Genomic DNA, 288358 nt, shown 5'->3' with positions numbered 1-288358 from the left:
AAACCTCCCAGGACCAAGTTCTTTAAAGGGGTTGGAGTAATGGCCTTGTGCTCAAGTGTGATTTCTGTCTCGGGTTTACACCCGCTCTAATTTACTCTGAGCTGGAGGTTGCATTGGGCCATCAAGTTGCCACCAAGTGGAGGCTGCCAGTCCCCAGCAGAGAATTACAATTTGGAGAGGCAAAGAGGGTTTTAAAAACACCAAAGCTGCTGAGGTCTCAGCTGCCTTCCTCGTGCAGGCACTGCTGATAATCCCGCGTAATGTTTAATTAGTGTGTGAGCTACATGCCAGTGCTCAGCAGGCAGGAAACCTTCGTCTGGTATCTCCTGAGATCCTCAGGTAAAACCTCAGCCATCACAATGCCACTGGGAAGTGGTTTATCTTTCTAATTTCAGATTTCAAACTGCCAGTTTACCACTGGCAGCACAGACTATCCTTTACCTGAAACATAAGCTCTGAATTTTGGCTTAAATCAGGGATGGGGAAATGAAGACAGCCTTGTACTCTGCCTGTGGCTATAGATGCCCCCATAGTTCTTTATCCTGGGTGGAAAAGCTGAAGAACAGTAAATCAACACAATTACATGCTCTCTGTATTTAGGGTTGTATTGTAGTATTCAAGCTGTCAACTCTGACTGCATAGAGAGGAAACCAGGAGCATCCAGGCAGAGTGTGGTGCCTCTGGGCTCTCCTCAATCCAGCACCACAGCTCCAGGATGGATTCACAAAACGGGCACCAATTTGGGTCAGTTCAGCCCCAAACCTCCCCATTTAGCAGCTCCAGTGTCCAGCAGGACACCTGATGTCCCGGCTGGACCACAATGAACCCTGAAGGCACAGACACCAAGCACCATCACATCAGACACATGTAATTCCCAGCACCCAGGTTACATTTGCAAACAGCTGATTTGCGGTGGAAAAGGGAGAAATGAAGCCACCAAACTGCTGCTTCCTCTTGCAGCAGCAAATCCCATGGCTGGTGGATGACAGGGTCCGGCCGCGGCGATCCCGCGCAGCGAGGGGGGAAACACACGCACGGTTATTCTCAGTAATAAGATGCCTGTCAACATATAAACCAATTAGGTGCAGCTTTTGTGTTCATAATAAGGCTGGGCAAGATGCTTTCTATGAGCGAGTGCTTTCAAGTGAAAAATAGCTTCTGAAAGGATCTGACAGTTTGCACATGAGGTTTCAGTTTGCTCAGGGTTTGGTTGGGGTTTTTTTTCAAATGCAAGTCATGAAAATTCTCACATTGTTTCAAACCAAGAAACTGTGTCTCAGTTTTCAACAGTCTTTCTCTCTCACACACTCACACACACACACACACAGACTCACACGCTGCTGCTTTTAGGTTTCTTCCTCTCTATTTTTTAAGTCACAGTAGAAAGATGAAAAAGAGGGAAGAAATGAAAATCCATGTTTGAGAGAAACACAGTGAAAACAATTATTTTCTTCATTTTAGTCATATGAACTTACTTCAAACCAATGTTTTTGTGTTCTTTCATGTATTACCAAGAAAGATCCACATTTTTGGATGGGAAGTATTTGTCATTAAAGTTTCATTTTTCAAATTGCTAGTTAATGTCTGGCAGCACAGACTAGCCTTTACCTTAAAGACAAACCCTGTATTCTGAGTTAAATCGGGGATTGGGTAATGCAGGCACCCTTGTACTCTGCCTGCAGCTACAGATGTCCCCAAACACTTTTTATCCTAGGTAAAAAAGCTGAAGGACAGCAAATTAGTCCCATATATTACTTCTCAGAGAACATGAGTAACTCCCAGTTAGGGTAAATGGAAGCATCAACCAAGTTTTGGGTTCGGAATCCAAGCACAAAGTGAGGCTGTGTGATTTATATCAAGAAAAAACCCAAAGACATTTCCCAAAATCAGGACCCAGCAGCCCTGGCTGAACTCCTCCTTCCAGGTATAGAAGGCCCTGGAGAGTGGCTGGAGCCTTGTTCCAGCCGTGAGCCGTTTTCTCGTTAGAGAAAACATAGGAATTACAGATCTTGAGAGTCATTCCCATCTCCCTCTAGCGGTTCCCCAGCTCCCCGGAGCCAGGCACGGGATCTGTGCTGCAAACAGACAGCTGTGCCTGTGGAGCAGAATCGTCGTGGAAAGAAGGAGCCAGAGGAGAAGCAGAGTTTGCACCAAGCTGCTTGTCCAGAGCCCCGTTTGCACAGCTTGGAGATTAAAAAAAGCGTTTCCATTTGGCTGGTGAAGCACCGAGACTCTCCTCCTCCCTGGGATGCTGCAGGTGGCCCTAAACCATCACAGAGCATCTCAAAATGACTACAGAGCATAAATCACTGAGCACATCTGAGCCATCTGCTGCTACAGAGGAGTCAGCAGCATTGCTGGGGTGTAACCACAGCAGCAGCTCTGCCCTGGGCTTTTCCAGGCTGCCCAGATCCCTATGGCTGTTTGTGTGGTGCAGAACCAGCAGGAAAAGAAGACAAGGATGAGGTAGAAAATCACCTTCAGAAAAATGGGTGCTTTTTCCACAGGGACCACAAAGGAGCTATTTTGTAACCAAAGGCAAATCACACCTCTGGCACCTACAATCCCCTTCCAATAGGTGTGTGAGTTGCAGAGACACATTTGCTACAGAAATCTGGTTTGGTTTAGAGCTGAATCAGTTTAAGGAGGGAACTGGCAGGAATGCCTTGCACACCCTCACGAGTTCCCCGCAGAGCGACGCCGGCACCCGGCAGAGTCTGTATGTTCCCTCTTGGGCCCACCTGTCACAGCTGAAGAGGTTTCGTTCCACCTTCCAGAACAAAAAACTCGGGGGAGGGAGATATGAAACCTACTCCAGGGTTTAAAGGAAAGGAAAATCCTCCCATCACAAGACATAGTAAAGCTCACCATGTGAAAAAGTGATTTCCAGAAACAAGTGGAATCCAGTTCCCTCTTCATAAAACAACAGTGAGGAAAGAGATGGAATAGTAACAGCACAGGAAAGCAAGAGGAGACAGAGCACCTGGGATCATGCCTGATGTTTGGAGACCGATATGTCTTCAGGCAGAAAGTACTCATAGTCCTGCAGCTCATAGGATTATGAATAATTTTGCAAAGCAGCCCCAGCAGTACCTGTAGCCTTTGCCTCCCATCACAGGAAGAGCCTAACCAGCACCATTCAGGCTGGAAATTCAGAGTATCCCTCTATGCAAGACCAGCAAAGCACACCCAGACACAGCAATTCTTGCTCGGACTCATCTCAGCAAGATTTTTTCTGTTTTGTGTGAAGAAAGAGGAGGTGGAGGAGGGGGGCAAGGGGCTGAGAACAATATGTACTTATGCATGTGAACAAATAGATTCCAGTTTTTAAAAAAGGATCAGTAAAGGTCTGTACAGTGTGAATGATCTGGGGAATTCCCAAGGGCTACTTTGAAATCCAAAGTGGTGTATTTTGAAATGGACACAGATCTTGGCGGGAAGTGGAGGAGCAGACAGTAATGGTTTAATAGACTGTGGAATGGCTATAAAAAAAGAAAGGGGGGGAAGAAAAAGCAGATGGCAGCCCCTTTGCAGGAGCCATAAAATTTCATGGTGTATTTTCTATCCATGGCTTCGCTGTAATTCAAGCCTTAGGGGCCAACTTTCTCTGGCAGTGGTTACTGAGGGGCCTTGGAGGGCACAAGTAACAAAGGGTGGACACTGCTTGGGTGCACTGACCAAATGCTCCCTCTTGGGCTGGATCAGGCAATAGAAAACAAACCATTTCAGAGAAACACCTAGGAGACTTCCCAAATGCAGCCTCAGAGTTCCAGGTCAGGGATGTAGAGAGGAAAACCCATAAAGTTCCAGAAAACAGAAGTGGAAAAGGGGCCCTTTACATCTACAGATAGAAAATAAAGATCAAAGGAGATCTACTATCCCTCGACACAGCCCTCATCTTGCGTGGAAAAATATTTTGATTTCTACAGCTGTGTCCTGCATCTGGGCATTTGGGAAGGGCACAAGGCCAGGCCAGGACTGTGTCTGTCTTACAGACAAGCCTCTCAAACCTCCACTCTTCACTAGAACCACGTTTAAGCACTGCACCCTCAGAGAACGGGTTGGGTTTGAAGGGATCTTAGAGCTCATCTCGTTCCAAACCCCTGCCCTGGGCAGGGACACCTTCTACTAGACCAGGTTGCCCATCCAGACACTTGTCTCTAAATTTAGTCTAACCAAGGCTCAGCTCAAGACCACATTTAGATTTGGCTTTGGTTTATTACCATAAAATCTGAACCAAGATCCCAGCCATGAATGCAAATAAAATAGGCTGCAGAGGTTAACACATATCAGTTTTGGTTCCATCCCTCAGTACAAGAGATTATCTTGATCTCAAGAGACCCCACCTGCAGAGCTGCCCCAGCCCTGGGGGCACCTGGAGCTGCTGGAGGGAGCCCAAAGGAGGCACCAGGATGATCAGAATGGTGGAGCAGCTGTGCTGGGAGGAAAGGCTGAGAGAATTGGGATTGTTCAGCCCGGAGAAGAGAAGCTTTGGGGTGACCTCATTGTGGCCTTGCAGGGCCTGAAGGGAGCCAAGAGGAAAGATGAAGAGATGAGATGAAGTCTCCATTACAAGGGCCTGGAGTGTCAGGACAAGGGGGAATGGCTTCACACTGACGGAGAGTAGGTTTAGAAGGGATATTGGGAAGACATTTTTCTCTGTGAGGGTGCTGAGGCCCTGGCCCAGGTTGCCCAGAGAAGCTGTGACTGCCCCATCCCTGGAAGTGTTCAAGGCCAGGCTGGACGGGGCTTGGAGCACCCTGGGATAGTGGAAGGTGTCCCTGCCCATGGCAGGGGGCTGGAAGGAGATGATCTTTGAGGTTCCTTCCAACCCAAACCATTCTGTAATTCTGATACCTCCTCAGAGGTAACCTAGCCCGGTGTCACTCAGTCACCATCGCAGGTACAGGAGAGCATCCCCAACCCCAGAGCTGTAACACATCTGCTGCCATTTCATCCTCTCCTAGCCAGGGCACAGTCATTTGGGATATGAATGCAACAAGAGTGATTAACTGTTAATCTGTCCATGATATATAAATAAAACAGAGCAATTACTATGCTGGAAGAAATAAGGAGAGGGATTATTTTAATTTAATCTATCTAGCAAATATGTTTTGATATTTTAGTTCAAAGATTAAGCATTCCACACACATTAGAGATAAAAAGCAGTAATTAGAAATGAATGCAATGAAAACTCAATTTTCCTTCCACCTGTTTCCCACTGGAACAATTGCTGTGTGGAGCATAAGGAGAGAAAGGAAGGGAAAAACATCAGCCTTGAGAAACTGCGTTTCAGTTGCATTGATTCCAATTATTCGAAGATCTGTCTCTAACAGCTTTGCTAAAGTATTTGTTTCCAAATTATATCAACACAAGTTGGAAGATGAGAAATATTTTCTCAAGGATTAATGATATTTTTTAAAAAGAAGCTTCATTAAAAAAAATTCACTATTATGAACAGTTCTCTGTCAGAAGTATTTCAGTAACTTCACACAGGTGCTTGGACTCCGTGGTGACATATGCATATGTGGGGTTTAATTCTTTTTTGGGGGGAGCGGGTAGAGAGCAGGAGTCCTCTGCCTGCACGAGAAATCAGAGCAGCTGGAGATGAAGTGAGTAAAGGAAACTTGTGCTCTCCGTTAGGAGTCCAGCATTTCAAAGCACTCAAGAGTCTAAAATTAGGCAGAAAAAAAAGGAAAAAAAAGCTTTTCTTACCATTTCACTTTTGGAACAGAACAAAATGACCCATTTTCTCACTGAGGTGCAAAGGAAGAAGAACAGGGAGAAGCAAAATAGTTTTTCCCCTCCCTGTGCATCAGTGGGATCCCTTTATGACTAAAGACCTGAACCCAGAGATGCCATCATTCTGCAAATCACTCATTTCAGCTGTTTCTTTTGGAAGATCTCGCAGGTGCACTTTATTGGCAGGGCACCAAAGGTCTATTTTTGCCATTTCTAAGCTATCAGCATCCGTAAGAATGGGACAACTGGAATTCCTGCTGCTGGGAGCTGGTGCCATCCCACCTGGATATGGGTTTGGAGAATTCTCTGCACGTGTTTACAAACCAGCAGCAGCATTTCCCACTAATGAGCAATTCCTCAGGAAGGTTAAAGAAAAGTCAAGGTTTTCTTTAGGGGCTCTGGCCACTTAATTGGTCTATTCTGACAAATGCAATAATATTTGCGGGAAGGCCAGGCAGATAAAGAAAGAAGTAAACAAGGTCAGGAGTGTCTGTATGAAGTAAATCCATGGATATATGCCTGGAACAGCTCTGCTGTTGCTGCCAGGAAGGAGATGTTCACCTCGTCCCACTGGCTGTAGTCTGCACTTGGAGGTAAGTTGACGCTTGATGCTATTCAGGAATTTGCCTTGGGGATGAGCAGACTTTGTGGAATTAATGACACCTCTCCAGACACTCGGGGGCACAGAATGGACAGGCACTGCTAGACCACACACTGCAGATGGTGCCCCAGAGGTCCTTGACTGGTCCTTGTACAGGAGTAGAAATTACCCAAGAAAATTTGCTTTTCCTCTAAACTTGGATTTGATAAAATAAAAAGATCATAGAATCACAGAACACTTAGAGGAAAGGATTTTAAAGCTCATCCAGTTCCACCTCCTGCTGTGGTCAGGGACACCTTCCACTAGGCCAGACTGCTCCAAGCCCCGTCCAGCCTGGCCTTGGACACTTCCAGGGATGGAGCATCCTGATAAAAGGCACTGAAAGTATGTCCAGAAAAAGAAAGAAAACAAAGCCCCCCAAATCAATTTTTCTGCAGTTTTGTGCCCTCCTGCCCCATTTCATTTCCCAGTTCACCTTCTTTAACAAAGTAAATTTTCCCCATAAAGGTGTGAAAAGCTGTGTCTATTATTAGACATTATCAGTAAAATACAAGCTAATACAAAATCTGGCAACAGACCAGATGGCATCATCTTGTCTCCACCTTCCCTGATCCTTGCCCTGTTGTCACCAGCATTTTAGGTCTCTCTGAGCTCTTTCCAGGAGGCCTCTCCACAGTAGCACCCCAAAAGAACCCTGCAGCCCCTGGGACCCTTCTCTGACACAGGGCACCCGGGAAGATGAAACGTGAAATGTTCAAAACAGACCAAAGGAAGCATTTCTAATGCGAGTAATTATCCTGTGGCGCTTCCTGCCATGCGATACAGGCGAAGCAAATAATGCAGAATGATTCCTCAAAGACTCAGTTACTGAGTTGAATAACAGCATCAGCTGCAATTTCGCTGCCTAGGTCTCATATTATGAAGGCTCCTGGTCCCTGTGCTTCGAATTAATCCCCTGCTGGGATTAGAAAAGCAAACAATATCTCTGTTTCAGTGACAGTCACAACTTCAGGTAATAAGGAGGGCTCAGGCATAGGCTGGGGAAGGAGATAAAGCATTATTTTTTACTCACTTGTCCAATGGACAACTTTAGTTTTCCCAGACTATTTTCCCATGTAGTGGAGGAAGCCTGTCTCTAATGGGGATGCCTCACCTTTCCTTAAAGCCTTAAACTACTTAAAAATCTAAAGCACCTTACAAGTGTAAGGAACTCAGATTTTTCTGAACAAGCCACCACCTCTGGCTGCAGGGAGAGGCCAGTTCCCACTCATCATCTGCCGGCAACTCCCAGGCATGGTCAGGTGGCTTCATACCACAGTTTTTTGGATGCTGAGCTCCTCTGTCCCAGCCCATGCACAGAGCAGGTTTTTGAGAGCCAGACAGCCCCGCTGATGAGGAGCATGCCACGACTGTGCCCTGCCTGAGCTCAGAGGAGCTGCTGTTTGCATGCCCAGGTTGGCCCATCCCTCCTCCTGAAGTAGGTGCCGGGGCTACTGCTCTGCAGTGTCATTAAGGAGCAGCTACTTCATGCCCTTACAGAGTAACCTCGATGCTGCTACATGAGTAAATGGGGAAGTTACACAATAGGTCGTAACATTTCAGGCCCTATTAGGAACAAAAATGCCTTTGTGAACATGCGGGTTACTGAATAACCTCCTCCATCCCCATAAAAAACTGTGAGTGGGATTGAGCTTTTTTTTCTTTTTTTAAAAAAAAAAATCTGGTTTATATGCAAATCAGGATCTTGAGGCTCCTTTTTGTGTCTCCACAGCTTGCTTGCCTTGCTCTCAGCCTATCAGCTATCCTCAGAGCAGGGTTTTGGTAGGACTGAGATCCAAAACAGCTTTTGGGTCCCAAGACAAAGAGGGCTGAGATTGTGCTTTATAGAGCAGGAGCAAAAGTGCCCCTGAAACACCCAAGCCCATCCATCTTTGAGCATGTTAAACCTGCTCCATGCTGCCTGAAAAATGGGAAGACAAGTCAGGGTTGGTTTTAGGTTTTCTCCGAAAAAAAGCAGAACCACCCTGCAGAGAGGGAAGAGGAGAGGGAAGAAGAAAATAACAACCCGTGTATACATGTAGTCATGCTGCCGCTCATCTGCTGGCACAAGGTATCCCAGTTAACAGCCCTGAGGTCAGAGCTTGACCTTCTCCCACCCCACAATGATTGGATGGATTCAATGATCTAGGTGATAATGGGGCACTCTGCAGTTGCTGACTGGGCCAGCAGCAGGGTGGGAAGGTGTACATAACCTCTCAGCCCATCCCTGCCCTTTGCCATCCCCCAAGTGCATCCCTGTTTAGGGACTGGTGTGCCTGTTTATCACAGGAACATTTCTCAATCATTGTGAACCCTGTGGAGATGACCCTGAGCTGCTGTAAGTACCAGACTCTGGACCCTGTCCAGCAGCCCCTCACTGGGCACATCTGAACACTCGCAGACTGCTCCTTCTCCTGCTGCTTTCCCATCTGCTGTCTCCTCCGGGCCACCTCCAGTTTTCTTCCTCTCTGTAATAACCACGGTTTTTATGGATTAGCTGTAGCAGAGACACTGATGTGCAGCAGGTGCTGGTGCCCTCCACCCCTTTATTGACTGCTGCTTGTTCCCTGCAGCACTTCCTCACACAGATCCAGCCTTAAAACTGACTGAGATGGGACACCCTGGCACGGCCAGAAGTGACCTGAGCTTGAAGTTGGTCGGGGGGACTGAAATGACACAGCTCCTGCTCTTGTGCTGAGCTGTTATCAGGTTCTCCAAACAAGCCCTTGTTTTCACACAGAGCCAGATGGGTCCTCTCTCCCTTCTGCCAAGCTCCTCACTTTCCTCCTGGAAACCTCCCCTGCACAGAGCCCTGGGAACTCCAGAGCAACAGCTCTGTGCTTTTTGACCCTCATTTCCTCTTCTGAGCCAAAGAGAGTGATTCTCTCATAATCAGATTTCTCAGACCTTTTTCTTGAAGGAACATTGACGTTTCTGTAACTCTAATTATGTTACTGGCATTTCCCACCGTCCGCAGTGGGGACTGCACTGTGCTGGGTAAGGCTAAGGTGCTCAGGCTGTGAGACCCCAGAAAGACCCACAGGCACATCTGTCATCAGACAGTCACCCAAAATCACAGCAGAGGCAGGAGCAAAGTCAGCCCAAGAGCTCCCATCTCACGATTCCCAAAGTAGCACTCTCACCACTGGATAATGCACTTGAAAGCACATTTATAAATAAACTTGGGCCTTGTGTAAACCAAATTAGAATACACTGGCAAGTTATTCGAGGAGGCTGGCAGACACGTTCTTTACCTCAGGTGTCAGCCACAGCAGAGTGTTAGGGGGCTTGCATTACAGGGAATGCTTTGTGACTTTGAGTTATATTGCACTTAACCTGTAAGTGAAACAATAACAGCTTGGTCTATGGAGATAACACCCCAGATCAACTCCCTCCAATAAATTAGGGAAACATTCCACTCCCCAGCCCTGCAGTCTCACACCTCTAAATATCAACACAAACTTCAAGGGTTGGATGGAAAAAAGGGTGTTAAGTCTCATGGTGTTTGAGGAATTTCCCAATATGAACTAAATTAACTTTCTGGCTGCACTAACCATAGTGGTTGAAACCAGCCCCATCTGAGACAGATGCAAGGCAAGAGATGCAAGCAGCTGTTTTGCACATGAACTCAGATTGAGATTAACACTTACCCTTGGAGTTCTCACTCTGGGGGTAAAATACAGCTTCAGGGACCCCTCTGTCTAAAAATACCTCTAGTTTCTTCAGTGGACTAGAATGGACAGGCTGTGAAAAGTAAAAAATAAAAATCTCCCTCCAAAAGAAAACCATTGACATACATTCATCCTCTTTGATTCCTCTGGCTTGACATTTTAAGGATTATACCTAAACCATGGAAACCAAGTTCATCAAATTCAACTGGAGAAAACCACTCACTGCTGCACTCCACTGCTGCAGGAGGACAAAGGCAGCACAAAACATGTCAGAAGGATAAGGATAATACAAGGATAAAAGCGGAATTTTGTACAGGGAAATCTTAGTGAGGAAAAGAAATGGGAGAAAGAGAATGTTTTCACGGATGCAAGCTGATGTAGACTTGTGCACTGGGGACATCAACCATGCTTTTTTCCCATTTATTGGTATTTACATAAATTTAAAATTCTGGAGAAGAGAAGGAATAGTTCAGGTGCTGACCAGACTGGATAAAATGGATCAGAATTCCCTGGACGCTGGTCTCTTTTACCCCTTCCCCGGTTAAAGGCGAGCCTGAACACTCCAGTAGCCAGCCGGTGCATCCCCCGTGGCCTGGCAGCACATCCCAGAGGAATCAGCTCATTTAGGCCACTCAGCAGATAACACGAGTTTGTTTTTGGAAAGGCAAAGCAATCTGTCCATAAGGATTTCTCACGCTTCATGTGCCAGCCCTGGCCAGGGAAATACAACATTAACTACATCAAAAGATATTGTTGAATGAATAAATTATAAAAGCATCCAGGGTACCTATCTGGGGTATTATTTTACACGCTGGTGCCGAGTAGGTTAAAGGAGCATGTTTTGCTGCTATTGCATTCCCAGCTCTCTTTGCAAGGGCTCAGCATCGCTGTGAAAGTGAGACTATGGACATGAGCTCCCTGCCGGCACAGCAGGACCGGGCACAGAATTTGCCAATGTCACCTCTCCCCTAAGCATTACCCTCCAGAGACAGACAGCACACACTGCTCCCGGGCAGGACAAGAGGAAGAAGAGCCCTCCAGACAAAGCTAAACACGAGTCCATTGAAACAAGTCCTCAAATTGCAATTTCACAGCCCCATGCTGCCAGTGAAGCCCTGGCCTCCTCCTGCTCCTCCCTGCAGTCAGCTCAGTATAAACATCCTGCTCAGCCAGCGTCCACCTCTCAGCTCTGGTACAGGTACACTGGTACTGGAGCACCCATGGACCAGTCCACATCTGAGGATTTCCAGAAGCTTTGTAAACATTATACAGTTAAGCCTCACAACCCTTGTGTGGATGGGCTGAGCATTATCCATCATGGTTTCTTAGCTGTGGAAAGAGAGGGAGAGAGTCCTCGAGTACTTTATCTAGTATTGCACAGAAATCCTACAAAAGAATTAGGATTATCACCCAGATCTCTGGATTACCAGCCTTTTTATATGCAATATATTCCTGATCGAAACCATACAGTCCACCTCAGGGTTTTGCTCACAGGAAGATTTCTAACCAAGCAGAGTTTAAACAGTTGCATTTTTTATAAGAAGAAAGAAAAAGGAAAAGGAAAAAAAAGAAAAAAGAAAGAATAAAGGAGCCAACTACCATTTCAACTGGCAATAAAACACAAAGCTTGTGTTTGTGCTAAGAGCAGTTGTTGGGAAACTTTCAAATCAAAGTTTCCTAAATAGTACAAGGAGGAGCACCCAAAAGTCTTACTGCTAATCCCAGAATTACCTCCTTTGCTGAGCCCAAGTTCCATTCATGGAGCAGGAGGGTGAACACCTGACCCCATAAAGCTACAGGATCACAGCCATTCCCATCAGTGGGACAAGGGTCTCACTTGAGGTTGCTTACTGGGTGAATGCTATTGCCTTTGGCATGATGGACCTCCCTGGGCCACTGTAAACTATTACAGAACTCTATTAATTTTGGCCTTTTACCCAGAGAAATAAAAGCCTGTTTGGGACTAAAGCCTACCCACACATAGAAAGGCTACAAAATTCAGTGGTGGTGGGGGGAAAAGCAGCTCAGAGCCAGAGGCAAAAATGGGGATCTGCTGCTGCCTGGCAGCAAATTCAGACTCCTCATCACAAAAGATTTTAATTTGGCCCCTGCTGTACGAGCACAGCCCCTGATAGGCCTATCTCCCCAGGCAAGGCAGTAAATTACATGTGCCCACATCTGGCCCCACTGGCCCCCTGTCCATATGTCAGCCCGCAGTGCTGGTTACCAGGGCTTGGGAGCCCCAGTGCTGAACGTCCCCAGCTCCCCCTAGCCAGCTCTGGGGTTGATTTCAAGGTATATCATCCCAGCCACCTCCCAGAGGTGTTATTTGCCATCTGGATCTGGGCAAGCATTCCCAATGAATGGATTATCCATCAAAAAGCACACTTCTCTGCAAACTCAAATTGTTTATACTTGAAATATATCTTGCTTGGGAAAGAAAAATCCATAAAATAAAATTGTTGGTGTTCACAAAGCAAAATACTTCCGTTTTCTTCTGAAATGGTGTCCTTGTTTTTGAGGTGAGAACAATCTTTATTTACAGAAAGAAATTAAAAGAATTGAAAACTGAAATACAACAAAATATTTTCTGGATTACTCAAGATCAGATGGTTTAATTACAAAAAAAAACCAAATCAAACTCATTGCAATGATTTCCCTCTTTCCATGCCCAAAAAAGTTCAGATCAATCCAATTCAGCTTTAGCAAGTCCCGCTAAAACCAAAACCCAGATTGGGGGCACAGACAGTGGTGTAATAAAAGAGATATAATTGTCCTTATTCCATTCCCCCCGGAACGATGCGGTCCACAGCATATCTGACCCTAAGGTTTTGGGGAACCCAGGATTTCACTCTGAGCTAATTTACACAAAGACTGCACAAGCAGGTGACATTCATTCTACAAGCCTTTCTGGCCCCTAAATGCTGATGTTGATCCCCCTCTCCCTGCTTTTCCAACTCCCAAAACCAACACTGCAAGGACCTGAACAGATGCCAACAGCTGGGCTTCCCTAAAAGCCACTGTGGGTCCTGCTAAAGCCCAGCCTGTTGAACCAGCACCCTGGGCCAACCTTTCCCAGTGCTCAAGGATCACTGCACAGAGGGTGCTCAAGGATGGGGAGTGAAAGTATCACAGCACAGTCTAAGGCTTTTTTCTTCTTTAAATATGTCTACAAAATGAAATCATTTTGACTCCAGGCTGTTTACAGCTGTCACATCTGAAACAGATTTTGCCACTTTGGTGTCAGAAGGCTGGGTCTGCAAAAAGAGACATAACATGAAAACCTTCATGATAAGGAGCCAAATCATTTGTAAATTGAGCCATAGGGTCTCTGGTGGTGTGACATTAATTTAATTCTCTTACTGCCATGCTTAGGCAGAAACACTCCCTACCTAGCTTGTGATCACAGGAAAAAGAGTAATAACCACATAACAAGGATCCCCAGGAAAAAAAGCTGGGCTTTTGAAGGGACTGTGCTTCTGAGTATTTACATTTCAATGGGATGGAAAGCATAGTTTCTCAAGTATGCCTTGCCAAACTCTCTGAAACACCCTTTTCTTTCGGTTTGATTAATCATTTCGGGCTTAGAGTCTTTTAAAATACTGCTACTTCTAGAGAGCAGACAAATGTGTGTCCCCTCAGATAAATGACAAACCTTAAGGCTCTGCTTTGCTCTTTTCCTCTTTTAGCTACTTCAGCTCCTAAATCAGCAAATACACAGCATAGATTTTCTGACTGTGTAAGAAGAGCTGGTGGATTTGAAAGACTAAAGCAATGTTGCAGGTTTCCCTGCTTCAAGTAGGGCTGAGAAATTACAAAAGCTAATCTAATAAAGAGGTGTTTCTTTCCAAGTGCTCAGCGTGATTAGAAACCAGCCAATTAAAGTTGTGATTCAATATAAAACCTGAATGTTTCCAAATGTATAAAACACTTGACACAAGCCTGACATCTGCCCTTTCCCTCCAGCTTTCCATATGGAAAAGAGATCTACCTGCCATCTCTGGGCTGCTCTGCAGCAAAGGAGTTTGGACTGAGCTAAACTAGATTTGCCAGTGAAATCTTTGCCTTCAGCACACGTCCTAAGCACAGATTTGTTTCACTCCTCCACAATTCCTAAAGCTGCTTTATATCACATAAAAATACTCTACTGGCTCAAACTCCCTTGCCCTGGACAGTCATTGGTCTGACAGTGGCAGCAGGAGATGCTGTTTAGAGAAAGCCTGTGAGCCTGACCACTCCTGCAGCTCCTTCCCTTTGTACAACAGGCACCCCAGCTGCTGGATGTGGGATTGTAACATCATATCCCTGCCCAGCCATTTTAGTGTCCATTTATTAAGCTTCTGTGCATGACTTCTCAAAACTCCCCTTTGAATCTGCTGATTTGCCACCTTCACCATCTTGCAAACCTCTCCTATACTGCATTTCAGCATTCGCATCTCCAAACTGAAGTCACAGCCACAGGAAGCAGCTTTTCCATTCCTATTTTACTACAGCACCTTCTCCAGGTACACCATGGCCTTCACAGGACTAATTTTATTTCATTGCAGAACTAGTTTTAAAAGATGAGTGATCAAAGTATAATTTGGCCACATGCTGTCAAGGGGACCACAAGGACTGTGCTGGCACAACCTCAGTGCTGAGTGAGGAGCTCAAGGGGACAAGTTCAGGTCTCAGATGCTGCAAAGTTTCCTAATCCCAATGTCACTTTTTTCTGAGCTGCTTTTCTCAGCACCATGAAGTCCTCCAGACACAGGATGATCCTCCTGCTGCCAAGGTATTTCCAATCCCAGAGGCAATCTGATCCTGCTCATCAATCCCAGCTCCATGCTGGGTTGTACAATGGGGACATGTCCACCCACAAGTGCTGGAGCATCCAGTTCTACTCCCTTCAAAGAGAGTAAAAATGCTGTGTCACAAACAACTGGCAGCTTTAGAGCTGGTTGACATGTTTTTGAACCCTAAGAGAAGTTGAAACAGTTCAAATTTCATTTCAAGTGATCACTACTCCTCCTGAGGGCTCACATACATCAATCTCATAGGCAGTGGTAATATATCTGTATTCCATGAGTATCTACACACTCAAGAAATATGAAATACTAATCTGTGTTCCACTTACCCATATACAAAACTAATAATCAGCAAAAGGGAAGGTTTCACTGAAAAAAAAATCTAAAACTTTATTAAATGTGTTGTGCAGAAGTAGTCTTGAAAACAAAGAAAAGAGAATTCAGGTTAAGAGGAGAAAGTGAATAAATACACCAAACTGCAAACCAAAACAAATGTTTTGGCTTGGGAGAAAGGGTGGAACCCAAGCTGCATTTCTGGAGAGCTGAACCCTTCATTCCTGCTGGGTGCTGTTCCAATAACCGCCACACTTTGTGGAAAAGACTCTTCTCCCTTTGCTGTTAACCAGATTAACTCATGACTCTGCACAAATATTCCTTTGTAAAGCCCACAGGAACTGCTGAGGTTTCTCAGGAATCCCTCTGGGATTTCAGACTCTCAGCAGTGTGGACAGCAGCCCGTGAGCAGTGCCACCTCTGCCCGCAAGATACCAGGGAGACATGCCGAGGAAAAATTTCTGTAGGAAGAAGAGGTCTTTTGAGTGAAACACCAGGAAGGAAAGTCCTGTTCCCTCCCATTTCCTCCTCCAGCAAGCACCCTGCAGGTCTCCACCAGGCTGGGAAGGTGAGACGAGGAGAAAATGGATCATTCTCTCATGTAACTCTACTCTGACATTGTTTTAGCATTGACATTGTTCACTCTGACATTGGCCAGGATCCTCTTATCCTTATATTAAGGGATTCTAGATCTATCCTGGCTGAGAAGAACTTCCTGGAGCTCTTGTACCTCCAAGCATAAGGGGCAATTCTTTGACTTTTCTTAGTACAACTGCAAATAGCAATAGCTTCAAAGTCTCAAAGCCTCACAGTAGGAGGAGAACGAGAGAACACACTTGGCAGGCATTCATCCTATGGCCTAAATCCTGCCCAGAAGGTGCTCAGTCATGGGGATAACTTGGCACTGAGAGCCTGCCAGGATGGGACCTTGCTGCCTTGCTGAGATGTGAATGTATTCCTCCACCCTGTCCCTGTCCCGCAGCTCATCCTGTGGGAACACATTTACCTCTGACTTCCTCCTCCTTGGAGAATGGAACAGAAGAAGAATCCAGTTTGATGCATTTTGTCTTGGATACCCAAGGATTTGGGACACAAAAGGCATCACACACCTTCCTTGTTTTTAACGAGACCTTTAACTCAACTCCCAAAATAAAAGTGAAGATTTTCTTTTATTTTAAAAAGCATAACTCAAGCCAGAACCATTTCTCCCTTCAACTTTGCTGCTTTGATCTCTGCTGAAATTCTTACGAGAACAATGTCTGATGGAAATCTTAAATCCTGACCCAAAGGGAAGCAGAATGGCTTTCCAAGGCATTGACCACCCCATCTCAAAGCCAGCATATTCCTTGTGGGATGGCTGCTGGATCAGTCCTCACTGGCACTTGAGCTGTCAGCTGCAAGGGAGGGAGATAACTGGAGCTGAAACTCTGAATAAAGCAGACCAGACTCCCAGACCAGGCAGACCTGTTATGGCTAAAGAACTGCTGCAATATGTTGTAATCACAACTCAATTGCAGCCCAGTATTATTTTCATCATAAGCCTGTTTTATTGTATTTTTCATCCAGGTAAGCGCTGAAGGACTTTCTCACAGAGCAGCTCTATCCCGCTCTCAGGGAAATCTCTTCTGTTTAACATCCACACTGCGGGTTAATAAATACCACGGTGTCATTTCCTCCACTTTCTGGTTTTAGCAATGTCAAAGGGCAACAACACTGTAGCAGAAACCAAGTGCTGAAAAAGGAAACAGTGGGGACCAATAATATCTGAAATGGTTTTACATCCCTCATTCAAATTCTTCTAAGTTTACTTCATATTCATGGCTATTTTGAGGAGAAGCTCTGATTTGGTATCACTGTCCAATCCCATTAAGTACTGAATACCAGCAAGTGGCAGGTGGAAACAACTACATAGAGATTTTTTTGACATCCCAAACTATCTGACAGCTTCCCCTTTTTCTTGATTTATACGAAAAAAAGAGCACAGAAGAGGATTTGATTTAAAGTTTGTTAGAGAGATTCACAAGTCCTTCTGGTATTTCCTTTAAAAAATTGAAACAAGTAAAAAAACCCTACTAACAATGACAAAATCCCCCTAAACTAATACTTTAGTTGCATTTAAAAAAGAAAGACTGAAACTCTTTGTTAACTATAATTCTCAGGTTACCATGAGATTTATATTGGAAATACTTGAAAAATCCTTCCTCCTCTGTCCTGCACCTCAGTCAAAATATTATTACTAATTATTATTATTAATTATAATAAATAACAGGCTTTAATGTGTCCAAGTAGTTCACTGTGTTTATCAAAACCATGAATTCTACCAAATAAGTGCACAATGTGATAATCTTTTGGCAGTGAAAATGAGCAGAGATGTCATTAAAATTATATTTTTCCCTGATGTGTTTTAGGATTAATATATTTGAAAATCACAGCCCCAAACCAGACCGGTCCTCACACTGCAGGAGTGAGAAGGCACATCCTCAGAACCCAGCTCTCCCCGTAGCCGACCCCACACAAGCCTCCACCTTTTGTAGGAGGATTCCACATTTATGGAAGTGCTGTTACTTAAGAAAGGCTCTTTTATTCACAGTTTCGAAGCAAAACTGCAAACGGGCAATTTGAGTCACTCAGCTCCACTCCCAAGATGAAGCCCTGGACTGGAGCCACCCCTGTCAAGGACCAAAACCCACCAGCATCAGCTAAAGCTTTTAATGAGGATTTCAGCAGGAGACAAGCAGTGGGTGAATCATCAGAGAAGGAAGGCTCTGCAGTGACCTGCTGGCCCTGCAGCAGAAGGAATCATCGAATGGCCTGGGTTGGAAGGGACCTTAAACAGCATCCTGTTCTATCCCCTGCTGTGGGCAGGGACACCTTCCACTAGACCAGCTTGCCCCAAGCCCCATTCAACCTGGCCTTGGACACTTCCAGGGAAGGGGCAGCCACAGCTTCTCTGGGCAACCTGTTCCAGCACTTCACCACAATTACAGGGAAGAACTTTTTGTAATATCCAATCTAAACCTACTCTCTGTTGGTGTGAATACATTCCCCCTCGTCCTGTCACCACATGAGCCTGTAAAAGCCAGGATAGCCCTCGAGTTTGGTCCATCCGATCTATGGGAAAGCAAAGACAATTGGGTGGAACGTGATGTTCCACAAGGAATAGTTTTCCACCCATTTGCCATCTCATGACTGCTGTCACAGGCTGTGGATGGACCACGTTCTGAGGAGAGCCCAAGGATGAATGCTGCCCTGACCTAACAGGAGCTAGGCCTCCAAGCAGGTTCCAATTAGCCAAAATTAGTCAGCTGTGGCCAGGGTTTGTCTTCCTTTAAACACAAAAGAGTGTGAAAGCAATAGCCCTTTTCTCCACATTGCCCCCTCAACCCTTTGTGGCCTTACCCCCTTCCCCAGGGAGCCTCCTCCAGTTTTGTTTCTCCCCTTCCTGAGCCGTGCCAATCATTAAAGACTCTGAGCAGCCCCATTATCATCCTGGGCAATTCTTAACTCATTAGGCTTTAAAGTTGTTGAAAAAAAAAACCCAAACCAAGCAAATGCTTAAGCACGATAAAAGGATGTTAATGTTTTACCCCACCGACAATGACTGAGCCTGTAGGACAATTATTACGGATATTTCCATGGGTTTAGTGTTACTCTTTTCCTGACATGAGGTACTTTGCGTGGCATCTAATTAAAAATAGAGGAGTTTAATCTGCAGCCAACCTCAGAGGTTGATTTGAATTCTCCCACTGTGAACTTTCAAACATGGAAGCACGCCTGTTTGCACCGATGGGATCCAATATCCTGCCTTTGCAATGGACTTTTTACATTTTGGCAGGCTGCACGCCCAGGACTGTGCCAGACTGCAGCATTAATAATTCACTACCTGATCTGATCTTTCAGCAGGAAACACAAGTAAAGATGACGTTAAGTGCTGCTTCGCTTCCCCTCCTCTGCCATTCTCCTGTTGTGTCTTCAGATTGTGCTTAATCTGATGGGAATTTAGTATTAAATTAACACAAAAAGTCACATTTTAGGAGGTCAAAACCACATCTACAGCTGAAGAGAGAAACGGGATTTCCTGCTGAGTTTACTTTTAAAACCAGCATTTTAATTTTTGTTTGGATCTCTGTACAAGAAAGAGATGAAATGTGTTTAGAGTAGGATGCAGGATGCAGGATAGCAGAAATTTTAGATTCCTAATGAGCAGCATATTAGCACTTTTCTCCTGGTCGTGTGAAAAAATAACTTACCTGTGGAGATGAGAGGACATTTTCCTTCTCGAGGGGAAGAACTCCATTTTCCAGCAAGATTTGCAAGTTTTTTCTCTGCATTGCAGCAGAAGAAAAACCTCCTCTAGGAGTAAACTCCAAAACATGTTTATATGGTTGAAAATGGTCTGAGCCATTTCTCCAGCACCAGGTAACAGCCAGCTGCACACACACCTGCACCTGCTCAGCTAGGGGGTTGTGGACCATGTACTCCCAAAAGCTTTCTTCAGTGACAAAGCTGCTGTCTCAGAGTCCTCAACAGCCAAAGTGACCTAAAGGTTTTAGCAAGTTACAAGTGTTCCCCTTCTCAGAGACCAGATTTTGCTTTAGACAAAAAAAAAAAAAAACCAAAACACCAAAAACATGCAAACAAACAAACAAACAAGCAAACCCCCTAGAAATCTGAAGAAGATAACCTCAATTTTGACAAAACAGTTTCACTCAGAGTGTTTTGTAGAAGGTGCAGTTTTTCACGTAGCCCTATGTACTTTCTATTTGATGCCTTAATTATTGCATCTCAAAAGCTATTAGAAGGAAGGGAAAATACTTTGCTTTCTTTTCCAAAATAGACTGTGCTACTATTTAGCACTCATCCACTGCTCTGGTACTGTTATCACATTAACACTTAGAGATCCCAAGCAAGGTCAATGCCTTTGTCTGTCAGCCTTTGTACTGACAAGAGACGGTCCTTGCCCCAAAGACCTTAAAATATAAATAGATAAGACAGACAAAGGGAGAAAGAAAGGGAACATTTCTATCATCGTCACAGATAGGAAACAGGAAGATAAAATGGTTTGCTGGAGGTCAGTGACACAGAGCTGGGGAAAGAACACTCTTAAGTCTCTGTCAAGTGTCTTTAACCATGAAGCTGCCCAAAGAAAGCCTGTATTTCCTCCAGCGTTTCATTTAGGTACCTGCAGAGATGCCCAGAAAAGGAGGCTGTAAGAAATCAGTGCAGACATTCAGAGAGGTTTAGTTTCCAAGAGGAACTTCTGAAAGGGATATGGCAGAAACAGCAGAAGTTTCACCAAAGCTAAGTCCAAAAGCAGAGACCAAAACTGGCAAGTCTGGACTCTACTGCTAAGAACACACAAGTTGAGAAAAGCAGCCCCAGAGCCACTCCTCAGTGTCCGTATTAACAGGAAAAAATGGGATGTGGTGGTCAAGAAGTCACTCTCCAAGAAATAAGAGCAAGAATTTAGGGCAGGATGAGATGATGCAAGAGCTTAAAATGATCTGCCTTTGGTGTGCCAATGACAGCAGAACGATATGCCTGGTTTAGTTCCACATTTCTGATAAAGACTGATACATTAAAAAGACAGTGGGACCTATTTTGGGCAGAGTCAAAAGAATTGAAGGACTAAGTTCATGGCTACCTTTTACACTGCTATACAAAGTCAGGAAAGAAAAAATAAAGGGGGGAAAAAAACCCACCAGACTTTATGGCATAAGACATTCTGTAGAAGAATTTGCACTTCAGCTCCATTTAGTGACTGGTGTCTGCCCTTGTCACGTGGGATTTCCCACCCTTTATTAATTTTTCTTCTTGTGTCATGAAGAATGTCAGAGAAAGAGCTCCCCCTTTCTCCCTCACAAGCTTTACATCCCTGTGCATCTAGGGGCAGCTGGCTCTGTGATTAACTGTGCACAGGGTGGTGGCTCTTATCCCTGGCTGTGACATGCCAAGCAGGTAACGTTAGAAGTCTTATGTTGAAACAGAGTTTAAGAGTCTGTTTAGTTAACCTAGGTTAAGTTCTGCAGTTTCTCTCTGCTTTCTCTGCCTTCCACCAAACATAACTGGTCAAGGGAATTTTCATTTTTGGGGGTTTTTTGAAGGCTTTGTCTTCCCAGCATTGTTGGTGTTAGACCACAGCAGGGACATCTATAGTGACACATAAACTATACAGCAGTGCAGGAAAAAGCAAGTCACATCTATTTCACCAAAATCTTTCAGTATGGGGTTTGTGCTCAGCCTTGTTGCAAGACTCTGCACTGACACAGGTAAAGGAGATTAATTTTGGCACTAGAGTGTAAGAGAGCATCCTGGTCCACGCAGCTGCAAGAAGAGCTTGTCCCAGCTCGGCTCTGGATTTTTCCCTGGCCCACAGCAAGCAGTTCTGGGTTTTGTCTCAGCCTGAATGAGTGATGGAGTAAAGCCACGTCTACATCAGGCTGTACCTCTTAGACCACGATTGTCTTGGTTGCTCCATGGCTGTAACTCTGCCAGTTTATGCAGCCCCAGTGGGTTTGTGCTTGGCTTTCTAGGGACACTGCAGAGCCACGGGTATCCTCTGCTTTCTAGACCCTTCCCAACAAGCACAGGACTGCACACAACCAAGTCTGAGAAATAAGAGAGTTTAGAGCAACAAGCACACCACCAAAATGAGAAACACTGCCTGCCTCACACTGCACACTATCGGTTTATCCATTCTTAATGCAACCCTTGGAATATTTTCTTGCCTTTTTCCCCCCTTCCTCACATCTATTGCTCTCCCATCCATACTTCCCCCAAACAGTAATGTCTTCCAACCTCCTCCAATTTTCCTCCCCAAACAAGAGGAGCCTGCTGAGCAGGACGGGGAGCAGAGGCCCTTCCTAATTGGGCTGGTCATGGAGATTGTTCCTCTCACAACAGCAGCACCCACAGGGACCTCCCAGTGCCCAAACCTGCCTGCAGACCCACACCTGTCCTTTGTCACAGCTGGGCTGGCCGGATCTGGAACCTAATCCCAGGAGGAGTGGGGAGGGAGGTTATTTTATCTATTTTCTCTTCAGAGAAAGGCAAACAGGATGGGCATTAATGGATCTTGAGAAAGAAACATTACCCAAGTAAAACACACAGCAGGCTCTGAAGAAACCGGATGTCCATGATGTTATGCCTGGATTCACCTTGGCATCTCCTTTTATAATAAGGACAGACTTGGGGAGGAAATGAAGACATGTAAGCACAGGACGAAGAAAATTTTCAAGAAGCATTGACCAAGTCCGTTCTAATTCAATGCAGGCTCCCCACAAGAGAAAGGGAGCTCAGACTTACTGCTGCCAACCATCACCATTAGCCCCAGGAACTTACCACCACCCATCCTGGTGTCCACTCAGCCTTAGTCCCACCTTCACAAGTAATGCCTGGACCAACTCATCCATTCACCAGAACACCCTTGCAGAGAGGTTCTCTGTGAAGAACAGAAACATAATTAAAAAACATTGGGGAGGACTTAATGGAAATGGATGATGCCTCCGTTTGAGCTGAAAGTCAAAGTTTTGTTTGATCTCATTTACCTGTTAGTAAATAACTAGTTCAGAGAATGACTACTGGCATGGACCTCAAAAGTTTATTTCCTTGGCAGTTTCTGGGGCTTGTATTACCTTCTGTAACAATAACACTGTAAAATTAGACCTGCATTAATGCTGAACTGCAGAGATTTCACAAAAGAGAGCAAACAGACCTAATCTGACCATCCAGGCACTGATTATAATGATCAGTGTAATAAAGATTTGACACTTGCAGGCTTGCCATGAGACACCTGCATTTGTGTACCAATTTTCCTCATTAAGCCCCACACCACGGACCTGCCACCTCCAGTCAGGCCCTTCCTGACACTCCAGCAAGTGGGAAGCAACACACATCCCATGGGAGTTTCCCTTGATCCAATCCAATTTCTGGTTAAGATCTTTTAGCAACTACTTTTAATGCCAAAACACAATGTCCTTCAGCTGACAGGAGATGCGCACATTTCCAGTGGGAAATGAGAATATGTTTTCGAGTGCTTCTGCTGGAAGAACACATTCAGTAAGTGGGGGGGTCTTCCCATTTCCCACTTCTTCTGAAGAAGCAGTTCATATTTCCTTTGGAAGTTTTCATTCTTCCAGTAAAATACAGTTTGTTTTTAAGCTGGAAACTTTAGTTGTTTTGGCTGAAGTGGCATGTTGTTACCTTTTGGGTTCTAACAGTTTAATTTTACTGTTTTGAAAAAACATTAGAGAGAAACTTACCTAAATGGGAGCTTTTATCACACAGGGCCATTAAAAAAACTTTTTGGAAAACTTTTGCCCAAGTAAAAATTGTTCTTAAATAACACTATAGTCCTGCTCAGATTTAACTTCTCCCTGTTTATTTTATTTAGCTTATGCACCATGGTCACTGGCAGGAAATTAGAGGCAACCCCAACCTCAGATTTATTAACACACCTTTCTTGAACATGCTACTAGAGATTTATGATTGTCAGCTTTGACTTAGAAAACATTTGAATGACAAACCTTTCAAATGGAAGAGTTTTCAAAAATCTCTGTCCAGGATCAGCACCTTGTGAATTTGCCTGTCACAACTGTTTCTGTTTGAAATGTTCAAGTTTATTCTGATATTCACATTTGTACTGAAAATGGAAAGTGTATCTAAGCAGTTATTGAGAAATATTATTTTTAAATAATGGAAAAAAAATAAAGCAGGTTAATGGGGGCATTTCTGATTTTTAAATTTAAATAAAACAAGCCAAATTTGGAGGTTTATGGAAGATAAAAAATTTACACAAAAGATTCTCACCACAGATCACCTCATAGTGATTTTCCATTTCCAACCCCCTTTCTTTTCCCACTGGCCCTCTGCCCTGTCCTGCAGATGAGTGATCTGTTTTCACCCTCCATTTTCCTCATTTGCCTCTAAAAAGGGGAGATGGGAAGGCAAAATCAGAAAAAAAATTTTTTTGAGAGAATATTTGGGCCAGTTTCTTTTTCTTGGTATTATTCTTACCAAAAATATTCAAAGCTTGGGTCTTATCATTATTTTTTCTCTTTCCAAATTAACCTTCAGCTTGCCTGACTTGTCATCGATGTAAGGAAAGAACTAAGGCCATGATTGGTCCAAAAAACAAAAACATTTTTCAAATTTTTAAAAATCTCCATAGGATATTCATTTTCAAAACCAAACATCACCCTCCTCACAAATAAGGACTGCTTTGCAATCTCTTCCCTCTGTTTATGAATTGCATTTCTTTTTCTGTTCGTCTGTCTAAGGATTGTCTTTATTTGGGCTCTGGCAGGGGCAGAGTGGATGTCAAACACACAAACTCCAGCCCACAGCCATCCTGCTGACCACAGCTGGGATCCTATGGATAAGGAGAAACTTGGTCTTCAGGAGAGCTGCAAATATTTCCCTGAGCAGCTCAACTCACCCCCTCCAAGCCAGAGGAACTGTTGGATTTGTCTTGTTTTATTCTTCTAGAAGAAATACTGTAAAAGGTGGGGCAGGGGAGGATGCAGGAATGGGTGTTTTCAGCCCAGGATGCTGCAAAAGAGGCTGGAGAGCTTCTGGGATGCCCATGGAACACCGGCCCTCAAGTGCTGCCAGTGCTCTAATCCAGGGGTATTTGAAATTTCAATTATTTATGTGTTCATGCTGTGGGTTAATGCTGACTGACACTAAAACACTGCCTAGATTTAGCTTCATAAAATTTTTATCCCCACTACGAACTGCTAGTCTTTCTCCAATTTCATTTAAAGGAAACAGAGTATTGAAAAGCCTATTGAGGAATTCATGAGCAACTAGCTACAACCTCACTTTTCCTCCTAGCCAAATCCTGGGACTTCATTACCATGGCAACATATCATAATTTTAATTCCCTTCCTGATTGCCACTGCAGAGAAACCAATACATCTGCTTGCTTTCCTTGCAGCCTGCCATGCCCTTTGTAGTGGGTGTAAAGGTTCACAGCATTTGCTTCCCAGGGCTCACAATCCAGAAAAGTATGCTGTGTCCTTTTTTTTGGGTTAAACACCCAGAAAAGATCAATAAAATTCAGCAAACCTGACTCAGGCAACTCAGGAAATACCTGTGGTGTTCTGACTTCTGGGCATCTCAAACACTCAAGCACAGCCCCGGGTGGTGGAAGCCCCCGGAAAGATCAAGCTTCCTATACATTGTGGGGTTTTCGGTATTATACAAGAAGGAAGAGCAGCTTCCACCACGGAGAGAACCGAAAAAGGGATGAGAGATCTTTATGAGGACACAGGGTATCCAGCAACCATCATCCCTGGTTTGAGGTTTCACTTACTTTGGAAATTATCACACTCCAAAGCATTTACAGGATTATAATCTCTCTGCTGGAATCTGAAAAGATGCCTCAAACACCAACAGATGAATGATTATATCAATTATTTATCTAGTTCACATAAAATCACTTGTTTGAGGCTGAAAATCCTCATTCAGACCCAGAGCCTAACAGGCAGCCCTGGCAGGGGGTCACAGACATTTGGTGCTGCCTCACGTACAGAACATCAGTCAGTGAGCCCTGCAAGAAATCAGACAAGATGAGCCAGGGGTGGAGACAGCTGCTCCATTGCTTGAGCATGGTCCATTAAAGCTCCATTAGCCGACAGAGGGGATTTGCTGCAGCACCCCCTCCCCTTCTCAATCCCACTTCTCCTGGGCTGAGCTCCAGTGTTCCCCTCTCAGTGCACCCCAGCGAGGATGGACACAGTGGGTGTCCCCGTAACAGGCATTCCTGTGGGAATTAGACCTCCCACTGGCAGAAAATTCTGGGGTTTATTCCCCTCAAAACCCCCACAGCAGCAGCCCTGTGCACCAGTAACTTGCCTGTGGTGGAGCAGCCAGAAGCACAGACTCCCCATGGGTAAGCTTTTTCTAGTGCCCATCACACAGAGGTAAAGGCAGAAAGGACCTTCTGGAGTTCGGACCTGCCCTCTAAACCCACTTGAACTGCGTTATGCATGTATATTTATCATGTGTGTGCATATATCTAATATTTATTATATATGTGTATTTATAATGCCCAATTTTGTTGCAGACATCTGGAGAGTCACAACTCATTTAAGCACAGAGAAGGCATGGGCGATTCACCCTTCTTTAATGGCAAGAATGAAGAAAAGAGCAGATTGAAACAGTGGAATCTATTTAGCTACAAACCAGCCTTTTCCCTCACCTCTAAAAACCCAGCCTTTCTTCTTGCTGAAGGGTTAAAATTTCTGAACAGAAACCACAGTGTTTTCCTTCTTTTTTCCTGAGCTTTTTTTTTAGTTACTCTTTCAAATATTGTTTTTCTTCTTCTAAAAAATAATCTAAGTAATTATAATAATAAAATGGATGTGAGCAAAATGGGTACTGCGGGGTTTATAAAACACAAATTTCCCTTTCCTTGGAAATTTGGTCTCTCCTACACTTAAGCCTTTCAAACTCTGCCCAGACTCCTAAGGTGGCATGAACCCCACAAGGCCTGTAAGGCCTGAAGAGGAAATCACTCCAATATCCAGCTCTCCTCAGCAGATGCAGGATTGCTAACACAGCATTGAGCACTGCCAGGGGATGCTGCCCTCACTGCAGTGGGGAAGGATCCTCATTGAGCATAAATTAATAAACATCTAATAAATGAGTTTGGTAATTCTGGACATGCACAGAAACATCTTTGGTGGGGGAGAATCCTGCAGCTGAGCTGGACTTGCTCAAACCTCACCAATTACCATCAGGTTGAGTATCCAACCATGCATACACCCAGCAGGAATCAGCTCCTCAGCCAGCAAAGGACCACATTTGGTTTAGGCTTTTTAAATTTTTTTTAAACTGTTTTCTGAAAATAACCCAAGAAAAACCTTCCTTGATGTTCACTAAGCTGTTATTGGCAAAATATCACTGATGTGAAAACAAGGAATCTTTCTTAAAGGTTGAATGTATCCAAACTGCTCTAGCCCTTTCTTTTTTGCTATTCCTTTATTTATTTTTAAACTGATAACTACTCTCTGCAGTTTAATTAATGCAGAAAGGGGGAATTCCACTGTGATTTAGGAACAGAAAACACCAGCTCTCAGCCTGAGAGATCATGTAACCTCCATTAAAAACTAACTTTTATGTCCAAATTACTACAAAATCCTCAGAGTGTGTCAGGTCTGAATGCTGTGTCCCCTTGCTCCAGAGAAGCTTCTTGCCCCCCTGTGCAGTGGCAGGTAAGAATCTGGCTTTATGCTCAAGCCTGGCTTTATGTCAAAATATGACATTACTTCTTCCACAGTATGTTTGTTGCCTCAGCACTGTGGTACAGACTTCATGGGAGATGGCGGCGTTGGCAAATTAGGTATCCCAGGTCCTCTAGTGTCTGAAATGAGCTGCAGTACATCCCAAATAATTCACTTTATGGTTATTCAGGGGTATGGATCAAAATCTTCTCTACAAATCCTTCCAGAGCTGTTATTCTGCCCAGTTAACCAATGAGGATTTTTTTTTGAGAAGACTTTGCTTCATAGCTGCTTCCTGTTCACCAGAGGGTTGGAGCAGCTGTGCTGGGAGGAAGGGCTGAGAGAATTGGGATTGTTCAGCCTGGAGAAGAGAAGACTTTGGAGTAACCTCATTGTGGTCTTCCAGTGCCTGAAGAACCAACAGGAAAGATGGAGAGAGACTGTTCACAAGGGCCTGGAATGCCAGGACAAGGGGGAATGGCTTCACACTGACCGGGAGTAGGTTTAGATGGGATATTGGGAAGACATTTTTCTCTGTGAGGGTGGTGAGGCCCTGGCACAGGTTGCCCAGAGAAGCTGTGGCTGCCCCATTCCTGGAAGTGCTCAAGGCAAGCTTGGATGGGGCCTGGAGCACCCTGGGATAGTGGAAGGTGTCCCTGCCCATGGCAGGGGGTAGAACAGGATGCTGTTTAAGGTACCTTTCAACCCAAACCGTTCTGGGAATCTGTGATTCTCTGATCCTCACTGATGCTCAGGACACGAAGATACAACCCTCAGCTGTCACACAGTCTCCCTGCAGTCAGACCAGAGAAACAGCCAGTACCAGAGGATGGTACAGTTCACACTAAAGTAGGTGGCCAATGTAGAGAAATTTTCCTCCTCCAAATATAGAGAAAGCGGTGATTTAGAATGTATATTTACACAAAACTTCCACCTACAGCAGCAGGTGAGACAAGTCCCACCTTGACCTCATTCTATCTGAGTTCATCTGCTGGGAAAACCCTGCAGGGTCTCCAGCATGAGTTGCCTCTGTCCTGGCCCTATGGGTGAGGATCAGCATAGTTGGATGCAGGGCAAACAACCCCATCACAGATGACAGCAGGACCCTCTCAGGAGAATGTGGAGCTCTGTGGAGTACTAGGAAGAGCACAAGCCACAGAGAAGTGCTTGAGCTGACTGCAGCATGCCTGACTTCCACTGCAGGTTGATTGATCTTTGCTTAAGGCATCAATGATCTGATTTTCTCCTCAGGTTTTCTTCCCAAATCCATAGCCAGTGCAGAAGATACAGTCATTTAGACCTCGGTGAAACTCTGGGAAGGCAGAGGTACTATCAATGGCCCTGTGAAACAACGTGCATTTTTACACTAAGTACAGTTTTTTGATGTGCTGATTTTTTGGCAACATGTTAAGCAGCCAAGTCAGTCAGACCTTTCATTTCTCTAAGCAGCTTTAAGGGATTTGTAATATTATACTCAGTTATTGGAGAGAAGAAGGAAATTGTTTGTCTGATTACAAATCTGTTATTTATTGTGCATTTAGAGCACAATCACCTAATGCAGGATATTTTATCCCAGTTTTAGGGAGGTGGGAGTGGAAATCAACAGTCCTGTCCTACCAAATGACATAAACCCACTCTGATCTCAGAAGTCACCTCCTGAATACTAAAGAGCCGGAACATAAAGGCTTTTAAAGAATATAGTTTCCAATTAGGTCATTGGTTTCAAACAGAGGGTGTACTAAATTAGTAACATTTGGTGGCAAATTTCTTTGAAGTTCTCATTAATCTTGGTCTTGGATTTGAACTTTTCTTGGCAATGTTCCTTATAGAATTTGGATCCCAGTTATGTCAAAACAACTGATTAGCCCCACAGTTTGAAGGCAGGGGGGATTAGGTAGGGCGGGTGTTAGATTTCATGAAAAGCCTATTTACCTACTCGTTTAGCATGACCAAATGGGAGGGCAGCCAGCAGGGGAGACGTGTTGGAAAGATTCCAGTGCTCCTGTCTAATTAGGGATCTCCACAGCAAAGGGTAGCAATGGATTTGTGAGAGGAGCCACTGTTCACATGCAGCTGCCCTCTGGGTCTGGGCAAGGGCTGAGGGCTTCCCTTGACCTGTGGTGGCTCTTCTGCATAATCAGACTGCCCACTTCCTCAGGTCTTGGGAAATTAGTGGGAAGGAAGAAATACTTTCAGGGAACATCTTTAAGTAGTGTCCTTCCTTCTTCATGAGTGGCCTAAAGCAAACTTCTCCCCAAAATCAATTGAACTCTTTCCATCTGTTCCAACACATTCAACACCAGGCTTCTGAATAGCTCAGAACCACCAAAACCAAGAACTCTTAAGAAACTCAATGGGAAGTTCTCATGTAGCCTCTGTCTAAGGAGCAATAAGTTTACTTAATCACTTAATGAACCATAACCCAGAGGAGAAAACACATGGTGAGTCACAGCAGTGGTGAAGCTTGACAAGTTCTCAATAGGACCTGCAACGGCAAATCAAACCTGGGGCACACTCATGTCCACCATGCACATCTCCTTCCTGAGGGTCCAATTAGCCAAAGAACAAAGACAGACACCGGGAGGCCTTTCCTGGAAATCACAACCCAGCAGCAGAGACCTGATAAGGAGAAAGCTCAAAAGTTGCATGAGAAAAAAGTGCTCTGTCTTACTGAAGCATGAAATGAGAGACAGGCTACTGTCATCGCCGGGGACATCTGATCCCAGGCCAAGATCCAGCCCTGCAGGGTGCAAGGCCAGCGTTACTTACAGGTCAGCTGGATGCACCCAGGCTTGACACAGCTTCAAGCCTCTTGTCACCTCCTGCAGCTACTGCTAACTTTAGGGGTACCAGGATGGGCACGAACAGAATTTCTGGGTGGTAAAGCTGCATGAGGCACGAGCCAGCCTTCCCAGTGCTGCTCCTGCATGTGCTGGGAAACTGCCCCGAAGAAGAAGAAGGTCATGAGGAAACTGCAACTGGTGCAGCAGCAGCAATGCTTGGTAGGGAGGAATGAAGACACCAGTATAGTGCTCAGACACAATAACATGGTATAAAAAATGTTAAATTCATCTTTTCCTTGACAGGAAAAAAAACGAACCCTCGGGATTCTGCTTTAACTTGAGGAAATTATTGGTTCAGGTCTTATTTTATGTAAAGCTCTTGCTTCCATCTCTAGACAACCAATCTTAAACACTTCAGCAGTGATCAGAAAGTCTTCTCTTACAACAAAATGCAGTGAATATCTGGCCACAGCTTTTGTTCTCACCATCCCTAACAACCTGACAAACACACCCAGTTTTCAGCATGGATACAGCCTCACTGGCTTTAGCAGGAACTCTTAACATCAATAACGACTGTACATATGCAGAGGTGTTTGCAGGATCGTGGCCACAACATTAGCATAGAACTAACTTTAATAAGCCTAATTAGGGTCATTCTGCAATAGTGTGAAAAGTAGCACTGATACTTATTGGCTGGGGAGGGAGAAATCACAAGTACTTTCCCACAAGTTGGTGACCTCAGGGTAGGACTTCAGAAATGTCTCCTATAAAACTGGAGCTACAGAAAACCAAGTTGGCTGCACTTAGAGGAGCCATGGAAATACTTCTTTTTTTTTTTTCCAGCGGAACATTTTGGCTGTGAACCATTTCTTCCACACTTTGGAGCTCAGTAGTGTTCCTCACTTAATAATGTCAAAGCATGGAAAAAAATAACCAAGAGGAGGAGAAAAAGTGTGTAAGAGCCATTTTTGTAGGATTAAATTCTAAAGAAGGGAAGATTTTTAGGGTGTCCAATAAAAGTCGCACAGGTAAAAAGAGAAGTGTCCTTTGGCACTTTTGTCTTGTCTTCTTCAGAAATATAAGCTGCAGCTGGAGGACAAATCCAGTTCATTCACCTTCTGGCTTTGCGGCCTTGTTTTGCCACCATTAATGAAGGTTTTCTCAACAGAGCAGAGGCATTTCCTCTATTTTTCCTCATCCCTCTGGCACAGTGAGCCTGCCACATAATCCCAGAAAAGTTTGAGTTTGAAGGGACCTGCAAGAGCACCTTGTTCCAGCTCCCTGCCATGGGTGGGGACACCTCCCACTAGACTAGGTTGCTCAATGCCCCTTCCAGGCTGTCCACAAAACAAAACAAGCAACCCAAACCCACAAGATGCTGTGGGCTTTCCAGGACTGCCCTCCTGACCCCATCACATGTCCAAACCTTCAGCAGGTCCAAAGACCATGAGCTGTCCCTGAGCACTCCAAGGAGACACCAGCAGCGATTTGAAAGCTGGATGGTATCTCTGTGTCCTTTCCTGGGGGTGGACCAGAACCTTCCCTGACCCACGGGATGCTGGCAGTGCTTCCATCAGGTTGAGAGAAAAGCAGGCAGCACGCATGTGCTCTGCAGGAGAGAGAAGGTGGGAGTTTTCCAGGGTAAAGCATTTCCTCTGGTTCGTGTTCAATTAAAAATCATTCTGTGGCCGACAACAGCTTCTCATCTGGCATATCGTGAAAACACTATTTCAGCACAATTTACAGCCTTTGGGGGGAAGGAGAACTCGGTTATTTAGTAACTTCCCTGCTCGCCCTCAGGAAGGTCAGATCCTTTTGTTCCCTGCCAGAACAGTGAGAGCTATAAACTACAGGAGGGAGAGAGTGTTGGGAGCTTGTACTTTCGGCGGTGCACCTGGATAACCCTGCAAACAGCCCTACAGTGCAGGGAGGTCACGCATGCAGGAGTGGAATATTATGGGATTGGTTCATCAGAGCAGGGAACATCCAGCAGTGCTGGAGGGCAGCTCAGGAGCTGAGTGCTACAACACAAAGCACAGGGGTTGGATGCACCTTGCCAAGATTTAGGTAAAATCTGCAGCTTAAAACCAACAGGTCAGGGGGCACCAGGAGGAGCTGATTCCCATTAATTTCCCCTTGGTTGCATTTTTTTCTGATAGGAGATGGAAAATAGCACAGGAAGGTTCAGGTTTTCTCCACCACAGGTGCTGGCACCTCTGGAGCATGGTGTGGGACCAGCTTTGCTCCCAGGCTGTTGTCAGCAGCTGCCTCAGCTTGCAGGGCACTGCAAAGCTTGTATGGGCTCATAGCATGGCAGAAAACCCAGTGCTAAGCCAGGAATGAGATTAACTTGTCAAGGAGCTTCCTCCTCCAAGAGAATATTTATTAATAAATTTTGAAATAATAAGAAAAAAAAAAGTTAACATCATTATTATTATGCTGCCTCGCATCCAAAGTTTTGTGGATATTTAATTGTTGTTATTTTCGACACGTCAGGCAGGTTCGTGTGACACAGACACTACAAGGAGGGAGAAGCCAGCTGAACACACCACTAATTGCTACACTGAGTTTTCCCATGAACTTCATTCAATTTCCAACCAGGAGCTTAGGGAATAAAGGTCAAAAAATCCTCCAGGCTCAGACAAGTCACAAGAAAGAGAAGGAAACAACTTCCATTGTTGCTACATATTTGTTAACATTTCATTTTACAAGAAATCAATACAGCTCAAACATTTCTGCCAAAAACACAAAAGAACAATGGTTCAAGGGCTGCAGAACATGGAGATTTTTTCATCACTTCACAAAGGTATAAAACAAACACTTTCCCTCTGCCTCCCTGTTTATTCTGAAAAATATTTGTCCAAGAAGAGCAGAAACTTATCTCCAGGAAGTTTGCAGAGGAAAGATAGTGGATGAACAGAGAATCAAGAAAAGCATTTTGAACAGTGTAGGAGGAGATGTCAAAGCAGCAGTTCTTCCCAACATCATTTTCATCTCAGTTTGCTTGCTCAGCCTGACAATCAGCATCTTATTATGCAGCCCCAGCATTTCTCTGCAATTTAAACAAGGAGTCGGTAATGGTGTGAGATCTTCAAGGTCGCTTTTGGAGAGCTGTCTTTAGCCCAGTGGTCACCAGCTATTTAGGAATAAAAATGACAATTTCACTAAAGCAAATTACATCCTGGATGTATAATACACTGCAACAAGTGCACTGGAAATGATCAGATGGGAGATCCAGCTTGGAATATCTTAACTTTCATGTGCATAAAGGAGGTTTCCGGGATCAGGAAGCATTCCAGTGTAGCCCTCAGAGAAAGAGCGGCCCCCTTTCATTTATCTCCAGGTACATAGACTCATAATTATAGCATTCTCTTCCTATTGTATCTGGATACATAAGCCTATTTAGAAGGTATTTCCTTGGAGATTCTTTACCTTGCAAAAAAAGAATTTGTCTCTGACACACACAGGGAAATATTGCATTCTGCACATTAAAAGATCCATTAACCTATCCTAAATTTCCATTCTTTCTTTTCCCATGCTCTTATCAGAAGAGAATCTTTTTCTTCCTCCATTCAGTAAATGGCTCATGACTTCTTTGGCCAGTAATTTCCTGGGGCATCACAACAATTCCTGTGATGACTAATGATGTCACCAAGGCCAGGCTTTGACATCACAGAACAAACAGGTTCTTTTGGGGAATAGAAGGATTTATTTATTTAGATTTAACCAATGTTGGTAAATGCCACATAGTGTGTATTTAGGAAACCATCAGGAAGGATTTTCTCCCTCATAGTGAGACAGGGAAAAGGAAAAATATTTGGCAATGCATATTTGAGTCAACTTGAAGAGAATGTTTGCAGGAATTGGTGGTCTTACTGATGGTGAAAGAAGGTGACGTAGATCCATGGGCTCACTGGAATACGGCAGCAAGATGGTGACAAGATTGCGGATGGAAGAGGAACATATTTAAATTTAGCTGCCAGTGATTTCCAATGGGCAGCTTTAGATGTCTTTCCCCACTTTGTAAGGACTTCATACAGAATGACTTGAAAAATTATCTTATTCTTAATTCCTACCAAAGTTCATATACTATCGGCTCTGCTTTGCAGATAAATCTAACACATCCTAAGCCAGGACTGTGTCCCTGACTTGACTGGAGGTGGCAGAACCAGATCCAGAGCAGGGTGTGCTCTTGGGCTGGGTGAGGAGCATTCAGGCTCCCAGGGAGCCTCACACTGCTGCAGAGAAATCCGTTCACAGTGTCTGAGCAGCATTCAGATTCTTGGGGCTTGCATTTATTAACATGCCAATTTCTTGGTTAAGATGAAAGGGGGAGGAAACCTTTCAAACAAGCTTGTAAATGGGATTTTTTTTTCCTCAGTAGAATGACAGCTTTTGTGTGTTAAGTGTATTCCTTCTGGCTACAGTGCACACACAAGGAAATTTTGAGCAGCATAATGCCACATGTGCAGGTTGTTGACTTGGAAAATACGCCCCCCCCCAAAAAAACCCAAAATCTAACATCAAGGACACAACTCAAAACCTGAGCTAGCTGTGGTGAGCAGACTCCTCAGTGTTCACGGCCTTGCACTTCACCCAGATCCTCTTAGAGTCCAGGAGAATGGAACAGCTTGTCCTGTGAGTGTCCGTCATGGACACATGGACTAGTGAACTTCAAAGTTACAAAAGGATTTTGTGCTCTTTTGGAGATGGTGGTCAGGACCACAGTGTCTACTGGACAGTGTTTTTTCAGATGTTTCTCTTCACAGTGAGTACTGGAAGAGTGTAACAACCTCACAAGACCTCCCTGGCTTCCAGCAGTAGAAAAGCTCCAAGGTTTCCCAGTCATTTCCAAAAAAAGTATCTGTCATTTTTCCAAAAGAGATATCATAACAATTGGAAACATCACAGCTGCTCCCTCCAAAAACCTGTGTTGGAGCATCAACCAGCCTCATGAGAACTTTACCTGTTCCGCCTAAAACAACCCCAGTACTGAAAAAAGTGCTATGAAAGGAAGAAGCTGGGCCAGAAAGGTGGCTGTGACTGGGATAGGATAGAGCAGGACATCATCACCACCCGGCTGCTGGCAGAGCTGTTCCACTGAGAACTCCATGAGCAGCTGCTCACACCCACAGGATGCCCTGGTGCTATTTTGGGGCCGAGCCTTTCACATCACAATATCACATATCACGAGTGTCTCAGCAGGGCCACATCCCCTTCTGCTGACACCATTTATTCACACCGTTTCGTGTCACTGACCTCCTTTTACAGATGAAGCAATATCTGTATTGTGAGGCAATGGTAACTTGGCTTTGGCCTCCAAGGAGTGAGGGTTGAAGGTGATCCAGAGGCTGCCTGAGCTCAGGTTGCAGGTTGCAGTGCTACACCTCAAACAGGATCACCTGCCCAGTGAAGCCCTGTACCTTGCACTGAATGGAGGAGGCAGTCACAGCAGCTTTGTACATTAAATTCCATGATACCTTCACTAGAGAAATCTTGAAACTTTCTTGAAACTCCAAGCACAGAAAAATAATTGTGATGACAATGTGTGGTAACCCTGCAATGTTTCTCAGGGCGGCTACAAGGCTCAAACTTGGCAGTCTTCAAGTCTGCCAACATGTTTTGATCAGACACACTATGTCAGAACATTCAATGCCACCTTTACATTAATTTTGAGATTAGGTCATTTTACTTATCATGATGTGACCTCTCCATAGAGAATGGAGGAGCTGCTGCCATGGCACACCAGCACTGCTGGAGGCTGAACAGATGGAGAAGAGGCATCCTGGTTCAGGCAGACCTCAGGAGGAGCCAAGGAGAAATTGTCTGTTTGTAAACCATGGCGGGAGCCCAGGACTGTGTCTGCAAGGGAGAGTTGGATGGTGTTCCAGTGCCCATCCAGCCCTGGCCACTCCTGGGATCATGCCTGACCCTGCACTAACCTCACTGTTAATTTCCTTTGCACCACAGCCTCGGCTTCCCTTCTCCTGAAGCAGCTCCAGACCTGTGGGGTTGTTTGTTCCCACATTCAGCAAGCAGAAATGTGATACTTCACACCAGAACATCTCATTTTCACCTAAGATTTCTCCAGAGCTATCAGGAGAGGCCTGGATAAGCTGTTCTCCCTGCCACAGTGGGACCACCATATCTTCTTAGCTGGGCAGAAGAGCATGCCTCAGGGACACCTGGAGAAGTACAGCAGACACCAGTGGTGACAACCACTGTGACCAAGAGACACTCATAGGGTGTGCTGTGGTGACCACACACCTCTGGCCTTACTCTGCCAGGACAAAAGCCACTGGAATCTACTGTCTCATGTTTCCTATTGATAGGCCTTAAACCTTGAGCAGTAGGAAACGCATGGTACAGGCATGTCACAGTGATTCAGACTATCTTAAAATGTCCCTCAATCTTCATGTGTTGCTCAATTTTACGGTGTCCACTGCCCCAGCACTTTGAAAGATTCCAGCTCCCCAAGGCTGGGAAATGGACCAGTTTGCCGAGAGCTCACAGACATGAGATTAAAACCTAAAACATTAAGACCCTTCTGGGGTTTGAGTTTTCCCCCACTTCCTCTCTCACTGGAACCAGGAAGTGCAAAGAAGCCACTGTGAAAATAAAACTTAGTTTCTTTTCAGAAAGTTACTTGAACTTTCGGAACCCTATGTTCGTTCTCATTGAGGGCAAAAATCCAAGATAGTTATTCCTGTACTTAAACCAGGTTCAGTCATCCTTAGTAATTAAGGGCACTAGATCAAAAATTAAATTTATTGTACCAGTAGCACAACCACAATGGATCTTCATAAAATTTAACTGCATCAAGAAGTGGGTTGCCTGAGATCTGCCATTCAAGCAGGCTTTATTGCATTTAAATATAGAATCATAAAAAATAAATTAGGAATGGGGATGACCCTTTGTCTACCTAGAGGCCCAGGAAAGATGTTTGCCTCTGATACAGTTTGAAAATTAGCATTTTATAGGGCCTGGGATGCTGCCTGACACACAAAATACTTTAAAATTCTGTAAATAATGTAAGTAAATTAACAAGAGATAGTGACTGCAATGAATAAAACATAAGTTAAGTACCTTTCCATTTCCTCTGAAGCTTAGAGGAAAAAAGTGACTAGATTCAGCTCTTTGGGGGAAAAAAATGCAAGTACTTGTAATGTACAGGAGAACACACAGATAATTCAGAGAAACACTGAAAAGTCAGTCTGGAGCATCTTCTATTTAACTATGGAAAAGCCAGGGGTTTGTGGCAAAGACAAGCCCCTTGGGTTGAGTTTTAGCCTTGTTGGGGCAGTCCAATCTCCGTCAAGTGCTTGGGAAAATCATCAGAGAGGAGGCTTTCCTCTTTCTTGCTTCTTCTCCTCCTCCCTCACTCACCAGGTTCCTCAGAGAAGGCTGGTCATGGGCACAGCTCAGGGGCTTTTTCCTTCCAGCAGGGGCTACTGAGCCCTGCCAAAAACTACATTGCCCTTTGCAAAGCAAATCAGAGCCCAGAGAGTCAAGGAAGAACAAGGAAGTCCAAGTCTAGAGCTGTGAATTGTGAATGTAGTCTGAAGAGTATGACCATCATCAGCCCCAAACCCATTCCCATTTTAGCATGGGCCTCTCCTTGCTTCCTTAAGACCATCTGGAATCCTAGGCACAGTCAAGATGTCCTAGCATGGTTTTGTCAACAAGGGAGCATGTGGCTGTCAGGTAGATTTGTCTGGGGACAGAAGTGAGCTTGGACCTCCCTTAGACCAACCAGCATTGCCCAGTTCCTTGCACACCCTTTAAAATAGAGAGAAGTGACATGAGGATTGATAGGGCTCTGGACAAGAAAATAAGTTGCCCGTCCATGGAAAAAGCACATATCCCAAAAGGGAACTCTGAGGTTGAAGACATACAGCTGGTGAGGCATTTAGTTGACAAAACCTCTATTTTTCTATTTGCAGTTTAGATCTGGCCTTGAAGCCCTAAGCTGACATCCCTGGCTAGGGCGGAGGGGGAATCTTGCAGCAGCCTGCTGGCTCGGAGGCAAGAGCCTTATCAGATGGGCTGAAAATATGACAGCAAGAGCCTCTCCCAGGATGTTTTGGCTTGTGATCCAGGATGAACACCTGGAAGCCAAGAGGAGCCTGAAATAGATTGAGTTGGCCAGACTTTCTCATCTTGTTAACATGCTGCAGGCTTCATTTGTGCTTTGGGCAGGGATTCAGAGTGATTCTTTATTTGATTCAAACCAGATATCCCATCACAAATCCCAAACTCCTGCTCGTATCAGCATCACCCAGACACTGTCCCTGCAGAAAACAGTCTTTGTGACAAGAGCATCTGATAAAACACAGCTTGGGGTTTGGTTGAAGACAAAACCTAGCACAATATTCCACTTTGTCTCTCCTTTTCCACCTTTCACCCCTTTTCCTCACTCCTCTACATTTAGTTTCACTGCCCCAGATCACAGGAAGATTCAAACCATGAAAGCTTCCAAACAGTGCATCAGGAAGTTCAGCTGCTGGCTCTACAAGGACAGATACCACCAGCATGTCCTTGGAGAGCCTGACCCAGGGCCACAACACGTGCCGTGGCCAGGACGTGGCTGGGACATTGTGTCCCACCGCCCCAGACAGCAGCTTCTACTACTTTTCCTCCTGAACAGCAATGTTTTTCTCTCAAATGCATGGGATTGACTCCAAGGTCTCATAGAGGTCATGCTTCTGTAGCCATCTCACGCCTTCAGGAGACGTGAGGCCAAGACAAGTTGGCCCAGGTGACACCAGTGAGGACACACATGCAGACACACTAACACACAGCACTGTCCTTGGACCCACATCCCTGTTTCACCCAGCACTCACTAAGACTTTCCATCAGAGAATACAATGTCCTGTAAGATAGAAATTAATTGAAATTTTGCTGAGTGGCAATATTCAGCCAAGAGAAGCATAACGTGGTGGGCACCCAAGACAGCAGCACCACAGGCATGAAAAAAGGTTTCTCTCTATGCTGCACCTAAACCAAGTGGTTCTTGGCCAGAGAAGTCCCAATATGACTGTTTGCAGTTACAGGTAGCTAATAAAAGCCAAATACTTCAAGAGAAAGGCAGCTCTTGCCCCTTCTCCTGACATGGACCCAACATCTCATCAGTCATTTCCACATGGTTCATGCTGATGCTCCATGCAGGCATGAAACTGCTGACATCAATTACAAACCAAGAAAATGGAAGGATTTTATCAAGTACTGTTACTTCCAGGTCTGCCTGTGTGTAAGGCCTTCCAGTGAAGATACAAATCAGTCGTTAAATGGTACAAAGTGGGGTCTATGGCCCTGCTGCTAGGAGAGAGCTCGGCTCACAGGTGAGGGAAATAGTCCTGACCTGCTTCCAGGGAAGCCCTCTTGAGTCTCTGCACAGCCAGCTTGAACCAGGAAAAACTTGGGTTCTACACCAAATGTTGTCATTTATCCATTTTATGATCTTGGGCAAGGTACAGCCCCATATTTGCCTCAGCTTATCTAATTCAAAGTGAAAGTGAACCCAGCCAGCTTCTGAGAACTGCTTTAATATTCATGGGGAAATAAAAATAGAAGAAAAACCCAACAACATTAAACCCTCCCCCCAAAAAAACAGAACTAACCAAAAAAATCCAAGCAAAGATTTTGCAGACTCATCAGTATGAGGAACCAACAACTCTTTTCTTCCTTTACAACAGCAGAAATCTATAAAGACACTCATAGGCTCTTGCAACTGGTAATGGGAACATACAAGAAGTGTAGGTTTCCCTGTTTAATGATTTTGGTCAAAGTTGTCCCTGCCCAGGGGCTTTTCACTTAGAGGGCACAAGGATTTAAAGTTCATTGTTTTACAAGCAGACAGAATGGGTTTGTTGTTGTTAAAATCATTTGCCATTGAGAACTGCCCAAATAATTTCCCTTCTCTATCCCCCCTCCCTGTTCCCCAGCCCTTGCATACCAGCACTATCAATTCAGCTCTAGCTTTGCTTAAATGCTGTTGAAAGCCAGCAGGAAAACTCTGTCAGAATCCTGACAGTATTTTTGGAAAGTCCAGTTTTCCTGTTTTCTTTTGGATCAGGACAGCAGCTCACAGTTCACTGAACCAGGAAACCTGGGTCTGCTCCTGAGTTTGCAGTTTCATTTTAGCATCTTGATGTTTGGGAGAGGATTTGTACCCAGGGAAGCTCCTGCCATGCTCATGGTGCTTTTCTGAAAGACAGAGTCCCAGTGAGCCTTAGACACAGAATCCCAGAATGGTTTGGGTTGGAAGGGACCTTAACGACCATCTCATTCCAAATCCCTGCCATGGGCAAGGACAATTTCCTCTAGACCAGGTTGCTCAAATTTATGTGTGAGTTGCTGGGCCACTGCTTTGAGGGAAATTGCCATTAAATCCAAACCAAACGTGGCTATTTCAGGCTCAGGGACACGTGGACGCTGGCTGTGCAGCCCAGGGTTAGCTGCTGACAGGCATATTGCTGCTCCAAGGGAGGCAGAACTCAAGGGGGCTGCTCAGCAAAGTCTTCCATAATCTGCTATTCTTGCAGCACAATCAGCCCAGTTTACACCCGGAGCTGCTCCTGGAGGAGATCTCAACTTCAGACACATCTGAGAAGTGCCCGATGCTGCAGAAGGAGCTGCAGGAGCTGTGCTGCAAGCCCCAAGTACAAGATGGTGCATAGGACAGAATCAGTCCGCTCTAAAGAAGAAATTCTCCTCAGTAGGGAAGGAAACAGGTTTGCCTGATGAAAAATTAAAGAGCCCCTGGCCTGGTGGTTTCCTCCTGGGGTGAGTTAAAGCAGCAGCCTGAAGAGAGAGGCAAACCCTTCCCCTTACGTATTAACTGCAGATATGCTGCCCATCTCAGAGAGTTTCTTAACAAATTGCTCTGCTTTTTCTCCTTCCAGGGGGATGTTCATCCCTTCTCCTCTCCAGAAGAGAAACAACTAAAAGAGGAAGAAATCTCACTTTTCACTAAGTATTTTGCTGAGACTGAATTCTCAGAGCTGCACCACCCCAAACTGAGACAACCCATCATCTCCTTCATGCAGCACGAACATTTGCCACTCTGATTTTGGAGGGAAGAGGTTAATGTGGGCATATACTGCTGACTTACCAAGGTTACTATGTAGTTACTGAGAAGAGAAGCAGCTCCTCTGGGATTTTACCCCTTCCCCAAGTCCAAGGGGATGGGAGCATCACCCTCCTCACAACTCAGTTCTCCCAGGAGTAAAGCAGGGATGATGGAGACATTGCCCAGCTGTGGGCACTCATGGCTGGCACCCCACGAGCAGAGCAGTGGCTGTGCTCTCCTAGCCCTCTGTCCCTTCCCAGCGGGAGACCCAGCTGCTCTCTCTGCAGTCCCAGGACATGGAGAGAACTTGGCATGAGGGTCCAACTGTTCCTGCTCCATTAACCACCACTAAGAACCTGAGTAAACCCAATGGGGCTCCAGCAAATGGGGCAGCAGCAGCAGCACCCAAAGAACAAGGGGGGCTTTATTCAAACACCTGCACCTCTGCTCCCAAACAAAACCAAAGGCATGAGCTTTCAATTTTCTTCTTTTATTACCCACCTTAAAAAAATAAAACACAACACTGGTCAGCCACAGGATTCCTGCTTTTATGGAGCCCATCCTGCCATGCTATTGCTCCACAAGGACATTATTAATGCCATTTACAGGTCAGGTAAAAAGCGAACCCCAGCCACTCCGTAGGCAAGGGCTGTGGAGGAGTCATTCCAAAGGTGATCCCAGCAAAACCTAATTCTGCCTGGCCACATGCTGGCAAGGCCAAGGCAGCAATCACTCTGCATCCGGGCTGTAAAATCAAATTAAATAAAAGATCCCATTTCACCAAGGGCCTAATACTAATTTGTGTAACATTTCCATTATACAGTGCTGCCTACAGAAAACATACACTAAAGCACTTCGACGATTTAACAGGGAACATTCCAATAGGACACGTTATTAGATTTTCCTATTAAGCTGCTCGTGGCACACGCTCACTAATAGATGTTAATTACATTAGCAAGGCTGCAAATTCAGTCCTTGTGGAATCCAAGTGACTTTTATAAAATTGAGTCAGTCCTGGAATTCCTGTAGGGACAAAAGGCAAAACAAAAAACTCAACACAGATAGAAAATTGGAACAAAGCCACCATGTCACCACTTTCTCAGCAGTGGCTTTAAACCACTTTAACATACTAACGTGTTTTGCTTTCACATTTCCAGAGTGGAATTTTCACAAATTTCCCAGCTTGGCAAAATAATTGGAGACAGCTCATGATATTAGAATAATGGATTTTTTTTTCCTTGCCAGTAGAAAGAATGGTTGAAACAGCAAAGAAGGCTGAGTATTTCAGTTCAGTCTTTTTGTGAAAATATTTCATATTTCCTCAGCATGTGCTTGTGTCCTATTACGTTCAATGGAAGTTTAAATACACACTTTGAGTTAACAAGACATACCCTGATTAGCCTAAATCAAGATCTAATTACAGAAGATTGTTGACAAATCATTTCAGACAACATGTAAATGCAAGCGAAATGGTATTTGGCTTACACCCAACAGAATTACTCTTTCTGAGATAATTAACTTTGGCCTGAATGTATCAGGGCCAACATTTAGGGCTCCACTTTCACAGACAGCTCTCCTCAGCCATAGTTTGGGAGTATCCCCAGTTTTCTGGGAGTATCCCCAGTTTTCTGCTGACTGCTGAGGGAGCATGGATTTGGGATTCCACAGCTATAGAAATTTATTTCTGGCTCTGTCATTGTTATTTCAAAGGTACAATTCCTCTTCAGTTTTGCTGCCCACCCTTACATGCAACCCTATTTCCTAGGAAGATGCAAGAATTTTTAACAGCTGGGTGACAGCCTAAAAAGTTACCCCCACTTGCAGGCAGGGAATGATGAACCATTTGCCAAGGGCAGTGGCAGAACTGGGGCTCCAGTGTGCCCCTGGGGACGCCAGCCCTTCCATGGGAGGTGCAGGATAACACCCCTGGTGGCGGGTGCCTGGTCCCAGCTCAGGGGATGGTACAGACCCAGCAGCACAGGCTGGGCAGGCGAGACCCCTCTCTGATGCTGGGTCCCTTCCTACAAGTGAGCCCAGGAAGAGCACTATTACATACAATGCAAGCTCCTAAATCTTAATTAGTCACACTGTGCATTAAATTCAGTAATGAGCTGATGACTTTGGGCTCTGGACAAACTTTTCTGTCCATTTAAAGATTTCAGTATTAGAAATGCTAAGTACAGACACTTGAAGCATATCCCAAAGTTTACCTTAATCCCTTCCCTTATTCTGAGCTGACATGACTTCTAACAGATGTGTTGCATTAATAATTAAGATAAATTTAAAGGAAGATTAGGCCTAGATGCAAGTTTCTGGAGAAGTGGAAGGTTACAGAGCTCATCACAGCAGCACAGGAAGGTTGGACTCAACGATCTTGGTGGTCTTTTCCAATCTTAGTGATTCTATGATTCCACCTGAGCCCATTTGTTACTGTCAGGCTGGGGGAAGACCAGCTTTATCCCTCTGAGGCTTCAGTGCTGTCATTCCTGGCTGCTGGGTTATAACCTTGGTGGAGTTTTATCAGCCTCAAGAGGGGGAAATCAGCCCCGAGGCTCCCATTCATTCTCACTTTTGCAGTGCTTGGTGACTGAAACAGGACTCTCTGGTGCTGGGTCTTGCTGGGTTACTGTTTCTCATCAAGGTGACACAGTGTGTGACATCTTTCCTCCAAAACCAGTGACTACTTTCTGGATGAGCATCCTGAAGAAATGTTCAGATTCCCTCATAGACTGGTGAACCTCCACAGCTCATTATTTTGAATTAAACACATCAGGGATACACATCTTGGCCTGACTCACCTCCATACACAGTGTAGATGGAGCACCTGAAGCTGCTCTGATGCTCCTCCCATCAGTCTGGCAAAACCAAGATCAGTGTTTTCCCCAGATGTCCATCCCTAAGACTTGGAACTTCCAGAGCTGCCCATCTCAGCAGCCAGGAGAGACCTACTCTCCCAGGACCCTCCCAGTTCTGCTCCACTCATGGGCTGTAACCCAGGTCTTCCAAGGTGTGAAGTTATCTCATTTTGACCTCTTCCAGTGAGAAACCAGCAAGGATAAACACCTGAGGAGGAACTTGATACCTGTGTGCCCTGATGCTTTGCTGTGGTATGTCCCCATGCCCAGTGAGGTTGTCTCCTGGTGATGTCCACCACCTGGGCTGCGGGGGGCTGGGTGAAGGTAGGAAACAATGGAGAGGGCAGGTATTTCATCCTGATGTTACTGAGTAGACCCTGAATTTGAATGAGCTTTGTAACACTTTGTAACACTGCTCAGCCCCTTGGAGCTTTCCCTGACCCTTCACCAGCTGCAGGCAGAGGGCTCTGGCTGCGTTTCCATCCCTGGGGCAGGGATGTGCCTGCACCTCCCGGGACGCTCCCGAGAGGAACAGCCATTTCCCATCACCCTAAGAAGGCAAAACCAAGACACTGCTTGTCTCAACACCAGGTTTCTGACAGTGTTTAAACAGACAGGCTCGAACTGAAAGGCACCATTAGCTACCCAGATCCTGGGCGATTGCTCAAGTTCTGCCGTTTGGGCTGAAGTGTCATTTAAATTAATTGGCCTTTTCCAGAGGCCAAATACCACTTGTGAACCCTCCCTTAAAACTACATGAAGCCAGTGACATCCCCAGTGTAAAGTGTTTTGGGTTCAAAACATCTCATTAAGTACATGATAACATCAACACAACTTCTGCTCCGCTCCAGGAGTTGTCATCACACAGAACCATTGTTTCCTGCAATTTTTATCGTGAAATCCATTATATTTGGCATTTTCCGTCAGTCCCTACCACAAGGGCACACACTATTACAATGCAACTCTCAGCTTTCTAATTTTACTTCATTTCTACCATTAATGCTCCATCAATGGAGCTCTGGCAGCAGGTGCACAGAACAGGGACATTTGACCGACAGCTGCGGGCCTCCTCCAGTGGGCAATTCCACAGTTCTAATGGCACCAGAGGCACAGCTCAGTCTACTTCTAGGAGGAAGGGGGCAAAGCTGAAAAAAAAAATACTTTTCCACCTCAAGAAATGCCTTTGCATCTATTCATATCTATGCTCTAGACAGGAGAATTTAGTTCTCAGAACCAAAACCTCTCCTGCTACAGAGATTAAGTGGAATCAGAGCCACATCTGGTCATCTCAGGGACTGCTCTCCTCTCACTCTGCCAAAGCCCCACTGACATCAGTCAGCACCATCTGAAACTGCTTCATCACTGTGAAACCATGATTTTTCTTTCTTTTTTATTAAAACTCTTCTGAAATCTTCTACATCTTTTGTTCCTTCCTGTGAATAGCACCAATCCACATTTGTTTGGGTGTTCATGCTCTTTGTTTGCCAAGAAGCTGGTCTCGTGCCTTTCTGCCATTCAGCATCACACAAAAACATTAATATATCACAATATTCAGGAAAAATCTCTAGCCAGAAGCTTTTCCTAATCCATGGGCAGCCACACCTGCACACTGATTTTGTCAGTGAGTACAGCATTTGAAGATGATCATCCTAGGGAGGTTGATGACCTGCCTGACATTACCTCTGCTCTCAGGAAGGGCAGATGCCAGTGAAGAAGCCTACAGGTACCAGCACACAGCTCCCATAGCACTGCATCCACAAGCTGATCCTCATCCGAGCTGAACTTGGCTGACCTCGCTTGGCTGGTGCGATCACAGCCCAGGAAAGGATGGCTGCAGGCCAGTGAGAAAACAGATGTCTGCCATAGACACCACTCATTGATACTTCATTCCCATTTATTATTTATTTAATACACACTGTGTGTCGATTAGGGTTCTGTTCTTGTGAACTCTGTACTAACATTTTAATAAGAAAGGTCTAAGAATAACTGGAGACACAAAACCTCTGCAGATCATTGAAGAGGAAGATTGTCTCAGTGACGCTTTTTATTTTCTCTCTCCTGTTTTGTGCTGAGTTTGTTCATGCTGGAGAGGAAGAGGCTGAGGGGAGACCTCAGAGAAGCCACAACTCCCTCCCGAGGGACAGCAGAGGGACAGCTCTGATCTCTGCTCTCTGTGATCAGGGACAGGATCCCAGGGAATGGCAGGAGCTGTGTCATGGAAGGTTTAGGTTGGATATTAGAAAAAGGTTCTCCCCTCAGAGGGTGGCCTCCCTCAGAGGCAATGCCCAGGCTCCCCAGGGAATGGGCACAGCCCCAAGGCTGTCAGAGCTCCAGGAGCATTTGGACACCGCTGCCAGGGATGCACAGGATGGGATTGTTGGGATTTCTGTGCAGAGTCAGAGGTTGGACCTGTTGATACTTGTGAGTCCCTTCCAGCTTGGGATATTCTGTGATGCTGTGATGGAGAATTTTTTATCCTCTGGTAGGAAACACTTCAAAAGTTTATTGGATGAGCAGCTCAGGGTCTTCGCCAGCCCAATGACACCCTCCTCTCCAAGGCAGTGTTCCGTGGGAGCCCAGTCTCCAGGATCAAGAGAAGTTTACAAACAGATTAGCTGCTTTCAGTTTTCCTGTCACTGCACAAGGCTACTCCAAGCAGAGACAGCCACAAGACCAATCAGATGTTTTGCAGCAGAAACCCCCTGTTTCTAACCCAGCCTTGCCACCCTTATGCTGAAGATTTCACAAACAAGATTTCTTCAATTACAATTTCAAAAGGCATCATTTGGGTGCTGTAAACCTCCAGAGACCCTTCCTCACCTTAGACCCCACCAGGTGGGGAGACACTGGTGAAGGACAGCAGGGACCATCCCCTCAAGCTCCATAGGGACTGTGCCAGTTGGTTGCTCTGACACATAGGGACAGTTTCCACTCTCTAATCCCTCCGGAGAGCAGAAGTCCAATCCTCAGATGGGATTTGTATCTGCTTAAATGCTTTAAAGAACTGCAGGCTGAGAGCCAGGAATCGACCTTTGATTGCAAGCAGTGCCACAGGCTCCCTGCACATCTTTGGGTAAATCCCTTTGCGCTTGTGGTGCAGGGATGAAATTTCTCCTGTCTGAATGGCAATGCTTTTGGAGACAAGGACTGACCATTCCACAGGGATGATGCCCTTCCATCCCAATGGGATTCAAAGTGACCAAAGACCTACTGGAAATTCCTGCAACAGCCACAGGGACCTCACACTCCAGGCTTCATCTCTTTCCATCCCTGTGAGAAGCTCAGCAGCTTCCCAGGTGACTTGGGCACTGCTTGATGTCAGTACATTAATAAGCAGAGATCTGCTCTCTGACAGGGACACAGCCCTGCACTCTGCCAGAAGTGTTGTCAAGCAACTACAACTGCCTGTAATTGAGCTCTCAGAAGTATCTGCCCTGAGGTGAGCCAAGGAGAAATTTTACAAATGAAAATAAGAGATGTTTATGTCACACACACACACACGCAGAGCAAGCTACGATCACTCACTTGATAAATCCACCCTCAGCAGTGATTGCAACAGCTTTGTCCTCCACAACTGAATTAGGGTCTCTCTGGCAGCATTTATGCCTCAGCAAGCAGAGCAGGGCTGCTTCTTGCCCTGCACTGAGCCATGCCTGGAGAGGTCACAGTAATCCATGTAACAACATCTTTATCCCACAAATATTCATAAATTTCTGCAGATTTCCAGACAGGATTCATTATCTGCAGGCATTCACCAGAACATCTGGAGAAACAGGGCCAGCCACATTGTTAACATCAATCAATTCTGCTCCCTTGAAGTCAACACAGCTATGCCAACTTGCCCTTGCCAAGAATTAGTCAATCTTTTCTAAATTATAAGCTGTTCCTGAATTTACTGTTTATTCCCAGGTTACATCATTATTTAAACTTTAAAATGGGAGAGTGAAGGCAGTGGACTGCAAAAAAGATACGCATGGATCCATCTGTAGTATCTAAGTGCTGCTTCAGAACTAACGATTCTGTCAGGATATGGTAAGGCTGATTTGGGACCTCTGCTCTCCGGATGGAAACAACACAAAGGTGGTCTGGCAGGGTAAGCACCTTGCCAAAAACACTCCATCGAAACAATCCAGGAGCATAAATGAAGCCTCCCAAAACAGAGAATTTTGTTTTAACTTTCTAGATAACCTCCTAAATGGGTTGTGAATCTCTGAAGAGCCAGCAAAACCACCCGAACACCTTGGGCTGAAGTGTTTTGAGGTAACATTTTCAGAAATGGTTGGTCCTGAGGCCCAGAACATAAATAGGCTTCTAACCAACAGTGTAAGCAAATTTCTTCTGTATTTTGAAGCTAGAGGCCATAGAAAACTAGTCCCCATCAGTATTCCACAGGAAAGTGAGTGCCAAGGGACCAAGTTGCCATTGAAAATAGGATTTACAGAATAAGTGCCTCATTATAAATCTTTTGGAGTGTCTGCAAAATGCCAAGAAACACCCAAAAGATCAAAGTTTCCCACTATTATCCTTCCGTGAGAGGGTGGAAAGTGGAGTCCCTGAGACAGGCAGGACTCCTGGAGGTGACCTTCTGCAACTGAATGACCCCATGGTTTGGTCTGTGCGGACCCAAATGCAGCCCTTCAGCGTCATCTTTAAAGAGCTACACACAAGCACAAGGGTTGATCCCTTTCACGGGCAGTGTGGGCTCTGCCACAAATGGCAATGCAGACACTCAACCAATGTTTCACAGACTCCCGTTTTACAGCTATTCCAGTCTTTGTGCCCCAAATCCCAGCATCCTGACCTGCTTACTCCAAGATGTCCTGCACAGGACCCCTCACCCCCACATCCCTCACAATGTTGTCCCGTTGGAATTGCACCCCTGACCGTCTGCACACAGTTTTTCACTGCTGATGCATAAACACTATTTTCCTGCACAATACTTGAGCAACTGAGTTGCCAAACATGCTCTCAAAGAAAGAGGCATAAAGCAAGTATACACAGAGTAATGTAATGAGATCCCAGCACTGTTTCCCCTCCAGGGATGAATAATGCCAGCCTGACACATGGCATATGAATTCCCCGAGGACTGACAGCAAGCTGGATTTCTTGTATAACTCTATCACTTCATACATCTGTGGCCTTGTCAAGGTAGCCAGTCTCCATCAGTACCACAGGGCTACTCAGGATGGAGCTGAGGACTGGCTGTGCAGGCGTTTGCTGCTGTGTTTTGAGCTTAGAAGCTCCATAAAAGCGGATCCCACCAGATGCTGTAAGCCCCGCAAGAACCACTGAAATTACTTGGACAACGTCAGCTGCAGCATGTGAAATGGGGCTGATTTATACCAAAATGAGGATTTCGCTCTCCACATTGGAATTTGATACAAAGACTTGAGAAAAACTTAATACAGTAATGTTCTATGCCCATGTCTGAGGATCATCTGAGCAGACCACAGCCCATGCTGCAGATGGAGATGCAACATGTAGAATCATGGAATGGTTTGGATTGGAAGGACCTCAAGGATCACCTAGTTCCAAACTCCCTGCCATGGGCAGAGACACTTTCCACCAGACCAGGTTGTGCTCCAAGCCCCGTCCAACCTGACCTTGGACACTTCCAGGGATGGGGCAGCCACAGCTGGCCTCACCACTCTCACAGGGAAGAATCTCTTCCTAATGCTTAGTGTATACCTGCCCCCCTTCACTTTGAAGCCATTCCACCTTGCCCACAGGACTGTGACCCCAGGTTTTGGGTAGGTGTCTGCTAAATTCCACACTGCACTTCAGCGGGGGTGCCAACTCTGTGCTTTCTTGGTGCTGATGGTCCCCAGGAGATTTGTGCTTTGGAGCTTCACCCTGGAAGAGCTGTATTAGTACTTGGCCTGAAGTTTACTCTTTCCATGATTCTCATCATCAAAGAAAGCCAAGGCCTGTCTGACAATTCTGCAGTCAGTCCTGTTTTAGCCCATGACTGAACAGCATTTCAGGTGGATTTGGATACCAGTACAGCCCAGTGGCTCCAGCACATCTCCCTATCTGCCTGATAGAATTCAGCTGCAGGTTTGCTCAGGTATCAGCTGGGACATGGGGCTTTCGCCTCCCTCCTGCTGCAGACACATCCAGCAGCCAAGGTCCTCACCTCCCGGTTCCCACTGCCCCATCTGGCTGCCTTCTGCTGTGCCAGAATTAGCACAAGTGTTAGTGATATTCCGTTTTCCAAAAAGATGTTTTCTTAGTTTTTAACTACATGGAAGTTTCTGCAGAGCAGGTTTTTGTGGGTGAAATGGATTTTCCATAGGAAATAATGAAAATCTGGGGAGGAGAAGTGAGTCAAAAACGCCTTTGGATTTTAGAGGCGTTTTCCTTGTTCGGCTTTTTGATTTTCAAGTTTTGTTTTGGCTTAGGAGGAGGGGAGAGTGGGACATAGAGTAGAGCAGCTCTGCATCTCCTACAGCAGGGTGTAGACAGCATGGTCTGTCCTTTGCCCACGGAGATGTGGGATCCTGGACTGAGGGCAGGTTTGCCAGAGCCTCTCCCTGTTCTCAGCAGTGACAGATCATGGTGCAGCCAGAGTCCTCCAGCCATGTGGGCTGCAACCACATGAATTTGATTTACCCGCTCACTTTCCCCTTGTTCCTCCCTGAGCTCAGCTGTAGAAATTCAGCACTGGAGCCTGTCTGGTCATCCAGGAGGGCACAGGTGAAAAAGTGTGCTGGTTTGGGCTGGGATAGAGTTAATTTTCTTTATAGTAGCTGGTACAGGGCCGTGATTTGGATTTGTGCTGGAAACAGTGCTGATAACCCAGGGATGTTTCCCCTACTGCTGAGCAGGGCTGGAATAAAGTCAGGGCCTTTTCTGCTGTCCACCCCATCCCACCACTTAGGAGGCTGAGGGGGCACAAAGAGCTGGGAGAAGACATAGCCAGAACAGCTGATTCAAGGGATATTGCAGACGATATTGCATCATGCTCAGCATATAGAGCTGGGGAAGAAGTAAAAACGAAGGACATTTGGAGGAATGGTGCTTGTTTTCTCAAGTCACCATTACATCTGATGGAGCCCTGCTGTCCTGGGGATGGCTGAGCACCTGACTGCCTTGGGAAGCGGGGAATGCGTGACTGGTTTTGATCTGCTTCCTAACATGGCTTTTGCTTTACATACTGAACTGTCTTTTTCTCAAGCCACAAGTTTTCTCAGACTTACTCTCTCAATTCTGTCCCTCATCCCACCAGGGGACAGTAAGTGAGTGGGGATGAGATCCTGGCTGGGGTTAACTCATGTCAGAGAAGAAGACAATGGTAAATCCAAGCCAGCTGTAATCACATAGCCCTTGAAAGATGTTGGTGAAGCACCAGGGAAATGCTGAACTGTAGGTGACTCCTCCTATCCGAAGTTCACTCCTGGTGTGAGTTCCACAAGCTGTGGCCAGTCAGCCATATCCAACTTAAATTACACATTTATTGTCAAGGTGGACATGACCTGCTGAGTTACAGAAGTACCCTTACATATAAGGTACCTCTAACCAGCCCCAGCCCACGCAAAGGACACAGAAGACCAATATTTGTCCCTGTGCAGTGCTCCCTTTCCCACTCTCCACACCACCCTCCAGCCATCTGTTCACTGCCTGCAGCCTCCTCCCAGCTCGCCCTTTGAAAGCAGTGGATCTCTGCCAGCTGAGACTCTGCCTGCCTGGCATTCCTGGCTGTGCTCCCTCCTGCTTTCCCCAGGGAGGTGCTGGAGCAACTCTTGCTGTCTGCCCGGGTCACCTGCTAACCAGGTTACCTTGCACCAACCGAGGCTGGCTGGAAGTGGCAGCTCCTCCCACGGGATGCAGAGCTCTTGCTGGCTGAGGGTAGCAGGCTCTGCTTCTGAAGCGCTTAGAAACAAAGAGATTTTTTTGGAGGTCAGGCCAATACATGTAAAGCATCCAACACTTCCTTGCCTCTCTAAATCACCTGAGTTACTTTGCTCTGTAGCTGGGACTGGCCCTTTCACACTAAGGGTATTTGCTGGTGTCTTTGGGTTATGCTCAAGGGGTACACTGCTACAGAAACCCCAGCAGAGCACAGACCTCCGCATTACAGATTCACCCATGAGCAGCAGAAAACAAAGGTTCATCTCCAGTTCCTTGCCCTTGGAGCTATCTGGGATCAGAGGTGAGGTACTGGATAAAAACAACACATCTGATCCAGTCCTGTTTGGGAGCATCCTCGGGACTTGCTCCAGGGACTTGGAAACAAGCTGAACTTGAGATAAAAAAACAACACACAAACCAAAGCAGGAAAGCAGAAACATGAACACTTCCAATAATCAGGACACACATGCCTGGGACAGAACCATGGATGACCCAAGTGAAGGAACCAAATTTTAAACCTCAGAAACAGCCTGTATCTATGAGAAGAGCCAGGGATCCTGGGAGAAACAAAAAAGCCAGTGATGCTCTGCGAAAAGCACTTGAAAAAGCTTCCATGAAAACTGCAGGGAAAAGCCTCTTTTTTGATAGAATAAAAGCCTAAACCAGAGCCTGAATATGCAGTGTGGTACTGGAAGGAATTTCTCAGGGAGCAAGGATAAGCTGAAGTCCTGGGTAAGACCTGGGGTAGAGCCTACCAGAGTTTCTGGGAAGGGAGGCTGGGCTTGTGCCATGAAACCTAAGCTACACTCCCTGCTCCCTCTCAAGGGTGATGCAGAATTATCTAGGGATTCCCTCCTTATTAAAAAGAAAAAAATTCTTTGCTTCAATGCCAGAAAGTTTATAAAAATAATTCATGACCAGATTAATGAGAGAGAATAAGTCATTAGAAATCAAAAATGAGATAATTCTGTTGTAGACATGAGTGATAGTGAGAAATAAATTATATTTGGCTGACATTATTTAATTAGCTGGAATCATGGCACTTTCTTAAATTTTCTTTGGTGAAGCTTTTAAGGTTTTGACACATGAATTCCCAGCTAAATAACCTCAGTGTCAAAGCAGCCAGCTGTACCTTCTCTGCCAAGCCATTTCTGGAGCATATTATTTCAAAACTTCATCCCTTTTTTTCAGGGTTTTGGTGGCTACCAGCACATGGGCTGTAATTTCTGGCAAAAGCCCAATATCCGGATTGTTCCTGAGCACAGCTGGTACCAATGTTCTCCCTATTCAGTCCCTGGTGGGATGGGGAAAAAATCAAGGCAAGAAAAATGGTGATGCCTTCACTGCTGTGAGCAGCTCAAATAGCCAGGAACCCTTAGCACTGCTGCAGTGCTGCTCATCAAGCATCTCAGAGGACTTAATGAGCATGAATTAAACCTCACAATTAGAGCTGACTTTATAAATAGTTGTAAATAATATTCCTGGAGGACGATGCTCTCCAGTTCTTAAGCAAATTGTTCTGGTGAGAGTGGCTGATTCTTGCAATCCTATTTGTAAGCCCTTTCTCAGGGGGAAAGAGTAAATTGCAGAGGCAGAAGTTGAGATCTAAAAGTCCTGCAGGATGGAATCATGGTCTCTGGAAGATAAGGGAAAGCAACAGGAGGAAAAGAGAATAAACAGCTTGGTGAGAAGAGCTCAGAGACAGTGAGACCAGCCAAGTTACTGCGTGTTTGGGACCACCTGCTCTCCCAGTGAATTAGGCTGTAGGAACCTGCAACAATCAGGTGTTTTAATGAAATCAATTTTAATCTGTAAAGGGAGGAAATCCTGATTTACAGGAAAGTCAGAGGACTTGCAATGGCCATAAGGTTTTATCCTAGCTGAAGGTACCAGCACTAACATTTAACACAGGAATTCCTCTCTCTAATAAAGAAGCTATTTAACAAGGTGCTGAACAATTGCCTTGAATAGAAATGTCTGAATGATTTATAACAAATTACCTTTCTAAATATATGCATTAGGAAAGTTTTAACACCATGATTCTTAACCACAGAGAGAAACCGGAGGATAACATTTTAGCTTCAAATAAAGCAATTTACAGGCAGATCTAGTGGCTAGGTAACATTTTTGAAGGGGAGAAAAAAATAACAAAAACTGCAATACAATGGTAGTTGGGGATCTGGGACTGCCAGCAGCACAAACTCACAGCCATCTGAACACCAGGCACAAGGAAAATACACATATATAATAAAGACTTTCCTGAAAACAAGCCCCAGTGAAAACCTTCTCAAGCTTCAAGGTGCTTTTAAATGAATCATTTTGGCCTGAAGCTCAATAAATGTGGTTCTACCTATGAAATCTACCAACTTTTTCACTGCTTTTGTTAGCATGGACTCAACTCCAAGCTTTACCAGCACTTCTTGCCTTCACAGATCTTCCCCAGACCTTTCCCTAGTGCTTACAGACTCTCCAGATTATCGTTTCTTGTTTCAACCTTTTCTCACCTTCCTCAGGGAGGTCTCCACAGCCTTTGAGTGCCAGACAGAGATGTTCCTGGCAGCAGCCTGTACCCTTTCAGGTGAATTCTGACCTGCTCTGTGTATTCTCATCCCTGCAAGGTGATGCTGCTCTGGGATGCTGCCATCAGCCTAAGCATCTCCCCTAGAAATGCCACGGTCACTTGCACAACCTGGAGATCTGTTTGATTTCTATGTTAAAGAAATTATTTCTCACCTTTCTTGTATCAACCAAGAGAAAAAGTAAACCCACCTTGGCTATCACCATCTTTAACAGCAACCTTTCAACAGCCTCACCTACCTCTTAATCAATCCGTTTGCCTTCTTCAGGAGCTTCCTCCTTCAGCTGATGTTCCCAGATCTATAAGGAGACCCTTTAGCCCATCTTCTTCCAAGTAATCCCTTCTCTGTATTCAGAGGCCCATGAACCACAGACATTCTTATCCTTGTCTTCTAGGTGCTCTTGCCAAAACAGCACCTGAGAATGGCCCCCAAACCAAACCGGGGAATGAATTCCCAATATCCACAAGCCCAGGTACAACTGGGAATAGTTTTCAGGGAGATACAGAGGACAGGGCAGATGCTGAACCCCACAAGGACTCACCTTCCCTTTCCTCTGCAGCACCAACCCCTCTGAGAAGGAAAAGCACCCACACTCTTTCCAACCCAGAACTGAGCAGCTCATATAAAATACAGAAATGAGGGACAGGGGTCCACGAGCTGCTGCAAAATCAGGGTGAGCTCAGATCCAGGCTGCCTCCAGGACTGACATCTGCTGGGGCATTCACACCTGGTTTGGAAGGAAATCAAGGGGAGGTGAGAATGAGGTAAGGAGCAGCTCAACTCCATCAAGCTGAGGTCATCCAGCTGTGCTGCTTGAAAGTTACATGGGAATGTTAAAGCAAAATCTACATATTTTAAAAATGAGACACCTATAGAGTTTAAGCTTTGCCAGAGTTTGGGAGCAGCCAATTACAGTCCTGACCAGCTGGAGGTTTCCTGGTTGAATTCTTCCTAAATTGCTAAATTAAATCTTGTGCTCTGTTTTGACTCCTTCTCTAGAAGGTCTCTGAAAAATGGACAATCTGAAAGAGTCCCATCAATTACTCTGCACCAGATGCAAGGCTTGCAAAGAAAAATGAAATTATTTAAATTGATTTTTAACAGCATTTGGTACATAACATAAATCTGTATCATTCTTCAGGTGCTGCTTTGTATAGCACTGGCCTGGGACTCTTCTGAATTTAATGATAATGAAGTTTTATGTAAAAAAATGCTGAGTGTGTAGGGAGCAACAGCAACCACTGCCCCCAGAGGCTGGATCAGCATCACTACAGTAAGAGCAAAGCTTTGGAAAAGTAACTTGGCACTGGAGAGGTTCCCCACTGCAGCTGTAAAGGACTGAGTTTGTCCTGCAGCATCCCTGAGCCCATCCAGTTTTTGCAGCAGGGCCAAGGGTAATCTCTCAGATCTCTTCCCTGACATGGCATTGGATGAAGGTGTGTCCAGCACAACAGATCAGCCCCCACACAACTGCCTGAGCAAAACTTGGACACATCCACCCCCAGCAAAGCCTCTGGCTCCAGAACAGCTGAGTGCTGGATGGGAGCCCATATTCAGGATCATGTCCCGCTGGCCTCAGCACAGGCTCCTGGGCTTTGCCACCAGGCCAGCACAGCTGCACGGACAGTCCTGGGATGGACGTGCCAGTACAGGGGACAGCACCTCCAACCCCCCCAAATGAACACAGCTGTGCCTGTCACTTAGTAAAATAGAGTTTTATTTGTTCATACAAATAGTATGAATTTTCAGAATTTCATTTTCTTAGAAACATCTTTCTCTGTGTAAAATTAATTTGTGTTGTACATACCACAAAATACTCCATATACATTTTTTTTTAGATTTTCTTTTTTGTGGCTTTTTTTGTTTGTTTGTTTTGCTTTCCATTTTGTTCTTTTTTTTTACAAATTGGCTACTACACTATAGAACCATGTTACAGACAACACATCACTAATACCTGTACTACACTTCTGGATACAGGACTGAATGAAACTCAGCCATAAATTAATGTTACAATGTGAAAAAAAATCAACCAACCAAACTTCTAATCACACTTCCAAGCTTAACTTTTTTTTTTTTAAGGGATATTTAAAAAAAAAATGCACTGATTCCAATATTAGCAACCAGATGAACACCATAGATGATTCACCTTCATTGTCATATTTGTTAGGTAAGGCTTTTTTACATTAAAAGTCTAATGCAGATTTCATCCTGAAGGATATCGAGTCAGGACTAACAATTTGCTTATGGTTAGAAGAGTTATTATTCACTCTCTGTATTTCCACTCTCCAACAAGTTTGCTCCACAAGAGCTTTTCGCAGCAGGACTTGATTATACAAATTAAGCCCACACTCTGCTGTACAGCCGAGGAAGGCATTGGGATATTAAAAACTTGTTTCCAAGAAAGCAAGAAGGAAGACGTAAGGGATGCAAAACTCTTGCAGCACTGAGCAGCCGGCACTTGCTCCAGAGGGAAGCGCCTGGAAAGGAGCCCAAGCCGACACACAGGGCCTGGAGGCTCCACCAGTGAAACGCCCTGGGAAGTGGCATGGCCACGGCTGGGGGCTCACCCAAAGGCCAAGTGGAGAGGTCAAGCTTCTTTCTATGCATTGCATAAGCTGCTAGAAGGAAGACCAAGGTTTTGAGAACCATAAATCACTTGTTTTTCCACGGAAGTATTTTCTTCTCAGTGCCTGCAGCTCCTTTCCCTCAGTCACCCAAGACTGGCAGGGTCTGGGATAAAGCAGACACGCTCCTGCATTCATCACCTGTCCTGGCAGCAGGGAACAGAGCCAGGGACCTGGCTGGAGTTGAAGCCAAACCCCTCAAAAGTGCATAGATTCACCCAGCTGCTCAGGCCTGCAGCTGGATTTTACAGGACTGGGGAAAAGCAGGGGTTATCAGCCTGCACAGCCCAGCAGGTCCAGCATCCCACCTGTGCCCCCTGAAGTCAGACTGTATTGGCTCAAATTGTCATTTCTTCACTAGAAATGGCTCAGGGCAAGAAGGAGAACTTCTCTGTTTGTGGGAAGGTGTGTTTGGACGCAAACCCCAAGGAGGGATTTGCATCCTGCTCACAGCAGTTTTGTAGGCAGCTCAGCCTGATGATGTTATGCTTAAAACCTCCCTTTCCTTGAGGTCACCCACATGCACTGCACCCCAAATGTGAACCCACATATGGCAGTGCAAGTCCCTAAATCCCTTTGGAGACGTGACATTGCTGAGCCAAGACAAAAGAGCTCAGGTTTAAACAGCTCTTAAGGGCAGTGCCCTGGCACCTGCAGATCCCTGCAACAGACCCAGAGCCAAGTCTGCTCTTTGCTGTCTGCCGGAGCAGGACTAGATCAAGACCCAGACAGAGAAGCCCAGGCTCTGAGGAACATTTTCATCACCCAACAGCCACAGCAGAGACGGAAGAGGCAAGCAAGAGTGAGGAGGCTGCAAAAGTAAAACAAACATTTGTGAAACACCACTGAATGGGCCCCACCACAGCTGGACACAGCTCGGCAGTGGGCAGCTCCAAGGAGGAGCTATGGGTAACTGTGGAGAGGTGCAGGGCACAGATTTCTATAGGCAATGCACACGAAATTAGATGTTCTGCCCATTGGTGCTTTTGTTGTTTCCAGTTTCACTCACACTGCTTATGGAAGTGCAACACCAGGAGATGCTCAGTGCAGTGCATCATTTCAGTGCTGCAGGTGAGGTGTGAGGAGTTTTGCTGCCCAAAGACATCATAGCTCTGTTTCTGTTAAAAATTCAATGAGAAAATCACTTCTGCTGCTACCTTGCTCCAAAAGTGTTCCACTCAAGCTGGCAGAACCTCTGACAGCAACGATAAGGCATCGGACACACATGGTGTTTATCAGGACCTCCTCAGCTCACAAAACACTGGCAGAGCTCTCAGGACAGCCCACCCAACCTGTCCTGGAGTCCCACAGCCACTGGTTCCACCCAAGGAGAAGGATTTCATTCAGGTTAATGGTTACGTGCTTGGAGCCTCCTGTTCTGCCTGGCTGCCACCCCTGTGCTCAGCCAGGGCACCCCTAGACTGCCACAAATACCCCAACCCCAGCGTGCCCAGATTCCCCCCTGCCTTCCTACATATTCACCCTTGTTGGTAAAGCAGCACCTCTTCTTGGCTCTAAGCAAATGATGCTCCTTGGGAGAGACCACAGATAGGGTGTTGGACCAAAGAGTGATGGGAATTAACAGGGCTAAGGGTGATGTTCCCCAGTCTCAGTACCTCCCGTACTGGGAGGTGCTGCGGTAGCCCTGGGGCTGGAGGTAACACTGCCTGTGCCATGTCCTGGGACATGCTCCTGGGCATGATGCCAGGGAGACACCTGAGGTTTTCTGCTGGTGTCTTTGGTACATGAAGGGTGCTCCACGTGCTGCAGGCACTGCCATTTCCCAGCAGTGCCTGGCGTGCGTGAGTATTCCTGGAGCGACACTTCCTGCAAGTCACTCTGACCAGCACCACACGTGTCACACACAGACACAGCATTTCACATTTGTCCTGCAGTAAAGATTTTAAATGCATAGAGGGATCATGGGAAAGAACCTCCTGGACAAAAAGCAGGAAGGAAAACTGTACTGACGAGAGCTCTGCCCATGCAACAGGCTCTGCAGCTTCTCTGCTGGAAAAAAGAGCACGTTGCCCTCCCGGCAGTCCTGAGCAGGAGACCTATGGCTTGGGGTTCCCACGCTTACAGCCACTGGGAAAACATGCTGCTGCTCAGCAGAGGTATGTGGGGTACAGCGATGCCCAGCCTTCCTCCCACCCACCACAGAGAAACCCCCCCTGGGCCATGGAACTAACCAGAAAACTGTGGGTTGAGGGAGCACAACACTGGAGCAGAGACTGGGACACTGGAATAGGGAAAGCAAGTGTTTATAAAGGCCAGATACCCGTAACAAAAATAAACTTGTGCTTTCCCTCCCTCCCTTGCTTCGTTTGATTCTTAAATACAAATTTTGTTTAGGAAAAGTGGAAGCACTGTCTGTTACAAACCAAAACAAAGAGAAAGCAGAAGGGAAAAAAAACAAGGAAAGGAGAGACATATTAGAATTAAAATACCGTGGAATGTTAAACAGGTTACAGGCTACCATTCTAGCCAGTGTGGTTAGGCAGCTTAGTGAATTAATTGCTTAGGAATTAAAAATAAATTATTATAAAATAGATTTCTGTACATTTTACATACATATATCTCTCTTTATATAAGCAAACCGTGCTGGGCAAGTAATTACAGGGGACTTTCCCGTGCCAGGCTCAGTCCCAGCCGAAGTCCTGCCCTGTCATCTGGTAGAACTTCATGTTGAAGGGTCGGTAGAAGTCCCGCAGCCTCTGCACCACCTCCTGGTCGATGTCAGGGTGGGTCCTGCCTTTCGTCTTCCCCAGGCAGTGGGGTTTGCTGCTGCCTTCCGCCTTCTTCAGGCACGGGAACCCCTTGGTTTTGTTGAAGTAGAAGTGTTTGTCAGTGATGATCCTCTTGAGGCCCAGAAAGTCCTGGACCCTGCCCAGCTCCCCCGCGGGGTCGCTGATCATCCTCTCCCCGCTGACAAAGAGGATCTGCCCGATGGGGAAGTAGAGGAGCCAGTTCTCCAGGTGCTTGGCATAGATGCCAATCTGGATGGCGCTCCACGAGGTGTCGATCAGGCCCGTAGTCCTGTTTTTGAAGGTCAGGCTCTCAAAGGTGGGGATGTCGGGCTTCTTGGAGAGCGTCTGGGTGTAGTCCGAGATGGCTCTGGTCACGGGGTCCCGCACCACCACGATGAGCTTTGTGCCCTTGGACATGGAGGAGATGCGGGCTGGGGCCTCCTTGGTGACAAAGTAGCTGGGGGTCTTCTCCATGGTGATCTGCCCCTCCAGTGTCTTGGGCATCAGGTCCCTGCCAGCAAAACACACAGACATGGGTCAGAAGAGCAAGGAAGAGGAACAAAAATATCCATATGCATTTAGATGTATGTTCACACATAGATACACAAGAATTCTTCTCCCTAAAATGCCTTCACAGGCCATTTGGTTCATACAGAGAAATCCATTTCCCACTGATTTAGGGATTAGGGGGGATTATTATTAAAGGCAACTATATTCGAAATCCATCTGAGTAATCTCCCAGTTATCCACGAATGGATTAGCTGGGCTACACTGTGTGCTTGGACCGTGTCTACATGTACCACACCAGCTCCAGACTGGTCAGGATGGATCCTGAGCTGCACCAGGTGGCTGTCCTGGCTCATGTCAACACCACTGAGACCTCAGCCCCAATCTAGAGCTCATTTCCCCATGGGAATGAGAGGATGGTATAGCAGAAAAGCAGCAGCTCACTGGAGCACATCTACCTCACTTTCCCTCAGCATCCCAAATGCAAATCTTTTCCCAGTTCAGGCAAGAGGGTGCAATTTTTCCCTGGCTTGCCAACAGCAGGACTTCACTCACAGGTGTCCTCTTGCACCCAGTTTCAGCCCCTGCTTTACTATTCCCTGTCACTTGTTCCCTCACATGAGCTAGACAGAGCATCAAGAGCTGCCAGTGGCATCTTCAGCACATCCCAGTCCAGGAGACAATGAGGATCCCAGCACCGCTCCACAGGTTACAGCAGGTCAGGATGTGGAATACAACCATGGAGAACACAACCATGGGCAGGACATACTTTCACAAAGTACTTTTAAAACTTAAAGCTTTCAGTAACACCACCTCATTCCCTGGCTATTTCTAATTAATCACATAGGAAAGCATGGGGGAGCTTGCAGAAATGATGGAAGTGGCATGAAGCAGGAAGAGTCATTTTTTCCTGTCATTTACTAGGCAAGCTAAAATATTTTAGACTGTTTGCCAGTTCTTTCCCTTTATAGCCCAAATGGACTCATTTGCTCTGGGTTGTGAGACAGTTGAAAAGAAAAGGCAAAAGGGGAGTCAGGCACGAAATTAAAGCTATAAAACTTGATTAAGTTTTCAAAGCATCCACCCAGCACAGAGAAGTAAGCAGCCAGTGTGTGACCTGCAAGCCTGAAGCTGTGCTTCCCTCAGCCGTACAACACTGCATGGAGGCTGCTCCCAACAGCCATCTCCTCCCTCACTACTTTTATGCTTCCACAGCAAAGATCACCAGGGCTCTTGCAATTGAAACAGCCACTGATAATTTGTGCTAAAGCCAATGGTTGCCCTGATTAAGAACTCAAGGGAAGAAAACTGACCAATGTGTTCTGAGGGCAAGTAACAGGGGACCCAGGAATGAGAGGTCTGTTTGCATCAAAAATCATCCCATGTCTACGAAATTTGGTCAGTAGCTATTTATGCAAATATTGGTGAGCTCACACTGTACCTGGTATTTTACTTCATCAGCTTCCAGCATTACCTTTGTGCAATGCATTTACAGGCAAGGGGCACGCAGTGGCTGCACCTCCATCCCACAGGTGAGCTCTGCCTGGAGGCTGCCCATAAAGCCCCTTCTCCATAGTCCCAAGACGGGAGACAGTCCCTGCCCCTGCATGGGACTCTGGGAGAAGTGGTGGTGGACAAGCTGGACTGTGGAGGAAGAGGATATCAGCTTATGAATTGGCATGATGGCAACCCTGGAGGCTGGGATTTCAAGTCCACACAAGTGGAGTTTCACATGCAGATAAAAATCACGCTGGTCTACCAGATACCTGGGATGTGAGAGCTTCTGGAAGGCAGGAGCCAGTGTGTGCCAAGAACAGCAACCGGAATAAAACTCTGACTAATCCTTCACCTTTCTGGCCAACTCTGAAACCCCATAATGCTGTCACAGAATAGGGCCAGTCAATAACACTCAGAGCAACTCTTAAATTTATCGTGGGCTGATGTGGATTTTGACATTTGCTCATTAAGTGGTGTCTCCTTTTATGGCTGCATTAAACCCAAGTTCTACATCCTGCACTGGCCACCAACTGCTTTTCAGCTTGATTTAAGAGGTCGTTTTCCACCCATGAAGTCCTTAATGGCTTGGGACCTGCCTAAAGAGGCGAAAGCTTCCCAAAACACTCTCAGGTTGCCCGCACTGCACTGAAGTCCTTCAGCTTTAGGTCATGTTCATCGGATTGCTGGTTATATGGGGCCCTGCATTTTGGGACTGGTCTGTCCTCCAGGACTACTACAGTCAGTATTTATCAGTCTCCTGGGAATGATGCAAGGTTTATTTTTCCCCTCCTTGCACAAGAAAGGCATTGGGTAGGGCTGGGCTGTGAAACAGGAGGAAATTGCTGGGGATGGAGTGCCAAGTCAGTTGATCCAGTTGGGAAGCACAGGTTCCTAATTAGCATTTCAGCAAATACAGAGGAGCACACCATAAGTGGAAGAAAGCAGGGAGCAACTCTTTACCCAAGAGGCAGCCACTGGCCTGGTGTCAGTCCCTTTTCAGAGCAGTTTATCTCCTGAACTGCATTTGTGGCTGAAAGCACTCAGTTCTGGGCGGGTCTAAACCTCCCAGATTGTTATTTTTGGAGAGGGCCTGAATTCTTGGCAATTTAAGAACATTTTGCTAGTGACCCATCACAGCAAGCAAAGCAGAACAAGGCACATTGACACACCTACTGCCCTCAGGTTGGCCAACACAGGCTGAGGTGAGCAGAGGTAGAAACAGAACCTTCAACCCATGTACAAGACCTGGATCCAACAAAAACAGCCCTCAGGCCCTTGCTCCTGTTCTCCCTTCATTGTACCCCCATAGGTGCCAGGCATAGCCCAAAACTAAGACCCTCAACATTATCTCAGACTCTGCTTTGTTTGTAAAGTGGCTGCATGAAAGGAAGACAGCTGCAAGTGAAGCAAAATATTGTGGCCCATGGATGTGGTTTGAGCCTCTGACAACACCACATCCAGGAAAGCAAAATTTTATTGCATCGGCATGTCAGTTGTGAGGAGCTTTCCCATGGTTTCCATAATCTCCCACAGAGGCACCATCCATCATGCTGGCAGCCAGAGACAGCAGAGCCTCAGGGACAGAAGGAACGGGTACACTGGCTAGTCTGAACTCACAGTGGTGGAAAAGTCACCAAGAAGAATTTATTCCCATTCAAGCCACAGCGGGAGAAGGGCAATTTGGCCCAGCAGAGTACTGCAGCTCCAATACAACACACTGGACATACGTTTTGGTGGAAGGAGGACCAGATCCAGAGCCAAACATATCTGCTCCTGGGGCTCCAAGACAGCAAGGGCCATGCTAAACTACAGCTGCTGCTTTGGGAGGGGAAAGAGGAGCTGTGATGGTGAGAGACCATGATGCCCTGGCAGGATGCAGCCCCTTGGGAGAAAGGAGTGGGGTCCAGCAGAAACCCGTTTTCAGCTCAGGGGTGGATACAGATCACCCCAGAACAGCTTGTGGCTGCTGGGGAGCCTCTGTTTCCATGGAGGATTCACAGGCACCGTGGAGACATGGGCAGCTCCTGCCAGCACTGTCTGGCACAAGGTGAGAAAGGCAGAGGTGCAGCTACCACTGCTGTCCATAGGGGAGAGCAAAGGGAGATGACAGAGGGAATCAGGCTGTGGGAAACAGGGAGCTCAGCTGAGCCCCAGGGCTGGATGGAGACACCACTGGCGGCCATAGCGGAAACTGTAGTAGAAAATAGAGCATGAAAAGCTTGGCAAGCCATCCCTCCTGCCTTGTTATCCTCCTGCCTTCTGGCAACCTGGAGTTCAAAGACCTCTGGAGACAGCATCTGCATCCAAATCATCCCACTTCATAGCGACTGTGAACTGTCTAATCCTTTCAAACCCACAAATACTTCTGGCCTTGAGAACATCCCACAGCAGAGAGTCCCAGCACCAAAGCACTGCCTCTACCTGCCATCTGAACTCCCTCGCCACTTCCCTGCTTGGGAAGGGATGAGGCACCTGCTTCTTGAGCATGGAAGAAGGAAGTGAGGATGAGGAACACCAGCAGACTCCCAGCATCCTTTATTCCCCACCCAGCCCAGCCAGCAAAGCACTGGAGGGGCTCAGCGCTGCTGACTAGGGCAGAGCTGCCAGCAACGGGGTCCCAGCAAGGGGAGGGAGCTGCTGTGTGAGCACAGCTATGAATTTTGCACAGGCGAAGAGCAAGCCCCTAACCCTGAGCTATTAACATGTCAAGAGGGACAGAGGAAAAGCTTTTCCTTTAATGAACATTTCCTTGGTGAAGTCTGCACCCTTCATAGGTGAAGTGATAGGCTTAGTCTAAAGATGGATTGGCCTACTTTACCTATTAACCACTTAAACTAATGTAATAAAGGCTCTCTTCATTCAAACAGCCCTAATCCCCAGCCCCACACAGCTCTGAAGCCTGGAATAAGAAGGGATACTAAAATGAACTCAGCCAGGCTGCTGCTTGGAGAGGCACTGGGCAGGGCATTTTATGGGGGTTTTTTAAGTGCAAACTTCTCCAATGTGAAAACCGGACCCAGAGTGAGATAAATTTACAAAGTGGGGATGACAGGTGGCCACATGGTAATCCAATCCTGAAGCCTAATGCCCTTTGTGGCAGCTTTTGTCTGCACAGAGGGGCTCCAGGCTAATCTGCTGCTACTTCTCAAGGAGGAACAGGCGAGCAGTCAGGGGGGCAAGGGGACCCCCACAACCTGTTGCTGCATTATTTGCCACAGGTAGGACAGACCAGTGCAGGGCAGAGCACAGCAGTGGTGGCTGGTTTTATCCCCAGGGACGTCTGTTGGTCCCCCCACGCACCTCCTGCCATGGCAAACACCTGCTGGGATAAACCCTCCCACTCTGCCGGAGCCCATGGCAGGGCTAAGCCTGAGGGGCTTCAGACACAACCGTCTGCCCGTGGCGGGGTCACTGTCAGTCTGCCCAGCCAAGACCCAGCACACTCGGGTATCCAGCTGCCCAACAGAAGCCCCAGAGCTGGGCAGGTGAGCTTTCCTTTCCGAGGAAGGTTTTGTGCTGGATATATTCCTATCCAGCACCTGGAGCCACCCAGCATCAATCTGGGAGATGGTCCCCCTGCTCCAACAAATTCAAGTAATGAGTCCCACAGGTAAATCTTAAAATCGGGTTGTCCTGTGATGCAGCTGCAGCAATGGCACCTTCCAGTCTCAAACCCCTCTCTTCCACACCAACCCACTTCTTCCTCAATCCTCTGTGATTATTCCTCAGTTTACCTCAGCAAAGGTGACAAAACTCTCCCAGAGGAGATGGACAGCTGTGTACAGGGTGTTGAAAAAGCAAGAGAAGTGCTGTTATGGTCAGGTTAAAACACCACAGCACCTGGATGCAGCTATGAGATGGAGGCTGGGGAGCACTCACAGCAGTCCCCACAGCAGCTCTGCCAGCAAATACAGCAAGAACCACCTTCAGTGCAGAATTTCTAGACTTTCCCCCCTACAGCCATTCCCTAGAAGCAAGGAAAATATGGGAAATGGGAGAAAAAACAAGTCAAACTATTTTGGACATCAGCCACATCCATGCCAAATTCAGGTCTGTAATCCAGAACAATTTGCTTTGCAGCCCCACACTGCACACACTGAGCAACTAACCTATTTCTGGCCAGTTTCTACCCTATTCCTCACTGATGTTTCAAGAAGACAAAAAGTGACTCCTTTTCAGAAAACCAAATTTTGACAATCTGATTTTTTTTCTGGGGAAACAGCCCCCAAATCCTCCCAAAAGGCTGTCCAAGAAACTGCATAAATTAGACTGAAAAGTTATGGTGAGAAGGTGAATAGAAATACAAAAGGTAAACACCAAAGTTCTTCTCCCATTCTAGGTGAAAACAGATTTTTTAGCCTCCAGAGTAATGACAGGGGGTTTGAAAACCCAAGATGACACCAAGCTAAAGTAGAGCCAGAACAACCCAGAACATGGTACAATTCAATGCACGTGATGAATTTATGATTTTTGCTGCATTTTTAATTTACAGGTTGGAAAACAAACAGGCCCAGTGGTGCCCACTTGGAACAGCTCTGAGGAACCAAGTGCAGAAGATGAGGCAGATTAAAGCTGCATCCCCTCAGAAGTCAATGCTTTCCAGCCTGCTGCATCTCCCTCTCTCTTGTCCCCATCCCAGGGGCAGTTTGGTATCCTGTTCCCATCCCAGCATGGTCCTGTTCAGCTTTGCTTCAGTCAGGATCCCACCAAAGCCAAAGGGTTCATTTCACACCACAGTCTATCTGTCCATCTGTCACTTTAAGTCAAACATTTTTAAGGAGGGCTTGCTTTACTGCAACAGCCAATTCTCACTCTAATTCCTGCTGCTTCTCTGCCTTTTCTCTCCTCCCCATCTCAATAAATAAATTTAGGCCAAGTGAGCTAATTCTAATATCTTGAAAAAGAGACACCCAGGGAATGATGTGGGTGGTGCCTCCATTGGTGGCAACTTTGCCTTACAGCTCACCCCCTCTGCCAGGACGATACCCAATTGTTCCCAGTTTCTGAGGCAGCAGGTTGCTGTCAGAAAGCAGGAGAAATGTACAGGTCAGAGCTGGATTAAAACCACAGGTAAGAGCTGGATTCAAACCACACAGTTGTAGCCCCATAGTGGCACCTGACCATGAGCAAGAGCTCAGAGATGCTCTGGTAATCAAAACCCCAAAGCATCACCAGCTCAGCTCCTGAGGCCACCACACTGGTCCCATCCCAACCCTACCAGGCCCTTTTCCCTACATGGCTGATCACAAAACCATTGAATCCCAGCAATACTTCTTAAAAGCAAGAACCTGACCAGCTCCGGGAAAGACTGTTAAAGTAATAAAGCATTTTAATTGCATCACAAACCTTGCCACCTGCATGCAGGTCAACTGGCTTCAAAATTACCTTCTTGGCTTTGACTCTGCTTTCTGGTGGCAGCAATGGGATGGGGGAATGAGGGAAATAGAGGAAGAAACAGAGAGAAAAGAAACAATTGCAAATTCCTCTTTGGGGCTGTGAGTGCTTGCTGCTTTTATTATTTGATACATCATCTTACCAAAATTTTCCTTGACTTCAGCTGCTGTTGCACCACAGACCTGTACAGTAGCAGGCAGTCTCTCCTCTTTTTATGACCAGTGGTAAGAGCAACACGTGTGCCTTTCTCTCGAGCAGGAGTCTGTTGTTTGGGTTGGCAAATTATACAACAATAAAAGGGAATGGCTGGGAACCAGCCTCGGCCTTCTTGAAATGGATGTAACCCTATCCAGCTCCGTCAAACACTCGCCACAACGATTACACAAACCAGATGATGGGAATTAATGAACTTTGGGGGTGAGGAAGGAGTAGATGAAGGAGGAGGGAAAGGAGGAAAAAAAATGTCCGCCCAAAATTAATGTTTTTCTCACTCTCCTTGCTCCCTGCCCCCTAATCTGTTAGGTGCCCTTCACTTCTTGGGGAGTTTTGGGGATTAAAGGAGGGAGAGGACGGTAATGGTGTGTGAAAAGTCCCCATCATGAAGGTGCTCTGGGACTTCAATGGGACCAAAGAGCCGGTGGCCACAGGCGGCATCACCATGTACCCCACAGGAACAGGCTCTGGTCTGGCTGTGGAGTCTGTTCTAAGCTCCTTTGATGCGGATAAAAACCCCCATCAAAGGTTCAGGGAGATGCAGGGCATCGGCAGATGGCCCTTTCGTCCCCACTCCATGTGGCACAGCTGGGATGCACCAAACATCCCTGGCAAATCAAAGCAAGCAGTGCCTCAAGAAGGGGGCAATATGCTGCTGCAAATACCAGGGTTTAGGGTTTATTTTTTTTTTAATAAAAGACTTTATCCACCTCCTCAAAAGTCACTGCATTGAAATCAGACCTAGGAGCCACCACAGAGGTTTGACCCTCTCTATGCTGGGAAATGGGGAGCTAACCCAGCCACAGAGCTGAGCAGACAGTTTGCAGAAACATCCAAGCACCAACCTGGATAAATCAGGGCCTGATCCATGCACAAAACCTGGAGGGTTTGTGCCTCCGAGAACAGCAATGGGTGTAATGAGCTCCACCAACCTCTGCTGCAAAGGCAGCCTCCCACCCCGTGCCAGCCAAAACCCATCTCTCACCCAAATGCCTCCCCTACCACATGAGATTAAATGGGTTAATTAGAAGCAGTCTCATAACAAACATATTATGTGCTATCCCTCACAGGGCTGCTGCCTTCTGTATTGAAGTGCCATATATGGTGTACCACATAGCTGCAACCTACACGGGAGCAATAACTTCGATCAGCAGAAACACTTGGTGGGAGTCTTGTCTGCACAGGACAGGCTCATGCTTTCACCAGGAAGCACAATAAAGAAGCCCGGTTCCACAAAGACTCCTGGGAGGCTGATGGGTGATGTCACCATCACTCCTGGCACATGCCCATTCCTTAGCAAAGGATGCAAAGGCATAAAAGCTGTCTTGGAGGTGGCTGATTGGAGCGATCCCCCTTCCCACCTGAGCTGATGCTCCATGCAGGGTAGCCTCTGGGAGGAAGGGTTCAAGGAGCTGAGACCACCTTGGAAACTTGGGAGAAGTTTCCCCCTTGCAGATGCTCACATGGATGTGCCCACAGGGTGCAGTCCTCTCCTTGTGGCCCTCTCCTCTCCTGGGGATCTCCAGCCCTGGCCAGAGAAGGGAAAGGGCAGAGAAAGAATGGGGCAAGCAGCACACTGTTCCCCTACTGCTTTCCCAGCCTCCATCCAAATTCAGCTCCAAAGGCTCTCTTTTGCCTGATGCATTCCATACACCTAATAATCCTCAGTTGATCTCTCTTCCAACCCTGTGTCTAGGTGGCTGCCCCATTCCTGTAAGTGTTCAAGGCCAGGTTGGATGGGGCCCTGAGAAATCTGGTCTAGTGGACGGTATCCCTGCAGGGGGATGACATGAGAGGATATTCAAGGTCTCTTCCAACCCAGGCCATTCTATGATTCCTCCTGAACCTCGGCATGCACAGCCCATCCAGGCTCCTTGCTTTGCCCATTTTCACCAGTCCCTGCCCCTACACCATAGCCCCAGTCCTTGCACCATCACACCAGTCCATCCCTCCCTCCATTTCCAGCCTAGCTCCAAGTCTGGCAAGTCTACCACACCTTCCCCTAGGAAATCTCTTTGCCAGGCTGAGGACTCCCAGGCTACTTGGTCATTCCTCAAATAGAAATTCCTCCAGCCATACAGAACAAACCTAAAATGTTGCTACTGTCACTGGGTAGATCATGCACCAACTGAACACAAGCTGCAGGGATGCGGAGCTTTCTTTGGGTTATGAAGGGCCAAATTTCCAATTATTTTTTCACCTCTTCCCCAAATAACAGCGTAAGATGTTACAACCGCTAAGCAAGAACTTTCCCTCCTCCTTTGCTGGAGCCAGGCAAGATATTAATCAATGTCCCCAGTTCATTACACAGGCCCTCCTCTTTATGTAAACATGGAAGCCTCTTTCTACTCCCCTTACTCATACTTAAAAGCTCTGAACTTCCACTAAATAATTATCTTCACTGGGGGCAGAGGAGCAGCACTTTACATATCAAAGGGCTGCTTTGGAGGGATTTACAATAATTTAAGATGAAGTGGTAAATATTCTATTCACTCCAGTTCATCTCCAGTAATAATTATAATCCTATTAGCAAGGTCCCAAGAAAGTGATTGCATTATCATCTAGCGAGCATCTATGTGGATTTCTTGGAGGGGTGGGATGGGGGAGGCCATCGGCAAGGAAAATAAGGAAAAGCAACAAAAGATGCAATTGCCAGCATCTCCCTTCCCCCAGCAGGATTTGGGCTCCATTGTCCCGACGCTTCAATAGTGCTTTGCTCTGAAAGTAAGAGCTTTTGAGCGCAGTAAGGGGGTGGGGCTGAAATGAGCATCTTATTCCTCTCTGTCACCCCCGCTCCCCTTTCATGGCCGAGAGTCCCCCCGGGTGCCGCTCCAGCGACAAAGAGCACCCGGTGCTGCTCCTGCAGCCTCGGGCCGGCGGCACTGCCACAATTAAAAGCTAATTGCTGTTTATGGGTGAGTTCTTTAGAATATTGCCCAGCATCACTGGGCTGTGCTGCCCACTGGTCAAGTCATGTGAGATTACTCTAATCTGGCTCCGTTTCGCCCAAAAAGGACAAGAAGACTGGTTTTGTTTAAACGCAGAGCAGGGAGAGGGAAGTTCTGTGAAACTCATGATTTAAAGGGGGAAAAAACCCTGAACTCAGCAGGAAACATGACTGAGCTAACTGGCAAACTGGGACTAAAGACCCTTTATCAGCAGATCGCAACGCCAACTGTCTACACCAAACTGTGTGTTTTATTCCTGCTCCATGTCACCTCTTTGTACACCCCGTTAGAGTGTTTAACTGGAATTTATCCCTGCAGGAGTGCCTCAGTTGCACCAGTGTAATCCTCTTCCCTCTCTTCTGGCACCTGGAGGCCACCAGTGTGAGTCCTCAGCCCTTCCACCAAAAGCAGGCAGCTCAACTCTGCTCACTCTGGGAAATCAGCAACTACTCCAGAGATGCACCATTTGCAGGCTTGGAACAAGCCACCGTTACCGTCACAATGTGCAACAGTTTATCGCAAAGAAGTAGAAACATTTTTCTCAATAAATTAAATAGACAACAGCCTGAAAGGGAGGAAAGAGGAAGAATTTTAGGCATCGGGAGAGATTTCCGTGCTTACAACTCATTCCTGGTAAAAAATAAATTCTCTGGACTGCCTCTGCATCTTACTCTTTTGCAACCAGAAAGACCAGCAACTTCTCCTTCCTCAAGAATTTATAGCCTAGAGTTAACATTATGTGTACTAGTCTCCTACTATACAAAGATTTGATAGACCCACTTATGGATTCATTGCAAGACAAAGCTCTTGAAGAGTGCTGGTTCAACACATCCTTGCACCAGAGATGTGAATTCTTGAACTCCGCTTTACTTAGGTAGCGCCAATCCTGCCCTCATGGGAAGCTGAAACCAGTATCTGGACTGGGTCAGCACCTGCAAGCACGGAATGTCCTTGTCCAGAAAAAAACCAGCAAAGTAAGAGAGTCAGGGTCTGGAGTTACTGGCTTAATTGTGGAGAGAAATAAAAAAGACAAAACCCCCACAGCACTTTCAAGGCTTTTGCTAGCTCAGAGTAGGCCTGAGCAAGGGAAGCCTGGCTTGGAAGAGGCTTAAAAGCAGATGAAGAAATCATAATGGTGGGACATCCAAAACACATCCCTGGTACCCAGATGACAGGAAGGTCTCCTGTGGCAGAGGATGTGGGACTAACACAGTCCACACTAATACAGAGACACTCTGATCTCAGGGGTTTGGCTTCAACTCCATCAGGAGAACAACTGGGCTGTTCCAACAAGTTCCAAACAAAGCCCACACCTTGCTGTAAGCTTTCTTGCCTTGCAGCAACCACCCAGTCACCTCCAAGAGGCACCAATGCCCACTGCTCACACCACAGCCTCTTCCCTCTCACCCCTTCCCTGTCACCAAGGCTCAGGCACAAATCACTAATGCGGCAGGAGCACCAGCCGGTATCGGTGGTATGTTCAGCTGTCGAGTCCTTAGCCCCAAACAGCGCCCACACCCAGGAATTTGCTCTCTTAATTGTAGCAACAGCACTAATCCTCTCAAAGGTGTTAAACCACCCCAGGCACTGCTCCTCACAGGTCTTTAAGACATCTCTCTTCCTCCTATGTCTTGGGAAAATGCTTCCTTGCAGCAAAGGGAGCAATATCATCAGGTTAAGGCCCAGAGATGTGAGGCTCTGGGATTTGGGGGAGGCAGAAGTGGGTATTGAGACACACAGAGCTGGCACTGCAGAAAGAGTACAGCCAGTTGGCTTTCTGCTGCTGTCCCAGAAGCACCAGGTGTTTCAGGAATTAGATGCCCAAACCAAGTAGCACCACAACTCATCCAAGGGCCAAACTAGCCACCACTGCACATGGAGCAGAACATCTTCCTGGCTTATCCCATCTGTGACACCAGAACACCCTGGGGCTCCTGCCCCTGGCTAGGACACTAGGAACCATTCCTAATCCAGGTAGCCCACAGGGGGTTATCCCCCCAACCTCATCCCTACAGTACCTCCTCTTCCAGGCCCTGTTCCAGTGACTTGCTTTGCTGTGTGTTGGAGGTGGTGAGCCCAGCAAGCAGGGCACACCTCGACTCGGACCCAAAGGGCACATCTGGTGTAATCAATGCAGGAGAGATGGTCACATCTCACACCCTCCAGTCATCTCTGTGGCAGCAACACACTGCCACACTGTTTCTGTAGCCATGCTGCAATAGGGAACTTTCCCCAGTCTCCCAGAAAAGGAGTCGGTTCAAGAAAAAAAAAAAACAACCAGCTGGTTTGGGCCATTCTAGGGTGGGGGTCCATGCCAGCTATATGGGTATATATTTTTATGGCATGCAGCCACAAATTAACTTTCTGGTTAAGTAACCACACAGTGACCACGGCAGCAGCCTCTCTCGAGCCACCAAAAAGCAGCTGAATGTGAGTGGCCAACCCTGGTCCACCTCAGCTGACACTCAGAAACACCTGACAAATTTCTACCCAGGAAGGCACTACAAGGAGATGAACTTCCCAGGCTTTGCTTCTCCTCTGGGGCACTGCCAAGCCACCACATTTCACCTGCTCCAACTCTGCCAGAAGGTGGGGAAAAAAACCCCAACCCACATAGCAAAAAACCAACCCCTAAAGGGTTACATACAAGTCAACAGTCACTCCAGCAAGATATGGGTAGGACCATGTTCCACTAATGCAACCTTCATAAATCACAGCCCTGCTGAGAGGCCTTTTGCATTTTCCCCAACACAGAAACAAATGCCCTAATCTGTGTGCCTGCACAGGCAGGTAATGAGTTACACTGATAATGTTGCCCTTTGTTAAACACCTCCATGAGTGGCCCAGCATTTGCACAGGAAGGACTTCGTTTGCCACCTTGACACACAGTTCTCCTAATTAAGCCCAGCCTTCCTGCTCTGGGGCTTTACAGCCATGATTAGAGAAAAAAGCCTCCTGATAAACTTTGGAGACCTGAGTGATACCCCAGCTCTCACCCTTCAGATCATAACCAATGCTGGGGGAGTATTCCCAGGGATTTGTCTACCCTTGGGGCAAGACATGCTAAAGTCAGGCTTAAACCACTGTGCTGAGTTAGAACCCCAAAATGGGACTGGTGGCAGCTTTGCTCCTGCTCCTCTTCCTCACCATGGACATAACAAAGAAGGGAGGGGAGCAGGGACACTTCTTTATTCACCCAAGCAGCACTTTCCTTTGTGCACTGACAGCCCCTGGAACATCTTCCACGTCACATCTGAACCAGAGACCACTAGCTCTTCCATAGCATGTGGGAAGGTATCTCACAGGGTGGCCAGGGTCAGGCCAGGCTTGAAACAAACCTTGAGACACATTTACATCTACAGTTTTTCAAAACAGCCATGTAGGATCTCTAGGAATTCACTTTCTGCACTTAAACGGATCCAATGGGCATCCAGCACCACCTGAACAGCAGCGACCTTTGAAACAACAGCTCAGAAAACAGCCAGCTTTCCATTTTCATGATGAAAAAAGAAAGTTATGGTTTTTTCTGCCCTTTCTGATCATGTACACATGATCCACAGGCCAAGCAGTGCCGACAAGGTGCTGCCAAACCTCAGCTGTACGATTCCACCTGCCTCTTCAGCAACACCCAAACCAGCCTGGAAACCATACAGCACTGAGGCTGCTCCTCAGCTGTGGTAAAGGGAAGGGGATGCCCCTCTGACCATCAGAGGGCCTTACCAGTGGCCAGTAACAGCAGGGAAGAACAAACCCATCGAGGAAAACCAGGAAGGTGCTCAACCAACCAAGCATGTCCGGTACTCACTAGCCGCTTGTTACCCTCAGCATCTCATTGAGTGGCTCAAGAATTTAAAATTGATTCAGACTTTATTCCCAGTTGAGCCACCTAATTAACTTCTGAAAGTCTCCTGGTTCCTTCTCAGAAGGGAGGGGTGGCACCAACCACAACCTGAACCGTCAGTAATCTGGGCACTGGCCAGGTCAATGTGACCCCCATTGGGATGAGCTAATTTTGCCACCAACTGGAACAAAAGGCCTGGCAAATTAATACACCGGTGATCCTCTCAGTACTGATCCCCAAATGCATTTTAACACAAATGGGATTGTCACCTCAACTCATTTGTTGATGGATTTGTGATTTGCACTCATAAAGGAGTGGCACTGGAAATTAAGATCTCTCCATGGTAAACAGACCAGGGCAGTGAGTCCATTTGTCCAGAATGAGATTTTTTCTGCCAACATCTCTAGTCAGGCCAGGATGAAGCTCCTGACTTTCCCCTCCCTTTGAAACCTCACATCAAACATCAAAGGCAGAAAATACAATTAATTTCCAGGACAAAAACCCAGCACGCCCATTGAGGCAATCAGGCTGCAGGTTTGTGGTGCCACCACATCCCTGGGTCCCCAGTGACACTGCAGGACTTGGAGTAGAGCAGAAGGAACCAAACCAGCCTTGGGAAGGGGAGAAATTCCCAGTGAAGAAGGCAGATAGGTGCCAATTAGGGAAACATGAAGGAGCAGGTCTGTCTGCAGACTGCCTTTCTGCCCAGTCATTACCTGGGATCATGGTGTGGTCATAAACAGTCAATGAAATCCAGCCAAGAGCTCTTTAAAGAGCAGGCTCAGCTGGTGGAGATGCTCTGCTGCAAGTGCAACAGATGCAAGGCACTGCTTCTCATTAAAAAGGTATTCACATAATTAGAGACTTCACATGGCCATACCAATGATTTGATCTAGTCCAGAGCACTCAGGCAGTATTTAAGAGGGCTCTTGCCTGCTTCCCACTTCTGACAGCTTGGGTTGTCTTTGTGTGTAACCCTGCCATCTCCTCACACCCCACACACTGCAATGGCAGGTCCATGGCTATGATGGCAACCAGGAAGGACCTTATGAGCAACACTACACGCACCAAAGCCCATCAGCAACCTCCAGCATCCCACCCTGCTTTCGTTCATTCAGAGCCAATTTCCTTCCAGAGCCAGCCATGGGGCTGAATTATCCCCAAGTCCTTCAAGCCCTTCTACATAAAGAGCACCATGGGCCAGTCTGCCAAGGCCTTAGATCACAACCCAAGTGAAATGACTTTTCCCTGAACACTGAAGACTCTGAATGACAGCTATTGTTATTCAGATTAAACCAAGTGTCAGATTAACAAATCAATGGGCATAAGAGATATAAAATGGGTGACCATTGAAGCTTTTCAAATACCCAAACATATGGATGAACCAAATGTGAATTGTAATTGACTCACCCACACCTTTGATCTCTACACCCTTGGGTTCTCAAAGAGACAGCCCAACCCCTTCTGACCCAGGCTGAACCGATCTGGGACTCCATTGTGAGCCTCACAAAGTCTTTTCTCTCTGCCTCTATCCCCTGGATGTAGATGCAGCCTGGTGCTTGAAAAGTGAGAAAAGCCAGCTTTGCCTTGGAGACCCAGGGTGCTGGAGATGGACAACCTGCACTACCAAAATGCAACCTCTCACATGGAGCCCATCACCTTGGGCATCTCCTCCACCAGTCCTCACTCCTGGTGGTGGCCCTCAATCAACTGGACGTGCATGAGGAGACGGCCTAGGCAGCAGCACAACAGGGTCCAGAGCAAACATGGGCAGTGACGATGCTCATTCCCCCCACTGCTCCTGGAGCCGGACACGGGGTCTCTTTGGTTTTCAAAGATTTCCCTGTGCAAAACCAAGGATCAGACTTTGCTGATGGGTTCAGAGCATGCACATGGGCATGGGGGCTGATCTGGAAGAGCTGGAGGCTGCTCTGCTCTTCTCCAACTGCTTCGACAGCACACAATCATTTATGCTTGATTAAGAAATCTGATTTTTAATTTTCCCTAAGACGTTTCTGCAGCTACATTGAAAATAACACAGAGCTTAAATAAACATTATCCCTAAATTTTTACATTTGGAATTTGGAGAGAGTTTTGACCAGCTTTAGATGGATACATGAGAAAATAAATAAAAGAGCATTATCGATTTTGAGACCATACAAACCTCAGCTCCCCAGGAGTCACAAGTCAAGCAATTGTTTGGGTTTAGTTCCAAGCTTCATTACAAACTTAAATTTCTGTAGCTCTTCCAGGAAACACAGCCCAGCTTATTTCCCCCCTGGCCCCCATTCTGCAAACGCCACACAAACGTACCTTCGGGGAAGTTTTGAACCCCACACTGTAGCTTCTCCATGTTCCCCATGATGAGGAACAGGCTGTCCAGCTTAGCTCTTGCTATACTGAGCCTTAAAGCAATAGGAACTTTGGAATCGCTGTTACTGAAGGCAAATGCCAGCAGCTATTCCCAGCACGGGGCTATTCCCAGCATCAGGCACCACCACTGAGTAAAGTGATTCACTCTGGGAGGGCAGAGATTTGGCATGTGCCCTGTCCTCCAGCACCAGGAGGAGAGGGTTTGATGGGGGAACTGGGTGAGGCAGAGCAGGCATTGCTCTGCCCCTATAATTTTTGGGCTCCAACGCAGCTGTGCAGCTGCTTAGCCCAACTGGTGAGCCCTGCTGGAATAGCCAAGCCTGCAACAACTGCAGGGCTCACCCACAGAGAAAGCCCAGAAGAGGAAGACTGTGGGGAGGAAGGCGGAGAAGAGGAAACTCACGGGCTCTTAATCTGATTTAGGACCACATGAGCTTTCTGTTTATATATAGGCTAATTAATTATTATACTGCATTGAGCAGTTTGACCTTGAAATCATCTCTAGGGGGAGGCAGCAGTGGCAGTGCAGCCAGGGCAGCCGGCCAAGGCTCCGGTGTGTGCCTAGACACCCGCGTGGGGCTGGTGGCTCCTCCCGCGCGTCCGGCTGCTCGGGCAGCGCCAGCCTGTAATTACCAGGCTTCGGAGCAGACAGCAGCTCCCGGCCCCTCTCGGCTTGCAGCAAACCCAGGTTGAAACCCTAACCGGCTATTCCACTTCTGCTTTGGCAAGGCTGATATCTTCTCCCAAGGCTTCCTTCCCGGCTCAACACCCTGCCTTAGCTATTCCCTCTGCTTTTTCACATGCTGTGCAGACAGCCCAAGGCTCATTAGTTACCCGACCAGCTCAAGAGGGAAATTAAAAGGGGGAAAAAAAAAAAGTTACAAGCTTTGTGTTAAGTTGCAACAAGTTCAGTGCATTGTACTGGGAAAAAGGAAGGAGATGGGCTTTGCTAAGCATGTCCTCAAGAAGGGGCAATGCCCAGGCTGCCTGGCTTTTTGCAGCTCACTTTTGTTGGTCCAGCTATAGTGAAGTCAGAGCAGGAGCCCAGGGATGCTCAGAGACACCCAGACATCTACCACTGCCCCACTGGTCCCAGGTGAGACCTTCATGAGCTTGTCCTATTCTAACCCACTTGAGGAAGATGGGAACCCCCCAGCACTCTGGAGACTGGCTCCGATTTGGCACAATTCACTAAATGTGGCAGAGGTGTGTGCAGGGGGTTCAGAGCAGAGGCACAGCACCTCAGTGTAAGGCATCACATTTGTTCCAACACGCAGCGACACAGGGCACAGCACAGTCACGGGGTCTCTCTGCAATTCACATTTAGCAACAGCATTCCCAGCCCTGTGTACAAACCAGCTGAGGACTGTGTACAGTCACTCCAGGACCAAAGGGCTGGGCCACACCTCCTGTTTACTCCAACACCTCCTGATTTCCTTCCAAGTCTAATACACCTTTAGAAAAACAAACTGAAGGCATGCCAAAGCTACAGGCCTTGCCAGTTTTTAAACAAATATTTAATAGCTCGGTGAAGCAGCAAAGCACTTTATGAGGAAGACGCTGGGGTTTCGTCCTCCCCCTAGTGACAGGAGGATCCATGCTCTGAGCCTGCTCAGTCACCGCAGTCCCTGGACCCCATTCTGAATCAAAAGTACTACTGCAGCTTAACCCCTGTGTGTTGCTCATAGTCAATTGCCCTTTCACTAAATGAGCACTTTTCCAAAGATTGCCTATGCCTCCCTGTGCCACTCACCTACACTTGAAGTTTTAAGTTTTCAAGTTTCAAGACTTTCAAGTTTTAACACAAGTTCGCGTTTGATAATTGAAAGAGGCTGAGAGCTCAGGGCTTTAATATAAAGCTTCTCAAGCTGCGTTATTGAAGTTAATAATTGCAATGGATTTTGGTTTCTGTGGGGACACTTTCTGCACAGTCACACGGATACACACTGAGGGTCTGATCCTGGAGCCCTTCCCTAAGAAGGGTTTTGGACTGCATTAAACACAGTCACGTTTGGGGACCTGGTTCAGTCTCTGTCACCACATGCTGCTGAAGACCCGTCTCCTAATCAGAGCTAACTTCCCACGTGGAAAAGTGTATTTTTTAAAGGGAAATGGTGTAGCAGAATACAGTCATGCTCAGTACTGTTGTGGCAACGCAGGATTTGGCCTTGCAATCATTTTTAGGAAGGATCTATCAAATGTACCCATCTGCCTATAACATTATACACTGGCATATAAGATGAAAGACCGCATACAATAATTCTCCCTTTCTTCTGGAAGAGCTGCCTGCTGCACTGCCAGGAATGCAAAGTCTGTGCCAGTTTCAGGGAAAGGTTACAACTGCTCACTTTGGTGGATTCGCAGAAATCCCCAGCAGTACCAGCAGAAAAGACTGGCCAAATTACAGCTCTGACCTATGGAATTTTAGCAGCACAACACTCACAACAAGACCAGAACAAGGAAGGATGACCCCCACCAGCACAGGGATAGCAAAGCCAGGCTCCATGGGTGACACTGTACAAGCCACATCGAGGGCAGGGTCAGCCACATGACTCTGCATCCCAGACCGGCTGCAAGTTAAGCTCTGGGTCAGACCTGCTGCCAAATAGAGCCATGACTCCCCTGATGCCAGGGCTAGGTCATGCCATCCCCCTGCAGAGATGTTCTTCCTCCCTCCATTTTCTGTATGGAGAGGAGAAAACAAAACTGCTGTAGAAGCAGGCTAGTTCCAGGGCGTTTCCAAGGAGGTTAACGCAGATGTAAGGCATTTAGCAGAACCTGGAATTATTTTTCTCTAAATAAAGTTCCCCTAGCCACCATGTAGCAGGGCACTGCCATGCTCACATATCTTGACAGAAAAATTTTTAAAATGGAATTCCTCATTTACTAGAAATCAGTGTGAGATCTGCCAGCAGCACCTGTACACCTATTTTCCTCTAACATTCCCACCAACATCATCTGAAGTCCCAAACACCCAAGTTTTTGGTCCTCTCTGAATGATTCTCGTGGCCACAGAGACAGGAAGAAAGGTCAGGCAGCCAAGCAAGCCAGCTCACAACTCCCACAAGTCCCTCCTCACCTCTGGACCTTCCCAGTACAAGGGCACCACATGCTAAATCACCATCACTGAGTTCATTTTCCTCCTCATTCGGTGCTATTCCAAAGAGGAAAACCACCATGGGGAAAGCTCAAAGCCAGCGTGGCACCAGGAGAGGTTGTTTCACTTGGATCACTACTATGAAGGGACTAAGGTACGCTGCACATGCCAGTCAAGCAGACCCTGCTCTCCCTAGGTGGAGACAGAGGGACTGTGCTCCTGACCTCCATTTCTTCCCCTCATCTGACCCATGGCACAACGTGATGCCCTTCTCCATTTGTCTCTGCGCACCTTCCAGCCATCTCCAGACTGGGAGCAACTCCCTGATGGCAAAGTTAGACCACCAGTAAATGCCTGTCCTGAATTCACCCCACCTTTCCTCTGAGCCTGCTGATAATCAGTGTTTCGTCACAGGATCCCTTGTTTCTATTAAGAAAGTTAAGATAAGGTCCATTTACTCCACTGCCTTCTGGCTGCTGCTGGGCTGAGCACCTTTAAAAAGCACATGGTGTTTCTCGCAAGCTAATGAAATACACAGCAAGCTGCTGAAAGACCTGGAATTGCAACGGTGAGGGCAAGCCCCAGTACAGTCATCAGCAGCAAGTCAGGACCCAGCACAGCACTCAGTCAACTATTTCACACAAACCAAGGAAGAAGCCTCTCCAGCCCGTCTTCACACACCACATGGTGACAACAAGTAGTAGCCGATAGCCTCTGACCCACTAATTCCACCACTGAGATATGTCCCACTATTTGTTGTTCTTTGAACCCATATGTTACCTGTCCCACGTAGCCCTAGCCCATTCATTATCCCCTGAACCCACTGGTCACCCATGGTCACAGCACCAGGAGACATGAATCCCACACTGAATGATCATTAAATTAGACTTCTTCCCTGCTGGGATGGATAAATAGCCCCAAACTCAGGCTCAAGTGAACAGAGAAGCTCAGCAAGAGAGGCCTGAATACAGGACAGTCCTACCATCAGGCAGATTGGAAATACAGCTCCAAAGAACAGTGATTCGGGTACAGTTCCTACAGCCACTGTACCCAGGGCTTGCTGGATGCTTTTAAAAATAAAGCCTTGCCTGGAAGGGCCTTGAGATATCCAACGTTCAGTGTGTGTTACAGACACCTGCCATGGCCCACTTGAAAAGAAAAAAAATAATAAATGCCAAACCCGGAGCTGAGCCTGTGGGTTTTCATTCCCATCATTTTCATGCCAAGGAGCACAGTGCTCCCCAGCAAGCTGCGCGGTCCCGCGTTAACGCGATTAGCCAGGCAGATCCACCATCCGCATCCGTCACCCCCAACGCTTGGTCAACTTTGAAAAGTTCAGCAGCTCAACAGGTGAGGCCATGAAACCTGATCACAACAGACAATGTCATCCCCCCCTAGCGTCGTGCTGGGAAGAACTTGTCACGTGCGTCATACCGGGCAACATGCTTGAAACAGAGCAGTGCACTGAAACCCCAGCAACACGAATAATCTTTGCCATCTGTTTGAACAACTCAACCCTCCTCAGATCTAAAGGAATGATCCCATGCAAACATAAGGGCCTTGCTGACTGATTATAGCAGCCCAGCCCTTCTTTTTGGGGGCCATTTTCCTCCCAGCGTTACTCAGCAGCTCAGGACATGTCATAGGGAGTTGCTGCAGTGGCCAAGGGGGCACTGAACTCCATGCACATTCTGAGGGGACTGTTAAAAGTCCCCACTTGCTTAAGCACAATGCAATGCAAGGTCAACAGTTGAGTTTTAAAATTTTTTTCACATCAAGAAAAGAAAATCTCAATACCAAAATTGTTTGGCAAAACCTTTCCAGAGAACACAACTGTGCTTTAGGAGATGCTAGTTCTGACCCAGCACAGCTCATGGGAATGTGGTGTAGGAGCCAGTCTTTGCTCAGATGCAGTCATTTGCACCCAAAGTCCAGTCGGGAGCATCAGGCCTGTTCCCAAACTTCCTGGGGCCAACAAACCGTGTGACACTCAGCGGAAAACAACACATTTCAAGCACCTGGTTCTGTCCGTGCTGCCCAGTCCATCCCGTGCTGGGGAGGCAATTAAGCAGCAGGTATTAAACATTCACTAAAGTTGAGATTATAGAAAATGGCCAAACACAGGGGCAAAATTCTGCCTTGCTCAAGATTTGGTTCATCATGGCTTTCACCCTGAACTTTTACCCATCATTTCCTTATTCTTCTCTTGCTCCCAGCCTGGCCAATTGCAAGCACCAGCTTGTACCCCCATGCATTCCTTGGGGAAAAAAAAGGAGGCTCATGGGGAAATATAAGGACATTTCTCCCAATTTAGGAATTGCTGTCAAGAAGCACTTTGCACACTAAGGTCCAAGCAATTTGGGAGTCTGAGAAAGGCATGTTTGAAACAGTTTATCACACACCACCAGACCACAGGACCTGATCCTGCTGATCCAAATTACCCAGTCTCAGCAAGGAGAATGAATTAAGGCAACTTAGCAGCAGTGGGAAGACAAAGCACCAGCATTTTAAGAATTTTCTATAAGAAAAAAGAAGAAAAAAAGGACAAGAGGTCTCCCTGATGCACTGCTAGAGTCAGAGGAGCTCAGCCCAGCCCTGCTGTCACAGTTACAGTCGGCACCACGGCACAGGGGGTCCTAGCAGAGAGCTACAGACTCAAAATATAAATCAGTGATGTTGAGTAGGGCTGGCAACGCCCAGCCCAAGGCAGGAGGGATTGGGCATTACAGCCCACTGGGCTGTAAAATAATAATAAAAAAAGAAAAAACCCAAAACATGTAACGCTAATGACAATCTTTTTTTCTTACATTATTTATAGGGCAACAGGCTTTCAAGTCCCTAGGGTATTTCAAAATGCATCATTGTTGAATCAAATGAAGGAAATAATAAAATAAATTCAACAACTGATTTTCTAGGTTTGCAAGAAACACTTCTTTCCTCCCCACCAAGCCCTACAGTAAACCCCAAAGAGAAGAACAACATCCCTGCAGGCTGCTCAGCCAGACACACGCACACAGGCTGCGGAGCTGAACTCCCTACTGCCTCAAAGAGGGAACTTCTCTACTACCCAAAAATTCAAGGCACTTCATAAAATTAGTTTGCAATAGTGGCTGGATCCCATTTCTCTTCTGTCATGGTACGTATTTTCACTGGAAGCAGTTAACATGCTGTAGTCATTACAGGGGGGAAACCATGCAATGTGCGTACAGAAGTTATTTCCACCAAAGTTTAGTTATCTCACTATTGAAGAAAAGCATTTAATTTTTCCTGTTTTCAGGAATGGTACTCAGCCAGCTTGATGCTGTTCTGCATTCCACACAAAGGAAACAAACCAACAGATTTCATTTCACTTGACAGAACATGGAGCAAGGAACAAGTTTGTGTTCCCTCCTTCTAAAGTTATTTTTGATAGATGAAAACTTCAGGCAGAAATAAGTAGTTAAACAGGATTAATCACAAACACTCCCAAAAATAAGAATTCATCAAGCTAAACAAGTAAATCTGTGATGACTCTGCATCTTGAAAATCTGAAAATGAAGATTTTGGATGGCAGGAACAACTTAAACAAACAAAAACTCCTAACAAATACAAACAAACTTAGCCAGTTAGCTAAAATACACTTTAAACGAGACATGGGTCAAAAATTCTATCTTGTCAAAGCCAGGCAATTTGATTTACACTGCACTCCGGGTGCTGAGGACACAGTAACTCCCCTAGTTCAAAAATTCAGTTGATTTGAGCATAAGCGTCTGAAAAACAGAGATGAGGCTTGCCCAGCTCACTGCATGATGCTGACACCACGCACCTTTTATGGCATCTTAAATCCAACTGTATTGAACCACTAACAAGAAAATATAAACACATCTCCTTATTGATACTAAGATAATAAACAGAAGCTTCATTAGGTCTGGGAGAAATAAGCATGTTCTTGAGGAGTGCCGAGAAGCCAAGATTCACTGAAGTCAGCAAGAGCTTGGAGTTACTACTATATAGGAACTGACTTCTAATGACAAAATGTTTAGGAACAAACTTCTGCATCTAATTTTAATTAAGTTAGAAATAATGCACAATATATAACAACTTGTCTGCTGGTTTTTATCCTCCCCCAAGTATTTTGCATTATTTAGTCCTCCTTAATTGACCCAGGTCCCAGTCCCACAGAGAGCCAGACAAACTCCCATCTTCGGGGTGAATCACACACAACTGATTTCAAGACTTCCAGCATCACTTACTCTTGCTGCTTCAGAGCATCTACATTCAGACCTCAAGATTTGTCAGAATTCAGCTAAAACAGCCCTTTTGCAAAGATACTAGTGAAAAACTATAGTGTGTTTGCAGGGATAGGGCCCGCACTGCTCAAAATTCAGCAGCTGATAAGGCGAAACTTTAGGAAGTTAAACACAACTTTGATACCTGTTCTCCAAATTTAAAAATAATGTGTATCCTTTAAATATTGGCTTTCACCCACTATATCTGGGATAACAGATTAACTCAATCAATAGCATTATTCTCTCCTTCTCCCCTTCCACCTCTTACTTGTAAAAGATTAATCAACCATTTTATGGTCTAATTTAGGTTCCTAATTAAAAACAGAGTTCAACACATACAACACCATTTTGCTAATAAATCCTGACAGGTTTTCTGCTCTGTTATATGCAAGTTCCCCTTCAAAATGCGAGATTAATACTTTTTTAAACTCAGCTGAATTTACAAAGTTTTCGTTCGGGCTGCTGTGGGACAACATGCTACATCCTCCACCGAGATGACAGAATTTCCTAAAACGAAACAGCTTTCAAAAATTACTTCCTCCTCATCAGATCTTATCCTGCACTCATTTCACTAGCTGCTGAGGGATGGCCACATTAAAAAAAGAGACATAAACATAATCGGACTTGCTAGGTGGGAGTTTCAAGACTACAAAGAGGTTACAATTCGTAACTTCACAGCTCCCATCTAGCTTCAAAGTTTCCGTCCCTGCTACTTTAGTATTCCTGTAAACACTCAGTAGAAAGACATATTCAAAATACTCCCGATAAAGGAACTTCAATCGGAAAAGGGTGAGAAAGGTACCGAAACGGGGGTCGCCCTCGCTCGGCGTCCGATCGCGCTTCTCCTCCGCGCCCACCGCCGCCCGCTCCGCCGAGCCCACCCGCATCCAGACATCCCGCACCGCGCTGCTCCTCGCAAAATCACTTAGAATTACATCCATCCTTACAGGATGCAAGCCAAAAATTTATAATTTTCTCCCAGTCCAAGGGTTCATCCCGTTCCCGACGCGCCCGTTACCCACTACACTACACACCGCTCCCGCAATCCAGCGCCGGGCTGGCGATCGCGACCTCGGGCAATCGATCAGCTCCAGAGATGATTACGGGGTAGGAGAAAGTTAACGGAGACGGAACGCAGGGAGCGAGTGAGAAAGTTTTATCTGGAAAGTGGAGCTGCCGCCTGCCAGTCCCAGCCGCCGCCGCGCTCCCGAAACGGGTCAAACCCCCTCCAAACGCATCCAAAAATTCCCAAACTGGTCAAAAAATTCCCAAACGGGTAAACCCTCCCCACCTCGCTCCCCCCCAAAAAAGGGGGGGAAAAAAATCCCAAAACACGGGTTAAATCCCACCCCAATGGGTTAAAAAAAAACCAAAACCAAACGGGTCAAAAACCCCGCAAGTATACGGTCGCTGAGCCCATGCAGACCCGGGAGACACACCAGTCATCCCTCAGCAACACCCTGAGCTGGAGGAAAAATAAACGCTCCAGCAAAAGATATGGAAGTAGAGCGGAATAAGAGTGTTTAAAAATATTAAATTAATGTTTAACCTTTATATAAAGATTAAATATGATTTGGTCCGTGTAAAACCTGCAGACGCCCCGCCGCCGCCTGGGCTAACGGGGAGCGCAAGTTGCGCGCTGGGTTTATTATATATTTAGAGGTTGTGTTTTCGGGGGAAAGCATTTAGCGGAACATTTATTCTTCGCCCTAGGCGCTCCACAACCTGCTCCGGAGCCCGGGGCGACCGCACTCCCACACCGGGGCGGGCAGGACGGCGGGGACCCCTCTGAGTCCCGTCCCGCCGCGGGGCCGCTGCCCGCCCCAGCCCGGCCCGTACCTGTACCAGGCGAGTCCCCGCTCGTAGTTGCGGTCGAAGAAGTGAGGCTCGGCGCCGACGGCGCGCACGTCGGGGTGCACCCGCAGGAACTCCAGCAGCGCCCGCGTTCCCCCCTTCTTCACGCCGATGATGATGGCCTGCGGCAGCCGCTTGGTACCGGAGCCGTTGAAGAAGCTGGAGATGGGGCTGCCGGCGTCGGGCGCTGCCCGCTGCTCCTCCAGGCTGCTCTCCTCGCCCGGCTCCCCCGGCAGCAGCGGGGGCAGCGGCGGAGCGGCGCGGGGCGGCGCGGGTGACCCGCGGGCCGCCAGCCCGGCGCAGGAGCCGGCGCACGAGTAGAACATATAGAGCCAGAGGAAGAGCATGATGAAGAGCAGCAGCAGCCTCCGCCTCAGCGGCGGCAACGCGACGGGGACATCGAGGCAGCGATTCAAGCGCTGCCCCATGTGCCCGCGGGCGCACCGGGATACATGACTGGAGCCCGCCCGGCTCGGCTCGGCTCTGCCCGGCCCCTCATGGGTACCCGCGGAGCCTCAGCACGGCCCCATCGCCGCCGAGTGCCCGGCGCTGCCACCCGCCCGGCGCCGTCTCCCGCCGCCGGCAGCGCAGGCAAAGGCAGCGGCGGGGCGGGGCGCGAGCCCGGGGGACGGGCAGCGCCCTCAGCCTATCACAGCCGCGGGCTCGCGCATAATGAGGGAGGCGGGGCCAAGGGGGCAGCGGGCGCGCTTATTGGCTGATGGCGCGGGGGGGCGGGGCCGCTCCGTCGGGCAGCGGCCTCGTCGCCCGCCGTGGCCGGGAGCCGCCGGGGCTCCTGTGCTGGACATCCAGGCTTGGATTTCCCATGCCTTGTCCCCCTACGACTGCAGGGAATCGCCAGCTGGGGGCCAGGCACTGGGAGCATCATGGTGTTGGGGGCATCTCAGTCATTTTTTTTCTCCTCTTTATCCCCCAAATACTTGGACGGCAAACTCCCCGGGAAGACTTTATTGTGGTCTTTCAGTACCTAAAGGGGGATTATAAAAAGGGTGGGGACAAACCTTTTAGCACAGTCGAGGGATAATGGTGTTAAACTGACAGACGGCAGGGTTAAATTAGATATTAGGGAGAATTTTTTTACAGTGAGGGTGATAGAACACTGGCTTGGGTTGCCCAGACAAGGTGTGGATGGCCTATCCTTGGAAACATTCAAGGCCAGGGTGGATGGGGCTTGGAGCAACCTGGTCTAGTGAAAGGTGTCCCTGCCCATGGCAGGGGGCTGGACTATATGACCTTGTTAAAGGTTGGTCCATTCCAACCTAAACTATTCTGTGATACTACGCTTTGCCTGTTCTTTTGGTGAGTCAGCTTTTCAATCAGCTGCACCTTCTGTCACGCTGTATCTTCTGAAATCGCTGCCTGTAAAAATTCCTGGTGAGATTTGCCATGGTCCACATTATGGGAGTAACGCACAGAAACCGAACCCAACACAACAGGTCCTGAAAGGCAAATTAAGAGCATCTGTCTGAGGAGATCCTTCCCGCAGCACCATTAGCTGTGGGACCCTCCTTTCCAGGACGAGATCACTCCAGCGTTCTCCAGGGAGGCAGATTTTGCACATTCCATGGAAGTGCTTTAGCTGCTATTCTCCCAGCAATCATGTAACTTACCACTCCAATGCATTTGGGCTACTTTTCTACCATGTTTTTATTAAAAGATGTATAGATTTTTGTACAGAATTTTCTGCTTTCAGAGCACTTTTGCTTTGAGGGGAGAGTGAGGTTTTGCTGAAACCCCTTTATTTTTAAATTTTCCCCCAAACAAGAGGAGAATCTTTTCAGCATGAAGAGCCTTAATTTTGTGTGTCAGAAGCAACAGCACTATCCTGACTTATTCATATATCAACTTTACATCAATTCCTGCCCTGTTATGCAAAAGTGAACTGCTTCCATCACACTGGCTGTGGTGTGAGAATCTTGCAAAATTATCTGAAACTACAAACTGGAGTTTACAAACTAATTAAACCAAGCAGATTGAAGAGGGGAAATAAGACCGTGAGAGGTGTATGACTTCTGTAAAAGATACTCAGTGGGTTAACACAGAGCTTGGGCCACCCAGATCTCCATCAGTACCAGTGTCACTCGTCCCCATTCTCCCCAGGACCAGGTATTTGCAAAGTAGATTTTGGGATGACACAAGGAGAACTTTTGTACTTCTGCTACAGAGTCAACAGCCAACAATTCCACCATTTCTCTGCAGTGAGATAAAACAGGTGGCACTGCTGGGCTCTGTGGTGTGAAGGGTGATCCCAAATCAAGCAGAGATGGAGGCACCAAGCTGTGGCAGAAGGAAGGAGGAATTGCTTTCCAGTTTCCCTCTGTGTGCTGGCAAAGCTCTGCCAGCTGCCCCAGATGGGAAATTGTGAAGAGAATTAAAGAGGACAATTCCAGGCAATGCATGAATCACAGCTGTAGGCACCAATCATTCCACGGGTGCCTCTCCTGCACCCAGGCTTACTCACCTCTGCACTTGGTGTTTTGTACAATTCCAAATAGAAAATCTGCTGCTTCCACACACTGATTGCTGCACTGCACGTTCCTACACCCATGAGCTAACAGGGAAACCCTTCAGATGAAATAATTCTCCTTGTTCCTTACATCCACCAGCACCAGCCAGGATAACATCAACAAAATGTCACAGAAAGTTTGGTTTAAGCTTTTAATATATGTCAGCTGTAGCTTGTAAAAACTGGATTGGCTTTTTAAGAAAAATAGCCCCAAGATAGGTTTTATTGTAATTGTATCTTCAACAGTTGGATGTCAGGAGTTTTCTCCCAAGGAATGGCAAATGGGTAAGTGATCAGAAAAAGCATCCATGCTAAGGTAGGTCAGGAGGAGGGCTGGGCTCTCCCTGGAACGAGGAGTGTGGGTGAGAGAGGTTTCGACCAGTGGGTTGGGAACCAACTGTGGCTCCATCCTCCAGACTGACCCACTGCCTCCAGCAGGAGCCCACACCACTGCTTGGCAGGACACAGGTCTCCTCCATTCCTGCTGCCATCTCAAGAGCAGGGCTCCAGCTCGGCTCAACACTTGCTCTTGGCTCCTGAAATTTGCTTAACGTGCCCCATGCAGCAGTTGCGGGAGGAGCATGTGTGCTGTGGCCACGGAGCGGGGCACAGGGCAAGAAATATTTTGAAGAAACAGAGTTGGAAAGGAATGGGTACAACCAGAAATGCACAGCTGGGTTTGCTCTGTGCCCTGGGATCAGAGCAGTGGCTGTCTTGCTGGCTGGTTAATCAGTAACTAATTGAGCTGCATCAGTACAGTCTCCATACCCTGTTTCTTGATGATTTTTGATTACAAAGATGGCACTGGGAAGGTGCAGCTCCTGACAAGAGGTCACAGTAGCACTTAGTGGAGCACTGCTGAGAAGCTGTGGATTTCCCAGTCCTGGAAGTGTTCAAGGCCAGGTTGGATGGGGCTTGGAGCAACCTGGTCTAGCAGAAGATGTCCCTACCCATAGCAGGGGGTTGGAACAAGATGATCTTTAATGGCCTTTCCAATCCAAACTGTTCTGTGATCCTGTGATCAAATCCACAGTGAGGAGAGAGGAAGAGTGAGGTCTGTTGGCTCACCTCACCAACATCCACGCTGGGTGACTCTTCCCAGGCCATGTGTCCTACAGATGCAGCCATGTGCTTTCCAGTATTTTCTTGGAGTTTGACACAAGGCAGCAGTTTCCACTGCTTCTCCAGTCCTGTCGGGATGCTGAGTTTCACTTTGTTGCTTTCTCTCTTTCCAATCAGAAAATCTGTATGTCCTTTCAGCAAATGTTATTTTTCTGACACTGAAGAGGCCATTTCTGAAACGCTCCTTCTTCTGAAAGATGAAGGCTTCACACCCAGCTCTTCAGAGATCTGCAGGAACAAGCCTGATGGGGTGATAAATAGGAGCAAGTACCCAAAATCAAGTTAATGTGCTCTTGGTCCCAATCCAGACAGGATGCAGTTTGCCTGACATGGTTAAAGTTCTGTTTTGAGAAAAGTAATTCACCATTTCATGATGTTAATCATGATCATGGGAAAATGAGGCATTCTAGAGCGTGTAACCCTGGAGTGCTCTGCTGTACAGTGACCTGGCCGGAGAGGAGGTGACCAGCCACCACCACCCCCTTTTTGGGAACATACAGCACCCAGAACCCTGAGAGGCAGGGCTTTGGTGTGAGACTTCTGCGTTCCTCATCCATCCATACGTATCTATAATGGGATTTTGTCCTTATTGCAATACTCTGAGATGCTCCTCAGTCACGGAACTGTCTCAGCCCTCTCCCCCTTGCAGGGCCCCAGGAAGAGAAGTCCTGCACTTCCTTATTCCACTTTTTCCCACCCTAGGAAATCCTTATTGCCGTCTCCTCCCCTCACCTCTGCCACATGTCCTGTGCAGCGTATCCTGTGCTGTTCCAGAGCACACAGAAGATGAGGATCACCGACAGATAAATCTTGTGTGTCTGTCAACAGCCTTCTCTCCACCACTGCACACATCTGCTGGACTTGTCTTAATGTCACAATAGTGAGGTAAGAGCTGGGAGAAAGGCATGAGGACATTTGGGGTTTTGTCCTGAAAACCACATGTACTTTAACCCATAGATATGCAGCTTGCAGTGAGTGTTCTTGGACCAGGATTGCTGGACTAGTAGAGGCAGTGGCCATCCCAGCTGCAAACAGCCAAATGGTGGGACTGGGCCACGCTGGGGGAGACAGGCCACGGGGTGACTGCAGGTACCATCACTGGGACTCAAAACAGCTCAGCCACTGGCAAGGCAAGTGCCTGGGGCTTTATGCAACCCCTCTGCACCCAAGCCCAAGTGCCACATAATGCCTTAGAGCCCTCAGCTGTGGCTTCGTAACCCCACCACCAACCAGGGACATCCCAGGGACATCCCAGGGGCATCCCAGGGACATCCTAGGGACATCCTAGGGACATCATTGCCTCTCACAGTGTCCCTCTGCGTTGTCCTGGGCGTGCTCCCACCAGGGCCACGGGCAGCACCGCTATACAGATGTAAGAGGAGATCTTGTTTCTCTTAACCTGAAACCATTTCCTTTCCCCCACTGCCCTCCCTCCCCTTGCTCCCTAATTCATCCCTGGGGTTTTAATATCTATTTCTCCAAGTGCCACATACCAAATTTACTGCTCGCATAACTGCACTGACTTCAATGGAGAAGAGCATTTAGGGTGCTCCAAGGAGGTGTAAGTAGGAGTGATGTGATGGAATTGAGTAAAGGAAAATATAGTCTGACTGTCAAGAAGAGTTTCCTACCAGCGAAATCTATAGACTGTGGAAGTTTCCCATGGGAATGAGCAGAAACCAAGTTGCTGAAGTCATTTTAAACCAGCACAAGAGAATAGGAAATCAGCCCAGCGACTGGCCAGAAGGAAAGGAGAGATGACATAATGCTAGTTCTCCATCTCTAATTTCTGTGGCTGCATTGCTTTGTCCATGAAATTATTTTAACACAACTGGATTTCTCTTTGTTGTGTGATGCAATGGCCCTTGCTGCTTTGGAGAAGTTTCAATTCTTCTGCTAAATTCTGCCCTGGATTAAAGCAATACCCACTGCAGCCCCCATTAGTCCTCCTCTTACTTCTGCTGCTTGCAAACCCCTTCTGGGGTCTTCTCAGGCTTCTTCCCTGACTTTCCTGAGCCTCTGGCTCCAGTCCTGTACTTACTGAGCTGTATAGCATGGACCAGCCATTGGGAATAGTGGGAGGGTTCATCCAGGCCAACAATGCCATGTGGGGCTATGGAAGGTACCAGACATGGAGCTCACTGGCAAGCAGCAGAGAGCCCCCAGATGGAAATCTTCCTGCCTTCAGGGATCCTTCAGGTAGATTCCTCGTAGATAATTTTCTGGAAAATCATCAAGGAATGATTTTCATCACTATATATTTCCATCATTTTATATTTCCATCATTTTATATTTCCATCATTTTATATTTCCATCATTATATATTTTCATCATAAAGGAATGATTTTCATCAAGGCACGTAGGGAAACGCTGCTTTCCCTGGTGACCTCTGGCTCTGGTAACCCCTGCCTGCCTAATCTGGGCTCTGTGGATAAAACCAGGGCTGCAGATGCAGTGGCCCTGCCCTGCTACCACCCAGTGGCTTTGGCAACCCCTTGCCCACGGAACTTCCTAATGTATTTATGAATGACTTAACATTTGCTCACCGTCTCAGCATTAGCAAAGCTCTAGTGTGAGTAACCTCCTGCCTCGCACAGTTCCCAGATAATTACAGATTAGAACAGGCTAATTTTTATTTTTGTAAAGCTGTCAGAGATCTATGTTTGTTATTATTGTCTCCTAGGTTGCCAGTTGCATAAATACATATGTAAAACCCCCTTTGATCTCTAAGTATAATGACACAGATTTATCAAATGTTTGCCTTTTTCTGTCTCTTTGAAAAGGCTGATTTATGGAGTGCAGTCCCTACCTCCCTTCCTCTCTTGAAATATGAAGTGTTTGTGATCAGCCAAGGTAATATTTAATATCCTGCCAAGAATCCTTTGCACTTCCTAACAAATGAACTACAACCTAACCAAATGGTTCACATCTGTTTAGCCTCTTCTTTTTAACTAAACAAATTAGCATTAGAATACCTGGACAGAACACAAAGTCCCTTTCTAGATGACAGAACACAGACAATTATTAGCAAGGGGAGTAACTGTACTGAAAGGAGCAGGCATGGATGTAGCAGATGTTTTCACATCTCCTGTAGTGTCCATGAATGACCCGCACCACAGTGGACACACTGCCACAGCCTTTTGAAGTGGGTGAGAAGTCCATTCAGCGTCGCCTTCTGAATGAAATTAAAGGCACAAGCCCCAGTGAGTTAAGTGCTCCATTTAAACCACTTCCAGCAAAGACAGGTTTTGCTGGGGAGTTGTTTCCCCCATAAATGGCTAAAATAAAGAACATCACCCCACTCCTCCCCACTCACAGGCTCAGGATTCTCAGGAGGCAACAGCCTGCTCTGGTTTTATTTCTGTTCTCACTAGTGCTTTCTCATCTCAAGAGCATCAAACCACCCAGCCTCATCATCCTTACTTTCTGGGAAATACAGTGTGATGGGTTATTTGGGGTTTAGGAGAATCACAAGGCATAAATGAACATCTGCAAAGTATAGGTGGGATTATTACAGCCTCCTACAGTCTGCACATGGGCAATTACAAGTTCACACCCCTCCAATTCCCACTGGGGTCCTAAACACCTTTTAATCAGAAATTCAGGAGAGGCTCTAGGGTGGAGGTGGGACAGGACAGAGTGAGACGGGCTCTCCACTAAGCACTCAGTTAATTGGATTCATTGCTGGACGAGGTAGCCAAAGGAAACAGGTTTTATTAGGGCTAACACTTAGCTTTTATTGTAAATGTTTTGAAAAAGAAAACACTCTAAAGCTTCACAGAGATACTGCTTTTAATACATCATCCCAATAACAAGTGATTAAAAGCAACAACAGCTACTATGAAAATGTGGCTTTGCAGCACCAGACCGCATGGGATGCAGCTGGGAAAATCATTATGAACACACCAGCGGGGTGCAATTATAAATAAAAACAGCTCTGCAAAGGCTACAAAAGCAGCAATAATCAGTCCGGTCTGTGGTTTAGTAAGGGCTACAGACATTACGGAAGGTGCTACTTATTACCAAAGCCAGGGACACCACTGGATGAAGGGATGCAACTTCGGGAGAAGTCAACAGAGGGAGTTCCCGCCACCGCGGCCAAGCGAGACTCGGCCCGCACATCCCGGCAGCCGCGCGGAGCAATCGCTGTCCCTCCGGCCACCTGGCCAGTACGGCCTTCCCGCAGTCCCCACTGAAAGAAAGGCGTACAAGCGGCGGGCAGCGCTGGACAGTCTCCAGAGCTCTGAGCTGTGCAGTCCGACAGCGTCTCTGGCACAGTCACGGCCCCAGAGACAGACATCACCAAGGCTCGGGTCTGCAGGTACCTCGTTCAGCTGCACTTCTTCCAGCCTGGGGGCTCATCTCACCCACGGGCACCTCCCAAACACCCCGACGGAGCAAGCCCTGCAGGAAGCCCAGCGATGCTGCTCCCAGCAGGAGCGTGGGATGCAGTGCTGGGTGACTCCTGGGGACCAGACCTGCCGGGCAGCAATTACACCACAGAGGACAGACCCCCTCCCACCCCAAAACAGAAGCGTTTGTCATCTATTGGCAGCCGCGGAGGCACTGCCTGGCCTGGCCAAGGTCCATGGGGTCCAGGGTGGGGACAGACCTGCACTCTGTGCAGAGCTCTGAGCAGCACAGTGAAGAGACAGCATGGGAACATCTGCCTGCAGATGGTTGCACTACACTCTTCCCAATGCTCATTTTCGAAGTGAGGAGGGTTAATCAGTCTCACTCCCAACATATTGACAGCTCCTGCCAGTCCTTGCTCCCGTTGAAAGCCAAGTGCAATGTAACAACCAGGTCAGAGCAATCAGATGAGACAGAAGAGATCTAAGTAATATTCCTCTCTGCTGCTGGGTGACAATGTGGCCCCAGCCACCCTGCTTCCCCCTGGCATGCCTGAGTTTCCCTTTGGTGCTGCTGGGAGTGGTTCAGCGCAGGGATGGCCTTGGCAGCTCTGCAGCACAAATATCCATCCAAACCTTGGAATTAACCTGATAAACTCAGGCTGTTCCTTTCCCAGGTCTGGATGCCATCCAGCAGCTCCCCTGGAAGCACTGCAGAAATGCCTTAATTACCTTGTTTGCATCTCTGTTTTAACTTTAATTTGATACAGTGTCTCCTCTCCATGGCCAAAAAAATTTTAAAAAATAAACAAAACCCCAAACATCTCCCAGTTTTTCTCAGCAGCAAAAATCTTGATCTTTCTCCTTGGTTAAAAAAAACAAAAGATGAGTCTCTGGGCCAGACACTTCTTTGCAAATGAGCTTTGAGTGCTGCGTATCCAATTCTGTGCCAGAAGGCGGTCAGTGCTGGAGCCCATCCTGCCAGGCTGGGAGATCCCCCGGCACCATGGTCTGGTCTCTGCGCATCCTACCTGCAGGTATGACTCTTTCCCTCTTCCCTCTACTTGCTTTTTGGGTGAGGAAGATGGGCAAGATGTCCCCAGTGGTCGCAGTTAGGGACAGTTTGGTCACTGTGGGAGATCAGATCCCTGCTGTTTCCAATCACCCAGGGCAATTCCCCAAAGTCTGTATTTCCCTTGAAGAACAGAGTCCAGCTACAGCCGCAGTTTTGAGGGGCACAGGCAGTGCGTGTTACAGCACGTATTCAATGAAAAAAATGTATGAAAGGGAATCTCTAATTAGAATAGAAAGTGTTACAAAGGAGAGCAGGGGGCAGAAAGGACCATGGGATGCATCTGGAACAGCAAAAGCAAGGGAAAAACCTCAACCACAAAACAGCCCCAGTCCTGGGGGCTGCCCACACTTCGGAGACACAAGGAAACCTCCCTTTAGGTACCTCACTCCCTCAGTGGGCAAGACAGAGTCAAGTGTCCTAGAAAAATGGGAATACAAGCATGAATTTAGAGCTGTTCCAGCACTAGTGGTGAGGGCCAGGCACCCTCCTTTCTAGCACCCTTTTTTAAGTCTTTGTGCTCTCCCAAAGCTCATGGGCCATGGCAGCAGCTCCTTACCACCTCCCCAGGACTGTCTATGCCCACCACATGCAAAGCATCTCTTAGGAAGGGTCAGCAATGCTCAAACAAGCATTTGAGAGCCACGACCCTTCAGGCACTGGGAGAAACACCCAGCACCTTCCCAGAATGGTTTAATGCGCCAGCCTGAGCCTGCTGCCAAATTGTCAGTTCTCGCTCCAAGGCCTGGGGGTGCCAGAGCTGGTTAGGAATGGCAGGAAAACATCTCCACATTGTGGGAAAACAGCTCGTTTTGCCAACCCTGTTCTGTGAAACAGATGAACTGTACTTTTTTGAAATACCGGAAAGTAGCCCAAGGTGCTGACCCAGGCTGGAAAATCTTCAGTGCAAACAGGTAAAGTCTGGAAGCAGAAAAGCAGAGGTGATAGAGGATGGAGCCAGTGGAGCCCAGTGACAGCACAAGGAGCAGTGGCCATTAACTAAAACACAAGAAGTTCCACTTCAACATGAAAAAGAACTTACTTCCACAGAGGGTGGCAGAACACTGGAACAGCTTCCCAGACAAGGTGTGGAGTCTCCCTATCTGGAGACATTCCAAACCCACCTGGACACGTTTCTGTGTCACCTGCTCTGGGTGACCCTGCCTTGGCAGGGCACTGGATGAGATGATCCCCAGAGGTCCCTCCCAACCCCCAGCTACTCTGGGATTCTGTGAACAGAAGGGTTCAAAGGCAGCTCTGAAGCTCACCAGACCTCCTGTTGGAGCCACAGAAGCCTGTAGTACTTTTATTTCAGAGGGGACTAAAAACCATTGTGGGAATCACCCAGAAGGGCACAGTCTGAGGGATCTCATGGAGGAGGGTCATCACCGATGACACTTCTGAACTCGCAACACAGGTGTGACCTTTGACTCCAAACTAACCCCAAGCTGTTTGGGAGATGATGAACATTAGAACCAGACTCTGACTTATCTTGGGCGAGGCCAAGTGCTGGACATGTACCCCTGGGGGTCAAGCCCTGCCCTGCAGCACTGACCTTGCCACAACAGGAAGAAGAAATTGCAGCACCAAGAGGCAAGTAACTGACTCAAGGTCCCACGGGCAGCACAAGTGGCATCCTGCATCCCATGTGCCCTCACCGGGACTGGCTCTTTGCCTGGTTAAGAAATTCCATGACTCAAAATGCCTTTGGGGACAGCCTGCAATGGAGCACCTAGAATTACCACCTCCAGCAGAGCTGCTTGTAGGAAATAGTGCTGATATCTCTATAATAGGAAAGTGTTCTGTAGACACCCTGCATTTCCAAGGAAGAGGGAATATCTAATCACCTCTGGAGAGCAACTGGGACAACATGCTTTCTATCTGTAATGACAATGATTTCTAACAGTATCACTGTTTCCATTCCTACTCTCCTGGGACCGTCAGAACTGAAAAGGACGTGTGTTTTATGTAAGCCCTGAAATGCCGTGGCCTGGCTGAGTGGGAAATGCTGCTGGAGCCAGGAGAGTGTGAATGTGTGACTCTGCTGGGGCAGATTATATCAGAGATTGATCCAGGAAGTGAGAAAAAAAAAGCCCATTGGGGGAAATGAGAAGGAAAACGCTGTGAGCACAGGGATTGGGTTTCCTCACTCATGCTGGAACAAAGAGCAGAGCACTTTGTTCCACCAACTGCCTGCTGTGCTGGCATGCCTCCCTGGCAGGGGTACCAGGATGCTTGCCCTGCTCGGGTACCACACACAGTTCATACAAGACCTGGGGCTCCTTGTGAACCTGAGAGCTCAGGGCAACTCCCAGTCATGTAGCCCAGTTCCCCACACCACCCTGCGAGTGGTGTGCTCCGTGATCTGCTGAATGTCAGGGCAAAGGAGAGAGGAGGGGAGACCCCAGTCCCCCTGCAACTCTTCAAAGCCTTACCCAGCACTCACCCTGCCAGGCTGTTCAGAACAATGGGCATGGGCTGACAGAGACATGAGCTGTTCCCTCCTCCAACAAGAAGTATTTCCATCCCTATTTAACAGCTGGTACATTTCTTCTACAGAGATCTGGAAAGAATGAAGATTCCCTGAGCCTTAGGGCTACTGTTTCATCCACAAAACCACACAAAAGGTTTCAAGTCCAAATAGACAAAACCTGGCTTCATCCTCTTGAGTTGCTGGTTCAGATTTCTCCATGAGCTTGTCCAGGCTTCTGGTGGTGCAGAGCTGCCTCCTGTGACAGCAACGCCGAGATGGGACCCTCTCAGCTACCAGCAGACCTAGGGCTAGGAGGGACACAGCACACCACTGCTATTTTTTTCACTACCACATAAAGAGCAGGTATTCCATGGCTGGGGGTCGGAACAATGTGGTCTTTAAGGCTCCTTTCAACCCAAACCATTCTGTGATTCTGCAGGGCCAGTTCATGGGGAGTTCCTGAGTAACCAGGATAAAGAGTGACGAACAACCATATTCAAGTTATCCAAATGGGATAAGGAAAAAAACAACATTGCAATTCCATGCAGGAACTGCTGTTCCAGGTTCAAGGAGCCCTCAAAGCCTGATGTTTGCACAGCCCAGCACAGAGATGCAGAAAGCCCGGGTTTATCTCCTGTGCAAATCCATCCCAACAAGGCACCTCATGCACCTCACCTGCCTCTTTCCCTGCAGCAGTAACAGCAGTGCTGGAGGGGGGGATGGCTGGCATTAGTACCCCCTGGAGGGTCACAGGGGCCACAAACATCCTTGGGTGATGGCAGACAGTTCAGGATTTTTAATTTTCCATAGTGGCACCAGCAATATTGAAAAACAGACCTGAGAGCACCTACTCCAATATCCGTCTGCCACCAAGTCTTCAGTTTGGGAAGATGTCTATTTTCAAAGCACATGCAACAGCAAAATCTCCTAAAGGCAGTAAAATGGCAGCAGATGGTTTCATCCACACCTGACACATGGCCAACGTGCAGCAGAGCAGGGAACACTTTCTAGGTAAAGAAAGCATTTCTTTTTAAATAAGAAATTTAAATAAGGTATAATCTTACATTTAAATCCCAGATCCACTGATTCTAAAGCCATGCTTTCCCTCAAGGGCAGACCCACTGGGTGTGGAAATAATGGTGCAACCCAGTGACCTGCATTTTGCAGACATTCAGTGATGATTATAAAGCTCCCATCCAGCCCTAAACCCCGTGAATGCTACACATTTTGGCCCAAGAAATGAAGCTGACTCTCTTCAGGACACAACCACAGGCATGTCCTTGAGACCTTTAATCAGAATGGAATTCCTCAGCAGCACCCAGGAATTGCAGGCCATCTGAAGCCTGACTCCATAATGACTTAGGAGAAACCCACAACCCTCCTGCGTCAGCACCACTTTCTGCCTCTGGGAGGAAAATCTGTGGTTTTTTGTGAGCCATCTGCTCTTTTCAGGTTCGTCTCCCACCTAAAGGTTGACCAAATTCTTTGGTTTCGCACAAACCCTTTCCACTCACACGCAATTTATTTTCAGTGTGCTGCTTGCACAATAAATCAGCATTTCACAAGCTGTCCTTGCTCTTGCAGTGGTCAAAAACATTGTTGCTGTGAGAAGTGCCCCAAAACTATCAAATACTTTTGCAATTAACTGAACCCGACCAGAGTTTCAACAAGAAGTTAATAGTTTGAAACAGATTTGGAGCACTCATCTCTTTTTGGACAGTATGCACTTTATTGCAGAGAAGACTGGATGCATTTTTAAAACAAATTCAGGTGTTGCACAGTTTCTATACAGTTCCACAAAGTGTCGCCCACAGTAACTTGAGCACAGTGGACTCTGTCAGTGAGGGAGCTCCATCTTGTCACCTGCAATCACTCATGTCACCAAATCTTGCAGCCAATTATTTAAGAGCCATGGAAACAGGTGGCCCTGCTCCTGCGAGCACCTCTGCCAGAAAACAGAGGTTAAACCATGTCACTCCTGATTTACACCAGCATAACTGAGACCAGGAGCCAGGCTTGGATCATGAGAGCAGCCAGGGAAGGTTTTATGTCAGTGTGATACACCTCTGGTGGCAGATTTGTGACGTTTCCTGAAGGGCTTTATTTGAGATCAAGCTCGAGACAGTGTCTTCCTTTTCAGGTATTGCTGTATCTTTGGATCAGTGCTCATCCTGCTGCCCAGTCCCTCTCCACATGGGAAAGAAATTTTGACTTGATATGTTTTCTTGGCATGAAAACACATCAAGTCATAACAGGCACTACCACAATAAACTATCACTGTCTCTGCCCCCGATGCTGCTGTGTTTGGGAGCACCCCAGCAGGTCACAGCCAGCTCCAGGCAGGATGAGGGTAAGCCACAGCTGAACAGCAGGATCACAAGCATGTTAGACTGTGACCAGAAATGTTCTTCAGCATATCAGTTAACAGGGATAATGCACTTTCCTCAGGAGACCATCCACAATAATTGCTTTGGAGAGACACTGGCTGCATCAGCAAGTGAACATTATGTTAGATTAAAATCCCCAGCTCTTTTTCTGTAAAATGTGTTTCCTTACCTATTAATCACCCCCAAGGTGAAGCCTTTCTGAGCCACCACTCACACTGTGACATTCAACACAGCTCAAGCTTTTGATGCCAGTCCAGAGCTTGTCTAAGGATGCTGAGACAAGACACATTAACATGGAAAAGCCTTACAACCACCTGACTCTGGCATATGCTTCTCACCTCCTCCACAATTCACAGCCTCTCTGCCATAAACAATAATGGTGATTTTTACCAGCTGAAGATCTGACACACAGGGCTCAAACACTAATGACGTAAAATCACTTGGGAGTCAGAAGTTCCCTGTGACGGAAATACAGTAGAATGGCTCAGTGTGTCCAAGGGATACACTACAGGAGAACTGTTTAAATGCTTGTGTGTGTTGTGCTGAAAGAGAGTTTTCTTCACTCCTTTAGCACTGTGCCAGGCGTATGAGAGCTAAAAATCTACTGAGGTGAATGGGAACCTTGGGAAGAGCAGCTGATTGAAAAAAGCCCCTAAAACGGAAGGCTTTGGTGTAATACCAGTACAGGTACGGCACGGATTGAGAGAAGAAGAGTTCACCCTTTCATGTGCCCAAAGTTTAAATTAAAGGAAGGCGTGCTTGGGGAGAAGGGTGAGAAATCATTCATTGGTCACTTGCTGATGGCTTCACCAAGGCTGCCAGTGCTGACAGCGGCACGTGTGCGCATGCGACTTCTTAACTACCTCAACTACTCGTGAGAAAAGAGGCCGTGACTCATGGGGACTTTGGAAGGCCATCCCAAAATGATGTGCTCCTGGCATAGGCTAAATCATAATCTGTGATGAGTTAAGGGGCCTAAGGCCCTGAATGTTTTAAGGTCTCCTGACTATTCCCTGTCAAAAGAAAATAGAAAATTATCACATGAAGTGGTCGCTAAGCACAAATGATTCCTCTTAAAACAGATTCCCAAAGGATCCCCCCTTGCAATTACTAAAATATACTACCTGATGTGTCACAAGGATGACAGGTATTGACATTTAAGGCAATCTAATTTCCATAGCCCTCTCACGACTTCTCCCCTGCAGGTCACCTTTGTCTTCCTTCTCCAGGAGCGATTTCTTGCAGGTGAACATGACAAGCAGCAGCATTGGCAAGTGCCACAGACTGCAGAAGAAGAGCTTCCTGGAGCTGCTGCGGTCGGCGTCCCTGTAGAACCGAAAGCCGAGGTAGGAGATGTAAAGGTTGATAGGGAGCGAAACGACGGGGAAAGTCCACGTGGTGATGTCGAGGACAGGAGCCACCGTTGAGAGTCCAATTAAGGCCAAGCAGTGACGCAGAGCCACCCGCCTGCACAGCCCCGGGTGAGTGACAGACATCATACAGTATCCTCCTCGGGAGTAATCTTCCCGCAGACCCCAGCTCAGGGCATTGAAGTGAGGGAACTGCCAGGAATAGAGGATCCCTCCTAACAGTAATGCACCTGCAGGGGGAGAGAGAGTGTTAGAGGGTCCCTGCAGGAAGTGGCACACACAGACCTCAGCTGTCACGCCCTGTTTGCAGGAGGGCAGTGCTACCCACCTGTGACACCTGTGACACCGCACACTGGTGACACTGCTCTGTACAGGGACAGGGCAGCCCTGTAAGATAAGGAACCTCTGGCTTCCATAGCATTCACATGGGGTTGGAGCACGGTGGTTTGCCTGGTTTTGGAGCACTTAATTCGAAAAGCATTTCGGCAAGTCGCTTCCTTCTAATGAGCTACTGCTAATTGGTTCCCGCACCAACTGTCTCTATCTGAGGGAAGATTGGTGGAAATGAAGCAAAATTGGACAAGAGACTGTTTTCCTGGGAGCCTCTAGATTCTACTCTCAGGTTCCTGATTTGGTGAGTCCAAAGAAAAAAAGCCAGTGGGCATCAACCAGACACAGGGAGCCTGGCTCAGTGACAGAGGAAAAGGAGGACAAGCTGCTGCTCCTGAGACCTGGGGAAACACCACACCCTGGTAGGCTGAAGCAAGGCCAAGCCCTCTGTCTGCCCATTGCATGAGGGAGGGAGGGAACTGCTCCCAGTATGGGACAAGCTCCATCATGGACCTGGGCAGGGGACAGAACCAGCAGAAGCTGTTAATGTACTAACAGGAGATGGAGAACTTACTCTTTCAAACCAAAGAAACTTCTAATCAGTTTGATCAAGTAACTCTATTCACACCAATTAACTCCTTTTACACTCAAAAAGGAGCTATGGAAGCACCACATTTCTACAGCTCTTCCTGGGACACATTACAGCATTTACTGAAGCAGAAGCAGCTCGTGCTAATTTCAGTGAACCTCCAGGACGCCCTCAGACCAAACTCCCTAAACTAATTTTATCTGAAGACACAAAAAAATCCCCCAAGGCTGTTGCAATGTTATGAGCATTCCTGGGTTTTCCTTTTGTTTCCCCAGTTCCCAAACCCTCTGCTCTCACATTAATGCTTTCTTTGTATCTCCCTGCCTCCATGAGCTCATTCTCTATGGAAACTTCTTCTCCAACTGGAGCCACGCATCCAGCATTTTCTTAATGACCTGAGAGGAACAGCAACACTCATCTGCAAACAGGTTAAGGTATTTAAATTCTTCCCCAAACACTCAATTCTTCCCCAGCAACTCTGAAAAAGCCCAAATCACTGTGTCCTCTGAACAGCTTCATGGTTCAGATCTCCTCTCCATCTACTCCTTGAAGCAGTGCATGCCTAGTTGTTGTCTCTAACAGCACAACTCCCACTGGTGCTGTCATGCAACTAATAATAATCTCAGTTTGCCAAATTGCCTTTTTTCCTGTATCTTATCGCCAGTGAAGGAACTCTCCATTAGACTTCATGCAGGTTTCCAGTGGCTTATAAATCCAGTAGTGGTGTAAAAGACCCATCTCATTGCTTTTTTGGATGAGTAACAAACACTCCTTGAGGTGAGTGTGCACCTCTCGAACTTGATTACCTGAAGTACAGAGATAGACACACTTACCTTAGGTGTGCAGCTTTCAGAACAACATTGTCTGCCATGGATTCCAGGTGATTTCATGGAATCACAGAATGGTTTGGAAGGGACCTTGTAGATCATCTCATTCCATTCCCTGCCGTGAGCAGGGGCACCTTCTATTAGACCAGGTTGCTCCAAGCCCTGTCCAACCTGGCCTTGGACACTTCCAGGGATGGGGCAGCCACAGCTGCTCTGGGCACCCTGTGCCAGGGCCTCACCACCCTCACAGGGAAGGATTTCTTCCTCACATCTAATCTAAACCTGCTCTCTGTCAGTGTGAAGCCATTCCCCCTTGTGACTCCAGACCCTTGTAAATAGTCTCTCTCCATGTTTCTTTTAGGCCCCTCCTGGTACTGGAAGGCCACAAATTAGGTCACTCAGTTTCCTGGTGTATGGCCCAAAATGCTTCAAATCCAGCTATTCAGTCCTTCTAAAGTTGATTTTTTGGATGCGGGTATTAGCACCTTTTCTCAATTGGAACCTTTTAAGACAGTTGAAAATGATGTACCCCAAAATTACCAATGATTTCAGAATATCATGGCCAGAAAAGTCCTTTTGGTCCTAACAGAACAGTATTTGTTTCAGTTCTGCTGAAACCTGAGGGAGCAGCTCTGCTGAAATAAACCAGAATTAAACATACGGAAGGAGCAGTTCTCCCTACACCAGGAGAAACAATGGGGAAATGTTCTTGTCATAAGTCACTCTTTAGCTTTTTCCTGTTCTTGTAAAACACATTAACGGAGGCAAGATCCTAAATGTGCTGCACCTAAGAGAGCAGGATTTTTCAAGTATCACATCTGAAGTGCTTTAGAGACACTAGCTTGTCATTGTCAGAGTTCAGGTAAAGGTAAACCACAATTATCCATCAGCTGAGGACACCTAAGCAGATGAAGCCAGGGCCTAAGACGTGGAGCAGAGCCTGCCCCTGCTTCCCACAGCTCCAGACCTGTGTCCGCATCCCTGTGTTTCGGCTCTAACACAGGTTTTGCTTATTCAGTTGTTCAAATGTTGTGTGCAGCCAAGCTCAAAACACACCCTAAACCTCAAACACACAAAGCCCCTTAACAGTTCCCTTACTATGACACCATTAAAAAAAAGTCATCTGGAGAAACTTTTAAACACAAACAGACCAACTAAAATACTTGAGGCTGGATTCCCATTTACAAAGCTCTGGTTTTTACATGCAAGCCTTTGGAATTTAATTACTTTGATTACATTACAACCATTGAGATAATTGAAATTTTACAGAGAAGCTGAACAGTGAAACTATTTAATAGCCCATTATGAGGACTTTAACTGACCCAATCTTTTTGTTAGGTTCCCATGTGCTGGGACATCCTGTAATTTCCTCGGCCCAGGCAGAGATTGTCGGGTTGTCAGAGAATTTTAAGTGTCACATAAGACTGATGACTTGCAAAGCACGGCACATAGTATAGTACAGTTCAGCATCAAATGAGCTCACAGTAGGAATCCTGTCAAGCCCAGAGGAGACATTGTAATACTCATTAATTACTAGATGAATGTTAACTATGTCATAATTAAGTCAGCAGTGTTTTTAAGCAATATTACAGCGAGATGAACTCTGGAGACAAATCTGTTTCCAAACAGAGCTGAGTCTACTCTATGGCCTCTGTGCCGTTCCCAACACTTTGGGAACTCAGCTAAATCACTGCAAATCTCCCTTTTCTCTACAGAGTTTATAATTAAGTGAACATCAGATGAGGTTGTTCCCAACTGGAACATGTGGATCTGGTGCAGGGTTCACAAAAGCAAAGCTGGTTGTCGGAACAGAGTCATTGCTTGGGCAGCGTGAGACAGCCAGCACCCAAGGGACACCCAGGGACACCGAGGGACATCCAGCACCTTGGGGACTCTTGGCTCCTCCACAGCTTGTGGAAATCTGAGAACAGGCAGACTGACAGGAACTCACATCTCTCTGCTTTTTGCAATAGTTCATAAATTGCAGGACCACAAGTACCTGGCTGGCTCATGGGTATCCCAAACTCCTGGGCCTTTTTGGCCAAATTTTTAATTGCTGCAATTGAGCCTGTTTATGACCAATTCTTCTCTCCAAGTGTGAGAGCCTGGGACAGATCCAGCAGACACTTAGAAATCCCAGTAACTTGTCAGATCAGTCCTGTTTGATTTTGGAGAAAATGAAGTCAACTAAGGAAAACAGGGCCCAGGTCTCCAGAACTCTTTCACTCATGTATGCAAAATAGGAATAAAATATTTTCTTCCTGAGTTCCTATTCTTTCATCTCTTTTCACTGTCTTAAATAATCTCAAAAGTTCCAGGACTGCAGAGAACCAGGTAGGTCCTAAAGCACCCACAGAGCTCAAGATAACAGGTTTTATCATTCCTCACGAATTTTAAGGTTAACCTATTATTTCTTTTCTTAAATTCTTCTTCGTGATTTATTTAAATAGTAATAGACCTCCTTTTTAATAAACAAGAACAAGCTGAGATTTTTATTTTATTTTAATATCTAAGATAAAGCAAAAATGTCAACTGGCATTGAAGAAGGTAGAAAATGGTTCCTTTTTTCTGTAAGTGTCAAGAAGGCCATGTGGCTTTTTAGAAATCTTGATTAAAATTTCATGGTTTGTTCCTTCTAGAGCAATTTATGAAGATCTCATTTGCTGAATGGTCCAAATCTCAGGTGAGAGAGCAATGTCAGTGCCAGAGCCAGACGAAATCCTTGGGTAGGAAGAGCCCCCAAGAGCAGGAGGCTGGAAAATGGTTTTTAGGGTGTAAGTCCTTGCACACCATGAGCTCTGACCACTGGTTAACACCTGGAGAGGAGAGGAGAGCAGAGCATTCAGGCAGCAACAGCTCCTTGTCCTGCCCACCCTGGGCTCACATAACATCAGTGCCACAGCAATGAAAAGCTCCAGATGCAGATGTCAATTCCTCAAACTTCTCACGTCCCATAAAGGATAGTGTTCAAGTCCATACAACATCTATTCAAGAAAGAGTAAGTACATGCAGCTGCTGAGTTATCAGTGCCAGCGTAACTCTTTCTGAGCAAACCCAGCAACCTGAGGACTGCAAACCTACCTTCTTAACCACTAAAGGGCAGAAATAATGTTTGAATTCTGCCTGACTGTCTCATGCTGAGGATGCCACTCTCTTAAGTAATGATCTGAAATATGCCTCTTTCATGCTGGCAATACCTTTCATCATCAAAGAGCTTTATACCTGTTCAGTTGGCACATGGAGCCACTGTGATGGTTTCACCCACAGATAATTATTTCAGCTGTCTGCCTTAAGTGAGACACAACAGTTTGGGATGGTCCAATTGAAACTCTCAAAAAAATTTCTGAAGACAAATTTCTCCAGGGAAGAAAAGGACTTGAGCTACAGGAGGGCACAGGCTGGAGCACAGTGTGTGTTGGTGGAAGCTCCTGCCTCAGGAGCAGGGTCAGCTAGAGTCCGACTAGCCTGGGCAGGCAGGTGAACATGGGCCTGTCCACACAAGTCACGACAAACATGTCCCAGATTTTCTACAGGGACTGCTGTATCAACACCGTGTTCCTGAAAACACACTGCAGAGGAACAATGTGTGCTTTCCTCTTGCCCTTCTCAATGTTCTGTAAAGAACACACAGTGCTTTCCCACTGCACAGAGTTCTGCAAACCTCTCAGATCACGTTCAGGTTCCGGGCAGGACAAACACCTATTCACCTAATCAATAAAACAAAAACAATAAGGAATGGGAGCTAACCTGTAGCATCAGTTCAAGAACAGACTCGCTCCTTCTGTCTTTGCTTGTGCTGCATGTATAACTGGGAAGTGGCCAACCAGCCATTAAAATAAACATGGAATAGTTAAATATCAGCTCCAAAACAGATGCTGAAATCTTAACTGCATTTCCCAAAGCTGGTGTTTACTGCCTTGGCAACCTAAGAATGTTGTTTTGCTTAAAGCACAATTTTAGTAAGTCTTCTGCCTTGAATAATGTGAAAGAATTTTAAAATTATTTCCAGACGTTGGTAGCTCTGACTTATGAGAGAAAAGCATTGGCCTTTTGTCTCTAGGAAACGGGTACGAGTTTGGCTGCTGTAAGGAGGGGAAGGCTTTGGCAGTGTAAGCTCAGCCTCTTAATGGATCGTAGTCAGGAAACAGCCACACACCGTTTTACTTGATAGCGCACAACTGGCTCTCTTCCCTTTAAAGTTGTTGAACAAATTACTCCTCTTTAATCCAGACAAGGTAGATTAGAGATCAGAGATTTGACTTGGTCCAGCTGTATCCACCTGCTTGTGAACAATCGTGCTGTCTCAGGCTGCCTTTTCCACAAGAAATTTTAACATAACCAGTCCCAAACTTTTCACCACAGCCCTGTATGAGTTTTACAGGATTTACATATTCGCAAAAAATGCAGAGGATACATGTCCAAAACTTTTATTTTCTGTCTTTTATTTTGTGTTCATTCACAAGTTTAACACAGTAGTCTTCCCTGGAGATTTCTGTGAGCAATTATGGCGGTAAAGAAAGAAAGATTTTAAAATCTTGTCAAAGCCTAGTTCAGGTTCAATGTAATCTTTAAGGATTATTTGGGGGTATTGGTACAAAGATTCGCCAGAACACACTGTGGTGTCCTGATCCACAAGGACTGGTTTGTTCAGCTCTTGGTTGCATTTTCTGTTTGTGAAGGAGAGCTGGAAGGTACAATCATTACTGCCTGTGCTTCAGTTTGTTTCAGTGATGGAAACTGATTGTTAAATCAACTGACCTCCGGTTACAATTGTTCAAGATACTGTCCTGATACCATCCCTCCTGAGGAGAAATGTTACCAGCTACTTAATTCTTCCCACTGTCTTTAGGATTAAGAACAGGATTAGCTCGTCAAAATTTACATCCTAATTTGCAATTATGAAGCCTTCTCAAAAACAAAGACATTTGGGAATTACCTAGACACTAACCTAAACCAAACTGATGCAATTCCCCTCTACTTTGCCCACATCAGCACCACAGCAAGACAACAACCAGCACTTCTGCTTCCACTGGCAAACAAAAGCAGATGCTACTGCTTCTGCTGCATGCCGCAGGAGCAGCAAAGCAGCCTTGAGGGGAAAAAGGGAAAGTATCACTTCTAAAGCTCTGCACAAGGTCCCTGGGCTGGGACAATGGTCCCGGCTGTCAGCGTGGGATGCACAGGCCAGCCCGCACCGTGCCCCTCCAAGGTTACACCGTCATGGAAACCAAGGGCGAGGAGGAAAACACTGGAAAACTCAAAAGCTTCATGGTCAGGGGTTTCAATAGCTGCTTCTTTTGAAGGGTGGCACAGAAGGCCTGTGGACCAGGAGCGTCTAAGGGCTGCAATAGACTCCTCTGCGACAGCACTGAAAGGGAAGGGGATGTTGGCCATGTGTTTGGCTTGTCTGCAAAACAAAAGGATCCTCAGTGTCCACCAGGAATAGGAAATGAAGTTGGCTGTGGAGTTTTTCACCTCGAGAGAGTGTTCCTGGCTCTGCCTTTAACAGAAGGAAGCCAGATGTCCTCAGGTACGCTCGCCACATGGAGAAAAGCTGTGGGTGTATGGATACACACAGGCATGCACACTTCTTGTGCGACACACAACAGATTATTGCAGCCAAAAGCCTCACAGGGAAACACCTTTCATTACACAGGCAAGGCTGAGAAAACAACAACGCCATACATAACTCGCCTCAGCTAACCCCAGCAACAGATGCCATAAAAGAAGAGCCTGTTGAGTAAGATGAAAATACACTCTTCTGCAAATATGTTTAGGAAGTATTTACCAAAGGACCAGACTCAGCAGAGGATTGCAAACCTGCAGAGCCATGCAGGGGCTCCTCGTCAGCCACCTCGTCCAGGCTCTGGCAGGGCTCCCACTAGCCCAAGGGTGGGAGCCCCTCCTGCAGACCCCCCTGTCCTGATTTCTCTGTGGGTGTTGTGTTTCACACCCAGGGGCATGGGGCTGCCCCATCAGCCACACACAGGGTAGAAAACCAGGCAAAGGGCACGCTGCCTGTGAACCCCAGGTGCCCCAGCAGTCGAACTGCCATTTCTTTTGTCTCTTATGAAGATGGAAAGGAAGAAAAAAATAGCCCACTGGCTTTTGTCCTAAATTCAGACCAGCTGCTCACTAGTATTGTCCCTCTACCTCATTTTTTACAGTTTTTACCCCCACAAAGCATACTCCTGGGCCCCCAGCTTCAAGTCTCATATGTCAGTGACATGAATATCTCCGTTTCCTCTGGAGCAGACCACAAATTCTGCCCTTTCATCTGGGAAGTGAAACCCTGAAAAGCTGAGTTTACCAGTGGGAGTTTATAGCAGGAGCCTCCTCTGCTCCAGCAGCAGGACGCTGGAGTTGCCCTGCTCTGGCGGCTGGCTCCCAGACCTGCTCCCACATCAAGGGGCTTTGAAAGCTCCAAGTGCTTAACTGGAAGAGACACAAAGACCTCCAAGCTTATTTTGCATACAATTAAGTTGTTGTTTTGCTCTCCCTCCTACTGGCAGACAAGTGCTACACCAGGGAAGGTATGAGAGACTCCAGCCATTGACAGGTTGGGCACAGGCCCCCCCTCTATCCTATTCTCCTTTTTTTTTGTTACTGAAACCATCCATCTGCCAAATGTCACTAGCTGATAAGAACTGCCCGTTTTTAAATCCCCTTTTGTAAATAGATGCTGGCTGACATAATTAATGTCTACCATACAACACAATTTGAATTACAAAGTAAAGGCAATTTAAAAATCAGCCTCCACATGATTACAATTGATACCGAGTCTATAAATTCCATAGCCCCAGGAATTATTTAAATTTCTGAAAATGAATGAAAATCAGTACAAGATGTCTTTCAGGGAAATGAGACCAGGAGTGGAGCATCTGAGATAAAGTAAACAGTCTCTTGAGATAAACATTCTTTGGTGCAGTAATACCTATGGCTCCTGGGCCACCACGGCTCTGCAATGTCTGCTGCACTGTCAGGGCCCTTATCTGCTCTGCCACCACCACCTATTCAGAATAAATCCCTTTAGCTGATAAGCACATTAGGTTGAGGAGCCCTGCTTGTCACTTCCATCTCACTGGGTGGTTTGTATGAACTCCGTGGCACCAAATTGCTCTGCCCCGCGACACTGATCCTGCTTGCCGGCAGGATCCAGCCTTCAGCACCTGAGCAGAGCATGGTCAGTGGAAGAAGTACCAAAGTTCTTGGGCCCCCAACATAAGAAGGAAATGGGACTGTTGGAGCAAGTCCAAAGGAGTCCTCAAAGTTGATAAAGAGACTGAAGCATCTTCCCAATGGGGACAGGCTGAGAGAATTGGGGCTGTTCACCCTGCAGAAGAGAAGGTTGTGTGGAGACCTCACAGCACCTTCCGGGACCTGAAGGGGCTACAAAGACGTCTGAGAACGACTCTGCATCAGGAACTGTAGCAACAGGACAAGAGGGAATGGGTTCAAACTGTAAGAGGGGAAATTTAGATTTGGTATTAGGAACAAATTCTTCCCTGTGATGGTGGTGAGGCCCTGGCACAGGTTGCCCAGAGAAGCTGTGGCTGCCCCATCCCTGAAAGTGTCCAAGGCCAGGTTGGATGGGGCTTGGAGCACCCTGGTTTAATGGAAGGTGCCCCTGCCCACAGCAGGGGGTTGGAACAAGATAATCTATAAGGTCCCTAACCATTCTAGGATTCTATGAAAATGTATAAGGCAAAAAAAAGAGGCTGTGGCATTTGAAGACATTTACTCCAGACTCAGTTTTCCTGTTAACTAGAAATAACAAGTTTAAATGGATATTAGTCTGGGGAGAGAGAACAGCAGTGTGAGGGTAATTTAAAGCATATATACACTGTGCCTCTTACACACCAAAATAAACAGCTCTGTTTCTTCCTAAGGATCCCTGTGCACAAGCTCAGCAGCATCGTGGCAGAGCCAGGAGCTCTCCTGCGTGTGGATCCCATACAGGAGGAAGATCTGGCACAGAGGAGTTTGACCTCTCTTCCTGTCTCTCTGCTATCACTTAAGGTTTTAAGTGAATGCCATTATTTTCCTGCTAGTCCTTCCTTTGTAAAAGAATTTGAAGGTGTCTTGATTTACTAGATAAACAAATCTCTTCAGAAACAAGTAGTCCCACAAAGGAGCAATGAAATCTGCTTTCAAGGAAGCAAACATGTTACTGCAAATCACAGGCTGGCAGTTAAGTTCTGCATAAATACCCCAGATACGTGGCAGTGATAGCCATGTGATAAATGACATTTATCATACACTTCTGACGGTCTCACCTGCACTCACTCCCCCAGCAAGGAAATGTTAACATCCTCCATCTTTCAAAAGTTTCAAACAGCTGCCATTAAAATAACACAACCCCCTCCCCAAACCCACAACAAAGAATTCCACATCTTCCCAGAGATAACCTTATCTTTCACTTTTGAAATGGGAGGTGTTCCCTAAATTACGCTGGCACAAAATCCAGGGTTGGGGGGTGGGATGTTCAATCAGGCTTAGGAGCACAGAAGTTACCTATCGGGGCAGAAATGGAAGCAAGCATTCCTGGGAAGTACCACAAGATCTGCAAAGATGTGTAGTGTAGGAAACTGCTCAGAGGGCAGTGAGGCCCTGGCACAGGGTGCCCAGAGCACCTGCGGCTGCCCCTGGATCCCTGCAAGTGTCCAAGGCCAGGCTGGATGAGGCTTGCAGCCACCTGGTCTAGTCGAAGGTGTCCCTGCCCAAGGCAGGGAGTGGGACAAGATGGTCCTTAAGGTTCCTTATGAACCCAAGTCATTCTATGATTCTATGATTGTTCTATAAATTACAGCAAGTGTTTGCATCACTGGAAATACAAAGGTCCCAGATTTCCATCTGCAACTACACAGTATTTGGTTCTTGTGCAAGAAACTGCCAAGGTATTCATCTTTGAGATAAGAAAGTCATAAACAAAATGAGGACAAATTAAAACTAGGCTGCTCCACTCTGAGATACTTCGTTATTAGCTTCAGAATTGGAAACGAGGAACCATCTTCAGCTGTCTAAGGAAACATCTCCAACTCTCCCAAAGCACAAGATATCTCATAGCATCCATGTCATGGAACTCCTGAACGGAGTGGACATGACTGTCCAAACTGTTAAACACAACAGTTTAACACTTGCCTCCCCCCACAAACAGTAATGAAAGGGCTACACTTAAATATTGTTTTCCCTACAACCAGAAACATGTACAACAATGTGGCTGCTGTGAGAAGATTACAAGGAGAGAAAATCCACAGGAAAATGTAAACTCAAAAGGCACCACTTTAGCGGTGAGAACTTCCCTTCTCATTAGTTTCCTGCCTCCCTTCCTTCACATTCCTCTTTGTTATTGAGTAGAATGATTTTTTTAAAATGAGGTGCAAAGGCATTTTCACACCTCTGCCTAAAACTAGGTTAAGTCTCCGCACTAATTACACGTGATTAATGAGTTCAACAACTGAGAACAGGCTGGTTAGGGAAGGGACGCAGGTCTGCAGGTTGTGTATGGATGCGCACCCGTATTCCACATGGATACGATGCTGCCAGGGGCTGAACTCTCTTATTTGCAAAAGTAGAATGTTTAACACTGAAAATCATAGTCTACAATGCCAGTCTTTTCTTCTAGTTATTTCTTTTCTCTGTAAAAGTGTTTGTAGGGTTTGTGTTGGGGTTTTTTTTTGTTGTTTTCATTTAATACTGAAATTCACTAAAGTATTACATTCCAGTCCCTGTTTTCAGGACTCTCCCCAGGTATGCTTCATTACAAACACCAGTATCAGCTCAATAACATTTCTTTCTCTATTAAATAAGTTGCCTGGCCTCCCTGACACAGACTGGGAGGTGATCATAAAACGTTTTAGCTGCCCAAAACACACTGGTTATGCACCAGATTATCGTGTTCTGACAAAGTCTGCTCGGGTGGTTTAAAGTTATCATCTTCCACTGGTGGCATCATTGCCAGGGATCATCCCCTCCACAACAGAGCTGGCACAGGGATGAATACCAACATTTTAGCTGCAAATTAGAGAAGAAGAGCTTACTTGGGCCAGTGGGGCTCCCTGCTGCCCTCTCTGCTGCTGTACAGGGACAGTTTTGCTCTTTGCGAAATAAGTCTCTAAGAGCAAGTTGACAAATTAAAGATAATGACAATCAGTGCCAGCTTAACATGCTGGGCTTTCACTGGCCTCTACAGCAAGGGCTTTTGGACACATGCAGCTCTGCGCTCCAGCTCCTCCAGGCTGAACTGTGCAGGTGAAGCACAGGCCCATGAGAGTCATCCTCAGACACCAACTCTGCAATAAAGTGGCAAAACCAACACAAAAATCTCTAAACAATGTTAGATCCAAGGTCTAAGCATCTGCAGCCAGAATGATAAGGGTCTTAAAAATACACATTTTGTTTTTATTTAATTCTATGGAATTACAGAATCGTTAAGATTGGAAATGTCCTTTCAGATCAAGTCCATCCATCACCCCAGCACCACCACCATGTTCACCACTAAAGCATGTCCTCAAGTATCACATCCACACGTTTTTTGAACAGTTCCAGGAATGGTGACTCCACCACTGCCCTGGACAGTGTTCCAATCCCTGACCACCCTTTCAGTGAAGAAATTTTTTTCCCTAATATCCAGTCCAAACTTCTCCTGGCACAACTTGAGGCTGTTTCGTCTCATCCTGTCACTTGTTCCCTGGGAGCAGAGCCAAACCCCCACCTCGCTGTCCCCTCCTGTCAGGGAGTTGTGCAGAGCCAGAAGGTCCCCCCAAGCCTCCTCTTCTCCAGGCTGAGTCCCCCCAGCTCCCTCAGCTGCTCCTGGTGCTCCAGACCCTTTCCCAGCTCCATTCCCTTCCCTGGACACGCTCCAGCCCCTCAATGCCTTTTTTGTCATGTTCCCTCTTCTCTTCTAAAGTACAGAGCTGCTAACAATGTTTGTTATGCACTCCCTAATTAAGACACTATACATACGCTTACATTAATTTCTAGGTCTAAGTAACTTTCAGAGAAGCAAATATTTGTACAGAAGCAGCACACATTGAAACACCCCCTCCTCCTGCCCCCCCCCCCAATGCCATCCATCCTTGCTCTGGTTTAGATCTGTGTGGGAACATGTGGACACAAAGCCAACTCAGGCTGACTTTTATTAGGAAGCGCATAAAGAACAGATTTTGCACAAATTCTGGTAATTTCTGGTTAAAAGCCTTGTTGTTGAAAGTATTATTCAAGCCCCCCTGTGGGATGAGTGTGCGCTAAAACAATTCTTAACAGACCTATTAATTGCACTTCATTAGTTGCTTCAGACTATAAGTTTGTGGAGCCACTTTGATTCTTAAGTTTCTAGCTGGCAGGAAAAACAAGCCCTGATTGTGTCAGAGTTGAGCAGCTGAAGAGATCAGTGTTTTACAAGGGATGTAAAAATGGTTTACAGTTACTAAAATAGAAGTCTTCGTTTGCTTTTCAAGGAGGGGGGGGGAAGGAGCATTTATAGCTTAGAATTTAGCAATGGGTAATTAAGAAATATACCAATAAATTAATCTTCCCAGGATATTTTCTGGCTTGTGGAAAGACAGTAAAATACATCTGGGAATTTTCCAGCTGAAAGTTTCTTTCAAGTTGGATCTTACTGGATAGGATTTTAATCCTGAACATGGTTTGAATCCTGAAATTATGTAACATTTTCTCCTATGTGAACACCAAAGATGCTATTTTCCTTCTGGATTTTTTTTTTAGGATGGTCAAAACACATATTCAATAGGACCTGCTGCTTTATCAGCTCGTTTGCCCTGAAATACCCCTGTGTAAAGAGAATGTTAGCAGAATTAGATGCTTTTGAAGCCCTACCACAGGATTACAGAACGGTTTGGGTTGGAAGGGACCTTAAAGATGATCTCTTTCCACCCTCTGCCATGGGCAGGGACACCTGCAACTAAACCAGGCTGCTGCAAGCCATGTCCAACGTGGCCTGGTCAGGTCAACAAGCGTAACAAACTAAGTTTACTGCCTTTTGAGTAGTTTTTTTTTTTTTAGTTACCCTGACAATCACTTGTCCTGATGAAAGGGTTTTATACTCACCAGCATCCAGACTCCCAGTAGCTGCAGTCCAGCCCATGATGGGGGGAATGGCCCCGACAACAGCTCCCACCCACGTGTTGGCAATGCTCATTCTCTTCAGGGGTGTGTAACAGCACGTGTAGAGGAAGATGTTGAAGGCTCCCAGGGCCCCGGTGAGAGGGTTCACTCCCAGCGTGAGCAAGGCAATTCCTGGGACTCCACAGGAGGCAGCAAAGCAGACAGCGAGCAGGGGGCTGTGGGGAGACATGTGGCACATGCTGAGCAGGAGCTGGTCTTAGAGAATGGCTGTCGTCCCTTTCCTTTGGTCTCTGCCGCAAAGTTACGATTGAATTTTTGTTATTGTTTTACTCAGCCATCCCAAATTTTCCTGTTTGAGCCCCCACCCTAACAAAAGCCTTTCCAAAATGTTAAGACAACCTTGCTACAGCTCTGCATCGGAGGTGATTCTTAAACTTGTGATCACAGTGTTCACCAAAGAAATCCAAACTCTGTAAGTAATGGAGAACTCTTTTCCCTTATGGAGAACTGGTGCTTTCGGCAGATCTCCCTCCTTCATTTTAATTTTAGTAAATATAAACCTCTGGAGAAAGCACTCAGAGTTTAGAGTAAATTAAAATGGTTGCAGTTTGTCAGATTTTTCACTGATTGCAGTTATCCAAGGGATCCTTTGAAACACAACAGGGTTAGACACAAAATTAGGAAGCATTTATGAGAAAGAGTACATTCAGTCATTTTAAAATTACATCAGTAGGAATAAAGTATTCTTTGACTTTACTGAAAAAAGTCTGAATGTTCTACACCCCCATTTATCTGATGCACTGTACTGAGTAGGGAGAGCACACCAAAACAATGCTGGCAGCAGGACCAAAACTGATTATCTTGTAAGCACAACTGAAATTAACTGAAGGTATTTTAGGTTTGGTCGAAAGCAGCAAACAAGAGAGACGCAAATTATCTCTGTGGCTTTCTACTGCGCATCAGCTGAGAGCTCTGGGAAGGTTGGAAACTCATATTAAAATCTGTCAGAAAGTGGCTGGAGCTATGCAAACTTCTTCTAATAAATTCCACAACAAACATCCAAATAGGATGAACAAGGATTTTTTGTCTGGCTACCAGAACCACACTTGACAGGCTGCATGATAATGCAACCCTAAGGAAGCTTTAGTTGTGATTCCTTGTGCCAGATCAACAAGTTTGCTGCTGGTGGGGATCTCCTCTCGTGTGCTTGTTCGAGGCGTTTGGTGTAACACGAAGAGAGAACTAAAAGCCTCTAAGAAATAATGTGGTGTGGGCAACCTCTGGAAGGGAAGAAAATGCCATTAAATGAGTTGTATTTAATAACCCATGTGGCTAAATACACACTTGTAGTCATCCATGTAAGACCAGAAAATATGTGTGCTTGCAACGAAGGTCTCTGTGTGGAGTTTAGCTTTACCCCTTTTGTCTAATTGAAAACCATGCAGCCTTTGTGTTCTACAATCCACTCTGCCCTCTGGCCAAACCCTTAACCCTAAAATACGTCTTGCAAGCACTGCTCCAATCCTCATAACAAAAATTTGCTGGTGGGGATGAATTTTATGGGAGTTTTATCAGCAAAAAATCCTGCTACTCAAATTTTGATATTTAAGATGTTTGTTAGGCCAGTATAGTACAGAGATCCTAAATACCTGGAAGAACTAAAATGAGCAAATCTTACGCTAAAGATCTGCCTTCAATTTAAATTAAATTGACTAAGTCATTTTATCCAGCTTTTCCAAACCATCAACAGATTTTAGGTAATGCAGTGTGCACAGAGCACATTTCTGCTCAGTGTTACCAGCCCTGGTGAAACCAATACAGCAGGAGTAGAGGGTGGGTACGTCCCTTTCATTGCCTTTCACTGACAAAGAGATGCATAAAATTTAAGGCTGTTTTCAGGAAAGGAGCCATACGGAACTGTGCCCCGTGGTTCTGCAGCCTCTGGTGCTCCTTTGCAGAAAGGCACCAAAACACAGCGTGTACCGCAAATGGTCCCAATGGCGACCACAAATGCTGGAGTACTTTGTAGATGTTGCCCCTCTGTAGTGAAAGCCTGACTGGGCTTGGTTAAACAAATCTATCTTGACTGATTCTTGAATAAAATACAGTCAGACAGTAAACACCAGATTCACACAATACTCACTCTTGAGGTGACAAAAGACCAGTGTGACCCTATGAGGCCGGGCTGCCCATATCCGCCCTGCAGGGCTCACAGACATAAATGAAGGCACAGTTTGATCTAATGCAACGAGCACTTTTCTCACTAATCAGGAGTGAAGACTTATCTACGTGTCTCCAATCCAAATGAACACTACCCACCATGAGCAGGCACCAGCCCTTCATGTCTCTTCTCAGACAGGAAGGCAAAGGGTGGGAGTGTAAAGCCTTCCTCCATGTATGAACCCTGTTTTGCCTCTCTCCCACGCTGCTTCCCTGCAGCACCAACAGCCCTCACTGCCAGCCCTGATCTCCAGTGTCTGCTGCCTTCATTTTCAACCAATGGACCAGAAAAATACTTTTAAGAAATAAGGCTTTATCAAAAGGGAAGGGTGAAATTACGTGGCTGAGACTTTCAGAAGAGTTGATGCGATCCTGGTGGATGAGAACACATTTTTGTTTTAGTTTCTTCCTTTTTGCCTCTCCTCTTTAAGGGAAGTTCCTGGAGGCACAGTTCGTAATCACAGAATCACAGAATGGTTTGTGCTGAGAGGACATTAAAGCCCATCTTGTTTCAACCTCTATCCAAAAGGCAGGGACATGTTCCACTAAACCAGGTTGCTCCAAGACCCATCCAACCTGGCCTTGAACACTTCCAGGGGCTGGGCAGCCACAACTTCTCTGGGCAATCTGAGGCAGTTTGATCAGCGTCTGTAATCATCCTAATGCTCTCAGGGGAGGGCATAAAGTCAATGGGGTGGTTCCTCTTAAGCAGCTGAACTACTTCACTTTTTCTACTTCTCTCTAGTGTTTCCTCAACAAAGAAGAGTAGTTGTCTGACTTACAAAGGCCTGCTCCTAAAACTCCAACTGAGATTAGAAAGTCAAACTGTGATCTGATGACTCAGCTTTGTTATTTCTGCCTCTGAAAATACTATTTGGCGTCACAAAGACACTGCAATCAGAAATCAGAACTTTTGTTTCATGGTGAGACATGAGGTAGAGGAGAATTCAACTCACTCTCATGTCAACTTGTCATGTTTATAAGGTTTAGGAGAAGGATAAGCAGCTCCTCACCGGGAAGAAGAAAATACTTGATGAACATGTAGAGAGATTTCAGTCACTGGTGATGCTCTTTCTGCTTCAGTGACACTGTAGATTTTAAGACAAGACTGAGCCTAGGCTTAAAGCACAGCAGTTCAAGGGGTATTCTGATTTCTACTAGTTTATGTATTCTAGGGACCAGTGTGCATGTCCATGCTCATGTTGTCTGTCAGTACTCAGGTACATGGGGTGATGTTTGCTGACTTGATGCACTCTCCATTGCCAGGCTGCCCACATCTAACCAAGGAACCATAGGAGACCAGCATCTCGTCCTGGAGCAGGAGAAAGGCCGTGACACTGATTTACCCCACCACCTAATGCTCACACAGCTCCTTCCACTACAGCCTCATGCTACCATGCAGCCCATATCAACCCTGGGTAACCCAACGCCAGGGAATTTTCACATGGTGCTCGAAAGTGGCTGAGGGGTCTCTGATGGTTTCCTTCATCCTTAAACCATCCCATGCAGTATGTCCAGGCTGGTGACAGATGCTGGTACATACGCCTCATTTCACTTGGGCATTCATGTTTGCTGACGGAATCGCTCCCATGGGAAAAAAAAGGCAATCTTCCATTGGAAAACTGTGCTATCTCAGAAAGCAAACATCTCGAGTAAGAAACTAGGTTTTATGATGGATTCTTGGGAGGAGTTGGTTTCAGTTATTTGGCTGATTAAAATCAGGCTTTGGAAAAATACTAGAAGTGCCAAATGAGTTCTCTTCAAATTTCAACTCTAAAATACCCAGTATGTCACCACAAAGGGCACCTCTGAAAGGCAAACCAAAACCTGGTAGTTATGCCTCGTCCCTCTTCTCTACTGACAGCAAATATGCCAAAATCTGCCTAATAAAAGTGCTAAAAGACATCCATCTTCAACTAAAAGCTTTTGAGAATTTCAGCTTGACTAGTGAATAATCAAACTTTTTCTGATCCAAAGGAACTGTGTTGTCATTTCTTTCCCAGAGAGTTCACCCAAGACGGCCCCCACCCCAGTCACACTTCACTGAGAACATCCAAGGGGAGAAGAAGAAGCAGGAGGAAGATGAGGACCACGTTCTCTTCATTCAGCTCTGGAGAGATGCTGCTGGTTAGGCTGGTGAGGCTTGCTCAAGGACAGCCCAGAGCTGCTGGAGGCAATGGGAACAGGCAGGAGAAATTCCACATGGGTACTATTCAGGTATCTCCTACACACATGACCATGAGACATCCATGTGGACCCTCATCCTGAGGAGCGAGGAGACTTTGGACAATGCAGCAGCATATTTTAATTCATGTGCAATAACATAACCTCTAAACTAGTTGCCACTTACAGATGTTCTGGTTATACATAAATAATGAGCTTACACACATGTGCAGGAAATAAATATATTTAACAGGCTCTGGAACCATGGATAATAGTACTTACTGACTCTCAGCCTTACTCAGAAAAATTAAGAGGCGAAAACAAATTAAAGCATTTAACCATCTATAAAATTAATGTAGTATCTTACCTATCTCACAGCAGCATTAGCAAGCTTCATATCTGTAATGATCAACAGTGGGACTACTTACACAGGCTTTTCTGTGCTGTCTTGGCCAAAACATTTTGTGAAGACAACTGTCAAAGTAGAGTTTGAACTACAATCTAAAAAATGATGTTAAAAATGGGCAAAAGTTTAACGAATTAAAAAAAAAAAAAACAAACAAAAATAACAACAAAGAGCAAGACACAATTCCCTCTTAAAACGTATCAATACTTAAAAATATGGAAAATTCCTGCATCAGCATCTCATGCTTCAACCTATTCCTGTGAATAGATTGACACTCCCATACAAATGCTGACACAAAGTCCATATGAATCCTGAATACGTGCATTCATACAATCAGCAGTTGTATGCAATTCATGTTCAGATGTTATGTAAATACATCAGAAACTTAACTTGTGACCATGTGTTAACGGGAAACTGGGCACGCCAAACATATTTACATAAAAGCAGGTGAAGTATAAGTGTGTATATTTGAAAATTAGATTCAAAGCCTAATACAAAAGGCAATAAATCCTGTCTTCTCCCTGTCCGTCAAAAACCTTTCATAGACACATCACCCACTTCTAAAAGGATAAACTAAAAAAACTCCAAACAACAATGCTCTTTTGTTTAGCTGCAGCATGCCTGGAGTACCTTAATGGATTGGAACATTTAAATTCCCAGCTGATTATTCTGTATTAGATCTCATTATTATTGACAACTGTCCCTCAGGCCACAAGACCATGGATCTGTTATGCCAAATGCAGGGTAATGCTCTAAAATAAGCAGAGCAGGGATGGTGAAGGAAGAATCCAGGCATGGGCTTGTGGGACAAGGAAGGAGGGTGGGAAGAGAAGAAACTTTATTTAGATTAATTTCCATATCCAAATGAAGTCAAATACATATCCTTGTGTTCCTCTGTGTGGGATTTGAGTAACAGCAAATACTCTGCACAGACTCTGCCCTTTAAACTGCAATTTACCTACTTTTCTACAAGACAAAAACTGGGTATGGGTTTTGGTGAGTTTTCTGTGTCATCCAAGACACAGGTTCAGCAAGACCACTGTGCTTCCTCCCCTCACTCACCCACAGAAACAGTACTAAATTATCCCTGACTTCAGCATCTTCCACAGTGGCAAGTAAACAATGCTGAGACAATAGAGGTGAGACAGATGGCTCAGAATAATTTCAATATTGCTACTGTGGGCCCAAATTCCATCTGCATATAGTGTCAAAACAATTTGTTGTAATAAGAAGAGGGACAGCCTGAACTAGGTTCCTGCACAGATGGGCTGAAAATAGCAGGAGCTCAAGATAAGGTATTTTGGCAGACAAAGAAAACAAGTGTGATCCTCATCTGCAACTACATTTCACCATCACAGGCTGAGTCCAGTGCTGTTCCAAAACCATAATTAAAATCAGATTTCAGGAGGAAGCATCATAAGTTGCTTATTATTTCTGGAATCTCTAGGTACTAAAAATGTCCCCAGACTACTTGTGAGTAGAAAGTTGCTGGAGGAAGCCCCTTCTCTTTTTCCTAATTTTTTCCATGTCAGTAATAAATTCCTAACGCTTCTGATGCCACTTACAAACTCAGACAAAAGCATCAGTCTGAAGGTTTCACCTTTTTCCAACAGCGATGAGAGGCTACACAAACAGAAGTTAAAGTACCACCCTTTTGACTGTTTCCGTGGCTGCTGAAGCCCACAGTCATGAAGGCAGAAAGACATCCATGGAGATTTCCACCTACACCCATGCAGAAAACCATACTTCTCCCTAGCTGCTGATTTAGTTTTGCTCGTCTCCTGGCATCTTCTCAATTCCTGCAGCCAGGCAATATTAAGAGTTGCCAAAAACAAGTCCCAGGACAGGAGCTGTGCCTGTGGTCACCATGACTGTCCTACAGAACTGAGCTATGGCTTGATCACCTCCCTCAGAGGGAGGAGCATCAGCCAAAAGTATTTTTTTAAACTTACATTTATTTTCTTTAAGATCAGTACCCAAGAACTGCTGAACTCTGCTCAGCAGCTTTTAGAGATCCACCAGAAAAATCAGGGAGGGCCATCAACCTCAGGAGTTAGAGCAGGCAATCCCATCCCATCTGGAGGAGACAAAAGGAGCCAAGGATGTTACGAAGACTGTAAGAAGCCTTCCTGCTCCCACAGCTGAGGTAATGGAGATGCAGGCCCATCTCCTTCAAGCACACATCTGGACTGCATTTGTGTAATTTCCAAGCCTGCTCCCCCTGATGGACAGATGCCTGGAACTGGCAAGGGGGTCGTCTGCTGGCGCAAGTGCCACCAACTCAGCTGACTGTGAGAAAGGAGCCAGAAGGCTGGAAAAGGCACATTTTGCCCCAGATAGCAATGGCAGCATCCCTGAAATCACTTCTGACGGAAGATTAAAAAATCCCCTCATACAGTTTCTATGTTTGAGGTAAGGCCCAGAGCATTCAAAAGAAATCAGTAATCATGGCAGAATGCTGAATGATGGCAAGCTACCAAGTCTGAAATGAAATTTTAACTTTCCACACAAACCCTTTCAGGCTGTGTATTAATATATTTAGTAATAAAAACCATCTTCATGACCACTGTCAGCTGTAAAAGTTCTATCGTAATAACAACACTACTAATGGGAGCTAGAACTGTAACAACACTGTGTGGATCGGTAGCTTCATTGCTGATGACTTTACTAAAATTCTTCTAATTTTTTTTTTACATAAAACATTAGATAAAACTCCCAAAGAGCTCTACAGCCAGACTGAGGGTAAACCTGATAGAAAAAACATCCACATTCAGATGTAAGATTCTGAATTAAAGTGGTTACATGATGACCTGATCTAGTGGGTGGCATCCCTCTCCATGGCAGAGGGGTTGGAATTAGCTGGTCTTTAAGGTCCCTGCCAACACAAACCATTCTGGGACTCTGTAATACATCATGACCCCTAATTAGCACAGTTTTGAGGCTGCAGTTTTTAAGGACTCAAAGCAAAATGCTTTTACATTCAACTACAACTTTCAATTACAGATTGGATTAGTCTCAAGGAAAGATATTTTTTTCCAATTAAAAGGAAAAAAAAATAGCTGTAACACTGGCAGAATGGAAACACTGCCAGACCTCTATTTCTTTCACGTATTTCTGATTCAGCATCATCAGAAGCTTTACTTAACACAAGCAATTCATACTCTCACTTTTGATATTCTCTTCTACAGGTACATTGTGGCTGAATATTATGAAAAGCCCAAGAACCTGCTGACTGAAGCTTAAACTTCCAAAGTACCAGAATTATATTAAACTGAACAATATGTATCAATGAGCTAAAATGGTACTATTATAAGGGAGAAAATGTTGAGAAAGATCTTAATAGATATCCATTTATTCTCTTTCAGTCATGCAAGAAAGTCCATGAGTCATGAGAAGGGATGAAGGATGACGCACTTTAGAACTAAAACGTGAAACTAAATTACACTTTTAATTGGGAATTCAATTTTTCTCCATCAACTGCAAATATCAGAATACAGCTTGTCTATCATTTAGCGCTGAAGACAGACAAGCAAATGGGGAGCTTTGTCAAGTCTTTTTTTTCTTAATGAATTATTTAATTTTGTCTTCACAGTTTAAGAAGAAGTATCTACATTCTGTCAGTGTCTGGTATTTCATTCCCAAAAACATGTTGCTGTGGCAGATCAGACTCTACATGTACTACAAATATCGAATTTTATATCAAATCCCCTTTAACTGGGTGTACCACAATTTTTAAGACTGCCAGAACACACTTGTTACAATTCTGTTCACTTGTGGTTTTGTGCCTTTTTTGTGATTTGATTTCTGGTAATGACTATGATAAAGATGTTGCTAATCTCAGACTGGACAGTACTTTTCCCTAAATGTGACCAAAAAAAAAAAAAGGAAAATAATGGAAAAACTCCAAACCTCACGTGTAACATAAAATCTGAGCTGAGGAAGAATTCAGTGTTAAGAGGAAGTATGAGACTGGTAAGTGCTCCCAAAACATCTAAGGAGCTGGGTTAACGGGTAGAATTTAAGTACCCTTAAACACCACAACAATTGTGTCTGCAGAAAAAGCGTTTATAGACTTGATCCTCAAATAAACCTCTTTAAAATTCAAACCTCTATGAAAGGAATCACCCCTAATACCTTTCCTTTGTCCACAAGGCCCAGCCAGGCCCATCAGCATCAACCTGGACGTGACTTTGAATGACAGCTGGACCATCCACAGGGAAACAGGGAAGGATGCAATGAGTGATGTCTAAATCTCCCAAGGAATGTCATACAGTGAGAAACTGGCATAAAGGGAGTTCAGTGATGGATAAACACGTATCGCTGGCTAAGTCTCATCATGGAGTTAGTTGCCTTTTTGAGCTTTGCCTCTCAACTGCCACCAGCTCTGGCTTTGCCATCAAATATACTTGCTCAGAAGTGTATTTAGCGTAAATAAACACAGACTAGGATAAAACAATGCCTGTCTGTGTCAATTCATTTCTCTCCCAAAAAAGAAACAGACCAAGCATGGAGCCCAGGCCGTCCTGCCACGGCTGTGTATCATTGTATAAAAGTATAATCAACACTGTATTTTATCCAAAGTGGGGGCAACTTGTTCCTCTCACTCCTCAAGAACCCAAGCTGCAGATGTTCTGTCTCCCCTCCCAGATCGAGGTGCTTTAAAACTATCATAAACAAACACGGCTGATTTAAAACAATCATTTGATCCTGAAAGGGACATATCTCTCTTTTTTATGCTTGAGTAAATCAAAATTGGCTTGATTGATTTTGCTGAAGGTTTCCACAAAGGCGCCATGTGGATGCTAAGGTGATGCAAGAATTTCAACTCAGCCAAGGAAGGAGAGTTCAAGAGTCCCAGCCTTAGCATCGGCTTTCTCTTCCACATGTCCTGCTCTCATTTTTACCAGTTTAACTCCCTGCAAATGATATCAGGATCTGTTTTTTCATGGTTTCATGAGCCTGCCCTGAGGTCTGAGCCCAGGTGGGATGAGACAGCTCAGTGCACCAAGGGGAGACTTGCAGTTCAGACAAAACGAAAACTTTTATGCTGCCCTTTGTTATGAAGCAGACACTCCAATTGGGCTTCATCACTTCACTTGGAAGTAAAGAATTACAAATGAAAAGGACCTATACTTACAAAATGTTTATGCTCTTATACACTTGACATCCACACCAGAATGTTAATCATAACAACCCTCAGCAACCCTGTGGAGCGTCAACATGCTTGTGGTATATGGCTTTGTTAGGTAGGAGTGAAAGGGTGAATAATAACATTCACAGCTTCCCTGCAGTCATGAAAATGTAAATATTTTTTTTAAGTGCTTACAAGACAAACCTACAGTAAATCTGAAAAATGCCCCCCATAATATTTAAACTAAATCCTCCTCTTTAACCTAACCTTAGAGCACGGCAGTTAAGTGATCCATTCATTCTACTTCAAAATCTCAGTTTTCTCTTTAAGAGCCAGATACCACCTGACTAACAGGATGGATAATTTGGTTTCTCCAGAAACATTTTTCTATGATTTAGAACAATTAAATCTAACATGTGCTTCTGCTGAGCCCTCGGCCAGCATTTGGAAAGCAGTGGGTAAAGAAGTCTCAGGCCAGATCTCAATTCCATTCAGACAGAGAAAACTGACATTCTAGAGTATTTATCAACCTGCTCTTCAAAAATTGAAAGAGAGAAGATAGTCAAGTCATCTCAGCACAGGAACACTGCTTCTAAACACCTTTCCAGGAGCAATGAAAATGAAGGAATTAAGTTATTCCCTACAGCCAAAGAGAGCAGGACAAGAAGCAAAGATCTGCCATGGGAAGAGGACCAGTCTCTGGACACCAGCCAGTGGAAGAGCAATGGAGCAGATTGAGCCTGACAAATTCCAAGTTCAGCCAGATTCTTTCTGCCCATCTGCAGATTCCCTTGCACCATTGCAAACATGCCTTTGACAGCCACAGCATGGAACACTCTATAGCGAACTCTTAGCTGCCAAGTCTCACCTCAGAGGTGAAGAGGATGAGGATGCCTGTATTTTGGGATTCCTGTATTATTATTGAGGTAGATTATCTGCAGTTACCATCTGGAGTTACGGGTTTTTTTAGTGGAAAAACAAAAAGAAAAACCCTTCATACACCATCAAAGTGCATGAATAGAACATAGCTATTGTCACACAGGCAGCAACAGGAGTCACCGTGTCTCCTTTCCAGCACGATTTATAATTTTGTATTCCTGGTGATTTTATGTTCCTAGCAAAAAGAACTAAATAAAACACATCAAAGCAGTTTTCCACGTATCTCAGCCTCAGGAATGCAGCTTTTCTAGTCATAGAGACCAGAGAACAAGCATCTGTGTTCACACAGCTAATTAAAGCACAAGAAAAACCTCTTTTATATCTGACTTGCGAAGCTGATAACATGTAAGTTATAACCTGTATGAGACATGACAAACTCTGTCCTTCACAGAGAGAAATGCACTTCTAACATGACTCACTGTAAACAGATCTCAAGGTATAGCAGCTTCTAATCAGAGGCAGCTCCATAATGGACTTGTTGAGCAGTGACATTTCCTACACCACTTGGCACAGGGTGAATGATGATGCTGTTGTGGTTAAACCAGATACGGTTCAATACTAATACAGGGAACTAAGTGTTGGGGTTTTGACTGCATTAAGCCAGAATTTACAAACATGAACCTGAAATGTTTGACAGAAATGGGAGGGAGAGCCATCAGGAGAACACTGCCTCTAAGCCAGGGAAAGGATCTTGGGCTTCGATCTTAAATATTGTTTGTAAAAACTCACTTTAACATCACCTTTGGAGAAAACAACTCGTCACTAGTCAATTAAAGAAGGAAAGAGGCAATGGCTGCAATCAGTGTCCAAGAGGCCCACTCATATTAGACGCAAAGATGGCAGGATTAGTGTACAATGGCTCGGTTCCCTCCAGCTCCCGCAGCTCTACCCCCCGGCGAGGAGCTGACATGAGAGGATAAGACAACTCCATTAGGAGCCCGTATCACTTCTCTGCAGCGTTCTCCCCAGGCAGATGGAGCAGCTATTTAGCAAAATGCACCGTGACTCCTGCTTTATACGTGAGCATCTGGGATGTTTCCTAATGGGAGGCAAGGCACAATGTACTCCGATTTATCAACTGTCCTGCAAGCAATTAAATATTTGGATAAATAATTTGGGGGTAAAGACCCATAGGTTGAGCTGAAAAGCCACAAGGCATGAGGGGCCAAGTGTTTCTGCAGGATTTATATTTACCAAACAGAGCTGCCTGCAAAGGAATGTCTGTGTTGAGCTGTGGCAGAATGAGGCCCGGGCAGGAGTGAGCTGAGAACCAGCGACTGCTTCATTTCAACTGAAACAAATTCAAATGTGGAGTTAATAAAACAACCCTCTTTATTGCCCTAAGAAACAAAATATATACGTAGTTAGAGCTATGTAATTTCCTCCTAACACACATTTTGATCTGAGGATAATGTGCAGTATCACCATTTTTCTGTGCATTCTACAAAAGGCCTCTAATACCTTAGAACCATTTAATCAACATCCCATGCAGGCAGTGAATAGATAATTGAAATATAAGTACTGTCATCCATATCCCCTTTGGGAAAGAGACACAGTAAGCATTATATCATTCCATTAGACCATCCTTTGATGTGGGTTTTATTCTCATTAAACTATGTTTTAGCCCCAAGGTTTCTCCCCCCCAACCTCTCTGTGACATGGCCATACCAGAAAAAAAAATTTTAAATACCCCCCTGTTCAAAAGGCAAGAACTACATTTTTACAAGCAATTGTACATGTCAAAAATCTAAAGCTGCCTTTTTAATTTCTTGTTTACCAAACACAGTCAATGACAGCTCCTGGAAAACACAGGGTGGGGAAAAAAAAAAAAAATGAAGGCAGGAGGGTGGTGGTGGGGAAGGAATGCATTTACTTGTTTTCAAATAATAAAGCCTGAATACAAGCAGGATAAGAAATTCTTGAAAAGGCTGCCATGATGGTGTCTGCTTTGAATTGTGCCCTGTTTAAACAAGAGGAAAGCCTCCCACTGAAAAAAGAAACATTTTTATCATTCAAAAAGATCTCAGGGCAGTCCCTGTAAAATGAGGTATTTTCTAAACAAAGTATCAGAATGTTCCCCTGGAGGGAATGAGCATCTGATCTCTTAAAAATGATTATTCTTAAAGAACTGTAGATTTATGGAGTTTTTGTTTTATTTGTTTTAACTTAAGTAGAATGTAACCTGTCTGAAATGGCCACCCAAAGGAGCAGAGCCACCAGCTAAGCAGGGGCTAAGCTCTAAATGGGACCCAAAGTTGTAGCAAGACCCGGGGGGAGGTTCTAAACCTCTGGCTTAACCAGGGCTAGCAAAACACTTAATGCAGGTCTCAGAGAAAGCCCAGGACACGGATTTTCCCTCACTTGTATCCGTGCAGCTCCACTAACATTACCAGGAATGTTCCTGATTTACATTAGTGGTAAGAAGCTAAGAATGAAGCTAATTACCCTGAGTTATCCACAGTGATCACAGGAGGAATTTTGTTTTAAAATGCACACATTTTTTCAGCGTGGACTAGTTTTGTTACACTTGTAATAGTAGGTCTGCTACAGGCAACAGAGTGGAAAAACTCAGTTTTACATAGAACTAGTCTTGAGTCACAATGTGGTTTTGAATAAATAAAGTTTCACATGTTGCAGTCTTCTATTAGTTCATGAACATCCAAACTTGCATATCTGCAACTATAACTACAACTCACAAATATAAGCCATTGGTGAGAAACAATACTAGCAAAGGAGCCCTTTTTTGTCTGATTCTTCAATAGTTTGGCTTGCAGTTTAAACTGAGTCAACACTCCACTCAGAAATACCAGTAAGCAGAAGTGTTACTGCCTCCATTAACTGCAGTAACCATCAACTGTGAACATGAAAAGTGGAAAGCTCACAGACAGAACACAGCTCCTTGGGCATTGCTAAGGGAAGAGGTTAATGGGCTTCTTGGAAAAAATATTCACTAAAAGACACAAAGATTTATTTCTGTTGAAGCATTCAAGGCATTAGCTGTGTTGTGCTGCTTCTGCCATTTTAATAGACTTAAACTTCTTAAATGTGTACAGAAAAGTAGCTTGAGTGCAAATAATCTACATAAGGAGACTATCAATAAATTTCACAGCATGTTAGTCTTATCCTAGAATCCCAGAATGGTTTGGCTTGGAAAGGACCATAAAGCTCAACTCTTCCCACCCTCCTGCCATGGGCAGGGACACCTTCCACTAACCCAGGTTGCTCCAAGCCCTATCCAACATGGTCTTAGACACTTCCAGGGATGGGGCAGTCACAGCTTCTCTGGGCAACCTGGGCCTGGGCCTCCCCACCCTCACAGGGAAGGATTTCTTCCTAAAATCTAAATCTACTCTTTCACAGTTTGAAGCCATTATACTGAAGGGTTTTGAGACAAGATCTGGAGCAACCAGGTCTGACCTCAGAGCTGACTCTGCTGTGAGCAGGAGATGGGTCTTAACTCTCCCAAGGCCTCTTTCAGCCTGGACCATCCTCCAAAACTGCCTGTACAATGCTTCGTGGTCCAGGTAAGCGAAGGAGAAGCCCCAACCCCACTTCCAGGCAGCCACTGCTGAGGCCAAAGCCAAAGGACTGGGTACAGAAAACAGCTCTTAAGTTGCAAATTACTGCAGGAGCAGAATTGAACAATGTCTACACGGCTGTGAATTGGTTATTCAGAACATACTGTTCAAGGTCTTTTTTTCTTTTAAGATGAAAAACTATTCTTGTACAACTATGAAGACTTTTATGACTGATTAGCACAGCAGATCCAGCAGTACCCTAAGTTCATAAAACAGCCACTTTTTAGAAGGAGTGTGTGCAGTTCTGGGCAAAGGGTGATAAAACCTGTCACTTTGCACAACATAACAGAGCAGGACACTTGTCACCCTTGAGTTTGATCTCCCTCAGCTACTGCAGCTCATACCAGAGATTTATTTAAATTAATCTGCAGGAAAATTAAATCCATTACCTTAAAAAGCAAGGGAATAAATCATACCCAACAGGAAATCAGGAAAAGCTGCTGCCACTTTAGATGAATCTAAGATTGTGTGAGCACATTAAATTTTTCCTCGTCAATGACACAAAACCAATTCATAGAAGTAAAACCAGCATCAGCTGTTATTATAATGCAGAACACAAATATGCTCAATGAGTTTAACACTGCAGCCCAAGTATAAAGAACTTCTCAAGCTGTTTGTATTTCCAAACAAGACTTCAGGGGTCAGAGGAGGGAGGAGGACATATGGGCAGGCAGGATGATGGATGGCGCTCAGTGGCATGCTGTGTTTGGGTCTACTCGGGTTGTTTTTGCAACAGGATGTCTCTGATTACTCTCTGAATAGAGAATAAGGATGGTTACGTCTCATTGCTCAAAGAGAACATTTTTTCAGAGCTTTACAAATTAAATAGAACATTGTAAAGCAAGAAGTCAGTGAACTATCAGGTGGTGTTTGTCACAAATCTCCCAAATCTCAGCGTCAGAAGAGTCTCTGGGGGCACCAGAGGAGGGTTTGGGGGCTGGCAAATAAGGTAAGTGTGCTCTTGTCCCTATGTTCAGCAGCCCCAGCTCTGCAGAATCCTTCTGTGTTGTTGCCTTTATGGATTGTCCAGCCCAAATATACAAAATATAAAGCAGGGGCACACTGCACCCCTAAGTAATTGTCCCAGTCATCAAGATGATGCAATACAGAGACTTCACAAAGGATGGAGGAAAATTACTTTTCCAAATCACATCCTTCCAGAGATCTTTGCAGAACTGGCTCTTGGCTCACAGAGAGTGATGGACAGGCCAAAGCTGCCCAACTGAGACACTTCTTGAATGCCACCAGTAAGAGAACAATACTGTCTCCAGCCAGACCTCCACGCCCCATAGCGCAGCCCTGGCCAAAGAGCCTTTCTTTGAAAGCTACTGAGATTCCTCATCAATGCCAAAGGAAACTGGAAGTCCTCAGCAACTCATAGAAAAGGGTGACATGTGAGGGTTTGGGAACCACATGAATGTGTACACAGGGAAATGAACCCCTGAGATGAACTTGCGGTGTTTTCTCAAAGTTTCAGGCAGAAAGAAAGGGGAGAAATGTTGAAGCAAGATCACTTAGAACGGACAGCTGGTCTTAACCCTAAACAAACTGGGGGCTGAAGCTGCAAATGGAGGCCACAAAGCAAAACACACGGGAATAGTTTCTCTACAAAAGCTTAACATTTCCTAATGAGCCAGCTCTGTGAATTACCTTACTTAAAACGGAGACACCAGCTCGTCTGGGGACTGCATGACTCAGTAACTCCAAGAACCTCTCACTGGGGTTACCAGTTTGATTCTGGTCTACATTCAAAGTTTGTAAGATTTCTGTTTGTGATGGCACAGCCTCTAGAAAAACTTTCACTGGCCTCAGTGCAGTTTTCAGTGGGCAGGAGTCACATCAAAGCCACCACCAAAAGCCCTTCCGAGAGGTGCAGAGCCAACCAGATGGAGAGTTAACAGCCTTCTCAAAAGGAATCTCAAGCTCAGGACAAAAACTGCTACCCATATTGTCCAGTTCTGTAACAACGACTATGCCAAATAAATAAAAAGCAAGGAAAGCAGGAAAAATAAGAGAATGTATTTACAAACTGCAAATGAAGATGGATTAGAAAATGATGCCTCATTTGCACTGGATAGCACAGATGTTGTAACACAGCAGAATTAAAAAAGCAGCAAATGTTTCATTAAATGAAGCAGTTGAAGAGAAGAAAATGTCACAACTCAAACGTCAGACAAATTTTGGGCAAGAACTCCCCAAACACTCTGGATTCTTTCCAAGACACCAGTCTCTTATGTACTATTTATCCATCCCTGTCTCATCCAGTTTTGACTTGTTTTAGCATAATCATTTACAGTTTTATTTAACCAGCCAGGACGGAAAGAGTTCAAGGAACACCAGGAAATATGTGGCAAAATACAACAAGGTTAGATCACTTGCACTGGATTATTCTCCCCTGGCACACTGCAGAAGAAATAACCCCAGTCAAGGTCTACGTGTTCCATGGTCTGCAGAGAGCGAGAGCAGCATTATTCAAGGGAAGTGACACTTTAAAGAACTTTAAATTAGCTGTTGACAGGCAGGTAGATAGATTGGTGAGTGATTGCTCAATGTCCCCAACATTACCATTTTGTGGTGAAAGCAAATATGAAAGGGGGGGAAGTAAGAAAATCCATTAAATACGGTTTTGCCAATCTGTGGTGCATTCAGATGACGGTGAAGTTCATTTAAGGACACAGGAAACATACAATAAATTGCTTTCTCTGAATCAAAAGTTGACAGAAAGTTTCCTAGTTATATCTTTGACTCCAGAAGCACTGCAAGCCATGCTAGCAGGCGATGACAAAACTGTATATAATAATAATAAAATAAAATAAAATAAAAATACGATTTTTTAAATCCCCCCATCATTTTTCTTCCTAATAAGCGTTCCTTCTCCCAGGGCCTAAGGACCACATGCAAGGGAGGCAGAAGTGCAGGTCCCCTAAATCACACAATTAAGCCTGACTTACTGTATATCCAACAGATGCCCTCACTGCAGTGGTCCCTAAAATATGTTTTTAAATAAAATTAACTCAACTTGGGAATCTGCAATTAGCACCACCTTTGAGAACAAATCAGAACAAGTTTATTGAAGTGCTCTAACTATTTACCACGAGTGAATTTACCCCCAAGGTTCACTTGACTATTTTGTCTCAATTTTCTTGTAATTTCATCTATCATGTTTTTTTCAGTCCTCCAAAGGTGAATGGATAAAACACAGAAATGAATAGGACCAACTGTTCACAGAAGCCTAAGGGAAAACATAATTTTGTTATAAATACTCTTTGGCACAAATCATGGAAATGCAATACTAAAATTGTTTGTTGAATCATTTATGAATTGGGCCTTCAGTTTCAGTTTGCAAATAAGTTAGAGGGTTTTTGTTGATGTTCTTTTTCACTTTGCTGTTTTAGCTGCCGAACAGCCTTTAAGAAACTGAACTGATACATAATCAAGAAAACAGAGGGAATGGAGGACTTTTTTTTTAAGGAATTTCCTATGCTAATACAGGACTTTTTTTATGGTGGGGGGAGGAATTTACTTATGGATGATGACAAATTTTTCAATTAATTTCCTAAGATGCCACAGTTGTGAGTTCTCACCCAGCTAAACATGTAGAAGCAAAAGAAGCAACACGCATTTTTGTATTTGTTCTTAAATGGGAAACTTTTAAGATTTATTATTACAAAACAAAGTTCAGTGGAACATAACTACATGTTGCCACACCATGCACGTAGTCATCACACATGAAGAAATGTGTGAGGGGAAATTCTATTGTATTGAAAAATTCAGTATTTTACAGCTGAGTACCCAAACTCCTCACACGAAAATTATAAACATGAAGAAATAGCAAGGAACAGAGAGGTACATTTCTTTCTCAAGTGTTTTGTCTCAAAAGTGCTATTTTTTGTCATCTGAAGAGGGAGAGAAACTTGGAAATAGATAAAAGGTCTATTCCTCCTTAGCCAGAGCAGGTGTGCATTGCCTTACCTGATCTGTCCTCGCACCAGTGGTCTGTTTTTAGTCCTGTTCATATTTGAATCAAACGGAACCTCAAAGAACTGCAATTTAAAAAAAGAAAGGAAGAATGAGAATTAAAGGATACCGGAAAACATGCCATGCATGGAATGTCCTGTCTGCCTTTGCAGGTGCTTTAATCTCTGTTTTTGAAGGTTCAGGGATACAACAAAAATGGTAAATGGGTTTTATGGAGCTTTGATAGTCTGCATTGATGCTTTTGGCAGGCCCTTAGAAAGAAAACCACCCAGAGGACAAAAATAGTTTCTACAAGACCCCAAAAGTTCATCATTTGAAGTACAGTTTGATTCCAAGTTCTTTTCTCAACAGGTCTGACACAGCTTTTAGACATGCACATTAATATTTACATACACATACATGGAAATCATGGAATCATTACGACTGGAAAAGATCTTCAGGATCATCCAGTCCAACCGGCACCACCACTGTGCTCACCATTAAACTACATTCTCAAGTGCCACTTGACAATGTCAGGTTTTCTGAACACTTCCAGGTATGGTGACCCCACCACCTTCCCTGGGTGGCCCCTTCCAATGCCCAACAAGCCTTTCAATGAAGAAATTTTCCCCAATGCCCAACCTAAACCTCCCCTGGCACAAGTTGAGGCTGTTTCGTCTCATCCTGTCCCTTGCTCCCTGGGAGCAGAGCCAGACCCCCACCTGGCTGCCCCCTCCTGTCAGGGACTTGTGGAGAGCCAGAAGGTCCCCTCCTGAGCCTTCTTTTCTCCAGGCTGAGCCCCCCCAGCTCCCTGACCCCAGTTTTATATTAATACAGACTGTCATTGCAAATGTTGCACTTCTAGTCTTTAAAAGACAAACACTACGGTTTTGTCAAAGATCATCTACCTTGCCAGAATCTATAACCCACCCCAAAATCAGTCAACTCTTGTAAAACGCTACTGGAACAGCTCTAAGCCTCCAGCTGGAGCAGGAGGGAGTGAACACACCATATGGTGTTATTTAATGTCACAACCCAATTTGACTTTAGACATGGCCTATGGGAAAATTCAGGCAGTACTATCTGCCCACTCGGAATTCCTTCAGGCTTCTGCAGGATCTGTTTTATAAGAATATTACTGGAAAAGCTGAATGTACTTTGCCATCCACGCAAATCTAAAGCCATTCAGTTTTATGTGTGCAAAACAATAATACAAGTAATAAGCAGAGATTTGCTTACAGAAAGAGTAGGATGTATTTACAGAATGAGTATTTTCAAGTGATGTTATGTCTGAGGTTTTGGGGTAGGATCCCAATTTTAGTGGATATGCAGGAAAAGTACCGTAACAAACCATAATTCCGAACAGTCACACTGACAGTAAGCTCAGTGCAGCCAAACTGCAGACAGATTTTAGGTGATCATATGATAAATGACTACATGATAAAATCTATTCGAGCAAGTTGATTTAACATTTTATGCTACAAAAGACTCAATTAACAAACATTTTCATTTTGACAGTGCCATGTTACTGGTCCTGCTATTTACTGAGCACTCCAATGGGAACGCCAGTGGACAGAGACCATGGAAGCAGTAGGAACCTGTCAGAGAGCTCCAGATGCACATCAAGGGAAAGCTGCTCCATTTCCAGGCACATGGAGTTTCAGGAACTACCTTTCCCATCTATTACCTTCACATAACGGCTATATAACAACTGGAAATCTCTGCCTTCCAACTTTATTATTGATATTCCTAAAGCAAACTCAGGCTGCTCAGCCAAGAGGTATGAGGGAGGGAGAGATGAGGAAGGCAGGCAGGAACAAAGGAAGAAAGGAAGGCAGGAAGGAAGAAAGGAAGGCTGCTCATACGTCTTCTGCTTTGCCTGAACTCTGTGGCACAGCACTGGGCAGCTCCTACAGTGATTTTTAGGCAGCTGACAGGGAATTTGTCATCCACTATTTGCTACAGCTGATGTGCAGTGCTCAGGGTCACTCCCAACAACCATCGGAGCTGGTGAAGATGTTGGTTTGGAAGAAAAGCACTGAGGGGTCTTTGCCACCCACGTCATGCTGGAAGGACAGGTCGGATCTTCTCAACTACACCACTAACCTGGAAGTTTTGGATGTTTCACAAAGAACCTCTATAGGATATAAACACAAGTTTCTTTGGAGCAGGAAAAGCGCCCCATTTGGATCTGAAACCAGTGATTGCCTCTGACAGCCCGGTGTTTCGCTAATGGTTTGTTTCACTGCTATATTTCAGAGATGATTACAGCAAATGAAGAAAAAAATGTCATTTGACATCAGACTGGTAGAGCAATACAAGGGAAAAACTCTATATGGCTAAAGTCTGTTCTCCAGAAAATATTTGGGCTACAATTACTTTTTTTCTTAAGTCACAAGTCTTACTTCTACTCACAAAGGTCTGACTGCTTTGAGTTACTTCCAGTTTAAACTTGTGCATGTGAGGAGATTTTGGCTTATTTGACAGCATTTAAGCTTATGCATAAAGGTATCTGTGTGCAATGGATAAAATCAAAATAAGGTTTAAGTTTTAAACTCAATGTGTCTCAGACATAAAATGGCTAAAATGAAGAACAGTTGGATAGCCAACACCTGAAAGAATTTAAACGTATGCAGTTGGGTTATCAATATAAGCTGATGATGCCATGCTTAGTGTATCCAATATTTCCATATATTTAATACCGTAATCAACCTCTGAACAGAATATAAATTTTGAACAAGAATCTCCTCTGCTGACTTAAGTAGTCAAAAAATGTCTGTGTCTATTGTATACAGACATGGCTGCTCCCGAAATTAAGATTACTGCATGACTTAAGACTGAATTTTTTCGCTTTTTTAAATCTGACAATTGGAATCATCTGTTACCCTCCAAGTGTATGTATACAGCATGGCGCTGTATTTCCAACTGAACTACAGTTTAAAAAAATCCTTTTACTTGCAATGCCCTAGATTCCTTCACTTGAGCTAGTTGCTATTACATGTCAGCAAGATGTCATTTATCAAACTTTTCCCATTTTGCTCCCAGATGTTCAGCAAAATTCTCCATTTGAAATTATTTTCCCCTGATATTCTAGAAAAAATTTAAGAAGACATGCATCTCAAATATCATTCCACAGGAATGAAAGAGTGAAGTCAAACATATTATCTCATGCCAGGCCAACAAAGTCCTGCCTATTTCAGCAAACAGTAAATTCAGTAAGATGAATCCTAGATAAATAAATATTTTAGAAGCACTCAAGAGGCTTTTTCCTCAGGAAGTCTGAATGCATCGGTTCAGTTGGACATGACATAATATTATGTGCCCTCAGTATCCGGGAAACTGATTCTGGGCCACCAAAAGGGCAGACTGAGGGTTAAATCTACAGCATCTAAAAGGCCCTGAGTGACAAACTTGGCAACAGCTCTCAAGAGCTTAACCTAAATTTTAATCAGTATGCATGAACATTTAAAACATGATGATGGAAAAAAAAATAAATCAGGCCAGCCAGTACTCTGTGGTTTATTTCTCTGGCAGGCTCATCATGCTTTTTGTGCAGATCTCATCTCATTAATATACAGTAATTATATCTTAAATATGTCACAATTCCTAGCATAGCTGTCACATTACTGCTCAGAGCTGTTTACGCCCATGGGCTTTCTGTCCTTCAGCTTCTTCACATTGGTTTCCACTTCGTTTATAAGTGAAATGTTAAAGAACATTTAATTTCAAGCTACCTCTTGGAACCAGCAGTGCCTGCAGAGGGCAGCTGAGCACTCAGACCTTCCAGAGGGCTCACAGACTAATAATTTGATTAAGACTACACCAAGATTTCCGTAACAACACCTTGCAGATGCAGATTACACTACGCCAGCACTTTGAGGATTAACGGTAGGGAAAGACAAGAGCGCGTCCAGTGCCTCTGCAGGCGACTTCCGCTCCTTCCACCAGTTCACAGAATCACCGAATCTCCTGAGTGGGACAGGACCCACAGCAATTATCAAGTCCAACTCCTGCCTCTGCACAGACACCCCACCAATCCCTCTCTGTGCATGAGAGCATTGTCCTAACACTCCTTGAGCTACGGCAGCCTTGGGGCTGTGACCATTCCCTGGGGAGCCTGGGCAGTGCCCCAACCACCCTCTGGGTGTTGAACACCAAGACCACCTATTAAGTTTCCCAAGACAGTGGCCTGACGATTTTCAGTTAATTAGGCCAGCGGAGCCCTGAGCACATAGTACATTTGCCATCCATGGTCATGCAGGAGAGATTGCATCTACTGAATTACAAACAGTCCAACACCTTTACTCCTGTTCACATGAAAACACTGACAGAGTGCACTAAGAGGAACAACGTGCCACAGAGTTTATCAAACAGATCTGCTACACTTCAGCTAATAAACATCTCTCATAGACCACTTTGGATTTCAAGTGTATCAAGCGCCAGCCTGGCCACTGGCCAGGCCCAGCTCTAATCAGTGACATGTGGTGGAAACAGCAGCGGCTGAAACAGGCAACCAGTGTGCCATGTATTGACAGAACATTTTACTCTAATGCTAAACACATATTTACAGCAGAACCGATAATCCCAGGAGCCTAAAGATGGAATGGAACCCTGCCATTAAAAGACAATTTAATTTAACATAACTCTGAGGTCCTCCCATTGCAAAACCACCCCTGAATCCAAGCAGGCTTCCATGTGCTCTCTTAAAAGCATCCTGTAAGGGCGGTTCAGGTAAATCTTCAGCACTAATGAGTGAAGCAGTCACCTCCTCCCACTGGGGTCCAAAATCCTCCCTGCTTTATACCGCATAGGGAGGTGGAGATGAGCTACAAAGGCTACAAAAGATGAGCCAAAGCCCCATCTCAGCTAAAATCTCTTGCTACAGACCCAAGCAAGTATTATTATGATATAAATAAAAACCACTACAGCTGGATGCCTCACTACAGCACTTCACTGAATATCTACAGCCAGAGGTAAGCTGGGCTGTATAGGGCAAGTCTTGAAAATACCGATCTTGTTGAATTAGGTGTTTCTGGAGTTTTCCCAATTCCCCTAAGGTACAGAAAGCTCTGATTCTCTTTGGTTTTCTTTGGTATTGCCCAAGAGCAAACAGTTAACCAGAAACACCACTGAAACACTTGCTGAAACTGAACACAAACTGAAAAGGTGCATGAACCAAGGAGGAGCAGGTGGACCAAAACCGTGTGGAAAGCACAGTGGCAGAGCAGACTGTGGATACCTGGGCAATAACCTGCGGTTTCCTGGGAAGGTGACATCCAGAAAGCCATTCCTCGCAGCTGGCCATGCAGCCTCCAAATTCATCAGGTTTCAGCGTTAGCCTTTCACATGAAGTCTCCTGGTTTTCCCATGAAGCCAAAGGAAAGTTGCTTTAAGCAACACTGGAAACCCACCAGACCACGAAGTGTCAAGTACCTTCCTCTGAGACTGTTCCCCCCTGTATTACCTAATTATTTCTACTCCTCATGTTTTCAGTGATTTATCTTACATTGTCATAAAGTAATATATAATCACATAAATGGAGAAGAAAAACAGAACATATAATACATGGTAAATAAGATCAAAGTCAAGATTACTATTATAGGTTTCCTTCTAGTTTCCTTTCAATCACTTTTATATGAAAACGACAAAGAATTATTAAAGCATATTACAAAGGTCTTTTTACTCAATTGTACACAGATGTGACTAAAAAAAAGTGGAGGGAAGGATTTTCAAAAACACTCGTGCTGATCTAACACGATTCTCACTGAAGTCAATGGCAGTTTGACTTCAATGAGAGCAGAGACAGACCAACACTGAGTGATTCTGAAAATCCCACACTAATTGTACAAACAAGGGAAGGCTTTGGAGACTGCTGGCTTGGAGATTGTATATTTGAGAATCATAAAGGGCACACAGCACCTGTTTGTCTTCAAGATATGAAAATAAAGCAAGGCAAATATTTTAGGGATTAGAAAAATAGCTTTTTCTCTTTTTTTTTTTTTTTTTTTTTTAAGGCAGTATCTGAAAACCCTCTGGCTCTGGAGTTCCCAGTCTTACTATAGATCTGCTTTAATATTTTCCATCTCAAAGAGGATTCTAATTAAAAACAAGACTGATGCAAGCCCGAACAACGTTACTTACAGATAGAGGAGGGCAGCTAAACCCCAGACTGTCATGTCCCACAAAAATGGAAAGGTCTGCCATGTAAAGGATCTGACACAGTTTATTATGTTTTTTTCCCCACAAAAGACACATTCCTCTTATTAGCCAGCATTTAAAAGCCCATTGCTCTGTATACGGAATAGAACAGGAGGGAATTTCTAGGAAATGTTGATACTTGTGACTTTAGAGATTTTCAGGATGGAGAAGGCAGATGCACTGGTTTGCACCCATTGGACCTGTTGGACTAACAACTCTTGTGCCAGCTCTGCTTTTAAGTGCTCAGGAGGTGATGATGTTTTTCTCTTGACCACTCACAAGTGTGGATTTCCACGGATTCCCAGAGACACTCACTGTCCCCAGAATGGGGCATTTTTTAGGCTTTACATGGCATTTAGTATTTCAGTATCCTTAACTGGCAGCAGCGGCTGGAGCTGCCAGCATGCCTGGCACAGTGCTCCGTGTTTGTTTTCAGCTCATCCAAAGCCTTTTAGTGGCTCTGAACAACAAAACAAGTGGTCACTGAGCTCTTGCAGCTCGGGCCCCTTTCTCAGCGCTTTGGCCGAACAAGATCCTTTGCTGATACCACAAGTGCCATTACAAGGAGCTTGAAAAGCTCACAGCTGTGATAACGTGGAGTGTCACAGCAACATGTTCCTCATGCTGCTGCTGCATCTGTGGGGCTTGTCACAGCAGTGAGGGGTTGGGATAGAGGAGAGGATGACGGACACATCCTGAAATACACTGCTGGTAATTAGGGAAGCCCAACTGGATAAAGCACTGGCTCGGCAGGTGTGTATGTGCTTGTAGCACTCACCTGGGGAAGAGGAGCGAGGGCCGAAGGAAAGACCCTGGGACTGCATGTGTCCGAGCCTGCTGCAGGGAGCAAGGAATTAACAATAGTTAAGGAGTACATGTCATCTTCAGTGTATGAATAACTTCACAAGTTAAATAACATGGCATTTGCACCAAAATTCTTTATCTACTTTACTCCACATAAAAATTTTTTCTTGTCTTCATCTTTGAATCAAGTTTTCTAGTACCAGTGCAGGAAAAAACAGCTCATTTAACCTCATTTTTTCAATGCGCCTAATGTCCAAGGCTTGAAATGGGAGAAAAGACATGAATCTCCTGGTTTAGTAAATGAGAAACAGGTCAAGTGACCGCTGATGAGCCTGGATCTTCTCACTAAAATCATATTTTGCTAGAAGATAGTGTAACAAAAATGAAATAATAATAAAAATAAAACCAGGCCCTCACAAGCTGTTTAATCTTGAAAACTGCTGACATAGTGAGCCACCTAAGTAGTGTATTCCCAAGGCCTCACAGAGGTCAGGCACGGCTTCAGGGGAAATGAAAACTGGATACCACAGACAGGCTCACCTCATGTAATCCACCTCAGAGAAGTAACTGCCATGGGAAGGAACACTGCTTTCTGGCCAGCTGCCAAAGACTTCTAATAATAATTTACCACCACCAAGCCCTATTTATTTAGCACACAATTAATGCATCCACAAACAAAGCTCCTTACTCCAAGCCTTCCTTTGGCCCCTCTTCCAAGAGGACACTTGCCCATCAATGCTTTTGGACTCCTTGATCAAAGGAGGCAATTTCCAAGTGCAGGACATGCTGCACTGAATATCTTCCCATCCTTTTGGGTTTTGTTGCTGTCGGGATCTTCCTTTTCATCTTAAAATGAAAATGGCTAAAAAATGTGTTTCAGTTAGGTAAACACCTCATGCCCTTCCCCTGTGCTGACCCAACCAACTACACCCACAGAATTACCTCATCTGGCCAAAAATCAGCTAATTTCCCTCTGGATCTTTCCATTTCTTGATCTGTGTCACTGGGTCAGGTCACCCTGGACACAAAAAGAGGAGAAGAAAAGGATGAAGCTGTTACTCAGCTTCCACCTCTGTGCTGGTGAATCATGGAACCCAGGAGAGAAACAGCAGCATAATGGTGCGTCTCCCACCGAGGGGTTAAAGTGCTCTTTCTCTCCAGGGTCACAGAGACAAGGCAATGAAGCAACATTCATCCATGTTGTGCTGCCCCGGAATGAGAAAGGAAAACTTCACCTCCCCACACACACTTCAACAACTGAGCTCTGATCACCCCACATCTGTTCCCTACCCCTGCATGTTTTTAATGATGAATTATCATCATTAAATACATGTCAGAGGCATCTGACATCTGTAACATGGCTTCTTCAGGAACTATTTTATTACTAGGTATTTTAGGAACCATTATTAGGATTGAAGAAAAATACCACCTTTATGCCTTACCAAAATACCCCCTGAATCACTTTGCAAAGACATTTTCTTCAAGAGATTCCTTTGCATTAAATCATATTTGTCATGAAGCCAGCATGCCATGAGTGCAATGTATAATTTAAAAAACAAACAAAACTTCAAATAACAATCTCTTTGCTGAAGATAGGAATTGCACAAGGTCAGTATCTGGTTTAAGTTACTGTATGTCCTAAAATACACCAGGCCAGGTCCTCTGGACACAGTGCAGCTGCTTTGAGCAATACTGGAGATAAAACCTGATACTGAAGATGGCTTAGACAAATTCCTGTGGAAGAATAAAGTTGTTACTCAGGAACACTTGGAGAAGCATTTCTGCTGCTCAATGCAGTGCTTAAGTCAAGCAGGAGATCCAGAGTCAACCAGGAGACACAAATCTCCTCCAGAGGAGTGAGAAGAGAGGCAGGAGCTGTGAAGCCTTTATTTCTCCCTAGTAACTACAGCAGGATCCTGAGCTCCTGGCTTTAGCCGGGGCAGTTGCAGAAGGAGCAGGTCACTCAAGAGCCCTCCAGACCATCGTTATCAGCTGCTTTTCAGTCCCCTGTGACTACTAGAGAGCTATAAAATCAAGCAGCCTCGCTGTGCTCTGCTCTTGACCAGGGAAGTAGGAAGGTGAGATTTAAATAATTTCCACACATCTCCTAGCTCCAACCCATGTGTCCCAGATCCAGGTTATTTTAATCAGCTTTTTATAAATTGTCACTCAAACTGTAAGAATACTAATCCACCGCAGTGTGCTTCCTGCCAGGAACCTCAATATTAATCCATAAACTCTTCTCTTATATTACACGGAGGTGCGTTGGTTTTAACAGCTCATGGCTGACACATTCTATTAGTGAGGCTTTTCTTCTTACAAGACAGACAAAAGTAGCATCATACATACAGCAGCAGGCTTGCCTGCTTTTGGGGAGGCAGGAGTTCCTTCTGTAGATGCAAGCATATAAACTGCTTGTTCAAAATATCTTTTAGTTTGGGAAATAAATTAATTTTCATACTTGAAGTTCCTGGCACCTGTGAAAGAGAATTTGCTTTGGCCTGGCCATATTTGGCAAAATCAAAATCTACAGCTCCTTCTGGCCAAAATATTAAAAACCTCAAACCCCCAAAACCCACAATGGATGAAATGCAGGAATGCTGTAACAGAGTCAGTAAAGAAGTTTAAATGTGAACCAGGGTGTGAAGTGGCATAGGCCTTTACCAATGCACCTGAGCAATACAGCATGCTAACGCTGTCCAAATGTCACAGAGCTGACCTGCTCCACTGACCCATAGCTCAAACCTCCTAATAAAACCATCCCTCAGGAATTATTCCTTTTAAATATTAGATTATATGAGGGAGAGCTTCAAGTCACATTTTTATATACAGCACACTTAGGGAATCGATCAAGTCTATAGGAGAGAGTTTACAACAAAATTTAAACCCAACTTTCTCCTGTTGTTCCAATGTCTAAAAAGAACAAGGGAACCCTGTGGGGCATTTCAGGATTTACACTGCACTGGCAGAATAGCCTCATTGCTCCCCTCCACTGTGTGCTCTCAGAGCCAAAAGGAGCCCAGTTTCTAATATACTAAAGAGTTGTAATTGTTAGACCACAGGCACACTGATAAGTGCAATGTTGCAACTTCACCTGTATGACAATGGTTTTATTTAGTTTTAAATCTTGGCAATAAAGCAAATTAAAAGAAATCACTCTCTTCCACCTGTACAGAACTTAGCAGAAAGCTATCAATATATTAATAACATCTTTTTTCTCTTACTAATTTCACAGATCTTTGATGTGGCAGACCACATGTGTGGTATTTTTAAGGCATTCTCTCCTCCTAAGGCTATCACAACTCTGCAGATCGAAAGACATGGGAGAGATGCTCACAAGTATCTACGTATAAAGATTCTGGTTAAGCCTAAAGATTTTGCCCATAGCAGGTTAGTTTTGGTAAGGGATTTTTCTTCATTAAAACATGATTTTATACAGAAAGGGTAGGACTGCCAAATAAAGTAACAAGGTACAATATACCAACAAATATCCAAGGTGCAACTAACCACTTAGCACCAGCTTTGCAGTAAAATCCAGTAACCATCTTCTTTTCTAAAAGCAAAATGCACAAACTGGGACCATGAACTGGGGATGACCATCACTACGCTCTCCTGTTGAGGCCTGGACTACAAACCTGTAAACTGAGAAGTCACATTACAAAGACATCTCAAACTCATAATTAGGTCTCACCCTTCCTTCCCCTTCATTAAGAATGAAAGTGAAGCAAGAGTCTCACGATGACCCACTGGAAAGCACAAACACCCAAACCTGTTGCAGGGGCATCACACCATCCATCTTTCTAAAGCTGTCGAGAAATGTTTGTCATTCCAGTACTGCTCGCATCTCCCAAATGCTAAGATAACACACCCATCAATCTCAGCTGGAGTTAAAAGAGGAGTTGAAAAATAAATAGTTCTGAGTCATGTTACTAAGAGGGATTCCACACACTATTAATTTTAGCTTGGAAACCAATTAAGACACCAAATCAAATTACCTCCCCTCTTTTTAAGGTATAATGACCTATTCACTTGGTAAATTTATTTATTTTGTGCCAGTGATCCTTTCAAAAGCCTTAGAAGCTTAAACAACATTAATTTTAATCTGACTTCTGGCAACAGGAAGATTTTTGCCAAAAGGCGGTCAAAGATATGGATGAAACAGGATGATTATCTTAGAAGGCTATTCTTAAAAGCATAATAAGAAACATAATGACATATAAGCAAGACTTGTTCTAAGCACTGCATGAACATCAATATGTTGGAATAAACTGGTGCTTTCCACATGAAACCTGGGGTAGCTTTTGTCCCCTTCAGCCCCACTGCAGCTTCTTGCTCACGAGTGCTGCTGCAGCAGCACTTCTCCACATCAAAGCAAGTGTCCAAAACTGCACACAAGAAAAAGGTTATTAAAGCAGGAACTCCCTGCCCAGCCAAAGGGCTCAAGCTCCTGCAGCTCATGCCATGGATATTACCAGAGCAGTGAACTCCCAGCAGTTTTTAATATTGACACGGAAATGCCACTCTTCTCACATTTGTCTTCCAGGTGCCTCAAATGTCACCTTTGTTTGCTAAGTGTTAGTCCAATATGAAGTTTTCTGAGTATCTATTGGGAAAAAAAATAACCAACCCTGCACCTCAGTGGCCTGATTTCCCCTGGGTGCCAGTATCCATCCATCCATCCATCCATCCATCCATCCAAGAGCTTCTGGGGCTACTATTTCCAACTCCTTCCTGTTGGTGCCACCATAGGGATGTGGAAGCTTTGACTACACGGGTCTTGCTACAGCTGGATGGTAGGGACTAGCACTTTGTTCAACCACAAGAAAAAAAAGGAAAAAAATCATCTGGATTCAACAGGACATTTGACTGAGGCACTTCATGCAAGGCATTAAAGCCAGACTGCACCACGGGAGTTTTGGACATTGTATTCACCTTCCATGAAACTAAACCCAGAATCATGAAAAGTCTTTTTGTGGTAATGGAAGTGCATTATAGTACCTCATCCTGCAACAAAACCTTTATTTAGGCAAGTAAGAATACATACACAAAGAAAGACAGGGACTTCCTCCAAGGGCTTGGAGTGACAGGACAAGGGGAAATGGCTTCCCACTGCCAGAGGGCAGGCTTACATGGGATATTAGGAAGAAATTCTCCCCTGTGAGCGTGGGGAGGCTCTACAACAGATTGCCCAGAGAAGCTGTGGCTACCCCATCCCTGAAAGTGTCCAAGGCCAGGTTGGACAGGGCTTGGAGCAACCTGGGATAGTAAAAAGTGTCCCTGCCCAGGGCAGGGGGTAGAACTGGATGAGCTTTATTGTCCATTGCAACCCAAACCATTCTGGGACTCTGTGTAAGAAGAAGAAAACAAAGGACTGGAAGTCCAGCATCAAGGTTCCACTGATCACTGCTGACAAGTAGAGGATAAAATAAAGAATTTTATTTGCTTATCCCCAAGCCCAGATCCATGTCATGCCACCCAACACATATATGTACCTATGGAAAAGGAAAATCATACAAAAATCAAAACATAAAAAGCTATTAGGTGCTCTGAAAAAAGGACTGCAATATCAAATCACTTACTCTAATGGAAACTCTTGAAATTTAAAAAAGAAAAAAAACCATTACAATCTGAAACTCAAATAAATATTGCCATATTTCTATGACCAAAAATATATGGTGAAACATCTACTTTTGACCAGATTTCAAGTTCTTCAGTGAGGAAAGTGTGTGCAGATACCTGAGAAACACTAACTTTGCAATTCCAAAACAAGCTTGTAACAAGAAGTTCTTACTCCAAAATAAAAGTACCCATAAAAGACGTCCCAAGAAAAAAACAATAATGCTTAAAAAATTCACATCCTATTAAAATTCAAATTAATTTCGCTATGTAGGCAAGTCCTTAAACGTATCCCTCCATTTAAATACATTGTAGTTCCTGTGTAGACACGTCCCGAGATGCTCTTACATGATATTCGTTAAATATTAAGTAGTGAAATGAACTGCAACATTCAGCATTCAGTAATGCTCCTTATGAACTAAGATTTATAGAGGAAGCACGAAATAAAACAATCAAAGCACATGGTTACTATATCTGCATGTTATACTGGGAAAAAAAAAGAAGGAATAAATAAATTTAAATAATCATTGAAAATTATAAATATCTAGGCACAGATATTTATATTACCAGAACTGCTGCAGAAGGCAATGTTCAGCCCACTCACTTCTTTAACTGAAGTATTAAAATTAGAAAGAAATCTAAGTGCATTTTACAAGTCATTTAAACACTGAACAAATCATGAAAATAACTGACAGAATTTTGTAATTTAGTAAATACAATCTTTTTATTAGCTCTACCCTTGGGTGCTTGTCTAAAAAGTTGAGGTAAAACTCTCAGTTTCACTATGTAAAAAAATTCCAGTTTTGAAAAAAAATCAAAAATTACACAAATAGCTCCAACTGTGGTGCCAGGACTAGCAAGTAGGAAAAAAAAAAAAAAAGTGCCATGAGGAAAAAGGAACTTTGCACCAAGTGCCTTGTCCCAGTGGAATGCTGGACACTCGTCCCTGTCACACTCCTTGGCACTGTCTCTCTAAACATATGCTCATACAAATAAAGGTTTAAAATATATTTTCTGAACTAAACCATACCCAAGGCAGGTTTGGAAGATTGCTCATAGGCTTTACAAGCACTTCATTTACACACCAGCATATGCATTTAGTATATAAATATTTATAGTTTGGCAGCTCCCTCTCCCAACCTGCACAGGTTTTCTCCATTGGGTTTCACCAATGATATTTCTTTCAAATTTCCACACTTCCAGATGCTTTGCTCAGACAGCCTTGATGGAGAACAGTTGTGCCTATTAGCAGACAAGCTGCTGACAGCTAAGCTGAGCTTCTAAAAGCTGGCAGGGAGATAATCTAGCACTGAGATCTGGTAAGTTTAAAGAGAAGAGAAAGGCACAGTGGCCTGCAAATAGTGAGGTGTCACAGAAAGACCTAGTCAAGCCCCAAGCCTTTCCGTGAGGTGTTTCTCCTCTCATTCCAGAGTACTTCAGTCAAACCTCACCTTAGTTAACTATCCCATTAGACAGCACCACTTGGTTCTCAGCAAACACAGCCTTTGACTAAAGAAAGATAATGTTGCTCCAAGAAGTTATAGTCTCCAAAACAAACCATATTTACAGATACATAATTGTAGAATCATAGCATAGTTTGGAAGGAACCTTAAAGCCCATCTTGTTCCAACACCCTACCATGGGCAGGGACACCTACCTCTAGACAAGGTTGCTCCAAGACCCATCCAGCCTGGCCTTGGACACTTCCAGGGCTGGCGAGTCCACAACCTCTCTGGGAAATGTGTGCCAGGGCTCCACCATCTCTATATAGATATATTTCAGAAGGGCTGTTTCTCCCGCTTGACTCCATGACAAAACATGGGAAAGGCAAAAAAACCACCATTATTTAATTTTGCTGTATCCTCTTGTCTTTCCTCCCCACAAATAAGTAGATTATGATCTGCATTTTACAGAAGATACTCTATTGGGAGACCGGGAGCGCAGGAGATGTGCATCCGCACCTTCCCTGAAAATCTCTGAACACAGAACAACAAACACAGAATTCTCTGAACACAGAACACTGGTATTTCCACTGTCACCAAGCCATGGTACTACAGGAAAGCAGCACAAAATCAAACCAAGTCTGAACCAGCAAGGTTGGCAACACAGCTCTGTCTGAACCCTGCAAGGTTCCAACTCTTCCCTCGCCTGGATTTCCACACTGGGCACAGTCCATGGTGACAGATTTGCAGAAATGCCACAGCCAGGCTTTGCCTTCTTATCCAGAGGACAAAAAGCAATCCCACTGCACATTCCCAGCTTGTATTTCCTTAATATTACAGTTATCTATTTCTAAGGTAACATCAGATTACAGGGGACTTGGGTTTTATCTCAATACAAACTGGCTGGGGCAGGTCAGCACAACCGGCACGGGCACACCAGGAGCTGCTCCTGCTCCTGCCCCAGCAAAGGCGAGTTCAGGCACATCGTCCTTCGCCCATCCCAGCACTCACGTCATCACCACTTCCCCAAGGATGAGCCGCACCAGCGCTTCCCAGTGCTGTGCCAGACCAGACAGTGGTTTCATTCAGACAGTGATTTTTCTTTAGACAGCACTGGAATTCTTCCAGGCCAGATAAAATCTAAATTTTTCCATGCAAAGAACTAAAATACTCATCAAAAATACAAGACCTCATTTATGTTCTGATACTCCTCCTCAGGCACTCAGTTTTGGCCACTGTTGAGACAGAATTTCTTTGTTTCGACCCTGAATGACTTTCCCAATGCATCTTACAGGTGAAGGGGGTTCCGGCTGCTGCCCTCCCACCCACTCCTTAATTAAAGATGCAGAGGTCTGACATAAACTGTGTTACAGATTAAAACTGGACTGTGATACATGAGAAGTAAGTATGTGGATAGGTTTTGGAAAACAGACTGTTGGCAATTATTTTGGTGTTTATTTAGACTCTTTAAATTGATTTAAAATAGGTAACAAGAAGAATAGTTGCTATTTAACAACAGAAAGAGGAGAAAAGAGTAAGGAAACATATTTGTCACTTCCAAATGATTGCCACGAATTGTGGATCTCTTTAACTAATTAAAAAAATATTTTCTAAGTAACATGGAAATGCTGTTTAATCAGAATTATCAGAGTTCAAAGAGCCATGAGAAGAAGGAGCAGCACCCTTGTCCTGACACCCAGGGGCTGCTGCTCTCCCAGACATCAAGGCACTAACACAGAGCCAAGCTGCCTCCATGGTCAGGTTCATCCAAATACCTTTTCCATGAACTAATCAAACAGGCATTTATCAGCTGAAAGAGGAATACGCAAACCTAAGGGGTTTTACGGAGGAGTTTTTCCCTTCATAAAGAGTCACGAAACTTTTAGTCCAGAAGGTCTTAGATTATCAGGCTACAGCCAGACTAGTACAAAGCATCCTTGATGTCTAGACCAAATGAAAAGATTAGCAGGTCTGCCCCAGTGCTGATTACACCAGGCTCATACTATTTTTCCAGTGGATGCTTTCATAATTAAATATCAAGTAACAGGAGGCACTTTAACATTTATGTTACCCTCACCTATGAAAATAACATCAAGTTATTTTGCACTGAGAACTATAATGTATTAAAAAGCATTCTATGGCTGTAACAGCAACATGTCAAGCCATAAAGAGAAATCTAGATTTTAGAGAAGGGGATCCCTTGGGAATGTCACGTATCAGCAAAGCAGAGCAGCAATCACGTTATGCCTGTAACTAATACGGACAAAGTGAAATGAGTAATAAAAGCCAACAAAAACCAACTTTCATTCTGATTAGTTGATTCTAATAGACTTCAATTGCAATTTAAAATTAGGTGGCACCATCAATCACGCAGGTCTCTGCAAGCAGCAGCTGCTGCACCTGCGAAGGAGGCACCAGGGACACCCTGGGCATGGATGAGACAGTAGCTTTGAGCTATGCCAGGGAACAGGGTTTCTCAAACACAGCAGTTGTGATGATCTGGAAGATGTGCAAACCCCAAAACCTCGAGCACAAGAAAGGGGCTCAAGAAAAGCTTCTCCAAGCTCCCAGGTTTTATGTAGTTAATTCTCTTGGTACAGGCAGGTGCATCAGCTCTTTGGACTGAAGAAACATGACAGGTTTTAGCTGTTTCGAATAGCTATTGCTCTGCATGATGCCAATATATCACATTTTAAATTCAGTTCAGGGCCACTCAGAGGGAAAAAATTACCAAAAACTAGATTTCCAAATGGAATGAGTCTTTATTAGAGGAATAAACAGGCAAATAACAGACCTATTAAACAACACTCATACTTTTTTGGTAATTTCATCAAAAGACAAGACAACACGCTAGGTTTTATGGGAGTTTTTTGTTTTAAACGGCTGGGTGTGAAACTTGAGCAGGTTGCTCAACCATCTTGTGGAGGCTGAACAAATAGGGGGTGAACAAAGTGCTAAATAAGGGGATGGGGCTGCACTGCCCCTGGAGCACAGGGAACTATGTGATACACAACGGATCACTGGTTCATAAATCGCTAAGAAGTTTATGACAACTGGAAACCTTCCTCTCATTTCCAGCCTAAATTTAGCTAATTTCAGCCCACTAATTCTTTTGCCAACACTGCATTCCAGCCACAGCAAGGTCCTTTCCCTCCTCATACGTACCCTTGGATATATTTACGGAGCAGTCAGATCCACACCAGCTTTTGTCCTACCAGGCCACACAAGCCAAGCTCTTTCAGTCACCTCTTGTAAGTCTGTCTCCTCGCTCCCTCCCACACCCCAGCAAGTCCTTTTCAGCACCTGTTCCCATTTGAATTAATTTTTCTTGCATATGGGAGACCAGAATAGTGCAGTTTTACAGATGACTATCTGCTAATGGCATTAATGGTTCCCAGCCTCCATGGAAATGCCTTGCTTGAGTCAAGATTGCATTTGCCTTTTTCACACTACTGCACAGTCATGCTCAAAGACAAGGAGATTTTTTTTCCTTTTCTGTTCCTTCTGCCTGAGAAACCTTCAGGCTTGATCCAAGAGTAGATAAAACTCTGAAATAAAAAGCAAAAACCTGGCTTTTAACCTAGGTCGGGTATTAATAGCCCACAGAGTGATCCTGAAGAAGTCATTTCATGTTCCTATTTTTTCATTCCCACACTTACCTATTTAAATCCAGAACTCATTGAGGCCAAGCATCACCTCTTAATCTAAATTACCCCAGTGCCTCAAAACAATTCTGCCTGCGGCTGGAAAAAAAACCTCATGCCTCCCAAGCTCAAAAGTTTCATGAAACTATCTAACTCTCAATTATTTTCCTGGTTTGTCATTGTTTGGAAAGACATGTATTTTAATGCACAGCCACACAAGTATGTGTAAACGGGGTGGTATTAGTAAATAAAAAGCGAGCTGCTAATGGCACACTGAATTATGGCAAAACCCAAAGGCATTTCCAGGACCTTGCAAGTTTTCTGTTACTTTTGAGAATGTTCCTGTAAATGTCCATTACTGAGCAACCTTTGGGGGACTGCAGTGGCTGTGAGATTACTGAAAATCAGAAGGAAAGCTGGATTTTGGGACACATAAATCCACTGAGAACTTTGCAATGTCTGCTGTATAACCAGAAGAGATGGGGAAAGCACTGGTCAGGATTACTCCAGGCTCCCAGCACACTGTCCCATCATAAAAATTAAATGATGAAGAGAGGATGATCTTCTTGGATATTCTTCAGAAGTTTTTACAAATTATACAAGTTGACAGTCAGTCAGTCAGTCATCACAAGGAAATATGTAAAAAGTGGAAAAAACCCTCAGCACTAGATAAAGCCCTCTTATCCAAAGGTGTATCGAGGAGAGGAAACCAATCATTCTGGACTTGCCATAGGGCACAGGAGATCTAAGCATTATTAGTAATAAATGGCAGGAACATTGAGCAAGAAGCTTAAGGAGGAGTTTCAATGCAAGGTTTTAGTGAAGGAAACAGCTGATCCTGCTCTGTCTTACTTATCACTCCTACAAACCCCACATTTCACACTCACGCTGTTACACTGCCCCAGCATGGCGCCTTTGTGAAAGGCCTATTTGATTTTAAAATACACTTTGGACTCCAGTGTTCTACCTCAACAACACACTGCCCTGACATACAGCTAAAAAAAAAGCCACCCAGCTCCCCACCACTTGTCTCTGTGGCTAAGCCCATCTTCAGTATTCACCCTCATTCACAGTTACTAATTTAAATGCCTGTAGGAAAGAAAGTCTGGCAAAAATCCTAACCTCGAGTGTCTGCTGTGGGAGTAACTGCAGGAAGAGCCAGCAGACATCCCAGTAGGTATCACCAATGGGATAACCCCAGTATGGCAACCAAAAGCTCAGCCAACTTAATCATGGTGAAAGGTTAGGAATTAATTACACTTGGATGACAGCTCAGTGGTTTGGGCATCAGCTCCCAAATAACTGGACTTGTTGGGAAGTCAACAGTTGAATTCCAGCCAAGGGGAGCCAGATATTATTAGTGGTTTGAAAAATAGATATTTTAATGGCAAAACACAACTTGTTCTGTCTATTCTTTATAGAAATTGAAAAGAAAAGGATTTTTCTAACTGGGTCTTCCTGTCTGATACATGACTGACATTTCTGGTAGCTGCAGAATTTAATTCCTTTTCTCAAGGCATATAACAAGACAACCACTCCACTGTGAATATCAGGAATGATCTAAGAAAATAATTTTTATTTCTCATTATTGAAGATGAAGATTACCTAAGAAGTTGCTATTATTATTATTAGCAATTAGCACCAGACAGCAACTTAAAATTTCCAAACTCAGATACAAACACTAATGATTTGCCAAGAGAAAGCCATGTGTTACTCCCATTGCGTGGGAAACAAATGATAGAATTCAAGTGATTTGTGCCTTTACAACTGAATTTGGAAGCTTACCCAAGAGTTATGCAAATAGGACATTGGGGATAGTTTCAGTAGACTACAAATTATTCTGAGTCTCTGATTCAAATAAAATGTTCTTAGTCTGAACTCTCTTACACACACGGACTTTGCTACAAAGGAAGAAAAGCTTAGGAAACCACTCAGAAGAAAACACTAATAAAATTTTATGAAGAAAAATCACTTGTAAAACCATCATTATTAAGAACTATACTTTGACTCCGGGCAGAGAACTCAGCTGACGTTAGTCTATCCTAATGCCATTTAATTGAGTTATAGAGATGTAAACCTCAAAAGAATCCACTCCCAAGCCTACCAGGAAAACAATCCCCGCTCACATTCTCTGCAAATGCTGGTCACTATAAATACAGAATAAATACGTAAGGATGAGCCACCCATGCAGGGATTTGGATGGACTATTATGTGCTCATAAGCACAGATATAATGCTTAGGGCAATGAATGTATCTTCATATAAAGGGAAACCAACTTGCCCATGTGAGTTGCCTTTCTAGCCCCCCCCCATATGGCCAAGAGAAGAGCAGGTAAGAGTCTGAGTTTAGGAATGCTTTAGAAGTGGAAATAAACACTGATTCCCCAAACCTCTGCAAGAATCCAGGCTGGGGCTGAAGGTGCACCTGAAACACCACTAGCCTTGGCTGAGAAGAACCCTGTGGGCTCATCCTCCTTACTAAGAAGTTTGGGCTCTCCAGCACACCCAATGGCAGACACGCAGAGGAGCCACTCGTGGGCTTGTGATGCGACCCGTGCTCCTGGGCTGATGCAGCACCTACATCATCTCAGGCCTTCTCCTGGTGCTTCTCCTTTATCAGAGAGCAATAGCTTCTCAGGGAGGTGGGAAAAAGGGCTCTTTTAACAATAACTGACCATGGTACTTCCAGTAAATGACAGCTTAAACAATACTTTTCAGACAGAAGCAAAACATCTGCCATTTTGTCTCCTCGAATCACTAGCAAAAAGCTGAATTTTGGAGTACAGACAAGTTACAAACTGAACCACTGAAGAATAGTAAGGAAAAAGCCTGTACCAAGGGATTTCTCAGCAGAAGAATGATATACTAGACAAAAATAAAAGGATATACCATATGTTGAGTAATAAAATTGGCAAACCTAGTAAGGTTCAAATACTGCTATTATACACATCTGGGCAAAACGAGGAGAAAAAAAATCATTAAGCAATCTGAGAACCCCCAAACAAAGAAACTGTAAAATTCTGAACTGTAAAGCAAAGGAAACACACTTAATCCCTCAGGAGTTTAAGTATGTATTTCAACTGGTTTATACCACCCCTCACAAGGACATGGAAGCACACAAAAACCTAGGGACACAATATAGCCACTGTGTGCTGCCGGCACAAAGCCAACTGGCTCCAGTACCCACCAACCCTGGCACCTGTTGGGTTTATCATCAGCACATGCATTACCTCCTTGGGGCACCGAGGGAAGAAAAAGGCTCAACCAAGTGCCCATTTTCCAGCAAAATGCAGGATTGTGTACTGACGCTATTTTAAATCAGGATTTCCAGCTGCAAAACAAGCCACCCTCAGTGCTGAAGTTGTTGCGACTTTTGTGCATTTCAAAGCAGTAAGCAGTAATACAGAACCAAGCAGTAAAATAACATCATCCTGGCCTCGTGGAGCTGTTTCATCTATAACCGCAGATGTAACCTCTTCCCCATCCTCCCCTGAGGCTAATTTATTTATGAACATTCCTATTAAAAATAGGACTACTTGTGTAGTAGCTTAGTCTGCAGGGTGAGTAGGGGAGGCAGGATAAACACAGTTTAATGAATAAATGTCTTGGGACAAGATATCTCTTTTAATGGGTTATGTGAGGTCTGGGTCCACCCTGCCAGGCTGTTATAGGGTGCCCCACTAACACTCCCAGCACACCATGTAGGCTGGGTATTTTGGGGGCCTTTCCTTGGTTTTTTTCCAACTCAAAAGTCCTGTGCCTTTATCATACGCTTAAAAGGAAACTGCAGACTGGGAGTCAGCTACTACTGCCTTGGATTATGACGTAAATAATAATATATATTTCTAATGCTACATCAACACAAACTGCTTTTTTTAAATTTCTGTTTTTTGACAGAGTGGTTTATAAACTAATCCCGTGACTCTTGGCAACATGGAAAGGTTTGTAATTGTCAGCATTCTGTTTGTTATTAAAAAGGAGGAGGAGGGCTTTGCCCTAATAGGAAAAACAGGGTAAGCCAAAACGGGAGCAGAATATGGGGGAATGTTATGGCTCACTTCAAATTGTGCTTTGAGAAAAGGGAATCTGGGGAGATCAGGGGAGACGGGGGAAAAAAGAAAGAGTGTGGCTGTCCAATAGCATTGGGGAAGCTTTCCAGAACACAAGAGATGGCATGAAATAAACAATGGAAAAGCAAACTGTGGTAACACGATCTAAAGGGACACACAAAGGTGGCTTTGAACAATGCCAGGGTGTGTGGGGATGAGACAGGGCTAAGATGCCTTTGAATGCCAAAGGCACAGAAGGGAAAATCTCTGCCATTTTCATCCCTACAAACAGCAACTTCCATTCAGGGCTTCTGGAAAAGCACGTAGTGGATTTGGAAAAGTCTCCAGCTATGGAGAAAGATCATAATGGAAGATCTTCATTTAGGGGATGAGCTGGCAAGATCCTGACAGCTTTCGGCAGCTGTACTCGGAGTCCCACCGCCCGCCTGTGGCTGCCCTTGCTCCCCTGCCTGTCATTCTCAGCCCGTATCAAATGATAGAGAGATGGGGCAACCTTGGCAGCCTGTGTGACAGACGGGCAGGACTGAGACCACAGGAGGAGCTGCTGAAAGGTCTGAAATTGCTGATGTGTCCCACAGCATGAAGGACACTTGCCATGCATAATGGATAGGATGGAGTATTTTCCCAGTATTCCGTTGGCCTGTGTACTACACTTGATGCCTGTTTCTCAAAAAAAAAGGAGGAAAAGAAGAAAAAATCCCTGTGAAATTATGTGACGTGGTATCAGAACAGCTTCTGTGTTTTGAGAAGAGTCGGTTGTGTGTTGTCATCTTCCAGAATGATGGGAAAAGAAGAGGGAGGGCAGGGGAAGGTTGTTCCACTTGCAGTGGGACCTGCCCAAGGAGGGGAGACACAAGTCCTGGTGCCACTGGCATGGATCAGATCTTGGGGTCACATGCTGAGCTTTTTAGTGCCTTAAAATAAGGCATAACCACTTTCTATTTAATACCATGTATAAGAATTAAAATACAAACACTGCCTAAAACAACCAACAGAATTAGCAGCAGCAGCAACAGTTTACTGCCTGAAATCCAATACACAAAACAACTTCAAGAATCCATGAGTTTTCATAGACAGTTCAAGATCTGAGCTACACTAACAGAACAATATAAAACTTTTCAGATTCTCATAATGGATTGGAAAAGAAGTTAAATAAAACAACAAATCAGACAAACAAAACTGAATTCAGCTTTTCAAGGGGAGTACTGGCATTTGCACTTCCCAACCCAACAGCCCCACCCGAGCTGCAGCAGCCCTTTCCCTGCCATTCCCAAATAAAGCAAATCATGATCTGAAAAATTTGGGGACCTGTTTTCACATTCAAGATTCCAAATATTTGATTCAAACAATTCTGCTGGAACTGGAGAAGCTGCTTTCAGCCATGTGTGTCTCATGCTCTGGCTACACGCTGCTGGGTCTCTGCCCCTATCCTCTGCTATGATGAAGACAGTCAAAAGCACCAGGTTAAAGATTCAGTGAGATTTTCGGAAGTGTCCTTGTGCACCACGGTAGTTCGGACAAGGAGCAGAAACTGCAAAAAATTGATTATCCTCTGTTTCCACAAGTGAGGAAACCAGGGTTTTTTAAACCAAATTAAGCCGAAATGTAATTAAATCCATAAAAGCTATGAGGAAATTGAGTCTGTACCACATACTAACACTTAAATTTATAAGCTCTGGAAAAAAATACACAGGAAAAAATGCATTAAATCCTATATATTAGTGTAACGAAATAAGGAAGGGTATTGCTTAATAAGTTATGCTTTTTATGTCATCCAGTTACTCACAACAATATTTAAGACTCCAGTTTTTCAAATCCAAATCAAATTAAAAAAACCACAAGAGCGAGGTTTAGGTTGGATCAGTGTCACAACGTGGAAGGAAGGAGAACAGAACAGATTTTGAGAGTGATAAAACACTAAAAATAAATGAAGTTTATGTGCACTACCACTCAAGTTTGAAAAGTGAACTAAAAAGAAGAGTAAACCAGCACGAGATTCAGGATTCTAACAATAATGTTTCTTGATGATGCAGAAGGGAAAACTGATTGAATTTTTGTGAAAACTCATTCCTTCAAGAAAACATGATATAGTTATGATATACAAAATACAGTGTTGAATAGTTTTCCTTATTACAGACACACAGTTTCCCCCATCCTGAACTGAAGTACCACACACTCTTATAGCCACTCCTGTGTATTCAAAACAGTCTCAGCTTATGGATAACATTTTGGTGTTCAACCACTGAGATGAGTGCTAAAGATATTTTAAAGGACATTTCATCACTTGTTCAGCTGAAACAAAGACTTCTTTGGCACTTATTTTCCTAAAGTGCTTCACCTAAGATGTTCAACTCTGCATAATTTCATTGATCTCATGAAGTTTTCCAAGGGATGATGCTTCACTCAGAGATAATCTCCAAGTTGAACATAATACTGTATATTACTTTTCTTCATATTTTCTCCATTTTGTTTTTTTTCTTTCTCATTTTGAAAGACTTTAGAAAAATGCAAAGAGCATGTAATGTTAAGCAACAGGAATCTTCAGAGGATTGCTAAAATATTTGATGACTCTGTCCAGAAGCTGCTGCAAATATTTTTAGTATATTATTTGCAGGCACTATAGTGAGAGAAAAGCACTATTATTTGATTCAAGTGCTGAAGATTACTTAATGCAAAGCTCTGTAGGTATTTCATTAAAGAAAATAATATAATACAATTATTATTGTGCTCATCAGATTCCAAATTTTCAACTGCAGCGAAGAAAGACTCATAAAATTTCCAGTATCACATACAAGATACTAAAAAATCTCATATATAAGGACAATTTGCTAGTGATTTTTGTTTTACTCTATGACATTTTTCAAGGATACTTTGGACAGCTATTTCCTACACATCCTTTGCAATAGAGGAAGGCACAGGAAACAAAGATTTTAGGATAAAGAGGGAGCATGATCTCTAAACCCAATCCCTGCTGGCATTTCCCTCAAATGGAAGCACATGAAATCTAGTCAGTTGAGAAACTGGAGTTGTAGAGTGCCTTGCAAGAGCACATAAGAGCAAACAAACAGTTATCTGATGGCTTCAGGAACAGGAAAGTGTAGGAGGAGGAAATAATATTAGTTACCCTGCAAGTACCATTCGCAATCGGAGTAGGAGCAACTGTGAAAGGAAATATTGCAGCTCCAGAGGTCCCCGAAGGATTATAAATCTTCTGGCCCTTGGGAGCAGGTAAAAAAAGTATTTCAATCATTAAATAATAAAGAACAGTGCTGAAACCTTCCTGGTGATGGCATGTGCGATCAGGTGCTGGCCAGACGGATGGAAAGTGATTTACACCCAAGGCTTTGGTGGGGAAGGAGATTTCTCTTTGTAAATATGAGAAGATGGATCTAATTTAGGAGTATTAAAAATCAACATGTAGATTTGGATAAATTCACTAATCTTGCAATGAATTTTATCATTTCCAAGTTCCTGGCCAAGTCTTTGTGGTTTCTTAAAAAGTTTTATGAGGCGAGGGAAAAGGATGAATGCAATTTTTCAGTTGTAGGAACTGCAATAATTTTAAACCTTGGTTTCAAGCTAAAAAGGGAAACATGAAACATCCCAAAGAAAAAACTGGCCATTGCAAGAAATAATGTGGGAAAACCACAGCAGCTTACACAGGAAGCAATTCTTTCTTGTAGTCAACTGGAAACAGTTACAGGCTGCCAATGAAATTATGTAGAACAAAGAGTTATCAATATTTATGATCTTGTATAAAAGAATTCAAAGGTAACAGGAATCAATTAAAATATCAGTTCAAAAGTAAATTAAAATATTACTCTGGGCTCCACTTGGATCGGGATTTATGCCTTACAACACTATTACAAACCCTAGAAACCCAAACCCCCTCCACTTCTGCACCATATAGCGCCTTCCCAGTATAATCCCCTGTATACAATCATTACAGTGAAATAAAAATATACAGATATAATGAATTATTTGTAACACAGCAGAACATGCGAAACATTAAGTGGCAGATGTTAACAGGAACAGTAGATTTTCACATCTTTTTGAGAAATGCTGCAAGTTGCTGACAGAGCAGATACAGAACAAAATTCTCCTGTTAGCTAATGGAATTCCCAGAGCTCTTGCTCCACAGAAAGGGTTTGGTTTACTTAAAAAAACTTTAGCTAAAAACATTTTTCATTCAAGCACATACACTAATGAGCTGGTAATGAATTATAATTTTGACCAAATTATTTACAATTCTAATTAAATTACACTGCAATATAGGATTTGGCTTTTGATTTAACTCATCTAAAGCTGCTTGACAGATGATTCAACTGCAGGCAACAAACTCTTGATTTCAAGAGCTTTGTACACTCTAAGAACCCAAGTCTTAATATTAAACTTCGCTCACAGTTTTCAATCACTGCTTAGAAAAGACAGCAGTAGTAATTTTCCCCTCAGTAAAATAATTTTGCTTGTAATCTGATAATATTTCTGGGTTGAATTGCATTGATTTTTCAAGATTATAAATTTTACAGATATCACTGACGTAGCAAATGTTTATGCCCCCTCACATCCATGCTTTCTTCCTCTAATTTCTTAAGCCATGCCTTGATAGAAAAGGGAGAAGTAGAAAAACAGATGACAGGAAAGGCACTGCTGAAGTTACACCATTGGCTTTTTCACTCTGAGATACAGCAACTATAATTTTCAAGTCTTGTATTAATGAAAACCAATAGAAATAATCTCATATAAGCCAGACTGGAAAGGTAGCTTAAGCCATTTTATTCATTATCTAGTTTGTTATGCAAACTTTTGGGAATCAAACATAAAAAGATATGTTTGGGTTTTCTAGGTGTTCGTAAAACATCAGAATAAACAATGGATAGTAAAACCTAAAGGAAATCACACATGTAAGAGCATGTGTGAGTAACACACATATTTAACTTCTTAATAAAAACCAATAAAACTTGATGGGATCTAACAGTGGCTCAAAGATACTACCTTCGTGGAGCTCTATCCTGCAAGCACTCAGGGATGAGCAAGCAGAGCTGTTTTCTGCAGGCAGGGTTACCCTCTGCCGTGACCTGGCTGACAAGTCCTCAGCACTGAAAAGATACAGTCTTACAACACTATCATACAAAAAAAAAAAAAACCCCAAACAAAAAAACAAACAAACAAATTTGTATGTATAAAATTGCTGCGTTTCCATAAAATCTCCTGCTAGATTTACTCCCCTCTCAATACAGCTTACTTGCAAAACAATAATACAGTCTCTCTCTGCAGCAATTAGCACTTTTTCACTGGGGGGGACCTCTCATCTTTGCAAACCATGATTAAGGGTCAGAAATTGTATTGATTTTTCTGTTACCTTGATTGCCTGCAGCCATCTCACTATCCGGAATGGTGCTCCTCACCCTGCTTACTACCCAAGGAACCTCAGCTTCTCCAGGAATAGTGTGTTTATACAACACAAAGCTGTGCTGCCATTGATTCCTTGCAGAAATCCAGAAGTTAAATTTATGCTGTTAATTTAGCAGGTGTTTATTGCTAGAAATGGGCACCAGCACTGCCAGCAGCACACATATGGGCAGGTCTAGACAATCTCGCCATCGAAAGCAGGACCTTCACTGCTCTCCCCAGTAAAATTACAGCCACATTTTGGAAATTATTTTGAAGCTGAGCGGTCAGTGTAAAAGCTTAGTGTTAAAACAGACACAAAAGGCAGGATTAAGTCATACTAACACAGAGCTCAAAACTCATTTAATACACAACAGCTTATACCCCATCCTGAATCGAGTCTGAACCCTGGATAACACTACTAAGAACTGATTGTTTTTTTACTAGTATCTCCCATTCCAAATGAGAGGAATTCTTTGACAAGTCACATAGTGGATTTAACTGAAAATATGGTGGTTTCACCTCTCCTCAGGCAATCACAGCTACAGATGGAAGAAAGACTTTCATGTCCATCACCTAGGTCCCAAAAATCTGAAGTCAAATCAGCAAAACCAGATAAAGAAATTTTAGAAGTAACCACTGCATTTTTGTCTAACAAGGTCACCAGAGTGAACAGCACTACAACCAATGTTATTTAACTCTCCTGAGCAACACGAACAGTTATCAATATTATATGTTTTCTTAACCATTCCTGTTTTATATTCCCCAAAGAAAAGCAAGAGAAAACAAAGAAAGTGAGAGAGAGAAAAATATGAAAGTTGTGTCAGACATATTAACAAAAGTTTTAAGCAGAATGGAGCAAACTGACAACAGAAGGAAAGCTCTGATTTCCACAACTCACATTTCTTTTAAAAAATTAATCCACATTTATTGTAAAAATAATTTAAAATTCTGTGCATTACAAAATGCTCTTACTGAACCCCCACCCACAGAAACATGTATCTCCTCTTCTGTCAAGCTTCGTTTTTCCTACTGAATCTAGATCCTCACCAAGTTAAATATTTTTTTTGAAACTTATCTCTACTTGCCTCCACAAATGCATGGTTCTCTGAAAAAGACCCCAATGTTCTTATGAGGGTAAAGATGCTGAATAAACACCAGCTTGGTTTTTATTTATATGAATATTTAAAATAGCTCTTAAAACAGTCTAGGAGAGATGATTTTTATTTATAGCTTAGATTCTTATTTATAGCTTAGATTTTTGTGTGTCACATTTTTAAACAAAGGGGAGAAGGGAGTGAAGCTCTGCTGTTCACGTTCAGTGTCAGGCAGGCATCAGAAAGGTGTGCTGTTTCAGAATAGGAAAGACCAAATTATAATGTTGTATTTGCTGTGTTCCTGACTTCTCTCTCTACTATTACAGCTGAAATTCTGTGTTGTGGTGCAGTTTTTTTAGAGCAACACACATATGCCTGAGTAATCCTCCTGAAACCTTCGCGGCACCACGGCAGCTCTGAGAATAAGGAATTAGAAAATGTGACATTTGACAGGCAGCGGATAACAAGGTGCAAAAACTGCAAAGTTCCTGTAGGTAGAAAGAAAGCAAAGCAACGTAGTGGAAGAAAAAATTCCTGACAGCTCTGACACTTGGGACCTATTTTTCTCCTCAATGCACATGTAGTTCTCCTACAAGTATAATGAGAGTTATGCACATATGGTAAGGAGGAAAGGTTACTCCAGATAGCCAACTGCCCAGCCACCCTGCTTTAAAAACAGTATGGCAAAAAAAGTATAAAGATGTTTTTAGTAGCTTTTTGAGGCAACTAACCTGTTTGGGCAAGCCTTTAGGTCACTTCAAAGTAGAAGTGGGAAAAGGTAAATGTTTACAACATCACGGTCAATGTCTAATGCCTAAAATCAATCACTTGTCTACCTAAAAGATAACTCCTCCACTTCCAGTCCCCAAAGTAACAGCTACATCAATCCAACAGAAAGAAGGATAAGAGGATTGATTGCAAAAATTGAGATTTCAGTGATTAAAAAATATTGTTGAATAGGTGAATTACTCATATGCCCCCATTTAATGTCATCAACGTATTACTTCAGGAATGGAGATAAAAATTCCTTATTACCCCAGAGCAGTAACAGAAGCTTCCAAGGAGAGTAATTGAAGCACAACAGCATATTAGCTGTGATTAAAATACTTGTACCTAAAATTGCAGAGAGGTTCAGGCATGGCCATGCGTTATTTCAGGTGTGACAAACACATCTGGGCTGACAAACCAGGGCTGCCACAGCAGCTCTGTGACTCAAACTCTTCTCTTTTATCCAGGTCACAGTTATAACGTTAAACTTTTAAATTATGAAATGCTAGTAGCTGATGAACATAATTATCTGGATTTTAGACAAACCTTTTCCTCCTGAATGATAAAAAAGCCACTCTTCTTTCCTCTGCAAAGCAGCGCAGTTCCCTCAGCACTGCACATTTTACACCCCAGGAATGCAAAATTACTTCAACCATCAAATTGCCCCTGAGAACATACCCTTCCATGCTTAAGCCGCAGGCGATTATATTTAGAGCTGGTTTTCAGAGCTTTAAGTTTGTTGAGTTTTTTTAACTCACCTCTAGGTACAGCACCAAGGGGTTCCACAAACTCGATGTCTTCCTGGGTGCAGCAGCATCCCTTTTCCAGGGCTGAACTCCTCTGTGGCACACACAAAGCAAACCCAGCCTCCCTGCAGAGCCCCACTGTGCTTGGAAACCATGACTGGGAGAGGAACTGGCTTTTCATCTCCATTGCTGGAGAGCCAAGAAATAATTCTTCAACACCACTCCCTCTCAGAAACCTTCAGCTCACACTTGCCTGCACACACATGATGGGGCATGACAAAGGAAATGCTTTCCAAGCTCCCTGAAGCCCAGAAGGATTTCCATCTCCACTTTTCAATGGACCACAGACCAAGTATGGAAAAGGCTCCTGTCTGGTGGAGGTGTGGAAGTTGGGCATCCAATGCTAGGTCAGAACTCTGAAAATTCAGTTGTTCTGCTTAACTGATCTTGACACTACTTAATCAATGGGAAATACAAGACCTGTGGTTGCTCACCATAGGACTGCTCAAAGCAAGACCCATCATGTTCAAATCTTACTTCTTATAAACCTTTAGCAGGAGACTGCAAGAACACCACCACCTCCCAGCCTATGGCTGCAGAAGAACAAACCCCATTTTCCAGATATACGTTTATACAGAATAGAGCTGAGGTTGATTAAATGTCATTTCTGTATATTTTACAGATGTCAGAACCTGAAGTCTCCATACAGCATTCTAAGTTATAGGATGCATCTTTCACATTAATTAAAAATGCTATAATGCCATCCTCTTCAAAAACCTAACTTACATTCACACATGTTTTAATCTAATTCTTAGAAACATTTGTCAGCTTAAATGCCAGTTCATCCTTAACAAATAATTCTTCCCAAATGAGGAAAAAAAAAACAACAAGGGAAAAAACCCACTCTATGATGAGGAGCACAATCTAGATAATTGCCTCCTTGCCAAGAGGATGTGAGCTTAGTTTATGAAGTTCTTTAAAATCTGAAGCAAATTCATTCTTAAAGCAATTATTAAAATGCAAACTAAATAAACATTAACTTCACCATTCCCTACACATTATCTCTGCAGAGTTTTCCCATAAATAGATTAATTTTCTCACTAGAATTTACACAAAGCAGAGGTAGAAGTTTCACTGTCAACAACCCAGAGACATCAAGCCAGGGTGTGAAAAAGAGTGAAGGGAAAAAGCAAAAAAGCCAGTAGAAGTTACTTAAAATGGCAAGGTTTTCTAAAGGATTTGTTTCAAATTTGTCACTGGCCATTCTGGACTTCAGTGTTGAACCGTACCCATGAAACTTCAAGGCTGCTTTGAAAAGTTTGCAATAAACCCCAAGATATTTCATATTCTCACTTTGTAAAATGGGTGGGTAAAGCTCATGTTGGCACAATACGTGAGAATTTGGGACAGGCTCCAGGGACCACATGCTGACGGACCCCAACTCCTGCCACCATCACTCTTCCAAGTCAGTCATGACTGACTCTGCTTGCACAGCCCTAAAGTCTAAAATATGTTCCAGATGGGATTCAGTTTCCCAGTCCAGACAATCCCTTAGAAGACTTGATATGAAGGAAAGAGGATGAACAGCCACCAGCATTCTGGTCCTTCAGTAGGCAGGTGAATGTGTCTTCACCTGAAACCAAATGGAAACCGGGTCCTGTATCCCACACGTATGGACCTCCAATGACACATACCCAAATATTTACACAGACACATCCTGCTCCCTTAAAATCCCCTTTAAACCATTTTCAGAATTTCTCCGTTCCTCCACTGCGATTAAATGACTGAATTCCTAAATATTTGTAAATTAAAACACATAAGGATTGAATAAACTGAGCTGATGTAAGGATATAAACAAGGTGGTCTTTTTAATCCTACACCACGGCTGTTATAAAGAAATGTGTGTCAGTACCCAGCTCTCATCTAAAATTCAGTCTTTTTTCAGCAAGCACCCAGCAAAGCAAAACCACAGAAGCCTGAATGATAAATACTTTGGTGCGTCTTTTATGCATTAAAATACTATTGCTCACATAAGAAAACGAACTTTATAAAAGAAGTCTGAGCACAGACGAAGGGACTTTCTCTTCTGAAGCTGACAATTAACATGGTAAATTTGAAGCCGTGCACTTCATTCTGTGTGGAGCTACCTATGATTTAGGGGTTTGCTGTAATCTGTCCCTCCCAGCAGCCTCAAGAACACACACACAAAGACTGTTCAAAATAACCATTCAAAATAGCCAGAATCAGTGCAGAAATCCTAAGTCTTATGAAAAGTACTGACTAATACATAATCCATAATATCCCGTATAATACAACAGTCAAAACTGCTATATTACTGGAAAATGAGAAAATGTTACCATATGTGAAGATGAGCACTTCTATAAATTAGAATAGAAAAATAAAGTCCTGTAAGCAATATATGCCAGTGTGGTCTAAATATAACTTTGCAACTGTCATGCAAGAACCCTGCTAACTTGAATTAAAAGCTGACACCACCCAACAGCAGGATAATTGCCCACAGAAGCGTGTCTTGCTCACGTTCCCCCTTGCCCGCAGCCTGGCGTTCCTCGGCACATATTTCCTGTGCCCCAGGCCCCCAGCCCTGCCACGACACTGGAGGTGTAGGACAAGGCATCATCACCCTGCAGGGCAACAGCTTTGGTATTCTAACCCAGCCAGTTCATGATTTTGATCCTCCAGAGCTCACTCAGAGATTTAAATCAGTGACTGCTATCAGAGTGCACACAAGAAAGGCTGGTTTGCACAGATGTCAGTGCTGCCACGAAAGGAGAAGGGGCTGCTCAAGAACAAAACACAAGAATGGATTCAACATTTCACATTGCTAGAGCAAAATATCTCTGAACCCATCCTGACACTGGTGTTTGCCTTGCCGTAAGCTCAGAAAGAGAGATCTGGGATGGGGGAGGACAAATTCTGAGGGCCGCATACTGCAGCTTCTCCCTCAGCGTGGGCTCCACGGGGATCACAGCAGTGTCAGCATCAGGTACCATGGCAAGAGAAAACAAAGTTCATCTGCTAAGTACAGCTCTGTACTTAGCCACTGTATACATGAAAAAAAAGCACTTCTAAAATTAACTTATTAATAAAAATAAATTTAAGACTATAAAAATAAAATCTTCATAAGAGTTTTCTAACTGTGTTGTGTCCTACGTGCCAAGTTCTCCTGATCAGGTAGCAACTTCTACTTCTCACTGCTGAATGCAAATCACTGCTGAAACAATAAAGTCATGCTACCTGTTGCAGCAATTGGAGGCTTTCCAGCAGCCCAGGAAGAAGTTTAAGCAGTAAATACAGGCTTTCCCTGAAGGAGCAACTGTTAATTTCAAAAAAATAATCTTGAAATGTACCTTTAGTTTTAAAATGTACTGAGAAACCCCAGACATTTAATACTCAGCAGAGCGTTTCTGGCAGTGTGTGTAGAACGTGGTTGGGTATTTTAACACAAACAGGGAAAACACTGCCAGAAGCCTTGACTTTTCTCATTCTGGATTTTGGAGCCAGGGCAGTTTTCTCAGTTTGAAACAAGCTCTAGCCCAGATCCAGCTTGTGCAAGCAAAATATGCACCCTCCCAGCTTGTGACAGCAATAGGAGTCTGGGCACCTCCACAAACCTCTGCACATCTACAGCGCAGGTAATAGCAGACAATACACCCCAGCGACTTACAACAGTTATTTAACCAAGTTTTCCAAACTATTCAGGAAATCACTTCTTCCACCACACTCCACAACCTAGATTGTGATCCTAAGTTATTTTGACAGAATCCTTTTAAACTCCTCCACTGTAGAAAATGAGGGAAGCCAGTCAGCTTTACATCCAGGAACTACAGGATCTGGGCTGGGAGCTTTTTGTCTTTGTGGTTTGCTGCTGTAATTCCAAAACCACACACAGCGCCGGAGCTTTAGACCACTATTAGAAATGTGACTTTGGAATAAATTAAGAACACTCGTGGGAAGGAGAACTGAACTTTCATGTGGCTTCCTGGAGGCTGTTCTGGCACTGGAGAAAAATCAGACACTACACAGTAGTGGATTGGTAATAAACTAACCCAGAGCAGGACTTCCAGCCACTGTCAGGCACGTGATGCCATGGACAGAAAAAACATGTAGGATGAAATCACAGCCCCACATCATTCCAGGGCACAAAGCAGATTTTTCCGTGTGGGCATAAACACTCACAAACAGCTGTATTTGTCCACGTTACTGGGAACGAAAACTTTAAGAGCTTTAGAGCAGGTATTTGATTTGCATCTTTCTCCCTATTATTATTTACTGCATTGAAGAAAACTGTTCATTTTACAGGCCCCATATTCACTAGAATAAATGTATTGTTATTCCTATAGGAAATGCAGAGCATAGGCATAATACAAATCATAAATCTGTGAGACAAAGCAGATCCGTTCAAGTTTTCAAAACCAGGAAGCGCTTGGTGTTTACCAGGCATAAAAATACAGGCACCCCAAAATACTTTTTTATGACTAAAAGCTCTATTTCCAGCAATTAACACACAGTTTTCACAAGTTTTTCATCTTCTTGGACAACCAGTGATTTAATTCACGTTTTAATTATGCTACAGAGAGATTATTCTGTAACAGATAAATAGCATTAAATCAATTAGAAGTTATTTCAGGCATTACAAAATCACTGACACTGCCTGCTAACGTTTCCTTTCTTTTCCAACTTATCTCTGTTCCCTACTAATGTAAGAAAGGCCTACACAATCAAATGGAAAATGCAGTACATGCTTCTCAATGGGAAACCGAAATTGGCTACACACCAAGCACATCAGTATTCAGAGATCTAAAAAAAAAAAAAATTTTAAAAAATCAAATTAAGTTGACTGTCTCCGAGTACTTTTGATTACTCCAATTATAAAATCAAAGCCATTCCCATGTTTGCAGTGATGCCAATGGGTGGATGAATTAAATACGCTTTCATTATGAGATGTCTCCTTTTGAGGTTCACTGTCCTCCTGCTTTCTAGTAGCACATAAAAATATTCGTATTTAGCTCTGTAGGATCAATCCTATGCCTGCTAAAGGCAGCATAAATCTACCACTGATTTCTGTCCAAACAGACTTCGGCTAAAGCAAATGTGAATACAATGAACTAACACACTAGTCTATGCAAGAGATAAAGCACAGCACTACTCAAGGCATAAATAAACTTCAAATATCAAAAAAAATCAATCCTTTTCTCAGACCTTTCACACGATACAATCAAATACAAAGCTTACTTTTTTAATTAAAATCTCGTTTTGCTAATTCGAAGTAGTTTCTTTTATACTCCCGCTCTCCAAATCGTTCCAAAGAGCATCTGAAAGCTCAGACACGTGCTATTCAAAGGATTTAAAAGTCAATGCTAGAATTTATCTAGTTTCTAAAATATTATCCTATTTGTTGGCAGAAAGCTGTTCCAGGCATGGAGGCAATTAGTTCAGATAGCACACTTCAGAAAGGCTGGAGAATCCCACGAGACTTCTAGGGAGAAACGGGAATGCTAAGGGCATGTTGTTTGCTGCGATCGCCCCCCAGCCAAACACAGATGTCTGATTAAAAGGCCAATTAAAGGAACATTAACCTTTAACCAAAAATATAACAGTAGTTTAAATTAGTCAAGAAAGCCAGAGCAGAATGTTATTTCAAACTCCTTTTCCTCTGCAGACTTTCTTTAAAGTGTTATCCATTCATTTTTGTTTTATGAGGGCAACACTGCCCATAAACTAACATTTTTGAGGTTAACACTTGGCTAACTTGGAGAAACAATGTTGTCACAGGAATGTAAAAAAAAGAAAAAAAAAAAAGAAAAGAAAATCAAAAATGCCAGACTGCACCACATATCTGCGACATACATTTTACACCTTTTGAAAGTTAAGTTGGGGATGAAAGTTTACACTAGGATTCACTTTGGAGTAAATTTATCAGTAAAGTACCCCCATGTTCATGTAGCACAGTCTGCCACAAATTTTTAACATTCAATTCTAGAATATTAAATTTTGATTTCAAAAAACAACCATAAACACTCGGATCCAAGGGTTATACTGACATTTAATGGCTGAACAGAGGGCATACAACAATTTATTGCATTAGGTGATTAAAGGACATACTGCTTAAAGTAAACCTGGGGTAACATCTAAAACGGAGATGAAATAGCAAAATGCACTGAAGTTGCTTAAAATTGAAAAAGCAAAGTGGTGAGAGGTGCACAAAATACAGGGAGCGGGAAAAAGCCCACCTAGCCAGGAATCAACAGCAGCACCTCTGATTAATGGCAGCACCTCATCACTGGCATTTTTCTAACTGACACCAAATTAGCATTTACTACCCCAGAGCCCGGCGTGGCAAACACTTGAATGGGGGCTCCTTGACGGCTTGGCTCCTGCTGGAGGTGTAACCAACAAGATTTAGGGAGCTCCAGACTGGGCCGGCGCTGGCAGGGAGCTGCACACCCTGCCCTGCGCCCCAGCCCCGGCACCCTAAAACAATGCATTAATTCGGCATTCCCCCGGCCTTCGGAGACTGTGCTTAACATGATTAGTGCTGCTGTCTACCCAACTTAAGTGCTGACCGTGCTTTAAAAGCTGAAAGTAGAGCAGACGTCTTCTGCTACCCAGAACATTAGAGCTGAAGTCTTCTCAGAGGGCAGAGAATAAAGATGAAATCTTTTCACACGGGGCATAAAAGAAATGCCAATATTCTTGCACACACTCCCTGTAGTACAGTTCTGCCTTATTTTCTGCTGCATTGGCTTTTTTTTTCCTTCACTAAAACCAGCAACTAAAGCTATTTTCCTGTAATTTTTTAATCAAAATTATTTTATGGTTTTGTGTCTCTCTGACTCTGCCTAAGTGTGCCACCTAATATATTTTCTCTAGCTCCCCAAGTTAGTTTTCCTAAAAACAGTTTAATAATGGTAACCAACATTTGCTTTTTAGACTGCATTAGCAGAAAAAAGATTAAGTCATTAAATTAATGACTTGAAGATACTTACTGTAAGTAAAAGGATTTTAAAAAAAGTATAAAAATGGCCTTCAAAATTATTTTGACAGTATTTTTGTATTTAATACTGTACTTAGTACCACGGCTATTTTATATATCTGTCAAAGGAACTTTTTATTTGTGTGCATTTGCTTGCAACTTATCGCTGAGGAGACTCTAAAGATGAAGCTAAATGTTAATTAAGGTTAGCTTTCCAGAAAACAAATTCTACAAATATCTCAGGAGTAAATCTACCATCTGATTTTTTTGAATCTGAGATATGCAGAAATATAGGCCACTAGCACAGCCAATGCATTTAAAATTAAACTTCAAAGGGAAAACTTGATGGTCCCAATTGTTTTAATAAAATGAAAGAAAAAGGCCGCTTCAGAAGTTAGTTTTATTAATTGTATACAGGATCCTTGAACAGCTCCTTGGCCGCACACTCTGGCTGGTGCTCTCTTACATGATAAATCTGTGGCGCTGAGCCCCACGCTGACAAGATCCGCTGTGTGTACGTTGATTACAGCTTTGGAAGGACCACCCAGACAGACAACCCCATTGAACACCTCTCCTCCAGCAGCACCAGCTAACACACCAAATACAGTGCCTGAAAAATTAAATCCTTGCAAACAATTTAAAGCAAAAGTCCACCTACTGCAGAAAGACAAACTAAACCCACTTACTGCTCAGTGCTGCCAGATGCTCACGGTACTCCAGAAACAGAAAATCTGTTTCTGTCCCAGTTCAAATGGTCTTTGGCAAAACTAATATTCCAGAGTGAGAAAGCAACTTGCCTTTTACATGCATAAAAACATATCCATGCCTTGGATAAGTAGTGAAGTTCTGGTTGCTACACATTTCCACTGCAGGAAAAGCCTGTATGGTGAGCAGTCCCATCTTCCATGATATTTATGCTTTGTTTTCACTGCATCTGTTTCAAAATATCCCAGAAACTTGATGTTGAAAGCAACTGACCATACAAACACCCTGTTCTCTCCACATTCAAGTCTCAGCTATGTTTCTCACATAGGCTGATGCTGAAGCGTCTTTAACAGTCCCAGGAACACGCTGGTCTTTGTGCTGCTCAGGGCATCACTCACAACCCCTGCAGTTTCCCAAACCAATGCCTACATAAAAGCAGAAAAGTTGAAACAGATCACTGTGCACTTCCAGTACCTGCAGCTGTTACTTTGGAGCATAAAGATTAACATTTCAGCAACCGGGTCCTTCCTCCATCCCACTGCTGGATCCTGCACGACACTGAGCCACAAAAGCACCGATGGGAGAGCACGAGAAAAACAGCCTGGACACATATGGTTTGACTTAACATTAACTGATTAAAGGTATTTTGACTAGTTCCACAGCTAAATTACATGCACCTGTTACACACATTAGTAGCACCTACATCCTACTCCAAACACAAGGATGTGGGCCTGCGGATGTAAGACTCAAGAAGATTACATTTCATATGTTTAGCACTGGAACAGAGTAGATTTATTTATCAATTTCACACCTTTCTTGAAATAAACCATTTACACTAAAATAATTCTACCTAATATGCCATAAAAATAACATTTTAATACTCTAATTAAAACCTTTTAATATAAATTTACTGTTAATTTTATGATCTGTGCAAAAATAATTTATCAGCATCCAGTTTGTAGTATGGATTTTCAGGGCCAAACCAAATGAATCATGAGAGAAAAATGTTCCTGCCTTTCTAATACCTTTAATTTCAGTAATTAACCATAACAAATAGAGCCAATCTATCTAACATGTCTAAACTTTTTTGATGCCTTCATTATTTTGCTCTGTCAGCAGGGTCACCAATGTAATTTTTCACCTGGGACATGGCTGGTCCATTGGTTCACAAATTATCCTGACACTGATTCAGCTTCAGTTTTGGGTCCATTTGGGGTAAATAAAGAGATAAAAGGGTATGGTGAACACAAACATGGTAAACCATGTATAGGAGGCACAATAGTACAAGGTAGCTAGGACACATTTCTAAAGTTCTCTTTGCCTCCAGGCTAATACAGAATAGCAGACCGAAAAAAACCAAAAATGTTTTACTGAGACAAATTATATAGTTCGGGGAGAAGAAAAAAAGGGATGAGTTTCTGAGCACACCAGATCTGAAACAGATGCAACTGCTCAGCTGAGTTGGGCATAGGAGGAGAGAGACTTTCCCTTTGAGCCTCATGAGAGAAGTCAACACAGGGGTGAGAAAGATGGGGTGAGAGCAGTAACACTCTAGAAGGCAACTAAAATGGGCGTATTTCCTCCACCAAATAAAAAACATTCTAGAACGGGCGCTAAGGACCAAGAAAAAGACTGCAGTGAAGCCATTCTTTGAGCCAGTCACATGGAGCACATTTTGGATCCCTTAGATGATGGGTTGAAATCACCACACTGAAACCTGCTGAACCTCCCTCCCTTCCTCCACACAGCAGCTGAACATCTGACTTCACAGCAATGATTTTTAAAAAGAAATAAAATCACTATTCCCACATGTCAAAACCAACATTTCAGTCACTTTTGAGCAGCAAAAGCAAGGAACACCCTCATAAGGGTAAGGCTGCCTGAAGTTATCCATACCTTCTGCAGCAGACTTGGGCTCACACCTCCCAGCTGGCTCTGCTTAAGCTCAGCACAAACTGCACATGCTCAGCCTGTGTAAATCAGATCTCTTACCGGCATGATCACATCGAGAATGTGAGCTATCTAGGTGTGTAATTCATGCCTAACTTTAAAATATATGGTTCCTAATGCATAAACTACAGGTTTGAACAATGGTCCTAAATGCTTCTGTGACACATAAGAAATTCCAGACCTTTAAAGGTGGAAGCTGATAGTGAAGAATTCCAGAAGTACCTTAGATACCAACTGAGAGGCAGAAACTGGTGTGTAGGTATAAATGTCAATGTTCTGTTACCCATGAAAAAGAAACCAATCAACTCCAACTTTTTTCCTGGAGGTCACCAGAAGGTAGGAGTAGATGGGTCTATGGAAGAGTCAGACACTATTCAGAAATTATTTTTAAAAAGAAAAGAAAAACAAAAACTAGAGGCACTGTACCAGAGACACTTGATTGCTGTGATTGACTGCTGTCCCAAGAGATCTGATTACATTTTAATTATCTTAAGGATATGGTTAATCAAATTTGCTGTTCTCGGTTGTACTCAATAACAGTGTGTGTGTGTGTGCGTGTGTGTGTACACATGGATGTGCCTGCTGAGGGAGGGGATGCTGCCCTACACATACACAACCACTGTATAAATCGTCCTGTATCTGGGCTTTCCTCCTCTGGGGATGCAGTTTGGGTCCCTCTTTCCCAAAGAGAAGCTCACAAACCAAGCAAAGATGAAGACAATCGCAGGTACAGAACAGCTCCATATAGGAAAACCAAGATGGAGCAGCTTTCCTCAGCTTGGAAAAGGACAAGAGAGGAAGAATACAAGAGATGTCCATAAAATCATAAAAGGCATAGAGAACCAACAGGGAGGTGAGTGGCCATTGCTTCCCCCAGTGCTACAAAGGGGAATTGGACAAATCCATGGAGGGAAGTCTACACAGATACAGACACCGTCATTGTCTCTGACACAAAACCTGCTGGAAAGTCTTCTGGAGACTTATCCCCTCATGTCTGTACACATCTTAAGGGTAAGTTTCCACTACCATGTAATTTTGTTAGGAAATTTCACCTTCTGAAGAAAACTACCCTTTTCCATTTCCACTCCAAACAAGTGTTCCAGGGTAAGCTCAAGGGACAATGAAAAGGAGAAGGAACTTCAACAGTGCAGAAGTGGGGAAGGGCTGGAGGCACCGACCAGCCTTCTCCAGGCTCTCACTCCCCAGGAATTCCCACCATCCCTGCAGGCACCCAGGGAGTGGGTGGGAGCTACCCAGTTATACTTCATGGAGGACAAGAAGAAAGTCTCAGCTCCTAGGAACTCCCAAGTCCAGCATCCTCCTCCCAGTGCTGCCAATAGGCAACAGGGCCAGGAAGAGATTAATGAGAAGACCAAATGGGTCTGAGACAGAGGGTCATCCATGAATACTGCTGAAGAGAGAATCCTTGCACAAGACAGCCCTTTGGCTTGACCATCTCTGGGATGGTCTTTCTTAAGTGAGAAACTAAGAAAACAAAGCTTGCTTATAATTTAAAACAACTGGGGAAGGCTTTTTGCAGTTGCCTGTAGAAGTGCTGTTTATGCTCAGCGCTGAACAATCACCAAAAGGTTAAGCTTTCCCAAATTTTCCTTAGGGAACATAAGGCAAATTAGCCCTACCACTCCCCATGTCCCAACTGTGACAATGACAGATCCCCAGCTTCAGAGATGCTCTGTGGACTCTGGAGTTAACACTAGTGGTACCTGAAGCCATTGAAAGAGACTTACAGACAGTCACTGGAGCACTCTGCATCCTGCCGTTCAGAACAACTCAGCAGCTGCCCTCAAATGTAAAAACCTGTTCATAAATAAGTCGAAACCCATTACAATTAGGCTACTTTCAGTATTGAAGATCATAATCAAAATCAAAGAGTTGATTTACCCTGAAGATTTCAAGTGACATCTGCTGAAATAAAAATATAGTTTGGAAAAAGATTGTAAAAAGATGACGTTATTACCAATAACTTTTACATCTGTCATTAATTTTCACTTGGTTGTATCTTCTCTCCTAGTCTGCATCCAATTTCACATTGACTTGTGTTTTATTACAATCTCAATGCGGATCCCATCAACTGAAAAGACTAATAACTGCCTATGAAATGCCTATGAAATGCAGCAAATAGCACGGATATTGTTTCCCTTTCCTTAGCAAAGCACAGGGTCTTGAGGAGACTGTCACAAAGGAGGATTGACAGCCTTGAAGCGATCTCTTTCCAGAATGCAAAGCAGCTACAAATACATATGTGTAGACGAGAATGTTTCCCCCCAAACCTGGAAAGAGTTAATCAAGTTACACTGCTTGAATATGTTAGTGAATGACGTTGAAATGGCACAGGAACATTCTCTAGCCCAGCATATCCCAGACAAACTTCCCCCAGTGACCATAATTTAAGGCAACATTTTAAAAGAGCCCTTTAAATCTCAGCGCTACAGAGAACTGCTGAGGCCTGTAACAGAATCTCTCTTGCCTTCCTCCCCTGACAACACACCGAGCTCAAAAGTATACATTTAACGCCCAAGGGTCCTACCTGTCTTTAAGGAATTTTTATAAAGTAGATGGCTACCTTGGGCTATTTAAGTACTTTGTAGTAAGACATCAATGGCATGTATAGAGATATTCCTTTGATCATTACACCAGTGGAAAAAAATAAGAAAACAACCCCTAAATCTTCACCATATAAATTTATGCTTGGAAGTCACCGATGTAAGAATCATACTACAAAACCACAAATAGTATTCAATTTAGTTTCTGTGTTCTCACTCATGTGATAGCCTTTGATATTCCCCATGATGAAAAATGAATACATTTTACTACAAAGATGATTTCTGAACAAAGCTCTTTTTATTTTGGTTTCCTATTGAAAAACAAGAAATCTAAAGTTAAAAGGGGAAAATCAATAGCTAGGCTTATTACTAGCCAAAACCAACAATAAATGAATGAAATGGAGATTTTCTCTTTTGTAATTTCTAGCAGCACATTTCAAAACTTTTTTTATTGTTCTGTTTCTCAGTTCAGAATTCAAATTATCATTAATATGAGGCAGAATTTAAACTGTTTTCATTTTCATTGCCTGCACTGAAGATACAGAACAGTCTTCCTTTCACTGTATAACTAAGCCTCACCAAATGAAATGTTACACAAGTTTTATTTTAAGGGCTGCTCTTGAAGAAAGAGAGGATGTGAACATCTTTGAAAAACAAGTGCAGAAAGAAGACTAAGATATGTAGATAAATCATTAGTTATATTAAGATATGAAACAGGCACCCAAAGAATGGCATAAAATGTAAATGAACTTCAGGATCTGGTCTCTTAATTTGACAGCTGTTTGACAACTGCAAAATGGAAAACTGACCTCAGACAACTGTGTATAAATGAGACTATTAAGCAGAAGAATTTCATATGGAGTGATACAATATACACTGCAGTAACTCCTCACATGGGAATAGATAAATGTAGACTGGAATTTTTATTGTCTTTGAAGGTGGTGATGTTAAAAAGACTTGAATTTCACAAAGAGGAGCTCTATGCTACATTATCACAATTAATGCCACTTTCTGAAATACAATGACTGTTGCCTGCAGAAAGAATGCTCACACAGAACTCACAGGCATTTAAAAAAACATATCCAAGGACATGTGTCTAGTATATCTCCAGTGTCTGGAGACACAGAAGAAAACGTCTTCTGCACTTGTGTTGCAAATCTGAAGTCACCAGAACTATACAATGAATAGGTCATGGGATAACTTATTTAAAGGGGTTTCTTTGGAAGTGTTACAGGCAGTCACACATGGACTCTATCACCAAAGCAGCACCAGAACAGACACTGATCCATGGAGAGAGTGGCTTAAGGAAATACTCCACAATTTTGGCCCCTATGGAGAGCTCTTCTTGGAAAGAGTGGCAAAGCAGCAAGGGGGAAGCTTCTATCACGACTGCCTGAAGCGAGGTTAAATTTGATATCCTCAGCAGTAACAGAGAATTAAGCACAAAACAGGGAGAAAGCCTACTTTTAGACGTAACCAACCATTTCTACTCATCGTTCTGCTCTAGATCCCACTGAAAAGGGCAGATCTTCCAAAAGCATCCCCAAGCACCACTTCTTCACATTCTCCAGCAACATAAAGAGCCCTTTGTGATAAGTATGTTTCATTCCAAAGCAGTTAGGCACTTGCTCTTTATTCTATTTCTCTCTTTGGGACAAATACTTAAAACCAGCCTTTCCTACCTCTCTTTTTAACCACAAAAAAACCCGCAGAAGTTGCACAACCTGTAACAGAAGAGACAGAAAAAACCCACCCAAGCACTTGCAGCAAAATCCAGACTTAAAAAGAAAGATTACAGCTTTCCAAGCTAACCTAACAAAAGGTTAGCAGTGACAGCAGCAGAAGCAAAGATTTTAAGAGTCAAGTGAATCCAACGGCTGGACTTTTGGACAGAAAAGCAATTTGCTGTCTACTACCTTTAATTTTCAGTAGCAGCGTGTTAGGGGTGGGATTTCAGTTGGGGGTTTCAGTTTTTGGTTGGTTGGGATTTTTTTTGTAGCTCCTGCGTTTGGATTTTATGTCTCAATGTCATTCAAGTGGTCAGTAATGAAACTGAAAAATAAACAAAGCCAATCCCAAAGACATCAAATGAGACATGAGAACCATCACCTAAACCTTGAACATCCAAATCTCTCAGACTGAGGAGTCGCACTGCAACTGCACACTGTCTGAAGAATCACAATCACAGAATACCCCGAGTCGGAAGGGACCCACAAGGATCATGGAGTCCTGGCTCTGCACAAACACCCCAACAATTCCACTCTGAACCTGAGAATGTTGTCCAAACACTCCTGGAGCTCTGGCGGCCTCGGAGCTGTGACCATTCAGTGTCCTGTGACCTGTTCAGTGCCCAACCACACTCTTTTGTTCATTTCTAACTTGCGTTTTGCTAAATGTTCTCATTCCTGTTTTCAAGAGACACTAAATAACCATCTCCTAAACATCTTCTCCCAGTCAGTTGTGTTTTTACAGACCTTCATGACATTCTGCTTCACTGTCACCTACTTAATGCTACCTGGAAACTAATTATGGTATTGTAATAATACCACTGATTTATTCTTACACAATTCTGGCACAAAACCAACTCTACTCCAACTCTACTCCAAGTTAATCCCAGATATGACCAGAGCTATGGAATCACATCTGCATGACAACTTGAAGGAAGTTTGTGCTTTATAGGTTATCCATTTTTTTCTGACTCCAGCAGTAATTCTAATAAAATACTTTAAATCTCCCTACAAAACTTGCTCTGCTCATAAGCCTCTGCATCACCTCTTGGCCTCACTTCAAAAGAAACTTTAGAAACATCCAGATCAGTAGGGAGTTGAAGTCAACTGTCATTTTACAGGGGAGGCACGAATGATTTCCACCAGGAGTGGTCCTTGCCCTGAAGACTTTAATCAGGGATGAAGAATGTGAACTCAACACACAGATCACAGTTCAACGTCTCCCTGTTACGGCTGGAACTCTGCCAGGTGATATTCTCCATTTGTCCCTTCCACACACGGCTCTGCTACTCACCCTTATGCCAACGGGAACTCTCCTCATTGGGGAAAGCTCAGCTGAGCAGAAGGAGCCTGCCTGAAGCAGGGCTGGCTCTGCTGGACACTCCCGCTGCCCGGAAGAGGCCAAGAATAATGGTAGAAAAACTGTGGTAATCGGGCTGTAACCAGCACAAGCAGCAAGGGAAACACAGCAGAGACCTCCCTTCACTGCAACTTTATTTTCTATTCCCAATTCTGCTCCCTTGCTGCCTAAGACCATTTCAGATAAGCACTTTTATAATGGATGCCCTTCAAAGATAGTATTTTGCTTTTAATGCCCTTTAACAAACACAAGGCATTCCAAGTCTTTAAGCAGCCTGTAAAAGGTTATTATTTTTAAAAGTATCTAATTTCAGAACATAAAAATGAGTTTGAGGCCGAACTATCCAGCCTGCTCTCAAATGCCAGCACCTTCATAGTGCTCTCGGAAGTTACAATGGATTGTCATGTCTCTGTTGGGAGCACCAACATAAATCTCGACTGTAATAAGTAAGAAGTCTTAAAAGGAGAATTATAGGGACAGATTTTCATCTTCTAGAAGTCTGGTTTACTTCAAAAATTTACATAATCTATACAGATCCAGGCAGAGTTAGCCTTTAGTGACCTGAGAATACCAAACCTCCAAGATTTGCAGACACATCTGGTTTAAAGTCAAAGCTTATATTATTAAGCTGCTACAACTCTTATATCTCCATTCATGTGTCCCATTTTATTTCTTGTCCTACTTTAATGATACTTCCAACATGCCGTGTGCTTTTTAATCTGGATGATGTACCTAATGATTTTGGTATTGAAAACTAACCTCCTCCTTCAGTTTCCATACAGATCTCATAAAAGCCAGAAGAAATGGATTACTGCCCAGAGCTCTGGTTTACTTGTTCATTAAACAGCTTACGCTTAGAATCCTCTTAAAAAGTCACTTAATGGCAAATGGCTATTCAACGCTACAAATAAAATTTTTCTAAAAAAATTTACTACATCTTTCTATTCATACCAGTGTTATAATCCCACTGGGGACGCTGCTGAATTTTTTGGTGCAATTTGGACGGCCATTTCCCACCAGAATCTAAGAAATTATGGAGTAACATACATATATATATATATATATGTCTGTATATGTATCTATATACGTAAAATCTATACCTTCCCAAAGAATGTGTCATGAATGATGAATTTTAAAACAAAAAATCCAACTGTTAGCAACTGTGGGTAAAGAGATCTTTTTAGGACAACTGACAAATGCCCCAGGAGTTGGCAACATGGATGTTGCACATGCCACGTGTGCTCATCCTACCATAAATTAGGCAGACCACATATTGGAAAGCCCCTGCACAGTGCAGGCATGAATCCAAGAATCAATATACCTTGCTAGTGCCTCAAGCAACATCCAACCCAATCTGTGAGCAGCAATATGGGGAAAAATTAAAAAGCATTCTATGAGTAAGAATATTAATCAGCTTAAATCAACTCTCAGTGAGTTTCTTGTTTCTTGTAGGATGTGACGTGTGTTGATTTTCAACTCTCAGCTGCACTAGTCAGTAGCTATACCAACACTCACAGGCTTTGACAAATCTTAATACTTCCTGCCACACTTCCAAGGTTCAGTTAAGTCATGTCCAGAAAGAAGATGGATGGTCCTTGAGTTTTTACATGCTTTAAAGCAGCTTGTTTCCATTCAAGACTACATCTCTCACAACAATAACTACCTTCTTTGATTTTTACAGACTAATCAATTCGGTTTTCAATCTTCTCTCTATGCTCCCCTGAAAAACTGAAGTGTGTGACTCACAGAAGTGTTTTGGTTTTTAGAGGCAAACCCACATACTTTCACACTCTATAACTTCCCAGACCGCAAACTCTGCAGGACACACATCATTACCTTCTTATGCTGGAAAACCACCAGACACTCAAGCCTGTATTGCAATACAGATAATAAATAAGAAAATTCAGTGCTACCACCACAGACATGAAGGGAAGGCTCCTCTGTTACCTGTATCTGCTGTGACTCACAGACTCTACCTCAAGGACCTGTTACAGTGCCTTCAAAAATGTTTAAATGAGCACTGGCACAGGAGCAGACAACTGGTATTGGATATGCCAGGGAGTTTTCCACACTGGAACCAAACCCACCCATCAGTGCATCCCTTCTGTCAGAGAGCACCTTATCACGCTCTCCATGACCCTCCACCCTGACAACCCTAGAAAGGCTTTTCCAACAAACTGTTTATGGCATTTGAAGGAAAAATCAAAATAATTATATCACTGTGATACCTGTGCCAAACTACTAGGACAGTGAAATTCTGTATGAAGATAAAAAAGGATCAATGTGTCAGAAGAAAGAAGAATTGGAATAATTAAGTACTTCATACTACAGTGTCATCATACTTTCTGAGTCAGGGGAGGTTTAGGTTGGATATTTGGAAAAAGTTTTTCTTCCAGAGGGTGGTCAAGCACTGAACAGGCTCCCCAGGGAATAGTCACAGCCTCAAGGCTGCCAGAGCTCAAGGAGCATTTGGACAAAGCTCTCAGGCACAGGATGGGATTGTTGGGGTGTCCTGTTGTCACAGTTTGACAGTGGCCAAACTCCGGCCACCCACGAGAGTCACTCACTCACCCTCCCCTGCCACAGCTGGGCAGAGGAGAGAGAAATTTCATGAAGGCTTCATGAGCTGAGATAAGGACCGGGAGAAAACACTCCCAGGGCAAAACAGGCTCAACTTAGAGGTACAAAGTGAATTTATTACTAACAAAATCAGACGAGGATAATGACAAGTAAAATAAACCCTTAAAAAACACCTTTTCTTCCCTCAACCCCTTCCTCCTTCCCACCAACAGTGCAGGGAGACAGGGTGTGGGGGGTTTGGTCAGTTCGTCACCCGAGGTTTTCTTCCACTGCTCAGGGAGAGGAGTCCTTCCCCTGTGAGACCATGGGGTTCCTCCCATGGGAGACAGTTCTCCGTGAACTTCTCCAACACGGGTCCAATCTTATGAGCAGCAGTCCTCCCAAAACTCTCGTGACATGAGTCCCTCCCATGGGCAAACAGTCCTCCCAAACTGCTGTGGCATGGGTCACTCTTCCACTGGGTGCAGTCCTGCAAAGACAGGCTGCTCCAACCTGGAAGCAAGGGCCCTGCCAGTCCACCACGTCTTCCACTGGATCACAGCCTCCTCCAGGCATCCACCCACTCCGGTGTGGGCACCTCCTCCACAGGCTGCAAGTGGACCTCTGCATCCCCCGTGGATCCCCATGGGCTGCAGGGGCACAGCTGCTTCACCATGGTCCTCACCACAGCCTGCAGAGGAGTATCGGCTCCGGCGCCCGGAGCACCTCCTCCCCCTCCTTCTCCACTGACCTTGGTGTCTCCATGTTGCTTCCCCCACATGTTCTCACCTCCTCTCCTTCTCTGGCTAGAAAAAAAAAACCTGTGCCCCACTTGGTTTTGATTTCCTTCTTAAATACGTTATCACAGAGGAGTTACTACCATCTCTAATTAGCCCAGGCTCGGCCCATGGCATGTTCATCTTTACAACCACCAGGGATTGGCTGTGCTGGACACAGTGGAAGCTTCCAGCAGCTTCTTACAGAAGCCACCTCTGTGGCCCCCCCGCTACCAAAAACCAGGCTGTGCAAAACCAACACACCTGTACAGGACTCCATGATCCTGATGAGTCCCTTCCAACTCAGGATATTCTATGAATCTATGATTACTACATGAGCTACAGAGACATTTACCCACATATACACCAGACCCCTACAGAAAACTGAAATGGTCACTCAAGTTTCCTCACATGAAAGACCCTTAGAAAACAAGAGTTTCGTTTCTTTAGCCTCACGGTTCCAGCAGTCCCAGCAACTGCACAAGAAAGATCCCTTCCCCTTTCAGTGGGGAACATTCATACCATTTGCTCTTTCACTCTTTCCTAGGAAAAGGTGTGCCAAGACCCTCCCTGTCCCTTTTCTCATAACCTAGAGGTACCTCTTCTTTCTTCTGTCCATTACAAGCTACAGCAGAGAAAGGGATGATTCCCTTGGGATACCTGCCTGTCCCAAGCTGTGGCAGATCAGGTCAGAAAAGCCAACATTGCACTACACTTTCCTGTAAAACCTTGCAGCTTTGGAAAAAATAAGTCAAAAGCCACACAAGATAACTGAACTTCTTGCAGCCCATACAAACAAGAGCATTCGAGTGCTTGCTCCAGCCAAGGCTTGCAGCAAAGCACGATGAGCTCTCTCCTAGGTAAGTCAACTCTTCGCAGGCAGTTGACAACCAGAGTGTGGAACAAAGTCAAAAGTCAAAGTGGAATGAAACTTTATCTTAACAGCGACAACAGTCATGGAAAATTAAAGCAAGCGGACTTTTACTCCGTTTTACTGCACATCAATCTTTTCCAATGCTAAGACGACAAAGTAGAATCTGAACTGGTAGCATTTATGTAGTATTTTTTAACAATGGAAATTTGAAGAGAACTCTAAAATAATTCAAAAGGAAAAGGACTGCAAGAATGCTCTGGATTTGTGTTTCAATGAGCTATTCCCTAAAGAAATGGTACTGGTACGCTGTTTCAGGGAACCAGGAAATAATTTTCCTAAACCCTTCGCCACATTGTTGCTATTTTTCATACAGCACAGTACACAAGGTCCTGTATTGCTGTTTCTGAAACTGTCAGGAGTCTAATTCAAGGCAATGAACAGGTTGAATATGGCACCATTTAAATTACAAAAAGAAAGTGACATTTCACTACTTATCTAATAAGGTTAGAACTTAATACTTGCACTGCTGAAGGAATTTGGAGCTATTTGGAAATGTCAAAACATGTATTTAAAGACTAACAAAAAATAATAGTTATTTTCACTTTTCCTTTTCTAAGCTTAGAAAGGCAATACCCACATGGATCAAAAGGCCAGATAAATCTTAAGTACTAAGTTTTCCCTTTTGTCTAGTCCTCTCTTCACATTCCACAATTTCAGCCCTTCAAAATTCCTTTGTTCTGCCTGTGATCAGGGTTTCTGGGGGAAATCTGGCATCAGATCTAAAGGCACCCCCACACCACTGAAGTATTCCTGACAATTCATCACTTGGTAAATTATTTCTTTCTTACCCCCTACCTTGCTTGCACCCAGTATTTCCACAGAACCTGTAAGTGGGGTGCTAATGAGTCAAAACTTCCTGCTGCATCCAAGTGCATCATCTCGAGGATCTCTGTATGCACAGAAGTTAAGGGGCTTCTGTGGTTGCCACCTGAAAGCTGCTGTCCATCACATTGGTACTTCAGAAAAACAGGAATCTGTCTTCACTCCCAGCCCATGGCTACTACCAATGCCTGTGCAAATCAAAGGACAGTTTCAGCTAGAAAGAAAACAGAGGACCATGAGGCCATCCCCCTTGGTCCTAACAGGACAAAGGGGACTGCAGACCCCACACTGACATCTCCAAAATTCCCCTTTATCACCCTACCACCTTGCTGGCGTTCCTTTAGGAAATCAGCTGCTCATCAACAAATGCAGCAGGGAGAGAAAGCAAGTACCCAATACCAACTGCCCTGTTAACAACAGCACATACTCACTTTGTGCACCCACAAAAAAAATGTCTTTATCAAATCAGGAAGCAGGATGATCCATAAAAAAGGGGCACAACATTAAATTCATTATTTATCCACTATTTATGTCTTTGTTGGATTTTAATATATATGAGATGCAACATAAGAGTAAGAATCAAATCAAAACATTTTGACTTAAACTCTCCTAGAATCTGAAGCTTTATGCTAATAGTGAGAGCCACAGAGGGTGGGAAAGTAGTAGCAAAGGTGTCATTACACTTGTTTTCATTGTCTTTGCTGAACATCACAGTGGTGACTTGGATCTAAGTCCCTAAGGGTTACGTGAATCCCTCTACTTTAAGACTCTTTGCCTGCCATACTCACACAACATGCATGCGAGCAAAGAGAATTTCTTTCAATATCAACTATAAATTAATGCATATCAACAATGATATGCATTAATTTATAGTATTTTTCCAAGACTCTTTATCAGGCTTCACTTGTAGGTCAAATAATTCATGCTTTGCAAAGATAATCTTTGCATTTAAAATTTATCAGTCCCTTCAGAGGTTGGTTCTCATTAGTGCTCATCATTTTCACTGCTCGTGAAATGCATCCTCACAAGCTGAGCCCATCCTGCTCCATATCAATGATCCCACCACGCTAACTTGATCCAACTGTTGCAATTATGAATCATCTGTTGGAACCGTAAGTTACGATCTTCAATGACCACTAATGAAGGCTGCCTAGCAGTTAAAATATCAACGCAGCATATATCAACACACTTTAGAGCACAAGATAGACTTCCAGTGTTGCACTTTTCTTATATTTATTATCCACTGTAAATTACATCCCAGGCTGCCTCTGCCACTGACAGTCCTGAAGTACAGAGTTCAACACCAGGTTTTAATAACCCCTCCTGCCAGTTGTTTGATCGCTGGTGGGAAGGCGGGGGGGGCAGATGAAAGGCCAAGCGGCTGCTGCAGGCGGATCCGTTCAGTCAAAACAAAGGGACTTCAGAGAGAGACAGAGATGCATCAGGTGTGAATCCCAAACGAGCAACCTGGAGTGTGGCCTGACCGACTGACACTCACCATTCTCAGGAAAAGGGTAAGCACCTGCCAGTGGGATCATTCCAGATGCAGGAGGGGAAAGGTGGTATCAGCTAGGCATGAATTATTTTGATCTGGAAAGCCAAAACCTTGGAAAGTCATGTTAGACTCTTTCTAAATCACTTCAATCATTCAACTATATCATTTTTAGATACATTGTAGGGAGCAAATCTTGTTGGCATTTAAAATGAGTTCTCTCATTCCAACATGACAGCACAGTTATCTGTGAGGGGAAGGAGCAAAATAAAAAAATTTTCAGAGATTTCGAAAGTGGGCAAGAAAGAACTTTGAGGAGTTTACTTGGCAAAACTCTCCTGCACTGAGTGGAGGTGGGTTGCATGATCTGACAGAGGTCAGCTCCTCCAACTTGAAGCAGAGCATATTAACAACATTAGCATCAGAATAACAAGTTCCCACTCCATGGATATTTGATAAAACACTTCTTTGGTAGGAAAAGTTTAGGCATGAAGATAACACCAAAAACACAGCTGGTTTCGGGAACAGAACTATTGCTGTTCTCTTTTTTCTTTAATTTCTTTACTGGGATTAAAGAGAAAGGGGACAGAGGGACTACCTGGATTCTGCTAGTTTTATTTTCCACTTCATCAACAACCCAGGAATCTATCACTAGCCACCAAGCCACCACTTCCTATGCATTACTTTAACCCTTGGGGTGGTGGGTTTTCTCCTATCCTTGTAACAGAGTTCTTAATTTTTTTTTTTTCTTTTTTTTTTGTGGGCAGCAGGTCAAGGGGAGGATTCTGTCCCTCTCCTCTGCTCAGGTGAGACACCACCTGCCAAGCTGCCTCCAGCTCTGGGGTCCCAGAACAGGAAAGATGTGGAGCTCCTGCTGGAGCAAGTCCAGAGAAGGCCATGGAGATGCTCCAAGGGAGCACCTCTGCTCTGGAGACAGGCTAGGAAAGGTCAGGGTGTTCACCTGGAGAAGAGAAGGCTCTTTGCAGCCTTTCAATACTTAAAAAAGACTTGTAAGATGAGGACAGACTTTTTTAGCAAGGCCTGTTGTGACAGGACAAGGGGTGATGGTGTTAAAACTCAAAAGACAATAGATTTAGATCAAATAAAAGGAAGACAATTTTTTTCAGTGAGGATAATCCAGTAAGTGGACTGACAACTAGAGGAGAGGCTGCTCTGTTTTAACTTTATTCAGCCTGGTGCAGCACCCAAATGACCTTCACAGTTCGTCTTACACCAAAGATCATATACAGGTTCCATGGGCTGGTAACTGAACTCAAACCCTGAATTTCACGCCATTATTTTAACACTAACCCATCCCTCCCACTCCTTACAGCTACACTTCTAAGGAATCACCACCGTCAAGAGAGGATGAGACTTTAAGAGCAAAACACAGCCATCAGATCAGACCCTGAAGGGACAGGGATGTTAACTCTTATTTGTTCTCTAATGCTGGTTAACATATTTACTGTATTCCTCATTTTCAGCTCTCTAACTTCAGCTAAGACATTCAGCCCAGTGTACTTCCTTGTCAAGGCACCATCAGTCAATCCCAAGCACATAATTTTATCTCTTGATTACTAAATTCAAACCACTTTAAACATCCTGCTTTCATCTTTATAATTCTCTCCCACTTTTTAACCTAGCTGCAGTTGGAGAAGAACGTACATGACACATAAAATGTGCACATGATTCCTTTAACATTTTAATGCCATGTATTGTGTTGTAAACATCTCTTCGTGTTTTATCTCCCTCACCATAAATCAGAGGTGACTATCTCAGAAGTCTCAAAAATGACATGTTTTCTCTCTAATATAAATGTAAGCCTCCACTCCTTGAAACTTGAATGAGCTTTCAAAAATCATCAAAAACCAGAGCTATGAAAAAGCAAAAGATTATCAACTAACTTAATATGATTTTCTCCCACTCCATTTCTATGACAGCCTGGAGTATGGGAAAAAAGAATTTACAAAATTAGTCTTTACTAATCAGAAAACCAGGGGTTTATTTAATTCATTTGTAACCTGTAAGGAACAGCACTAAGGTAAAATACCTTCTTGTGTATCCATACCAATACACAACACTGAAAGAGTCAGGAAAGCAGACAGTATGAAAATTATACACTAGGAGCATTTATTTCTTTGATTCAAGATTAACACACAGTGTTTACAAGGTGAAACCCAGAATATATTTCCATTTCCTTACCACAACTGCAACTAATACGACTGATCTCTTCCTATGAGATTTTCTGGAGGTTTTGGCTAGCTTAGTAATGTTACAGACACAATGTGTCTCAATCCAGTCCTTGGTAAATGCATTAAGAGATTTTTTTAAATTTTTTTTTTTATTAAAACCCACTGTAAAATAATGGTTATTTTGAAAAGACAGAATACCAATAAAGAACACTTGTCCAAAATAATTTTAAGTTACTACAATGATGGAAAAAATAAAGAATGCCATTAGAAAGAGAGGGAAAAAAAGACGAAAGGAGTTTTAGCAGGTGGGATTGAGAAGTGGTGACATGTTGTAGTACAATTCCGAAGGGCTGGAGGACATAACGTGGTGTTGGATGATGTGGAAGAGAACCAGGGAGCACTGGCTCTGGGAGCCGCTGCAATGCTGGATTAGGTGTGAGGTACAACTCTGAAGTATTGTGATAGGAAGGAGTGAGGCAGAGGCAGAAATGCTGGTGGAGGACAAGAGAAATAAAACACTATCTGTTCTCTGGCACCTTCCCGCAGGAGTTTCCTCCCTCACAGCCCACAGACCCAACACACTCCATGGGAAAACCCAAGGACCCTCTGATATTTATCCAGATCCCCAGAATTCATAACATTTTCCACCAGCCTGAGTCTGTTTCTCTAAAACTTCTCTCTGACATAAATTATCCAAAGATACTTTTCTTGACACTTTCTAAACAAATGTTTCTTGAATGACCTTGCTGTACTGCAGGCACCTCATTTCCCTTTTGTATTTTTTTGTCTGTATTTTCCAACACAACTCTTTCACTCTCAAGTCACAAAACAGTAAGTCGTAAGCTACTTAAAAATCATTACCCAATTTTACAGAACCGTCATCAAAGTATGTTCTTTCTACTTGCCTTGGAAAGCACTGCTAGAATTCAGACTTTGTGGATTGTGAAACCTTTTTCTAAACACACACCTGGATAAATATCCAGACTCTACTTCTATAAACAATGAAAAAATACAGAGTTGTCAATTTGCATCAGATTATTTTATTGCTTTGTTAAAAACAATGAAAGTGGGGCAAGAATCTCCACTTAGGCACATTTTTGTTACTTTCTGGCTCTTGCAGCCAGGAAAAAGTAAGTTTAAAGTATGATACACAACCATCTGAAAACAAGGAGAAAGTGGTAATTAGAAGATTGTTTCAGACCAACTTTGTAAAGAAATAGAACACAATGTCTTGGTGTCTGTGTATTTCTTAGCTCAGGCCTGGCTCCTGCCCCAGTACTTAAGTCAACTTAAATACTTAATTCAGCTCAATTCACTGTGGGTAAAACCATCTCAGCTCCTACCAGATTGCTAAAATCAAGTAGTTGAGAGAAGGAAAAAAAAAAGGAAAAAAACCCTCAAACCTCAGAACCTGACCAGTTACAAGTTTCTATCAATACTTTCATGAATTCTACAGATCACAGGACCAGGCTCTTCACATCCTGTCCTAAATCACAGGGAAGAATCTTACACAATCCACACTTCACCTTCCCACAACATATGTAGGGATTGTAAATTGTGCACATAGATTTATCAGGGAAATGAGGAGTGGGAAAGATGAGTTGCCCTTAAAGATGTACAGATTTATAGCAATATGGGAAGCGGAAAGACAGTTATCATATAAAAAGGTCCTTAAGGGATAGCGAGGAGCAACAGGGGAAACATGAGTCATGAGCTGCCAGAGAAGTGGATGCGTATGGGGAGCAATGGACAGAGCAAAGTAGCAATAAAGGAAGTTCCAAGTCAAATGTGCTCCTTCCCAAAGGTCGAGACAGATACCCAAGCCTAAAGTATTTATGGAAAATTAAATTCCCAGCCAATTCAGACACAGTAACACTGGGAAAAGGACACTCAACGACTGAAAGGATCCACTGATAAGCAACAGATCCCTGAACACAGCTCTTTCCTTTTGCTTCATTACCAACTCTGCTCCTTTGGTTTTTTTCAGCAGGCGTAATCTACCTTCAAGGTCTTTCTACATCGGCAAGTGGCTCAACACGAGCAAGGGTGAAAATTTAAAGTGTTCAGCTAAAATCGTGAAAGGCAGTTTGACACACTGTGAGGCTGGAGTAACTTGCAGTGAGTAAAGAGTGAATTACGAGCCCCAGCACAAAGTTACTGCACTCCTCCTAACTCCCCTTTCCTATCCCAAGTGTCCAACTCCAAATTACAGCAGAGAATTCCTGTACTCCTCAGTAATTCAAGGGTTTAAAAAGTAGCTACTTTTGGGACAAAATACAACGAGCAACACATGGAAGCTGAAGACAGAGAAAACCAGTTATTCGTGTGTGAATGTCAGCTCTCGGAAGATCTAGCAAAATCTCAAGACAAGTTGCACAGGAGTCTCTAAACAAGCAATCACTAATTCTCATAGTCCGGTTAGTATCCAAACCAAAAGTGAAGGTACGTAAAACAGTAAATATTTCAAAGGATAACCCATAAATTTAATTTTTATTATTAAAAAGGTAGTAAAGGAAAAAAGGGAGGAAAAAAGGGTGCATCTAAAATTGTATCAAAATCCAACAAAACTTCACGTCAGTTATGACAGCCTTTCTACCCAGCCTTTGTGTGAAAAATATGTACAAGATAACTAAATGTATTCTTCAGAAAAAACCAGGACTTACTCAAAATTATTTTTCAAGGCTATCCATCTGTTTCCAAGTTAGATAGGCTACCTAAACATTTCCAAGTAATTAAAAATCATGCATCATCCTTCCCATTTTGCAGAGAAAACAGAGTTAGCTGCCTGCCCCAGTTTTAAGCTCACTGAAAACAAACTCTAAACCCTGTACAAACAGTAAACAGGACTTACTTCATGCTGAGCAAAACGCGTACTGATGGGTGCAATCTCAAAAATGACATCACATGTCTACAACTGAGGTGTTACACGGTGTAGACATCAAAGGGCCCAACTCAACCAAAGTGACTCCAGGGTGCAGATCACAGGCAATCTCCACTAGTGGAGTCCCAGGACTAACAAGTGATTGCTGAAACCATGAAGTGCTGTCAAACGCGGACTGCTGCCGCTCCTTCTTTTGCCAGGCCACACTTACAACTGAAAGTGACCATGGCTACTACACTTTGCAACCCCGTTCAGCGCCACAACTGTTATTACCTGTTCACTAGTTAGGCTTTCCTTTGGGATGCAGGGAGAGCCCAAGAGCCACTATGCTTCACAGTTGAGTGTAGGAGAGCCAAGATCAGCATCAAGCTCCACAGGCATGTTGACACAAGCAGGGAAGCTCAAGTGCAGGCACCTGGAACATGTCTGGCATGGAACAACCTCCATACAATGGAGGTTCTCAGTACATTCTGCAGATGTGCAGGAGATACCATGACCCCAGCCTGGACAAAACCCCACTGAAGTCCCACTACAGATGTTTAGAGTGGCTCTGAGCCACTCTTAAGACAGATTCAACAAGGTCATACGACAACACAACCAAAGAATCCAGCCCGTAAGACTGGAGCCCCACTGCCAGTTCTTCCTATGTCATTTGCAGAGACCCAGGCTTGGGTATTACAAAGATAAACATTATTATTGGGAAGCTTAAAACTTCATCAACTCCATTGTACATAAACACACTGTGCCTAGCAACTCCACTTGAATTCTCAGGCATGTATTGCTTTTGTGGTGTCAGTTTTAGCAGCTCAGAGCTCACACAGCAGCTGAAGGCAAGGCACTCCCGGCCATCCAGTCACACTCCTGGCAGTGCTCCAGAAGCCAGGACGACACACCAGTTTGCTGTACGGATGAAGAGATGGACTGACCTGATTGATGGAGTTGGCAGCACAGGATGCCAGGCCAGTTCCAAGGGAGGCGAGCAGGAAACAGGTGAGCTCAAAAGGGACCGGGGCCATGGCAAAGCCAGCGGACGCAGTGCTGACGACCAGAGCTGCAACACAAGTGAGAGCACAGTTCAAAGCATCAACAAGAAACCATCTTTGTACATAACACTAGAGTTACGGCTTTCAAACCCCGAAAGAACTCTTGTGCAGGCTAACTTTATGCTATTTTTATGGTTCAAAGTAGCTCCAGGAACTGGGGACAGTTAAAACGAACACTACATAACGATATCAAAAATGAGAAGGAGAACTGCCAGGGATGAAATAAGAAACCCAAAAGCAGCAGCACATTAGCAGAAGACGTGAGGATACAATTGTGTCTCTGTATTCCCTACTTTATGGATTTGCTACAGGACCAAACTGCCCCACACAACACACCCCGGACAAGTATTTGTTCCAGTAACTCACATGTTATTGCAAACGCAGAAGAAAACCAGTACGAAAAAATCCCAAACTGAGATACATGCTTTATATCAAATTATAGCAGGAATTTAAGCAGTGCAGAGTCAAAAAGAGACTTGGGGCATGCAGCTACAGTAATTTCACTGCACAATCTCTGTTCCCATCACTCTTATCTGACACGCACACTTTGGGCTGAAAGTACAATCACATCATCACAGAGACCCCATGACACTTAATGGTTTCAAAATTTGAGTGGGTTCATAAAAATCCATTTCAGGTTTGTCACCCAAAATTGTAACTTTAGTACAGTACTGCAAACCACATCCTTAAAATAAGAATTACCCATGTTTCAATCCTAATATTGTAATTAGCCAAATAATAGGTCTCATAAACCTCACTTTCATCAAGAAATAGTATGTGACAAATTTCTTATACTATAAAAGTCAGCACACTTATGTAATATCTTGCTCATGACCTTGAGCCTTACAATCTGAAATTAATATTTATTAAACAGAAAGTATTTTAATTATATTCTGCATGTAGTTACACATTTCAGACCTCAGCTAGCTTAAATCAAAGCATCGAAATGTTCTTATCTTCCTGATTCATACAAAGTCTCCTTTTTGTCTGAAGTTAAATGACAAATAAGTAATCTTTGCTAACTGAAAATACGTGGATTATCTATTAAGCAGCACTTCTTGAGACAAAAAACTAAATGTCATGGCAGAGACCTGCCAGCAAGGATGCACATACAAAGTGCTCATTTCAAGAACTGCACCTGCATAAGACCCTTAGGATTTACTCCTAAAAACACAGTGGAGAAAACTTGCTGCTCATCAAAACTCCTCTCTAAGTATTAAAATCCATTGATGACTGAATAGGATTATAATAACACGCATAATATTAAAATAAGCTGTAATTATTTAGGCTCATTACGGATTCACAGGCTAATTCTACAATACAGCGGATCTGTGACAGAGCTGTGACTGAGCAGCTCTGAAACAACCACAGATTCTGCTGCCTCCCCAGACAAATGAACATGAAGGTACTGATAATTCTGAAAGACTGGATCTTATTTATTATATAAATACAACACTGTGTTAGTTTCCAAACTCTTGGATCCTCCTCAGGAATGCACAAAAAACCACGAAATGCTTTGGTACAACTGTGAGAGTTAAAAAAATGCACTGAAAATGACAGTGAACAGTGGCATTTGTATTTCCAAGAGTGATTACATTCTTTTTTTTTTTTTTTGCATAATAAATCACATGCTCGCTTCTAGACAAGAATTTAATTAAAACTTACCTTAGAGAGCACTTTACACCAATTTATTATGAGAAAACACCAACTCATTTACTGGAGAAGAAAGGTGGAATGGATTGGCAAACAGTCAGTGTAACATTACCGCTACCCTGACCCCAAAGAAATTCTAACACTGTACAGCTACAGCACTAATTAAAGTCCCCATTGATTTCTCCAGATTAATTCTAGCCACTCATTTTAACGTGACTTACCAGCATCTCATTTAAAAAGGGTGCAGTACATCCTCTCCCATATCCCATTAAAGCAGGTATTTTTCCTTGTTTGGGCAGGGTTTGTACACCAGGCATCCCCTGCTTCCCTCATCACCCAGATATCCCAATACAACACATTAGCAGTAAACAGGAAAATGCTCCCTTTGGATTGGGAAGTTTATTTTCTTTAACTGTGGAAGCAATAATTTACTCTTCAACTTCCCTTATGGAGGAAAAGTATATTTAATTGAGATCACATCAAGGGAGTGAGGTCACTGACTCTGTTTGCTTTTTAATCCCTGTTAGCTTAGTGCTTTAGGGGCCAAGTTAACTTCACCTTATTGCATAGTAGATGGAATCGATCCTTTCAAGACTTGTTGATGAGAGCTAGCATTATACATGTTCTTCAAAAAGAAGCCAATATTTAAACTTATGATCTCAGCCTAAGCCTTATTTTCAGTCTTTTAAACGTTTTTAGCTTTAACAAAAATTAACAGGGGACATTTGTCTCCCATTTCAATGTAGATGAAAAAGAAAATGCTAATTTGGATTGGTGACAAAGAGTGAATTATAATGTTTCTGGCATAAAAACACAGTCCAAAAGTTTAGTGTGTTCTTAACATTCCTTTTCCACTTCATCACAACGTGATCTGCCTTTATAAATCCTTTGTATTCATAGCATGTGAATCACTATACCATATTTTGTTTACCTACTATTAAAAAGTAGCCAAGCCAAAATAAAAGCACAGAAAGCCAAAGCAAATCAATCATGCTCTAGAACTCCCTTCCACTCCTGTACTGGTGATATATCAGTACATAAGGAAGGACAAAAACAAATATATTTGTACTTTTTTTTAAGAAACAATTTCACTGCTTTACCGCAAATATTTAATATTTATTTCTTAAAGGAAAGGACTTTGCCAAAAGCTGAAGAAATATTCCTTCCCAAGTTTTCACACTTTGGTTTCTGGAAAGCCAACTGTAGCAGCAGTATTAGTGCTACACACCTGACCAACATGCCCTTTGTAAGCTCAGGTCTGTTTGGGCACATCAAAGTTTTGATACAGATTATAACCTGCACACTAATAAAGGCCAAGCTCCCGAAGCAAACTTAAATTTGGGATTTGAAACAAGTCTGCATCAAATCATGCAAAATTCAAGTGCAATATTACAAAGAGAGCAGATAACCTCTTCTTACCATCAAACAATTTAAAAATACTTTGCTAAAAACGAACTGTAATAATGGTTTATTTTTATTTCATTATAAATACAAAATTGCCAGAAAGCTACCACTATTCAGCTTTTGTTTCTCTGAAGGGGTAATAGCTACTGGTTTAATAAACACAAAAGAAGAACCACCTTGACAAGTATATGAAATATATTTAGAACCGATAATAAATGTAGACTATTAATAATCAGAACAATAACTACCAATAAATCTTTGTCAAGGTTTCTGGCTATACTGAAGGTACAATTTAAAGAATAAATGCCATTATTCCAGAATCAAGTGGGAACATGCTGGAACTCCACTAAAGCAAATGCATTTTTTTACTACAGCAGCTGTTACCAGACTTTTAGCCTACAAACGCAACACAGGCCCCTTATTTAGTCATTGCTGCAGTTTGGTAACACTCAACAGTCATTATGCCAAACTGGATCTTCATCATCTTCATGTCACCAATACACAACAAACAAAGATGAAGCAGGATGTTCACAATCACATGTTCAATCAGTACCAAAAATCTCAGGCTTCTGATTTTCAGTTCAGCACATTTGTGCTAGAGGATCACTATTGCACAGACACAAATCCATACAGAAGCAATACATCCAATAAATTCCAGCTGCTTCCTAGTACACACAACAGAATTATTTCCTTATAACAAGACATATGAAAAAAATTTCTAGTTTAGTCTTCAAAACTTAAAATGTTCAGAAATTATCATATTTGTCCACACATGTTGATCCACTTCTCAGACAGGTGCTATGTAATCACAGATTAGGTTAATTAGGTTGGAAAAGGCCTCCAAGATCATCAAGTCCAATCTTTGACTGATCACCACCTTGTCAATCAGACCAGAGCACTGAGTGCCATGTTCAGTGTTTTCTTAAATACACAGGGTGCTGTACATCACAGAATCATAGAATCACTGAATGGTTTGGGTTGGAAGGGACTTTGAAGATCATCTACTTCCAACCCCCTGCCATGGGCAGACACACCTTCCATTATCCCAGGTTGCTCCAAGCCCCATGAAACCTGGCCTCGAACACTTCCAGGGATGGGACAGCCTGTTCCAGTTTAGCTGCTTGTCCTCACAGAAAGACCAACAAGCTACAGGAGCAACAAAGAGGAAATGCTCACAAACCCTAGAGAGATATCTAAGGGAATACTCAGCATTTTTCGTATCATGCTTTCATCAGTTTGCCCAAACTAAAAACTGAACTTTGATTTTCCTGTGGTTTTACATACAGCTCATCTGAGTTTTCATCTGTAATCTGTAAACATTACTTAAATCTAAACCTGAAGTTAATTTTAAGAAGACGAGACAACGTGAAATTCTTAGTGTGTGTGCATTATAAATCACTAGAATTTCCTCCTATTCCCATACCTTCCCTCGTCTCTCTCCTATTTTCAGTTACACATCAACTTCAGGATCAAGTTGAAAACAATGCATTTATAATTCTGAAAACCTGTCAGATGGATGCATTAGCTTTCCAAGTGCCTGGATGGTAGGATACAGCTGTTCAGAGAGCAGCCAACATAAAACACAACAGAGACAGGAATGGATGGAAATTGAACCCAAAAAGGTAGATTATGTGACATGTAATTAAAAGTTCCCTAATTGTTTTCTATGGCGAAAGAATATAAACAAAATCTATTCCTGTTTTTAAGGCAGAGCTTCTAATGGCAGAGTCACAAAAGCTGCAGTTTACATGAAGCAGGAGGGTATGGAAATAGCAAAACTCATTTCCTTTCCAAGGTGAAGTACAGTTCATACTACAAACAAAAAATCTCTTTCCATCAGCAGTGGGAAAATAATAGAGCATAAGGAAGTCCCATTTTAGCATAACACAGAGTTTGCTTTCTTGTTATTTCATACTCTAAAAAGTATAAATAAAGAGTCTGCCAAAAGAAACATACAGGATATGAGATCTATCAGAACTTCATGGGCGAAAGGAACTAAGTTGTATGACATTTGCAACTTAAAAAACTGACCTCGGAGAATTTATTCTTCTTTAAAAAAAATAAAATCAAAGAACTACAACACCATACTCTTTACAGAGTATATAATTTGTATAAATGATTACACAAGTTGGAAAAATTTTCCTTGCTCCTCATATTACACACAGTGTTATTCCTGCTCATCTCCTACACTATCCCATGACCAATAAAGACCAACAACAGAACTCCCCTCCTACAAAGTCCTCTTCATCCAACTTACTTTTTTACACTTTCCACTTCCAAAAAATCTGCACACCAAACACATGAAGATCACAACGAGAAAAGAGGTTAAGATTTTTTCTGTATCTCTCTATACCTGTTCAAGAGGTAAAGTTTACCACACTTACCTTGGATCAAGAACTCTTCCAAGAACAGCAGAGACAGAGATATGCTAAAATCACAGTCCTTTTCCCAACAGGCTTGCAAGCTGGATTAATAATTGTACAGCTGTTCAGAAATTAGCAGTTAAGCTTACATCTTAAAAGGCATTTTCATACAAAAAAAATAGTCCTGAAGGGAATGAAATTCCCTAACCTTTGCCTTCTACACCCTATTTTAAATCCAGAGTGGTGCTTGCCTAGTTAAAAGAGCCTACCAGGAACTGTTGAAGAGTTTTGCAGCAACTCCGAGACCACACAAAAAAGTATCACATGAAATTGTTTTCTCTTGAAAATGACACTCTTGTGTCTTGCTGAAGTCATTGAAACTCCGATTTCAAGGACTACCAGTAACACTGAGATGTGGTACGAGCACTGAGCATACCCATCAGGAAACATGAAAAACCATTTCAAGCGCTTTCAACAATAGTCAATTTTCTCTCTCTGGTCCCTTAATCATAGCATTGTACGTTTTCATTTCTGGATCTAGTGAAATTTTTAAATTTAGTTTTACTTCAACAGCTAGCACAGCATCCAATTTCACATAAAAGACATTTCAATAAAATCACCTCAATGAAAATGTGCCAGATCTAATTGTTCACACAGCACTTCCAAGTTACCCATGGTGAGCCCAACACAAACAAAATATTATTAAAACTGAACAGCATGGGAGAGAAAAAGGCAAAACCTATATAATGCAGAAAGAAATACAAGGTAGTAATTGAGGCTGTATGTACCACAAAGTTGCTGCAAATAATCCTGATAATTGCTGACTGTGCTATACAACCTGAGTTTGAAATTTCCAAGGCTAATATGTTAAAGTGACATAGTAAAGTATCAAAAGACATGTTTTCATCTCACCAAACTCTTTACCAGCACAAAATAAATGCCCCCAGGCTTTCTAAAAACAATGAGGAAAAAAATTTGGATGTGCAAACAAGATCAGTTGTGCCAAATCCAAAACACAAGATGTATCGTCACACTGAGCTGAAAATGTAAATGACCATTACACACTCCATGTGGTCAGTTTTCCACAGAAAAACAATGAAAACTTACATATTGGAAGACAAAAAAGCTTTTAAAAGTAAACTGAATTCAGGACATTCATTATAACAAATTTTTATGGCAAAGAAGAGTCTTGTTATCAGGAGTTCATTTGACCCACAGGAGAGCACCCAGGCAGGGACTTAGGAAATTACATTTCCGTTCTCGGACTTTATCTCATAGACAAGATGGAAGGCTTTGGTCAGATCATTAGAGGCTCCTCAGAAATAAAAGTATACATAGCACTACCTATTGGCAAAGGAATAACTTGTAGTTGTTGAGTATTACTACTAGAACAAGACAAAATGTAGTTAAGGCTGCAAGGCAATTGCTTAACAAATTGCTGATTTGAAGAGACAACTGACTGAAAAGTAAATTATATCTTCGTTTATAAAATTCAATTGGTCAGACTCAAAACATTTTCCTTTCTAATATAGGAAACTATTTGGATTAGCTTATGTTAGGACTTCTAGTGCTACTTTCACAACCAGCAGTACTGCAGTGAAAGGTATATAAATAAGACAGAACACTGCTAAACTTAAGCAAGACAACTTCAGATACTGAACACATTATTTGTAAATTCACTTCCTTATCCAGTTTCACTGTAGCTTGTGTACTAACGCTGCTTACTTCCCAAAAACTAGCTGACAACAGGATGCAAGCTCCTCTTATTGTTTTTAAACAAATTTAATGGGAAAACTATTAAATGCTTCCATAAAACAATTTTCCTAGCACATACTTGATGAAATTGATCCAACTTAGCATCAGTAAAGTGGGAATTATCACATGCAAACCTAAGCCGTACCAGTAAGATTACAAAGAATTCTGCCATCAAGCAGAATGCAGAGAAATGAGAAAAAATGACCAGTAATACCTGTAAGCTTGATTTTGGACAAGCGTGCCAAAATTCCGGGCAAATCATCCAGCCGTAGCTTCATTTCTTTCCATTGTCTATCTTCTTTGGATTTGGCTCCCACTGGTATGACTGAGTCTTCAGTTTCTGCAGCTGATTTCATTTCTCTCAACTCATTTCTGCTTGATGTCTCAGACCACGACTGATGGACAGGTGAAACTGGGCTAATTTTGCATACAACCTTTTTTTCCTGATCCAATTGCTGAAGCTCGTGAAAGGGAGACACAACTGAATCGGACATGGGTTTGGCTCGTTGGCTGAGGTCTTTGTTGTACTGTGTTACATACTACATACAATGAGAAATGTTAAAACAAATAGTTAAAGATATTTCTGTCCATTTCACTTTATTAGCACCAACAATATTATTGCTATTTTATTCTTGTTAGGAGAACTACTTCTATAACACAACTGAGTGAGTCTGAATTTCAGACACTTATTTCACACACAGAAAGGCATCTGAAGTTGGCCTAGATACTACAAAAGCAGCTTTACAACTCACAACTGAATCAATAATGTTTACTTAAGCTTAGAGAATCCCATTTGAGTAAGTTTACTTCCTCCCCCATAGCTACAACAGCAAACTCTTTGTTCATATGCAAAACCACCAGGTAATACAACTTGGCTTACAACTAATCAAGTCGCAGAATAATAAAGGTTGGAACGACCTCCAAGATCATTGAGTCCAACCTTTGACCAAACAAAATTCATCTTTAAACAGAGAAATATACAAATGCCCACACAACTTCAGTTTCCAAATGTAAGTACTAAAGTTGTGCATCTTTAAGAAATGAAAAAACTAAAAACATGCCACAAAATACAATCTATCACCTATGATATAATCATCTCCCATATTAGTCTATTATTATTTATGCCAAACTTTTTGTTAATTAATTAGACAACAAATTTCAAAGGAACATATATTGAACAACAAATTAGGAGACAGTTGTTTGCTCTCGTTTAGAGCTCTCAGAATAAACACAGAATAAGAGCATTTAGATTCTCCTTCATATTTTCTTCCCCAAAATATTCTATATATTTCAAGTACCAGAGGCATAAAAAGACAGAACTTTCAACCAATCCTGATTTCAAGTAATCAGTAATAATTACAATAAGGATGGGTGGTCTGCAACTCTGAATGAGTGATGTGGATACAGATCAAATCAGCCATACAATTTTAAGAAAATTACTACCATCCACTTACGTGTGATACAACTGGTCAAAGAAGAAGATGCAATTTCAAGGGTTTGAATGATAATTACAGCTCTTTTAATACCTCAAACTAACAGTACACTGTAAATGTAACCCATTAATTTAACGAGCTCAGGAATTTTGACTCAAACTGATTAACTCAGAACACACCACCTCCACGAGTGAGTTCCATCTACCACTTCTATGACAGCTTGCCAAGATGTGCCTTTATTAGCATTTTTATAAATCATGATTTTAAAATAATTTTATATCATGTTTTTCAACAGGAGATGAGTGCCCTATTTCAAGGCACTTGAAATAATTTTTAATGTCAAGCAGAGGAGACTTTGCAGCACAAGGTGCTGTCCTTGCTACAAAAGGTTTCCTCCAGCCTCAGACGTTTTAGAATACCAAGTGCTTTAACCCTGATTGCGTGAAAAACGGAGACGCTTAGAATTGCCTTGAGTTTGGCTGCTAAGAAAAATCTTACTTTTATCAACTAATCTCCATTTTGATTTATCACATGGGATGAACAAGAAACATGGGATAAATACACTCCTTGACTTACCATTCGTTTGAGAAAGTTAAAGTACTGAAAGGTAATCAACCTGTCGTTGGCTATATGGTAAAGGTGCACAAACCGGTATGGAATCTGCCGTACGCCAGTGTTCCTCAGACGCCAAACAAATAATCCTGTGTAACGGAAAACAAGAAAAAAGATAACAGCAGATTCCAGTTTCTTCTCTGCCACTGAGTTTGCTTCTAATTAAGACTACAGTGTCTCTTGTCAGCTATGAAACAGGACACCCCAACAAATGGGAACCAGGGTCAGGTGAGGGAAAATGTTTGCTGCTCCAGGTGAAAGACCTGACAGCGCAGAATCCTGGGATCATTAAAGATGGAAAATATCTTCAAGATCAAGTCTGAATATTAACCCAGCACTTCCAGGTCCACCACTGAACCATGTCCCTAAGTACCACATCCACATGTTTTTTTGAACCCTTCCAGGGATGGTGATTCCGTCACTGCCCTGGGCAGCTTGTACCAGTGCCTGACCACCCCTTCAGTGAAGAAAATGTCCCTAATATCCAATCTAAACCTCCCCTGACACAGCTTGTGGCCATTTCCTCTAGTCCTGCCCTTTGTTCCCTGCGAGCAGAGCCCGACCCCCCACCTGGCTGCACTCTCCTGTCAGGGAACTGTGGAGAGTGGGAAGTTCCCCTGAACCCCCTTTTCTTCAGGCTGAGGCCCCTCAGCTCCCTCTGGTGTTCCAGACCCTTCTCCAGCTCCGTTCCCTTCCCTGGACACATTCCAACCCCTCCTTTTCTTTTTTTATCCCGAGGGGCCCAAAAACTGAACCGTAGACATGTCCTAATAATTTTGGGTGTTTCTTTCAAATTCCTGAGCTCCATAAGACGTATTTTCACAGAATATCCTGAGCTGGAAGAGACCCACAAGGATCATCAAGTCCAGTTCCTGGCCCTTCACAGGACACCCCAATAATCCCACCCTGAACTTGAGAGCTGCTTGAGCTCAGGCAGCCGTGGTGATGAAGTATCGTAGAATAGTACTGTCCCACTACTATATACACTGTCAACAAGACTATCTTGTCAAAGCAGCATTGAGAGGAAGCAGCTGCCATAGGACACCACCAAAGTCAAACACGTGGAGGACACAGCGCAGTGTGGCACACGGGGACGCCCCGCACACGAGGACACGCACACACATGGCCGTGCAGGCTCCGGGGATCGCTCCACAGAGCAGCCCCGGGCCGCCCCGGCCCTGCCCGCACACCTGCCCTCCCGCCCCCGGCTCCGCGGTACCTGCGAGCGCCCGGGGCGGGCGGCAGCGGCGGGCGGCACTCATGGCCGCGGCTGCTGCGCCGCTCTCCCCTCACCGCCTGGGCGCCGCCATCTTCCCGTCGCGACCTCCAAACGCTTTCCGGGTCGGCGCTACCGTGGAGGCGGAGCGGCCATGCCGGGGCTGTCCCGACGCGAGGGGCGGTCGTGTGGAGACCGTACCGGAGGTCTGTCAGCGCTGCGCTCCTCTGAGGAGTGGCTGTGCCCCGAGCTAATGAGTGTTTTATACCGAAGTTTGAAATTCCCCAGGCTAATATATAAAAGCGGCGTGGTAAGTGTCAAAAGGCATGTTTTTCACCTCTCTACCAGTACAAAATAAACGACCTAAAATAACAGAATCACAGAATCGTTTGTGTTGGAAGGGACCTCTGGACATCACCCGGTCCAACCCGCCCTGCCAAGGCAGGGATCACCCAGAGCTGGTGACACAGGAACACATCCAGGTGGGTTTGGAATGTTTCCAGAGAGGAAGACCACGCCCTCCCTGGGCAGCTGTTCCAGTGCTCTGGCCACCCTCCATGGAAAGAAGTTGAGGTGGAATTTCATGTGTTTCAGCTGATGGCTATTGCTCCTTGTCCTGTCACTGGGCACCACTGAGAAGAGTCTGGCGCCGTCCTCTTGGCACCCTTGGAGATATTTATATGCATTAATGAGATCCCCTCTCAGTCTTCCCCAAACTAAACAGGCTCAGCTCCCCCAGTCTCTCCTCATATGGAGATGCTCCAGACCCCTCATCATTTCAGTGGCCTCCACTGGACCCTCTCCCATAGCTTGTCTGTCTTCTACTGAGGAGTCCAGAACTGGACACAGCACTCCAGATAATGAGGAAGAAAATTTGTACGTACAAACAAGATCAGTTGTGCAAGTTCAAAACATGAGATGACTCATCAACACTGAGATGAAAATATAAATGACCATTATACACTCTATGTGGTCAGCACAGCTTTTCCACAGAGAAGCAAACAAACAAAAATTTTCTAAAACTAAACTGAATTAAGGACTTCTATTATAAAAAGTTGTTATGGCAAAGAACAACAGTTCTTGCAGGGAGATTGTTCCTGCAGAACAAGTGCCAGAGCAGTTTCCCACACAGCAAACCAATCAGTGACCCCGAGGGAAGAACCGGGGTGTCATTTTTGGGGTACAGGAACAGGGGACAGCATTCAGGTGAGAGCTGGGGCCAGATGGGGGACCTTGGTCACCCTTCCCATGAGGAAGTGCCCAGAGCCTGCCTGTAGCATCCTCATGGCCTCTGCCAGGCACTGGGGCTGTTCCCTCTGCTGCATCCCTGGGCTCAGGAAACAGCTGTGGCCAGGATGTGATACCTGACACAGCAAGAAGGTGACCAGGAGTGCATGGGGACATCGCAAAATGCTTGTAAGACAGCCAAGGGAGGGCTAATAAAATATGAATCAATTCTATAATGCTGTGGAGTCTCATTCTCAAAAGGACCTGAGCTTTAAAGTGCCAAATGCTTGTTAAAAAAAAAAAAAAAAAAATTAAAAATCCGTATTTAGTTTCTAAAGTCATTTTTTAAACTGAAAGTTTGATTTCTATACTCCTTAGGTATAGAATTGAGTAAAAATATGCATTTCAGGGGGTCACATTGAAGAGCTGATGCAGCTGTCACCTCATCCCGCCCTCATACATATTCTGGGGGTGGCTGGGTTCCTTGTTAAGCTGATTTAACTTACTGACCTGAAAGGGAGAAATTGCTAGTTTTGCTGGTTATACTGTTTGAACTGGCCCTGCACAAGCACTGATAGGTTGAAAGCTCAAGCAGAGCACAGAGGAAGGGCCTTGGACCAGAGTCTGAACAAAAAGGGAAGGGAATGGTTAGGACTGCTCCAGCTGTAAGGCGTAATTGCACCCCCAGGCATCTTTAAAATGTTTTCTCTTAAGAGTTTAAGTTCAGGAGATGTAGGCTATAAGTCACTTAAATGCTTTTGAAAGTCATTCTCAATATTTTATCATGGAAATCTTCCTCAGAACTGTCTTCCTCCCAGGCTTTCATTTCTTTATAGTGCTTAAATTCATGCAAAAGTCATCTTAAATCATTATTAGGAAGATAAAATGAAAACACTCACTCTAATTCACCAAGGATATCCTACTTCAAAGCATTTATTTCCACTCTCCTTCTATTTGGGGAGCTGGGGAGAAATTAGGACTTCACATTTCTTACAGTTAATATCCAGTTTTACTCTGAGTTTTCATCACTGAGCATATATCACTTTGCAGTTCCTGTTTGCATCTCTACTTTTTGCCCTTTTCTTTGCCCTCAAATTTACACCTGCAAAAATAAAACAAACATCACACAGCAAACACACAACAGTTGCATAGAGGGCCAGAATGGTTGGTTGGTTTTAAGGCAGTTTGGGTCAGAGAGGAAAAGGTTGAGGTAGTCAGGTGTTTAGTGTCAGGGCTGAGATTTAAGGTTTAATGATTTTCATTGCCTTTTTCTTGGTCAATAAATTGCACCCCTGGAGAGAGATGATACAACACTAGTTTTCTAATTAAAGAGAATGCTATCCATGGACCTCGAGATGGAGCAATACCTCCTTGTGAAACAATAATCAGGATTTAGGGCACACAAAATGTCACATACCCATTTGGGTTGAACCACTAAAGCTACTCCTAGAGAGAAAGAAAATAATTTTAGGATTTTTAGTGGACACGGGTATCCAAATGTCAGAGTTGTATTTTAGCCCAAAAGGGCTCCACAGGCTTTGGACCTCATTACTGAAGGTTTGTCTCTGCACCGCACTGATTCCACAGGAGCTGGCCCCATGAAATACTCTAGAAAACAGCAGGAATTAGAGAGTACAGAAGGAGAGCACAGCCCTTGCAGGAAGCTCCCAGCATCCTCCCCACTCAGCTCCCACCATCTAGTTCACAAAAGCCCAGTACCTCTGTCCCAGAACCAGGGGTAGGGTTGCCGGAAACTCATTTCTTGTCATGGGGCTCCAAGGTCACCATTGTGGGTCAGAACAATTCCTGAAGCATCTCTGACATTTTGCTAGTTGCCAAGATGGGCAGTTGCTCAGCATCTATGGTGCTTCCCCTGGTTATAAACTTTGCACCGACAGGTTTGTTCTTAGGGCAATGCAAGGGGCATTTAACCATACAACTGTCGTTAATGTTAATCATGGAGCACATATTAACAGTTTTATAAGATCCTTTTTCCTATTAGCACTATCATAAATCTGATTGGTGGGGCATAATTAGATGTCAGCAGCAGAATGCAATAGTTTGATACACAGAAGGACAAATTTGTAGATGTGGCAAATTATTATTATACTTTAATCTCAAAATTTTACTCATAACAACAACAAGGCTTCTTGTAAGATTGATTTGTTGTCAGAAAATTATTTAAAGACCGACTGTAAAAATACTATATTTTTCTTACTTCATAGAATGTGGCATTGATGTTAGAGCTCCACAGAGACTTGATGTACTTTCAGATAAGGAACTCTGAAAGCCAAGTGCAAAATAAGTAAGATGGCATCCTGCTGTTATTGTGGTAGCCTTTGCAGATCATTTCAGAACTGGTGACCGGTGTTTAGTTTAGTAACCTACCATGGGTGAAGCTGGAGCTTAGAGCAATTGGTTGGTGAAGCTCAACTGTATTTAATTTTGGGGACCCAGGATGTAAAATAAGAAATGTTGTCCAAAGTGAAGGGCACTAGGACATATCAGAAACACAGAAATAACAGATAGAAAAAGCTAAGGAAGTATTAAAGGCCAGGCCAAACTCTAATGATAGAAGGTTGATTGACTGCTTAAGGCATCTAGATTGAGCCAACGATCTCTGCTCAACACCTCAGTTACACCCCTGCTGAGATCTTGAGTCAGGGCTTGTCACAGCTTCTGTCACTGAGAGACTCCCAGTGATCCTGATGATCAGTTAAGTAGTTCTTTGAGTCACTCGTAATGCCACGGATTTGGGGTTTTCCGGGATTTTCTACAATTCATCATTGTGATGCACTCATGCTTTTACATCAGTCCAATATTGAAGCATAGGAAGTATCCAAGGCCAGGTTGGATGGGGCTTGGCACAGTCTGGTGTACAAAAGAAATGGTCCTGGTGACTCAGACACTGGCACTTTTCCTCTGAGTCAGTGCTGAGCCTGTGCCCAAGCATGTTACGGGGTGACAGTGTGGTGGGAGGCTTTGGGGTCACATAATCACTCATCATTCTTACTCCACTTTCACCTTTCCATCTTTGCTCGTTAGTTGTTGCCTAATTGGGTTCTGGATTCCCTGGGAACCAGCACTTCCTTGCAATAATTTCTTTACACCTACCTCACCAGTGAGCACAGCCTTCCCAAATGGGAGATGGGAGAGGAAGATTGTCTCGTTTACCTCCTGCTCCTGGGTGTAAAACTAGACGAGTTCTCGTGGGAGAAGAGTGAGAAACTCCAGTGTTTCTCCTTGCTGTGAAGGGAGGAATGTTTTCTAGTTTCTGATTTGTGAGAGAATCAATTTAGGTTCTGAGGAAAAAAATGTCACATAAGAGAAACAGACCAGAGTTCATAACAGGAGGTGCAGCACAGACCCCTCAGCCCTACTGCTCTTAGCAGTAATCTGTGTCCTTCCCCAGCATCTTACAGCCTGAGATGCTACATGGGCAAAGTAAATGAATGCCTTGCTTGTGTTTCCATTCACAAAATACATTCAAGACATGGCAAGTTCCTTTTTTTAGAGAAATACCATATGTGCCCTACTGACTGCAAACTCTACAAGCTGTTTCTGGCCCGCAGGCTGCAGATCCAAGCCCCTAAGCAAGCTGATTCCAGTAGAAGGCTGTCAGGGTCAGGACAATTCATCTGCCTGCAGACAGTTCCCACCAGGTCCTCAGGAAAGGGAGAGCCTGTGGTTGGAATAACAGATGGGGGAGGCTGCAGGGGTGCCAGTTGAGCAGTCCTGCTCCAGGGAGCAGAGTTGTTGTAGAGCACCTTCGCCATTGACTTTGAGCCTCCGTGGAACAGTGTCTCATGGAGATGTTGTCAGACTGTGCAGAAATCCCTCAGCAGGGGAGGGGGTTTATGTGCCAGGCAAGTTACATCATTCAGAGGCTGCCTGTTTGGACTTCTGGCTGCTGCAGTGGGTCCACGTCCTTCAAAAATATGTGTGGATACTACTGACTCCAACTGGAGTCCATGTGGTACATCATCCTGAGAGACAAACCAGGTCCAGCACACTCTCCTCAGCTTAAACAAAGGATTCTGAGGATTTCTTCATCATAGAAAAGCAGAATACACATTCTCCTTATTTATGGACATTTAGGGCAGAGTTGTTACAAATCATTCAGCCAAGCAATCATTTTTTGAAGCTCTCGCATCCCAGTCCAACTAACCATGCTCATATTAGCCTCAGCAGCTGACAACCATAGCAAAGATCTTGGAGAAAGGATAACATTTATGAACATATCAAAATGATTTATAATGGGCTATTAAAAATAGCAAGAGATGAAAGAGACAGCCTACAGACAAGCCATTTTAAGATCCTCAGTAATTCAGAACAGTTTTTAAAAGTCAAGTTTTAGCTATCACAGGTCTGTCCCTTCTACTCTGCAGATAACAAGGTGGGCTGTTCTCATCAGGGTGAGAGCTCTCTTCCACCTAGGCCTCTTTATTTCACTCTGGGAGCTATCACATTGACATTGAAACAAGCTCGATGTAACTCACACCCACCCTCATCTCCTGAACACCCCCAAAGAGACAAGCCTTAGCACACATTAAATTCAGATTTATTTTTCCTGGACTGGTTCCCTCAGTGCTGCCATAATTCCAAGGGTTAATTTTGGCAAACAAGGGTAGTTGGTCAACAGCATCTGCAGCCCCTGGGAAGTTTTCATAGTCTGTCAGGCACTTGCTAACACACTACCCCGGTCAGGATGTGATGAATTTGTGGCATGTTGGAGACTAGCCGGAGGCTGAGCTGGGAACAATATTTATTTATATCTATGCACAGTATTTCATGACTGCCCAAATCATGCACTTTCCCTAATCCACAGTATTTCAAAACATTTGCAGTTCTTTCAACTGGTTAGCATCAGCTTTGCTTGGCCTGACCTAGCGGAAAGAAACGTAAGACAGTAAATGCAGCTGAATGCTTTAATTCACTGATCAAGGCTGACATTTCTTCCCTGCCTGGTCTATCAGTCCATAATTTAAAGATTCTTAAAAGGTGTAAAAAGCTGTGTTTTCTGCCATGACAAGCAATATGGAATGTCCAGGCCTTGTTCTGTGAAAAGGGTCTCACCAAATCCCCATCTGAACAAGGGGATGGTAGTTTTGTGGGCCACTGAAACAAAGCAAGAGCCTGCAAAATTGCTTCCTGAGAGCTATTTTCTCAAAGTGACTCACTATCCACATTCTGGAAGGAGGGACCTGATGGACCCTACCTCATCAGTGTGATGAATCACAAAGTTTTCATCATACTGGTGTCCAGCCTATGTGCTGAGCAGCACAAAACATAAAACACAATATTTGGGCTGAAAAGTGCACAGTGGTATAGGAAGCTACTGAAGACATCAAAAGTGTCCTCCATTCCTTCTAAGTGTAAGAGGGAGGAAAAAGAAGATGGAAAATTAAAAAAAAAAAAAAAAAATCAGAGGTTTGTTGGTTATTTGGAGAAAAATGGAGCCTGGATACAACCAGGTTTAGTGTCCATTAAAACTAGAAAGAGACAAGCTTGCTGAAAACAACTGAATTTGTGTGTCAGCAGAACATGAAGTGGTACCTGTCGATGTGGAGTGACTGGTGATTGTGCAGTAAGAAAAACTGACGTAGCACGTTTGCCTCAGAGCTCTGAGTTCATTGTAATCGGCCTGGTCACACAGAGAGGGAAATTAAGCTCAGACTCACCCAAAATACCATGAAAAACCCTCAGTGCTCTGCCCATTAGACCATTTCCCATATGTATCACGACCCTGGTTTTAAGAACTAATAATCACTGAGTTGCCCTATCTGAACCTCTGAGAAAGAGACAGGAAGGGGACAGCCACACTTCACAGTGGGCAATCACAGCAGTCAGAGGTGGAACAACAAAGACGAAGGTTTTTATAAAGGAAAAACTATTTTCCACTTACTTGTACCAAATATGGAGACTGAGTGAAACCAGTCTGGCCATCACCACGTATCAACCAGTCCTGCATCATGTTGTCGAGGTACTCTTTCTTTTCAAAACAGGCTAACAGCACTTATTTATATGTGATTGTGGCCCAGGTCTTTTTGGTTCACATATTCACCTTCAGGAGACCTTTGTAATTTTCCATGCAGTCCAAACAGTTTGCCTTTGGTATTTACTGACCAATTCTTTTCTATTTGTGCAGAAATAAATGAATTTGTTACACGGAGAAACTTGAAGGAGTTGTATCATTAACATTAGCAACTTTAGCAATCTGACCTGAATTTGGCTACTGCATAACTTAAATCCCTTAAGGCACCTTCATTACTACAGCATTAAGGAAGATTTCTGGGTTTTTAAAATCCTCATAAATGTTCTTTTAAAACTACTCTATAAATTCAGCTTTTTATCATAAACTTTCCCTTCCTAAATAATAAAAAAAAAAAAAAAAACCTCTAAACTTATTTCAGTCTATTTCATGACAGTGTTTTAAAGTACATTTCAGTACTCATGAAATGCACTGCAAATCCAAGTTTGGTGTCTGTGGGCTGTGTCAGGGAGGGAATGTTCTGACTTTGGCCAGGGTTTGTTTTATTCTCACTATAGATTAGCTGAATTGAGCTTGCTAGCCAAGATCAAGATCACATGGCATTAGGTGCTCTATAAATACAGTGTAAGATGCAGCCCAGGCCACAGATAAGTAAAATCAAGCAGATAAAACCAAGGGAAGAGGGAAGTGCTGTTATCACCCCTTTACAGATGGGGAGCAAGGGCATGGAGAAGGGACTGTTCACATTAAATGACTTCAAGCACAAAACACAGGAGCCCAAGCACAGAAGACAGGTTTCCTCCACCCTTAGTGAGGTTTTTCCAGGGGCTGCTCACATCAGTCAGAGGTTGAAGGAGGGGATGTAAGAGAGGAGACCCCAGTGAGGGTCTGACTATGCTCCTTGCAGTGGTGGTGGGATGGAGCCCACCACCCTGACTGTGATGTTGTCACAGCACATCACTGAAACCTCCAAAGGTCCATCATTATCATCCTCATAAACATCATGCTGGGCTTCAACCTGTAAGAAATAATAATTTAGCTCATGAAGACTCTCCTGCCAACTATGTGTGTTAGTGTAGAGATGGATGCAGAGTACAGGGGTCAGTGTAAGACAGGCTTCAGTAACACAAACATGCCCATGAGACCTGGAGAGATGGGGATTGCGAAGATAAGGAGTTCTTAATTAGCTAGCTCGGGAGATAGTCTGGAATATCTGCATCTCCAGGGAAGTGAAACAATCCCTATTCCAATTAAAGGCAGTCCAGCCCATCACCTCCATAATCGCAGAATCATTTCGTTTGGAAAAGATCTGAAGAGCATCAAGTCCAACCATTACTTCAGCACCGCTGTAAATGCCACTAAACCTTAGGCTAAAGTGCCACATTCACATGACTTTTTAACACTTCCAGCGATGGTGAAGGCACCATTTCCCCTGGGCAATGAGGAAATTGCTGTTTCAGGGAGAAGGAGGAGACCCAGGTGGGCTTCTGAAGGACTTCAAAGAGGAACAAAGTGTAAGAGCAAATGTACCCTACCACAAAAGAGGGTCTTGGAGGCCCCCCCTGCAGGATATAAACACAGGATCACTGCACAAGCATGGGTGCAAAGCATACTCAGAAAATGACATCAGGACAGGACAACCAATCCCTGCAGCTGGGTAGGGAAGAGAAACCCTTCCGATTTGCCCTACAAAGAATTTAATCAGAGCTCTTTTTTAACTTTTTAAGAGAGGGAGGATTGCTAGGTGCCACAGCTTACCAGGCTCCTAGAAAGGGAACTTCAAAGTCATTGTTTGTACAGCACTGCTTTCCCTTATTTTTCTTGTTAATGACTGATTTTTAAACAGACAGTTCAATTGCTCCGCCATTTCAGTCACCATTAATTTAATCTTTCTCCTTATTTATTGATAGAGCTACTTTCTCTCTTGTCTTTTGTGTTCCCATGATATATTTCTAAAAACCTTCCTGATGCCTCCGGGAGCAGTCACTCATCTGGCTGCCCTTGCCATCTCCCTGAAAACCTCCCCTCCTTAGCAAGGCATGCGCTTGCTTCAGCATCCACTCCTTCTTGCCAGAAAACTTTGTGCTGTTTCTGACTTCCCCAACATCTCCTTTTTTTGCTGCTTCTTACCCATTGCATTTGCCTCTTTCCACATAAAAATCTCCCTAAGGATGGGAATGGAATGGCTACTGGCAGTGTAGCCCCTTCCCCTTGCAGAGATTTGGGCTAGCAGACAGCAGCTCTGCATCTGTCCTACTTTCTCCTGGACCATCACACACCTTTATTTAGAAAAGTTTATCCTTCCCAGCACACAGTGTTCACCAGAATCCCCAAATCGCCTGTCTGAAATCTAATTCTCCTACGCCTTTATCACAGAACTGTAACCACTGCAGTCATTTAGTATTAATTAGCCATCCTGTAATTTAGTTCAGTCCTCACGGACCTCACAGTGGCCCAGATCTGATGCGGGTGGCACTGACACAGCAGGACACAGTCCCTATCCCAAAGCATTTACAGCTACAGATGAGCCAGAAGGGAAATAAGGGCAAAGTAAGAAGGGGTTTGTGGGGGGAGTTCAAAATCACCTCTAATGACTGACCGCTTACGCAGAGCTGAGTTCATGGCATTGCCTTTGTTACTCCTCCTTAGGTGAGTTGTCCCGGGTCACAGAGGGGCTGGCAGAGCCCTCCAGCCCATGTGCAGGTACCACAAGTCACGAGCCACCTCTGCTTCCCCTCTGCCAGCCCTGCTGGCAGATCCAGCCTTTTGTTTTTGCTTTGTGTATTTCTGAAATGCCAGGAAGGTTTCAGTTTGCTAAAGTTTTGGATTCCTCTTCTGGATCCACTCCTCATCCTGCTGAATTATTTTGTCCCTTCCTAAACAAATGGCCTTTCAGTGTGATGACCTTCTATTAGGCCAAGGTGTCCTGTGGCTGCTCAGAAATCCCGGTAGCAAACTGATAGTTGCAGAATTTCTCTTTTCTGTGCAAAGATAAGCTGCAAGCCAGAGCCAGAGAATATTAGTTCCTGCTCCAGAAGGAACAGAAGGCTGTTCTTTAGCTAAGTTAAAATGGGTTCAAGCATGCGAGTGTGTGACCAGAGGGGCTGGGTGTGCTAGGAGCACACACTTGCTGTAGAAAATTAAATGTTTTCTTTGAGGAGCAGCAACTACTCATTTAATGAAATAATGCTATGAGGTTTTTGAATATAAACAGGAACAAAGAATAGTAAATAAAAGTTCAGTACCTCCCAGCAATAGGTAAGTGCCTCTGCAGAGCTCACAGTCTCACACGGCACATCTCCATGTGAATGCCCGTGGCCAGGAGCCAGCGCCGGGAGACAGTGTGTGTGTGTGACATTTGATTTCTTCCATGTCTTTGTGAGTGAGAATTTTTTATGGCGGTGCTTCTATGGGATATAGATAAGTGGTCCCGTCTCCTGGCTGGAAAACTCTTTTGCTGCACAGCAGAGAGGGACCACTCACTGCTTCTCAGCTGTAGAGTGGGCTGGGATGAAGATGGCTCCCACTTCCATACAAGGTGTTAGGAAAGCTTCCATTGCATGCCAATATGAAAGAAATCCAAATTCAGAAGTCTCAGAAAGTGCTCCTTGCTGGCACCTCCAGGAACATGCAAACCCCTGACGTGGAGAGTGTCCTCATGTACAAAGAGAATTCATGTCCCATTGGATGAGCATGAGCAACTAATAGGGGCATAAAATGCCAGTGAATTTAGGCTGGGTCTGATCTCCATAGAGCAAATTAGAAGACACTTCTGCTGAGGTCAGTAGAGCTGCAGTGGGGAAAAGCCACCAGTGTAAAGCCCATCACAGTCATTTGCACAGAGATGAGAAGGTGTGTGAAAGATTTCCCCGCAAATACATCCTGTAGTTCCTTAGGGTTGATGGATCCATTTATCCCTGAATAAGGAAGATCGAGTAAGACAGCACCAACCCCAAGTGGTAACCTGATATACTGTCTCTGCAGTAGAGTCAGTGTCACAAAGAAAATTCAGAAGATCTGGCTGGAGCCATTTATCAATGGTTTATTGCATTGTCGAGGCTAAGCTGGAGCAATAAAAACAGGGAACTCCAGAGTTCATGGCAATGCACATCAAGAACTGGGTGATATTTGGACTTCTGAGCTCCTTTAATGTCCTTTTCTTGTTCAACTTGCAAATTAGGCTGTGAGTTTAGGAGCCTGACTTTAGATACTCATTTTTAAAAAGACTGATCTGAATTTCTAATAGAAAAAAAGAAATTGTCTCCCCTGGAAAATAGCCTTTACAAAACAATTTCCCCAAAAATTCTCACTAGGGGTGATGAAAATCCACAGCAAAGGGGGGAAAAAAAAAGAAAAAAGATTAATTAATGCTCTTTAAAAAAAACTTTTTACAACTGATTTCTAGTGAGGAATGGCCAATGTTGTTGACATGCAATTGGATCATCTTCAAGTCCTGGGATGACTGATGAATGAACAAATTCCAGGGCTGGAGTTTGCTGCCTTCCTCTTCCACAACTCATCACTTCTTCCACAGACTACTTAAACCTCCACCAGAAATGACTCGATTCTATATTAGTAGTTTAATTAAAAGTTTCCATGTGCAGGTCACCTTTGATCTCACCAGCCTCTGAATGGAGAAATTAAAAGCATAGCAACAGGGAAAAGCTTTGAGCTGGTTTTATGAGGAGAGCTGCTAACCCACTGCCCTGGTGTTTACAACACACCAACTGTGCCATAACTGGCCTGAAAGACTGAGGCTGTGCCTACATAAAGCAGCTCTCTATAAGCTCACGTATAAATAAATATATATATTTTTATCCTAAGTTGTTGCAAAAAACTATAGAAACAAGAGTGATGTTACTGGCAGGAGCTGCTCTTTTTAATAAAGCCATCTGTGTTTGCGGATCAGATGTCACTTGTGCTTTAGTGATAAGGCAAGGGGAAACAGTTTTAAACTAAAAGAGGAGAAATTTAAATGAGTATTAGGTAGAAATTCTTCCCTGGGAGGGTGGTGAGGCCCTGGCACAGGTTGCCCAGAGAGGCTGTGGCTCCCCCATCCCTGAAAGTGTCCCAAGGCCAGATTAGACAGGGCTTGAAGCAACCTGGTCTAGTGGAAGGTGTCCTTGTCCATGACAGAGGGTTTGGAACAAGATGATCTTTTTTTTTCCCCTTCCAGCCCAAACTATTCTGTGATTCTATGCTTCTTTTGGGGGAAAAGACTAAAGGTTTGACCAATTTACGTGCAAGGGGGACCACACTTCTTTCTAGGACTGAAGCCCAGTGCTCCACAGGGCCCTATGACTGCAGGAAGGCACAGCTGCAGCTCCCAGCACTCAAAACCAAGCTTTTGGCTGGAGGTAACCAAAGCCTGATTTTATAGCTTTTTCTTCTCAGCCAATCCACAAAAAATGTGTGGCTGTGCAATGCTCCATTCAGCTTCCTCTAGGAAAGGAAAACAAAGCTCATTTTAGGCACTGTAACAAAAGCTAGTGAAATGCAAATCTGGCTTCAAAGGAGCGGGGGAAACAGAGTATTGGTTTACCAGCATCTTGAGGGTTGGGACTGCTCACAAGGGCAGTGTGAGCAGCCCTAGCTCATCTGTCCTGTGTGTCAGGGGGAACGTGTGCTGTGTAACTCTCTCCTAGGGCAGTCCAAAACATGAGACCCACAGGGTCAGTCACATCATTTTGGCCCTTGTCTCAGTGACCAGGTAAATGGTTTGCATGAAGTGGGACTGGTGGCACTGATGGGATGGATGGAGCTTGCCTGAACATGCATAAATGGTCTGCTTGTTGGAGTTGTTTTGTAGGAGAAAAGGGTTCAAATTGTAATCAGGCAGTTGTGGGAACTGAACTTAATCTCCCATGTTCCTGACCAGCTGCAGGGAAATGAGAAATTCCCGATCCTTCATGTAAGTTTTCGGGCACATTATGTTCCTTTTCTATAAAGAAGTGTTTGAATTCTGGGAACACAGCTGAAGCCACAGAGCTTTTACAGGGCTTTTTTCAGAATTACCCATTAACTAAAAGATCAATTATTCACAGATGTCCACCTGGCCCAGTATTGCGTGGGCAGACGGGTGAGGAGGGTTGTGATTCGGGGCTCAGGACAGGCAGCCCCTGGTGATACACAGTGGAGCTGCACAGTCAGTGTTTTGTCACTGAGGCCAGCCCATGGAGCTGAGCCCTGAGTGTCCATGCAGTACTATTCTGCACTGTGGGGACAACACAGCCCCCGCCTCCTCGAGGGAGAAGTCAAACCATCTCCTGGTTGAGAACCTCACTCTTACCTCTCCTCTCCTTAATCCCTGCTAGGGAAATGCCTTCCCCTCCTATTCCCTGCCCCGAAGCATGGGGCTTTCCACTTCTGCAGTTGAAAACTGTACCAGGACCCCAGCTGTGACAAGGACAACCCTTGAATTTAAAAGCCCTGACCCCCCTGCAGTGAGCTCAGAGAGCTCAGGTGAGCACCCTTCTCACCAACGCTCTCTCTGCTCTCCTGCCACAGCCTGGGGATGACAGAGACCTGTGGATAGGGAGATGGTTGATATGGAGCCAATCATGCCTGTGGCAAGGAGGGCTTCTCTGTTGCCTTCAGCAGCCAGCTGCTCTCCGCAGCTTCTCTGTTCCAGACCCATCTTTGCTTATTGAGACATTTCAGAGCCATAATTTTCTATGTGAGTGGCTGAAATGTTTATATTCTGTTCAAGAATAGGTTGCCAGTGTTCCCCAAGGGGCAGGGATCCACCTTACTGGCACTGTAGCAGAATCAGTGGAAGCACAGTGCCACCAAAAGCATGTCTTGGCTTTAGGGTCAGCAGGGAGATGCTGGAAGGAACCTAGTGTTTGCCTTGCCTTGCCTTCCCCCTTTGAACACTGGGTACAAATGGATGGAGTGTGCAGAGTTTTCAATAACAGCAGCTTTGTCTTCATCCCTAATCAGGGAAACCGGTAGAGATACTAAGGCAAGGCCTCCAGGCTCTCCTAGGGACCATTTTGGGTACTGACTCAGGCTGAGAGTGGTCACAGTGGTCAAGCACTGTCTGGTGGTGGCCAGTCTCTCTTCAAAGATGTCTGTGCCCACAGTGGCTGTGTCCTGGTACAAGGTGACACCTGGCAGAGACGGGGCTTGGTGGGATCACTGATGCCAAGAGTAGAGGAAAACCAGGCTGCTTGTTTCAGCTCATAAGTGGAGATTTAAGATTCCCACAGGCAGCTCGTTTCCAAACTCTTGGTGTGTCGCGCTATCAACCATGTACCTTTTATGGGCATTCATTTCAAAAAGTCATCTGGGTGGAAAAAAATTATATCTATATAAACATGATATAAAGAGTGAGCACATTACAAATGGGAGCTGGGTCAAAGAAAACCCTACCGCAGTGCTTAGAGACCATTCTAAATAGATTCACTCAAAGCTTTGCTATTTCATAAAACACTGAAGGATTAAAATGACTTTAAATACATCTGTAGAAATAGAGGCCATATTTTATTAAAGGTGTCATGTATTAAAGGTGTATTAAAGGTCTATCTAATCTCTCCTGTGTAAGATATTCATTTTGCAGTAGCAAAGGCACAGAGATCATTAAGTCCATCTCCAGTGCTAGCACGGACAGCCTTTGCCAGATGCCAAACTTTTCCCTCATTAATATTTTAACATTTGGGATAATGTTGAGAAACTGTCCTTTGTCACAGACACCAGAGAGATTAGTAGTAAATCTTGTCAAAGAGAAGTACTGCATCCTTAGTATCCAAGGATTAGAATTTAAAATTGAACTAGAGCCAGTGCGAACTGCAGAGCAAAAATAGAAGTGCAGCGGGACAGAGCCCCTGCATGTGCTCTTAATTGCTGGCGAGACTGGGGGGGATGGGGGTTGCTGGCCTATAAATGTTGATTTGGGGGTTTTTTGCAACTCCAAAGCCTTCAGTGACAGACAGGATGCTAGGGCTAGACAGATTCCAGTCTGATCCAACACTGTAACATTTGCACTTCTGGAAAACAGCAAGGTAAAGCCCTGAATACAGGCAGGGCACAAGGAGCCCCTAAGGACAGATCAGGAACAGGCACCTTCTGTTAGAGATAAATCTGACCTGGTGCCCACAAAAAATTAACAGCAAAACCTATAGCCGTAAAGGTAGATGAAGAAGCAGAAGGGAATTGTAGAGAAGAGTGAGAGTGTCAAAATCTGGAGGGTATTTCAGAGGTGCAATGATAAAATTGGAACAGCAGGCCCAGGGAGCTGCATAGGAATGGACTCTGTTGGCACTGTAATGCCTCTTAAACACTCACAGGCTTGGAGCATTGACCACCTGTCTGGGAAGCCTGTTCCAGGATTTGACCACCCACTCAGTAAAGAAATATTCTGTGGTCCTATAAATTATTCTGGTCCTATTTCTGATGGCCACAGGCATGTCATGGCTGATACAGGGGAAGACCCTTCCAGCACCTCAAATTTTCTGATCTCTAACATGGAAATATCAATTCTTCTCCTAAATTCATGCCTTGAACACATGTAAGGTGTCTGTACAGAAGGTGATGCAGAAGAAAACAGTGTTGCTCATGTTGAAGTTGCCTCAATAGCCCTACATGGCACCTTTGGGCAAGGTACTGTACCAAGGCTTCAAAGGTCTGTCCATGTTAATGTTAGATGGACAATTTGGACAAAAGAAAATAATGCAAAGATTTTTTATTTGGAGTTTAGAGAGGAAGGGCTGAGTAGCAGGGGGCCTGACGATGAGCACCAAGCTTACTTTCCTTTCAGTGACCCTTCAGGAACACATGCGATGTTCATGTGCTAACAAATTTATGTGAAGGGAAATATTAAATGGTTCACCTGGGTCCTACAAGACTGTGGGTATCCGAGACAGGGCCCATATGTATGTAGGTGTCCCAATTGAAATGTCAGTGGTTTTTTCAGCATACTATGCACCATCTTTAAGGTATCACATTATTGCACCGATGATGAATGAATCAAAACAAAGGTCTTGAAATAGGACAAATTGGTGCCAGTGATTGGTGCCAAACTCAAGGAACACTGAAGGATCACAGAGGTTACCAGAGACAACAATGTCTACATGATGCAGGATGCTCTTGAGAGATGCCAGAGCCATGGGAGGACAGTTGTTCTACCACAAGGACAATGGAGGGGAGAAAAATAGCAATTACATGCAAAGATAGCACTGCAGTGCTTGCATGTGTGGCTTTTTAAAGAAAAATCCAGATCTGAAATGTTTTGGCATATGATCTTATAATTCCTCCCCATGCATGTTTTATGACCTAGTTCATTTGCTGCTGGTGAGCTGCAGCTAATGGGCACATGCTGCTTCTGTGGGGCAGGGCACGGTGTGGGAGAGGAGGAAGCGAAAAACCCAAACCCAAAGCAGTCTGAAAAGCATCTGAGTGAAGCAAAATATGTAAATGGGGAAAGTGAGCAAGGAAGCTTGCGGACTGTAAATAAGGAGCTCTAGGAAGTACGCAGGAAAGAGGTGTGGAAATAAAACCCACCAACAACACTGAATAGCAGCAGCGTTTTGGAAGTGTTGCTGAGGTCCTGCACGAGTGAATAGCCCATGGAGAGAGATGGCTGCCATTCAACAGGGCATAGAACCACTATTGCAAGACTTAGAGGATAGTTATATGGCTTTATTTTCCCGGCCTCAAGGGTCAGCCTGTCAGATGAATGATTTTATACTGCCCTAAAGTGAATGGTATTGGCATTTGGCCACCAATTCAGTAGCAGCCTTGAACTCTGCTTTCTCTTCCACTTCCGGTGAAGCAGATTTATTCTCAATTAGCCACAGATTTGCAATTCAGTATTTATTTGTAGGATGCCTGGTTCCTTGGACAGCGATGCTGGGATCACCAGAGGTTTGTTTTGGATCCCACATTGATTCCAAAGGAAGGGTTGGTTGTGTCAGATTCCTTCTGGTCACATTTGCTATGTGGTATACACAATAACTGTCTGTTAGGAGTCAATGAAAATACCACTGAGATTGCATTAACATAGCTAATAGCTGTGGTAATAAATGCCAATAATAAAATAAGGAGGAACATTTTCAGCCAGGTCTGAAGCTATGTACAAAATGCATTTGTTTAATGAAATCCATTTCTGACTGAATGGGACTTTTATAATCAACTGAAAATCCATCTGTGTCCTATTCCTGATGGGCTCAGCTTTTTATGATGTATCTGACAAGATCTGCTCTTTGGTTGGCCTTTTTCGTAAGTGGCTTGATGGGAGATGCCGGAGGTCACCTGCAGCCTTTCATCCCCTTTGGAGATGGGAGCAACATGGCAAGTCATCCAGCAGTTGATGCAAGGTGTGCACAGAGTTTGCTCCACCCATGCTAGAACATAATTCAAGCATCTGAAGAAATATACATTACACCAAAGCAGATGACATACCTCTTTCTTTTCATTGTGAGGGAACAGTATTTCCAGAACCATACACAGAGTGTATTTGGTGCTGCCATTTACCCCGTCTGACACCTTTTGCTGGAAACACAGGGAACTCTGGGGTGACTCCCCTGTGTAGCAGCACTGGGGACCTTGGATCTCTTTGATGAACCCATGGAAGTCCCACTGAAGGGGACAAGCACATTAACTGGAAACACACTGACCATCCTACCACCAGGGTTTGTAGTCCTCCCTAACAAAAGAGCCTCAGAGAACACTAAGCATCATCTACATCCCCCTTTTTTTTTTCTCCTGTTTCCATATGATAACGTCAGATGCATAACTGTCTCAAAGCTACCTGCCATCCACACAGGGACTACTTCCCTGCCTGTGCCTTTTAAATGATCAGGCTCATTATCATGTTGTAGCATTTTTCCAATCTGACAGCAATGCTTTCCTCCACCAGCCAGGAAGAGTACTAATTGCTTTAGTACCAAATTATACTTTCTGGAATTGCCAAGGTGGGATAGGGATGTAACCAATAGCAAATGGACAGAAGGTCTTGGATTTAGAAACATCACAGAATGGTTTGGGTTGGAAGACACCTTAAAGACTATCTAGTTCCAACCCCTGCCATGGGCAGGGACACCTTCCACTATCCCACGTTGCTCCAAGTCCCATCCAACCTGGCCTTGAATACTTCCAGGGATGGGGCAGCCACAGCTTCTCTGGGCAACCTGTGCCAGGGCTCCCTCGCAGGGGAGAATTTCTTCCAAATATCTAATCTAAATCTAAATCCCCGACTTGCTAAATAAATTTGATTTGATGATCCTCTTGGGTTCCTTCCAACTCAGGATATTTTATATTCTCTGAATTCTAACAGGGGTAATGCATGGAAAGCAGGTTTGTGATATCAATACATAATTGGGATTCTGCAGTGATCTCTTTTCAGAAGGTTAAGTTGAATTGCATAACCTGTCCCGTGATATAAGAATCATCCGAACTGTGTTGTCCTGCAGGCAGCTGACAGTGAGAGAAGGAGGTTATTCGGTGCTTGTGTTAAATTTCCATATGTTGGCCAGATGCTTTTCTTGGAGCACCAGTGAATCAGTGCTGCTGTGATCTGCTAATTGTTTTGACACCATGGGAGTTGAAAAGCACTTGGCTCCACTGAATACTTGGCTCCACTGAAATGTGTGTTTTAGTTAAATGACCCCAGGGATGATCAGAGTCAATTTTCCTGTGTATGTCTGCTGCCCTGGCACTTGAGGTGGTTCTGGTCAGTGGTATAGAAAACAAGTGAGTATTTAGTTAGTTCTCTCTGCATTGCACACAAAGAATAGGAGAGCCTTTTCAAAGCTGGAGGCTCCAGCTCAGGGAGCCACTTAAACACCAGCCCTAATGAGGACAGCACTTCAGTCGATCCACGCTTATCTGTAAAGCACATGCTTGAGTTTCACTAGTCTGCATGGGATTCACACCCAGGTTTAAGCATCAGCACATACTGAATTGCTTTTCTAAAGTGTTTTCCAGAACCATGACCTAAGTGAGAAAAATGAGTGTGTCATTTAACCACATTTGAATATACTGCTGCTGTCTTTGCAACTGTGAGGAAATCCTGATAAACTTTGTTTCCCTGCAGGTCGGATAATTTACTTTCCACTTATCCCTCTGCTCTCTTCTCAAATAACCAAGGAAGCAAAGGACTTTTTCTGTGGCAGACATCCTCTATTCCCTGCTCCTTCAGGTGTGGGTTGAAGGACAGAAGAATGTTGGCTCTTGGAAAGAATTTATTTCAGACACATCTATTAAAATCAGTGTGTTGCTACTTCCACAGTTGACTTGTAATGACTCCCAGGAGTTTCTCTCCCAGAAGCAAGGTCAAATGTATTGACTTTTCTTTCTTTCCTCGCAGCTTTTCAACACTGGGCAAATGATTGTTTTGATAATTAAACTTTCACTAATGGACGGCAGAGTGATCGTAAGGAAAGACTCTGTCTCTACCCCTACTTGATGAACCTGCAGCCTGTCAGGGAGAAGATATTCGTTGTGAGTGGGAAAGTGTTAATTAGGGATATTTTCAGTTTAAAGACAAAACTGGGGAATTAATGAATCTACCCCACGTAATGTGCTCCCCTCTTTTGAGTTTCGCTGGTCTACTTTTTGCAGTAGTCAGAATCAGCTGTTTGTTACACTGGATAAGGTTACATGGTGGAATTACTGCATGGGGAAGTCTTCCACAAGATCAAGGGAATGAACTGCCCAGGATTCAAATCAAAGGTGGGGTGAATCAACATCAGCCCAAGATGGTACAGTAAAGAGAGGGAAAACAAGGATTTAGAAGGGATATTGCTTCTTACAGTGGTAATGTACATGTCAACAAATTGCAGAAGTGTTTAGAAAGAATTTCCCTTCTGGCACAGCTGTGAGACTCCTGGATGCAACCATTGCAGGCAGAATCCATGTGTATTATCATAGGACCCAAGGCTATTTTACACTGAAGTGCAAGAAGTTCCCTTTTTGCTCTTGCCTTTGTTACTCTGCCTTAGCAGAGTGAGGTTGGGGCCAGCCCAGCGTGGGCAAGTGTTCAGGTACTGTGAGCATGCACCAAGAGTCCACAGAAACCATATGCACTGGGAAACTGCTGCTCCCACCTGCCTTGTGAGATCAGTGCAGTTCTTTTCAGTCTTGTTTCCAATCTACAAACCTTGGGAGTTTTCTACATCCGTGTGATCAACAGCCTGGACTCTTTCTGTGTCCTTGCATCCCTCTCTGAAGCACTCGGTGTCCCTGGGAGTGCTCTAGCTGGGATGGGGAGCAGAGCAGGCCCTTCAGCTGCTCTTGGCCATAAGTACCCTGCTTTCAAGTGTTGAGATAGAAACACCTTTACCCAGCAGCTGCAGGCAGGACTCACCATGAATTAGGAGCACAGGCAGCCCCATTTGCTGAATCTCAGCCCCATATCCTCCATTCCTCTCTCTCTCTCCTGACACACAGTACATTAGCACAAGCCCTCGCTGCGTCCCCTCACAGATATATCCAGTTCTGACCCCTTCTTTCATGATAACCACACCTCAGCCTCCCTCCATCCAAAGCCGTGTGCCAGAGTCCCTCAAGCCAGAAAATCCCTGCTTCCCTCTCCAGGAGGGCTACCTCTCCCTGCAGAGACTTAACCTTTTATAACCCCATCCATCATCTTAATTAGGCCTCTCAGTGGGAGGTCACCTGACCGGTATGACTCGTTTCGACCTCTCTCTCGACCTGGTAGTGGTAGAAAATCTTCTCAACCAGAGTTATCCTGAGACATTTACCAATACTCTCCTCAGATGGCCTGAAAGCTGAAATAAAAATATAGACTATAACCAAGATGATTTTTTAAAAAAATATCTAGCAGTGACTGTAATTAATTATTGGAAGAATTTTTAAAAGTTAAGGTGGATTTTCCCATCACTGGAATTTTTGAGCTCCAGATGGGATGCTTTTCCATGCTGTGGTTCTAACAGCAATGAGTCCACAGAAGTCCTGGATAATCCTCCTGACCCCTTAATGTTTATGAGACCACATCAGTACTGACCTTTAGGAGGATATACTGATCTGGATTTGACTCCAGAAGATGGGCTCTGAAGTTGTGAGATGCTGCTGCATGAGGCTCACAGAGACAGGGGCTCCAGGGGGAACGTGGCAGAAGAACAGGTCCTGTTCAACATTTGAACCTTCGTAAGTCGTTGAGGGTATCTCCACATCTTTAGAACCAGATGGGTTCCTGGAAAACCCACATGCCAGCAGCAGTGATGCTAATTGGAGTTTTTAAATATGCCAACAAGCCTCTTATTCTTAGGCATATCTGTCATTTGTATTTACCGATTTACTTTGGCTCTTTCTTTTCAGGAGGTTAAAAAGGCAAAGCATTTTCTTCCTGGTCACAAGCAGACCTCCTGTCTCATTCTCTCTCACACATACCCACAGTGTTTGGGTTTCTAGTTGCTAATTTCATCAGGAACTAGTGAAAGCCTGATGTTATTGCCCAAAAGTAAGAAGAATTGAAACACAGAGCTGTGGGATAGGATGACTCAGGGGCTGATTTACCAGTAGTTTCAGTAAACATGTGTTTACAGACACCCCTTTCAACCTGCGGGTTTTCTTGGCATGACGGAAGGTGACATGAAATGAAAGAGTCTCAGTTGCAAGATCTCTTCTGATGTAGGGACATATTAAAAGAAAAAACCCACATTGTCCAAGCAGGATATCATTTACGGGGAGAGCAAAGTGCTATAAATGAATGAGGACACCTTGTTCTGCATGAATCACATCTCTGTTTCCACTTTGCTGCCTCTGTGCTCCAGCCCCCTGGAAACATTTTTCCTTAAAGACCTCTTGACATTGTCACTAGCTCTGCAGATTGCTCATGTTTTGTACATGGGAAAAGTCACTTTTGGAGGAGCAGTTAGGTGAAAGTAGATAGACTTTTCTATACTGAGGAATAACTTCTCATAAATCTGCCAGAGCACATTCATTTGTCTTGCAAGCTCTCCTCAAGCCCCCTATATCTATGCTCATCAAGGTCACATCTGTTTAAATGTGCACAGGGGGGCTGAGCCAGTCACTGGGGAAACACTGATTTGTGATCCTGTGCTGCAACAGCCTGAGCAATTAATATGATCAAAACATCCCATTCCATATCATTATTATAGACGTTGTAATATTTATTTCATTACTAAGGACCTAAAAGATGCAAGGGGTAGCAGCAGCTCTGCATACAGCTGCAGGTGGGAGAATCCTCACTTGTCTCATCTGCCTCCATGCCTCAAAATGAAGAGCAGTTCTGACAGGAAGGGCTGATGGATATTTCAGTAAAGTCTCAGGTATCTATTGTTACTTTTCACCTGAAGCATAAATGATAAAGGCCAGGGCTCCAGGACAGCTGCTCTTGCATGGACCAAGAACATAGAAACACACTATCATGAAACCTAAGTATGGTTGGGATCCTGATCTCCTTCTCTCTGACTTTGTTTTTCCAATGTTTTCAACCTGGGGGAAGTGTTACCCCAGCAAAAGATCTGGCTTTGAAGTGATAAAGTCTCCTCAGCTCCTTCATTCTTCTGCAGGGCTGTGAGGAGAACCATCCTCTGGGATACCTCCACAGACCAACATCTATCGTTTTTAGTGGTGCCCAGTGAAAAATGCTCTTGGCAAAGTAAGTCTAATAAATTTAACCCCTTTCTATCCCTGTTCTAAGTATCATCCTGATCCAGTGAATCATCCAGCACCTCCTTTCATCTTCAAGGCTTGTCTGGCCAGCTCTTTTTCTGAGCTAAGCAATACGAGTGAAAGCAGACAGAAAGGAAGTGTAGTTAGCATTCATTCATTGCTTATCTACAGTCTGTCAAAACTAATGAAATTTTATAACAGACGGGCAGCAATCAGCTTCTTGGTGTTATTTATTTCTCATTCCAGACTCTTCATCCTGGGTAATTCTTCATTCGTCTTTAAAAATGCCTAGATGACTAGGCACAGGACCCATCTACCCAGAAAACTAACAACTTGTGTGAATGCGTGGAGATAATTAACAATCACCTGGCTCGAGTGATGAGTGACTGTCAGGCAAAATAGTCTCCCTCTCTCCATTGATTTCCCCCAGCCTACTTCCTCTCTCCCACTGAGCTTCCCCAAACTTCAAAAGCATCTATTATTGAGGGTTTTCCCCCTCCCCCTTCTGCCATGTCTCCTCAAACTACAACAGATGTTTGCAAGGACATTCCTCAGGCTGGAGGCACTCATGGATGGCGCAGCGGGCACAGACTACCTCACACAGCCCCCAATTTACATCATTTATCCTGAAAGGTGCCAGCAAGGCTTGACAGTTTCATTTGTAAGAGCTTTGTGGGAGAGGATGCAAATGGATGCAAAACATGTGAGTGATGCTGGCTTCATTTGCCACCTGTGGATGGCAGGAGACAGTGGTGGGGAAGGAGGGAACGTAATTATGCACCTTCACTGAAACAGCCTCATCTGGTGAAATAGTGATGTTTGTCCATGCTTGGGGTTCCCAATAGGAAATTAACAGAAGGAGAATTGGAGGTACCTGAAAATGAACAGTTTTGCCTCCAAATGGAAGGACGTACTTTCGTGATACAGGGACACTCTGCATCTGCAAGAGAATTAGCTTTGCACCAGGGCGGGCACGTGAAACTGGAATCTTCTAGAGCCCTCAGCATTTTATCACACTTTCCTACACAGGCCAACAGTTGCTTACTTTCAGTTTGCAATGTGCCAAACTAACACTGACTGTCTATAAAATCCCTCCTTAAAATACCATATTTAGGCTACAGAGTGGAAATGAATGAGGCATTCAGCTTTCCGTGAGCTCTGGGTCCAGGCTATCTGCAGGCTTGGGTGAGCAGTTCTGCTTCATTATAGCTAGTTCATGTCTAGCCAGAAACATCAGGATTCTTTATTTTATTCTGAATGGAGATTTCAACCACTGGTTTTGGACCACATATTCAAAATCAGTCTGTCTTAGTTACAAACAGTGAAGATTGAGAAAGTTGTGATAAGACAGCAGAAATGTACTTCTGTTTGTAGCTCCTGTATGTGTTTGCGATAGCTCTGGTTTTCCTGTAAAAGGGATTATGATGCTGTGAATGTTCACATGGGAGAAAGAAAATAACCCTGCCTCCACTTGACCACCAGACTTTTCAGAGGATTTTGGGAAGGGGACAAATCTGGGACTTTAGAAACCAAGACAGCCTGCTTTGAGGCAGCTATGAAAGAAAGAAAAAACAAAACCAGAACACCCGACTAAGGAAAGGTGCTAACTCTGCCTCTAGAGATCATACAAAGATAGGAAAAGCTATGAGAAAATATGCTCAGTATAATGAGATACTGAAAAAACAAATCTGCCTCTGCCTTTCGTGGGGCAATGCCTGAAAAGCAGTCTCTGTGCTCCTGATAGACCAGTTAAATGAGAGAGATTAGCATAACATTTTAAGTGATAGGGGTGAATCTCTATCTGCACATCTCATCTCCTCTGAACTGAGGTTGGCTGTGAATCAACCACACCAGCACCAGGTATGCTGTGGGACCTCCTCCTCACAGGACAGGACTGGAGGTTCCCTCTCTATTATTCTCTCCTTTTTCCAAACCTCCACTGTCTGCTGGTTTTGTCCATTTTTCCTATGCTTTTTGGATCAGGGCAATATCCTGCTGACAGGCTGAACACCAAGAATCTTGAGTGAGCCTTATTTTAAAGAGCAAATTAACTTGGAAACAAAGTAGCAGACTCAATGGCGAATGTCAGCTCTGTTTGAGCTCTCCACCAATGATGTGCAGCTGACGGAGATGCCCCGCCCCGTGCTCTCCATAACTAACCAAACAGTTTAATCCCCAAAGTCAAACACTAACTGAGCTGTGGAGTCACGCTACCGCCTCTGCAATAGCTTAAATGAGATTTCTTCTATGGCCTCTGCCTCTTTAGAGAGGCACATCTTTCTCACTGTTTGTGCTGCCAAAAAGGGGGGACTCTAGGCACCCCAGATTGCGTCCCCAGGGTGCAACAATCAGGGCACCTTTTTCCTGGTTCTCCCATCCCATTATGCCCTGCCAAGTACTGGGCTGTGGCAGAAAGCCACTGGAACTGGAGTTAGGGTGTCTGAGCCTCCCTTTGGTTTGAAATTTTGCTTCATGGGAACTGCAGTGGAAGAATTGGTTGACCTCCGGGGGGGAGGGCCAGAGAAGTGAAAATGCCCAGAAAACTAACACTTTTATCCCTGACTCCTTTTAGATCTATGCATGATGTATCCCATGGTTGGAGTCCCATGATTATTGTACTCTCTTAGGAACAAATCGGCTCTCCAAAGCAGGTCCTATTACAGTGAACTCGAGCCAGGAGAAAAGAGAGGCAAGAGCCTGACCTTTCCTCAGTGCTGGGTGATTTGGGGGAGACCCGGACAGCCAGGCAGTCTGGGAAGCAGCTGCATCAAGAATGGGGAGGGGGCAATAATTTCTTCTCAAGAGCCAAACACCATTGCTTGTTTGCTTGGTTGCTGGTGTGCTCCTGAAGTTTGTGCCTTTTCTTTTCTAGCTCAGCCCAGACACAACTTCACGCTTGGTCACTTTGGGATTTGTAGCTGTCTGGAAGGCTCCAGTTGGCTTCCCTTCAGCTTCCCTTCAGCTTTCCCTCAGCTACAAGGGGTTGTTGCTGTGATACCTCCTAAGCTGAAGCAGCACCTCAGGTGGGGAAAATTTCAAAGCCCCTTTGGCAGGTTAAAGAAAGCAGAAGATCCCTTCAGAGCTGTCCTGCCTCGAGACCTCACTGCTTTCCCCCTCTGCTCAGTAAAAGAAAATGGAAAATCTGGAAAATCTCTTCAGAATGGGCGATATCTGCCTTCTCCTTCAGCCAATGGAATGACAGAAACAGAGCTCACACTTCTTCCTTCCCTTGTAACTGAGTTACTGCCTCCTGTCCTAGCTTACAGGGGAAGATGTGGTGGTGCAATGGCATTTCCCAGATCCCAGAGACACTGCAGAGGAGAAAGCCACACTAAGAGTAGCCAAAATCAGGATTGTGCTCCTCCATCACCAGCACTGGGGGCTTTTCTCAGGGCTTGGAGAAAGGATCCCCAAGCTCAGTGTGTCTCCCACTGCTCCAACCCGAGCAGGTGTGATCGGTTCAGACAGGGACAATGAACTCTGAGGAAACTAGTACCAGCCCCTAGCTGAGGATCTAATTTAATGAGCAGCCATCCCAGACTGTAATGGGTCTGGACTCTGCTATCCATCCTTGGCAAAGCGAGTAATCTGCGTCTGGAGCTAATACAAGTGTCTTCAGCACATTTTATTATGAGTTATATTTCCAGAAGAGACCAGTGGATGTAGAAAGCCGGTTTGCCCTGTGTTTAAGAGCAGTTCTACTGTTTCTTTCCAGTGTGAACATTCAGCCAAGTCCCTTCATCCCCATGTAGTCCCAGCCCCATCACATCACATGGCCGTACATCAGCAGAGCCATGTTCATCCCTAAAATCACAGGTCCCAATAACCCAAGACCCCAGGCACCCATCCGTCTGCCAGTATCCACTGTCCTTCCCTGGCTCCCCAGCACCTTCAGCACCCCATTTAACTGCCTGCCCTCCTCTCACACCACTGACACAAGACAGAGTTGATCCGAGAAGAGCTCAAAGGTGACAAGGACACCCAACCCAAAGGATGGGTTTGTGGAGGAAGGACTTTTGTGACTCATTCTAATTGGCCATGTGGACTGAACAGCAGATCCCAGTTGCTTGTGCTTACAAGGTTTAATTTTCTAATTGAAGTTTCATAGAAAAGCTGCACCTTTCTTATTAGTTGCCCCAGTATAAACACTTTGTCTATACATAGACATCTGCCCTCCGGACTGACCTTTCTAGAAGTTGCATCAACAAAATAATGCTAATAAAAATATCCATCTGTGCTTAAAGATAAACAAAGCATTAATACACCAAGCTGCATCTTAGATTATATTAGAGTCAGTTTTAGTGATATTACACATCTGTTAGAATGTATTTCCCACACAGGCCATCTCGCTCTTGCTTTTTAAAATATCTTAGTACGAAAAAATGTGAGAGCATTTCCCTGGGAGCCTTTTGCATGCGTCACACTTGCAACCAGCCCTGCTCCGAAAGCCCTTTCCCCCGGAGACACCCTGCTGGGACAGGGCTCGGGGATTAGGGTCTGTAACCTAAACATTATTGTACTTTAAAGTAAATGTTCCCCCCCTCGCTCTACTTGAGTTTCAGAGCCTCTTCAAAGGGCTGTTTTCTTCCCTTCCTTGGCAGCAGGGGAAGAATATTTCAAACCCCAGGAACCAGACAGTTTGCTGAGCTCCTGCAGAACTGTATGTGTGCCTGGATGGACCCAGGAAAAACACGGTGCCCAAATCTTCTCTGGCACTGCCAGGGCTGGGCTTCCCAGACTTTCCAGGCTGGAGACACTAGCTCTGGGGGTTTTTCCTATGTCACTCCAATGCATAGTAAGTGAGAAATAGAGGAAGGGGACACGCTTCAGTTTTGACCTCAATTTTTGTAATAGTCCCTCCCCTGCCCCCCCCAAAAGAAGGAAAGCTGATTTAACATGTTGGCAACCTTATCTTAAGAAAACCGATAAATCAGTTTCTCCCACCAGTTCTTCTAAAAGGGTGATCTTATCCTGTTATCCATGCTTGGCAAAGCTGTCTGGAAGTTGAAGCCTGGAATTCATGGGATCAGGATCTAATTCTGCCTCTCTCTTTTCCAGTGCACCCTGTCCACACGTGTAAAATGGGAAGAGGAGCCACTGCCTGTCCTCCAACCTAAAGGGAAACTTAGCTGATAAACAATGAATATTTTATCCTTGCCAAGCTTTAGAGTTGGGGCTGAAAAAAAACGCACTCACTGCTAGCCCTTTGGACAAAAAGCTGTTTATTCATCATCTGAAACTTGAGTGCTAATTACAGACAGATATCAGATAGAGCCAAACAAGGGGTGAGGACACCCTGAGCTGTAAGAGGTTGCTCTGTGCCTGCCTGAGCAGAGGACACATGTCTCCAGCAGGGACACAAACTTTGCCTCAGTGGGGTGTCCCAGCATCACCAAAGGCTCCGGGGCATTTGTTTGCTCCCAAGTAACAAGCGATAGGACAAGAGGAAAGGGTCTCAAGTTGTGCCAGGGTGGTTTAGATTGGATATTAGAAAGAACACCTTCACCGAAAGGGTTGTCAGGCATTGGAACAGGCTGCCCCGGGAAGAGGTGGAGTCTCCATCCCTGAAGGGATTAAAAAGAGGTGTATGGAGTCTCCATCCCTGAAGGGATTAAAAAGAGGTGTAGATAAATCAAAACAACGAGGAATCGCAGCAAATCCAATACACTGTGGACATACGCCAGGATCTCAAACATTTGCCGGGTTTACCTGCCAGCAAAGGAGTGGTTGCATGAGCTCATTTTGTGGTGTGGAGATTTTATTGTTATCTGTTTTCTTTTTATTTTTATCTGTTACTGCTCTGTACTAGACAAAGTGCAGCTGTCGAGGTACCTGAGGAGGTTAATAAGTGCACTGAAAGATGCCTGAAGAATCTTTGAGCCCTCCAGAAGGCAAGAGAAAGTAGGTAGCAAAATATTCTATTTCTGCATCATTCCTCTTAACACAATATCTGATGTTACTTTCCCATCTGCAGAGACGCCACTCACGTATTTAATTTTTAGTGTGAAAGAGGGTGTCGTGCTGCTGTGGCTCAAAGGCTGCCTTTCAGAGGAATGCTCTGGAGGGGAGAAGGCGTCTCACAGGAAGCAGCAGATTGGAAAACCAGAGCATCCTAGCAAAAAAAAAAAAAAAAAAAAGAGACCAGAACACCGGTTTCCATGACAGAAAATTATATTAGTCTTGCGGAGCATTATTATTAGAGGAAATTGGGAGCCTTTTGCAACACGTGACTCACTGAAGTCTTTCAAAGAATATTTACAAAGTCACTAACAGTGATTTCTGACCAGCTGCCAAAGGGAGAAAGTGGCAGAACCATGAGAAGTCTGGTGGGACTGTGATGAGGAGGGGGTGGGATGGGAGGGAGCCATCAAAATGCCTCACACCACCTCAGCTAGGCTCTACTCCCTAAGCCCTGTGGGTGCTGTAGCAGGAAAGGAGTTAAGATAGAGCTGGAAGGGAATACACAGCCTGTAAGTAGGTGCTGCATCGTGGTTTGTAAGGCTCAGCCAGCAAACCCTGACACAGGAGGGCAGCCATACCTGGACCTGTGTCACCTGTAGGTCCTTGTGCTGCACAGAGACCAGTGCCTGGCTCCACAGCTCAGTCTCCTGATAGATTGTTTAACACGGGAGATTTCTAAAAGCTACTTCTCTTCAAAGGATTAATTTGTCTTTTGATGCGGCGAACACTGACGAATGCTGCTTTCCCTATCGCCTTCAAACACACACCATTTTAGAAGTTAAAAAACCCATTTGCTGCCAAGTAACTGGGATTATTTCTTTTCAATTTCTCTCCATCAGGATGATAAGAGGTTTAACGTCTTCATGGCTTCTCCTTCGTCTTTCAGTAGCTAAATCAGGTGTAACTATCAATGCAGAGAGCAGCACTTTTCCCCTGTTATGCAGCTGTTAGTCCCATTTCCTCAACGTCATCTCCTCCCAAGCTCATGCTAACAGCAGCAACCTCATTGCTGTCACTTGTGTGTGATCTGACGGGTGATACTTCCACCTGCCATGGCCTCCGGTGAGCTGAGAGGACAGTCCAAACCATGAGAGCTTGTTTATCATCTCACAGGATGCAGTGTCCTCATCAAGCAAGGACAATGTGGTATGGGGAGTGCTCTCCTGCTCCCTGAAATGTCATAGAGCTTTGGAGGAACGTTTTGGCACAAGGGACCTGCTGTCCTCACCCAGCACCAAAGACAGTAACGGGTCAGTATTTGTGCCCTGTGGAACGTTTCATCTTACACATAGAGCAGGAGAGGTTCTGTGAACATCCTGGATGCTTTTGCACCACTGGCAATGGTAGAGGACCAGCACCTGGAGGATTTCCACCTCCAGGAAAGAACCACGGAACCATTTAGGCTGGAAAAGATGTCTAAGATCATTGAATCCAACCATTGACCCAGCACTGCCAAGTCCACCACTGAACCATGTCCCCGAGTTACCACATTTAAATGGTTTTTGATCACTTCCAGGAATGGTGATTCCACCACTGCCCTGGGCAGCCTGTGCCAGTATCTGACCACTCTTTCAGTAAGAAAAAATTCCCTAATGTCCAATCTAACCCTCCCCTGGCACAACTCAAGGCTGTTTCCTCTTGTCTTGTTCCTTGTTCTGTGGGAGCAGAGCCCCAACCCCACCTGGCTGCACCCTCCTGTCAGGGAGTTGTGGAGTGTGAGAAGGTTCCCCCTGAGCCTCCTTGTTTTCTGGTTGAGGCCCCCCAGCCCTCCTTCAGCTGCTCCTCATGAGACTTGTGCTCCAGACCCTTCAACAGCTGTGTTGCCCTTGCTTAGGTGTTCCAGCACCTGGAGGAGTCCAAGGAAACCACATGGGCTGGTAGAAAACAGCTATGGAATTGCTGTGGGTGCTGTGGGTGCCTGTGCCACTGCTCTAAACTCTGTTGTATGAGAAGACTTGGCTCTGCAAGGCAGAATATGAGCGCTCTGGTTTGGAGTAAGATAATTTTTTTCTTTTCAGGCTTCAGAGGAGGGAGACAAAGAACAAACTTAAAATTCATATATTTATTTAGGGAAGGAGTTTCTCTAACATTTGTGCTGGCAAAAACATGCAAGCATCATCTCAGGCAAAGACTAAAAGCTTATTGGGGCCTAAACCACAGATCAGCTAAGTGAACAGAAAATTTTCCATTGATTTTCCTGGGCTTTGCATCAAGCTCTAAGAGTAAAAAAATGTGATTAATAAGATGAGTCTAAGGAAAAAAGGATATGGTTGGAGGCAGGAAAGGATTATGACCAAGGGCTGTAAAACTTGAGAGCCATCACACCACAAATGCTCAGTAACTTTAAACCATAACTTGGCATCTGGATACAGCATCTTCCCAGACAGGAAAATCTCAGCTTCCCAAGTCTATGATTCCCAGTTTCCCCTTGTCAGTTTTGTTCCAGCATGCGCAGCATTCTTGGTTTTCATCTGATGCACGTGGTGATTCCAGAAGCAGTAAGCTCTTTTTGTATGGGCTGGGGTTTTTTTGGTTTTTTGTTTGTTTTTTTTTTCCAAAGTCAGAGTTCTGAAGCCATTTCAGTTGTCTGCAGCAAGATCACAGCCAGGCACTCGGTGCAGCAAGGCAGAGTTGCATCGTAATCAAGATCTGTTCTCTTCATTTGAATGCATCAATGCTTACACCAGGAGATTTTGACTGTAAAATATATGCTCCTTTTTATCCTTGAACTAATTTTAATCTTTCTTTTTCACTTGTCGTTTTGTTGTTCACAAAGCTCACTTTTTTTGCTGAGGGTTTCAGCAGAATGCATTAAAGTGAAAAGAGATAACAAGACCTAATAACCCTCTTTACCGCAAAATAAATAAGTAAAAGAACAACCCTTCCATTTAGGTGTTGCAGATATAATTGAATGTTCCTTTGAAAACTCTTTGATCAATGTAACTTGTTAAACTTTTTGCTTTTGTCTCAAATCAAGCTTCTGGTCTTTTTATGTCAGATGAAAAGCTCAGTTACTCAATTCAGCTTTATCTCAAAGTGATTAGTGGGAGTTTTTTGGGGATGGTTTCTCTGTGCCTTGTGGAACTTCATAACATCAGGGAAACTTACCTGCCTGTGAGAGGAAGGCTGGCACTGAAATGGGTAAGAAGTGGCATTTTGGCTGCCACTTTCACCTCAGTAGTAGAATATAACCCGCATTTATTACACAAACTCAATTGCACATGCAAAAAGACATAAAAGCACACTTGCCTCCAGGTCTTGGCAGGTTTACCGGGAACTAAATATTTATCCTGGCAAAATCAAAGTCTGACAATAAAAAGAATTTCTGTAATATAAAATGAATACACACTTTGTTATCTGGAGGTCAAGGCATTACCAGGAAAGGACAAACCGTGGGTCCATCGTGCACTCTGCCCTTGGCCATAGTGACATTCTCCAGAGAAAAGGGGAAGAAACTTGCAGTAGATAACTTACTCAATGATCTGTTTAAGCAGTTCATTAAATAAAAAGCCCATCAAATCGTCCTAAGATATTTCAAGATTGATTTTTAATTACTTCATTATTCAAGAGCTCTCCAATTTGTCCTAGATAAACTCAAAACCAGAGAAACACCACAAATAATGACTGAAGAGAAAAAATCTCCTGGCACTCAGGGTCTCAAGCAGTAAAGAAACCCAGCCTCTTTCAGCAAGCGTTACTGGAGCCCCTAGGTGCTACTGGATGCATTTTGGAAATAACACTGTCACGGCTGAAGTTTTTGTAATGCTCCTTTCTGGATTCAGAAAAGATTCTGATTTCTTTTATTAATAGCTTGATTTTTCTACTCTATCCCTACTTCCCCCTCTTTCTTTCCCCTTTTCCTTGTGTTCCTTAACATTCTTAATTAAAAATACATGCCTACTTATTTTAAACCTCTAAATAACAATCCAAAAAGTTATGCTCGATAAAAATCTCCAAAATTAGATTATTTGGAGTTTGGAATGAATGGATTTTGCATATAAATAGAAAACTTTAGCATCTTTCAAGAGTTCCATGCATAAATACCAGCATGGAGAGAAAAAACAACTTGCTTAAGTTTACATGCAAGGTGCAATTTGGGTGACGACTCAGCATTCTTACACATTTCACACTGCAATCTGAATCCAAGATCACAGGCCTCTCTGAAAAAAACACTGATTTCTGCTTCAGCTGTATTTTTAGAAAGTGATTTAGTGTTCAGGAAGGATCCCTTTTATCCTTGTTGCTGGGGATGTGATGCTTGCATGGCTCAGTGCTGGCTTGCCCATATTAATCCTCCTTTTGATGAGTAGCTTTGCCCAGAGGATGACAGCTTACTGAAGAATAAAAATTCGCTTTTGTTCCTTTCTGGAGTAAAACCAGACCTTCATGAGAGGCCTTCAATGGCAGGTGGGTGGTGAAATCACTGCGTTCAAATCAGAATCAGAAACACTGAATGGTTTGGGTTGGAAGGAACCTTAAAGCTCACCCAGTTCCACCCCCTGCCACGGACCAGGTTTCTCCGAGCTCCATCCAGCCTGGCCTGGGACCATTCCAGGATGGGGCAGCCACAGTTCCTCTGGGCAGCTTGTGCCAGGGCCTCATCACCCTCACAGAGAAGAATTTTTTCCCTCTATTTGACCTAAATTTCCCTTCTTTCAGTTTGGATTCTCAGCTTGTATTCCCTCAGAATTCTAAATAAAAAATAGTTTCCTTAGATGTCCTGCTATCTCAGGACATGGTATTCTGGCTTTTTGCTTAAGCCTTTTGCCCACAAAAAAGAGGCCTAATGAGGTTTTCAAAACCCACATAATAAAAACTGTGATTCAATTAACTTACGGGGTTTCTCCCTTTTGTGTGTTCTCAAAAGGGACAAATCAACAGGAATAATTTACAAAAGTGATTGAGTGACTCATAAATTACAGTATATGGTCAGTCTGACAGATTATATTGCTTGGAATAAATTTTTCTAGAGCCAGATTTTGCTTCATGTGTGTGTCAGGCCAAGTTTGGGGATCCTTACTCTGGTTTTTCTCCTAGTTTATGCAGGCAAAGAAGGTTTGAGTCAAAACTTGGCAAGGTCCAGGGAATCTGGCAGAGTCCCACTGCATTTCTGTGCTTGCTCAAAGCATCACAGAACTATTTTCAAGACAGAGAGTTTGAAAGCTGGCTGCCAATATTCAAATTTACAAATAGGACTTTTGTTCGCTGGATTGTGATTTACATGGGATGGATCATGTTTTCTAACACGGCCCCAGTCACATGTGGTACATCTGAAAACACAACCGGTTATTTGACAGTTTCCCTTCTGCATTTGTAATGAAGCCAATGCTGGCACTCAGTCTTCAATAGCTTTTCTTTCCAGAAATAATCACACACTTTCACACAGGGAATGGTATTCCCGAGGTGATCACAAAAATAAGGATGGGGAATTTCTGTATCTGGAACTGGCTGATGTGGGCTTCAGTTTGCTTTTACGGCTTCAATTTAGAGCAGGTACAGTGGTCTTTACCTCTTGAATTTTCTAATATTCAGTTTGTTAATGCGCACAGAGTGAGACACAAGCAGGTCATGGAAGTGAAGGCAGTAAACAGAGAGGGCATTTCTGAGCAGCCCACACTGGACGCCCACATTCCCACCTCTCTTCTGCACATCACTTCTGTGATGACCCCACAGACGATTTTCAGCACAGACCTGTTCAGGTGAATGCCTTGGTCAGTGTAACACGTGCCTGCTCCGAGGATGTCACCCAGCAATGGTTTTTGCACTGTAACAGTTTTCAAAATAATCCGTTTTCTTCTCAATTGCCAGTTTAGCACTGCTACTGTTTCATCCTCTGTGGGTTTCGCACATTATGGCAGTGAGGGGAACAGAGACAGCAAAGCAATCCTACAGGAGCAGCTGCTATTGCTATGGAAGGAAAGACAGGTTGGAGTGGATGGAGAGGAGCATGCAAGACTATTAAATTGTGTTGTTCCTAGTTTGCCTCCTCTTTTCATGGCTGCACTTGTCTTTACAGTGACATTCACTCTTGAGGTTTGTAAGGACCACACTGATGAAGCCAAGAGCTTGTCATGGTTTCTGCAGCGTCACGGGCACAAACACAGGACCAGACTCCGGAAAGCAGAAATGTGGCCGGTTCGTGCTGGTCTCAGTTGTTTCTTCTTAAAAGGAGAACACAGAAAATGTGATTAAGTGTGGCCTGCCAGAAAAGCAGATGCCTCCAGGCAGATGCCAGGCAAATCCTCAGACGTGCATTCTCATTAGAGCAATCTTCAAAATCCCCTCAGCCCCAACTCATGTTCCTTGAAGACAAACAACCACCATATGAGTTGAGGTCTCTTCCTAGAGAGAATGATCATCCTCTAGGGCATCATCTTGGTCTGCCCAGCTTTTAAAACAACCACAAAAATGCTTCTGTCACTGCAGAACACACAGAATAACTAAGGTGGCATTTGGGAATGGAACTAGGAGTGTGATTGAGGGCTGGCCTGACCATGACCAGCTCACCCTGCAAATATGTAATTTCTTTTCTGAAGGGAATGCATTACCAGAATTCTGCCTGAAAATATTTCAGTCCCGTTGCATCTTCTTCCTGCCTCTTGAAAAGCATGAAGAAGTGACCTGGCTTTGGGAAGAAACTGAGAGTGTTTCTGCCTTCAAAGAAGAATTTGTAGAGCAACTTTCCTGCAGGGAGGTGGCACATCTCAGAAAATTCTACTCAGTTGTTCCCTTGTGGCTGCACAAATACCACATGAATTCAAAGCAGGGGATTTAAAAACCAAAACAAATCATTCCAGACCTCATTTCAGCAGTCACTCCTTTGCATAAACAACTGCCACATATATTAGCTGTCTGAATGGCTCTGAAATCTCAGCTTTACACACCTGCCATGGCCTTGATTTAGTATATAACAAAACTCCAGATGTGCCTTCCCAAACCGCCGTGCCATTCCACAGAGCGATGGGGGATTTCTGCCTGGGTGGCTGCAGAAAACACAGCACTGCCATGAGCAGCCCCTCTGCCACCGCTGCAGGGAGGAATTGGACTGGGATGACCAGTGCTCCCCACCTCCTGCTCCATGCCATAATGAATACAGATACATAGTCCCGTGCCCTGACTCTTGGCAAAGGTCAAGTTAGCCTCTGCCTGGCCTCAGGGAGATGTCTTGAGATCTCAGACTGTCTCCAGAGGTTTGAGTCCTGGTTTTTATGCCAAGACTAGTAAGACTATGTTCTGACTAGTGAGAAGGATGAGCAGTGCAGTTTTGGGGCTGGTAACTTCTTTACAGGCAGGAAGAATTACTGAGAAATGCACAGGTTAGTCAGAGACAGCAAGAACTTCCTGACTTGGTTAGTGCTGATGTGAATTACAGATGTTTAACTGGAAGATGGGTTATTATAGCCCATCTTGTGACACAAAAGAGAACTCTGAGAGTGTGACTCCTGTTTCAGTGTATTAAACAAATCCTTTCTCAAATAATGGTATTTGAGCTGCTCGGAAATGAAATACCATAAAGAAGAATCAATTTAGGTCATTTTGCCCAACCTGAAATGATTTTGTTAAAAGAAACATAAATAGAAGTAAATTTAATTATTAAAAAAAATTGTCAAATGAAGATTTGGAATATTTAGTTTCCAAATGGAAGATTTTAGTTTGTTCTTTGTATTTGGCCAGGGGTAGTTTTGGCCAAATCTGGTGCAAATTGTCAGAGAGATGTTTTTGGCTTAAATCTGCCATAACCACCAAATTTCAGATTTAGAATATGACTTGACCAATGAGCAGTGATGCTTCTTGGATGTGAGCAGCTCTACACCCTGTGAGCATCACTGTGGCTCCAGGGTGTAGAGCTCTGGGGTACTCTCATTGCTTTCCATGTGAAATATGGACCACAGGAATGCTTTTTGTCCAGTCAAGAATCAGTTCAATGACCTCTTTGTCAAAACTCTTTCCAAATCAAACTTTCTTCTTCAAGGCTTGAGAACTTTCAGTAGTATTTGGTTTTACAGGCTGCTGAGTTTAAGTTCATGCATTTATGAACTGCCATCAAGATCTGAAAACTAGAAATAACAGGAAGGTGCCTCAAGTAATTTTCTAGTTAATCCTAAGCACAGACTAATGATGCAGGAAAGAGAAAAAGGTATTTGCGAGAGTTGTAGGTCAGTGGGGTTTTAGCCAATGTGTAGGCAATGGGACATGTCCTCTGCACGGAACCAACGAGGTCTCAGCTTAGAATCATAGAACAGAATCAGAGAATGGTGATCCCATCTCTCTCCAGTTTACATAGAAGGGTGTCATGGGGGACTATGTCAAAGGCCTTAGAGAAATCCAGAGGGGTGGCATCCTCTGTCCACTGATGGAGTTACTCCATCATAGGAGGCCAATGGTTTGGTCAGGCAGGACTTGGCCTTTCTGAAGCCATGCTAGCTGTCCCAAATCACCTCCCTGCCCTCCATGTGCCTCATCAAAACTTGCAGGAGGGTCTGTTCCATGATCTTCCTGGGCACAGAGGTGAGGCTGACAGGGCAGTGGTTCCCACGGTCCTCCTTTCTACCTTTCTTAAGATGGGTGCAATGTTGCCCCTTTTCCAGTCACCTGGGACTTCCCCTGACTGACAGGACTTTTCCAATATCCCAGAGGGTGGCTGAGCAACTCCATCAGCCAATTCCCTCAGGACTCTCGGATGCATCTCATGGAGTCCCATAGACTTAACGTATGTTCAGGTTTGTCTGGTGGTCATGAACCTGACCTTCACTTACAATGAGAAAGACTTTACTCCCCCAGTCCTCATCCTGCTGCCCATCCACTCCAGAGGTGTGGGGAGAGAGGTCACAAGTGAAGGCTGAGGCAAAGTAATTGCTCAGCCTTCTCCGCATCCCTTGTTACTGGTTTTCCAGCCTTGCTTATTGGGGGGTACACCTTCTTTGACCTTCCTTTTCTGGCTGACATACCTGTAGAAGCCCTTCTTTTGTTGTTTGTATCCCTTGCAAAGTTCAGCTCCGGCTTCTCCTTGACCTTCCTCACCCCATCCCTAAACAGCTGAATTTTACCCACCACCTTTGAGCATCCACCTGCTGAGATGGCAACGCATCCAGAAACAACCAGAGCACAAACAACTCAAAACCTAACACAAGATATGCTTTGAATGGGACAAAGCCTTCACATCATCCTCTCGCTGGCTGAGCTGCCAAGGCCTTTCTTCTGAACTCAAATACAGTGAAAAATATTTAAGAAAATGAAAACCGAAAGCTCCAAGGAAAAAAAAAACACCTTTCTGACTACTGAAGTAAAAATTTTACATTAACCAAATACAAATGCACAGATAGATTAATATCAGGTAATGGTTAGTTCCAAAGGCTGCTGAAATCAAAGTCAGCCTCCTCTTTGATCTCACTACTTTCACTAGGTCAGGTTCCATACTTACAAATCATACTGTAACAAAAGATGTTTCACAACACGCATCCACCCGTATGAAAAAAACTTATGTCTGGAAAGACTTTTTTTAAATCTTGACGCTGATGTTTTAAAGTTCTTCTGTAGACTTTATTGTGCAGGTCTGAGTTTGGGGAGTTTACCTGCAGAGGAAGAACATCGATGGCTCTTCCCTTCACCCAGCTGAAGAACCACACATAATACCTGCTCCCTGGAGCTGACCATTATATCCACTCCTTTTCTACTTCTTACCAATCAATAGTTCATAGATAAACCCTCTTGGGCAGCGTTTGCAATTACAAACTCTTGCCAGGTTGCATTCACTTGCTGAGAGAGTCAGATTAGAACCATCTGCATTTGCCATCTATTGCCAAAGTACCTGTTTCTCAGTTGTTGGTATATTTTGACCTTAATAAGAGAATTCAAAGTTTAGCAGTGGTTTGAAGAACACAACTCAAGCAGGCTGAACAGTTTGGTAAACACAGAATCACAGGATCATTTTGGTTGGAAAAGACCTCCATCATCATCAAGTCCAACCTGTGACCGATCCCCACTCCTGAAAACACAGCCGTTACGCAAACCCAACACGTTCTGTTGCAGTTTGCACAGTGTTTGAAGCACTTAATTCATGCTGTGCCCCTGCAGGCCTATGTCCCACTCTGAGTTAGGATGGTGAGATGGAGCTGTGGAGAAAGGGCCAGATCCACATCATCCCATAGGTCAGCAGAGTCCCAAAGCCTTGCTCAGCTGGTGCCTAACTCAGCCCATACCACACCTCCCTAAACTGAACATAACCAAGCCCCATTTCATGAAAAGATCCGTTTCTCAGACACTCTTTGCAACAAGCATGGAATAGTTCTTATCAACCCACATTCATTATTTGTGAAATCCTGGCTTTATATTTTGCATTACAATTCACCCCTTACACCCCTGGACAGGTAAGAGGTATTTAAGCAGTTTCCAGGATGAATGCAGACTAAAACGTGACAAATATTTTTAGTCTGTCAACTTTTTGACAATCTACCACTTTTCTTAATATTGTGAACAATAAAAAAAGCTGCAGCTGATCAGAAACCTCTATTTCCATTTCGTGAAACAGTTTGAGGTTTTGCAAGTTGTTTTCACCTGGATGCAAAAGTTAAACCAGGAGGTCCAGGAAGTTTTGGCTGACAAGCAGCTGAGTCTCTTTCACAAGCCTTTTTTAGAGCAGAACCCCCGTCCCCACTTTGCCTGTTTGTCATGCAGGCAGCGTCCTGACCCAGGGGTTCAGTCTCTATTACACTGCAACAACAGTTCCATTTTCCTCCAGAAGCAAAGCAATTTCAAAGCCTTGAAATGTTTCTAATTATGTCTGTTGTTCATGAGTGTTACATGATCACTAGAGTATATATAAAGAATACTTGCAGTTTACAGGAGGTTTTGAACTTCAGCCAGAATTTTATCCGTAAGTTGGCACTACATTCCCTTTTCTTATCCAGATACACAGTTTTTTTGAAACATCACCTGGACCCAAGTTTCATCCTCCTGAAGCTCTGAATTAAAAGGTTTTTGTACTGAATTAAAAAGTTTTAGTACTTTGGTTACGATTGAGAAAAACCCCAAAAAACTACCCTCTGGTCAAAATATTTCAGCCAAATCTAATTTATTATCCACTGTAAATGCCCGTGGAGTGAACTCATCCTTCTTATTCGCCAGACTACTGACCCAATCACTTTTTGTATTGTTGGGTCAATTTTAGTTTAAATTGCTTTTGTCTGCAAACATGAGGCTTTCTGCCTCCATCTACACGGAGCTTGCAGCATTCAAAAAGTTGATCCATTATTTTCAAAAATCTCTGGGGAAATAAGGTATTTTAGAGATGCAATTTAAGGTCCCAAACACTTAAACATTATTGTATCTACTTCATTGGGTGTTATTAGTCTCCCTGAAATCAGTAGAAATATTTAATGAGCAAAGTTGGCAAGATATGATCGATGCCTGCAGGATCAGGGCACAGATGCATCTTGTCGTTGGGTGCAAAAGAAACTAGATGCTGCATTTGTGGTCAGCAAAACTCAAAACGTGGCTGCAAATACATGGAAAAACAGGGAAGTTCATACAAGGGATCAAGCTGTGGCCCTTTTGGCAAGTTGTCAAGGAAGAAGAAGCTCTGAGCTTTGAATCAGTCCAGAATTTCAGTGAAAATCAGTGACAATTAACTGTTTCCACAGCTGCCTCCCCAAGTCCAAAATTACGTTAAAATGCATCTTTGCTTGATTTAAATTTCAAGGGATAAATGACACATAGCAAGGGTGACACGTGAGACAGACATGGCGTCAGCTATCATAAGCTCATTAACAAATTAATCAAAGCCCAGAGAGATCACCATGCACTCTCAGCTAATCACCTCCCCACTCAGACCCCTGATGAAGGACCCAGTTTCACTCACAAACCCGACTTCGCACCCACTCCCCGCAAATCTTCTCTGATCTCGGGTATTCCTGTAAAGCGTTTGACATCAGAAATAATGAGACACTCTTTCAAGAGTCCTTCCTTTTCATACTCTGAATATTAATTTGAGCCCCATCACTCATTAAAAAGGACAGTGTCGTATCTTCCACCCTCGCTTGGGAGTCATTATACAGAGACTTAGATCAAAACCTTGATGAACAGAGGGCATGGGAGTATCCTGAAGGACCAAGACACAGACATGGCCAAAACCCCCAGGTCCCAACCACTCCGTAACGTCCTCGAGTGTGTTAAATCTGGCTCCACAGCTGGGATGTGCAGCTGCTGTTTAGGTACTTCGCAGAAGTGGTCTGGCAATCTTGTAAGCAACAGCCTTACTGCAGAGATCTGGCTGTATATTTTCTTGCTGCAGTGGGAAATGCAGCAGAGAGAGTTCCTCATCCTCACTCCTGCTCCTGGTTTCGAGTAAAACTGGGGTGAAGATGTTTGTTGAACCAGCTGATCCAACAAACTACACTTTCACACTAATTAGATTTTCATTATCAGGATGTCAAGTAACAGAGCGCATTGCACAATATATTCCCTGTCTGTGGGACAGCTTTTGCTGGATAAACGACAGCAAGCCAGCTGTGAAGGAGGCCATCCTGCCTTCTGCTGGACAAGTTACTGCTCTTCTTGAGCCATTCCTGGGTGTTATGAAAAGCTGAGAGTGTTTTCATTTCTCAGGGATTTCAAACTTCAGCCTGTATTTATGAAATATGGAGGGATGATATTTCCCTGCAAGTGACAACTGAAAATTAAGGCTGACATTTATCCTGATACTTTAGGGCTGGTCAGTGGGGGAGGATTTTCCCTTAAACAGGAGATGATTTGTGGATTTGCTCAGGAATTGAGACAACAACAAGACAAAGGCTCAGAAATTTTCCTGAACGACATATTTATTGCTTCATCTTCTTGTTTGCATCCCCTAAAATTCAGGTGATCCCCAGATCCCCATGTTTTTAACTAATGTTCCATTTAACCTTATGCTGGGGGAAATTCACTCCACACAAACTTGGATGAAAAACCTCTGGAGGTAATGCTGCTTTTTCCTGATGGATTTGCCCTTGGGGTTTTTTGCCTTATGGCAAAAAGCATGTTCTCTCCTGGAGGAGCTGCTCTCCCATGGGTGCCTCCTGGAGCCATGCTGGAAGGCACACTGGTCTGCCCAGAAGTGTGAGCAGCCAGAGCCCCAGGCTATGGCTGAATCAAAGCCTCTTCCACCCATCAAGGCCTCGCTCCTCCCTGGGCCAAGTTTTGCATCCTAAAGCAGGGGCTGTGGGGAACAGGTTCTTGGGAAGGCCTAGTTGCAAAGACAGTACTGCGCCTAAAAATAGTTGTTTTGATCTGCATCACTTCCAGGCACATCCTGTGAAAGAGCTGCTGGTTTTCATGTCTTTCTTTCCCAAACTGCAAGGTAATGCCTGAAGCTCCCAAACGCCATAGCTGCACATCAGCTCCTTTCAGTTCTACCTCATATGAGGGTTTCCAGCCTGTAGGGAATATTTCTAATGAGGTCTGTCCTGCTCAGAGCTGGGTCTAAATACAATTAAGCCACAAACCCAGCAGTGCGAGGATGAGCCTTTGCTTTGTGACTACATTAAACACTAAATTGAGCGTGGAAAGGAAAAACAGGCATTTGCGTACTGGACACAGACTCTGGAGGAGGTACTCAGCTGACAGACCACTGCCAGCTACACGGCAGCCTAGGTTAATTACCGGTTGTGGCTGTTGCTGGTGACGCTGGGGCTGATGCTGAGCTCCCGCTCCCAACAGTTCCCCTTTGTCTGGGCACAAGTTCTGCTAAGGAGGAAGCACTGCCAGTCGGGAGCACTGAAGAGAGGTATTTTGAAATTCCTCAAGCCTAAGTATTTCTTAGTTTTAAGGAGGGCTCCAAGCTCTTCAGACGTGACTCTTGCTGCTGCCGACACTACCCATCCCCAAAGGGTTACACTACCTTCAGTGTATTTTTAACTTAGGTAGAGGAGAAAAATGTTCCTTGGCAGCAATTTTCCCAGATTCATCCTTTGTGCTACATGTCTAGGGCCGTTGCTGGTTCCAATTTAAGTCTCCACAGGTCCTGGGGAATCCAACCCCATTGTCCGACCATGGTGCTGGAAGCCATGGGATGCTGAGACATGAAAGGTAACCCGTCCTGCAGTTAGGGAAAGGCAGTTTGGAATAAGCTGCAGTTGAGGGCAGTGATGCCTGCCCGGACTCCTGCCCCGACAGGCACGGCCCCGGCTCTGCAGGCAGCGCCCACGCTCCGTGGGACAACACATCTCAGTGTTATTTTTATGAGACCATAAAATAGTTGCATTCGATGTGTTATGATATTTTGCAACTACATTTTTATGAACCTAAAATAGCACCTGGCAGTTACTACTTGGGATAAATTGCTATCATATTTGCCGATCACTTTAATATGCACTGTCAAAACAGCTGCTGCTAAATACAAGTAAATTATATTTTACTCTCCTCTAAGGTTAGTTGGGAGGCCTAAGTCCAGCATTTCATCTAGTCTTTGCAAAGCGTGTCCACTGAGTTGGAAAAGAGGAGCTTATCTGATGCCAGGCTGGGGAGGGAAGCGATGTTCTGCAACTGATGTCAGCATTTAAACTGGTTTTATTAAAGCAACATAGTTATGCTAATCCCCAGTGCTCCAGTATCAAAACTACCTCAAAGTATGAAACCTGCCCTAAATATCGCAGCATTTTTACCTAAATTAAATTTGAGATTTCTTACTCAAATTCACCCCCCAAAAATTAAAGCTTTTTTCCTAGTCAGGATTTCAGCTGTTGATAACTACTGCTGCAGTAATAACAACAGAGTGTGAAAGCTTTACATGTTCCCCTGAAGAGTAGATGATATTTGACTAAATAGCTGAAAAAATGTATGGACTGAATGTGTATATATGTACACTTTGACAGTCTTTAATTTCTTTTCTAGTGAAACACTGATTTAGAAAACAGCAGTAATGACTTGCTAGAATGACTTTGAGTCAAGTCTCCTAACTGGACATTTCCAACTCATGCATTACCGTAGCATCTTCCATCTCAGTGTCACAGCGGGGGCCTCACAGTCCTGCTCTGTCTCATTGGCCTGGGCTGTTTCTTGTGTTTTCCTTCACATTTGCTGTTCTTTCCATGCTCCTGCACTGGCAGCAACTTCCCTTTGCACTGACACGGGTGCAGTGGGTGTCCCAGGGAACTCATTCTTTATTTTGGGAGCAGTGCCTGTTGTTCCCGCTTGTGTCCATCAGAGGAGAGCCATGGAGGCTGCCTGGCCGCCTCCAGGCACTCTGCCTGCTAGAGGGATTTTTTTGCCAGGAAACAGTGTTATTAACCGGTGGCAGCAAATACCAAGAAGCAACTCTTAGCCCTCCTTGAGCCTCCAGCTTCCTTTGCTCCAAGCCAAACAGGGGTTGAGAGGGGACCTACACACATGACCACTTGTTTGGCCCTTTTCTGTCAAAACTAAGCACCAGCATCAGTATTTCAAGCCTGTTGACTGCAGTCATAGGTGCCTACAAACACCTCACTACCGTGCCATTCCCTGATTTCCATCTGTTTTGCCCTGCTTATGCCCACACACACCTCAGCCCTGCTCTGCATGGCCAGAGACAGCCTTGTCCCTGGCACCCCTGGCACACAGCTTCAGCACAGAGCTCCTATCCACAACCAGCAAGAGTGGGAAACCTGACCATTTCCCATCGTGTCACCCTGCACTGAGCTAGGCCAAATCCTTATCACACTCCAAGAGCTCCAAGCCTGCACATTTGCAAGGAGCATCCAGAGCTCCAAGAATTAAACACCCCAAACACACCTGCTGGAAGGGAGACTGGACCCCTCTCCTCCTGAACTAAAAAGTTATCTACCAGGCAAGGTCAAGGGATCCTTTCTCAGGGTTCAGGGGATCTGTGATTGCTTATGTGGAGTTTATTTTCCTGTGTCAGTTGTCAGCACACACAGCCCCGGCTGCTTTGTGGAGTTTTTAAATGAATGTAAGTAGTTTGTTAGAGAAAAAAAACCCACATTTGGGCAGAAAAATCCCACCAACTCCTGCAATAGCCCAAGCACTGGACTCGAGATTTGGTAATCTATTTAAGCAATAACCTTTAAGTGAGGTGCAGCTTCCCCTACTCCAAGTACGCATTCCTGTCACTCCCTCCTCAGGAGGTGCTGTGGCCCCATCCCTTCCTGCACGGCGAGTGAGTTGGGATCTGTCTCAAATGAGGACAACCCTGGGAAAGGAGATTCATCCTTTGCCAGATCAGGTCACCTGGCAGATGGGCTAACCTGCCCCCAGATCTCATTTATAGGTCCCTTTAAAACCCAGGTAATTCTACCACTGTCACTGCTGTCCTGGATTGCCATCAGCATGACCAAAGTCTGAGCCATGCATCCATCACTGGCAGGGTTTGGAGAAGGTGACACACCCTGTCTCCAGGGTTTACAAAAATCACACGGATTGACAGTGCTTCTTGAGGAGTTGATGAGGGCTAACCCCAGGAGGACTCTGCCCCACCAGCTTCATCATCCCTGACAAGGAAACCAGGACTGCCAGGAACATGAAATAGCCAGTTCCCCCGAAGGTCATGATTTGCTCTGCATCTGAATCTACAGGTAATGGGATTGGTTGAGCAGAAGAGTATTAGATTATTGTTCTTAGTAAATGTTGGCAGAAGCTTGCAAAAATGTGACCTCATTCCAGGCACTTTGTAAAGGGCAGAGAAACCCCACTACTGGTGTAATGAGGAGCTTAAAAAAAACCCAACATAAAAAAAGTATTTCGGTTCTCAAATCCCTCAAATTACAGGCCACACCTGATCTCAGCTGAACTGGTATAAATCCAATTCCACTGATGCAAATTGACTTATGGCTTATTTACTCCTAAATAACTGAGATGTCTATTTGACTGTATGTGAAATAGTTAAAACAAAGAAAGACATCTGAATGCAAAATATTTTGGTAAGCCACTACTACCTTTCCCTTAGTTTCTCGTAGGGACAGAACAGTATTTGGCCTAGAGGGGAACATGGAGCCACAGACGGGATGGGACCACAGAACATCCAGGTTCTGCCCCGGCTTTGGTCACTTCTCTGCTGTTCGAACAGTGATACATGTCCCATTTCACCTTCTCCGTTTTATCCTACTGTTCACACCACAACCTCCCTGCGACCCTGGCACATAAAGGCCTTTGTACCCCTCTTGGCGCAACACTGTTGTCGTCCAGCAGAGCCAGGGACCCAGAAACAGGACGCAGATGTGGATATGCCCACTGCATGCGGCCATGCTCTGAAACTGTTATTGTGACCACTCCCACGCACCCTCCCCTCGAGCAGCACATTTCATCCCCCAGCAGGACTTCAGAAGTAGGCACGGAGAAAGGTCACTTCACTCACCAGAAGCAGAGGGACTAAGGGCCTGTTGGCATGGTGTGGACTGAAGCTGCCTCTTCATAGAGGATCTCTCCAGAGGTGCTGTCTGCAGTGGACCTAGTGGAGATTCCCCATCTGTTTGCTATAATTTTTTTTAAAGGATTCAGAGGTCTGACAAGCCTTGTGCATCACACCCTCTTTGTTCACGCACTGCATCACATGTGCCATCATACAGAGCTGTATGGACCCACTGCTGCTTCAAACCCCTGCCCCTCTCGCACTGCATCCCATCCCAGAATTTCAACCCTCGGAGTAAAACCCTGGCTTGCCTGAAGCAGAGCTCTTGTCACAGCACCAGAGCCGAGGAATGACAAAGGAGTTCACCCAGAGTAATCTAACTCACAGGAACATCAGACCTCTCCTTTCTCACCACCACTTAAAGGAAAAGCAGCTGCCAGTGAACAGCCGGGGCTTTAGGGAACAGACTGCTTCTCAAGGACCTAAAAAGACATTTCCTTTCCACAAAACCCAATAGCTCCAGTTCTCCACTGGCTCATCACCAATTTCAGCAGACACCTCCTTTGCCTTCTCGGAGAAAACCACGCACAGAGGACCAACCAGAGGATCCCACAACCTACTGTAGACACCTTCCCCCTGGAGCTATTTCTGTGCTTGCAAAGGGCTTTTTGGCTTGCCCCAAGCAGAATGCAAAGGTGACTTTCTATACGACAGTGAGGAACAGCCAGAATTCTTCTGCCTTGGTTTTCTCCTGCCTTCCCGTCCTCCACAATGAGGGGTGCTTGGAGTCATCCCCGGGGAGATTGTTGTCTTTGAAGTGGAGTGACAAGTGAGCCCCCACACAGGACGCGGCCATGATTGGCATTTCCAAAGGCAGAGGAGTGTGCTGTGACTGCTCCCACTGGCGTCTGGCAGAGCTGGTGACAAGCTGCTTGTCGTTTCACTCAGAGATGAGAGGCTGCGATGTCACAAGGGACCCTCTGAACACCGATACCACAATACAAAAGCAGCAGTTCAAAGCCCCTCAACTTCCCTCTGAGGGAGACAGCCTGGCTGGTTGACACTAATTTATTGTCAGATATATTTCTATTTTTTTTTTTTTTTTAATTACTGTCAAAAGGGTTTGTGTTTGTATGCCTTTGGCTGCATTACATCTTACCTGGGCAGTAATGAGGGATACAAAAAGAAAAACACAACCAACTTGTAACAGAAAGTTTGGACCTTACGACTTGTTAACTCTCCTGGCAATGGACCAGATTAATTCAGGGTGTAATTTCATGGACTTCTGGATTTCATCAAGCAGAGAGGTTGACAGTATAAAACACTTAACAGCTATCAGTGAAGGGGTGATCCTAGGTCAGCCCTAACCTTCAACACCTTGCAAGGCTCTTCCCAGCACTCTGCTCTACCCCAGCCCTGTGTGCCGAGGGATCTTTTATTGTCTTTGATGTTTTGCTCAGAATGATGGCACTGCAGGAACTTTGATGTGTGTGCATTTACCTACAGGAGCAGGATGAGCTGAAAGACCAGTGAGGAATTACAGTGGTGGTCTTCAGGTGTTCCCTGAAATGGGGTTTGTCATGGAGGTTGGTGATCTCAATCCACTTTTCTACCAAATCACTATTTACATTGCACTTTTGGCACCATCTCTGGGGATCTCAGAGGAAAGTCACGTAGCATCTAAACTGCTGGTCTTAAATGCATTTCCAAAGTTAGGCCTGCAAAAATCAGGCAAACGATGCATTGCTGGGGTGAAAAACTGCATTTGACAAGCAGCTGGCGCACCCCAAGCTTTGGTGACTCCTCTGCTGACAGCTGAAAGGAGACGAATGGTTGTTTGACTAGACTGTCTCTGCCTGTAATTTCTGAAGGGTTAATGGAGCTTCTTGGCTAAAAATTCAGTGTGATGTTACTGTTTATCCATACTACGGGTTTGTGTTTACACATAGTAAGGATCCCAGTAATATGTTTCCAGCTGCTGACCACCCTCCATAGCCAGTTATTAAAAATCAACTTTTCATAAACATGGCATTTCGTTTGCACAGCTCGTCCATTTTTCCCTCACGCTCATGTTAAGAGGCCACCAAGCACTGTTTGTCACTTTCTTGTCCATTCCTATGACTCCCCTACCATCAGCAGATGTTTGTGTCCTGAGGCTGTGGCCAGGTGGTAAAGAGGGTGACAGCACAGAAGGTGGTAGACTCAAAAGAATTCTTTGTGTATGTACATTCTTTCTGTATTGCCTAGAAAGACATTTTCTCCCCTGTACTGATCTCTGATCTCTGGTTTGGTGATGAGTTTCAACAGCTGAGCTGCTGCCTCCTAAACTTTGCTGTGAGTCCACTGGGTGAGTGCAGAATGGAGAAAGATTAATTAAAGTGATCTGAATGGTTAGTCCTTCCATCGGAAATGATTGTCTATGGAGCAGTGTAGCAACATATCATTCATCTGGAAAGGTCAGTGATGAAGAAATTGATTTCAGAAATTCAGTTTGATTACATCGCTGTAAAGTGTGACATTAAAATCCCAGCTGTTTGTGTCTCTGATCTGAGATCAATGGAAAATGTGAGCTTGGATTTGCTTCTCATATTCTGTTTCTTCAAAGAAAAAGACAAAGAAAAAGAAGAAAGCATTTCCAATGGCATTAACTACCCAGAGTAAATTGTTACTTGACTCAGGTTGAAGGTGGGTTTCTATTAAAAGGATGCTGTCAAAAAGCTTAGGTCCAACATTTATAATCAAGCTGAAGGAATTTCCTGATGACTGTAAGGAAAATGTTTTGCACCAAGATCCTCCCCTGACGTCCAGCAGAGACAGCTGGCCTGTGACCACCAGGACAAAGCTGCCTATGACATCTCTGGGATGGGAATAGTTAAGAGAGGTGGGTAGGGTTTCCAGCATATCACTTATAAATATTTTAGGGAAGCATTCACAGACATTTCTCATTCTTTATATCCAGTATCAGTGTTATGATATCTTCAAAGCCAAGTCCATTTCTAAACAAAGCCCCGGTGAAAGTGTACTATTCCTTAACTGTTCAAGAGCAGTCTTCTGCTGGAAGAAGGGCTGGACTCATCACAGTCTTCTCTTTCAAACCAGATGCAAAGCCCACTTCAGCTCACATGGAGAGGAACATGAATTTCCAAACCCCCTCTCAGAAGGGCTCCTCTTCCTGGCATCACCCCAGGAGACTGAGCTGGCCCCACCATACTGGCACCTAAAGCACAGCGAGCAGGAGGAAAGCCCAGACAAGTGCTGGAGATTCCCACACGCAAAACACAACCACCCAACCATGCTTGTTGGTGACCAGGAGATGCTCAGAGGAGCCACTCCTTTCCCCACCCTTCATTTTGGCTGGAGGGTGTTTGGGCTGCAAGAGACAGTTCCTGCCTTGCCTGTTGTCTCCTCGTGTACCAACCGTGTATGTTTTCCATGGCACATGGTTTCACAACATCGGAGGCATGAGGGTTGCACAGAGTGAGAAATCCCTGCGTGCAGGTTTGTTATTAGTTCAGCTATTGCTGATGCTTGAATTTCACCTGCCAAGTCCAGAGCAAGACCTGAATCGGGAAGATCAAGGTGCTGAGCTCACCTCACGCACCTCTTGTTTGATTCAGCAAAACCAGGGAGAGACCGTTTTACTGTGCTGCAACAGGGCAATATCCCATAGAGAAATCTCAGCTCTGGAGACTGTTTGCAGGAAAACAGTTATAAAGTGGACCAAGGTGAAGGGCAAGTTGTGACAGAACAGTGGTAAGGGCTTTAAAATAAAAGGGAGTTGATTTAGATTAGATAAAAGAGAGAGTATTTTTACAATGAGGTTGGTAAGACAGTGGAGCAGGTTGCCCAGAGAAGCTGTGGCTGCCCCATTCAAGGGCAGGTTGCATGGGGCTTGGTGTAGTGGATGGTGCCCCTGCCCATGGCAGGGGGATGGATCAAGATGATTTTTAGGGTCCCCTCCAATCTACACCATTCTATGATTCTGAGAAGGTCAGGACAGAACCAGAGGGACATGACTAGGGATGAGAGCTGTACTCCTTGGAAAGCTGGGGATGGAAGCCTGAGCAGACAACCTGGAGCTGGTATCCCCAAGTTTCCGCTGAATGTTTAATCGTGGTCATTTCACAGGGTGAATGCATTCTCTTACTGTTTATTATTCTGCTTTTGCCATGTAACCTGCTTCACTAAAAGCTTTAAATGAAACAACTGCCATTAAAAAGCCATCAAACAGGATTTTATAGTTCTCCCTTTTGCTGCGAGGACCTAACAACTTATAAAAATTTATTTTGTGCTGTGCTCAGTTCCATTAAAAGGCTATGGGGGTTTATTTTTAGGTTTTATCTCAGCACTGAGCTACCTATCTTGTAACAGTCAAGGTTTTGTTTTGTCACCTCAAGGCCTAATCACAGTGGGATTTGCTGACATTAGGAGTCAGCAAATCTATCTACAGGCATTAGCTATGTAGAAATGCTTGCAACTGACACGGGGTACACAAAGGGAAAGCGGATTGCATGCTCTCTTCTGGTTCGAATGCTGGGAAAGGAGCACTTATCTCACATCAACATCCTAATTTCCAGCACTTTGATAAGAACACTTTGAATTGTAAATATTGCAAAAATGTGTCATCTATCAGTTTTAATGAAAGGATCTTTGCCCACCGAATGCTGTGTGGTAAACTGGAGAGGTCTGAAGTCATCTCCCAACTGGCCCCGAGAGGCTTTGAATGCTCCTTCAAAGCGGAGGCTCTTGTCAACGGCAGCCCAGATCACAGGGGTGAGACATAGGGGCTGCCACTGCTGCCAGGGTGTGTGGCTGCAGCCCCAGTCCAACTTCTGCCAGCAAAGCACACACTCAGGCTTTAAAGACATCCACAAAACAAAGTGGAGGTGTCTGCAGCATGAGCAGACAGAACCCATCTGACTTCAGACCAGCTGGAGGGGAACAGTAAAGCAGAGATGCTTCTGCAGGGCACAAAATGAGGGTGTGCATCTCCAGACCCCAAAGGCCTTGTACACAAGGGGGTTAAGGGGTAAAGAGGAAGGCAAAAAACCAAATCCCTGGTGCTTTTCAGCATTAATATGTATTTTATACAAGTCTTCATTTTTGTAGGGAGAGGACCAATACATGGTGTTCAGGTCCAGGGCTACCTGCCCTCCCCAGGGCTGCTGCCAGGGCACATTGCTGCAAAAATCTGCACAGTGATGACTGAAAAGTGGAGACAGCAGCAAAGCACCGAGTTTCTAGACTGGCTGGGTCAGCTTGAAAATGTACTGCTCATTAAATGTACTGCTCATGAAATGTACACACGTGGTTCAAGGACTCATCACTGACCTCAGGATGTCACAACACGCAGAAAAGAGACGGCCCTAATTGGTGCAGTGCCAGAGAAATGGCTGGGGCAGATGCAAGGGCAGCCTTGGGTTTGGGCAGGAAAGGCTTGTGAGAGAGTGTTTCTGAAGCAGCACCACACACATGCCCTCTCCCTTCTATTTTTCCTAAACATCCACTACCAATCACTGCAGGAGATGATCCAGTCTGACCCAGGATGGCAGAATCATCTCTCCTGGATCATGACCACAGCTAGCAATGGTGCCCTTAGACACAAAACCTCATCCACAGCAAGAGCAGAATTCTGTCTTCAGTCTTGTTTGTCAAAACATGGTACTCTGCCAGTTTTTGTGTATTTTTCTAAATGCACACGTGGCCAGAATGATATACAACCCTGGTACCATGGAAACCTTACTCAGATTTTAACTTGATGTAGGAATTACACAAACAGAAAGATCTGAAGTCATCTTCTGCTGCACATTCATCTGTCACCGAGGTATCCCCAGACCCCCATGGCTACGGCCTAACACGGGGCTCTGCAGTGATGCTCCATTTGCTGTGAATGAGGAATATCCACGCTGCAGCAGTGGGAGCCACTCACCCTCCCCAGGAAAAAAAAGGCTTGTGTATTGAGTTCTGCCAGGTGTTTGTTGGTTTGTTTTGTTTGGTTTTTTTTTCCTATGAAGGTGTGTAAATTAAAAAGATTAAAGCCACATGTTAAAACATCAGCTGACAGGTATAGCTCCCATCCCCCCCGTTCCTTTGACATGATCGTGAAATGTTAACACCAGACATCAGTCCTAGAAGACTGTAAAAATTATAATCTCAGAGCTATTAATACAGCACAGTGGTTGGGGGGCTCTTTAAACAGCACAGAGCATTCTCGCTAGGTATTAAGGGGATTTCTTAACCTCTAAAATTATAGTGATGTGCAAAAGAGAGGAGGAGGGAGGGGGCTTAATTAAAAATCCATACTTAGCTGGCGCAATGGTGTACTTAAGGGCTCTAAAAGAAGCCATTTAACCAGGTAAAATACTGCCCCAAATGCAGAGATGTCTCTTGGATAAAGAGGCCCTTTGTATCTTTGATGTCCTGTAAGTGCCGTTCTCTTTAATTTTCTCTTTCCTAACAGCCATAAAGGATATTTTAAATGCATGAGGGACACTCAAGCCACAGGGCTATGGTAGTCCAGAGCAGTGAAACATTCCTGGAATGGACCTTGCAGAGGGCAGTGGCCATGCAAAAGTCAGAAGAGCCTGTAGAGACTCTAGAAGGGATGAATTTCTAAAGGGCTTTTGGACACCGCCAGTGAGACCACAGATAAGGATCCTCTTTTCCTGCAAAGGATATGCAAAAGGATGGTCTGTGTGAAAAGGCAACTCCCATTCCGACTGTCTTGTGGTGTGAAGGCGTATGTGGCGTAGGGAAGCCCATCCCATATAGCTGTGGCTCTTCTGGGGCAGTGCAGAGTCTGCTGGCAGCGGAGCAACATCAGATGGGGAAAGGTGCTCAGTTTGGGCTGGTTTAGAAGTTAACTTTGTCAAGTGCAGTCCCCAGGTGTAGTAACACACTCCCTCTCCCCTGCCTCAGGAAAACAGGCAAAAGCAACAAACCTACCAAAGCCTGATTTAAGTGTTTTATTAAAGGCTTGAGCAAATACAATTTTCTTGTTATTGCAGCAGACAAGGCGTGCACTAGTCAGAGTTCCCAGCACAGACCTGAGCTAGAATCCCTCCCCTGCACCAGGAGCCCTGCCAGCACAGCGCTCTTAGGTAGGACAGGCATTTCATGCTCTTTGCTGACATAACAGCACCAGCAATTTAGGCCAGGCTTATCTATAAGGTTCAGTGGTATCTGAATACACTCATATACAAGAAAACACTGCAACACCACTACTTACCCGACTTGCACAGTCCCAACATATGACAGCATAAGCTTCAAGGTCAAATATAGCTTCTCAGCCAAACTTGGATACAGCAGTTTATATCAGGAGAAGGTTTCATGCCTCCTACTCTGATAGAGGTGCTAGTGTATGTATGACCCAGCTTACAAAGGAATTCCACTCATTCGCTTGTTCTTCGGAAGTGGGTATAACCAGCCCATAAATTATGCATAGCTTCTAAAAGAGTTTGATCTGAACAGAAGAGGTAACACATTCAAATGGAAGCTGATGACTTCACCAGCTTCAAAAAATGGGACTAATTACAAGAATCAACAAACAACATAGTTCACACGAGACTGCCCAGGCCAGTGCAGGATGGGAACCCCCAAATCCAGAAAAAGACTGCCTTCCTTCCCCTCAGATACTGGGCAAAGCTGGTAAACTTTAGTGTTGAGATTTCTTCTAGTCCAAAGAAAATCAGGTCAAGGCCTCATTTGCATGGTGATATTCATGTAGACAGTTGTCTTCATTAACACTGCATGTCTGCACAACCCTGGGCCCCAGAGGCTGGACAACAGCTGTACCGAGGAAGAAGCCGGCACCTAGTCTGACCTGTACCAGCACGATGTCAAGAGCTCTTTAGTAGTCCAGAAGAGAAGACATAGATGAAACCAGCAGTAAGAGAGCAGCATGTACTCACACCAGTTTTCAAATGCACATCAGTGCAGGAAAGAGGAGGGTTAGGGTGGGCTCTCCACCACCCTCTGCCACCAGTCATTTATGTGGGTGCAGAAAAATCTGATCAAAAGACACCCACTTTGCCTTGCATGAGTGTGTTTTGAAGGGTTTTTGCTGATAACATTGAACATAGTTCCATAAACAGAGGAAAAATTCATGAGAAGTGCCTGATTTTAGAAGCAAAAGGTAAGAGCAGGAATTAGGCGGGCACCTTCTCAAGGCACTCTTAAACCTTGCTGAAGCTGAGAGCTTTGCAATGCATAGCCTGGCCACGGAAATAATACGAAGAGCAGCAGGGGAAATGCCACCAGACAAAATACGGTGTATGTCAAGATATTAGAAATCCTAGCAGAAAAAAAGTCCTCATGGTTTAATAGAGAAGGTCAGACAGAAGTTATGTTTGTGTTTTTCAGCATGATTGGATTATAAATATAGTCATCAGAGGCTCAGGGCACAGGGAGCTCTAGATTGCGCTGGGACGCGTCACTTCTGACACGGGCAGGTGATGCCTTCGTAAACCTGGCCCCGTTCTCACCAGCTGTGGCAGGAGAGCGGCGGGAGCAGGTGGAGGATAAAAGACAGGAGCTTGCAGGGGAAGCAAAGGGCACAAAGCAATTGCCGAAGCTATATATCTTTGGCCCTATTGTGCGTTTTACTCCAGTAGCTCGACAAACTTAGAATCTATCGTTAAGCTGCACCCATGCCAGAAAAAGGGGAAGAGCTGCCAGCTTAAGCAGTTTCGTGAGGTCACGATGCAGCCAATACACCTCTGATGTGTGCAGAATACATCTGCTCCCTGCAGCCCACAAACCTGTTTTGTCCATTCAACAACTCTGTAAAAGATTTTCGAAAGTATTTAGAGGATTTATGGCCACCAGCTCCTTCGAAATGAGCTCTCTGCCCACAGATGTGGGGCAGGTTGTTGTGTTCTGCCGAAGGCGTTGGCACATTGTGGAGTTAGTGCTGATCGGTCAGCAGGATTTATGCTCCTAAAGCTCTTGGGTGCATATAAATCTTCTGCAGGGTAAGCCCTGATCTCCTAGCAAGATCCACGTTGAGGAGTCGGAGTCTAAGACAGCAGAACTTTCCATCACGTGGATGGTCTTCCATTAGCTCAAAACTGGTGTTGAGAAGCAGATTCATTTAATAAGAACCATAAACAGCATGAATTGCTATCAAGCTTTTAATCAGGATATAGTGTTTAAGGGACTTCTAAGGAATATCTGACTTCTAATAGCAAATGTACTAATAGCCATCTCATGAGTGATCTGTTTTCTGCTTTCAGTTTACCACCCATCACCACTCACCCTTTTCCTAGGAAGAACACTGCAGTTCCAACAGAAGGATGATTTACCAAAAGAGGTGGAGAGATTAGATAGAGGGATAGGCATTGGATGTACAGAGATGAAACAGGTTATTAATTTAACAGGTGACTTCTAGAACAGAGAGGTGGCTGGATACTCTCCCCCTGCCTCTCCCACATCCTCCAGTTACAGGGATGCACAAAGCTCAGAAATGGAGACCCAAGCAGCTGATCCCTGTGGTCAGCACACACAGCAGTCTCCAGCCACCCAGCTGTGTGACAGTGGAGCTATGAACTGGACAGTAAATGGCTCTGTCCCCTACCCATCTTACCCTTGTCAGCTACAGAGAAGTGAGGGCTGAAGTGTGTTGCCCCATCCTAGAGGAGATCTGGTACAAAAATAACCTTGCCAAAAAGAAACATACATTTTCTGCTATTACTCCCTGTTGGCACCTGTTCCTGTGTGCTGACTAACAATTAGAAAGCAGAAGCCTGAGGAGAAGTCAGAAAAAAGAAAACTGACAGTATCCTCAGTATGGGAAGAAGTTTCTTGCGCTCACACAAAACTTGCTCATTATTGAACAGGGATACACATCCTTAATTCACTCTATCGCTCCTAGTGAGAAATGAAATTAATTCCTCTCCTGTTGTCATTATAAGAATATTCTATAAAAAGGTGATCAATTTTTATTTAAACAGTAACATAGAGTAGCCCAAAAATCTTGATTCACAGTAAGTTCTACTTGCAAACCAACAACCGAATCTCAAGCCAGCAGCTCAGAGACTCAAGGACACCAAATACCCAGGGACATGCGATTGTACACAGAGACATCAGTAAAACCAGTGAAGCCCCCGCAGAGCCAGAGAGCACAATCAGGTGCTGAATGCCCTCTCAACTTCCACTAATATTGTGCGATTATATTGCTACAAGGCAAGAATTTCCAATTGTCGGCAACTTGGAAAGTGCTTAAGGTGATGATCTTGTTCTGCCTGGGTGGGCTGTGCCTGAAGGTAATCTTTCAAAAGCAGCTGCTTTAAGCATTAGTTAAATGGTACCCAGGGATTCGTTTGACAGAGGTGTCATGTTTAATCTTATGCATGTACCGTATGTGCAGATTGGCTGGCAACACTGAACCTCTGAGACAATCAATATTTCCAGTAACAGACTCATCTCTCTGGTCAAACCCACTGCAGGCTCCCAACCTCTTCTTTCCAAGCTACTGTTCAAACATTTCTTCTCTGGAGAACATACTACAGGCACCTCAGTATCACAGTTTGGCTTTTATTTGTACATGTGCTTCCCCCAAATATACATTTACATGGAGCAGGGAAGTGGTGGTTGGCAAGGTTTAAGTATGTGCTGTTTCTACAGTGCGTTTATCCAATGCTTTTCAGCAGATGCTCTCAGAGCACTTTGCAACCGGCTCCGTCGTGGCAGTCATGGGAAGGCTAATTGTAGGTGAGAGAGGGAAAATCACTACCCCAAGCATGTTGAGGACAGCCAGAGTCAGCCTGAATATCCCAACGCTCTGCATATGGCAGTGCCAGTTCCTCCAAAAGCCCGAGCATTTGCAACTCCCTGACGGCTCAGACGCACACCATGTTCAGAAATGTGAGGTGGAATTTGTTAGCTTGTGTCCTGCCTCAAACAGCTTTCCCCAGGATAGCGTTCTGCTGTTTGCAGAAGGACTTTGGTGGCACTTTAAAAAATTTTAGTACAGCAGTTACATGTATTTCTAAAACTCAGTCTAATACCTGGACTTGGGAAAACAGTCCCTTTCTAACTGATCACACACCAGCCTGCTCCCTTCACTTCTGGAAAGGGGTCTGGGACGAGCAGTGACATGGAAAGCCCAGGAAACACAAATACACAGAATCATAAAGGCTAGAGAAGACCTCCAAGACCGAGTGCCACATCCGGTCGTTCCTTGGATGCTTCCAGGGATGGGGACTCCACCGCCTCCCCAGGCAGCCCAGTGCAATGCTTAACAACCCTTTCTGTGAAGAAATTCTTCCCGATGCCCAACGTGAACCTTCCATGCCACAGCTTACGGCTGTGTCCTGTCCCGTTGTGAAAATCGTCCCCACATCTTCCCTTTGGATACCATTGGGACAATAAAAAAGGTCACTTTTCTTCTGGCATACTCATGAAAAATTAGGTTTAGTAACTCTTTGAGAACCTGTTCTAGGGCAGCACTGACTGATCTATCTACCAGTAAAGCCTCTCATCAAGGAGATCAGCATGGCCAGAATAAGTCCAGCCAAAAATAGCAGGCATGTTAATGGCAGTGCATCAACAGAGCCCTATGTGAGAAGTTAGCATAAAATCCCTTTTTTTTTTTTTTCCCCAGCTGAGACTGCTTCTCATTTAGGTGAGTAGCAAAATTTACAGCTTAAAAATACACTTTATAAGGTTATTCTCCTTGGCCCTGCATTTGTTTCACTTGGAGCATGGGGCACTCATTTCACGGCAGGGAAACACCTGGGCAGAAGAAGAGGCGCTGGTAGAAGTGTGCTTGGATGGGATTTGTCTCTGGACAAGTCACCTGATAAACCCAATCCCTAACTTAGCACGAGAGACAGATTTAACACTCCCAAACGAAATGTTAATGCAGAAACAATCCCCTGTAACATCCGCATCGTAAATAATTTACTTTCCTTCCAAGCACTGAGGAAGATTAATGGACAGTTTTTTGAAAAAAATCAAGTTAAAACATTTGCAGGCTCCGGTGTCATTGCAATAACAGGCAGCACGTGTAAACACTGCAAGGACGGTATCCATTTAGGAGCGGCTGGGAGACCACACAGTGCACGAGAGGCAGCAATGAACAGAGCTGCCCTTTCTATTAAGGGGCCACTTCGAGTTTCCATTTGGAACCGGTAGAGATGGGGGACTCACCAGCCAGGTTCAAGGCACCCGTTATTTGTTATTATGAACTTTCCAAAATGAAGAGATTAAAATAAGTCCAAAGTGTTTCTCTGACAAATGTTAAATGTCACCCACAAGATTTATAGCACTTCTGTTCCCCCTCCAAAAGCTTTTAGTTCAGTGGCAGAGGTTACTGAGGGCTTGTCTGCTGGCTGCCGGCTTTATAGTTTTAGCACCGGCCAGAGAGCAATCCAAAGTTTCAATAATGAGTAATAGCACTTTCAGCTCACCATTGTCATTTGTCCTACGTCCATTATTGTCCTAAGAGACAAATCTCACTGATGTAAATGGTGCTGGCAACTGGTGCATCAGCGTTTCACACCTCCACAGCTGCCGGGCCGCACTGGCAGCGGCTCCGCTCCCCCAGACGGGGGAAGAGCAGGGACAGAGCCCAGGTGATGTCCTCACTGACACGGCTGCTCTGGGAAACTTGGAAGAGACGGCTTTCCTTAAATACAATGCTCTGGAAAACATTACTTTGGGAGTGTTTCCACTCTACCTTTGAGATCACTGTGCTACGGTGCAGTGGGAGGGGTTGCTGTTTCCTGTGTGTTACTGCAATGCCTCAAAATAGCTTTGTCTCCTCTTCCCCTCCTTTCTGCCCTACGTCATCCATCCTTCTCCCTGCTCTTCTCCCCTCCTTTCAGGGAACAGAAAGGATCAGACCAGAGGGAGCCCATTCACAAGGCGCGTGCTTAAGAAACTGGGCATCCGTGCTCAGGTCTGCTCCCAGGGCTGGACAGAGCTGGTAGGATTGAGATGTGGGAGGAGGGCTCCTGACACACAAAGCTGACACCCATCACGCTCAGATTCAGCCCCTGCAAAGCCGCAAAGCCACAAAGCCAGAGGTGTCCTACAGCCTTGATTGGGGCTCCTCCTTCCCTTTTCCCCTTAAGTCCACACGCACACTCTGTAACGGCCTTCACCAATCACAACCCTCAAGTTTTATCCAGAGGATAACATTACTGCGACTACTACAAAAAAAATAATCTTACTTTTCGTTTCTAGTTCACATGTTAAGGTGATTGTAGGGTTCAAAATAGCATCCAACAACCCATGCCGCAAAAACGCATCAGGCCACACGCACCAGCAGTGCTCCAGCTGCCTGCAGTGCACCTGCTAAAGCGACATCAGGGAAAGAAAATCAGGGTTACGGTGGGTACAGAAAGTACTTCAGGGTGCAAGAGGAGATGGCAGACTTCCCTAGGTATGGCTGATCTCCGCAGCTACCCCGCTAGCTGGAATTTCATGCATCCCTTAGTTAACACGTACTCATTTTCACATCACGGACTGCATGGGCTGTCCTCATGTTTGCATCCATAATGATGCTTTGAGTATTCTCACATCCCCTTTTTTCCTTTCCCTGCACTTCCTGAGATCAGGCAGATATGTTCACCAGAGCAAACAAACAGGAATAACAATGCACCACCACCACCAACCTGATTGTGCTCATCTCCAGGTGCAAATAACCTCAGCTGAGGGACCAGCTTTCCGAAAATCATTGGAAAAGTGAACCACCACCGCATAAATCACCAACCTCCCAGCTACTGCAGGGCTGGCTGGACACTAACAGGTTGGCTCTGCTTCCAAGATGAAGAACTTAATCAGCCCACTGCTAGTCTGTGTAATTACAACAGTTATGAATCTTACTCTTTACCAAGCTCTTTCAAATCCAGACCCTGGATTTGACTTGCTAACCTCATCGGCACACAGCCCTGCCAGACACTGTGGGAGGTAAATTTTTTTAACCAAGCAATAAATCAGGTGTTTGCCTCAAGTACAGCTCAAAAGTTTGACTCTCCTAAGTGTGGGTGAAGACCCTCTGCCCAACACTGCTGACCCTGGAGTCCGGGCCCAAGGCAAAAATGGTGCTTCTAAGTTAGCACAGATTTGAGACCAGGTTGTTCATCATCCAGACAGAACACCTGAGCATCTCTTTTAGCTTTCCTCTCCAACTAAGAGACTCATGAAAAGCTGAGGTGCTCAAATGCCAACAGGACCCCAGGAACCAGCTAAAAATGCATATGAAGTCTGAGTTGGACCTTACTGAGCAGGGACAGAGAAAACTTCTGACTGTGGAACAAAGATATCCTTGCACAAGGTACATCATATCCCATCTGTTCTTTCAGATTCTGACTTAATGTGTTTAAAAGTCTGTTAATTTTTGCTCCTGTGAGTAATCTGGGATCACTCGGCTCTTTGAAGGCCAGATAACAGCAAGGGAACAGGACTCCCTGGCTAGAAAGGACTATACAAGTGAGTTTGCAGTATTTTACAATAGCAGAGTGGGACCCAATGGATTATGCTGTTCAGCGACACGGCTGCCCATGAGGGCCAGGTCAGCTGGGACAGCCCTTGCTGTCATGCATTTTCCTGCAACCAGCAGTAGAAGCTGTTTGCTGTGTGCTTGTTCCCCACCTTCACCTCAGTTTCCTGGGGCCTTGGGTAATCACACATCACCTTTGCTTTTTCCAAGGTCTTTGCTGAAGTGTTTCTAAATGTGGCAGTGAGTTTTTTCCATAGCTGGAATTTATTTCTGTTTCGGGAAGCGTGTCTCATAGTACAGTCTGCGATTTAACAGCTCCTGTGAGAGGATAATTGCAGTGGAAGAAGGCAAATGAAGTCGAGAGCCTGGACTAGGATGCCACAGTCTCCTGCCAAGCACAGGTTACAAAAATACTAAATTGAAAGCCCATGTTACAAAATGCCAAAAAAACAGCCTACACAAATACAAAAAAAAAAAAAAAAAAAAAACAGGTTCCAAAATACCAGAATAACCTAGTTTCAAAATAATAGGAAACCAGGTTTAAAAATATCAAAAAGCCAGGTTTCAAAATCCCAGAATACCAAGTACAGAAATACCAAAGTAATCCAGTTCCAAAATACCAAACTACCCTAGTTTCAATATACCAAGTTCAGAAACACCAAAGTAACTCAGTTTCAAAAAAGTAGATTACCGAGTCCCAAATTACCAAAGTAATCCAGTTTTACAATACCAGAAAACCAAGTTTCAAACTAGCAAAGTAACCTAATTTCAAAATACCAGAATACCAAGTTCCAAAATACCAAAATAATTCCATTTCAAAATACCAGAATATTAAATTCCAAAATATCAAAGTGTCCCAATTTCAAAATATCAAATTCCAAAATACCAGTTTTCGGATACCTTATATGGGCAGGATTTCCAAACCCAAAAGAACGCATTACCATCAAAATGGGATCTGTGCTACCAAAATGGGTATTTTCTCTTCTGAAAAGCTTTCCCCCAATGACCACCAAAACTTGCATTTATTTTGATTTTTTAGTCAGATGTAGTAAGAATTTTACTTTAAAGGAAACACTTGTAGTTGTCTGCTTAGTTTGTGTCTGTGAGAACAGCCATTTGTGCAGGAGAGCTGCAGTCGGGAACAAAAGATGGAGTAAATCTGCTCCCTGGATGGACAGGGAAAGACTGAGTAGTATATCAATATTTCACTGAAATTCAGGGTACACCAGCAATGGGGGTGTTGGGTTCAGTCCAGGCCTGTCAGGATTAGCTATAAAAAACCCGGCCAAACCCCCGGCCCCCGAAGGGATGTGTCAAGCACTTCAACAGAAACACAATTCAGTAATGATTGCGGAGGAAAAATTACCAGTAATCGCTTATGATCTGTGGGAAATTTCCTCGCTAATTACAAAGCTAGGACATTGGGAATTTTGGAGGCGGAATCCCAATTCTGGCCACGGGCACCAGGACGACAAGGCCGGTTCTTTTACAAGGCAAGGAAAGCCCGGCACCCCGGTGTTTCAGGGACAGACAGTAGCCCGTGTAGAGGAGGGAACGACCGGCAGGACCTTTCTCGACTTCACCCCCGCCCCGCTCCAAGGTGCGGCAGCTTCAGGTGTGACCAGCTGCTTTCAGAGGATTACCCCGGCACACCTGCACAGGGAGCTGCTAGTCCGGAGGGGCCAATGGAGGCATCCCCCCAGGAACGACAGTGGGAGCATCCAGCAGGAGCTAGGGAGCAGCCAGATGCACCCGGGAACCTGAGCAGGCGGGGCAGCATGAGGGTTGCCAGGGGGAAACTTTCAACTTTCCCCTTTTATGTTCTTAGTACCTCCACAGTGCCCCCAGAAAATAGAGGGGTTATTAGGAAAAAAGGGGTTTAAATGGAGGAAAAAAAACTTCCTTTTCCATAATTGTCTATGTTCAAATTGAGGGGGAATCCCCTTCCCCTGCGATGTTAATGGTATCATTTGAAGGAAACCCTGCCTTTTCTATGCTGTTAGGGGTATCAGTTGACAGGGAATCCTCATTTTCCATTATTTTCTAGTTTAAATGGAAGAGGAAAACCTCGACCATGCTATTTTACGGTTTGAATTAAGGGTAACTCCTGCATTTTCATCATCCTGGTGTTTAAACTGAGAGGGAAGCCCAGCTGTCCCTCCTTTTTAAGGGTTTGAACTGAGGGAAAAATCCCCCTTTTCCATCATTTGAGAGATTTAAAGTGAGAAAACCCCCTCTTTACCCAATATTTTAGGGGATTAAATTAAAGGAGAGAAACCATATATTTGCCATTGTATCCATTTAAGCAGAGATAAACACCCCCATTTCCTCATTTTAAGGGATTCGGTTGAATGAAGCTCTTCCTTCGTCAGCGTTTTAAGGGTTTAAATTGGCATTTCAGGGCACTTCTACCCATGCCCTGGTACCAAATATCTCGTACGGCAGCGAGCCCGCCATGTACATAGCCCTAACGCTGCCTGGGAGTCTATTAATTTTTCTTTATAATGTACATAGCCCTAATTAGAAGCCCCAATGAGAGTTACACCATTCATGTAATTACTATTCTTCTCTACCCTACTTAGTCATATGTGGAGTACTACTTAGTAATCACTAAGGAACAATTATGCAAATTAACAACTCATTATCCCACCCAGACCCCCCAACAACCCCACCCTGGGCATCCCTGTCCAAACGCTCCTGGAGCTGTTCCTCTGTTAATGACAGCTTCACTTCCATTGAGAAAATCCTCTCCAACTGTTAAAAGCAGAAGTTTTTCAGCGCTGCTGTGGAGCTGTGGCATTGTTGAAGCTGAATGCACAACGTGTCCCACACAGAGCCTCCCATCTCATCAGCTGGTGCCAAATGGATTCTGTGCTGCTGAGCTTGTGTTCCAATGGCTTTTCCTGATGCTTCCAGGTCCAGTCTTAAGTGCACCATCCAGCTGAGCTGTGTTGGTTTGTTACTGATCAATGGAGTGCTTGTCCTGCCCGCAGGCTCTGGGCTTTTCACTCCCCTGTGGCCTTGGCTCGTGCGTTGGAAGTGTTTGCTGAGACACAGAGTGTTGGTGGTGGGAAGCAGCAGCTCAGTGACTTGGGGCTGCTGCTGCTTTAGGAGTTTCATCTTTGTGCCTTTTTTTTGTCAGTTCGGTGTGCCCCAGTGAGACAAGGGCTGCAGTGGGTGTTCTGCAGAGCTCCAGCTCAATATTGCCACGCAGCAAAAGCAGAGAAATAATAACAGCCACAACTGGGCACTGTTCTCACTGGATGCTCAGTAAAAAAGAGACTCCTTGAAATAAAGGGCTCAAAGGAAAGTGTTTCCCTTTGCATGTGTGAAATGCAGGATTGCCGAGTGACAGTCTGCAGAAATTCAGTCATTCTTTCTTTGTGGGAACTGCCCTGGAGAAGGAAGTGAGTGCAAAAGCCCCACAAGCCCTACAAAAGCAGATGCAGACAGGCTGCAGAGCAGGGATTGCTGGATGCAGAGTGGGAATTCGTTGTTCTTCTGGTGCATTGAAGCAGTTGCCATTAGGATTTTATTTGGTGATGCAGTCTCCTGAATTTCTTCTTGTCGGAGTGCCCTTTGTGGGGAGGGGGCATCACTTGTGGAAGAATTCTCAAGTATCTTGGTTTAGGTAAAATACAGTAACTAAAGTATTTTTTATAATTTTTATGGAAAAAGTAGTGCATAGACTTCCTTTGGAATAAACTGTACTTATTTAAATGTTTGCAAATCCCTATGTTGTGTGTGTGTATTTGTGAGCACTCCTGTGTTTTACAGAACACGCTGCAGACTGTAAATAAAACTACCAGAAAGGTGTTGAAGTCTTGTGGACTGAATGTACCATTGAATGGGAAAGTGAATAAATTATTAACCAGCAGTTGCTAAGTGGATGCTTCCTGCAAATATCTGAAATCTTTGTGGTGTTTGCGTGCAGGTTTCAGCTGGAGTTGCCCGGGCATTGCCTCCCAGAGGGGCAGGATTGCTCCCCAGGAAGTTCTCCAGCCAGAAGTCCCTCTGGATCCGGATTATTTTTTTTAAGAAGTTTAGTTTGTCTTGGCTTTTTCTTTTTTTCCTGCCCTTTCTGGTTTGTCTCTCCCTGTTCTTCTTTTACAGAGGAACCCCTCCCCAGCCCGGCCAGAGCCGCAGCCTCCTTCATGTGCCGCTGCCTCACTCGCTGCTGCTGGTGCTGGCTCAGGAATGTGCTCAAAGCCCGGCTAAGCAGGAATTGTTCCGGGCCTGCTCTGTTGAATCGCTGCCGCCGCGAGCAAAGCTGCCCCTGCTCCTTGAGGGGAGCGCTCGCTGCAGCCCGGCAGGAAAAGAGCCCAGGAAAAGCCGCGCCCTTTGCAGGAGAAGCGCTGGGAGCAGAGGGGAGAGCGGGAAAAGGCAGCGAGAGCAGCTGGGCGGGCGGGGCGGCATCAGCGCTGATCCCTCCGCGGGCAGGAGCGCATCACAAATAGTCCCTCGGGCGGATCACTCCGCGGGCGGGAGCACATCACCGCTGATTCATCCGCGGGCAGGAGCGCATCACAAATAGTCCCTCCGGCGGATCACTCCGCGGTGCGCATGCGCATCACTGCTGATCCCTCCGCGGGCAGGAGCGCATCACAAATAGTCCCTCGGGCGGATCCCTCCGCGGCCAGGACCGCAGCGCCGCGGGTGCCTCCGGCGGATCCCTCTGTTATAAATGGGATTGTGATGTTGGCTTTTCGCATGTTACATCATTGTTATGAATGTGAGGTAAAGAAATTCAGCCAAATTAAATTTAATAAAGAAATAGATTTTATTCCGCGGCTGAAAGATCGGTCACACAGAAAGCCACGATCGAGAAAAGCAGCCCCGAGCCCGGGGTCGGAGCTGGGTTGAACACACATAGATGGCACTGTTGGAGGTAGCAATTCCTCCTTCTTTTTGAATAAATCACAGGCTAAGGGCAGAATATGAGAACCCTCAGCCCGAAATAGTCCTGATCCTCCTGTTTGGAGTGGAAGGATTCCTCCCCAAGGAGGGTATCGGAGGTGTCTCAGGTCTTGTCCAAGCAACACTTGAAACCACTGCTATAAGCTTGGCCTTATTTCCCAATCAGGTGTGATTCTTGGTGTATCTCTTGGATCATTTGGGTTTTCCCAGCGCATTAACCCCCAGTTCCCGCTTAAAAGTTACCTTGGTATCACCCGGCTTAGATGTTCTAGTCCACTCCTTTTCCAGGAATGCGAAGACACTCCCCCCCCCGTCCTTCCCAAACTGTCACCCAGAACTACAGACATTCTACAGCATTACATTACAGAACCTCAGCAAAGCTTTTCTAACATTAAGGAACATGAAAAAAACCAACATCACAATCCATCCATAACAATGATGGAACATGCGAAAAGCCAACACCACAGTACATTTATAACAATCCCAGAATCCCAGGATGGTTTAGGTTGGAAGGGCCTTAAAGCCCATCCAGTGCCAGCTCTGCCATGGCAGGGACACCTTCCACTGTCCCAGGCTGCTCCAAGCCCCAATGTCCAGCCTGGCCCTGGGCACTGCCAGGGATCCAGGGGCAGCCACAGCTGCTCTGGGCAAACTCTGCCAGGGCCTCCCCCCCCCCCCCCCAGCCAGGAATTCCCAATTCCCAACCTCCCATCCATCACTGCCCTCTGGCACTGGGAAGCCATTCCCTGTGTCCTGTCCCTCCGTCCCTTGGAAATCCTCTTTCTCCATCTTTTCCTGCGGCCCCTTCAGGCCCTGGGCGGCCCCAGCTGGGTCACCCCAAAGCTGCTCCTCTGCAGGTCAAGCGCTGCCTGCTCTGCCAGCCTGTCCTGGTGTGTCCTGGTGTGTCCTGGGGTGTCCTGGTGTGTCCCGGGGTGTCCCGGGGTGTCCCAGTCTGTCCCGGTAATGTCCCGGTTAAGAAAAAAAGGTATGTGGGGATTGGTGGGGACTGGTCCTGCACCAGTGAGGACTGGTCCTGCACCAGTGGGGACTGGTCCTGCACTGGCTGTTCCAGCAGGACTTTGAGGGGGGGTGGCAAAAGTCAACTTTGCAAATAAGTTTTGGTTTTACTGCTTTGAGCCTGTTAGAGGCTTTTGTCTGACGGACATCTGGAGAATTTATACTCCTCCCTGTCCAAAAACTCTCAAGTTTTTACTCTCTGTTTTCCTCCCTGCTGATTTTCCTCCCCCTGCGTGATCTTGCTGTAGTAATAAAAGTCTTCCTATTTCTGCCACAGAGTGCATCAGGAGTCTCTAAAACAAGACTGGCTCAGGGTTTCTTCTCCCTCAGGGCTCCATCTGCCCATCCTGCTCTGACTTGTGCTGTCTTCATTCCCTTCTCCTGCCAGTTCTCTCTCTCTCTCAAGCTCTGTGTAGAGAATGCAATAAAACATCGAAAAAACTCCAGCCCCATTTCCGCATTCCCGCTCCGCGAGCGGCGCTCCCGCCCTCGGCAGGGAGGCGCGCGAGCACTGCTGGGTGACTCGCTGGTGCCGCCTGCTGGCTCAAGGTGGTACTGCGGCCAAGAAAGGCACGCATGCGCACTGACTTGGGCGCATCGCTGGTGCCACCTGCTGGCCGAAAAGCAGTACTGCCGCTAGGAGGGCTGCGCATGCGCACTGATCAGCGGGGGAAGCCCTTCGTTGTGTGGTCATTAAGGGAGAAATGGAAACAATGCTGAGCATGCGCGGTGTTGTGGGAAGGGAAGCGCAGGAGCAGTGCTGTGCCTGGTTACGTCATGTGGTGTTGAAGGGCGGGGCGGAGCCGGGCAGCGCTGCGCATGCGCACTGGCTTTACCCGCCCGGTGCTGTTGCTCTGTGGGTACCGTCGGGCGCTGCCCGGGAGCGGCTTGGGAGCGCCGGGTTCGGTTCCCGGCTGCGGCAGCGGTGGGCGAGGGTTGTGGTGACAATGGAGGAGGGCGGCTGTTGCTGTGGCTGCAGCGGGGTGGAAAGTGAGCGGAGAACGGCGACGCAGCGTGTGCCGGGAAAAGACCCGAGGGGGGGCGGCCCCGGAGCAGAGCCGGGCGGGAGCGGGCGGCGGGGGCTGCGCGGGGTGAAGGCGGTCCCGGCGCGGGCGCGGAGCCGGGGAGGAGCTGCGGGGCTGGGGCCGGGGCCGGGGCTTGCGGGCGGCACGGCGGGACCTCCCTGCAGAGCCTTTCCTGGGAAACAAAACCTGGAGTTTGTCCCACCTCGGCCCCGTGGCAAGGGGCAGCGCAACCGAGGGGAGCAGCGCCTGAGCAGGGGCGGCAGTGTGCGGGCGCAGGGAAGACGCGGCTGGTGCTGGAGCGAGAACGTGCAGGTTTCTTACATTTAAATGAACGTGGAAAGCAGGGAGAGAGGTGGTATAAAAGCACCGGGTGCTCGGGCAGGTGAGACAGGACTCAGGGGAGGGAGTCGCTTTCCTGAGCTCCTGAAGTTCCACTTGACTCTCTCAGGAGCACTCGTGAGAAGTTTCCCATTTGGAGTTGGAGTCCAAAAGGAAGGAACTTGAAACTGCTTCTGATAAATCCGTAAGTATGGGAGGCCCTATGAAGCCCACTGGTGTAAGCAGCCAATAACTCCCACGAGTATTTTAATTACTAAAAATAGCAACTTTTATTTCTTCTGCACACAAACGACTTGGCTGTCCTGTGCAGGGTTCACTGAGGCTGTGAATTGCAATCCAGGGCATCTTCAGGCTCCTGGTGCTCGGGACTGTGGCATTTGGTGTGCAGAAAACATCCCAGGCTGTCCAGCTTGGGTGTGGATGTGCATTTTCACAGTTCCTCAGAGTGGGAAAAGGCCAAGAGGGTGATGGGAAGGCCTTTCTTCCAGGCCTGGGCATCCTCAAGACACCTCAAGGATGTTTTTTAAATGTTTGTTGTCTTTTGTTTCGCAGTGCAGGGCTGAGCTGGAGAACGGGTGGAGACAGTGGCAAGTGGGAGTCCCATGTTTACATCTGCCCTTGGATTCCAGTTTCTTCCAGTGGGTCTGTGCTGCCCGAAGTACAAAGGAAGGAGGTGTTGGAGTACCTGTTTGTTCACCTGTTGAGCTTGGAAGAGATGCTGAGTGTGAAATTCCAGGGGTGCCGGCTCCTTGCGAGCTGTTGGTTGCTCAGGAGATTGGGTCGGGGAAAGGGGGGGAGAGTCCGAGCAGAGCACAGTGGTAGGAGCTGGGTTTGCATCTCAATCTAAGGCATCTCAAAGCCTAATAAGCTGGAAAGAAGACTTTGCTGTGTTAATGCACAATTACATTTTTGTGCAATTTTTTGAAATTAGGGCTGGGATCAGTCTGGGGAGGTTATCTGGCCCAATTCCCTGTGCCCTGCTTTGCCATGAGGAATGGATGCCTGATCTCTTTGCAGAGAGCTGCTGCTGATAAAGATTTCTCAGTTTCTATAGTGAATTTATCCCAGTACTTTGCTGCTATACAGAAGTCTCCTCTTGCTGCCATTTCCCCCTATTACATTTAAGATCAGCTCCAGCTGAGTTAGAATTTAATCCCGACCTTTTTCCCCCTTTTTTTTTTTTCCAAGAGGCCTCAGCTATCTCACTATGTCTTTCCTCTCTCACCCTCCAGGTCCTGTTTTTCAGACCTCGTTCTTTCCTTATAAAACCCTTGATAACCCATTCCCCACTTAAGGCTTTGTTGTATCCTTGTTTTGCTACATTCTGGGTGCTGTGGATGAAGGTCTGGCTTTGAGGAGCACACCCTGCTCCCTTTGCTTAAGGGATTGCAGTTATTCCAATCTCCTGCTGCTGAGGGCTTCCTTAGGCTCTTGCTGAAATGAAAAATATCCAGGAAGCTTTTCCTTTTTTGAGATTAGACTGGTTTCTGCAGGTCCTTGAGATGCGACCATGATGGTTAAAAACCCACAGTGCAAATGAAGGTTTCCCCCTTCTTCCCCCCTGCCCCCTACCTGCTCCATGTTCAGTCTTCTCCCTGCACAGTTCATTACTTTGTAATCACAACTGCTAAGGAAACCTTTCTAATCTTGTCAATTGGCAATGCAACTGCTTTTAAATTCTGTTTTAAAATAGGTTTTGAAGTCAGGCTCTGCCCTTGCTATTGATTTGAATTCTTGACTGAGTAAATTATTGGTGCTTAACAAGCCCTTTGTTGCTTTAAAGCCTTTCTCCAAGGGTCAGAGAATAACACTGACAGGGAGTGAAGGAGCGCTGCCCAGTAGTTGCTTAGGAACGGAGTGTGTTAAACCCGGTTTCTTTAAAAGCAGTTTTGAGTAAGTGAAATTTAGGCACTTGAATTACTTTGGGAAATGGTCCATTTAGGATAGATCCACACTGACAGAAGCTGTCTATCTGAGGTCAGTACATGCTTTGATCAGTGCAGGGCCTTCCCCTCAAGAAATGCCTGAGCCAAGCCCAGCAAGGTAAAGACACAAGTTCAGGTTAGAGAGCTGCACAGGTGAAATCCCATGGATGTGCCTGGAGCATGGCCCTCCCCAGCAGCTTTTCTTACAGTTAAATTCTTAAAAAAGCTAAAAACTGATGCTCAGTACTTTGGGATCTGGCTCAAAACTGTGGAGAGGATAAACTCCCTTACTGGAACTCAGGCAGTGGAGTGCTCACAAGCCAGCAGCCAGATTGCTTCTTGTTCAGCTTCAATTCAACGTTGGCTTTTTGTTGTTGTTTTGGTTGGTTGGCTGGTTTTAAAGTATTCTTAGAGATGCTACAAGTGGAAGAAGAGAACAGAAATAGAGTGGAGCACCACTGGCACAGTAACTGATATTTTACTGTTCCTCTTTTTCTTTTAAAAATATATGTAAATAACATGAACTTTTAAACTCTGTGATTTGGGAGAAACACTCTTTTTTCTCCCTCTCTTTGGAAGTATGCAAGTCCTGAGCCGTTGGGCCAATGCTTGCTGCATTTTGTTTATGTTTTTACAATCAAACAAGGGGCTGATAAGATTGACAAGGAAGATACAATTCAGGAGCTCACTAGGCAGCAGCCTCCAAACTCTTTGGGTGATGCAGTAGAGTATGAAGACTGTTTTCCAGTGTGAGATTAATCCCTAATAACATGCTCACTGACATAAAAAAACTTCTTATAAGCCACTTCTTATTCCCTGAAGTGGAGGAGCTGAGGTGTTTGACAAAGCCTTGGCAGAATGATGAAGTATGTCCCTGTCAGATTTCTCCTGCTAGCAAGAGCAATCCATCTTCTTTAAGGGTTTTGTTCCTTTGGGATTGTGTGTAGTTTAGAGGGAGAACAGTACCCAGAAGCATTAATTATTTAATCTGCACTGCTTTTTTCCTCGACGTGTGAGGTCTGAGTATTGTGCTGGGATGCGGGGCCAATAAAATTTCTGGGAGTCAGACTTGGAGCTTGGAAGTTTTAGAATTAACCCTGGAGACTCAGCTCCCTCTGTGGTCAGAAGAGGGGGAGGCACCTTCCTTCAGGATGTCTCTCCAGGGAATGCTTTTGCAAAGTTTTCTCTCCTAATGGCCGAAGTCTTGCCTCTTCCTGAAATTGTGGTGTAGATCCCACTGGAGGCAGTAAATCTCTCAAATGTATGAGCTTGGGCCTACACACCTGCTAAGGTGTGACTAGAGGTGTGAGAGCTTTTGCAAATGAATTTGGAATAATGAGAACCACAGAACCACTGAGGTTGGAAAAGCCCTCTAAGGTCATCAAGTCCAACATGTGCCCAATCCCTACCTTGTCACCCAGCCCAGAGCACTGAGTGCCATGTCCAGGTGTTCCTCGGACACCTCCAGGAACGGGGACTCCAAACCTCCCTGGGCAGCCCCTGCCAAGGCCTGACCACGCTTTCCAGGAAGAAAGTCCTCTTGATGTCCAACCCTGGTGCAGCTTGAGGCCATTTCCTCTTGTCCTGTTACTGGTTGCTTGGGAGAAGCAGCCAATCCTCACCTGGCTACACCCTCCTGTCAGGGAGTTGTAGAGAGCAAGGTCTTCTCTGGGCCTGTTCTTCTTAGGACTGGTATGGAATCACTATTTTGCATTAAAGGACAAGAAGCAGATGTTTTGAAAAAATACTTTGAAATGTTTTTGCATTGCCCTGGAAATCTGCCAAGAAATTGAGTTGCTTACCAGGTTAGGTGTTCTTGCCTGCAGCTTCCCAGGGGCTGCTGGAGGTGGGATGAGGCTATTGCAGAGCAATTACAAGTACGTGGTTTCTCACTCAGGAGACTCTGGGTTTACTGTAGTTATGGGACTGGTTTTCCAGACTAGAGGAACCCCTTAAAGGACTGCAGAGGGAGGTGGGAATGGGATTTGGGGTTTGCATCCCCACCTCCTGAGCACACATGGGGTTAGATGCCCCTTGGCAGAGCTGTAAGGTGTAATGTGGGCAGCAGCTCCTCTTCTCTTTGGGGGCCTAAATTGAAACGTTCAGGAGCCAAAGCACCTCTGAGCTGCTCTGTTGTGAGCAGGAGAGGAAGGGACACCTCCAAAGGCCACACAGCTCACTCATAGTCAGAAAAATCCTACTGCTGAACCTGGAACCCCCCCAAGGACGCCTGGGACCCCCCGGGCCCCTCTGTGATCCTCGACAATGCACCCCCCCATCATCAGACCATGCAGTGTCCCCCAGTGTTCTGCCAGTGGGAGCACTGGAAGGGATACTGGGAACACTGGGAGGGAACTGGGAGGAAACTTCCCACCACTCTCCAACGTGCAGCAGCCCCAAGTGCGACCAGTGAGGCGGAGGAAGTGCTCCCAGTGCCCCGCCCTCCCCCCCCCCCAAAAAAAAAAAGGGGGGGGGTGGTACAAGAAGAAAAAGGATTTAAATGGAGGGGCAAACACTCAGTTTCTGTAATTGCGTTTGAACTTAGGAGGATCCCACTTCATCTACGATTTGGAGGGTCTCAATTGAAGGAACACACAACGTTTTCATGATTTTGTATCTCAGTTGGCAGGGAATCACTGTTTTCCATTATTTTCGTATCTAAATGGAAGAAGAAAGCCTTTATGGTGCTGTTTGATGGATTTGAATTGAGGGAAACCGCCCCATTTTCATCATCTTAAGGTTAAAATTGAGGGCAAAACACCATCGTCCCTGGTTTTAAAGGGCTTCCCTTGAGAAGAACCTCTTTATGTGCCATTATAAGAGATTCATCGAGGGGGACCCTTATTTGAAGAGACCTTCATAGAGGAAAAATGTGTCCAAAAGCCCCCAAAATGGTGTTTCTTGAGGGAAATTGAAGAGGAAGCTGCATTTCCCCTCATTTTAAGAGGCTAATTTGAGCAAAACTCCCCCTTGACTCACTTTTTATTTGGGTTTAAATTTAGGGGAGACCCTCCTTATGCATCAATTACGGGTCTAAATTGAGAGGGAACCTCTGCTTTCCCCTTGATTCAAGGCTTTGAAATGGTGACTAAAGGGAGTTTTCCCTTAATCCGTTAAGAAATTGAAAAAGAACAGTAAAGATGAGCTGGCGCTGCCGGTTTGGACTCAATTTATCTGTCGGGATTGCAAACTCCGACAGACACCGAGCGCCGACGGACGCCCAGCAGTGACTGTGTCACGCCCCGACAGATCAAACAGGGGCTGGAAGCTCCATGGAGCAGCTCAGCGCCTGCTCCGCTCTTGCCCCCCAAAGCCCGGGATGGACCCGCGGGTCTGGACACATCCCCATTGAGGAGGGGCAGAGCCGCTGCTCGGGGGCCCCGGGGGATCCTTTATCCCCCTCGTGCAGCTGCGAGCTGCCGAGGAAAAAGTCCTCGTTCCTAGGCTTGAACCCCTGCAGCTTTACCTCTCATTCTCTTGCTCTGATTTGTTTGACAAGAAATTCAATTTATTCCCCCCAGTCGTGTCTCTTGCTCCAGTGACCCGTGAGCGATCTCTCTGTGCCCTTTTCCCGATCCTCAAGTCTTTCCTGATGTGTTCTGTTCCCTGCCCAGGGTGAGGAGGAGAGGGACAGAGCGGTTTTGCTGCCACCAGGCACCTGGCCAGGCCCAGCCCACCCCAATAATCCCTGCGATAATTCACGCCACCATTACCCAGGCGCGCGGCGGGTCCGGCTCCGCGGGCAGGCGGCTACAGTAGTTCAAAGTGGGCAAACTGGGACGGAGTGAGAGGAAGCAGGTGGTGCCGGTGGGTGAAATGTCTCTGCTGCGACCTGCCTGGGAAAGGAGGAGGGAGAACCTGGTGCAAAGTAAAGGGGAGAGAAAGAGGGACAAGGCTGGAGCTGTGGAAGGAAGCGGAGATGGCCAAGGGGCAGCTGAGCATTTTGCTTTCCAACTCTGGGGGGGGGAAGAAAGCGCTGTCAAATCCATCCAGGAAAACAGAGGAGAAATAGCAGGTGGTGGAAATCGCCGGCAATTTGGATTCAATTTGTCTGTCTGAACTGCAAACGCCGACAGACACCGAGCACCGCTGGACGCCTGCTGGCGTTGCCGTGTGTCCTGCTCCGGCGGCAGCCCGCCTGTCGAGGCCCCCAGCAGCAGCTGCCCGGGGGCTGCGGATCGTGCGGCAGCCAATAGGAGCCCTGGCCACTCCGGCAGCCAATGGAAAGCGCCGTTTCCTGAGGGACCAGGCACAGGCACAGCTCGAAGCCCCTCACAGCTGCTTCGTTTTTTGGGACATTTGTGGAAAGCTCGGAGTTCTTTTTTTTTTTTTTTTTTTAGCTTACCTTTTCCAGGACAGGAGGGATTCCGGCGCGGGGGATATCCCGCCTCGGGCGCTTCTGGGCGGTTTTGAGGCGGGGGGAGCCCACCGCGGCAGTGGTGGGAAAAGGGGGTGCGGAGTATAAAAGGGGGCGCCGGCGTCGCGGCCCCTCAGTCGGGGGGCGGCGGCGGCGGCGGCAGGAGCTCCGCGGGCTGGCCCGGATGCGGGGACGCCGCCCTGTGCGGCCGAAGGCGCCGGCCCTGAGGCGCGGAGAGAGCGGCGTGGCAGCCGCGCATCGGCTCCGTCATCGGCAGCGCCGCTTCGTGCCGGTAGGGAGCGGGAGAACGCGGCGGCGGGCGGCGGGTGGTGAGTGCCGTCGGCGAGACGGGGCTTGGGCCGCGTGCGGTGTGCGATCTCCCGAGAGCAGCGGGGAGGCCCCCGGGGAGCGGCGGCGGGCGGGGCGCTGTGGGAGCCGGCGCATGTCCCCGAATGAGGCGCCCGGCGCAACGCGCGAGGTGTCAATGAAATAAAATAGAAAACGGTAAAGTGCTATAGAGGAGCCGCACCTAGAGGGCTCTCGGCCCCTGCCCCGTGTCACTAAGGGAGCTGCACCGCGGGACCCACGGCGGGGCGGCGCTGGTAAAAAGAGTCACGGGAACACCTGGGCAAGTGTGAGCGGAATAAAATGTTGACAATGGTCGAAGAAATATTGTAAAAGTACTGCTGCAGGAGTGGCCCCTGCCCCGTGTCACTAAAAGAGCTGCACCGCGGGACCGTCGGGGCAGCGCTGCTGGTTAAAACGATCAGCACGGGAAAGGCTGCGAGGTCGATAGGGAATAAAATGCTGAGCATTGGGTTCTATGGGGCTCTGTGGAGTCCTAGAAGGTTCTGTGGGGCTCTATGGGGTTCTATGGGGTTCCAGAAGGTTCTATGAGGCGCTGTGGGGGTCTATGGGATCCCATTGGGTTCTGTGGAGATCTAGAAGGTTCTGTGGGGGTTCTATGGGGTTCTGTGCGGCTCTGTGGGGCTGTAGAAGGTTCTATGGGAGTCTATGGGGTCCCATTGGGTCCTATGGGGTTCTAGAAGGCTCTGTGGGGTTCTGTGGGGTCCTGTGGGCCATTATGGGGCTCCAGAAGGTGCTGTGGGGCTCCATGGGGCGCTGTGGGCCTCCAGAAGGTTTGCTGGGGTGCTGTGGGATTCTACGGGGCTCTAGAAGGTTCTATGGGGGTTTATGGGGCTGTAGAAGGTTCTGTGGGGTCCTGTGGGGGTCTATGGGGGGCTGCAGGGCTCCAGAAGGTTCTGTGGGGTCCCATTGGGTTCTATGGGGCTCTGGAAAGTTCTATGGGGCTCTGTGGGGATCTATGGGGTGCTGTGGGGCTCCGGAAGGTTCTATGGGGTTCTATGGAGCTCTGTGGGGTTCTAGAAAGTTCTTTGGGGCCCCATTGGGTTCTGTGGGGCTCTATGGGGCTCTAGAAGGTTCTGTGGGAGCCTGTGGGGTCCCATTGGGTCATATGGGGTTCTAGAAGGTTCTATAGGGTGTTGTAGGGCTCCAGAAGGTTCTATGGGGTTCTACAGGGGTCTACGGGGCTCTGTGGGGTCCTATGGTGCTCTAGAAGGTTCTGGGGGGCTCTATGGGGTTCTATGGGGTTCCAGAAGGTTCTGTGGGGTTCCATTGGGTTCTATGGGGCTCCATTGGGTTCTATGGGGTCCCATTGGGCTCTGTGGAGCTCTAGAAGGTTCTGTGAGGTGCTGTGGGGCTCCAGAAGGGTCTGGGGGGCTCTGTGGGGTTTTATGGGGCTCCAGAAGGTTCTATGGGGTCCCAATGGGTTCCGTGGGGTTCTAGAAGGCTCTATAGGGCGCTGTGGGGATCCAGAAGCTTCTGTGGGGTCCCATTGGGTTCTGTGGGGCTCTGGGGGAGTATATGGGGTCCCATTGGGTTCTGTGGGGCTCTGGAAGATTCTATGGGGCACTGTGGGAATCTATGGGGATCTATGGTGCGCTGTGGGGCTCCAGAAGTTTCTGTGGGGTGCTGTGGGACTCTGCGGGGTTCTAGAAGGTTCTGTAGGGTTCTATGGGGCGTTGTAGAGCTCCAGAAGGTTCTACGGGGTTCCACTGGGTTCTATGGGGCTCTATGGGTTTCTAGAAGGTTCTGTGGGGTCCCATTGGGCTCTATGGGGCACTGTGGTGTTCTAGAAGATTCTGTGGGGTCCCATTGGGTTCTATGGAGGTCTGGAAGAGTCTATGGGGCTCTGTGGGAATCAGTGGGGATCTATGGGGCTCTGTGGGGCTCCAGAAGGTTCTACGGGGTGCTGTGGGGTCCCATTGGGTTCTATGGGGGTCTGTGGGGCTCTCTGAGGCACTGTGGGGCTCTAGAAAGTTCTATGTGACTGCTATGGGTTTCTAGAAGGTTCTGTGGGGTCCCATTGAGTTCTATGGGGCTCCAGAAGGTTCTATGAGGCCCCATTGGGTTCTATGGGGTTCTACGGAGCTCTGTGGGGTTCTAGAAGGTTCTGTGGGGTTCTGTGGGGTTCCATTGGGTTCTACGGGGCTCCAGAAGGTTCTTTGGGGCTCCGGAAGGTTCTATGGGGAATTTTGGGTGTTTTTTGGGGAATTTTGGGGGAAATTGGTTTTTTTGGGGGGCGTCCTGAGGGGATTTTGGGTTTTTGTGGTTTTTGGGAATTTTGGAGGAATTTGGGGCTTTTGGTGGGGTTTTTTTTGGGTCCTGAGGGGATTTTTGGTTTTTCGGGTTTTTTTGGGGGTTATTTTGAGGGTATTTTTCGGGGGCTGTTTGATTTTTTTGGGGGGACTTTGGGGAATTTTGGGGAAATGCGGGGGGATGTTGATGGAATTCAGGGAACTTTGGGGGAATTTGGGTGATTTGGGGAATTTTGGGGGATTTTTATTGGATTTAGGGGGACTTGGGGGGATTTTTTTTGAATTTAAGGTTTTTGGGGGGCCCTGAGGGGATTTTGGGGCTTTATGGGGTTTTGGGGGGAATTTTGGGGTTTTTTTTGGATTTCTTGTTTTTGTTGTTGTTGTTGTTGTTGTTTTTTGGGGTCATTTTGGGGGTTTTTTGGGGATTTAGAGGGGTCCTGAAGGGATTTTGGGGGTTTGGGGGTTTTTTTTTGGGAATTTTGGGTTTTTTAGGGTTTTTTAGGGGATCCTGAGGGGATTGTGGGGCGATTTTGGGTTTTTGGGGGGATTTTTGGGGGATTTTTGGGGTTGGGTTGGTATTTAGGGTTTAGGGGTTAGGGTTAGGGGTTTTGGGTTAGGGGTTTTGGGTTAGGGGTTAGGGGTTAGGGTTAGGCATTAGGTTTAGGGTTAGGGTTAGACATTTGGGTTAGGGTTAGGGTTAAGGTTGGGGCTTAAGGGTTAGCGGTTAGGCTTAGGGGTTGGGGGTTCGGGTTAGGGTTAGAATTACGGTTAGGGTTAGGGCTTAAGGTTAGGTTTCGTGTTGTGTTATGGTCAGGGTTGGGGTTAGGTTTGGGTTAGGGTGAGGCCATCAGGGTTAGGATTAGGGTTAGTGTTAGTGTTAGGGTTACGCCTAGTTTTCGCATTAGGGTTAGGGTTATGGTTAGTGTTAGGGTTATAGCTAGGCTTAGGATTGAGAAAACCACAAAGCCAGGGGCTCCAGGGACACTAACCATGCGAAAGGCAGGCCAAGTTAAGCATGGCATATCAAAACCTTCTTCTTCTTCTTCTTTCTTCTTGGGTTTGGGTTATGGTCAGGTTTATGATTGAGGGTTAAAGTTACAGTTATGGCTTAGGGTTAGGGTTTGTTCTGTGTTAGGTTTAGGCAATTAGGGTTAGGGTTAGGGTTAGTGGTTAGCGGTTAGCGGTTAGGGTTAGGATTAGGCCTTAGGGGTTTGAGTTAAGGTAAGAGTTAGGCTTAGGGTGAGGGCTTTTGGCTGGATTAGGGTTTGGGCTACATTTAGGGTTAGTGTTAGGGTTAAGGTTAGGGTTAGGTTTATGCCTAGGCTTCGGATTGAGAAAACCACAAAGCCAGGAGACCCAGGGATACTCACCATGTGAAAGGCTTTTCAAGGTGAGCACGGCGCAGTCAAAACCTTGCTTCCTCTTCTTTCTGCTCGGAACTTGCCACGGCCCAGTCCGGGATTTCTGGCTTAAGCTAGGGTTAGAGTTAGGGTTAGGGTTACAGCTAAGGTTAGGGTTGGGTAGACCACAAAGCCAGGAGCTCCGGGGACACTAACCATGCAAAAGGCAGGCCAATTTATGCACGGCACATCAAAACCTTGCTCCCTCTTCCTCTTTCTGCCAGGGTTAGGGTTAGGGTTGGCGGTCAGGTTTAGGGTTAGGGTTAAGGTTAGGGTCAGGGTTAGGGTTAGTGGTTAGGGTTAGGGTTACACCTAGGGTTAGTGTTACGACTAGGGTTAGGGTTGAGGAAACCACAAAACCAGGAGCTCCAGGGACACTGACCATGCGAAAGGCACGACAAGTTAAGCACGGTGCATCGCAACCTTGCTTCCTCTTCCTCTTTCTGCTCGGAACTCACCACAGCCCAATGCCTGATTTCTGGCTCAGTTTAGGGTTAGGGTTAGTGTTAGGGTTATGCTTAGGGTTAGGGTTCAGAAAACCACAAAGCCAGGATCTCCAGGGATACTCACCATGAGAACGGCTTGTCAAGGTGAGCACGGCGCAGTGAAAACCTTGGTCCCTGTTCTTCTTTCTGCTCGGAACTCTCCACGGCCCAATGCGGGATTTCTGGCTCAAGCTAGGGTTAGAGTTAGGGTTAGGGTTACGCCTAGGGTTAGGGTTGGGTAGACCACAAAGCCAGGAGACCCATGGACACTAACCATGAAAAAGGCAGGCCAATTTATGCACGGCACATCAAAACCTTGCTCCCTCTTTCTGCAAGGGTTAGGGTTCGGGATAGGGGCCAGGTTTAGGGTTAGGGGTTAGGGTTAGGGTCAGGGGTTAGGGTTGGGTTAGGGTTACGGTTAGGGATAGGGTTATGCCTAGGGTTAGGATTGAGAAAACCACAAAGCCAGGAGATCCAGGGACACTAACCATGCAAAAGGTAGGCGAACTTAAGCACGGCACATCAAAACCTTGCTCCCTCTTCCTCTTTCTGCTCGGAACTCTCCACAGCCCAATGCCCTGTTTCTTGCTTGAGCTAGGGTTTGGGTTAGGGTTAGGGGCTCGGGTTTGGGTTATGGTTTGGGTTGGGGTTAGGGTTATGCGTGGGGTTAGCATTGAGAAAACTACAAAGCCAGGTGACCCAGGGACACTAACCATGCAAAAGGCATACCAAGGTGAGGAGGACACAGCCCAAACCTTGCTCCCTCTTTGTCATTCGGCTCAGAACTTGCGACAACCCTCTGCCAGATTTCTGGCTCAAGGTAGGGTTAGGGATAGGGTTACGCCTTGGGTTAGGGTTAGGGTTAGGGTTACGCCTAGGGTTAAGGTTGAGAAAACCACAAAGCCAGGAGCTCCAGGGACACTGATCATGCGAAAGGCAGGCCAAGTTAAGCACGGCACATCCAAAACCTTGCTCCCTCTTCTTCTTTCTGCAAGGTTTAGGGTTAGGGTTAGGGGCTCGGTTTAGGGTTAGGGGTTAGGGTTAGGGTTATGCCTAGGGTTAGGGGCTCGGTTTAGGGTTAGGGTTAGGGGTTAGGGTTAGGGTTATGCCTAGGGTTAGGATCGAGAAAACTACAAAGCCAGGAGACCCAGGGACACTAACCATGCATAAGACATACCAAGGTGACCGCAGCGCATCCAAAACCTTTCTCCCTCTTCGTCTTTCTGCTCGGAAGTCACCACAGCCTAATGCCCAGGTTCTGGCTTGAGCTAGGGGTAGGGTTAGGGTTACGCCTAGGGTTAGGGTTGAGGAAACCACAAAGCCAGGAGCTCCCGGCATACTCACTATGCAAAAGACATACCAAGGTGACCGTAGCACATCCAAAACCTTGCTCCCTCTTCGTCATTCTGCTCAGAACTCGCCACAACCCTCTGCTGGATTTCTGGCTCAAGGTAGGGTTAGGATTAGTGTTGCGGCTCGGGTTAAGGTTAGGGTTGAGAACACCACAAAGCCAGGAGCTCCAGGGACACTGATCATGCGAAAGGCAGGCCAAGTTAAGTGCGGCACATCCAAAACCTTGCTCCCTCTTCTTCTTTCTGCAAGGGTTAGGGTTAGGGTTAGGGGCTCGGGTTAGGGTTAGGCTTAGGGGTTAGGGTTATGCCTAGGCTTAGGATTGAGGAAACCACAAAGCCAGGAGACCCAGGGACACTAACCATGCAAAAGGCAGGCCAACTTAAGCATGGCATATCAAAACCTTCCTCCCTCTTCCTCTTTCTGCTCGGAACTCACCACAGCCCGATGCCCGATTAGTGGCTCAATCTATGGTTAGGGTTAGGGTTAGGCGTTCTCCTAGGGTTAGGCTTGAGAAAACCACAAAGCTAGGAGCTCCAGGGATACTCAGCATGCAAAAGGCATACCAAGGTGAAGAGGACACAGCCCAAACCTTGCTCCCTCTTTGTCATTCTGCTCAGAACTTGCCACAACAGTCTGCCGGATTTCTGGCTCAAGGTAGGGTTAGGGTTAGGGGTTAGGGTTATGCCTAGGGTTAGGGTTGAGAAAACCACAAAGCCAGGAGCTCAAGGGACACTGATCATGCGAAAGGCAGGCCAAGTTAAGCACGGCACATCCAAAACCTTGCTCCCTCTTCTTCTTTCTGCAAGGGTTAGGGTTAGGGTTAGGGGCTTGGGTTATGGTTTGGGGTTAGGGTTAGGGTTAGGGTTCGGGTTATGCCTAGGCTTAGGATTGAGAAAACCACAAAGCCAGGGGTCCCAGGGACACTAACTATGCAAAAGACATGCCATGGTGACCGCAGCACATCCAAAACCGGCTCCCTCTTCCTCATTCTGCTCAGAACTCGCCACAACCCTCTGCCGGATTTCTGGCTCAAGGTAGGGTTAGGGTTAGTGTTACGCCTAGGGTTAGGGTTGAGAAAACCACAAAGCCAGGAGCTCCAGGGACACTGATCATGCGAAAGGCAGGCCAAGTTAAGTGTGGCACATCCAAAACCTTGCTCCCTCTTCTTCTTTCTGCAAGGGTTAGGGTTAGGGTTAGGGGCTCGGGTTAGGGGTTAGGGTTAGGGTTATGCCTAGGGTTAGGATTGAGAAAACCACAAAGCCAGGAGACCCAGGGACACTAACCATGCAAAAGGCAGGCCCACTTAAGCATGGCATATCAAAGCCTTCCTCCCTCTTCCTCTTTCTGCTCAGAACTCACCACAGCCCGATGCCCGATTACTGGCTGTACTAGTTTGAAAACAAACCAGTGGGAGTCACCAAGTCAGAATAACAATTTAATGGGGAAGTTTAAAGAAAATGAAAAAAAAAAAAAAAAAACTAAAAGAAAACACTGGTTCAAACTGACAGAGTCAAGGTACAACCTGAGTCCCTGTTAGGCAGGGTGGTGGTAGCAGTCTGCTAGAATTATGGCTGCAGTCCTCTGAAGCGGTGATCCTGTAGAAAAGAGGGTCTGCTCTTCCTCAGAAGGTCCAGTGGTGACTGTGTAGCTCCTGTCCTCTGGAAATCCAGTGGAAAGGTCCCCTCTCTGGTGTTCAGCCTCAGCTTATATCCACGCTGGGATGCTTGGTTCCTCCCTCTGGGTGGAGCATCTCACAATGGGGTAATGAGTCATGAGGCCAGGTGTTGATTGGGCCCATTAACAGATGATAGTCCAGAGGGAGTTATCTATGAGTCATGCGGCAGGACAATGATGGGCCATTAACAGCAAGATAGTCTGGGGGGAGGAGGCAAGGAAACACTGCCCCACCTGATTTCAACGGCTGATGGGGATGGTAATAGAATACACTGCAACCCAGGACACTGGCTCAATCTATGGTTAGGGTTAGGCGTTCTTCTAGGGTTAGGCTTGAGAAAACCACAAAGCCAGGAGCTCCAGGGATACTCAGCATGCAAAAGGCATACCAAGGGGAGGAGGACACAGCCCAAACCTTGCTCCCTCTTCTTCTTTCTGCTCAGAACTTGCCACAATCCTCTGCCGGACTCCTAGCTCAAGGTAGGGTTAGGGATAGGGGTACGCCTAGGGTTAGGGTTAGGGGTTAGGGATATGCCTAGGGTTAGGGTTGAGAAAACCACAAAGCCAGGAGCTCAAGGGACACTGATCATGCGAAAGGCAGGCCAAGTTAAGCACGGCACATCCAAAACCTTGCTCCCTCTTCGTCATTCTGCTCAGAACTCGCCACAGCCTAAGGCCCAGTTTCTGGCTTGAGCTAGGGTTAGGGTTAGGGTTGGGGTTTGGTTTAGGGTTAGGGTTAGGGTATGGTTTAGGATTAGGGTTAGGGTTAGGCTTACGCCTAGGTTTAGGGTTGAGGAAACCACAAAGCCAGGAGCTTCAGTCATACTCACCATGCAAAAGGCATACCAAGGTTACCGCAGCACATCCAAAACCTTGCTCCCTCTTCTTCTTTCTGCAAGGGTTAGGGTTAGGGTTAGGGGTTCGGGTTAGGGTGAGGGTTAGGGGTTTATATTATGCCTGGGTTTAGGGTTATGCCTAGGGTTAGGATTGAGAAAACCACAAAGCTAGGAGACCCAGGGACACTATACCATGCAAAAGGCAGGCCAACTTAAGCATGGCATATCAAAACCTTCCTCCCTCTTCCTCTTTCTGCTCGGAACTCACCACAGACCGATGCCCGATTAGTGGCTCAATCTATGGTTAGGGTTAGGGTTAGGCGTTCTCCTAGGGTTAGCGTTGAGAAAACCACAAAGCCAGGAGCTCCAGGGATACTCAGCATGCAAAAGGCATACCAAGGTGAGGAGGACACAGCCCAAACCTTGCTCCCTCTTTGTCATTCTGCTCAGAACTTGCCACAACCCTCTGCCGGATTTCTGGCTCAAGGTAGGGTTAGGGATAGGGTTACGCCTTGGGTTAGGGTTCAGAAAACCACAAAGCCAGGAGCTCCAGGGACACTGATCATGCGAAAGGCAGGCCAAGTTAAGCACGGCACATCCAAAACCTTGCTCCCTCTTCTTCTTTCTGCAAGGCTTAGGGTTAGGGTTAGGGGTCAAGTTAGGGTTAGGGGTTAGGGTTAGGGTTATGCCTAGGCTTAGGATTGAGAAAACCACAAAGCCAGGAGACCCAGGGACACTAACAGTGCAAAAGACATACCAAGGTGACCGCAGCACATCCAAATCCTTGCTCCCTCTTCGTCATTCTGCTCAGAACTCGCCACAGCCTAAGGCCCAGTTTCTGGCTCGATCTAGGATTAGGGTTAGGGTTGGGGTTTGGTTTAGGGTTAGGGTTAGGGTTACGCCTAGGGTTAGGGTTAGGGTTAGGCTAACGACTAGGGCTAGGGTAGAGGAAACCACAAAGCCAGGAGCTCCAGGCGTGCTCACCATGCGAAAGACATACCAAGGGGACCGCAGCACATCCAAAACCTTCCTCCCTCTTCGTCATTCTGCTCAGAACTCGCCACAACCCTCTGCTGGATTTCTGGCTCAAGGTAGGGGTACGGTCAGGGTTACGCATAGGCTTAGATTTAGGGTTGAGAAAACCACAAAGCCAGGAGCTCCAGGGATAGTCAGCATGCAAAAGGCATACCAAGGTGAGGAGGACAAACCTAGCTCCCTCTATGTCATTCTGCTCAGAACTTGCCACAACCCTCTGCCGGATTTCTGGCTCAAGGTAGGGTTAGGGATAGGGTTACGCCTTGGGTTAGGGTTAGGGATAGGGTTACGCCTAGGGTTAAGGCTGAGAAAACCACAAAGCCAGGAGCTCCAGGGACACTGATCATGCGAAAGGCAGGCCAAGTTAAGCATGGCACATCCAAAACCTTGCTCCCTCTTCTTCTTTCTGCAAGGGTTAGGGTTAGGGTTAGGGGCTCGGGTTAGGATTAGGGGTAGGGTTAGGGTTCGGGTTATGCCTAGGGTTAGGATTGAGAAAACCACAAAGCCAGGAGACCCAGGGACACTAACCGTGCAAAAGACCTACCAAGGTGACAGCAGCATATCCAAAACCTTGCTCCCTCTTCGTCATTGTGCTCGGAACTCGCCACAGCCTGAGGCACAGTTTCTGGCTTGAGCTAGGGTTAGGGTTTGGTTTAGGGTTATGCCTAGGCTTAGGATTGAGAAAACCACAAAGCCAGGAGACCCAGGGAAACTAACCATGCAAAAGGCAGGCCAACTTAAGCACGGCATATCAAAACCTTCCACCCTCTTCCTCTTTCTGCTCGGAACTCACAACAGCCCGATGCCCGATTAGTGGCTCAATCTATGGTTAGGGTTAGGGTTAGGCGTTCTCCTAGGGTTAGGCTTGAGAAAACCACAAAGCCAGCAGCTCCAGGGATACTCAGCATGCAAAAGGCACACCAAGGTGAGGAGGACACAGCCCAAACCTTGCTCCCTCTTCTTCTTTCTGCTCAGAACTTGCCACAACCCTCTGCCAGATTTCTGGCTCAAGGTAGGTTTAGGGATAGGGTTACGCCTAGGGTTAGGGTTAGGGGTTAGGGTTTAGTGTTACGCCTTGGGTTAGGGTTGAGAAAACCACAAAGCCAGGAGCTCCAGGGACACTGATCATGCGAAAGGCAGGCCAAGTTAAGCACGGCACATCCAAAACCTTGCTCCCTCTTCTTCTTTCTGCAAGGGTTAGGGTTAGGGTTAGGGGCTTGGGTTAGGGTTAGGGGTTAGGGTTAGGGGTTAGGGTTCGGGTTATGCCTAGGGTTAGGATTGAGAAAACCACAAAGCCAGGGGACCCAGGGACACTAACCATGCAAAAGACCTACCAAGGTGATCGCAGCACATCCAAATCCTTGCTCCCTCTTCGTCATTCTGCTCAGAACTCGCCACAGCCTAAGGCCCAGTTTCTGGCTCGATCTAGGGTTAGGGTTAGGGTTGGGGTTTGGTTTAGGGTTAGGGTTAGGGTTTGGTTTAGGGTTAGGGTTAGGGTTAGGCTTACGCCTAGGTTTAGGGTTGAGGAAACCACAAAGCCAGGAGCTCCAGGCGTACTCACCATGCAAAAGGCATACCAAGGTGACCGCAGCACATCCAAAACCTTGCTCCCTCTTCCTCTTTCTGCTCAGAACTCGCCACAACAGTCTGCCGGATTTCTGGCTCAAGGTAGGGTTAGGGATAGGGTTAGGGTTACGCCTTGGGTTAGGGTTGAGAAAACCACAAAGCCAGGAGCTCCAGGGACACTGATCATGCGAAAGGCAGGCCAAGTTAAGCACAGCACATCCAAAACCTTGCTCCCTCTTCTTCTTTCTGCAAGGGTTAGGGTTAGGGTTAGGGGCTCGGGTTAGGGTTAGGATTAGGTGGTAGGGTTATGCCTAGGGTTAGGATTGAGAAAACCACAAAGCCAGGAGACCCAGGGACACTAACCATACAAAAGACCTACCAAGGTGACAGCAGCATATCCAAAACCTTCCTCCCTCTTTGTCATTCTGCTCAGAACTCGCCACAGCCTAAGGCCCGGTTTCTGGCTTGACCTCGGGTTAGGGTTAGGGTTAGGGTTTGGTTTAGGGTTAGGGTTAGGGTTTGGTTTAGGGTTAGGGTTAGGGTTAGTCTCACGCCTAGGGTTAGGGTTAAGGAAACCACAAAGCCAGGAGACCCAGGGACACTAACCGTGCAAAAGACCTACCAAGGTGACAGCAGCATATCCAAAACCTTGCTCCCTCTTCGTCATTCTGCTCGGAACTCGCCACAGCCTAAGGCCCAGTTTCTGGCTTGAGCTAGGGTTAGGGTTTGGTTTAGGGTTAGGGTTAGGGTTAGGCTTACGCCTAGGGTTAGGGTTGAGGAAACCACAAAGCAAGGAGCTCCAGGCATGCTCACCTTGCGAAAGACATACCAAGGTGACCGCAGCACATCCAAAACCTTGCTCCCTCTTCTTCTTTCTGCAAGGGTTAGGGTTAGGGTTAGGGGCTCGGGTTAGGGTTAGGGGTTAGGGTTAGGGGTTAGGGTTATGCCTAGGGTTAGGATTGAGGAAACCACAAAGCCAGCAACCCCAGGGACACTAACCATGCAAAAGGCCGGCCAAGTTAGGCACAGCACATCAAAACCTTGCTCCCTCTTCCTCTTTCTGCTCAGAACTCACCACAGCCCAATGCCCAGTTTCTGGCTCCGCCTAGGGTTAGGGTTAGGGTTTGGTTTAGGGTTAGGGTTAGGGTTAGGCTAACGCCTAGGGTTAGGGTTGAGGAAACCACAAAGCCAGGAGTTCCAGGCGTACTCACCATGCAAAAGGCATACCAAGGTGACCGCAGCACATCCAAAACCTTGCTCCCTCTTCCTCTTTCGTCTCAGAACTCGCCACAAACCTCTGCCGGATTTCTGGCTCAAGGTAGGGTTAGGGATAGGGTTAGGGTTAGGGTTAGGGTTAGGGTTAGGGTTAGGGTTCTGCCTAGGGTTAGGATTGAGAAAACCACAAAGCCATGGAACCCAGGCACACTAACCATGCAAAAGGCCGGCCAAGTTAAGCACAGCACATCAAAACCCTGCTCCCTCTTCCTCTTTCTGCTCGGAACTCACCACAGCCCAATGCCCAGTTTCTGGCTCGGCCTAGGGTTAGGGTTAGGGTTTGGTTTAGGGTTAGGGTTAGGGTTAGGCTAACGCCTAGGGTTAGGGTTGAGGAAACCACAAAGCCAGGAGCTC

The 288358-nt window shown here is 44.9% G+C and overlaps 2 protein-coding genes and 1 long non-coding RNA gene across 4 annotated transcripts; 1 reads left to right on the top strand and 2 right to left on the bottom strand.

Moving 5' to 3' along the window:
• Positions 1 to 59805: 59805 nt before the first annotated feature.
• Positions 59806 to 86333, bottom strand: LOC309580288 (heparan sulfate glucosamine 3-O-sulfotransferase 3B1-like; the record flags this gene model as incomplete). Its single annotated transcript, XM_082294173.1, has 2 exons — positions 59806 to 60424; positions 85891 to 86333. 2 exons carry the CDS (start codon positions 86331 to 86333, stop codon positions 59806 to 59808), a joined length of 1062 nt encoding a protein of 353 aa, XP_082150299.1.
• Positions 86334 to 99155: 12822 nt separating this feature from the next.
• On the bottom strand, positions 99156 to 201761 carry COX10 (cytochrome c oxidase assembly factor heme A:farnesyltransferase COX10). Of its 2 annotated transcripts, XM_082294060.1 has the most exons (8): positions 201646 to 201761; positions 200391 to 200515; positions 198596 to 198920; positions 191090 to 191214; positions 133448 to 133518; positions 115021 to 115253; positions 100960 to 101435; positions 99156 to 100848 (listed from the first exon to the last, which is right to left on the bottom strand). In XM_082294060.1, exons 1-7 carry the CDS (start codon positions 201686 to 201688, stop codon positions 100993 to 100995), a joined length of 1365 nt encoding a protein of 454 aa, XP_082150186.1. In that variant the 5' UTR covers positions 201689 to 201761; the 3' UTR covers positions 99156 to 100848; positions 100960 to 100992. The 2 variants fall into 2 exon arrangements, with proteins under 2 accessions (XP_082150186.1, XP_082150185.1); XM_082294059.1 differs by having other exon boundaries at positions 99156 to 101435.
• A 67212-nt stretch (positions 201762 to 268973) lies between these two features.
• Positions 268974 to 270248, top strand: LOC309580180. The gene is made up of 3 exons (XR_014226963.1): positions 268974 to 269106; positions 269590 to 269664; positions 270033 to 270248. It is a non-coding gene; the product is annotated as an uncharacterized lncRNA (long non-coding RNA).
• The last annotated feature ends 18110 nt before the right edge of the window (positions 270249 to 288358 follow it).

Source organism: Coloeus monedula (assembly GCF_965178545.1).
Source record: "Coloeus monedula genome assembly, chromosome: 19".
Lineage (NCBI taxonomy): Eukaryota > Metazoa > Chordata > Aves > Passeriformes > Corvidae > Coloeus > Coloeus monedula.
The sequence above is the reverse complement of the archived record's forward strand: the minus strand, read 5'-3'. Positions and strand labels throughout refer to the sequence as shown.

Coding starts and splice junctions, on each gene's coding strand:
- COX10 (XM_082294059.1), bottom strand. CDS start 201,688: ATGAGTGCCGCCCGCCGCTGCCGCCCGCCCCGGGCGCTCGCAG. Junction 198,921..200,390: donor TTAACTTTCTCAAACGAATG/GTAAGTCAAGGA, acceptor CATTGTATGTAG/TATGTAACACAGTACAACAA. Junction 133,519..191,089: donor CTGCCAACTCCATCAATCAG/GTCAGTCCATCT, acceptor TTTAAATTGCAG/TTCTTTGAGGTTCCGTTTGA.